This window comes from Peromyscus maniculatus, chromosome 1, assembly GCF_049852395.1.
Source record: "Peromyscus maniculatus bairdii isolate BWxNUB_F1_BW_parent chromosome 1, HU_Pman_BW_mat_3.1, whole genome shotgun sequence".
NCBI lineage: Eukaryota > Metazoa > Chordata > Mammalia > Rodentia > Cricetidae > Peromyscus > Peromyscus maniculatus.
This window is the reverse complement of record NC_134852.1, coordinates 131,785,863-132,051,969: the sequence shown is the minus strand read 5'-3', so window position 1 is coordinate 132,051,969 and position 266,107 is coordinate 131,785,863. Positions and strand designations below refer to the sequence as shown.

The window sequence follows — 266,107 nt, the reverse complement described above, 5'->3', positions numbered from 1 at the left end:
TTCTTGGTCACAAAGTAGGCCCCAGCTGCAAGGGGTGCTGGGAAAGGGCGGCACAGGGCCCGCTTCAGGATTTCTCAAGCTTAGCCCTTGCAGCGTTTGGAGTCAAATAGCTTTGCTGGGAAACTGTTCTTTACATCAGCCTGGCTTCTGTCCACTAGCTACCAGGCATGTAGCTCTCACTGGGACAACCAAAACTACCTTCAGGGATTCCCAGAAGGCCACATCAGATAGGGAATCACTGGTTCGAGCAACCAGGATTTACCCTCCAGGGTGAGCAGATGCCTACCCTGAACAAAGTTGGTTATTTATTAGTTAGTGTCACCAGGGGTCTAATCACCGCCTCATAAATGATAGGCGAGCACTCTCTCTGAGCTAAGCCCAGCCCTTGTTATTTCGGCTTGAGGTGATGTCTTACAAAGTTGTCCAGGCTAATCCAAACTTGCTTTGTACCCAGACAAGCCATGAACTTGTGACTGTCTTTCCTCAGCCTCTCAAGGAGCTAGCCTGCACTACCAGGTCTGACTTCTTTTTCACTCTGTAGCCAGTGCTGGCCTCAAACTCACCATCTTCCTGCCTCGGCCTCCCAAGTGCTGGGGTTAGGGGCATTCACAACCACACCTGGCTAAAATCAGCTGTCTCTCGGCAAGAAAGTGGGAGCAGCGAAGGGTGCCTCTGAGAGGACTGCTTGTCCGAATTAAGCTCAGCCAAGACCCCAGGTGTGAAGCTTTACTTGTTGCTGGGGTCTCTCAGAGAGTCCCACCACAGCCTTGGGAGGCATAGGCTGGTATCTGTAGCCTAGAGAGGTTTGGGGACTTCCCAGGCCAATCACCTGCCTTGTGGCAAGCTAGAGTTTAGAGTTAAGCCTGGTGACCATAGTATCTACATTCTTAACCCAGTGCCAGGCTGCCTTCTTAGGGCACCGTGTGGGAGGTGCATGACCTGGGTGACACATGCTCTGGGAGGCACACAGTGTGGGGACACTTAATCCCAGCAGGTCAGCCTGCTTGTGCCACCCTGTGGAGTGGTGCACCACACCCATGAGGCTACCAGGGCTAGCCCCTCACTGAGGCTCTCCTTATACCTTGGGAACTAGTTTGCCTGGTGTGGACAACAGTATCAGCTGTGACCTTGCCCTGAGAAAAATACTTTGCTTTCTCATGGGTTGGTCACGGACTGTCCCTGGCAGGAGTCAAATCTGGAAGTGTGGAAGGTCACAGATACTGCTGGTAGTGCACATTGTGGTGACTGGAGCCCGTGAGAAGCCTTAGGCTTTAGAAGGATGGCCTGGGGCTGGATTCAAGACTCTGCAGGCTCCCAGCTGTGTGATCTTTGGAAAGTCACTCCCTCTTTGTGCCAGATTCTAGGGCCCCGTGATGGTTCCCGGCTCTTACTTAACCACCTGAAGAGCCATTGTGATATAGTGGGAGCAATGACATGGCAAGTTCATGTTCATTGGTCATTCAGAGTCTCCAGCGTCTTAACCTAGCTTCCTTCTGGAGATGAAGTGGAAATCCTACATTGTCTTGGGTGATTTGAGTGTGACCAACCTGTTCCCAGTGCTAAAAAGGCCCTGGAAGGATAGAACAATATTCTTCTAGACCAGGCACAGGGTGGCTGGGCAGCCAGGTCAGAGCTACCTTAACAATGGGGGGTGGGCATTGAAGCCATCACCCTGGAGCCTGACCCTTACCATCCCGAGAGTGAGGACAGCAAGCCAGTTCAGATGTGGTTCCTGGCTTGCGCATCTGCAGATGGCTGCAAAGTGTCTGAGCAGAACCTCTTCTTGAGTCAGTGGCTTCCCTCCCTCCACAGATTCTCCCAGGATAGCTGGTTGGTGTCTTCCATCCCCAGTCACAGCCTGGCCTATATGAGACACTGTCTCAAAAAAACAAGGGCTGGAGAGATGGCTCGGCATTTAAAAGCACTGAATGCTCTTCCAGAGGACCTGGGCTTGATCCCTAGCACAATATGACCACTCACAACCGTCCATATCTGTAGTTCCAGAGGGATCCGATGCCTTCTGGCCTCTTAGGGTTCTACATATATGTGGCACACAGATGTATACACAGCCAAAACACTCATGAAATAAACACCCACCCCCAATCCTAATAAGCAGGTTTATTTAGCTCAAGGTTCTGAAGGTTGGTAGATCTGAGACTGAGGGGTCAGCATTCAGATGTCATGACTTGGCAGAATCAGCCTGTGGGGAGGCTCAGCTTTCTGTCCCTTATGAAGCCACTGATGCAGCTCCTCAAGGTGGCTCAGGAGGCAGAGATGCTTGCTGCACCCCACATGGTGGGAGGAGAGGACTGACTGTTGCACCTTAGCCTCTGACCTCCACGAGAGTTCCACGCTGTACTCAGTGTGACACGCTCGTGTACACACACAAATGTAGATAAAAAATAAAAACCAGCAATGCGCACTCTGATAACTTCAACCCCAGTTACCACCCAGTGTGACAGCGCCAAATGCCGTCAACAGAGTACTTGCTGGGTCTTTTGTTCCTTTGCTTTGGTACTGGGAGTGGACTTCCTGTGTGTTGGGCAAGCACTCCACCACAGAGCTACATTCCCAACTCAGCAGATGACAGGCACATTAATTTTCAATATGAATCTCAGAGGAGCTTTTCAAGCATGGCAGTCACTTCCTAGAATAGTGATTGTGAGTGTCTTTGCACCTCCAGCCTCAATTTACTTTCTTTCTAAATAGGATATTATTCGTAAGTGTGGTGGCTCAGCCCAACACTCAGGAGGCGAAGAAAGGCAGATTTCCCTGTAGTTTACATAGGGAGTTCTAGGCCAGCCAAGGTACATAGTGAGACCCTGACTCCAAACAAACAAACAAATAAATAAATAAAGAAGCTGGCATATTACTGCTCCCGGGTCATGAGGGTGGCGTGAAATGAGAATTATACAGCACTCAGCATGAGGGCCAGGGAGATGCTTCATTCAGTAAAGTGTTTGCCGCATGAGCATGAAAACTTGAGTTCAGATCCCCAGCACCCACATCAAAACAAAACAAGACAACCACAAAACCCCAGGCACAGTGGCCTGGGCCTGTAACTACAGCTGTCACCAGGTTGGAGACAGGGAACAAGGTCGGAGATCCCTAGAACTCATTGGCTGGCCAGCCTCGCTGGTCTGTGAGCGCCAGGTTCAGTGAGATGCTCTATCTCAAAAAGCTAAGGTGAGTGCAATCAAGGGAGAGACCTGACCTTGACTCTGGGCTTTCCTATGGATGTGCACAGGCATGTACATGTGTATACACCACACATATGTGCACACACCACACGCACAACACTACTATTAAAATGGTAAGGTGCTCAGCATGGGGTCTGGCACATGGTGGTAAGTACTTGATGTACTATAGCTGTTGCTTAGTGATGACAATAAAGGGTGATGGTGAGTGTGTCAGGGCCTTGACACAACAAAGCTGAGGTTACCACCAAGTGACTCCAGTCTGCACCTAGCTGGGCCCTGAACCAGGAGATCCAGTGTCCCCCATACAGCCTTTAGCTTGACCCAGGTGGGCACTGCCTTCCTCCACAGGTGTGGCAGTGGGCCTTGATGGCCGGCCAAGGAGCCCCCCTGATCTCCACCCACCAGGCTAGACCCTCAGACAGCAGGCTCTGTAACCAGAGCTCCTTTCTCACTGGGACTTGGCAGGTTGCAGCGGGGCTCTGCCAGGTTCAGCCACCCACACCAGCCAGCAGCACCTTGCCTTGTCTCTGAGGAGTCATCAGAGTTGCCATATTTAACAGCAAAGGATCCAGGCCATTCACTTAAGTTTGAATGTAAAAGAAACAAATGACTTATTCATATAATACATCCCAACTATTGTATGGATGTAATTACACTACAAAACTTATTTTGGGCTCCCCGAAATTGGTTTAACTAAGTGGCCTGAATTTTATCTGGCACCCCTAGGCACCAGGCCCCACCCGCCTCAGACTCTGATTTGCTGGGTGTTATGGTGGCTTTAGGTCTGGGCACATAGAATTGGGTCTTCCAAGCTGAGCAGTTTATCCAGCTCATTGACCATGCTGATTGGCTAAGATATAGGGATATGACTCAGTCAGGGACCAGTGAGTATCAGCCTGGAGTGGGTATTAAGAGAGACCTCCAGAGGTTCCCAGAAGCAGAGACTGAATTACTTGGGATGCTTGAGAGCATTTATTTGTTTTGTGTGGTTTGTTTGGTTTGGTTTCTTGAGATAGTCTCACTATGTAGTCCAAGCTGGTCTTGAACTCAGATCTCCCTGCCTTAGCCTTCCAAGTGCCGGGATTGCAGGCATCTGACCTCCACCCCCATGACTGGTTTGAGTTTTTTCTACTTGTCTGTGCACCCTAAAGAAATAGGTTGGGTGGCACTGCAGAGGCCCTCCGACAGATGCTTTGGGGACAACTTGGAAGGAAGTGCACAATTCCCAAGCTAGAGCTGCCCCTGTCCTGCCTAAAAGCTCTTGGCTCCCAAGGCAGCATGCTTGCCCTTTCCACACCCCAGACATACTCCAGGACACCCCAGCTACCTACTGGGACAAAGGACAAATCTCCACTCCATGTTTTCTGTCTTTATTTTCTAAACAAAGCATGTGCTCCCCTGACAAGCCTTCCTACCCGATACCCCCTCCCCATGATCTGTAGCACCTCCCACCCCCCTCACCCCAGCCTGGTCTTTTAACAGGATGGCCAGTGCCGACTAGGGCAAGGTCATTGATTCTGGAGGACTGAGGTGGTGACATACCCAGAGGAAGTGGCCTACCCCCAGGAGAGGGACTCCAGGGCTCTCTGGAACCTGTCTACTAGGCCAAAAGGCAACACAGAGCAAAGACTGTGGGAAGTGTGGGCAGAAGCCAGGCAAGCTTACAACTCCAGTATACTGGTACCAGCATCTTGACCGTCCAGACCCCTCAGCCTGGGGCTGACCAGTTACTGCGGGCTGCTCTAGAGGGACATGGGCTCTGGCATGGGCACGTGTGTTCCTGGCTCTTTGGATGAGGCCTAATAAAAGGAGGCACTGGCAATGGTTGTAACTTTTCAGTTTCAAGTTCACCAGCTGCTGGGCGGGTGGGGCCTAAATGGCCTCAACTTCGCTGTCCGACTCCATGGTGTCCAGCGGCTGCAGCCTCAGGGAGTCGTAGTTAGGGGGTGGGGTTCCCGGAATAGGCAGAGTCTGTTGGTCAGGGTAGACCTCAGCATGGGGACTGTGGCTGGTTGTGTCAGGCTGGAAGCCAAAGTTGGTGTGGGCCTCCACCAGCTCGGCCACGGTGGGGGGCGGGCCAGTGTACGGTGCCTGTGGCCGCTTCCTGCGCAGGCCTTTGCAGAAGACCACCAGCTTGATGATGGTGATCCAAATGAAGTCGATAATGATCTCCCCAAACTCAATGAGGCACAGCACTGAGCCCCCCATCCAGAAGCCAAATTGGCCCCCTAGGTTAGAGAGCAGCCACACAATCTGTAGGAAACAGGAAAATGAAGGCTCAGGTCTGTCCAGGTTTAGGGGCCCTAATACCCACCTAGGGACTCGGGGATCCATGAGACAGTCCCCCACACACTCACATTGTTGGCTGGCGACTCCTCAATGGTGCGGTAGTTGAACTCTTGGAAGTAGATGTTGAGCTTGACAACACCCTTCCTACAGGAGGCAGCAAGGCAGGCTGGGACCGTGGCCTGTGCTCCCTCCCAGGATGGGTGCACACATGTGTCCCATGGGAAGGGCACTTCAAGGCACCCTGCCCACCACCTCCAGCCTGAGTTGCTGTCTGGAGTGGGGAGACCCAGACCAGACCTGGAAGTATTGCTCCTTCCCACTTGTTCTGAGCCTCAGAGCCACAAAGGACATCTGTCCCAGCACCTGTCCTGTGGACCTCTTTTTCATCCCTATGTCTGCCATTTTCCTAAAGGGTCTTCTGGCCTGAGAGGGTCCCAGAAGTCACTCTGAAGCTCCTCTCTGGGCCTAGGGTAGCCCAGGCCATATGCCACACATCCAAGAAGTATGGCTGCCTCAAGCAGGGTGACCAGGGACTGAGAGGGTGACAGAGGAGTGGTTCCCCATTTCATTGGGGATCCCTGGAAAGACTGGGCTGTCTCATTTCTCCAGGCCTTTCCCAAACTGAGCTCCCCCGCCCTGCCCCCCACCGTGCCCCTGGTTATCTTGGCCTCTTCTTGACTGGGAACGGCTCCTACTTCTCAAATGTCACCTGTTCACAGACCTCCCTGTCTCTCAGGCACTCGGAGGCTTCTCCCTGTTCCTAAAGGACAGGGGCTCGTGCAAGACACTCCTGGCGGGAAGCCCTTCCTGCATCTAAGCTCGAGGTTCCTGGTGGTGTAGACCTTGCCTTTCCTGCACTCAGAGTGTTTGTGTTGGATGGACGGAGACGTGGATAGATGAGGAAAACCAGAAGGATGGGCGTTAGCCAGACAACTCAGCAGGTAAACTGCTTGCCACACAAGCCTGATGGCCCGAGTCAATCTCAGGAATCCACATTAGGCTGGAAGGAGAGAAATGGCTCCACACAGTTGCCTTCTGACCTTCACATGCACACCATGGCATGCGTGTCCTACACACATACACACCACGCACAGGATAATTTTTTTTTTTTTAGAACGGAGGATGTGGTGATGGAGAGGTGCCGACATGTGGGAACCCGGCCCTTCCGTTATACACTGAGCCCTCAGCTACCTCTCTTCCTCCTCCAGTCTTGCACTGGATTTTAACAGCAAAAGGAATTTGGGCAGCTGTTCCACGTGCAAACCCCGCCCCGGGCGCTGGTTCCTCCCTTTTCTGCCTTTGCTAGCCCTGACCACATGCCTTACCTGCTCACGGTGATGTTTGCACTCTGGTCCCGCTCCTGAGACAGGACATGGAAGATCCAATCCTAGAACCCAAGAAGGCAGCTGAAAGGAAGGGACACACACACACACACACACACACACACACACACACACACACACACATACACACACACACACACACACACACACACACACAGCAGCCCCGAACCTTCCAGAAGTCTGAGCCTTGAGTTGAGAGCAGAGGAACTCACAGATGCCTGGCTATCATCAGAGGAGGAGCTCAGCTCTCTAGATGCCCTCTCCCCAGGCGGGTATTGTCTCAGCCTCGTGCCCGTCTCTGGCCACGGCACTTGCTCTTCTTTCTGCTCAGAATCCTCCCTGCCCTCCTGGCCAGCTCTGCCTCTGGCCATGGCTCTCTCGCACCTCCGTAGAGAGGCCTTCCCTGACCTGCCGTCCAAGCACTTTCTCTGCTGTCCACTCCCGTTGTTTCTGTCCCCCCAGCCGTGACTTGGAAAGGATATTTCTGCGTATATATCTCTCACTGACTGGGCTATGCACTCTGTAGAGGGAAGACTCTGCTGTCCCTGGCCTAGTGCCTGGGAGAGTGTGGGTGGAGTGGAAAGAAGGGGGGACCGAGGGAGGAAGCGATGTAGAAGTGGATGGAGGGGGAGAGGGAAAGAAAGATGGAGGGGGAGAGAGGGAAAAGACTCTAAAGTCCCAGGCTTGTTCTCAACCCAAAGAGAGAGGAGAGGAGCTCGGTCTTCTGCCTTCTCACCTCAGAGGCCTCGGAAGGCCAGTCGGCCATGGAGATGGTCATCTTGTACTGGGTGTCACTGGAATAGAGAAGCCAGCCCTGTTGCTGTGCCGGATCGCCCTGCGCCCACCTCCCCAGCGCCGGCAGTCCCCTGTGCCACACTCACTTGCAGGACTCCTTGCACATGCTGAGGCAGGTCTCTCTCTGGGCCACACTCATCTGTAGGTTTAGGTAGCAGTAGGCTTCATGGGAGAGAGAGAGGCGGTCAGGAGCTGGGGGGGGCTGCTTCCGGGGGCCCCCACTCCTCCAGGGAGCCTCTGCTCTCCTCCTATGTCACCTAAGGGGGACTCAGGCCAAGCCCCCATCACTAAGAGCATTGCCCACACCTCACATGGGGTCCTCCTAAACATTCTAGATGCAGCTCAGCAGGTCAGAATGTCCTCTCCTTTGTCCCTCCTCATCCTTACTCAGAAGATGGCTTTTGGGGTCGTGTACAGAAGGATGAGCCACCAGAAATGAACAAATAAATCAATGCATGCTTTCCTCATTTGTATATTGTAATGATGATAGGACCCGCATCCCTGGACTGACTCCAATCCCCCAGCGCCCTCAGTGTCAGGCTCCATCTGTGAAGGAACCCATTGAGGGTTTGTCCTGTGATGTGGACCCCGAAAGCCACCATCACAACAGCAGCTTCTTCAGTGTCCCCCCTCCAGCCCAGTTCCCTTCATGCATGGTTGCACATGCCGAGGATGGATTCATGGTTTTGTGTGTACACACACTCGTGCAAACACCGGAAGCAGGGTGCCTGCTCATGGGCACACACAGGTACTGCAGGGACGCGGTGTTCTGTGCACGAAGACACAGCCATACCTTTCCTATGTGCACCTGAAGATGAATCTATACATGCTGCACACTCTCCAGCAGCCCTGTTCCCTGGCTCATGTGTGTGCAGGGATGTACACAGCACACACATGCCTGGAGGGACTGTTCATCCCCACACCTGTGTGTCTCAAGCATGTACTTCGCAGAATCAAGATGGGGGGAAGGAAGGTTCTTTTGGAGAGGGGGCTGGGGAGGGAGGGGCCCCCTTAGCGAGGGGATTGTCTTCCTGTGCTGCACTCACCCCAGTCCGGGAAGTCCCTGTTGTTGCAGTATTTTTCCCCAGCAGGCAGTGGGTACAAGTAGTGGCCACAGCTGCAGTTGTGGACCATGTGGTCTTGGAAACAGGAGTGAAGACAGGCCTGGGGGTGCAGAACAGATCTCAGGCATGGTGGGATGGTCCCACTCCAGTACCAGAATGAGGGACCCCAGAGAAGTTGCTGCCAGGGGACTTAGGGACTATGGGGACTCTGAGGTGCAGTCTTCTGGCTAAGAACCTGCGGTGATCAGGCAGAGCTGCAGCTGCAGGCCCTGCAGTCAGGCCACAGCTGTTCTTGTACATTGGACCCCATGGCAGCTTCTTGGGCCCTGCACAGGGACTCAGGCCAGATCCCAGCAGCCTCCATCTCTCCACCCAAAGCTGGGTCCTGTAGATGGCGTGAGCCGGAGTGAGTGGCCTGCCTCAAATAAACTAGTAAGAGCTCCTCCAGCGAAGTACCAGCACCCCTCCTGAGCTCTGTGCACACAGAGACCCAGAAAGACTGCGGGCAAGCTGGCTCAGATCTGCTTTCTTATGGGGAGAAGAGGTGGGACCCTCAAGGGAGGCAGGGGGTGATCTTTAATGAATCAGAGCTGAGGGGAGGTGGAGCAGAGGAGCCACACAAGTCCCCAGCCCTGAGAACTGGATGTAGTGAGGACACTTTCGAGGCCCCAGTGTCCATGATGTTTAGGTCATTCTGACCTGGTTCCAGTCCACTCACAGACCAGCTATATGTCCTGAAGCAGGTGATTAACTTGTGAGCCTCAGTTTACTCATGGAGAAACAGGATACTGGTCATACCTGCCTTCCAAGGTTGGAGGACTCAGCTCAGTGTCAGGCGCTTGGTAAGCAGTTATTACGCCTGCTCCTTCCCTCCTGTGCACGTCCCAAGTGTTGACTACTGTGGCCTCCTACCTCCAACCCATGCCCACTCCTCATGCCTCTGCCCACTCCCTCCTTCCCTGCCCCCTCTCCTTCAGACCAATGCATCGGACTTCTCCCAGAGGGACCGCCGAGATTCCCACTGGCAGGAGGTGCGGTCAAGAGGAGACAGCCGGGGTCAGAGGAGGGACTGAGTTCAGGAAAAGAGGTGTCATCCCCACCCTGTGCTTGAGCTGGAGTAGCCCAGGCAGCCCCTGGTAGGAAGTGGGCAGTAGGCAGAACTTCTGGCAGGGTCTAGATTTCTGCTCTTGCCCTGAAAGGAGCAGGCACTGAAGTTGCCCGGGAATGTAGCTAGTCCTCCTTATCCATGCTCCCTGCCTCTGTCTGTCTGTCTGTCTATCCATTCCTCTGGAAGCTCCAGAGGTGCCCAGAGTTCTCCACAGCCGACAGAAGCCCCTCAGACAGGAAGCGGCCAAGCCAGCCCATGTGGGGGTGTGTAATGCCAAACTCAGGGCTCCCCGACATGGAGGTAAGCACTCTGCTTGCCTTTGTTCCCTCATCTCCCCAGGCAGGCTGGGCTGGGAGAAAAAGTCAGCAAGCTATCTGTCCATTTGGTCCCTTAGGCAAGATTTGTTCTCTGCTCCCAAGACTGTAGAGAGAAGGTTCCAGGCTGACCTCAGAGATCAAAACAAGAGAAAGCTCCCGGCTACAGCAGGGACACTTGAGGAGGGCTACCCAAGAGGGACTTCCTCAGATTAATTGGTGAGCATTCAGTTCAGGGCCTGTAGAACCCAGTTTTCCTCATTCCTGCACAAGAGCTGAAAAAAGCCATGTGCATCATAGGGTTTCATCATAGGGTGCCTCAAGGATAGCACATGGCCAACCTGCTGCAGTTAATGCATCCATAAATGCTGCTGCTGCTGCTGCTGCTGCTGCTGACATATTGATATCACAGAAGGATGAGAATTCCATCCTGGTGTTCCCCCAGGGACACCTGCCAAGGGGACCTAAGAGTGGCTAGCCCTGGACCTTGGGTGAGAAAACAGAACTCTGGTCTTTGCAGCACCATGGTCCCCTGTGCTACTTACAAAGGTCCAGCCAGGTCTGCCTGGCGCTGCATGCCTGTAATCCCACTACTGAAAAGGCTGAGGAAGGGGGATTGTGAATATCAGGCTAGCCTGGGCTACATAGGGTAACCCAATCTCAGATAAGTAAGTAAATAAGAAATAAAAAATTTGGCAGAGCCGGCCCAGCCCTTGTAGGGAGCTGAGGTAAAGGGGACAGGGCCCCCCATGGTCACCAACTCTGCGGAGCCTTCCCACCTGGATGGAGTACGTGGTGTTGTAGTCACTGTAGAGGTTCTGAATGGCGACATCGGAACCATTCATGGTGCACGGACTGTAGGGCTCCCCCTTGCGCTGCAGCTTGTCCTGTGGAGAGAGGTGGCTCATGGAGACCCCTGGTAGCCTCTTCTTCCCACGGAGCCCATGGGATACTGCAAAGGGATGGGGAGTTGCGGGTCCCAGAAGGTGCCAGAGGGGGCGCCAGAGGGCTCAGCATGTCTGAGCCATTGCCAAAGACTGAGGTTGGCCCTGAGGCAAAGGTGTGCCTGGGGTCGTGAATGCTACTTTCAGGATGTGGGAGGACATGCCCTCAGCCCTCTCCACTCAGGCTGCCTGGGGGCCCCGGCTGTACCACCAGCACCCCGATGGACGTCTCGGTTCCCGCCATAGCGTAGATGCCCTCTTCTCTGATGAAGGGGTACGTCCTCTGCTCATGCAGCATCAGCCTGGCCCCTGCTGTGGACGCAAGGAAGGGGACATAGTCCTCCTGGCCGATGTCCAGGGTCAACTTGAGACCTACGAGGGAAAGATAGCGAGGGCGGTTGAGCTTGGACATCGCCCAGATGGAAGGGAGACGCGCCACCCAAGTGTTCAAGCCTCAATTCAGCCAAGGGGCCCATAATCTCCTCCTGGGCTCTCGTCTACACAGCACGCCCTGCCCACCCACGGTGCCCAGCCCATTCCATCCCACACAGCACGTGACCTCATCCTCCCCATTCAGTCCTTTCCTGTTCCGCCTCTGAAGACGCTTTTCCCTCGCTCTGGAATGCCGTTCCCGCCCTCTCCTTTCTTCTGGAACATTCCACTCTTTCTCCAGGCTGCAGTCAGTATCACTTCCTCCAGCGGCTTTCCTGTTTGTTCAAAGTCGTCTGTGTGCCCTCTCCTAGCTCTGGAACGTTCCTTCCCAAGACCCGCCTCACTCCTGTTCTCACTGTCAGAGTTCTTCCCAGCTGGGCTGCCTGGTTCCCAGGCAAAGGCCTGCTCCCAGCCCTGAGCTTGGGGCACTGGGGTGACCATCCCTGTCTGAGACAGCCAGAGCAATCACTCACTTAGCATTTGCTACATATTATGTGCTAGTGAGGTGCTCATTTAAGATAGGATCTGGCTATGTAGCCCAGGCTGGCCTCAAACTGGTGATCTTCCCATCTCAGCCTCTTGATTGCTGAGATCACAGGTTTATGCCATATTGCCTGGCTATAAGGTGCTTTACTAGATACAAAATATCACATTGGATGCTCACAAAAATCTCATGAGGTACTATAATTATCCCCATTTTACAGGTAAGCAAACTGATGCACAAAGAAATAATGGGACCTCTCTAAGGTCACACAGGGAGGAAGTGCAATTTCTGGGTTCTAACCAGGCTCATTGGCTACTTATTGTACTTATGTGTCTCTCAAGCGAGTAGTCCAGCAGTCTGTTGACTGTTTTCACTAACAAGGGCTGGGTTAAGACAGTCAGCTCCGTGGCCTCCTCTCGGCCAGTAACTCTGATGGTCAAGGAAGGCCATCTTGCCTTTCGATAGTTAACAGTGTCACAGCCTGAGACTGTGTGCCGTGCCCCCAAATGTGGGTGTCTGGGTGTCTGTCAAAGCCTCTCCAAGATCTCACTTTGGAGCTGAGGCCGATCTTAAACTTGTGATCTCTTCAGCCCAGGGTTGGATTTACAGGTGTATCCCATAACAGGCAGCGTCCACCAGCCTTCCTCTAGAGGACAGGGCAGTGGAATGGGGATCCGCCATCAGCCAAGTTCCCCTGCCTCTCCGCTCTTTGCTCTTTCCTGCTGTTGGGCTCCAGTCCAGTCAGCACCTTGGACCAATTGTGTAGAAACTTCTCAGCATGCCGCAATCATGATGAACAGGCCCGATTTCCTGATCAGATGAGGTGACTTCTTAACACAAAGATGCAGTGACTCAGGAGCTGAATATTGTTGTGGGCTATTCTAAGTTACCATGTACTGTACTCTTAAAGAAGAAACTGAGGACTTGAAAACCTAGTACAGCCATGAGCTCTGTGGTTTCTGAAACATCATGGTATTCAACAACAAAATGGGAATACTAGCCTAGACCCCAGCCTCATCCTAACACTAACATTAACCTTAACCTAACTCCAGCTTTAACCTAACCATAACCCTAACCCTAACCCTAACCTTAACCTAACCGTAACCTAACCCTAACCTTATCCTAATCATAACCCTAATTCTAAATATAACCGTAACCCTAACACTCACTGCAACTCTAACCTAACCCCTAAAACTAACCCTAATCCTAACCCTAACCCCTAACCTTTACCCTGGGCAGACCCCCCCCCCACAGGGCTACCCTGGTCTGTCGAAGAAGGGAGTGGACCACTGTCACCTTTCCAACACTCCAGAGAGGCAGCGTCTCTTGGTGTCTCCTTGCAAACCAAAACTCACCGAATTCAGTCCCAGGGTTGGCAGAAGGAAGCGCCTTCTCTGTCATGCCCCAGTTGAAGATGTAGCAGTTGCCATAATCAGGGTAGAAGATAGGTGTGAAGTTCCTGAAATAAACAGGATAGGCTGGAGGGCTGGAAGCTTCCCCTGGGCAGAGGGGTCCCCCAAAGGGCGCTGTTCTGCTCTGCTGAAGAGGGAGTGGGCCGCTGCTGCCGCCTTTCAAACACTTCAGGGAGGGAGGCAGAGGGGGAGGCTAAGTCTAGCCCCCTGCCCCCTGCCGTGGAAGCCAGCAGGGGATCTCCTGGGAGGCTCTGAGGGGGAAGAGAGGGAGTCTTTCCTGGCTGGGGCTGGTTTCACCTTTGTGGCTTGTGAAGAAGAAAAGTTCTCAGACGCTTGCCTCAGTCACTACACCTTCAAGAGGATGTGGCCTTGTCCTGATCCCTTCTGCTTTTGACTTTGAGACTGTTTCACTGTGCGGCCCAGGCTGGTCTGGGGATGGGGGTCCTCGGCTCTGCCCCTCCAGTCCTGGGGTTCTGGGTGTGTACCACTCTGCCTGGCTTTGTGATGGCTTCTTGTAGCTCTCTAAAGGTGAGAGCTCCCAAAACGATGCTGTTGCCATGTTCAAAACAATCAGCAAAATCTCTCAATGCTATTGATTAAATATGCGGTTCCCGGTCCCATTTGTCTCACAAATGTTTGTTTTTACAATTTGTTTATTTAAATCAAAACCCAAGTAACTTTAATGGGTGGTTTAATTGTAATTGGTTAAATAAGCCCTGTTAATCTCTTTTGATTGTGTCACTTGGGCTGATAAGCAAAGCCACACCACGCAAGCCTGACAACCTGAGATTAATTCCCAGGACCCAGAGTGGAAAGAAAACCAAGTGTCAGGAGTTGTCCTCTGCCCCCACAGATACACCACGGCAGCCATGCACACGTGCGCACACACACACACACACACACACACACACACACACACACACACACAAAATCAAATGAAAAGTTTCAGTTTGATCCAGGTAATAATCGAAGATTGGTAACCTTGTCCAAAAATGAGATCACACAGGACAGAGACTCTATCTACTGTTATCGAGAACTGGAGTCTGGAGGATTCGTTAAACAATAGCATGGGCAGTCATAAAAAATGCAGACAGCGGGGAACTTAATGGTTGGTAACCCAGTTCCTTCAGTAAATAAATTGTGCAAGAGAAATGGAAATCACCTATAGACGAACAGAAACTCAAAATTCACAGTGTGTGAGATCAAACTCTACACACTCACCTCATGTGTGCAAGCTGGAAAGTGGATTTCAAAGACGGGAGAAGGAGGAATAGCAGTTGCTAAAGGCTGGGGATGGGCGCAGAGGGAGAGTGGGTACCGAGTCCCCAACGGCTGGGAACTGCAAAGTGGGATGAGTAATAGCAAAATCATCCCTTCGAAAGAGGGAGGTCTGCTGTGGTACCTCAGGGCGATGGCAGCTCATGACAAGGTCTTACATATTTTACATAAAGCTAGAAAAGAGGGCTGGTGTGGTGGCCCATGCCTGTCGTCCAACCACTTCAGGTAGTGAGGCCTTATTTTGAAAAACAAACAAATAGAAAAACCAGTCTAAGCCGGATGGTGGTGGTGTACACCTTTAATCCCAGCACTCGGGAGGCAGAGTCAGGCGGATCTCTGTGAGTTCGAGGCTAGCCCAGTCTATAGTGTGAGATCCAGGACAGGGACCAAAACTACACAGAGAATCCTGTCTTGACCCCCACCCCCTGCTCTCAAAAAAGAAAAAGAAAAACCAGTCTAATAACAAAATCTAAAAGTAAGGTTTCCCTGTGAAGGAAGGGTAAGTATTTTGGAAGGTGGCCATGCCTTGATTTGGTCACTGTGTGTAGCAGAAGCAGGGTATGGGCATACTGTCCCCACACAGTGAGTACATGTGGATACACATAAGTATACACAGCATGTATGTATACACAATCCTATCCAGTTTTTAAAAAAGGGATTATTTGATTAAAAAGCAAATCGCAAGCTTGGTAGAGTGGTGCATGCCTGCAGTCCTAGCACTGGGTTGGACTGTTCCTCCATCTCTGCTCTGTGATGTGGATGTGCTCGTGGCCATCAGAAGTAACGCTGAAAGTGTTCCTCAGCGGTCGGTAGGACGGCTCATCCGGTAAGCGTGCTTGCTGACAAGCCTGACCTCCAGAGTCCATTCCCCAGGAGCCACACTGTGGGGAGGGAGAACTGGCTCCCACAAGTTACTCTCTGACCTTCGAATGTGGGCTGTGGCATGTGACTCCCATGAATGAATGAATGAATGAATGAATGAATGAATGAATGAATGAATAAGTAAATGGTTTAAAAGTATTCTTCAAAATAAAACCAAAAAGAATCCCCAAGCAAATACCTGTGTATCTATTCTGTTCTTTTATTTTATCAAAACCGAGAAGGAACAGGGTAAGTCCACCAAACATGTGAAATTTAAATATCAACTGATGTTCCACATCACCACAGCCAGCCCTGCCTGTTTCGGTATACATCATCTCCCTTGATCCTCAGGATAACCAAGTGTTATTCTCCCATGCTCTCATAAGGAAGTCCTGTGTTCAGTCTCCCGTCTCAGTCTCTGGGCTCCAAACAGAATGAGATGGCCCAGCACAGAAACAGAAATCCTACCTAGGCGCCATCCCTGGCTTTCTCTGCCACCATCAGATGGGGCTGGCCTGCTCAACCGCTGGGCTTTGGTTTTCCGAAACAGTACAAAAAGGATGAGTAATAACTGGCTTTCCTTGGCCCTACAAACATTGCTAGAGGTGGGCACTGGGCTGGAGCAGCCAGGAAAACAGGATGGGGCTGCCCCAGCTTGTCCAATTCTACCTAAGGCTCGGTCTCTGGCCCAAGCTCCCCAGGACTCCTGGCCCCCTTGTTCCCCAACAGCCATCTCATGCTAGAATCCCTGCAGAAGTCCTGTTCCCACCTTTGCTCTCTCTGTTTTGCCGTGCAGCATCAGGACCACTGTCTGTGATGAGGCAAGGCACACCCCTCTCAGATCCCTCCAGGGGCTCCGTGCTGTTCACAGCCCCTTCCCTTCCCTTAGCCCCTTCCCCCTCATCCACTACACTTCAGCAACACTCCAGATGTTTGCAAACACAGCCTCTGCACACGCACTGTTCCCTGCCGCGTCTAGAACATTATCTAACCAGCCCATCCATCAAACATCTGCTTTCTTCATTTCCTTCAGTTTCATCTCCTCTGAGACTCCCGAGTCTCCCCGCACCCCTTGCAAGTCATAGAACTTAGCTGACTATGACAAGGAGTTGGGAATGGACCCCCCTACATACACACACAAGACTGGGAAATCACCCTGATTTAGTCGCTTATCTATCTGCTGCGTCTGCAGTGGGCCGTAGGTCTAAGGAGAGCCATGACCTTGGATCTGTAGGATGATAGCCCAGAGGTCACTGGCTCAGAGTAGTCTGCCTTGAACTGACTTCTGGCTTTGCCCTTTCCTAGCCCAGTGAGCTGGACGGTGTCCTTTAATGTCACTGAGCTTCATTTTCACCATCTACTCACATGTCCCAGGGACAATAGCAGCAGCCACTACCTTCCAGGACTGAGCAGAGGGAGAGATGCCTGGCATACTGTGACATTCAAAGTGCCTTGGCTGGTACTGTCCACACCTCTGTCCACACCAGGGCCTGGAACACAATGCAGCAGCACACAGACTCTTGGTAAATATTTGTTGAATAAACTGTAATATGTGATAAGGACATTGGGAGAGATAAACCGGGGGTAGAGGTGGGTCAGGGAAGGTGTCTCGGCCAAGGTGGGGCCTGAGGAGACTCAAAGGCTGAGGAAGAGGTGGTGGAGTCTCCTAGGCAGGGAAAGGAAGGGCGTGTCTTAATGGGGGCATAGCATCAGGCGCTCTGAGTGGGCACCGCATGGTCTCTACACTGTGTGGGTCAGAGCTGAGACCACACACAGGCAGAGAGCAGAGCAAACAGGCTGCAGCCAGGCCCTGCTCTGAAGGGAGAGGCCTCGTCCCAGGCTGTGAGGACATAGTGTTCCCAAGTGACTGTCTTGGGCAGATGCAACTCAGAAGGGAGCAGGAGGCTGCCAGGGTGAGGCTGCAGGCTGCCTCCTGCAGACTGAGCTCTGGGTCGTCATCTCTGCCGACTATTCATTCGTTGGTAATGCCTGTCACCTAGAGAGACTATGCACAGATTTAGTAACCTCTAGCTCCAGAGCAAGGGTTCCCTCTATAAATGTTTTCTGAGATAGGGGACATGAATGCAAAGGCCAGCAAGCAAGTCAGAAATGCCTGGGAGATAGACAGGGACCTCACGGTCACTTGTGGTGCCAGATACACTTGTGGAGACTTGAACTTAGGACCAGACTGGACAACATAGCTAGAAGAGGAGAGGGAAGGGAAGGGGGCAGAGGCAGGAAAGACGGCTCAGTTGGGAAAGTGTTAACTGTCAAAGCATGGGGACCTGAGTTTAGATTCCTAGCATCCACGAGTCTGCTTGCCCACTCCCCCACGTCATGTGACCACTTGCCTACTCCATCAAATCATGTGACTCACTTCCCAAGAGAGGAAGATGATGTCATGTGTGCTCTACCCTGGCCACCGTGCTCTGCCAGCTGTGATTCCTTTCAGGTGTCAGGTGGCCTCTGAGGCTGGCTTCTCTGAGCCCATCACCCCTGCTGAGATCAAACAGAACAGGTCCACCCACATCCAGGGCTTCCCATGAGACATCCAAACAGTCCTCTGAAGCATTCAAGGTCACTCCCAACAAAGAAGTCGGAGAAATGGTCCTAACCAAAGAGGCTCCATGTTCAATGCTGCCTGCCCTCCTAGACAGAATCCTTGACAGGAAAATGTCGTGTGGGAAAATGGATGAAATCAGAACAAAGCATGTTGAGATGCAAGTTTGCATTCTTTGCCGTTTGCATTTGTGGTGCTGGGGGTCTGACCCAGGACCCTTACCCGCTAGATGAGTGCTCTGCCCCTGACCTATATCACACCATTTTCTTAGTTATGACAGATTACAGTTGAGAGGCAGGATGTTAAGGAAAGAGATCACTGGCCAAGGGATCAAAGAGAGTCCTATGTGCTGGTTTTGGCAGTGTGTGTGTGTGTGTGTGTGTGTGTGTGTGTGTGTGTGTGTGTATGTGGTTTATATGTGTGGTGTATATGTGTGTGTATAGTGTATGTATGTATGTGCATGTGTGTGTGTTGTGATATGTGTGCATATGTGTGTGTGGTTTATATGTGTGGTGTATATGTGTGTGTGCATGTGTGTGTGTTGTGTGTGTATGTGTGTGTATGCACTCTTGGTCACAAGGAGAGGCCAGAGGAAGATGTTGGGTGTGCTCCTCCGTCACTCTCTCTCACTCTCTACCTCATTCCCTTGATATAGTGTCTCACTAAACCTGGAGTCAGGCTGTCAGCTAGCAAACACCAGTGATCTTCCTGTCTCTGTTCCTGGTGCTGGGGGCTACAAGAATATGCAGCCACACCCAGCTTTTTACATGAATTCCAGGGATTCAAACTCAGGTCCTCTCACTTGCATAGGAAGTGATGTTATCCTCTGAGCCATCTCCTCATTCCGCTGTCTGCCACTTTTCAACAAATAGGAAAGAATTCCACAATCAGCTGATTTTTTAAAAATGTGGGCACCAGGTACAGTTCTAAGCTCTTTAACATAGGCCAACTCATTCAATCCTCCCAGGAGCTCTGTGAGGTCACTTCACTGACCCCCTTTTTTAGATAAGGAAACAGAGGCATAGAGAAGCTAAGTAACTTTCTGATCCTCCATTTGTGGTAGAATCACTGCCAAGAAGCAGATATTTCTTGTAAAGACCCTTGTACGGTGTGAGTGAGGTCCTGAGTCAATGTGTATTGTTGACATGGGTATGGCCATGTCAAGTGCCCCAGTGTCTCAGACCCATGGGAATGGCAAAGTCTTCCCTGGGTGAGGTCCAGAAGGACGGAAAGCTTTCCTCAGGTCCAAGTGCAAATATTGACAGCGTGCAGAAAATGTCTACCATAGCTCTCTCCCCTGAAGAGCAGGCCTGAAGACTTCTCCCCAACAGAGACTGCTCCTACCAGGATCAGCTAAGCCTGTCTCCCCGATCCAGCTGTATGTCATAAGCCAGGCCTCCCCATCTATCTGGCGTAATAATCCCACCTCCCCGCTCAGCTGTACATACTGATGATGCTGAGCTTCCAGAGCGCTGCGGCTTCTCCATTCGAGAGGCCAGACCACCCAGTAACAGCTCTTCTGTGTCTGTGTGTCTGTACTTTCTTCATTCCCTCACTTCTCCAGTTAGGGCAGTCCTTGAAGCCATGCTAGATCATGGCAGACCCTCACAGGAAAGATGACACTGGAAGCTGAGCCCTGGGACACCAAAGCGAAAGCTAAGGGCAGGATTCTGGATAAGGAGTGGATGGCGGCAGCTGCATTTTGTTTGACTACAGCATTCAAAAGGAGTCCGCCCTTCATCTTGTGTTGAGACCTAGAGGTGGGACTAAGAAAAGGAAGGTGTCTTATATTGCTCCCAAGCACAAGCTTAAGAGAAACAAGGTTAAGCGGGCTGTTCTGAACACTATCCAGTGACAATGGCAACACTTGTCACCTTGGTCGAGATAACCGCGGTGCTTTCACAGACAGCCACTTGGACAGACATTGCTATGGCAAGTGTCTGACTGGACAATTGCATATGAATTAATAAAAGGACAGGGACTGGTGTGTGTGTGAGAGAGAGATAGCCAGCCAGACAGACAGAAAGAAGATAAGTGGTGTGTGTGTGTGTGTGTGTGTGTGTGTGTGTGTCTGTGTGTGTGTGTGTGTCTGTGTGTGTGTGTGTGTCTGTGTGTGTGTGTGTGTGTGTCTGTGTGTGTGTGTGTCTGAACACACGAAGTGCTGGCTGCTGTTCAAATCCGGGCAGCTTGATGACTCGGTGGAGGTGAGATGCCTGCTCCTCACACTGAATCTTTCCTCTGAGGGAGCACTCATGTGACCAAGACAGAGGACAGACCCAGAGAGTCAGGAGACAAGGGATAGGCATGCCAGGAGCCCAGTATGGTGGAAGGCAAGGGCACAGTCCCACTCAGTTTCTGCTCAGGGAGCTGGTGGCCAACAGCTGTGGGAGTCAGGGACAGCCCAGACGCAGGTTGGCTGTGGTTTCGTGACTAGGTGGCTGGGTGGCCCCTTTTGCTCAGAGGCTTGGCTTAGGAGATTTGAAAGGAGTGGGTAGGGAGGATGACGACAGACACCTTTGTTTTCCTTCTTTCCTATTCTTGCCCTTTCCCCTCCCTGTCCTCCCATCCCCACCCCATCTCTCTATTCCCAGAGTCTCACGAAGCACAGCCTTGAACTCCTGCTCCACCTGTCTCTCTGCTGAGACCACAGGCGTCCGCCACCATGCTTGTCTGTCCGAGCTCCATCTTCTATGCCTAACAGGGGCCTCTGGCCCTGCCACTCAACAAACAGTGTGACTTATCTCTCTGGGGGAAGTGGGGAACATTAGTTCCCTTCATGGGCTCGTTGCCAGGGTGAATTATGATTCTGTATATGAGAAGTGCTCAGAATAAAGTTTGGCCCATAAAAGGTCCAGTAAACATTGCATCATGACCGAATTTGAATTCCTTATCAAATGTGGGTTTAGTATTAGGAATAACCAGTTGAAATCCAACCTGCCTCAAGGCAGGCCTGTCCTATCAGTGGGGTACCATCATGTGGTTATTACACCCATGAGCACTGCCATTTTTCTGATTTGCATTATGGGACATTGGTGCTATCTTGCATGATTTGTGTGTGTGTGTGTGTGTGTGTGTGTGTGTGTGTGTGTGTGTAGCCAAGGAATTCTTGGTCTTCCTGTCTCTGTCTCCTGAGGGCCAAGACCACAGGCTTGTACCATCACATTTGGTTTGATTGGCAACTCCTTGATCCCGTGTGCAAAGTGCCTGCCCAGTTCACCTGTGCACAGAGGGGACAGGGGATCTGCAGCTCTCAGCCTGTCCTTCACTGAGCCTGTGGAAGGTTCAGGGCCAAGGCTACAGTTCCTGGGAAGATGAACCTGGAAGCATGTCACGTGCCCAAGCACGAGATTTAGAAAGGAGCCCCTGTGTAGCAGCAGCATAATCGAGAACTGAAGTGTGGGAGCTCAGACCAGGAGGGCATAAGTCTCCATGTCCAGGTGAAGGAGATGGGATTCTGTGGACAAGCTGGAAGATAGCCCAGACTTTCTGGGTCGCTGCCACTCCCTGTCACTCTGTCACCTGCCAGGAAGGGGCATTATAGGGAAGAGGAAGACCTTGAGCCCTCATAAGCCTTGCTCTGCATGCTGGTGTGGACCTGACTATATACCCTTCATCATAACTGGAAGAGGTGGGTAAAATGATTGTCCCGTGTTAGAAAAAAGAAAGCAAAAGCCAGACAATGCCCGGTGCCCACCCACACATGCTATCAGGTGGTTGTACCATCTCCCAGCTGTTGGGAGTTGCAGGCTAACGACCCAAGGCTGCCCCTGTTCCTGGGGTGGCCAACAGCCAAGCCTGGCTGATGGGGACATTATAAAAGGCCTGGCCCCTCTATGGAGGGAGAACAGCTCTGTGTATTCGTGCACCACGGGAGACCGTTCCATGAATCAGGCCAAGCCCAGGCTTCACCCACAGTCATCACATCATTGCCCATCCTTATCTCCTGTCCACATCTGCCTTCCTTGCTGATGTCTCCCAAAGTGATTCCCTCCAGTGTCATGAGCCTGTCTCAGACAGACCAGCCTGTATGCTGTAGACAGCTACTCTAGAGTTGGGTGGGTCCGAACCCTAGCAGGCCAGGCTCCTAACTCATTCTCTCTGTCAGAGCAGGGGACAGGAGTTGTTCTCACCGATGGCTGCAGGGCTCTGTCCCAAACAGGCAGGCTAGGATTATGCGATCAGGGGCATAGCCCATGCCCATCAGGTCCTCTCGAGGCACTTGTGAGAAGATGTTGGTGGCCTGCAGGATATACCACTCAGTCACGGCCTGGGTGGCACTGGTGAAGTTCCGGAAGGTACACACAGTCCCATTGACGCTGCACTGCGGAAGGGAAGAGAGGTTCCTGAAGACACAAAGGCCGCTGCTCTGAGGAACCCAGGAGGGGAGGGCAGCACCACATCAGCTGCCCTGTGGCTTCACCCTGGCGGTGGGAAATGTGTGAGAATGCTAACTCATGCATGCTCAGGGGCCATCAGCTCAAGCAACTCCAGGCTGGTCATACACAGCCCCCACTGGTACTCTCCGGCATGAACACAGGACACATGCACAGGTACATAGCACATATAGAGACACAAAAGAACACATTCAGACACACATGGGTAAACACACACACACACACCCGAACACACATGGGTATAAATGGTACATATGGGCACGCAAACACACACACTCAGATGTACAAACACACACAAGCACACACATTCAGATACACAAACACACTTGGATACACAGACACACAAACGTACATAAATACATACACAGACACACTCAAATACATATGAGTACACACACAGAGACACACAAACACACATGGTCACACACAGAGACACGCTCTCAGACACACAGACACACAAGAGACACACAGGCACACATGTAGACACAGACACACACATACACTCAAATACACACACACACACACACACACACACACACACACACACACACTCAGACATACAGGGACACACGGGACACACACAGGGACACGCATGGACACAGAGCTCGCCCTAAGAGCTTGGGCTGAATTTCCAGCTAGGAAACCCTAGTGTGGCATCCACTCCCGGGCTCCAGGTCATTTGCTGGTTTGAGCGGGGGCTTTGGAGGCTGCGACCGTGTGCCAGTGCAGGGCAGACACAGTTGCCCCTCTGGAGGCTGTCAGGGCTGACCCTCAGAGTAACCAGGGAAGCTGTTGACAGTGCAGGCCTCTGGGCCCTGAACTGCATCCTTGCGCTCTCCAGGGATGAGGCCCGGATCATGGTCTGGCTTGTGATAGATAGAGCTCTGGGAGATCCCAGATGAGGTTTTCTCCCACTGGAGTTATAGGAGCCGGCGCCACCTCAGTGTGGCAGTGGTGTTCGGGCCTCTGACTGCATCCTCTCTGCTCAAGTCCTTGTGAAACCACTGCCAGCTCCCAAGCACGTGATCCAGGACTGGCCAATCACTGGAGGCTGGCTGTCGCCCACTGTGATAATTTTAGGGGTGTGATGTGACCAGGAGAGTTAGCCCAAGGTGTTTGACTGCTTTACTGAGAAAGAGGAACTGTGGGGAGAGATGGCTGAGATGTCAGCGGGAGAAGGCAAGGCCTGAGCTGGGATGGAGGGTGATGAGCCCTCACGAAAGCATCTGAGTGCCTGAACCCAGATGGATTCTGGGTATGTTTGTTACGGGTACCAGTGGCTCCCTGCTTTGCATCAACTAGTTTGAACTGGGTCACTCCCCTCCAAGGGTCTCACCAACACACCAGCCAGTTCTCCTTTTTAAGAAGTGCTTGCAAGGCTCAGGGAATCATCCAGCCTGTAAAGTGCGTGTAGCCCTACCAGGGAAACCTGAGTTGGATCCTCAGAACTCACACATAAAACCCAGGTGAGGGCTGGAGAGCAGGCTTAGAGGTTAAGAGCACTTGCTCTTCCAGAGGACCCTGGTTCGATTCCCAGAACCACATGGTGGCTCACAACCATCTATACCTCCAGTTCCAGGGGATCCAATGCTCTCTTCAGACCTCCATAGGCACCAGGCAATACATAGTGCATAGACATGCAAGCAAATACATGTAAGATAAAATAAATAGAGAAATAATTAAAAAATACGGTGAAATGGTGTTTGTAATCTCAGAACTGGGGAGGTGGAGACAGGCAGATTCCTCAGGTTTGCTGGTCAGTCAGCCTTGCCTAAGGAGAAATGACATCTGGGGTTGTCCTCTGACCCACCTCTGACAGGTACACGTGCAAATATACCCGCACACCCCCTCAATCCTTTGCAGATGTACGAAACAGGCACTGGATCCTCTCAGCAAACCTTAGATTATTAGTGAAAATAGATTGTCACCAGTTTCTCTGGACGGCCATGGCCTGTGCTTGGGGAACTTACCAGCCTCATGGCCACCTTGCACCCCTGGGCCTTGCAGGCACTTCCTGGGACTGGACTGCTGCTATTGTGGCTGTCCCCAAACAGGTCGAGGACCACTGTGTGGTTAGGGTTCCGTTCGTCAATAAGGACCAGGGGTGTGTGGTTCCAGATGGCAAAGTTCAGGGTCCTGGTGGTGTTGGTGTGACTGGGCTCCGGAGCCAGAATCTTGTCCAAGACAGTCTCCATCAGTTCATCCAGGTCCTTCAGCAAGTGCTTGACCTTGGAGTACCTAAGTGGGGAGAGGTCAGGTCAGGTGGGCAAGGGGCTACCACAGAAAGAGCATGCAGAGCCTGGGGTCTTCTTGTGCCCCAATATATAAGAACTTGCCACCAAAGCAGAGTCTGGTGATGCACACCTATAATTCCAGTTATTCTGGAGACTTAAGGCCAATCTGGGCGAGGTAGTGAGATCCTGCCTCGTTCTTTATTTCTTAAAGGGTTAGGGATGTATCCTAGTGATGGAGTGCCTGCCTGCCTGCATAATGCCCTGGGTTCAACTCAGACATCACCTCTCTCCCACTGCATTTCTCTCCTTCCCAGGGGCTCCATGTTGGAAGCGTGACCAGGCCCTGTGGAAGGGATGGATCCATAGGACAGAGTGCCCACTTGGTCACCCATGCCCAGGGCACACATACATCGGGGCCGGGTGGGCCAGCCTTGGTGAAAGGACTTCCTACAGGAGGCCGATTAAACCCAAGATGAGGAAATGAGCTGTAGCTCAACTCTGTCCACAGCACCAACTGCTCAGGAGCACACAGAAGGAGGAGGGGAGGGTGGAGGCCTCATGGGCGGTGGTGTTATCCCAGGGCAGATGTCCACAGCTGCCTCTCACAGTAAGTCTCTGCATGGGCTCTGGGTTCGAATCCTGTCATATCACTTAAAACCTGTATGGCCTTGGAGAGCTTAGCCTTCTGAGGCTCAGTTTTCTCATTTAGAAAACAAAGGAAGGGGTAAGAAAGGGTCCCTCAGAGAGAGTTGCTGTGGTTATTAATATTATTGTACTAGTAATCTGTGTGTGTGTGTGTGTGTGTGTGTGTGTGTGTGTGTGTGTGTGTGTGTGTACTACTTGTAGGATGTGCCCATGGAGGCCAGAAGAGGGCATTGGATTCCCTGGGGCTGGAATTATACTCAGTTGTGAGCACCTGCAGCGGGTGCTGGGACAGAGCTTGGGTCCACTGCAAGCTTTCATAACCATTGCGCCATCTCCCTAGTCTCTGCTGTTTTTTAGACAAGGTCTCACTCACTTGTAGTCCAGGCTTGCCCTGACTTCAAAATCTTCCTGTGTCGGCCTCCTAGGTACTGGGATGGCAGGTTGTGCTACTAGAGGCAGGTGGTTAATTCCGGGGGCTCTCTTAAGATGTCCCAAGGGCTTGAGCAGAGGAAAGCCCTACTAAAAAGATGGGCCTTCTAGGGCCTGGGGCAATGGCTCAGCCATTGAAGTGCTTAGCATGAGGACCTGAGTTCAGTTCCCAGCACCCATGTAAACAGATGGGCATGGTGGACTGCCCTTTAGACCCAGTGCTGGCCTGAGGAGGCAGGCAGACTCCCTGGAGCTTGCTGGCCAGCCATGGGGTCCAGTCCCACTGACCCTATGTCTCAAAACACAATGGATGTTGTTCCCTGAGAAATGACCCCAAGGCTGACCCCTGATCTCCACACACATGAGTGAATGCACACACAAATACAAAAGCCAAAGGAACTTGTGAGGATTGGGAAGGTAACCGCAAGGTGTGAACTCCCTTCTAGAACTTTCCTTTGGGCAAGAATATCCTCTGTCACTCCATTCTTGAATTTGCCGTCTGTTTTACCCCTGGCCTTGGAAAACACCGTGTCCACAACCTGAGCAGTGCCTCCATCCATCCCAGCTAACTTCTCCTCACACCTCGAGACAGTTTTTACTGACTGGCCACCCGTCCCCTCAGTCCTGATTGGATGGGGGTCTATTCATCATCACACCCTGAAGCCTTCTTGTTGTGTAAGAGACGGTATGGCAGGATGGTTAAAACGTGCCCCCTCTGAAGTTAGACCAGGCCTGAGTCCAAATTCTAGGTTTCTCACCCTGAGTGGTTGAACAGATGCACACACCCCTCTGAATCTGTATTTCCTTGTCTGTGAACTGGGATTGCTACAGGAAAGCCCCTCTGCAGACGGGCTGTACATGGAAGAATTGTACCCCTTCCCCTAAGCATAATCTGCCCAAGCATTGGGGGAGTGGGCTGAGTTTGCCATCATCAAAGTCATAACTCAATATTTTTGGAAAAGTCTTTTAAAATTTAGGGCTTAAAATTAAAAAGTTGTTATTTTATTTTATTTTTATGAGTATTTTTCCTGCATGTATGTATGTGTATTGGACACTTGCTAGTGCTCCTGGCAGTCAGAAGAGGGTTTCAGGTTCTCTGGAACTGGAGTTATGGATTGTTGTGAGCTGCGTGTGCGTGCTGGGAGCTGAACCTGGGTCCTCTGGAAAAGCAGCACGTGCTTTTAACCACTGAGCTGTCTCTCCAGCCTCCAAGGTATCTTTTTCCCCCCGTTTTTAATCATTTTGTGTTTATGGGCATTTTGCCTGTATATATGTCTGTGCACTGTGTGCATGTCTGGTGCCCAAGGAGGCCAGAAGAGGGCACTGGATCCCTGGAACTGGAGTTACAGGCCATTGTGAGCTGTCATGTGGGTGCTGGGATTTGAACACAGGTCCTCTGGAAGAGTAGCTGGTGCTCTAACTGATGAGCCATTTCTCCAACTCCAATATGGAAAAAATCCTAATGGTTGTTTCCTCTGACAGGTTATACAGAGGACAGTGACATGGATCTGTTCATTGCTAAAATTGCTAGCATGTGGAACAGCGCCTGGCACACAGTAGATGCTCAATAAACACAAATCAATGTCGATGCAGCATTGCTGAGAGCAGGCAGTACCATTTATATAGCGTATGTGGTCTTGGTTTTGAAACAGGTTCTGGCTATACAGCCCAGGCTGGCCTGGAATTCACCATCTTGCCTCAGCCTCTGAATGCTGGGTTATAGAGGCTGCCTATGCTCCAGTAGATGGTTCTACACCCATGAACATACAGGCAGGACTAAGTGGACTTAGTGGGCTTTAAAAAACAGAGGGGAGAGAGAGAGAAAGAGAGAGAGAGAGAGAGAGAGAGAGAGAGAGAGAGAGAGAGAGAGAGAGAGAGAGAGAGAACACGAAGTTGGGAGAAAAAAGGGGGTTAAGGGAGGAACTGGAGGGGAGCGATTTTATCCTAATACATTATATGCACATATGGATATTAAGTAAACAACTTTTAAAAAGAAGATGGACAGTGCCCAAGGCACAATACCGGAGGCTGACCTTTGCTTCACTCCAAAGTTACTTAGATCTAGACATCCTGTGGCTCTCTTTAAGCCGAGGAAGCTTAGGATTTTTTAAGTCTTATATGTTGCAAAAGTGAAAGCAAAAAGGGGAAGAAAGGAAAGAAAAAAGAGGGAACAAAACAGAAAGACTGTGGAGAGAAAAGGAGACATGGAAATATAGGGAGGGAAGAAAAGGATGAAAAAGAGGGAGGAGAGGAGCCAGCTTTGCTCCGGGGACCACCTACTGGAAGGGGCTGGAATTGCAGACGGTGACCGCCGGGAAGTTCATGGTCTTGAAGCCCATGGAGAGCGAGACGCTGACCTCCCAGCTCAGGTAGGTCTGGATGAAGACGCCCCACTGCCAGCACACCAGGCAGGCGAAGAGCAGCGTGAGCAGGAACCACATGGCCTTCTTCTTGGGCCCTTCGCAGATGATGCGCTTGGGGCCGTGCGTGTTGGTGTTGTTGCAGTACCAGACCAGCAGCTCCTTGTAGGTGTAGCCCGGGCCCTTCTGCAACCGGTGCAGGCACTTCAGCAGGTACTTCTTCACCGGCATGGTGGCACCTGCTGGCACATGGGATGCCATCAGACAGGACACCATTGAGGAGGTCACAGGACGGAGACTGGTCGCAGAGCCCTGCCCCCTCTCCATCCCTCCTTTGGCCGCCCGCTGTCTACCCATCTATCCATCGAACAGAAACCTGCTTATTAGACTGCAGCATAATTCAACTAGTGTCTCTGGATTCGGTGATGAGCAAATCAGACAAGATGTCTATTCCCCCCCCCCTCCCCCGCACCGCAGCCCATGCTGGCCGGGCAGCAGTGGCACATGCCTTTAATCCCAGCACTCGGGAGGCAGAGGCAGGCAGATCTCTGTGAGTTTGAGGCCAGCCTGGTCTACAGAGCGAGATCCAGGACAGGCACCAAAACTACACAGAGAAACAATGTCTCGGAAAAAAAAATTATTTGATTTATTGTGTGTTCCAGTATGCCAGTATATGCTGGAGAATAACCTTAGAATAACCTTCAGGAGTCTGTTCTCTCCTTCCACCTTGTGAGTCCTGGAGATTGAAGTCAGGGCATCAGGTTCAGTAGCACTTGCCTTACCTGCTGAGCTGTCTCTCTGGTCCTCTCCCTGCCACCTCCAGAGGAGCTGAGTTTGGAGCCCTATGCATGCTAGGCAAATGCTCTGTCTCTGACCTCCACCCCAAGCCCTGTCACAGCTAACTTGTGGAATTGCTGAGAAGGTGAAAAAAATGTGCAAAGTCCAGAGCTGAGGAGAGCAGAGCCTCAAGCCAGTAAGATGTCAGATCAACAGCTGGATCTAGCCATGCTTCAAGCCATCTGTTCCAGGGCTGTGGGACCCAAGATGTTTTTTTCTTATGCATGCTGATCCAAACTGGGCCTGTCATTTGCAACTATTAGAAGGCTAAGAGAAGGAGTTCATCTCTCTTTACCCGGTGCTACACTTGGATGGCTCCTTCCTTGAGCTCTCAAGCTCCCTGGGGCAGGGGGAAAGGCAGCAGCTTTCCCCAGCATTACACCCAGCTCTCCACTGAACAGACAAATACAGCATGCCAGCTATCCCCTTCTGCACCGTCCATGTGTGTCCACACCCAGTCTGGATACAGTGGCACCCTCGTCTTTCCTCCTGTAACAGGAAGGGACCAGAGTACCAGGGACCTTGCCATCTCTATGGTCTTCATTCTCTGTGGGAATCAAACTCCATGGCCTCCCAAGCCATTGTGGTTATAAGGTGAGCACTCACAGACTTCTCCAGCTCTAGCCTCCCTCAGCGGGCCTGTCCTCTGCTCTCCTAACACATACAGCAGAGGCTGCGAGAGTGTCAACACACTGTTCCAGCTGCTTTAGATGTCTCTTTCCTCTAATCCATTATTCTTGTGACTGGTAAGTGCAAAGAGGATGAGGCTGGTCTGCCTGGCGCACTCCAGCACCCCCAGGCCTCACAGAAACCAGGGCGTTAATTTCCAACAATGTCGTTGGCAGAAAGAGACAAAAGGCATCTCTTGGGTCCTAATCTTTTCCATTCTCATTTAATCCTTCTGGTTCAGTCAAGGAGAAAGTCGAGGCTCTGTACAGGCCTCTGATCCTGGATAATCTCCTAGCTCAGCAGTGGGGCCTCTGGCTTAGAACAGAGTCAAATACAGCATCTGGTTAGAATACGAAACATTTGTGTTTTCACTGAGCTGGTTTTTTTTTTAATGTTCCGAGGCAACCTTGTAGTTCATGCTGGCCTCATGCTCCCTAGTTACCCGAGGATGGCCTTGAACTCCTGATCCCTCTGCTTCAACCTCCTGTAGTGCTGGGATTCCAGGTGTATGCCATCATTCCTGTCTTGTAATTTGTGTTTAATTTAATATATATATATTTTTTTATGGAGCTGGGGATCAAACCCAGGGCATGCAAGGCAAGTGTTTTGTCATTGAGTTGCATCCTCATCTCTTTATTATTGTTGTTGTTGTTGCTGTTATTCATTATTAATAGGCATGCAGACAACACACTGCTCACTGGATTTGTTTTTAGTCTTTAAATTACATTTATTTATTTATTTATTTATTTATTTATTTATTTATTTATTTATTTATTTATTTAGTGTGTGTGTGTGTGTGTGTGTGTGTGTGTGTGTGTGTGTGTGTGTGTGTAGGTCTGATGACAACCTTGGGTATTGTTCCTCTGGCACTGTCCACCCTGTTTTTTTGAGACAGGCGCTCCCCCTGACCTAGAACTCTCTGAACAGGCCAAGCTGGCTGGCCTCTATGGCTCCAAGCCTCAGCAGTGTCTGCCTCCCTAGTGTGGGATTACCAGTGTGAGCCACCACACCTGGCTTTTCATGCGGGTCCTTGAGACTGAACTCTGGTCCTTGTGCAGCCAGCGCTTTACCAACTGAGCAAGCATCCTTTCAGGTCTTTGCTTTTTAAAAGACGTTGCTGAGGCAGGTGTGCTGGCTCACATCTGTAATCTCAGCTGCTCTGGAGGCTGAAGGAGGAGGCTCTCAAGCTTGAGGTCAGCCTTGGCTACATAGCTAGCTCAAGGCTAGCCTGGGAAATGTAGTAAGACCCAAATCTCCATCAGTCAACAAACCAATCAACCAATGTATGAAGATGTGGCTTAATATTGCTTGTCTAGGACTTGCCATTCTCAGCACTAGCGCCCCTCCCTTGCAAAATGGCACCTTTAAGAAAATGAAGGAACAAGCAAGTGGAGAGGACACTTGTGACATACAAGTTTGACAAAGAACTTGGATGCCAGATCTGTAGATACTCATACAAATCAGAAGGTAAGCAAGGACACGGAGTCAGCTCAGATAACCAACCACAGATGAATGGATAAAGAAGATGTGGTAGCTGGCCATGGTGGTGAACACATGTAGTCCCTGGATTTGAGAGGCCAAGGCAGAAGGATTGCAAATTTAAGGCTAACACAGTAAGAGTGTACCTCAAAACAAGACCAAGCAAAAATATAAACTAGTAAACAAAACTCCAACCAAAAAAAGAAAAAATAAAAAGCAATGGAACATTATTCATCCATTAAAAAGACTGTAAACCGGGCTGGAGAGGCAGCTCACGAGGTTAAGAGGGCTTACTGCTTTGCAGGGGAGCTGGGTTTGGTTCCCAGCACCCACATGGTGACTCACAAGCACCAGTAACTCCAGTTCCAGGGGATTTGATGCCCTCTTCTGGCCTCCATGGGCAGTGTATGCACATGGCACACAGATGTTCACACAAACAAAGCACCCAAACACATAGCCAGTGGCTGGGAAGGGCAGTGATGAAGGAGAGGGTGAGGATGAGAGACTGCTAGCAGGGACCAGGAGGAATAACTTTCACTTTCTTTTCTTTTCTTTTTAAATTTATTTCTTATGTATACAGTATTCTGCTGGCGTATATCCCTTCAGGCCAGAAGAGGGAGCCAGATCTCATTACAGACAGTTGTGAGCCACCATGTGGTTGCTGGGACTTGAACTCAGGACCTTTGGAAGAACAGCCAGTGCTCTACAGTACAGTGGCTAACTAGTTGATAACAACTAATCGGATATTCAGAATAGGTATAGAGAGGATGGTGACTGTTACAGCTGAAAGAAATGATAAATGTTTGAGGTGACAGACACATCAGTTGTCCTGTTCTGACCATTGCCTGTTGTGTTCATGAATGGAAATCTCATACACTCACTGCCAAAATGCCTGTGACTGTACCAGTTAACATCTGAATACCAAAACACCAAATTCACCAGTATGAGTGAGGTTGGTACCACTAATTTACCACAACAAACACTGCCAGCTTCAGTTTATGATTTGAGCAGAATAAAAACCATCCCCAGAGACAACCTCTTTGCCTGGTTGTCCTGGGGATTGAACCTGTGGCTTCACATATAAATGTTCCTCTTTAAAATGGGAAAAGGAGGCTTTTCAGTGTGTTAAGAGCACTTGCTGCACTTGAGGACCTCCTGCACCCATGTAAAAAGCTGGATGCGACCACACTTGTGTCTGTAACCCCAGCGTAGTGACGGGTAGAGACAGGAGGCTCAATGGCACTTGCTGGCTCCCAGTCTTAGCTCCAGGGTCAGTGAGAGACTGTCTCAGGAGAATAAAGTAAGGGGTGACAGAGAGGGACATCTGACATCCTTCTCTGGACTCCTTATGGGTGACCACAAAGGGACATACTGCACACATATGCACACTAGAAACACACACACACACACACACACACACACACTAGCAAAAATGTCAAAAGATTTGAAAAAAATCATAAAGGAAGATTATGAACATAAGAAAGATGTCTCCATGTCTTTACTCACTGGGAAACCCAAATCAAACCGTAGCGGGACATCACTTCCCACGGGAGGGCCGATTGCTCTGAGCTGGTGAGGATGTGAAGCAACATGTAGGGCGGGAGTTGAGGTGGAATCACTTTGGAAAACAGTTGGAGACTGTCTTAGTCAGGGTTTCTATTGCTGTGATGAAACACCATGACCAAAGCAACTCAGGGAGGAAAGGGTTTATTCAGCTCATGCTTCCACATCACTGTTCATCATTGAAGGAAGTCAGGACAGGAACTCAAACAGGGCAGGGACATGGAGGCAGGAGCTGATGCAGAGGCCATGGAGGGGAGCTGCTAACTGGCTTACTCTTATGGCGTGCTCAGCCTGTTTTCTTATAGAACCCATGACCACCAGCCCAAGGATGGCTACATCCACAATTGGCTGGGTCTTTCCACATCAGTCACTAAGAAAATGCTCTATAGACTTGCCTGTAGCCAGATCTTATGAGGCATTCTCTTATTTGAGGTTCCTTCATCTCAGAGGACTCTAGCTTGTGTCAAGCTGACATAAAACTAGCCAGCACAGAGACTCATAAATTTGAATGGACTGGCAAGATGGTTCAGTGGGTAAAGGTGCCCGTTTGAAACCTAAAAACCTGAGTTTGCTCCCCAGAACCCACATGGTGGAAAGAAAGAGCCGACTCTTTCAAGTTGTCCTGTGACCCCCACATACTCATCATGTTGCCCCTAAAACAAAAATTAAAAATGCAATGCAAATTAAAATAAATAATTCCCTTTAAAAAAATTAAGCAGAATGACATCTCACATGATTCAGTAATTCCACTTTTATTTATCCGAGAGAGCCAAAAGTGTGTGCATGCACAAAGGTGTCCATGCCTCTTCATAGCAGCCTTTATTTATGATGGTCTCAAAGGGGAGACTGTTCAAATTTCCATCCATTCATATCTGCAGTGGAATACTATTTAGCCACAAACAGGAATCAATGATTAATACACAGAACATGGATGGTTATGCATAACCATTATGCTGAATAAAATGAGCCAGACACAAAAGAGAACACCCTGTAAGATTTCCTCTTAGAAAGCCCAGGCCAAGCTGAACTAATTTATTGAAACAGAAAGTGGATTAGAGACTACTGTGTCTCAATGAAAAGACTGGCTAGAAAATTTCACAAAAGAGCATTCTAGAGATGGTGGACTTGTTCTGGATTGGTCCTGGGATGGTGAATAATTTGGATGCATTAATCTACATAATTATAAAGATCACTTTTTATTTTAAAATAATTTATTTACATTTGTGAGTGAATGTCTGTGTGAGTATAGTTATTGGATCCCCTGAAACTGGAATTACTGTTATGATCCACCATGTGGGTACTGGGAATCGACCTAGGTCCTCTGGAAGAGCAGCAAGTGCTACTCTTAATCCCTGAGCAATTTCTCCAGCTCCTAAAGACTGTCTTTATGTAAACTATAGATCAGTAAACTTTGGATAAAATGTATCCACTGTCATTCCACATGTATGAGATTCTGCATTAAATAAAAATCTAGATTTTTTTTTAACTTTAAAAAAACATCAGCAATTGTCCCAGCATGGCAATAGCTGCTGGACATGTCTGCCATCCTCCTTAGCTTGCTCTATTTGTAGATGTTTTATACCCAGCCCTCTGTTCCATCTTCCTTATTAGCTGCTATGCTTACGTTGACATCGGACTTTGTGATCACTGTAAATTACAGAAATTCTTTCATTGAAATCCCCTGTATTTATTTTTGTAGCAAAACCTCAGATGATCTGAGGAACTAGGTATGAGCACCCTGAGTTTGACACTTAATTGAAGGTTAACCTGAGCACAGACTCGACTGGTTATTGGGAAAGTTTCCGTGGTCATGTCTGTGCTGGGGAGCCACAGCACATGACTGAGGCTTTGTTCTCAAGAACCAGCCAGTGTCAGGGTGAGGGGTGGAGCTGACTATGCTAGGCAAGAGAAGCTGAAGGCTAGCCTTTGTTGAAGAGGTGAAGTCTCACTATGCTCCCTAGGTGGGTCTGGAACTCCTGGGCTCCAGGGATCTTTCCACCTCAGTCATGTGAGTGCTGTGGATTATAGGTGTGCACTACCACACTCGGCTTGAGGGAGAGTTTAAAGGGAGGGCTCAGACTCTTTGGGCACATCACTTTGATTTTTCAGTCCAAGTATTGTGTGTACCCTGGCAGCACCTGCATCTGTCTTCATGTCTCTGTACTACAGCGGACTGAAGCAGCCAGGGCTTCCTAGACAAACGACTGATACTGGCTTGGTTATAGGAAATACAAGGTGGTCTTGAGCTGCCATCACACTAGAGAGAAAGGCAAATACCAAAGTCTGTTGGAGTCTGTCGGAAAGGTGCCTGGGAAAGGTTCTCACGGGCAATGGTGGGGCGCCGTAGGCACCTTCACAATGTAAAACAGAAGATTAGAACTGGATCAAGACACATTGTGTATTAAAATCCCATGGGTTCAAGGGGACACCAAAAGTGGGAGGGGTGAGTAAAACAGTAGTCATCAGAGAATAAATGCCATCGATAAATGGACCCCAGGAAACTAGTGCACTCCGTGAACTCCCCACTTAAAGCAAGAGTCTGTAAACTACAGCTCAAAACCTACTTTTGTGGCCTATGTCTGTGATGTCCTTAAGCTAAGAGTGAATTATGCATGAATTCTGTGTATGGTGTGTGTGTGAGCGTGCAAGCACCCATGTGTGTGCCCGTGGAGACCAGAAGTTGACATCTATATCTTCGCCTATTGTTCTCCATCATACTTTTGGAGACAGGGTCTTTCATTGAACCCAAAGCCTGCTGTTTGGGGACAGACTGACGGGCCAACAGGGCCCCAGACATGTCTCTGCACCCCTAAGAGCTGGGGTTATAGCTTGCACCACCCTGGTCAGCTTTTCCATGGCTGCTTGGGAATCCAAAATCAGGTCCTCAAGCTTTCTTGGCCAACACTTTACTCACTGAACTTTATTTATTATTTATTTATTTGTTTGTTTTTTTGTTTTGAGGCAAGACCCCACTGTGTAGCCCTGGCTATCCTGGAACACATAGAGATCCACCTGCCTCTGCTCTCCCCCATCCTCCCCACCCCCGTGCTGGAATTTAAAGGCATGTACCACAATTGCCCAGCATGATCCTAATATTACAGTCTTACAAGGAAAAGAATACGTGATAGAGATGTATATAGTTCAGAAAACTCAAAATTTAACTATTTGACACTTTGTATAAAAAATTTTGCCATCACCTTACTCTGTGTTTTAATTACTCAACAGATACACCTTTGGGGAGGAAACATTTATTTGAGCTCACGGTTTCAGAGGGTTCCAGTCCAACATGGTGGTGAAGACAGGGCAGCTGGAGTGTAGCTCAGGCTCCTTACCTCGTGGTGGACCAAGAGGCAGAGAGAGAGGCTGGAACCCATCCTAGAGAGCTGCTTGTGCTCCTAGGTCCCACCTCATTAAGGTACCACCCCTCTCCAGATAGTGTCACCAGCAGGGTGGCAAGTGTTCAGAGCATGAGCCTGTGGGACATTTCAGAGTTACACCACAACACCATGTCATATGTACCTGCTTGCAGCAGATAAAAAGGAACCTTTGAAAGGAGGGTTTCCTGTGTTTTAAGTTTGATTTTATTCCCCTAAACAGTTCAATGGCTTCTGAGATGTTTGTCATCCATAGGTCACCATGGTGTCTGCTGAATACCTGGAGCATTTGTGACATTATTTGCAGAACAGGTAACAGTGTGTCAACTGGCTTTTGTCCCTGAGGTTGATGTAGCCTCAGCCTGAGAGGCACTGTGAACACCAAGTGGGTCATATATGTGTGAAATAACAAGTTTGAAACGCCGAGACCTCCCAAAAGTACCCTTTAAACCACTCAAAAATAGCTTATTCTGTGAGCCCCTCCAAATTCTCTTGGCTAGGCATGGTTGTACACGCTTTCAATCTCTGCACTCGGGAGGCAGGTTGGTCTCTGTGAGTCCCAGGTCTACATACATAGCAATGTTCAGGGCAGGCTGAGCATCTTAGTGAGAACATGTCTGAAGATAAAAAAGTAAAAAAACAGGAGCCAGGCATGTGGGTCAGTGGTGGAATACCTGCCTAGTATGTGTGAAGCGCTGGGTTTGATTCCCAGGACCCTATGAGAAGCTCATCTTCCCAGCAGCCCACGATTAATTGTTTTCCATTGGCTGAAGCACCTGCTAGTCCAAGGACACAAGATCCCCTCCAAGGGATTTTTCTCGTGTGTGTGTGTGTGTGTGTGTGTGTGTGTGTGTGTGTGTGTGTGTATGTATGTATGTGTATATGTGTGCACGTGCATGTGTGTTTGCATGCCATCCTTTTAAGAATGCTGGCACAGACATAATCATGCCCATTTCTCAGAGAAGGGAATGGGAATGAGGAGGCAGAGGGGTGTGTGCATAGTCACAGTGAGTCAGAGCAGATCTGGAAATAGAAACTAGCCATCACTTACTGACACGCTCAAAGGACACCTGACCTCCTGCACCTGTTTCCGTGGGCGTCGGGGAAGTAACAAATGTAGCAATGGGGCGGCTGCCTCAGTGTGCACATATGTGCCTCCTTCACCCAAGGCTGTGGTGTGCCAATGTCTAGGTGTTCTCCCAGAGTGCCAGGCTGGGAGATGGGAATGGTAGCAAAGGCGGCTTCCTGCACTGCCTTCTGGAAGGGGAGACTCGCTGGCCACAGTTGAGCTGATGTGTAGTGTACAGTTAAGTGAGAGGAAAAAAGGATGGAATGATACAGAGAGCTTGCACGTCAGCTGGCAGTGGAACACCTGTAATCCCAGTGTTCCAGAAGCAGAGGCAGGAGGATTACCAGTTTGAACTCAGTTGCAGAGTACTAGCCTAGTGCGGAGAGAGACAGAAACAGGAAGACGACAGACAGACAGACAGACAGGCAGACAGACAGACGACAGATGGACAGAGACACAGATCAACATTTAGGAAGGAGAAGAGGCGGGGCATACGTAAGTGTGTGTGGTCTACCTCTAAGGGGTTACTTAAGAGTGAATATATGACTTGCCTTCAAGGAAGGGAACTGCCTGGAAAAAAGACTAAGAAAACAAATCATTCCTTTTGCCTTTCTTGAAGTTTGGGCACAACAGCATCAATCCTTGTACTTCTTTGTCCAGCAACTATTTCTTAACCTCTCTTCTAGGCCAAGGGCCCTCCTTAGGGCTCAAAACAAGTAGCAGATCTCTGTCTTTTGTGTCGTGTGCATGCCCACAGGAGACAAAAAAGTATGAAAAAGAGTAATTAAAGTTTAAAACTTACGCTTGTCAGAGTGAGGTCAGAGAATCCATACATCGGTCATGAAAGTGTTTCCTAACTGAGCTCTGGGGAAAAGGACTCCTTTTTACATGCCAGTGGGGCTCACACTGACACAACCTAGAGTCTCATGACATTTCAGGTGATACACACCCAGGTATTCACACTTCTTGTGTGTGCAAGTGGATCTGTGCCCAAGTGTGTGTGTGTGTGCCCTCACAGTGTGTGACACGGGATGCCCTCCGACAGTAACCACCTGTCCAACTTTAATGTCTGTTGCTGTGGTAACATATCCCGATGAAAAGCAGTTAGGGGAGAAAGGGTTCATTTGGTTCACACTGCCTAGTTACAGTCCATCACTTCCGGGAAGTCAAGGCTTTGGACATCCCCAGCCAAAAGAAGAGAGAGGATAAACACGTGGATACCTGCTTGATTGCTCCCAGCTAGCTTTCTCCTCTCCTACACTGCTCAGGACACCTTGACTAGGGGATGGTGCTGCCCACGATGGATTAGGTCTTCTTACAATCAAGACAGTCCCCGAAGACATGCCCACAGGCTAACCTGACTGAGACAATTCCTCACTGAGATTCTCTCCTCTGGTGATCCTAGTGACAGCTAAAACTAACCAGCATGCCACCTGAGATGGCACCTGGAGGGGTGGAGGGGAGAGGAAGGGGGGCTTTGCTTGAAGCAAAGCAAGAAAAAGGGGTCACTTGTCTGCGCTTTGAGTGTGCTTCTGGGCTTCAGGTAAGTCAAGGACATGTGGATGCTTTGGGGGCTGACCCCTCCCTCTACTGGTATCTGGTGGCTTGTGCCTCTCTCTCTCTCTCTTTATCTATCTATTTTTTATTTTTTTTTTTTTTTGGTTTTTCGAGACAGGGTTTCTCTGTGTAGCTTTGCGCCTTTCCTGGAGCTCACTTGGTAGCCCAGGCTGGCCTCGAACTCACAGAGATCCGCCTGGCTCTGCCTCCCGAGTGCTGGGATTAAAGGCGTGCGCCACCACCGCCCGGCTTATCTATCTATTTTTATTTGATGTCTATCCTTATTTATTTTTTGCTCAGGACTCAATCCAATAGCATACATTGCCTTTTCTGGTTCCCCCTCTCACTGTCTCTCTGTGGGGCAGGGCATGGAACCCTGTGCCTTGGGCATGCTAGGCAAACTATGCAGCTCTGAGCCCTGCTCCCAGCCTGCCCTTTGTAGTTATGCCCTATGCAGCTCATGATGCTGCTACCTCATTTTCTGTGTACTGTGATGGAGGAGAAGTCCAGTCAGTGTTGGCACAGAAACACTTTAACTGATACTTATCCCAGCTCTGGAATGCTAACACATGGTCATGCCACACTGATGTCATTTCTCTGCCCTCTGTGGCAGGTCATGGGCGGGCCACTCTCCTTTCTGGAAGTACTGAAGCAATGGCCATACTCATGAATGGTATGGGAATGTCCTTTGGGCTTCCAGCTGACATTTTGGGGTGGCCTCTGGGTAGCATTGCACCTGAGGAGCATGCCATTGGTGCTCTATGGTCTCATCCAGCAATGGGGTGATGATGGGGTCACCCCCTCATTTATCATGACAAGGGAACACCCTCAGAGGGCATCAGAGATTTCCACCGAATATATACGTCCTACATGATGACCTCTGTTCCTATCCAGAGGCAGGTGGTACATTTATGGGTGATTCTGCTGTATCCTTAGAGAAGGGCTCAGTCCATGATAAAAATGGCTTTAGATATTGAATGCCCCCTGGAAAGCCACAAAGAGGAGGTTTGGTCTCCAGCCTGTGGTGCTATTGAGAAATGGCAGCACCTTGAGGAGGTGGGGCTCCGTGTAGGCCATTGGGGCCACATTAAAGAGATACCAGGACTCCAGCCCCTCCCTTTCCCTCTCTTTGTTCCTGGCCACTGAACAGGCCTCCTCTGTCATACCAACTATACCAGGCAGAAAGCAGCAGGGCCAGGCAACCGTGACTGAATGCTCTGAATCAGTGAGCCCAGCGAAACTCTTCCTTTGTTAAGTTAATTGTCTCAGGGATTTTATCAGTGGCTGAGAGCTAACACAGACTCTTTTGGTCTTAATTTCCTTTGCAAGTGGGGATGATGGTCTCTGCCTTCTGGGTTGTTAGGATTCAGTGAGCTGCTACATGGGATAGGTAGATGTCAGGGGTGGTAACTGATATTGTCCTTATCATCATTTCACACTAGGAACAGAGTTATTCAGAACGATGGTTGCTGTTCACTCCGGGGTGCTGAGGGAGGCATTCATGGGAGGATGGCATGCAGAAAAGAAGGCTCCCGTGAACCACAGAGTAGACCCTCACCAGATAGCACGTTGATCTTAGACTTCCACACCCCAGAACTGTAATAAACCTCTGCTCTTCATATGCCACCAAGATGCTGGCATTTATTTCAGCAGCCTGAGCAGAGCTGGCAAAGCAGGGCTCCGCGCTTCCTGTAAAAGGCTGGTTGCAGTATGTTGAGGGTCAGAGAACCGCACCCTGCACACGCTCCTCTGCACCCTTTCAAAACCCTGCAACATCCTGCACATGACTCAGGGCTTAGCACTTTCCCTTCCTCCCTGTCAAATCAAAACTGTCTTCCTTGGGCTGGGGAGATGGCTCGGTGCTTAAGTGATAGCTGTGTAAACTTGAGGGCTGGGGTGCGGATTTCCAGAACCTATGGAAATGCCAAGTGGGCGTGGCAGTCCACCTGCAATTCTAGCCTCAGAAGGCAGAAGCAGGAGATTCCTAGAGCAAGCTGTCTATGGGACGTAGCCATATCAGTGAGCTCTGGGTTTGGCTGAGAGACTCTGCCTCATTGAATAAGGTGGAAGAGTGACTGAGGATGATTCCTGGCATCAACCTCCAGCTTCCACATACATGCACACACTCAAGCCCCACACAGAAAGCAGAAGCCACAGGATCTAGTTGTTTCATGCCTGCTCTGGCCTCCTTCCAGCTCCTATGAAGGCCTGCACCTCTCTATGCAAGATTTGTTCAACACCATATGTACAGATGTTCCTGGGAACGAGAAGAACACGATCTCTAAACCCTCAAAGATGGATGCTTACACCTGTTTTCCCCCCTAATCACCCCACACAGGGTGCGTGCTGTGCTGCAAGATGGGAGAGAGGAGATGGTTAGCTCAAGTGCAGCCCAAGTCCCACCGGCCCGGTTGTGAGTCTTCAGCTCTGGCACCCCCAAAAGGATGACTTTCTCCTGGCTGCTCTAAGGTACCGTGCGGGACCTGGATGCTGCTGCCAAATGCTGGCCTCTGCCAAGAACCACAGTCAGCACTTCTTGGATGAGCATGGCCATATTTTCAAAATGAGAAAGATTCCCATCCCTCGGTTCCAAGAGGGAGAATAATATAGCAAAGACAGAACTTGCAGGAAAAGCTTATCGAGAGTCCTGTCAAGCTTTGGGTGTGGATCCAGGAAACTTGTGCAACCCTGGGAAGCTACACGATGTCTCTGTGCCTCCATTCCCTTATCTGAGGTGTGGAGACAATATTATGCCTCCATCCCAGGGTGTTTGGGACAGTATGTGGTTTCCAGCATCCTATGCACACCTCTTCCTGCTGGCTTTTATCCTCTCAAGGCCCTAGGCAAGTGAAAGGCCATACTGCCCTTCCAAACACAAAAAGAAAAGGGCAGTGCAGTGTTTAAAGTGGACACAGGAGCCAGGTGTGATGCCTGGTGCCTGTAATCCCACCACTAAGGTGGAGACTGGAGGATCAGGAGTTCAAGATCATCTTCATCTATATGACAATTTAAAGACCAGCCTGAGGTGCTTAGATTTTTGTCTAAAAAAGAAAAGAAAAGAAAAGAAAAGAAAAGAAAAGAAAAGAAAACCTAAACAGATAAATTTAAGAAATGGGCAATGGTTAAGGGGATGTCTGGCATCGTGCTAGTGAGACAAATGAAATGTAACTGTTGTGGTGATAGGTAAATGATGTCAAATGAAGGGCAAGAGGGAGTGTCAGTGTTTGACAGGCTGGGGGGGGGGGCGTGGCCGGCAGGTGCAAGCCACAGCCCAGGTCTAAGTGCGGCACGGAGCGGGCTTCTGTGCCAAGTTCCAGTCACTGCAGGGCAGTCATGTCTTTTTCCTGATTTCAAAGTTTGATACAGTCTCTAATAAATATTTTTCATCCAGGGACCAGATTGAAACTAAATTTTTGACTCTGATAATTTAAAATCTATTCAGCTTTTCTTGGGAAAGCATTCCCAAGCCATACACAACACCACACCTCTGTCCGGTCATTAAATCCACCTCTTTTCTCCCTCTTTCGCTCTCCACCTTCCTGATTTTCCTTTTTCCTCTTTCTCTTCCCTCTCCCTCCCCAATCCTTTAAAGCAACTTCTTCCCATCATGTTATTTCACTGTGTCCTTTCCTAGTTATCGCTAAAAGTGCCAGACAGCCGCCTTCCTAATTGCAGTGTTATTAGAGAGTAACATTAATTATAATGGGAGCTCACTGGCTCACCAGTGAAAGTTATGACAAAAGAAGTGATCAGGAGTGACAAGCTGCACTTTCCGAAGACGTAAGGACATCCTGGGGGCCCAGATCCAGTGACCCTCCTTTCTGGTGACCAAGTACCATCTGTTTTCAGAGTCACTTTTACCAGCTCTAGCCAAAAGCTTAGAGCAAAAGGCCCAGGAGCATTAGAATAGTATGAGAACAATGTCACCAGCAACAGTTGGGAGTGACTGGAACCCCTCACAGGCCAACGTGACAGTCCAACTCTAAAGAAAAATCTTAAATATGTAGATCCACTTGAAGATCTCACCTCAAGGACAGACATGGAGGTGAAGACTTGTGATCCCAGCACTCAGGAGATGGAGATAGGAGGACCAGCCTTGGCTATGTTGTGAGTTCAAACAAACCAAACAAAAATCCTAACTTCAAACATAGATGTGGTGGCAGCAGATGCCTCCACGTCTAGCACCCAGGAGGCTGAGGCAGAAGAATTAAATCTGAAGCCAGCCTGGGCTGCATAGCAAGACCTTGTCTGAAAAACAAAACAACCCCCCCTCCCAACCCACCCAAACCAAAAACCACTAGACCCGGAGTGTGGGAAGGGAAAAGCTCAGCTCACACCTCAGAGGCGTTTGCCCCAAGTCGTGAGGCAGGAGTTCTGCATTCACAAAACTAGACCAGTGTGGGCAGCACATCTGCGCTGACTGCTCACTTCTGGAATCTTCTGGCTTCTGTAGTCTAGTCCCCAGAATGGCTGAAGAGTTCCATAAGGTTATCTCTGTAGACAGAAGTGGTCAGAGTGCCATTAACAAAGTCAGCTTCCTGTCTTCCTGTTCCCGGAGACTGGCTGCTTCGTGCACAAGGATGTCTTTGAGCCCGGTCATCATGATATGATACGGGCTGCCTTTGGGAACCAATTATGCTGTCATTTACTTAATATCTTTCCTTCAGTTGACTCACTCCTGGTTTTGCTTAAATACCCACTTCAGCTTTGTTCTAAGCAACAATATCCACTAAATCACAGGTTGGATGTCACTAATTATATATGTGTTCTAGTCCACCTCAACACAAATAATTATGAACGAGATGAGAAACAGTGCCATGTGTGCTATCTGAAAACCACCAGTACCCTCTCTCTGGCAGACACATTCAGCAGCGAGCCTTGTCTTCTCTAACTCACCAGATTAGATAAGACGCCTCGTTGCCCGACGTACTGACCCCGCCCCTTGAGTGGCCGTGCCTGGTGGATCTTAGCCTGACCTGTTTTGTAGGTTTCTCTACCACCCAGCCTAGGTCTATATTACATAGGCCTCAATTCCAGGAACAGCTTGATATGTGCCCAGTCAAGCCAGACTGAGGTTCCCAATCTCTAAGACATCAAATGGCCACAGCTGCCAGAAAGACTTAACTGGTTGCCCTGCCCCCACCAGGGCTGGAGCTTGAACTCAGATTCTTGTGTCATGCTAGACAAGTTTTTACTACTGAGCTATATCCCTAGCCCTTGAATTCCCATTTGTCCCCCGTCCCCACACTGGCCTAGCAGATGCCATCTTCCTGTGCCTCGGACTCTGAAGTACTAGAGTTATGGTCATAGGTCATCATATCAGGCTCAGAAAACGTTTGGTTTTCTGGAGGCGCTGCAATAAGACTCAAGGACCTCAGCATGCTGTGGAAGCACTTGTCACTGAGCGGCGTCCCAGCCCTTCCTTGAATGGCCTTTTAAGGAAACATCTGTCATTTCCCTGGGTACCTGGTGATTAAGTTCCACAACTGGGTCTAGAAAGGTGACCACACCCACGGCAGTCCCATCCTCTCTGTCAAGACTTTCTACAACAATGCCGATGCTCATGGAGAGAAAAACAAGTGTGTGCTGGGACTGGAAGAGCCTGGCATGCCATACACAGTCCAGACACACAGAGGAATACTGGAGGTCATTAGGGAGGATGATTAAGTATTACTGTTTAAAATAATCTGTGGGGTCTGGGAAGACGGCTTCCTTGGTAAAACACTTTCCTTGTAAGTGTGAGGACCCGGACTTGATCCCCAAACTCACATAAAAAGCCAGACATGGGGGTGGATGCTCGTCACCCCTGTTGAGACGTTGCAACGGGAGGTGGAGCTCTAGAAACTTGATGGCCAGCTAGTCAAGTCTGCTTGGCCAAGTTCCGGGCCAATGAGAGACTCTGTCTCAACCCAAAAGGTAGAGGAACCTGAGGAATGATAGTCAAGGTTGTCCTTTATCACTACATGCTACATGTATGTGCTACACATGTAAGCATACTAAGACACTCACTCACTCACTCACTCACTCACTCGTTCACTCACTTACTCACTCACACACATGCATCTATAGAGTTGGCCATGGTGATATACACTTGTAATCACAGTTCTCAGGAGTCTGATGGAAAGTTTTAAGCTAGCCTGGGCTACATGGTGAGACCCAGTCCCATCCATGCCCAGATTAAAACAACCTGCAGGATTACATATATATATATATATATATATATATATATATATATATATATATATATATACAGGAAAAAGATCATCTGAGATGGTATTAACCAGGGCGTTTACTATGATTACCTCTTAGAAGCAAGAGCTTGGGTTACTAAGAATAATATTTTTAGTTTGTCTGTATTTTACAACTTTCCCATGATGGACATATATTGTTTATATCACAAAACATAATAAGCGAGCACATTCTTGTTTTTGTAGCAGTGTGGGAGAAGACTCCAGGCAGCGTTACTACTCGGAGAATTGGGATGATAAAAGTTAGGGCCAGCAAGATGGCTCAGGAGTACAAACCTGGTGACCAGAACCTACGTAAAAAAAGCCAGACGTAGGTGGCCTGCGCCCTGTCATCCCAGCACCCCCACTGCAAGATGGAAGGCAGAGACGAAAGACTTCCCTGGAATCTTGGGCCATCTAGCCTAGACTATACAGCACAGCAAGGGAAACCAGAGTGGTCTTTCTCAGAGAAAGCAGAGGAGAGGACAGGCTCCCAGAGGCGGCCCTCTGACCGCCATTGGGCATGGCATGGCTCCCGCGCACCCTCTCTCCTTCCCCATCTCTCCAACACAGGTAAAAATACGGTTGGTTTCTTGTATTCATCTATGGACTCAAGCAATCTCAGATCAGATTTATTTTTAAGCAGTGTCTGTCCTGAACATGAACGCTTCTCATCATCACTCCCTAAACAATAAGGTAAGCAACCCTGAATCACTTCATATAAGGGACTGAATAGTGAGGATTTAGGCCCTCGATGCAGTGCCCCATGGATTTGAAAGGAAGACTGTGTCTGAAAAAAAATTGGTTGTTAGGGGGAAATGTGGAAGACAGCAGGAAATTTAGTTTGATTGCTGCTGTTGGTATTTTTTTCTGTTGATGGTATTGTTTTTAAGATAAAAAAAAATATCTAGTTACATAGCCCAGACTGTTTTGGAACTCATTACGTAGCCCAGGCTAGCCTCAGCCTCATGGTAATTCTTCTGCCTTCTGAGTGCTGCTGGAATTACTGGAATGCGCCACAGAGCCCAGAAAACTCTTATTTTTCTGATGACTTCCTAGAATTGAGGGGCTCAGGGAGTGGTCCAGTGAGCACCTGGGTTGCTTGGGATCAAGTTTCAATTACTTGGCCAAGTGGGTTCACAAAAGAACATAAGATTGGGCATACACTTCAGCTTATGTTCTAATATTTGTCCCTGTTTACCCCAGTTTTTGTTACTTTGTAATTTATTTTCAATTCAAAGAGAAACCAAACAGAAGTGATGTTCTGTTAACTGGCAGAGCCTACCCAGGACCTCCAGCCTTGTCTGGTCTCTGGAGGCGACCCTGGCCTTGCCTCTTGAGAACTGGCTGGGACAAAGATGGGTTTCAGAGGAGGTGACTGTGGCGGGCCCCTCCACACTGATGTCCTCCATCTCTGGGCTGTTTGCTCTTCCTATCACCCGGCACCCTATCCTGTGCAGTCCCCAGTCTGTGGGAGAACACCTCCTCCGCCAGGCCCAGAGCCAGGAGCCCTGTCATCTGGTCCCAGTGGATGGATGACTTGGGGGCACCCATGGCAAGCACCCAAGCCGTTGGCCCTGCCCTCACTCATTCAAGCGGCCACCTGCCCAGGGTGGGTGGAGTGTCACGTGCTGACTGAGGGCAGGCTGGAAGGGAAGAATGTGGCTGCTTTTATCTGCTTGCTTCCTCCCCTCCCTGTCCTGGCTGGAGGCAACTGCAGAGGATAAGATCAGCTAAGCCTGGGAAAGGTGCGTGTGTGCATGTGCGTGTGCGTGTGCGTGTGCATGTGTGTGTGTGTGTGTGTGTGTGTGTGTGTGTGCCTGTGTGTGTACATGTGTGCATGTGCTACAACATGCTTGTGGAGGGCAGAGGACAACTTGCAGGACTTGGTGCTCTCCTTCCGCTGTGTGGGCACAGGGGATTGAGATCAGGGCATCAGGCTTATCAGCTAGTGCCTTTACCCACTGAGGCATCCTACAGGGCCCAATTGGATTTTTGAGATCAGGCTTCACTATGTAGCTCTACCTGGCCCTGGGCTCACTCGGTAGCACAGCCTGGATTTCGAGCTAACAGCACGTTTTCTGTCTCTGCCTTCTCCCAAGGACTGGTTTCATAGGTGTGCACTACCACCCCAGCTACATTTTTGCCTGTAATTTTTTTCTTACAATTTACTAATTAACTACTGTATGGGGTACATGCATACTACAGGAGGACGACTTGCAGAATCTGGCTCTCTCCTTCCACTGTGTAGGTTCCAGGGATGGACCTCAGGTCACCAGTCTTGGCAGCAAGCACCACTGAGCCATCTGGCCACTCCCAATTTGCCTTTAAATAAGAAATGGGAAAAGGCTCCTAAAGTGGGTGGCTTAATATGAGAGTGCATCCCATCCACAGAAAGTTCTGGAAGCCTTTGTTTGGAATAAAATAATATGTCAGTCCCAGCAGAAGGCATTCCCACTGGGTGTGAAGGATGAGTCCCCGTTCTCCTCTCCCCAATTCAGAGTCAAGAGGGCTGGCTCTTCAGCTGTCTTCTCTGCCCACCTCCCCTATACCCCCCTGCCTACTGGTCCTCTCTCCCTCATCTCCTTCAGCCAGCCAGGACTGCCCTAACAAGGCATCAAGCTGCATGGCTCAGACGGCAGAATGCATTTTCTCACTGTCTGGAGGCTTCGAGTGGAAGGTCAAGGTGCCGGCGTGGGGTTGGCTCCACTGTGACTGCTCTGCTCTTCTAACCGGTCCTCTGCCTGTGTGCAGGAAGGCCCTGTTCTGTATCCATGCTCCCTCTTCTTACAACGGCATCATTCGTTCGGAGGCAAGTTCTCTAGCTGCTTCTTCTTAAAATTTAATCACCATTTTAAAGGCCCCACTGCAAGTATAGACATCCTAGGGCTAGAGGTTCAGTTTGGGGGGCGGGACGCGATTCACCCCACAGCACAGTGGCAAGTGCCAGGTGCTGGAGGGAGATAGGCAAGCGTCTCTTCCCCTTTGTGACCTCACACCCAGCTCCACACACAGTGCTGGGGGGGACTTACAGAACGTTGAGAGAAAAAGCACCTTTCGAGCTGTGGTGCACACCTGTGACCCTAGCACCCCGGAGGTGGAGGTGTGAAGATCAGTAGTTCAAGGTCATCCTCAGGTACATAGTGAGTTTGAGACTAACCTGGGCTACATGGGATCCTGTCTCCAGAAAACATAGGAGGGAGAGGAGGGGGCGAGAAAAGGAGAGAGAGAGAGAGAGCAACAAGGTGGCTCAGCAGTTAAAAGCGTTTGTCACCTAACCTGATGATCTAGTACAGTCTCTGAGACTCAGAATGGAAGGAGAGAACCTGCTCCCATAAGGTGTCCTCTGACCTTCACACGTGGCATAGGCACACACACACACACACACACACACACACACACCTCTACCTCTAAACAGTCCTCAAAACCTGTGTGCCAACCTGTTCCCCAGCCCTGAACCCCACAAGCATGTACTGGATACCTACTGTATACAGTCCAGCACTTCTCTCCCGGTAGGATAGACAGAGATGATGCAGCCAGACAGCCATGCTGTGAGACAGATTGATAAAGCGACAAGAGGAGAGGTTAGTCCTCAGAAAGGTCACGGTGACTGTCATTTGTGAGGGACTTCCTGGAAGAGCTGGCATGGAGAGATGGATCTGGGCAGATGTCAAGAATTCATCAGGGGAGGCACTCCAGGAAAGAAGCAAGAAAGGGGGCTCAGAGCTCTCTAGAATGCGCTCTCACTCTCTCTCCCCTCTCTTCTCTCTCCCTCCCCGCCACACACCATGCTATGCTTCATCATATGTAGGAGCTAATTTTCCTACCAACTCAATGGCAAGGGTGCTACTTCTACCTCATTTTATGGGTGGGAAAACCAGGGCACAGAAAGGACGAGCCAACGACACAAGGTGGTGACCAGCAAGTGGCAAGCTGGGATTTGAACCCGAGTTCTGAAGGAAACAGAAGACATGTGTTTGCTGGAAAGCCTGTGAGGCCTTTGCTCTGCAGCCAATGGGAGCTGTAGGAAGCTTTTGGGGGTGTATGTGGAGGAAGGGGCACATTCCTCGGCAGTCTAGCCTCAGGGAAGTGGACCCAGCATCCGAGTGTTCTTTTCTAGAGCTGGGAGAATCCATCTCCAACAGCCATCCTTTCTAGCACAGTCTCCCAGATTAAGAGTGTAAACCTAGCGGCTGCTGCACGTTTTTGTCCTCCCTTCCCTCCGGTAATTACAAAAGCCAGCGTTTGCTCAGCACAGTGCCAAGGACTCTTGGCATGCACTGCCTCATGGAAATAAAGGCAGGAAAACGGAGAACCTATCACTGCTGCATTTGCAGAAGGGCCTACTGAAGCTCAGAGATGTAATGGGATCTTGTCAGAGCCACCAGCAAACACAAGATGGAGGAGGGATCATCTATCTCCCTACAGAATCCCAGGGCTCTGTGCCAAGCCTTCCTCTCAGATGAGTCTCCCTGACTCCGATCTGTCCCCTTGCTGCCTGTTTCAGCCCACTGGAGCCTACCCCTCCCCCCACCCCCCCTAGGCCAGTCAGCAGACCAGGCCCAGCCGCTTCCCAGCCCCACTCCATGAGCAGGGCCTTCAAGCCATTTGGGTAGCCCTGATCACACAGCAGCTGCTGGGCATGGGAGACGTTCCTTGTGGAACTGAGATACGCCACAGGTGTAGGACACACTCTAGTCCCTAAGGCCACGGTGTGAAAGTGGGAGGCCAGACACTGAGAGTTCTGAGCACAGTGTGAACGTCACTGAACGGTGTGCTCAAAAGTGACTTAAAGCGGGCAGGCAAGATGGCTTGGCAGGTCAGCGCATTCGCTGCCAAGCCTTGAAACCTGTTGGATCCGGTATGTAGAAGGACAGAACTGATTCCCCAGAGTTGTCCTCTCCTCCGATACACACTGTGGCCCATGTGTACACACCTCAAAATGAATTACATAATTAGGAAATTTATTTTAAAAAGTGGTTTGCTGGGTGTGATAGAAATGCCTTCAAGTCTAGTACTCAGAAGACAGAGGCAGGTAGATTTCTGTGAGTTTGAGGCCAGCCAGGGCTACATAGTGAGACCCCGTCTCAAAAAAAAAATTTAAGATACAGCGATTTAAGATGGGGTTAGGGTTACGTGGAACCTTCTTCTGCATGCCAGAGACCCTGGGTTCCATCCCCAGCCCTGAAAATAAAAGAGGTGACCATTTGTATGTTACAGGTTTGGTTTTGTTTGGCTTTTAAATCACAACTGAAAATAAAATATATTTCTGGGTGTGGTGACATGCACCTTTAACCCCAGCACTTGGGAGGCTGAGGCAGGAGGATCATGAGCTCATAGCTGGCCAGGGTTCCACGTCTCAAAGATCAAGGCTTGGCACTGCAGGTGCACTTGGTTAGCACGTGCCAAGCCTTGGGCTCCGTCCTCGACGTTTAATTGCTCCTGTGGTTCATGTTTGTTCATCATATTCTATTAATATAGGACAGCATTGGGTGGGAACAGTGAGTTAAGAACTTAAATATGGATTGGCTATTGCAATGAATATTTGTGTGTGTGTGGGGCAAATAGGTGCTTTTTCATTATAAGCCAACTCTTGTGAGCAAAAGGGCACAGAGGCATGAGTAGGGCCAGGGCGGGGGTTTGGGGTGGGGGTGTGAGGTCAGGGTGTAGGGAGGCGGGGTAGGGAAGTGGCGTTCAGGCTGTTTGCAGAGTGAAATCATAGTTCCCATCTGTCCTTCTGTGGTGGTAGCAACATTTGCTGAGCACCTAGCATGTACCAGGAACTATCACATGACACCATCTCATTTAATCATCTCATTTAATCCTCGAGCCTGCAAGGAATTGTCACCCCTCCAGCACAGAAGGCCACTCAGGGTCACCCAGCTGTGACAAGAGAAACCAAGTGAAAGGTGCCAGCGCACCTGCCTTCTTAAGTGAACAGTGATGCCGTTCTACTAATGTCCCTCCCTCCCCCTCCCCCCACCACGGGCTGGCACTTCTGGTTTCCAGAGCTGTAGGAGCACCCCTACCCCCACACCAAGGTAGTCAGTGCCCCCATCCAGGAAGAAAAGTCAGCAGTTCTACGCTGACTTCCAACAGCTCACTCCCCTGTTCAGACCTGCCTGCCAGCCCTCTCAAGTTCAAGGCCTTCGGGAACCAGTTGGGGGCTGGGTGGTCAATCTTGATCAAGGCAGTTGTGGAGGGTGGCACTGGGCCCAGTTTGTCTCCAAAACTGCGGTGGCTCCAGTTTTCCGAGGGGTGGCGGCGCCTGTCCCCTCCCTCCCATAGCTCCAGGCCTGAAGCTGAGGTCCCCAGAGGTGAGGCTGACGTGCATTTGACAGGCTGCTCTGTGTTATCCTCCAAGACCCCTCTGCGGTGAACTGCACACGGCAGAAGCCGTGGAATGGGGAAGAAGACCGCATGACCACAGAAACTCTGTCTTCTGGGTAACAATTATATCTTTAACTTGTGGGTTTGGACTTGAGGAAACCGAACCGCTCAGGTCTGGTCAAAAGCACAGCTTGGCCACAGAAGCAAATCAAGATCTCACTCTTCTAGGAGACCTGGGAGCCTTAGACTGAATAAAACTTCTTCTGGGGACCTCCAGGCAACCCGCTCAGTGAGAGCCACTGGGCTAAATGCCCCAGTGCATGACTGAGAGAGGTGTTTTTCAAAGTCTGGTTGTCCTTCTGACCGTAGCTGCAGCCCCTGGGAGCGCTGTCAGCAAGGCAGATCCTCAGACCCCACCCAGTTCTCCTGAATCAGAAACTCCAGTTCAAGCACCTTCTGGAGTTCCGGGTCATGTTCAAGCTTAAGAATCACTCACTGGCTTAATGTCTCTCCATGTAAAGGATGACACCAGAGTGGGGTGTATAAATCCCAGCCACTCCAGAGTCTGAGGCAGGAAGATGGAGACTTCAAGACCAACAACTCCAGTAAATTGGAAGACATTCTAGGGAGATGCCATGTCAGAAAACAAAAACTAAAACCAAGAAACGAGACAGCAGCGATGGTCTCTGAACAATGACTGACAGCTTTACACAGAGATAAAATCCAAACCTGATGTCACCCATGAATACAGAATCTTTCTCTTTTAACTCTGCCATGCTGGGGATGCACCCAGGGCCTCGAGCATGCAAGGCACGTGCCCTCGCACTGAGATACACCCCAGCCAGAATGCGCATTGTAACAAGATTCCAGGTGACCTGTGTGCTGGTTGGAATTGGAGCCACCCTGGCCTAAGTTCCATTTCATTTCTCCTGGGTCTCAAGCTCTCCTGGAAGGATGATGTCACAAAACAAAGACCAGCCAGACGCAGGAGACTGCCACTGTTGGAAATTGGGATTGGATGTTTAGAGAAAACCAGGTGCGAGTGAGATTTGGTGAGAAATGAAATGATTATGGCTGGGGGCACAGCTTAGTGGTAGAGCATTCACTTAGCATGCTCAAAGGTCTTGAGTGCTTTCCCCAACATCTTCTATCCCAGGGAAAAATGCTATGTGACTCACACAGTCAGGCATTCGGAACATCAGCTTGTGATCCCGTCCACAAGAATGATGTCAAATTCAGATACAGTGGTGTAGGCCTTAAGAGACAAGAGCATTGTGATCTGGTCTCTCTCTCTCCCCTCCCTCTGTGTATGTGTGTGTGAGTGTGCGTGTGAGTGTGTGTGTGTGTGTAGGTCATCCTGGGCTGTCATCCTCAGGGACACCATCCACCTGCTTTGGGACAGGGTCTCTCATTGGCGCAGTCCTTACTATGAAGCTAACCTTGGTGACCAGCCTGCTCCAGGAATGCTCTTCCTGTCCTTGCCTCCCCAGTGTTGGGACTATGAACATGCACTTCTACGTCTTGGCATTCTTACAGGGGTTCTGGGGATTGAACTCCGGTCCTCATGCTTACACAGTGCTTCACCGTTCATGCGATCTCCCCAGCCCCTGGGATGGCTCTGTGGGAACCAGTATTGGTCCTGGGCAGAAGGACACAGACAGAACTGGAGAAGAACCAGTGAAAGCCATCTCCCTGGACGGGTCCCCTGCAGGTGCTTAAACAACAGTGACGCTTGGCCCCGCCCTCAGAGCACCTGATTTGCTTGGTCTGGGGTGTGGTGTGAGCCTGGAGTTGACAACATTCCCCAGAAAGCAAGAACCTGCAGCAGAGTTTGGGAAAATGGACTAAAGTAAGGATGATACACTTTTAGTAAAGGTCCAGACAGTAAGATGATTAACCACTATTATTATTATTATTATTATTATTATTATTATTATTATTATTATTTGTATATGATGCTAGTGATTGAACCTGGGAATTTGTGTTTTGTTAGGCAAGCACTGAAAACATTTTGCTTTGTTTCTAAACTCTGAGACTGGGTCTCAATGTGTACCCCAATTGGCCTTGAACTCCATCTTCCTGCATTTACCTCCCATGCTAGGACGACAGGTGTGGCTACCATGTAAGGCTCTTGATGTCATTTCAACTGTGTGATGGCCATGCTTAGCTCACACGCTACACGGTTAGAAGGTAGATCCAGCTTGGCTGGAGAGCCCTCGCTCACACAATCCTGGGCTTGGCACTGAACTGTAGTCCTGGCCAACTGGCGGCCCAGCCTGTAGGCTGGCTTCTGTGGTTGTCCTCGGCCTAGGGTCCCTGTACCCCACATCAGCTGCCATAGCCGCCCTGAATTATGACAAATTCATGCTGAAAAGACATGAAAAGACAATCTAATATTGCTTGACTCCACCTGGTTCTGGGCCACAGGTGTCAAGACTGGGCCCTGATTTCTTCGGTCCCTTTAGGATTTCAGCGACCTGCTTCCAAAAGGTGTCTAAAGCTCCCCCTATCTGTCTGGGACATCACCGAACCTTGAAATGAATGTTCTGTGCAGCAAGCATGGTGATCAGAGGTTCACTACCACACAAGCCTCCTTTCCTCTATAGTTTATCTCGATGAGAATTATTATATATCATATTTTTAGATGAAAAAGAGACACAAAGAGGTCAAGTAATTTGCTTCAAGTCCCACAGAAAGACTAGGAGGATTTTTCCTTTTGGCAATGCTGGGGATTGAACCCAGGGACTTGAGCCCACAGCTAACTGCAGTGCATGCTTTTGTGGTCACTCTGCCTCACTGCTTCCTCGTCCTCTATCTTAATGACCATCTATAATCCTCTGCCACCCCCAGTCACCACAATGCCCACGCACAAACTTCTCAAGGTCAGCTACAAACCTGCTTGGTCTGCTTGGGCAGCAGCAAACCTGGGCTCCTTGGGTCTTGATTGACATCTAGACAGTCATGCAACCACACTCTGCTTTGAGCCTGTATTGGGAACTGATAAAATCACTCTATACTGCTCAGGAGAAGGAGGCTGGCAGACCCTCCCTGTTTGTTTGCGCAAGCTGTGCGTACCTCATAACTCCAGGGGCACTATTCATAATGCAGTTGGTTGGATGACATCTTGGAGTTGTGCAGTACACAACCCATGTAGCTATGCATAGCAGCCCTGGAGGCTGGAGGTAAGATTTTCAGGATCCACTCACTGGCATAGGAATTGCCCTGAGCTGTCTTCATTGCTGTTCAGAAACAAACCCTCAAAAAGAGAACAGCCCAGAAGGAAATGTCTCCGGGTATGATGGGGGAAGGGTCTGTGCCGATGCTTTGGGGGAACTGCTTGGATTGGGAGAGGAAGTAATTGGTTCTTCCTGGGACTTCTGCCTTCAACTGGAGAAGCATCCTTCCCGACTTGTCTCAAACCGGGCAGATTACAAATTCAGTGGGAATCTCAGCCCCAATCTGGGCAGGAGCTCTCCCTCTGCTCTGTGCTCAGCCCTTAGGTGGTCTCTGCTGGGCACCCTGCATGCCACCCTATTCCAGGCCAGTTCTCACATTGGGCTCCACCTGCCTCTGGAAATCCAGAGCTGATGGGAACTGACTCACAGCCAGAGCCTCGAGCTATGCCCTTAACTACTGTTCCCCTGGCCTGTGTATTTTCCTCTATTTGTTTTGCTTTTACAATCCAAGCCAGGCCCTGTGCCAGGGCTGTACCTGAATGAGCTTATGTGTCCCTTCCCATGAGCCCAAGAGGGAGGAATTGCAATCATTCCATTTTATAGATCAGATCTCTGTTCAAAGAGATTGAGTCAATTCCCCGAAGCCACACAGTTAGAGAGTGGAAGAGTTAGGATTTGAATTGGTATTTTTTGCCCACATTCTTCCTTATTTTTTTTCCCAGGGAACAAGATGCATCATGTCCTCTGAGTATGTCTGTCTTCAGACTGGGCCTTGACCTTGGGTCTGAAAAGCCATGTGGGCCATGTTGCTGTTGCCGATGGGGGTGATGGTGGTGGTGATGGACACGATAAAGATGATAATGGGTGTGGGAGTGGTGCTTAGGGGTAATGATGATGATGGTGATGGGGGTGTGTGTGTGTGCTAGGAGTTCACATCTCCCTGGTAGTGTTATTGGGAGCAGACCAGATGAGGAAATGCAGACAGTAATGGCTGGCTTCACAGCCATTGCTCAATGAGTATAAAGGCCCCTCCATAAAGACCTCCAGAATGGGTCCCACTGCACCGGGGCTTACTAGATACTTTCCCCCTCCTACCTGAGATCAGAGACAAGAAGGGGGAGGAAGGAAGGGCTAGGGGTGGGTCTCAGTGTCTGCATGCTTGCTTAGCATGTGCACAGTCATGAGTTCTGCCCTACCACGGTAGAAAGGACAGCACCGTTGTGCCCCTGTGGCCTTCTCAGCTCCCTACTGAAGTCTAGCTTCTCTTTTCCCTGCGTGGAGTCTAGGTCATACATTCTCCACCTTGCTAGGTTTGTTTGTTTGTTTGTTTTGCCTGCCTCCCCTTTTGAACTATCCCATCAGAGGAAGTTGCTACTGTTGGGCAATTTGGAGGCTGAGCTGGTGCCCCAGATTAGAAGGACCTTAGAGTGGCAGTCACATGCTAACACTTGCCAGCGTCTTGGTTAGGGGAGACCAAGATCTTAACCCACACAATGACACAGGGCGATTCCCAGTTGATCTAAAAGCTGAAACCTTATATTTGGCTGCGGGTGGCCCACAGACATCGAGAGTCATGTCCCAGAGGGAAAAATTCCACTTCTCATCTACCCTGGTGGCTCAGGCGACACCCAGCATCTGAGAGGGCAGGGTCAGGCAAACAGTGCCCTCTGTAGCCAAACTGCCCAGCTTCCAACCCCAGCTTCACCGTTCGCTAGCTCTTAGTGATCCTGAGTAAGCAAGTGACTTAGCCTCTCGGATTCCGTTCACCTCGGCCACCCGTTTCACAGGACTGCGTGAGGTGGTAATGCATTTGTGCAGAGAGAAAACTCAGTTTCCCTGTGTGTAACATGGAGAGTTACACTACCCACCTTTGTGGCTGATAAAAGAATTCAGTGACATAATGCAAGTGCTTGCATGTAGTATACATCACTGCCCTGGGCTGGGGGTACAGCAGATGCTCAGCAAAACCCAGTTTGAGCGCAAAACCCAGGATCCAATCCCCAGCATCCAACAGAAGAAAAAGAAAAACCTCTGCCTGTGGCTACTGTATTGATGGGGAGAAAGCCACGGGGGCCTCATCTGCATTCAGACCATTGTCGACAGTGAAAGTCAGCAGAACAGCTGTTTCCAGGGCAATGTGGCAACCTTTGAGGAGGAGCTGAGATGCCTCTTGGAGGGTATCCAGAGAAGAGCTTTGGCCTGTTAGACTGCCAGCCCCACCAGGAGCAATCCTGTCCACCTCAGGCCAGCCCTACTGGAAAGGCCCTCTTGGGAGCTGCAAGATTGAGATGAGGATGGGAAGGGGATCTCCAGGTGAGGGCCAGAGGAGGCTCCAGGGAGCTGAGCCATGGCCTACTATTCCAGGTATATTTTCAGTGTCTATTTGAACATTCGCATGCGCCCATCTCCTGCCATACCTCCTTCCCACCCTTCCGTCAGTCTTACTTTGCAGATGTTCACTGAACATCAGCTTGGAGCCTTAGCTTCCACAGTAACCAAACACCCTCACTTAGTCCCTGGTTTAAATTCCTACAAAGCAGGTTATAGTACCCAGCATATGAAGCATTCTCAGTTCCTGCCTGGGATGTCTCCAACCTCTGAGTGCCTCTTCCCATGAAACCCCAGGTTCTGCCACCAGAGCCAGGGTAGGGTGGGGTGGGGGATTGGCACCCTCCGCAGCATGCCTTGTCCTAAGTTGATCTTTCAGCGTTCCAGGCATAAGTGACAGTGTGTCTGCCAAAGGTCAGCCCTGGGGCAGCCCTAGGAGCATACTCTGCGAAGCCTGCTCTCAGGCACTCTGGCCCAGATCCCAGGGTGGGAAACCTCAGTGGTGCCCCCGAGACTGTATTACACAAACTGCCTGGAGGAGAAAGCAGTAAGGAGCTGGGCAAGCCTTGGTGCCTGGAGGTGCCCCCAAGACCCTCCCACCCGCAGCAGGTGGAGGCCCTGCCTCCCAGAGAGTGCACTCCATCCTGAAGCTCTCCCTGGAGTCAGCAGCCTTCCGTGCCAGCTCCTGCTCTTCTCCCTCCAATGCAGAGGGTTGGGTGCTACAGCCAGGGCTCTCTGTTCCAGCAGGCTCAGGGCTGTGTCTGGCACGTCTGGCCTCCCCTCTGCCTGCCCTCCTCTCTGTCTCCTCCCCTTCCTCTTCATCGCTTGCCTTCTCTGTCCGTTGCTCTCTTGCCTCCCTTGGATGAGCACTTACTACCTACCAGATGCCAGGCATGTTCTTGCTACCTGACACTTGTTTCATCCATAAGCAGTCCTTCAAAGGCCGCCCTTACATCCACAGCCTCAGACCCAAGTTTCTATACTTTCTTTCTCTAACACAATCCACCCAGGCCGAGACCAACTGCTTCTCACTGTGGTGTGAGCAGGGGGCAGAGGTGATCTGCTCTGTGTGTGAGGATGTTGTCACCAGGATTCAAAGAGGGAAAAGCAACAACCTACACACACACACACACACACACACACACACACACACACACACACACACACATACGTAAACACACTCACCAGTCTAAGAATGCCAGCAATCCCAAGCAATGGGATGGGATCTTGTTGGCAGAGCATCAGTGTCTGCTGGAAGTGCTAAGAGGAGCCAGATCAGTCGTTCCAGAGCCCACACCTTCGAATGAGCTCCCTCCCCACACATATAGGGAAAGCAGCAAGCCTGCTTAGCTTTGTCCCTGAGGTCTGTACCCCAAGGTCAGCGGGGAAGGGAACAGCCAGGCTTGCCCAGGTATTTCCAAACCTGCAGCCACACTCCTAAGATTCTCCCAGTCAGGGGGTGCTGGGGTGAGGGAGGGAGAAAGTTGAACCCAGACTGTTTTTACTGTGTGGCCTTGGGCAGTTTGGGGACCTCTCAGAGCCTCCAGGGTCCTGCACACTGTCTGGTGACAAATGACCTTCTAGAAAACTCAGAGTTATAGCTAGGATAAGGATCTCTAGTGTCAAAATGAATAAATAACCTCTTTGAGGTAGCTTTCGCCTCTAATCCCAGGGCTTGGGCTAGCCTGACTAACGTAGAGTCCACTTCCCAAACGGAAACAAATAGGAGCCTGCATGATGGCCCAGTGGGAAAGAGCTGCCAAGCCCGGAGTGCCATCCCCGGGACTCACACACAGCAGAAACAGAGACCTGACTCCTACATTGTCCTGTGACCGCCATACACCTGTGCTGGCATGTTCGTAACAATATACATATATAACTGTACTGGACGGAAGCAAACAATAACATCTCTCAAAACACAACTTCTTTTAAGGTCATTTCAAATGAACTAGTTACATCACACCCATGTATTCAGGATTTACTGTGGGTCAATCACTGGGGTAAGTGCTTCTCCCTTTAGCCCCCAGAGTGTCCATCTTGAGGGGAGAATCTTTATTTCCAGTTTATGATGAGGAACCCGAGGCACATAGAGGTTATGGGACTTGCCCGAGTTTCATGGTGCCTACGTTGGCAGGGCTGGATTTGAATTTCTGTGATTATGTGTGGGATAATTAGCCAAGGCCGAGAATCACAGCAATTTGTGATTAAGACAAAAATCACAGCATTTTGTGTGTAAGACAGCTGGCAAGAGTTTATCTGACTCAACATTTTGTACTTTGCATTATAAAACCATAATTTCTAATTTGTTCAAAGTCAGTGATAATAGGAAATACAGACTTGATCTCTCTTCACACTGTGTGTGTGTGTGTGTGTGTGTGTGTGTGTGTGTGTGTGTGTGTGTGTGTGTGTCTAGGCCAGAGTCAATTTTGGGTGCCATTCCTTAGGAGTGGACCACTTTGTTGTTTTTTGAGATGGGTTTCCAGCCGGGGCTGGGGCTTGCTGGTTAGGCCAACAGCCTGGCCATGGAGCTCCAGGGGTCGTCCTGTCTCCACCTCCCCAGTGCTGGATTACAAGCATGTACCACCATGTCCATCTTTCTCCCACGGGTTTTGGGAGTCAAGCAGGCTCTCATCTTGTGCAGAATTTAAACCTGAAGTCTTAGGATCTGATTCCAGTCGCTGGTTTCAGCCGCCCTGCTCCCCTGAGCCTGACCCGTGATGGCCCCAGGCAGCAGAGCCCCGTGTGTGCACAAAATGACTTAGTATTTGTATAGGGCCTACGAGGCCAGCACTTTGCCTACCCCATTTTGCAGGTGGGGAAATGAAGCGTGGAAAGAGTCACTCAGTTGGGTCCACATAGCTGAGAAGTGTCAGAACCAAGGCTGGAACTCAGGACAGCTGAAGTCGAAGCTCCTATTTTGCTGTTGTTGCCGTGTGTGTGTGTGTGTGTGTGTGTGTGTGTGTGTGTGTGTGTGTGTTGCTGAGAATCAAACCTAGGGTCTTGCCCATGCCAGGCAAGTGTTCTACCATGGAGCTACATATACCCAGTTCCCTAAGTTCCCTAAGAATTTCCTTTTTCTCGTTTGTTTCAAAACATAAACCATAAACCAGTTTAAAGCACACAGTTTGGGGTGACTAAGCACACTTCTGCCATTGTGCATCTGGCACTGCTGTCCATTCCCAGAGTCTTTCATCACCACTAACACGAGGGACTCTGCGCCATGAAACAGCCCACACCCTCCCCAGCCGGCTCCCTGAGGACCTCATATATGTGGGCTCCTATAGAGTTGCTCTTTTGTTACTCCAGCCTCTGCTTTAAAAATCAAATTCTCATTTAAAACCCAATACATGGGCCTGGAGAGGAGGCTCTGTGGACTAGATGCTTTCTGCACAAGCATAGGATCTGAGTTTGGATCTTCAGCATCCACGTAAGAAGATGACCTGGAGCTCCCTACGTAGACCAGGCTGGCCTCAGACTCACAGAGATCCTCCTGCCTCTGCTTCCTGAGTGCTGGGATTAAAGATGTGAGCTAACATGCGGTGCTTGCCTCCTGGCTTTTTGTTTGTTTGTTCTTGGTTTTTCAAGACAGGATTTCTCTGTGTAGCTGTGGCTGTCCTGGAACTTTCTCTGTAGACCAGACTGATCTTGAACTCAGAGATTCACCCTGGGGAGGGGGGATGGGTTCAAGATAGGGTTTCTCTGTGTAACAGCTTTGGCTATCCTGGAACTCACAGAGATCCTCCTGCCTCTGCCTCCCGAGTGCTGGGATTAAAGGCGTGCACCACCACCACCCCCCGGCTCCCTAAGGCTGTTTCCTATATGTGGACTTCCTTTCTCATGTACATCCTTCAAAACCTCCCTTAGCGATTTCCTTCTTCTTTGTGCCTTTCCTTGAAATGTCACAGGATCTGACCAGTTAACATGGCCATTATCACAGAGTACTGAGGTCATATTTACTGTAATCCAGGCAGAAATTGAGTGGTTTAAGCGTATTGACTCATTTAATACCTGAAATAACCCTTCAAAGCAGGCATTGTGTATCACCTCAGTTCCCCACAAGGAAATAGTCACAAAAGAGCCAAATTAGAGACCCGAAGTGACACAGTTTATCTAAATCACCTGGGAGACAGAAATGGCTCTGGAGTCCTGGTGTTACTTTCTATTGTGCTATTCTTGGGGAATAAGGGGCGGTCTCTAGGGGACTGTAGGATCTTGGAGGTTCCCATTTGGTCTAAAAGGAAACTGACTAGCTCTCACTGCTTAAAATCTCAGGACTAACCCACAATTTTGAAGATTTACTTTTTAAAAAAAATTGTGTGTGTGTGTGTGTGTGTGTGTGTGTATCTGTGTGTCTGTGTCTGTGTGTGTGTCTGTGTGTGGGCCTGGAGAGGAGGCTCCATGGACTAGGTGCTTTCTGAGTTTGGATCTCCAGCATCCACGTAAGAAGCTGGTCTGGAGCTCCCTAAGTAGACCAGGCTGGCCTCAGATTCACAGAGATCCTCCCGCCTCTGCTTGTGAATACTGGTGCCCAATGGGACCAGAGGTGTCAGATCCCCAGGAGATGGAGTTCCAAGTGTTGTGAGCTGCCTGACATGGTGCTGGCAACCAAAGTCAGGCCCTCTGCAAGAGCAATACATGCTCTTACCAGCCGGGCCATGGCTGCAGACCAGCTCACCCACACCTTCCAAGGAGAGTGTGGGGCTGGGGAGATGGCTCCGCGGATAAAGCGTTTGCTGTGCAAGTGTGAGACCAGAGGTCACAACCCCAGAGCCTACATAATAGAGGTGTAGAAGCCATCTGTTATCCCCGTGCTCAGGGGAAGGGGCAGAATCCTGGGGCAAGCTCACCGTCTAGACTAGCCAGATCAGTGAGAGCTCCTGGTTCAGTGAGAGACCCTGCCTCAGTAAGAAAAGTGGACAGGCTGGAGGAAGACACCAGATATGAATGCATGTGAACAGGCACACACACACACACACACACAGCCTCATAAAGGCTGCCCGGAGGCTTTCTTTTTATTTTTTTTTTTTAATAAAAGATGTATTTGTTTAATTTTATGTGCATGGGTGTTTGCCTGCATGTATGCACCAGGTATGTGCTTTGTGTTCACAGAGACCAGAAGAGGGCATTGAGTCCCCTGGAACCGGAGCCACAGATGGTTGTGAGCCACCATGTAGGTGATGAGAATCAAATCCGGGTCCTCGCAAGAGCAGCCAGTGCTCTTAACCATTGGGCCATCTTTCCAACTCCCTAACCCTAGACTTTGTTTATGACTTCAGCAGGGTCCTGTATTCTAAAGGTAGAACCAGAAGTCATTTCTGTATCTTAGTTCGGGGCTGGATGCACAATAGGACCTTTTTTTTTTTTTTTTTAAAGTATGTTTTTAGGTCTAAACAATGGCATGTTTAGACCCTGATGTGAGCTTGGCTTGGCACTCTGTGATAGAAATATCTTCCTTGGCTCCTATCCAGTGCTCAGGACTCTGGCTGCTCTTGAGGTGTGGAAGAGATCCTAAGTGGTAACTCAATGTTGCCTACAGCACAGGACCATTTTAGGGTCTCCCCTGCCCAGAACAAGACTTTCTGAATTTTATTGGATCATCCTATTGAACACTCAACAGTTTGGAAAGACTGTTATCATTAAGCCCATTTCACAGACATGAAAACTGTGGCTCAGAGACAGGAGTGTATTTGCCTGACCTGAGAAGTGACAAAGCTGTAATTGAAAATGAAGTATTTCTGCTTTTAGCATTTTGCTAGCCTGGCTGTTATCAGACATTCCAACAAACTGTTTGCTTGCTTGCTTGTTATTTTGTTTCGGTCTTTTGAGACAAGCTCTTGCTATGAAACTCTGGCTGACTTAGCATTTGCTATGCAGTCAAGGCTGGCCTCGAACCTGCAGTTCACCTGTGCCTCTCAAGCACTGGGATTACTGGCATGTAGCACCATGCCATGCTACAGCAAACTTTTGATGGCCCTATCATACCTTTGAGGATGGACATAATTTTCTTGCACTGTTATCTGGACCCAGAAAGTGTGGGGAACACGACCAGGAGACTGGACACTTGGTTTAAGAACCTGTGGTTCTTAAATGTATGTGTCTTTCTGTGTTTGCCCACTGTATGTGAGTATTCTTGGAGGCAGGAAGAGGGTGGCAGATCCCCTGAAGCTAGTTACAGATGGTTGTGAGCTGCTTGACACGGGGGCTGGGAACCGAACTTGGGTCCTCTGGTTTTTAATCACTCTGCCTCCTACTGGAGAGTAAGAACGACACTGGCTGCAGTTGGAGAGAGCCCCCTCAATGGGCTCTTTGGTGCCATCTCTGTCCACTGGGCACAGACAGCAGAGCTTGAGGACTGGCTCTTTCCTGGCCCTTGGACTCAGTGGAAGCTGCAGGTAGAGGAAAATGGGTTTGTTCTTGACCACAGATAGCTAGCACAAAGGTGGGCTCACCTGTCCATATGTCTGCGTGCTTTGGAATCTGTCTTTTGTCAATGTGTACTTGCATTCACATGGCTGTCTACAAATGTATGCATACATGGCTTCTGGGTATGCAATGGAAAAGAAGGGACCTTGTCCCCCAAATTCATACCCTGTGAAATTAGTTGAGAACAAAGAACAAGAATTCGAACTTGACCCCAAAATGGTAATTTATGTTAGCTCCACGTCTATGCAGTAACATAGATGATTCTAGAAGGAATATATGGGGTTAAGGTAAGTCACTATTGTTCAATGGTGTGGATAGATCATACAATTAACATTATATATCTGCCCACCACTTTACTATTTTATGTATTTCCTAAGGGCTTGTATATATGATGTGTAGGTGCTGAGAAAGGTCTAGAAGAAATATTCCATTTGAAGATGGTGGTTACCTTTAGAGAGCAGGGAGAGCAGGACTTCGAAGGTTTAAGAGGAAGGGGGTTGGTCCCTTGTGTTGGTTTGCTTGGCAGATGTCCCATCACGGAACTCTCCAGAGCCTCACCCAAGGATTACACCAGACTGGGCTGCTCTAAGCCCCTCACTGACGGAGATTGCTTTTGAGTGGGAAACACTGCAGTTTCCTCCCTAAACCCTGTGCCTCAGTTTCCCCCTCTGTGTTCAGCACATCTATGCCATGTGACATTCTCTAGACATTAACTGTGTGCTAAAAATCCCAGAATGGTGGAAAGACAGCGTAGGTTGGAACCTGGATCTGGGTTCCACCCCAGCATTGCCTCTTACATTGGTGTCCCTCAGAGTTGGCTGGCCTGGCAGAGGAGGTGACAATCAGGCTCTGGGGTTAGATGCCTGGGCTCAGATCTGCACGCAGCGCCTTGTCTCTGGGATCCTTGCAGGAGTGCGCGCCCCGCCCCCCCCATCCCCCTACCCCCTCACCCCCCGCCTCCCTCATCCTCGGGTTCCTCTCTGTGGAAGAGGAGAGCCCACCTGGCGGGGCTGCTTGATGGCGACGTGGGATGCGCTCTAGTTTTGCTTTTGTCGGCTCTTGAACTACAGCTCGCCCCGCCCATTCCGCGCGAGGACTTGACCACTGCCCTTCCCTCCAGCCGAGACAGGAGTACGACCCTCGCTGGGTCTTTCCCCGATCCGCTGAGCGAATCTTCCCTCTGTCCTCCCTGCATCCCCAGCGGGTCCAGTCCCACCGTCTCCTCAATGGCGAGTTTGGCGGCGGCCAGACGCCCCAACGCCCTCGGGTGGGAAACTGAGGCTGGGTGGCCGGCTCTCGGCCGCTGTCAGGGGCCAGACTGCGGTCACCGCCCGTGTCCGCGTGCGCGGGGGTCGCTGTCATACCTGCTTAGGCTGCGGCTCGAGTCTGCGGTGCTGGTAGCTAAGGTGGTGGCGTCGGAGTGGCTGTGGCGCTGGGTCACCTGTAGAGCCCGGACGCTGTAGGCGGAGGGAGCGCGGAGGGCGGGGAGCGCCCGGGAGCGCCTGCGGGCGGAGCCTGCCCGCCTGGGTTAGCCTGGTCAGCTGCACCGTCAAGCTCCAGGGCCACCCACCTCACGGGCTCCTGGCTAGGTGCAGAAATCCCTTCCTCCGTGTGTCCTCATAACCATCATACACCACTTACAGAAACTCAACTCGCTGGAGCACATCACACGCACCGCACTGTGACAAGTCACTGGTTGCAGCCCTGTTCTACTGGCGCTGAGATTTCCCTGCACAAATTGGGGGTTTCAGGAAAGCTCCCGCTGTTGGTCTTCCCAGAACATTCTTGCACCTGGCTGGTCATGGGATATAGCCTCCACCTCTGCGGTAGATAAGGACAGGTCACCTGGAGGTTTGGATCTCTGGCTGTCCTAGGGAGCCCAGCCACCATGCTTGGGGGGTAGCCTCCAATCATCCCTGTTCCTCCCACAGGCTGAACAGGGTTTGCCCCTTTCGAGTTGAAGTTGAACCTCCATTTGGAGAGGAAAAGAGGCGGCCCTTTAAGAGGTGACTAGGAGTCCTCTCTGAGGAGTGAGATAGCCCATCTACTCGGTTAACAGATGGTCGCATCCACTTGGTCAACGGACTAATGGCCATCTCTGGACTGGGTTTGCCTTTGTAGCCAGTTTGACTGGGTCTCCCAGGAGCACCCAGGTTCCAGCACTGCTCTGGGGCTCTGCCAACAAGGAGGACATCACCAGGTGCAGGACCTAGTAACCTTGGTCCAGAGCTGGAAGCCAAAACAAACTTTTCTTTTAAACTTCCCCGGTCCTGTGGCATTTACAACAGAGAGTAGACTAAGGACACCTGCCTCCTGTGCTCTTCGCTGCCTTCCCTTCCTTCTGTCTCCTCCTCTCCCCAGGTCCAAGGCACCCTTGTGTCCGTTCAGCCCCTTTATTCCCAGTAGCCGTACGGTTTCATGTCCTGTGTATCTTCCCACGGATGCTCCTGACATAGGAGTTCTTGCGTTACAGGCACCTATTGTACTTTTAACAACTATTAAGACCCCAGAGTTTTTACTTGCATGGGTGTCTTAGTTTGCTTTTGATTGCTGTGATAAACACCATAACCAAAACCAACTTGGGCAGTGAAAGGTTGATTTCATTTTACACATTCCAGTCCAGCACCAAGGAAGCCAAGGTAGGAACTCAGGGAGGGGTGGGAATCTAGAAGCAAGAACTGAAGTAGAGGCCATGGAGGAACAATGCTTACTGGCTTGTGCCCATGGCTTGCTCAGACTGTTTTCTTATACAACCCAGGACCACCTGCCCTGGGGTGGTAGCTCCCACAGTGGGCTGGGCCCTCCCACATCAGTTATTACTCAAGAATGCCCACAGACTTGCCCACAGGCCACTCTGATGGAGACATTTTCTCAACTGAGGTTCCCTCTTCCCAGAAGACCCGAGCTTGTGTTGCTAACAAGCTAAGCAGAACAAAGGGTCATACCTACCGCTGTTTTCTAGATGAGAAAGGATGCACAGCAGGGTTGATGGACCATGCCTTCAATCTTAGCACTTGAAAGGAGAGGCAGGAAAACCCAGAGTCTGAGGTTAATCTGGGCTACATAGTGAGGATGAGGCCCGCTTGGGCTGCACAGTCAGGCCTTGTCAAAACAAACAAACAACACACAAACAACAAAGGTGATGTGGCTCAGGGGATAAAATCCTTGCTGTGCAATCATGAGGAACTGAATGCAGATACCCAGCATCCATGTAAGTGGTTTGGTGGCATGTGCCTGTAATCTCTGTACTGGGGAGGCCTGAGAGGTGACAGGTGGATTCTGGGGGGGGGGGGGGCCTGGCTAGCCAGTCAAACCAAAATGGCAAGTTTTCGATTCTGTAAGTGACCCTGCCTCAAAAAAGAAGGTGGTGAATGATAGAGGGAAATACATGAAACAGGCACCCGAAGTCTACCTCTGATTTCCAGACATGTATGCCCAGTCAAGCACACCAGCATGTGAAAACACACACACACACACACACACACACACACACACACACACACACAAACGAACCCTTCCTTTCCAACCGAATAAAATAAAATATTTCCAAATTCATCACACAGCCACAATTCCCTTATGTCCCAACATAAGTAAAATGCTTTTACAAAACCTATCTTTCTGGAATGAAAACTTTTGGAAGGACACTATTAACACTTTGAATCCCTTTGGTGCCTGGCTTCCTAACAGGTCCTTGGTCTGTCTTGTGTGCTTCTGCATCCTGTTTGTTACCCCTCTGTTGTTTCAGTGGAAGACAGTGAAGGAATCCCAGCTTCAAATAATATGACACCTTGGCATGCTGTAAAGATGGCCGGCCCTGCTGAGCATTGGTGGCACACGCCTTTAATTCCCAGCACTTGGGAGGCAGAGGCAAGTGGATCTCTGTGAGTTCTAGGCCAGCCTGGTCTACAGAGCTGGTTCCAGGACAGCCAAGGCTATTTCAGAGTGAAACTCTGTCTCAACAAAACAAAACCACAAGACAAAAAAAAAAAAAAAAAAAAAAAAAAAAAAAGACCTGTCCCTGTCTGAAACTCACACTGGATTTGAATCCTCATTGTGAGGTGTGGACAGGATGCTGTTCCAACTTCTTAACCCAGCCATGGTATTTAGAGGCGGGGCCTTTGGGAGGTGATTAGCACTAAGTCATCAGGGTGTCACCCCATGATTGAGTACTGGTGTCTTTATGAGGAAGGAGAAAGGGCTGGGTTTGATGGTGCACACCTGTAATCCTGGCACCCAGGAGCTGAGGCAGGAAGAGCCTGAGTTTGAGGCCAGCCTGGGCTCTAGTGAGATCCTGTCTCAAAAGCAAGCAAGCAAACAAACAAAAACAGGAGAGAGACCTTAATATCTGGGCACACGGGGGCTGTCCCTTTCTTTGCTGTGACATCCTGGATCACCTTGGGACTCGATCGGCAAGAAGGCCAGGTGCAGCTCCTTGAGCCTGGTCTAGAACTGTGTGATAGCGGCAGAAAACAGACTAAGAAACTTACTATTGTTTTTGCGCTTTACTTAAAAATTTTACTTATTTATTCATGTATGTACTCATTCATTGATGTATTGTATGTACATACATGCATGCACATGTAGAGGTCAGGCGACGACTTGCAGGAATCTGTTCTCTCCTTCTACCATGAGGGTTCTGGGGATGGAACTCAAGTCACTAGGCTTGGTGTCAAGTTCCTTCACTGGCTGAACCATCTTTTTTTTTTTTTTCCAGACAGGGTTTCTCTGTGTAGCTTTGCGCCTTTCCTGGAACTCACTTGGTAGCCCAGGCTGGCCTCGAACTCACAGAGATCCGCCTGCCTCTGCCTCCCAAGTGCTGGGATTAAAGGCGTGCGCCACCACCGCCCGGCCTTGGCTGAGCCATCTTACCAGCTCTGGTTCTGCACTTTGAATACAACCATTAGCTCAGTGGAAAAGACAATGTCCTGGTATTGTTATGAAAGTGAATTCGGACTTTTATTCCTTTTGACAGGGTCTTTGAAAACCGCTGCTCTGGCACCTTCAGGTGGAAAATGGTTGACAGCTATCAGATTTTGCCTGCAAACATGGCCATTTCACATGGTTCAACCCAAAGTGTATTAATTGTGAAGACTTTCCCTTTGCCAGGGCTATGTTATAGTTGTTGATAGAATGAGCTCCCTATGGGCCTGGGTTGCTGGGATCAGCTTTGTGCACCTGACACTCCTGTTGTGATATGGAAGGGGGATGGAATTTGGAGGTACCAAAGAATTCCAGATTGCCTGATGGCAGGTTGACATTTGTGTGTGTGTGTGTGTGTGTGTGTGTGTGTGTGTGTGTGTGTGTGTGTAATCACGCAGGTGCACATGTGTACACATGTGTATGGAAGCCAGAGATCGACATGAAATGTCTTCTATCACTCTTTACCCTATTTTTTGAAACAATATCTCTCACTGAGCCTGGAGTCTACTGATTGAGCTCGATGGCTAGTCAGCAACCTCTAGGGATTCTCCATTGTTACTTTTTTTTTGTCCACCTGATGTAAGCTAAGGTCATTTGGGAAGTGGGAACCTCAACTGAGAAAATGGCTCCATCCTATTGGCCTGTAGGCAAGCCTGTGGAGGTGTCTTAGTTTGGATGTTATTGCTGTGAAGAGACACCATGGCCATGGCAACTCTTATAAAAAAAAAAAAACAACAAAACATTTAATTGAGGGTGGCTTACAGTTTAGAGGTTTTAGTCTTTTATTGCCATGGTGGGAAGCATGGTGGTGTGCAGGTAGACATGGTGCTGGAGAAGGAGCTGAGAGTTCTACATCTTGGTCCAGAGGCAGCAGGAAGAGACTGAGCCACAAAGCCTGCCTTGAGCTTCTTGAGACCTCAAAACTGCCCCCCCCCATGACACACTTCTTCCCATAAGGCCACACCTACTCCAACAAGGCCACACCTTCTAACAGTGCCACTCCCTATACCCTTATGGGGGACATTTTCTTTCAAACAACCACAGGGGACATTTTCTTGCTTAGTAATAGATATGGGGGGCCTGTCCCACTGTAAACAGTGCATTCCTGGGCAGGTGGTCCTGGGTGGTATAAGAAAGCGGGCTGAATGTGAGACTGGAAAGCATGAGAGCAACATTGTTCTCTATGCTCTCTACTTCCGTTCTTGCATCCAGGTTGCGCTTGAGCTCCTGTTCTGGCTTCCCTCCACGAGGGACTCTAACTTGTAAGGTGTAAGAAACCTCTTCCTTCCCCAAGTCAGTTCTGATTATAGTGTTTATCACACACCAGAAAGAAGATGAGGACGCCCACCTGTGTCCACCGCCCCAGTGCTGGAGTTACAGATGCGTACTCTCATGCGTGCATCTTACATAGAGGCTAGGATACAAATTCAAGTCTTCATGCTCCCATGACAGCCACTTTGCAGACTTGACCATCTCTCCAGTCACCTAGGCTGACATTTGTTGTTATTGTTATTGCCTTTTTTTTTTTTTTTTTTTGGACAGGGTCTCTTTAGCCCAGCCTGGCCTCAAAACCACTATGCATCGAAACTAACTTTGAACTATGGATTCTCTTGCCTCCACGTCTCTAGTGCTGGGAGTAGAATACCACCTTGCCCAGCAAGCCTGATAAATTTTAAGGCTGTGATTTCAACCACTGTGAACAAAGAGCACTGTGTTCTCCAAGACAGCTTGAGCAAACCTACTTTTTTTTTTTTATATAGGGATGTTACTCTGAAGATGCAGAGCACCCACACAGGCTGTATCCAGGTCTTTCCGACTACCGATCTATTGGCTAGTTTTTGTTTGTTTAGAATATCTCTTTTCCCCCTAGAGGAATGTATGTGGGCTGAATTGTAGAGTGACTTCATTTTTGGATGGATCCATGACAGGTTCTGGGAGATGGATTTCTGCCAACAGAAGGTCAATTGAAAGTTTAATACTATTGTAGAAGGGTAGCAGTCCTGCTTTTTAAAAAATAGCATAATACAAAGAGATGAAGGCAATAGGAAAGGGGATCCGAGATTAACTAAGCCAGGCCTGATAATCAATGCAATGTTTGATGCTGAAGCCCTGGTTCCCTTAACAGACACAATTTGAAGAATGTTTTGCATAGAAGACAAGGTAAATATTCCTTCTGTGTGTGGGGAAGAGGTGGCACTGAGTTCCCACTCATTCAGCTTCAGGTAACAGCGCCCGGTTTAGCTCAGGGCCCTTCACATCTGTCTGTTCTCTTCTGTGTTTTGAATTTGGAAACATTGATTTCATTCATCACACCCCTGCAGGGGTGATCTGTGGAGGTCTTGCAATCAGTTTCTTATATCCGCTATCAGAGGGGGACAGAATTCAAGTCAGTGACATTCTATACCAAGAGTTCCCCCCTGAGCTCTCAGGGAGTCTCCTTGGCTAGGGTGTTGAAGACATTGTGTAAGAATAGATGCCGGGGGCGCACAGGATAGCTTAGCAGGTAAAGGCACGTGCCACTGAGCCTGATGACCTAAGTTCAATCCCTGGAACCCATGTGATGAAAGGAGAGAACTGACACCCATTAGTTGTCAGACTTCCACACACATGCTGTGACATGTGTGCCCCACCACAAACAAACAAACAAACAAACAATAAATATTATTTAAGAATAAATGCTGGGGGTTGGGTGTGGCTCAATACTAGAACACTTGTTTAGTAAGCACAAGGCCAGGGGTTCAAGCCCTGGCACCTCAAAACAAAACTCCAGAAAACACAAGGATCCTACCCAGAAAGATGCAAAGAGAAACAAGGTCACAGCATCATCTTTGGACCCATCCGCAGCCATAGCACAAGTTAACCCTGAGGTTATATATTGCCTTTGGGCTAAGCTACCTTGGATATTCTGTTGCTTAGAACTAAAAAAAAAAATTCTAATTATGATTGTTTTCCCCCTCAAAACTACAAAAGAAGGAAGTCAGAGGGGCAGCTAAGATTTTTTTTTTTTCTAGGACACGTACTTATAGAATCGTGACAGACTTGAATGTTTGGCCCCAAACTAAGACAATCTAAGGTACAACAGTGCTGGCGAAGGCCGGAGGATGGAATTGCAAGCCCTGACTTTGGAGAAGGGGCTTCCAGAGATGCAGCGCCACCTGTCGGGCCGGAGGCCCCGGCACAGGCTCTCCTGCTCTGCAATTTCACACCAATGATTACTGAATGGTCCCTGGATAGAGCCGCGGCAATCTTCAATTTCTTCGCCTCTGACCGTTTTACACCAGGAGAGGCTATACCTACATCCCTTTATTATCTCTCATTCACCCCCAACATTCCCTAGGCCCTCTGCTCTAGTGCCCCCTATGCCCCCACCCCGATTATTGTTGAAGGGCAGTGCTGTATGCCAAGTCTCCTTTACCAAAGAATCTTCTGAGATTGCGTTATATTTTGGTTCTGGTTTCCAGAGGGAGAAACGGTCTCGGAAGTGTCAAGGACCTCCCCCACACAGCGGCACAGCCCCCAGAACAGAACTGAAGTCTGAGAGTCTGGTGCTGCATGGGGACACAGCTCGCAGCCCCGTAGTGGAGAGTGTGGGGTTGGGAGAGGTCCAGGTTTCAGACGTTTTGTCAGGTCACCTGTTGTCATTGTTGTTTTAGAACCGCTGTTAAATCAGGAAATATGATCCAGAGCCTTGGCCTGAGCGCAGTGTCCTCTTAACCCAGGATAATCTCTTGTCAGCGCCCCGGGGGCGTTGGAATGTTCAGCTTTCTCTATCTGATTTTTTTCCCTCTTTCCTAGCAGTGGCCTCGAAGGTCTCCAGTCCCTGCCAAGTGTGACAGTCCTCCCCCACCCCTGGTTCCCAGAAGTGCAACCAGAAGCCCCAAGATCACACAGGGCATAGCCAGACCGGCGCTGGCGTTTACCTGGCCGCTCAGCACATAGCTTCCCTTTTTCTCTCTGCTCCCTGGCGGGGCTCCCAGGCCTTAGCCTGGGAAAGAGAACACTGAGAACAGACTCTGCAATATCACTCTGGAAGTTTTCAGTTGCATCTGGGAACCTCGAGAAGGACCAGGCTGGGCCTTGGAGACCTTGAAAAGGCTGTGGGACAGTGCCCACCCAGAAGGTCTTACGTGAGGGGGCGTGGCATGGGGGTGGGGGTGGGGGTGGGGCTGAAGCAAAAGGAAAGATGTTATGTTCTGTGGTTTTCTCTTTTCTATCTATCTATCTGTCTATCTATCTATCTATCTATCTATCTATCTATCTATCTATCTATCTATCTATCTATCATCTATCTATCGAGGACCAAAAGCGCCATAGCACTTGTGTGGAGGTCAAAAGACAACGTGTAAAGTATAGGAACTTGCTTTCTCCTTCTGCCTCCTGCGACCTGGGATCTAATTCAGACAGACTTGGTAGCAAGTGCCCTTTGTAGCCGAACCCTCTTGCCTGCCCGGTTCTGTGGTTTTTTCAAACTGATGAACCCTGTTTGGGGGATAAAAGTTGAGCTGTGTAGGAAAAGCCAAATGACACTGTGCTGATTCATTGAGCAAGTATTGTTGAGCACCCATTAGGTGTACACAGTGCATAAAATAATCTTCCAGAAAGTAGAAACCGGTAAGGAGAATAAGGAGTGCGGGCCAAAAGAGATGGTGAGGAGACCCGGGAAGGGGGTGGGTAAAGGTGCTAATGGAGGGAGAAAAATGCCCAGGCTGAGACCAGCAAGTAAAAGGCCCTGAGGTGGGGCTGTGCTCTGGGAGCCTGAGCAGCAGACAGGAGACCACGGTGTTTGGAGGGGACCAGAAGAATGAGAGAAAGGATGAAGAGGAGGTTCGTGAGATAGTGGGAGTGGATAAAGTCCTCTGGACAAGGCCCAGCATTTGGCGAACGGGAGGGAGAGGGGAGGCCTGTACAGGATTTGAGACCGTGCAAACTGACTGGAAACGACTGTGAATTTTTAAATTTTTTTTATTTTGTGGAAGGTATGTAATATGAAATTTTCTATCTTAAACGTTCTGCTGGCACAGCTCAGTGTCATTAGAGGCATTTATGTTGTGGAGCGGTTATCACCACCAGGTATCTCCAGGACCTTCTCATCTTGCCAGACTGAGACTTTACCTGATCAGCCAACTCCCCATCCTCCTCTCCCAACAAGCCCGGGCACTCACCCCTCTACCGTCTGCCTTATGAGGAGTGGGTATTCAGCCGCCTCCCAGGAGTGGACACTAGCTTTCAACTCTGCTTCTTCCACTCAGCGCAATGCCTTCATGGCTCATCTGTGTTGTAGCACGCACCAGAGTCCCCTTTGCATTTCTTCTTTTCTGTCTCTTCAGAGTCTTACTTGTCACCAGACTGGCGTGGAACCCATGACCTTCCTGCGTTAGTCTGCCCACCCCTGAGATGACAGCTGTGTCACCTCAGAACTTCCCTCTTTTTGAAGGCTGAGCAGCCTTCAGTTGTGTGGACACATCACATTCATTTTCCCGCTCCGCTGTCCCTGGAGATGGGGTTGTCCACATTTTAGGCTGTGATCTGTCAGTCCTTCCACAATACCTACAGAAAAGTGGAGTATCTCTGTGTGTGCATACAACTTCAGCGTGGGGATGAAGGCAGAGACAGGCAGTTCTTGGGGGCTTACTGGCCAGCCAGGATAGCTGAAATGGTGAGCGTCAGTTTCAGTGGACCACCCTATCTCAAAAAATTAGGTAGAGAGAAATAAAGAAAGACACAAAATCCTCCTTGGGCTTCCACAGGTGCCTACAGGCACATCCATAAGCACAGGACCCATGAGCATGCATGCCCTCACACACATATACATACTACACACACACACACACACACACACACACACACACACACACACACACACAAACACACACATACACACACACAGAGAAAGAGAGAGAAAGAGAACAGACCCCATACAACAATAATAATATCAACAAAAAACTAAAACTAAAAATAAAAGAACCCAACAAAACCCTTTTTAAAATGATTGTAATTTGATATATTGTATATACACATTTATATAAATGCAAAGACAGAACTCTATCAAGACATGTATTGATTCAAACTTTGTGGAAAAGAGAGGCTACAGCAATGGATGTGTGTTTGAAGGAGGATTTCACTGTTAGCTAAGAGACTTTAAGTGTATTTTAGATGCCACTTATGTAATTAAAAGTCCAAAGGCCCTAGTGAACAGTACTTATGGTTTAACTTTTCACTTACGTGTGTGTGTGTGTGTGTGTGTGTGTGTGTGTGTGTGTGTGTGTGTGTTTATGTGTGTGAGTACACTCGTGCCATTGTGCACCTGTAGAAGACAGGATAATTTGTAGAGTCAGCTCTTTCCTATGGTGTGGGTCCAGGGGATTGATCTCAGGTCCTCAGGCTTGGCAGCAAGTGCCTTTACCTGCTGAAACCATCTTACTGGCTCAGTACTTATGATTTTTAAAAGAATAAGAAGGCCTGATTTGATTTAGGACCATGTCCTCTTAGAAAGTCCGATTCCCTTTCGAAGCGGCTTCATGTCTAAGTGGTTCGAAATCACTGGGCTGCTTGGTCTGCTGCAAGAGAGAAAATTTCTAGAGGGGTGAGGACTCAAAGCTCCTGCTCAGCCAGGCAGCCCCGGTGAAAATCCGAAGTCATGGAGCTTTAGACTGGAATCACAATTTCAACAGCCCAAGAGTAGCTTTGACTGCCCATGGGAACAGAGAACAGAGCGCTTCCTGCACCAGCCACTATGATACTCCTTCCGAGTGTACTCTGTATGACTCCACATCCCAATGTGTTAGATGTGAGCAGTCTAATTTCACAGGGGAGGAAATGGAGATAAAAGGGCACGCTCTGGAGGTCAAGTGAGTTGTCTCTCCTCTTCCAGGCAGGCTTAGTGTTTGGTTCCTGAGGAATGGGTCAAGCTGAAATGGTTGGTGTGGAATGATGATTGAAGCCGTTTGGTTTGTTTATAACCTTGCTTCCTGGCCTATAGTGTCCGCGCGCGCGTGCGTGTGTGTGCATATGCGTGTGTCATGGCTTGCCTATGGCCATCAGAGGACAGCTTGTGAGAGCTAGTTTTCTCCTTCCATCATGTGGTTCCTGGGGAATTGAACTCAGAACATCAAGACTGGGCTACGGGCATCTTTCCTGGCTGAACCATCTTGATGATCCCAAGAACAACTTCTTTGTCCTAAGAAATAATGAAAAAACTCTCCCCAAACATGGTTAAGAGCCCTGGGTGGCTCCTCCCCTCAAGCAGCCCCTCCCCTCAGGCAGGCTGCTTCTGTGGCTGGCTCTTGGGAAGCCCAATTTGGGGAAGTACCGTGTCAATCAGGGAAACTGTACCACTGATTTGGGGAAGATTTCTTTCATAGATACAGCCCAGCCAATACAAATCTCAAATCTCAATCCTGTGAAACTTCCAGTGACTTCTGTGTCTGTTAACACCGTGCTCCGAAATGGTGTATCTTCCGGAGGAGGTCTCCACATCTTCTGAGGGTGTTCTTGGCAGAAGGAAAACCACAACCCCAAATAAAACCCCTAGACAAAAATCCCCAAGCAAGATATCTACCTGAACCTGATGGGGTATCTATGCGCAACAGAACATTTACAGTAAGTACAGGGGCAGAAGGACATGCTAAGTGACACCATGGGAATGTGAGCAGCAGAACAAAATCCCTCCCTCCCTCCCTTCTCCCCACTCCCTCACTCCCCATTTCCTTTCCTTTTTTTGGGGTGGTGGTGGATGCATATGCATGTGTGTGGGGGTACATGTGCTCACGTGTGGTGCAAGTATGTGAGCATGTGTACACACATGTGGTGCAGGTGTGTGAGCATGTGTCTGGAGTCAGAGGCTGACATCTGGTTTTCTCTTTTATCAGCCTCCATCTTGTTTTATGAGACAGGTCTCTCACTGCACTCACTGATTGGCTAGACTGGCTGGCTAGGAAGCTCTGGGGATCCTGTTGTCTCCTTCTAAGTGCTACAGTTACAGACACATGCTGATGTTCCTGGATTTAAAAAAATATATATTTATTTTCTTCGTATGGGTGTGGTCCCGAGTGCCCGAGGAAGCCAGAAGAGGGCATTGGCTTCCCGGGAACTTGAGTTTTAGGTGATTGGCAGCTGCCGAATGTGGGTGCTGGGAAGTGAACCCAGGTCCTCTAGAAGCGCAGCAAGTGCTCTTAAGTGCTGAGCCATCTCTCCAATACCCATGTCCGGTTTTTCCCCCAGCATTTTTTGATGTTTGCACAGTGTATTTATTGGATAAAATGTTTTCATGATACACACACACACACACACACACACACACACACACACACACACACACACGAGAGAGAGAGAGAGAGAGAGAGAGAGAGAGAGAGAGAGAGAGAGAGAGAGAGAGAGGGGAGGGGGAGGGGGAGGGGGAGGGGGAGGGGGAGGGGGAGGGGGAGGAAGAGGAAGAGAGAGGAAGAGAGAGGAAGAGAGAGGAAGAGAGAGGAAGAGAGAGGAAGAGAGAGGAAGAGAGAGGAAGAGAGAGGAAGAGAGAGGAAGAGAGAGGTTTTAGATTTTTAGTCAGGTACTCACTATGCAGCCCTGGCTGGCCTGGAACTCACTATATAGACCAGGATGGCCTCGAACTTATGGAGAACTTCCTGCCTCTGCCTCCCAGTGCTAGGATTAAAGGGAACACCATCATTCCCAGCTCAAATAATGTATTTTCAGCATGTTCAATTCCTCCCAGATCCTCTTCACCTCCTTACCTTCTATCTCTCTGTTTCTCAAAAACAAGCAAAAAACCCAAGAAACACACATACACACACACACACACACACACACACACACACACACACACACACACTCCCCATAAAAATGACAATCAAAATGAGCAAAAGACCAATAAGACAAAAACAAACAAACAAACAAACAAAACAAAACAAAACCAAAAACGCTCAAATAAAACAAAAACAAACCAAAAAACCATGGAGCTCACTTTGTATTGCCAACTACTCCTAGGAATGGGGCCTGCATGGAGCATGGTTGATATACCCAGTGACACCCCATTGGAGAAACTGATTTCCCCTTTCCTAGTGGGTGTCCATTTCCGGCAGCTGCTTGGTTAAGGGTGGGAGCCTGTGTCCATTTCCCCCCTCAGTGGGGGTTCTACAATCCTTATGCTTCCTCTTCCACAAAGATACCTGAGCCTTGAGGGAAGAGGTTTGATGAAGACATCCCATTTAGGACTGAGTGTTCCAAAATCTCTCTCTTTTGCACGCCTGGCCTTTAAACTTGGGTACTGAGGATCAAAGTTGGGTCCTCATTCTTGCACGGTAATCACTTTACTGACTGAGCCATTTCCTCAGCAATGCCTTCAGTAGTTATAGCCCAAGGCTCAGCTCAGTGTCTGGAAAGAGTAGAGATCAGTTATACACGTTTACAACAGGCAAATGCTTGTTTGTCTATACTGCTTTATACTTTCATGTGGATAATTTCAAAGCCGCAGAAAAGCAGAGCGAATCGTATTACCGATATGTATGTTCTTAGCACCCCTATCTTTCTGTTTCTGTGATTTGACAAAAGCAACTTAAAGAGAGAGAGAGAAAAAAAAGGATTTGCTTCACTTCTTGGCTTGAGGATATTGGATATCATGGTGGGGGACGCATGGTGGCAGGAACATGAGGTGGCTGGTCACATCGCATCCAGAATCAGGAGAGAGACATGAATGCTGGTGTTCAACTTGCCTTCTCCTTTTCTCGTTTTATGCAGTATGAGACCCCTGCCTATGGGATGGAGCTGCCCACATTCAGGGTGGGTCTTCCCACCTTGTTAGATCGCTCTGAAAACACCCTCAGGCTCACAGCCAGTGGTGTGTCTCCTAGGTACTTCGGAAATCCAGTCAGGTTGTCAGTGGGGTTAACCATCACAGTGCCCACCCACCTCTCCTCTGTAACCACTGGCACATTTTGCTATATTGGCTTCATCTGCTCTTGTTTTGGCTTGGTTATCTATAGACAACAGTGCATGCCATCCCTAAAGACTTCAGTGCTCAGCCTTAACTCCCTGTAACCCCTAGCATGCAGAACCCCGTCTTTATTGATATTGAATCCCCCAACATTTGCATCTCTCCAACAGCCTCTAACATGTCTTCAGGACTTGGTTGGTTGACTGATTGGTTGGTTTTGTGTATTCTCATACTTGTACAGGTCTGAAAGCAGCTCTCAGGGGCTGGTCCTCCCCTTCCACCCTGTGGGTACTGGGAATTGAACTTAGGTCATTAGACCTGGTGGCAAGCACCTCAACTTGCTGAAACACCTTGGCAGATAGTCCCTAAAGCATCATTCACAGTGGTTTCAAACCAGGACCCAGAGTTCACAAACTGATCCTATGTCTTCAGTCTCTGAGTCTCAGCTTTCTCTCTGATTTCCCTTCTTTTCCCAGGTCATTGACTTGTTGAAGCCACCAGGGTCATTGTCTTGACTTTTTTTCTTCTCTTCTGCCTCCTCGGGGTCTATTTCACTGGTCCCCCTCTTACCAGAGCTTCCTGTATGAGACTCATTGCATGGTTTATCACATCGAACTAAACACTGCATGCTCGTCATTATTATGCCTAGGGAGTATTGTGAGTCGCATCCTACACCAGAGCGGAGTGACGGGTTGTTACATCAGCATAGCTGAGATTAATCCGTGGGTTCATGTGGTGACAACCCGATCCCTTCATTGCCAAGCTATTGCTTCTCTTAGAACCAGTCAGTCCTCTGTGAGCTGACACTTTGGCAGTGGTGACTGGGCAGCCAGACTTTCCTGAACCTTTCTTCTTGTGGCTCTGTAGCCGTTTGTGATCCTTGCCTGATTCAATTGTTTCATTCCTGGTTGCAAAATCTGAGTGTTCCCCTTCCTCCAACATGCTGAGCAATCATTCCGTAGAGAGCTTTTCTCTTCGGTGACTGGGGTAGAAGAGATTCTATGCATTTAATTACTACTATTTTCAGAGTGAGGATTTGATGCCATGGCTGATAATACCTGTGACAAGTTTATTTTTTATCTCTTAAATATCATTATGACTACCCACTAATCTTTAAAAATAGATTTAAAGCCGAGAGAGGTGGCTCATTGCTTAAGAGTCCTAAATGCTTTTGCAGACGACCAGAGTTTGGTTCCCAGCACCCACATCCGGCTGCTCACAACTGTCTGTAACTCCAGCTCCAGGGGATCCATTGTCTTTTTCTGGACTCTATGGGCACCTGCATTCACAAGTACACACACACACACACACACACACACACACACACACACACACACACACACACACAGAGTTAAAAGTAAAAACAATTAATCTTAAATAAAGCAAAACTCAAAATCTTAAGACATTCCAACATATAGACAGACAGACAGACAGACAGACAGACAGACAGATAGATAGATAGATAGATAGAGCGCTTTGGTCTGCCTTTATCAAATTAGCCTCATGTTCATGTCTTCCAGTACCATGCATCTTTGACAAAACTGAGAGACAGGTATTGGTCCATTACTAATAGCCTTCACTGATCTTTTCTAGGGTGCTCAGGATCACACCCAAAACCTGTTGCATGCTGGGAAAGCAGCTGTACCAGAAGAACTATACCCACAGCACCAACATAAGAATCTGAGTATGATGCACAAGCCTATAATCCTGGAGCTGTGGAGGTAGCAACAGGAAGATCCCTGGGGATCCAGCTTTAGTTAGAGACTTTCTTATCTCAAAAACTAAGGTGGAGGTTGGCTCAGAGGTAAAGGTGCTTGCTGCCAAACTTGACAATCTGAGTTCAATCCCTAGGCCCCACATGGTGGAAGGAAAGAACTGACTTCCAAAAGTTCTCCTCTGATTTCCACACTCTGGCATGCACACACATACACACGCGTGCACACACACACGCATGGCAAAATTTTATTTAATAAGGGAGAGAGTGACAGCTCTTTTCTTTACTTTTGACACCCAAATGTGGTCTAACTCAGCAAGTGGGACTATCAGGCTAGCTGTGTGCTGTTGACATGGCTGTGACCCCAAGCCATCTCTTCACTTTTTGGCCCAACGAGATGTCCTATACCTATCTGTACTTTACTCCCAAATGTTACCAGTTAGATCTACCAGTAAGGTGGTGGAATTAATTTGACAATCAGGATTTTCTTTCTTGTGTATGTTTATGTGCATACACAAGATATGTGTTTGTGGGGCTGTATGCACATGTATGCAGATGAGTGTGGAGGCCAGATTTCCTCAGTCACTCTCTCCCTTATTAAATAAAATTTTGCCGTGCATGTGTGTGCGTGCATGCGTGTGTATGTGTGTGCATGCCAGAGTGTGGAAATCAGAGGAGAACTTTTGGAAGTCAGTTCTTTCCTTCCACCATGTGGGGCCTAGGGATTGAACTCAGATTGTCAAGTTTGGCAGCAAGCACCTTTACCTCTGAGCCAACCTCCACCTTAGTTTTTGAGATAAGAGAGTCTCTAACTAAAGCTGGATCCCCAGGGATCCTCCTGTTGCTACCTCCACAGCTCCAGGATTATAGGCTTGTGCATCCTATTCAGATTCTTATGTTGGTGCTGGGGATCTGAACTCAGGTCCTCACGCTTACATAGGCAAGTGTTTTACTGACTGAACCATCTCCCCAGCCCCTGACGAGTTTTTTTCTCCCGAGAAGTACTCTTGACAGAAACTTTATTTTATTTTATTTTTGAGGCAAGGTCTCGCTGTGTAGTCCAGGCTGGTCTTGAACTTGTAGCCCTCCTGTCTGTGCCTCTCAAGTGCTGGGGTTTCAAACAGCTTCTGTGAGGACAATCAGATAGCTTTGAACTCTGCCTTCTGGCTGACTCCCATGGCCACTCTTAGCAGGGCTGCCCCAGTTAGACAGATGCAGTTCCTTGTTCCTTCTTACAACCGGTTTGTTCCAGGCCTTGGTAGGAACTACCTGGATTCTGAAGGCACCTGGCCCCCTTCTCTCTGGGCTAAGAACACAGACCTCAGTGTGTGTCTGCCCTGATCTCTCCTCTCCTTCCCTGCCCCTACCTGCTGGTCTTAGCTCCACTCTCCACTCTTCCTCAGCAGACTACATTTCCCAGGTACTCCTACAACTGGCCAACAGGCTTTAGTCAAACTGAGCTCCAAAGGGGCACCCACAAGAGGCTCCCCTTCTCCATCCTCACACAGCCCTTAACCTCCTGGGGCGGCATCTCTTCTGTCCGCCAGCTCCTTCCTGGACAGCCCTACATTCCATTTCTAAGTCCTTCTGCATGGCCATGCTCTGGGTACCCAGGCACCCTGCCCTGTGCCCCTGAGCCCCAACGGCAGGAAAGCTTCTGGCTGAGGCTAGTCCTGGGCTGCTTCTCTATCTCTTGTTGGCTCCCAAGTTGTTATATCCTTCATATACTCAATTCATTTATTTATTTTTTATTATTAAATGTCTCCTGTTTGAAACGCCTAGAGCACTTTCTGACATAACAATCGTGACCCTGACCACATAGACTACACCCTGGTTTGCTTTTTTGTAAGCTTTCTTTTTTTTATACGCTCCCCTTTTAAATTTATCTTGGTGTTTGAAGCAAGGTTTCATGTAGCTCAGGCTGGTGTCTGAACTTGCTTTATGCTGAAGATAACTCTGAACTCTGATCTTTTGCTTCAGTTTTCCCATCAGGAAAACTGGATAATAATGACATCCATCTCACCAGTGTGGTTAGGATCAAATGCAGTGTGTATGTTAGGCGCTTAGCTCTGAAAGGCTATTTATTATTCTAGCTGCAAGGATAAACTGTCCCTGAGTCCACTAGGGACAGTAGGGACTTCTTTCTCTGTCGCTTCATAGAAACTCTGCTGCAGTATGGCTGGGTCTTATTTTATTTAGTCTAATCTTGGTAAATATCTTTAATGAGTGTGCGTGTGTGTTTATTCTTCCAGTTTTCAGATAAAACATCAAAGCACAGAGAGGTTGAATCATTTGCTCAAAACCACACAGCTGATAGAGAAGAGGAGGTGTGATTTGAACCCTTGGTTCCATGTATTTTAAAGAGTACCCTGAATGTTTTCACTGGCGAACCTCATTGTTAAAGTATACACATACACATGTCTTTTCTCTCCATTAGCTCATAGCTTTGCAGGAGAGAAGGGCTGACTAATTACTAAGCACAGAACTGGGTGGCATATGCTAATCATTCCTTTGTGTGCTTTTTCATTCATACAACTCATTCATTCAGCCAACTCAAGGCACCAATTATGCATCAATTACATACCAATCCCAGTAGTGAGGGCTGATCAGGAGACCGCATGGTTGTTTGCAGGGTCCTAGAGCCCACTCTCTCAAGCTATAAAGTATAGCATGGTGTGAAAGGAAATTTCCAGAATTTTCTGTGTTTATTCCTCTAAAGCAGAAGGCTTTTGAGTAGCATATTTGAGTTGGCTCCTTGCTTCCTTGTTTTCTTGCCATGCGTCCTTTGGCAGATCACTTAACAGTGCTTGTTCAAATTAGGGTTCCGAACTATAATGCCTATGGAGGGGCTTCATGTGAAAGCAGAATTGGACAAGGAACGCAAATGCCCTGGCAGAAGGCCAGAGCTTACTAACCGGCTCTTACTGCTATTGGTGGTCGGTATTAATTGCCCATAAACACCAGCAACACAGGATCGTTGTTCTAAACACCGTGTTCCTCCTTTGGCAAAGTTCTGCTCTGCTCACCAACCAGATGCGGCTTTTCAACTGACAAGTCTCTGCAGATCAAATCAGTGCTAAGGGGCCCAAGAACACGGATCTGTTAGAAGACCAGGGGCTGTGAGGAGGCACAGGGAGCCCTGGTTACCTGGCTCCTGCCAACCCTCTGCCCTCTTGACGTGCCCAGCCCTGCCTGGCTCCAGGTCTGTCACGCCTGGATAGCTTTAAAGAGCTGCAGCACTTTCTAACGTAGAAAGTGTGATTTGTCAATCCACACGTAAAACTGTTTGCTTCTCTCTGATGAGGTCATTCTATTTCTGTTCATTTCCCCCAGGAAGTACAAAGATGAGCTCCTGGGGAGCCCCGATGGTTTCCTTGAAATCCCAGCACATCCGTGTATGGCTGGCCTGCTGGGATGCTCACAGACAGTAACTGGTGATGACCCAGCGCAGCTTTAGAGTTATATCTCCCAAGCCTGCTGCACCGGCCACCCTTCCCTCCCCTCTAGATGACTGATTTCATTTTTACTGTTCATACCACATAGATTGCAGTCTTTTTTTAAGTGTAAAAATTGGTGTGGTTCTACACAGTTGTAACCCCAGCACTAGGGAGGCTGAGGCAAAAGGGTCTTGAGTTTGAGACCAGACTGGACTGCATAGTGAGACTGTGTTTCAAAGAAATAAAAATAAAAATAAAGCAAGTGTAAGTCAGAACATAAAAAAAAACCAACCAGTTTTGTGTGTGTATGTGTGTGTGCGCCTGTATGTGTGTGTGATGTGTATGTGTGTGTTTGTGTTTGCATGCATGTGTGTCAGAAGCTGACCTCAAGTGTCTTCCCCAATCACTCTCCACCTTACTTTAAAAAATTTTTTTAGATTATTTTAATTTATTATTTTATGTTCAAGAGTATTGTCCATGCAGGTATGTCTGTGTACCCTGTGCATGCCTGGTGCCTGAGGAGGCCAGAAGAGGGCTTCGGATCTCCTGGGACTGGAGTTATAAACAGTTTTGAGCTGCCATGTGGATGCTGGGAATTGAACCCTGGTCCTCTTGCAAGAGCAACAAGTGCTTTTAATCACAGAGTGAATGCGTTAGCCCGTCCACCTTCTTCCTTTCTTGAGACAGGGTCTTTCATTGAACCCAAAGCTTGCTGGTTTAGCTACGGCTGTCCACCCAACTCTAGGGATCCACTTGGGTCTGCCCCCCTCTCCCCCCAGTACTGGATTACAGATGGCCAACATGCCTGGCTTCAACATGGGTCCTCGGGATCCCAACTCAGATTCTCATGCTTACATGGCAAGCTTGTCACCCTGTGAGCCATCTCCCCCACCCTCAACCACTCACAAGTGACAGTTCAGTGGCACTTTATGCAGCCACCATGTTGTACAGCTATGACCTCCAGCATTCTTGTGTCACATGAAGCATTCCCTCTGTCTAACCCATTCGCTCTTGGTGACCCATGGCTCTACATTCTCGGTGTGACTTACTCGGGTGGCATATTTCACTAAGAAGAAGCTCTTGCTCTGTGGCCTTCTGCATCTGACTTCTACTTGGCAAGGTGCTTTGAGGTTTGAGCATGCTGTGGCATGTCTGGCACTTTGTTCTGTTTTATAGTTGAATCATTCTGGAGGCAAGCTGGATACCTGTCTTTTATTTCTCACAGCCAATAGCCAGCTAATCCAGCTGGCTCTGTCTTCAAGATATTTTTAGACTAGAGTTACTTCACACCCCTCTCTGCTGCTGAAGCCTGGTCCCTACTCATCAACTCCCAGCTGCATTATTACACTTGTGCTTGCGTGTATTTGGGTGTGCACGTGTGTGTATTTGTGCACATGTATGTATGTGACCTTTGTGTGCACAAATATGTGTGGGTGTTTCCATGTCATGATGTGCATATGGAGGTCGCCGTCTCTCCTTCTACCATATGGGACCCTGGAGACTGAACTCAGTTTGTCTTGGCAGCAGACACCTTTACCTGCTGAACCATCTTGCCGGCCCCTTTACCTTATTTTTTAAGACAAGGTCTCTCACTGAACCTGGAGCTCACTAGTTAGCTAGACTGACTGGCTGTCAAGCTCCTGGGACTCCCCCGTCTCCATCTCCCAGTGCTGGGATGACAGGTGTGTGCTATCACATGCAGCTTGTGGCATGGGTTCTGAGGATGGAACCCAGGTTTCCACGCTTGCACAGCAACACTCCACCTGCAGAGTTCTCCCTCAGCCTTGGGTTATCACTCTGCACCTTCTGTCCCTTCTGTCCCTCTCTACAAGGCCTTCTACATTAATCCTGTCTCTACATAGAATCCAGATGGATTCTAGAAGAACCGAAGTCACAATCCTGTCCTTCTCTGCTGGGACCTCTCCAGTGTCCACCCCCATCTCAGTCATCATAAAACATGTCCTGAAGTTCCCCAGTGCTCTAGCTCTGTTCTTTCATGGTTCCACCATCCTGCGTCATATGGGCACTTGGGCTGGCATCCTTAATATCAATACATGGGAATATTTCTTTTCTTTTCTTTTCTTTTCTTTTCTTTTTTTTTTTTTGGTTTTTTGAGACAGGGTTTCTCTGCGTAGCTTTGCGCCTTTCCTGGAACTCACTTGGTAGCCCAGGCTGGCCTCGAACTCACAGAGATCCACCTGGCTCTGCCTCCCAAGTGGTGGGATTAGTGAATATTTCTTTTTTATTTCAGTTTTTTTAGATTTATTTATGTGTGTGAATGTTTTGCCTGTATGTATGTACGTGCAACCTGTGCATTCCAGATGCCAGTCCAGGTCAGAAGAGAGCACTGGATCCCCTGGAACTGGAGTTATGGATGGTCATGAGCACTGTGTGTGCACTGGGAACCAAATCCTGGTCCTTTGGAAGAGCAACAAGTGCTCCTAAGTGCTGAGCCATCTCTCCAGCCCATGTTTCCTTTAACTTTTTGTTCTCATGTTCTTTCGGAAACATTTTCCCACAGAGATAGCTAAGTGATTTGCGTAATTTCCGCCAGGTCTTTGTCCAAATGGCCCCTAACCAGGTGAACTTCTGAAGTTCCGTCCCCCAGCACATTCATCTGGTTCTCCAGCAGGTTTTCGTCACAACACTGCTATCTCCATTCATCACACTTACTGTGTCTCTCGCTGCCTCCCCTCTTAGAGTTCAAGTCACCAGGGATGAGTACCTCATGATGTTTGGAGGCAGGGCTGTGTCCTCTCCTGCCTAAACCAGGGCAGGAGATGAATCTGGATCTTCCATTCTGTTCTCTAGGCTTCTCAGTTCCAAACAGCTTGTAGCATGACAGGATACAGAGGGAAGGCTCACTAGTGCGTGTGGTGGTGCGGGTCTGTAAATCACCAAACCACTTGAGAGGCCAAGATGGGGAGATCATGAGTTCAAGGCCAGCTTGGGCTACACAGAGAGAACCTGTCTCAAAACCCCCTAATCAGGAACCGGGGAGGTGGCTCAGCTGGTGGCTGTTGTGTAATCACAGGGACCTGAGTTTGAGTCCCTAGCACCCACACAAGAAGCTGGGTGTGGTGACCTGCACCTGTAATCCTAGTGTTGGGGACACGGGAGGAGCTGTATGGCTTGCGGGCCAGCTGGTCAAAACAGTGATCTCAAGGCTCAGAGAGAGACCCTGTCTCCAATAAAAAAAAAAAAAAAAGGTGTGGACTGAGGAAGACTTCTGACATTGACCTCTGGACTCCACACATGTGTGCACTTACCTGCACACACAGATGAATACCTACATGGATACACACATGGATATTTCCTCCCACACACGTCAAACAAAGCAAAACCCGGAAAAGCTCCTCAAAAGTCCAACCTTCATTTGGCATGCCCAATCCTCCACGACAATGTCCTGAATGGCTCCACATGCCATGGGGCAATGCTCTCAATCGGGCTGCCCACACTTCTGCATCCACCTCCCCTTCTTGTCCTGTCTTTGAGGTCAGCTTTGGACTTCCTTGATGCCAAAAGTGATAGGTAATTTATAGTCCTTCATTTTCTTTACCTCTCTGTCTTAATACTGTTGAACTTCCGTGATGCTGTGTGGTTGGAATGTTCACCCCTCAGAGATCATGTATTGGAAATGGAACCCCCAGATCATATGTCAACGGTATTTAGAGGTGGGGCTCTGGGGAGATAATTAGGATTAGATGAGGTCACGAAGGTGGGGCTGTGGTGGCATGGATGAAGAGGAAGAGATGCCTGAGTTAGAGTTCTGGCTCTGTTTCCCTGTGCAATGCTTCTGCCTGGTTCTGATGCAGCCCAAGCCCCTCACCAGATGCCCACAGATGCCAGGGCTGTGTCTTGGGACTTCTAAATCTCCAGAACCACGAAGCAGATAAACTGCTGTTCTTTGCAAATTACCCAGTACCTGGCATTTTGTTATAACAGAAAGTGGATCGAGACACATGCTTCCATGATGTCACAGCCTCATTTACGTTTGCTCTCAAGTGCTGGTCTGTGGGTGTTCTGCATCTGCCACCCACCCTCATTGCCCACCTCAGTGCTCACCTCGTGGACATTTCACGGCGATCTGTTCTGGATCCCCTTCTAACTTCCCTCCTCTCCCTGCACTGAATTCATAGACTCTCACGACGGTGAGCAGCGTAAGGCTCCATTCGATTCTAGATCCATTGGTGACTGACTGCCGTGTGTGGCTCTAACTGTTCAGGTGGTAGCACAAACTTAGCCAGTGCAAAGGGAACCTCGCTCTGTCCCTAAGCAGCCAGGTGCTTGTTCTGTACAGTTAAGGACTCAGGCGACTCCTTCAGGTTCTCTCCATGTCACTGGGCATCCAATTCAGCGGGAATCCTGTACATCCTATTTCCTGGTGTCTGCCACTCCTATAGTCCAGACCATAACTTTTCTCAACTTGACAGCCAGTCTTCCAGCATCCTCTCCAGTTCCCCTCATCTCTTCTCTATACTGGAGATGGAATCTCTCTCTCTCCCTCCCTCCCTCCCTCCCTCCCTCCCTCCTCTCTCTCTCTCTCTCTCTCTCTCTCTCTCTCTCTCTCTCTCTCTCTCTCTCTCTCTCTCAGATATGGTCTCTCTACAGAACCCTAGCTGTCCTAGAACTCACAGAGATCCGCCTGCCTCTGTCTTCCTAGTAATGGGATTAAAGGCGTGCGCCAGCCACCACCTGCCACCTGGTCTCAGAACTCTATCTAAAAGACAAATGCATTCCTACTTTTAAAGCCTCTGTGGCTTTGGATACTATTTATATTTTATTTTATTATTTTTTCAAGATTTTTTTTTGTGGGTGGTTTTTCGAGGCAGGGTAGCTTTGCGTCTTTCCTGGAACTCACTCTGTAGCCCAGGCTGGCCTCGAACTCATAGAAATCAGCCTGGCTCTGCCTTCCAAGTGCCAGGATTAAGGGCGTGGGCCACCACAGTCTGGCTCTATATTTTATTTATTTATTTATTTTTTGAGACAAAGTTTCACTGTGTAGCTCAGACTGGCCTGGAACTCACTACATAGCTCATATTGACAGTGAAATCGTGGCAATTCTCCTGCCTCAGTGTCCCAATGGCTGGTATTACATCCTTCTGAGATGCAGTCTTAGCCCAGTGGACAGCTGCTGTCCTGATGCAGCGCTGTGGTTGCACTGGCCTCCTGGTTTGCCTCTGCCCTCTAGAGAAAGGTGGAGCTCCCTTCTTTTCAGGACAGCTAGACTGTGTCCCTCCTGGTGTGGGCCTGCCTGTAACTCAGCTCTTCCTGACCCCCCTCCCATCCTGCCAATAACTCCCGTGTCACCTCCAGTGTAAGTGCAGAGTCTCTCTTCCTCCAAAAGGCCTTTTCCTTCTTCCCAGGTCTCACGCAGCCCAGGCTGCTATGACGTTTTGGGTGCATAGCCAGGCTGCATTTCTCGGGCTCCAATGCAGTCAGTACATGCAGCTGAGTTCTGGCTGATAGGAGGCCAACTCACTCTGACTTTAGGTCAAACTCTGTTCCAAGGAACCCTCTCCCACTGTCCTTCACATTCTCTCTTTTTGCCAAAGGGATACAGAGGATCCCATGGGAACTGTCACCCTGGCGAAGGGCAGGGCTGCTGAGTGACAAAGAGAATCCGCCTGGATCCCTGTATGATGGTATGGAGTCAAATCCCATCTACCTGTTTTCAATCAGCAGTATGAGATTAATTTTTTTCCAGTTAGAGGGCATGCCATAATGAGTGGACAGAGGTCAGCGGGTGACCTGCAGGCTTGTTAGCAAGTGCCTTCACCTGCTGAGCCTTCTCACAAGCCCAGAAGACAATGATGATTCCTCTGGCTTTTCCTCTGCTCCCTCCTCCTCCTCCTCTTCCTGATCCTCCTCCTCTTCTCTTCCTCCTCTTCCTCCTCCTTCTTTTACTCTTTAAAGAAAGGCGCTTGCTGTGTAACCCTGGCTAGCTTCAAACCCACTACAGCCCTCCTTCCTCAGCCTCTTGAGTGCTGAGACTCCATGTGTGCCACCTTGCCCAGTCTAGCATGGGATTTTGATGTAAGAAATACACTTTGCTGTATTAGACATTTTGAGATTTGAAGGTTGCTACAGCAGTCAATTTACCCTGAACCTTGAAGAATGCCTCTGCAGTCATACCCTCTCTTTCTTTCCTCTATTCTTTTCCTGTTTTTATTTAGTTGTGTGTGTATATTTTGTTGTTTTGTGTGTTATTGCTGCCGCTGCTTTGTTTTTGTTTTTGTTTTTGTTTTTTTTGAGACATAGACATACATAGGGGGTTTCTCTATGTAGCCTTGGCTGGCCTGGAACTTGCTATGCAGATCAGGCTGGCTTCAGACTCACATTGAGATCCCCCCTGCCTCTGCCTCTTGAGTACCGGGATTAAGGGTGTGCGCCACCACACCTGGCATCATCACCCCTATTCTCCTAAGGAAATCCTTTCTCCTCATCACGGTGGGGACATTATCAACAGCCTCTCTAGTTGTCACCTCACCTGGCTGAGCTGTGGGAGTATGAGGCTCAGAGCTGCTTCATCCCAGCAGCATTCAGCTCACACCTGGCCTGGAGCAGCCGCTGAGCAAATATTTGTGGAATTGTTTTTGTGGTTGCTGTACTCTCTGGTTCTGAGTGCCTGTTTTGGTAACCTGCCCAGGACTGAATTCCTCCTACCTCTCAGCAATGGTCCCTTTCTCTCTGAACACCCAGTTCTGCCTGTGAAACCTGGGAGCTGATGACACAGCTCTTGCTGCCGATCCGCCTGCTGGAATTCCCAGTGTTGCCCGGGATCCCAGACGGGGCCTCCACCCACCTGTCAGAATCCCAGATGCTCTCCAGTGTCTGGTTGTTCTGTCTGCTCTTTGTAAGTTGCGTATCTACCTGTGGAGCTGGATGCCCCATAGGTCCTCCAACAGGTTCAGAGGCTCAGTGCTGGCACTGAGACAATCACCAAGACATGCTGTTAAGTAAAAAGAAGTCAGAGCAAAAGACTGAGTATGTTATGTATTCATGTGAGGAAAAAATAACAAAGAAACAGACATTGGAGTTTGAACAAAACATTTATTTACCTGCGTGTTTGTATGAGTGGTGTGTGTGTGTGTTTGTATGCATGTGCACACACGTGTGTATGGGTGTTCATGCAAGTGTGTACAGGTGGAGGCCAGAGGTCAATGTTGGATGTCTTTCTCACTAGTTCTCCACTTCGTTTTTCCTAAAGGGTCTCATACTGAACCTGGACGTTCATGGCTTTGGTTAGACTGGCTGTCTGGGCTCCAGGGATTTGCCTGACTCTCCACCCTGACCCCAAATACTGAGGTAACAGATGCCTGTGCCTGACTTTTCTGTGGATTCTGGGGTTCTCAACTCAAGCCCCAGGCTTGTACAGCATGCACTATGGACTGAGCCTCCCTCCAGCCTGAAAACACTTTAGAAGAAGATGTCAGAAACTGGACATGGGAGTGTGGGCACAGCATTCTGAGAGAAGTTGAGGTGAACGGTGTTTTTCTTCACATCTGAATGGCATAGCCACTGAATAATGCTGCTCTTCTCGAGATGTCCACTTTCTAAGTTCGGAACTCCTGTGCCTTCGCACAGACCCAACTAAAGGGACTTTGTAGATATGACTAAGCTAAGAACCTGGGAATGAGATTAGTCTGGATTATCTACGTGGGCTGAGGTGATTGAGAGGGTCTGAGCAGCAGAGACAGAGGACCAGAAGGAGAGAAGCAGGATGAGATTGCTGCTCCACTGAAGATGGACGGAGATGTAGGCTGTAGGCTAAGGACCTCAGACAGCCGTAGAAGCTACACAAGGAAGGAAGTAGATTTTCTTCTAGAGACTCCAGAAAGCACACAGCCCTTCTTACACCTTGCTCGCAGGACTTCTGATCCCCAAAACCACAAAGGAATAAGTTTGTGCTGATTCAAACCACAAAGGCTTAGTGGGCTCATGGAGATTTGTCCCAGCAGTGGGAAGAAGCTAAAATTGGGAACTGAGATTATTGATACTTACGCCTGGAAATCTTTTCCATGTCCACATTAAAAATGCTACATAAAGCCAGTATGTAGCTGAGACACTCCACTCCTTAGACCCCATCCCTTAGAAAGGAAAGCATCAGTGCCCAGGGAAGTCCTTGCCTCCTGGGCATGGCAGTATGCTGAGATGGTAACTACCCCCGGGTGCAGGCTGGCAGAGTCTACACAGGGGACTGTGATTTTGTTGCACAATAGTAAGCTAACCTCAAACAAGACAATACAAAAGATTTTCAAAGGTTCCATTGACTGAGGAAAGGAAAAGGTCTGGATTGGGGATGTAGCTTATTGATAGATGGAGCACTTACCTAGCTGTGTGCAGCCTTGGCTCCAAGCCCAAGATGAAAGCAAAGATGATGACCGTATTTTTGTTGAAAAAGACAAGCTGGGGGTGCAGAGATGGCTCAGTAGTTAAAAGTGCTTCCTGCCTTCCCAGAGGATCTGAATCCAGTACTTTGCACCCACATCGGACGGCTCACAGCTGCCTGTAAACCCAGCTCCAGGGCATCTGATGCCCTCTTCTGGCCTTTGTAGGCACTGTACTCACTCTCACATGCATATACTCACACCCTCAGATACACATAATTTAAAATTAAAAATATTTAAAAATAAAAATGCAAAATTACAAATAAGTTGTATAAGTGACAAAAGAAGAGAGATCTTTTTGGGGGAGTGGGAAATAATAAGATTATGTAAAATGAAGGAAAAATATTCAAAGGTCACTCACCTGATTTGGGTAGGTTCCAGGGAGACACCTGGGGAGGAAGAGAGGAATGGTAGAGGGAGGTAGACCATGCCAATGAGAAGTTGGCTCTAGAGAGTGCACAGACGATTCCACTTCTCAGTCTGTGTATCGTTACTCACGGATGTCCACGTATCAGCGAGAGTTCCCATGTCAGATGGCCTACCAAACGAGACTGGGCCACAGCCTTCGTGGAAGTGTTTACCTTGGGTGGAGGATGAGGAAAAACACAAGTGACCACAACAATTTGGAAAGTCAAGCTCCAGAAGGCTGACCTAGATGGCTATCTCTCCACTGTGGGGTAACCCCCTGCATCCACACTTCTTCCTCTTCTGTGGAAGGTGCACAGCTATGTCTTCCTCAGAGCTCCCTGAGGAGGAACAAGGCCGAGCCTGCAGAGCTTAACTCTGCACCTAGAGCCAGGAGTCCTTAGTAGACAAGAGAGTGCCTTGGCTTGCCACTAGCCTCCATTTCTCACAAACTCTGCAGTCTTGTTTTTATTCTTTCTCTGACTCCCCCTTCCCTACTGACCCAGAAGTTCCACATCTACATTTGAATATTTACTAGTAATAGCTATAAATGATAATACTAACAGTATTATTCCATCTATCCATCTATCCACCCATCCATCCACCCATCCATCCATCCATCCATCCATCCATCCATCCATCCATCCATCCACCCACCCACCCACCCACTCATCCATCCATCCATCCATCCATCCATCCATCCATCCATCCATCCATCCACCCACCCACCCACCCACCCATCCATCCATCCACCCATCCATTTTGCAGGTTTGAGGATTGAACCCAGGTCCTTGCACTATGCAAGTGTGCCATCATTAGACCACATCTCCAGCCCTTTTTAGTTCCTATTTTTGGACAGGTTCTCACTCGGTTGACAGGTTGATCCTAAGCTTCCTATGAAGCTAAGGCAAGCTTTGAGTGTATGGTATGATCTTCCTCCCCCAGCTTCCCAAGTAGAATCGCAAGGTTGTGCCACCAGGCCTAGCTGACCTCAAAATAGCAGTGAATCTTGGGGATGGTAATATGACTCTGTGGGTAAATGTGCCTGAGACCAAGACTGGTGACCTGAGTTCAATTCCCAAGATTCTGTGGAGGAGAGAACTGACTTCTGAAAGTTGACTTTAGGCTTCCACAAAATGAATATGCCATCCCACCACAATGTAATTCAAAATTTTAAACAAATCTTTTAATTTCAATGCTAAGGAGCAAAGCCAGTCTTTACACACGCTAGGCAGGTAATCCACCACTGAGCGCCACCATCAGCCCTTAACAAACTGTTTGAGTTCAAATTAAACGAGAAATTATTATTTACCAGACACTTTACATTACTTTCCATAATTCGTTTATCTTCTACAGTGATCCAAGGAAGTAGATATTATTATTGTCCCCACTTTATGGACGAGAAAACTGAGGCTCAGAAGGAAGAGTGAATGGCATGGAAGGATGTTACAGGATAGATGTGGAGCCGGACTCTGAATCCAGGCAGTTTGGTTCTATGCCTCACAAACATAGCTGTTTAGTTACTCCCCGCCCCCCAATAATATACCCTAAACCATGACAAGAAGCAACTCCAGGAGCAGGGGTTTATTCTGGTCCAGGGTCCAGGGGATGGGGGCTGGCAAGGCAGGGAAGGCGTGGCAGAGTGTGAGGTGGCTGGTCCATTACATCCATAGTCAGGAAGCAAAGTGATGAATGCTGGTGCTCGGCTCACTTTCTCCTCTTTTATCTCAAGGGCCCCAGCCAGAGAAATGTGCCATTCACCTTCAGGATGGGTCTTCACACCCTCATCGACGAACCCACAGGCATGTTTCCATGGTGGCTCTAAATCCATTCAAGTTGATGATGAAGACCAACCACCACGGAGCCGCTTGGTTGTGCTATTTGCGATCCTGCACTGATGCTGAGACTCCACACGCAGAAATCTCTTCTTTGTCATAACCCAAATTATGGGACTTTCAGATCTCTACATGTGAACCCACACCACCTCTCACCTGAAGCCAACGCCCCTCTCCAGCTGTCACTCTGGCTTGGCTTCAGTCCTAATCTCTACTGGTTCTTTAGTTCTTTGTGGCCCAGACTGTTCCCCCGACTCGTCCCAACCCAGCGCAAGGTTTAAGAAGGGTTCTTGCAGTCGGAAATCTGAGCAGATGCACACAGAGATTAGCTCTACCAGGTACACAGGAGTCCTCAACAGACAAGGCTCCGCCACCAGTCACTAGCTGTGGGAATGTGGGATGGGTCCTGGACCTCTCTGAGTCTCAGATTCTTCAGTTATAAAAACAAATAGTCAAACTCATGGCCTCGTACGAGGGTCAAAAGCATATAGTGCTTAGCACAATGCCTGCTAGTTACAAACTACTAACTACTACTTCGTATTATTTCAGCAGGTACCACATGGATCCAGGGATCCAGGGTCAGACCTGCTCTTTTGTCATGATCCAATCTCATGGAAACTATTCATCCCAGGAGTTCTGCCTAATCATGGATACTCAGTTTCTCCTTTGCATTCCTCCTCCAGCTATAGATCCAGGAACTAAGATGCTCACTGTATCTCATGTTCAGATATCCACGATCACATAGGTTTCCTTAGACTCTCCAGTGTTCTAAACTGGGAGGAGTCTAGATCAGCTAAAACCCACATATAAGATGCCACATCCTGGTACCAGCCCAGAAATTCTGTATTTGTTTAAATGACATTTGCATTTTCTGCTTATGACAGATACATATTATTGTATAATTACAGTGTCTAGAAGCATTTGAAAGTCGGTAATTATAGAAACCCATACCAGTCCCATCAAGTATGTTCCTAGTCTTCATCTGTGACTATTGAGCCCTTAAAAATAAGCGTTTTATGACAAATTGGTGTTTATTATAGACAACTACAGACATAGAAAACTGCATAGAAGATATGAAAGCCATTTGCCTTCTCCACTTCCAGAGACAACGGTAAACAGTTTGGTATGCATCCCAAGCTTTTCTTTTTCTGAGTTTATTTTTTCTTTACATATGCGTATTGACTATTTGTGAGCTCCAAATTTAATAACAGTATTTAGTGTTGCCCGAGTTGATGAATGTTCTAAAAATTAGTTTATTTTGTCTTTTTGATATAGGGTCTTGCTCTGTAGCCCAGGCTTGCCTCAAATTCGTGCTCCTCCTGCCTCATAATGTCTAAAGACTATATGATAAAATATTTAGATTTTATTTATTGTTCATATTGTTTCCTTAGAATCCATTCCCACCATTGTTGGAATGAATTTACTAATATATAGCCTTTAATTCCATTCTATGATAATTATATCAATATGATTTCTAAGTTGTAGAAATCTTCATTACTATAATAGAATATCTGGGTGAAAATTATGAAAAAATATTAAAACTTTCATTAATCTTTCCAAATTCTTGCTAGAAAATTCTACCGCCAAAGCTATGTGAGATTTCCTGGCTCATGGGGCTCAGTAAACATTAGCTACTTTTATTAATTTGCTTCCTTGCAATTACACCAATGTTTGTTATTCAAGTTGAAAGTCTTTTATTATGATTTTAATTTGTATTTATTGTGGTTGAACATTTTGCCATGAAGTTGTTAGTACTTCTTTTCATGTTGCTTGCGTGATCCTTCCTTCCTTCCTTCCCTCCCTCCCTCCCTCCCTCCCTCCCTCCCTCCCTCCCTCCCTCCTTCCTTCCTTCCTTCCTTCCTTCCTTCCTTCCTTCTTCCCTCCCTTCTTCCCTCCTTTCTTTCTGAGACAGGGTCTCACTCTTTTTCCTGGCTGTCCTGAAACTCACTACATAGACCAGGCTGGCCTCGAACTCACAGAGATCTGCCTGGCTCTGCTTCCCCAGTGCTGGGATTAAAGGCCTGAGCCACCACACCCAGCCTCTCTTTAAGTCTTTAGTTGTTTTCTTTTCTTTATTTATCTGTTTGTTTGTGTACATGTGTGTACCATGTTGCCAAATCCTACCCGTCTGCTCCCCAGCCAGCATGAGATTTTTAAAAACATGTCTTTATCTTGGTGAGCACATGCATGACAAGGTAGGTGCACATGTGGTGGTCAGAGGACAGTTGGCAGGAGTTGGATCTCTCCTTCCATCATGCGAGTCTCAGGAATCAAATTCAGGTAGCAGATAATTTTGCTCACCGAGTCACCTTGCTGGCCCTCTTTTTTTTTTTTAAACAGCTTTTATAGAGTACCCTTGTTTTCATACATAAGGCAAACATTTGCCATGTGTTATGTCAGTACATTTCTGTGTTATAACAAAATGTCCCAGGCCAGGTACTTTATATAAATAAAGAGGTTTACTCAGCTCACATCTCTCTAAGTCTGAGAGCACAGAGCTGACTTCTGCCCCACCATGATGAGGGTCTCACGGTGGCTAGTGTCAAGATGGAGGGGGCGTAGATGGAAGGAATCAAATAGCAAGGCAGAGAGACTGCGGAGCCAGGGCTGTTCCTTTGTTACAATCCATCCTCATGAAAACTGGTCGCTGCAGATAATCCGCGTTAGTCCTTCCCAGGACAGTGTTACTGGTGACCCAATCACGCCACACTAAGCACCACCTCATTTTTAAAAAATGTGATTTTGTTTTTGACTACAGGTACATGTGTGTGTCTGTGTGCAGCTATGTACATGTGAGTGCAGGGCCCTTCAGAAGCTGGGAGAAGGTGTTCCCCTGGAACTGGAGCTACCGGTGGTTGTGAGTCTCCTGATGCGGGAGCCAAACACAGGTCCTATGCAAGAGCAGTATGTACTCTAGCCACTGAGCCGTCTCTCCAGCACAAGCCCTGCCTCTTAAAGGTTCCAGCATGTTCTAGTAGCATTACACTGAGGTGCTTGGGAGACACATGTAAATCACATGCAAATCAGAGCAGTTTGTGACGGGCTTTTCTTGCACTATTTTTTTTTTGAGGATACTGACATCAGTGTAGACATGTGGTGTGTGTGTGTGTGTGTGTGTGTGTGTGTGTGTGTGTGTGTGTCTGTCTGTCTGTCTGCCTGTTTGTGTGTCAGTATGTGTGCCTGTGTATCTGTATCTGTATCTGTATATCTCTCCCTCTGTGTATGTAGGTGTCTCTATGTGTGTGTCTATGTATGTATCTCTGTGTGTATATGGATCTATGTGTGCATATCTGTGTGTATGTCTATATGTGGTTATGTGTATCTGTGTGTATGTGCATGTATATTTATCTCTGTGTGTATATCTGTGTCTCTATGTGTGTGTGTATGTATGTGTATATGTATCTGTCTGTGTATATCTGTGCATGCGTGCGTGCGTGCGTGCGTGCGTGCGTGCGTGTGTGTGTGTGTGTGTGTGTGTGTGTGTGTGTGTGTGTATCTGATTGTGCGTATGTGTGTGTGGAGACCAGAGGACAATCTTAGGTGTTACTTTTCAGCTACTACATGGCTTCTGTGTTTGTTGCGTTTTGGAGATAGAGTCTCCTATAATGTGGAGCTGGCTGATTAGGCTAGGGCGACTGCTCCCTGCTGGTCTCCACCTCCCCAGTGCTGGGGTTGCAAGGCTGAGCCACCCTGCCTGGCTATTTTTTAAACGCGGGTTTGGGGGTTGAATTCTGGAATCCAGGCATGTGTTTTGGTGACGAGCTGTCCCTCCAGCCCCCAGCATGTTTGTATAGCAGAGTCCACCAGTCTCTCCTTTGCTGATGTTCTTAGAAAGGTTTTCCTCAATCTAAGATGAATCAGATTTTCCTACACTCTTTAGAAGCCTTTTGTGGTTTTATTTGTTATATTTACTCAATCTGGAACTTATTTTACAAAAGGTACTGATTTCTTTAGAATAACCAGCTTATCCAACATAACATTTAGGTGATTCCTGCTTTCGTCTGGTCCTTAACGCCAGCTTTATAGTAAGGTATGACAAGTTCTCGGTAGGCTTTGTCTGTTTCTGAGATGTCTGTTCCTTACACAAACATTTATTTATTTTCTACCAGTGTCCTATTACCTAATTATTGCAGCTAATATTAGGCTTTTACATCTGGCAAAGAAAAGCCCCCCCCCTTTTTTTTTACAACTTTCTAAACTAAAAAAGAAATTACATTTACTTATTTTGTTTGTTTGTTCAATTCCCAGGACCCCAGATGGTGGAAAGAAAGAACCAACTCCAAAAATTGTCCTTTAGCCTTCACTCTCATTCTGTGGCGCGCGCACACACACACACACATACACACACACACACACACACACACACACACACATACACACACACACACACACACGCACACACATGCATGCACCCAAGTGCACCCATGCACGCGCACATGCACAAACACATGCACACAAACACAGCATAAACACATACATACACACACATGCACACACGCACACACATATACACACATACATGCACACCCGCAGACACACGCATGCGCGTGCGCGCACACACACACACACATAATAAATATAAATTAAAAGAACTTTACCAGATTAAATGGTGATTGACGAATTTGAGGACTGGGATATAGTTCATTGGTAGAGTACTCACATACCATGCACAAAAACTGTAGGTTAGATTCCCAGCTCTGCAAAGGCTCTAGGCATGGTGGCATATGCATGTAATTACAGCAGGCAGGAGGGTCAGGAGTTCAAGGCCATCCTTGGCTGTGGGTTGAGTTAGAGGTTAGCCTTGAGATTCTGTCTCAAAAAGAAAAGAAGGGAAAAAGAAAGGCTGTGGGAAATCCTTGCAGCATATACGACAGGAAAGAGTGAACCTCCTTTACTGACTCTAAGATCTCTTACAGGAAAACCCCCACACTGTTAGAAGATGGGAATGCCATGTGAATTCACAGAGAAGTAAATACACATAGGCAATGAATATGTGGGAAAAAAAACCTCCCTCAAAAACGTACACTAAAGCATGAAAGAGAAACTCTCCCCCACAAAACTGGCGTGGACCTGAGGGATGATGCTGGCTTCCAGTATCCTGTGTTGGGGAAACAATACACAGGAACTGCTGGGATTGCCCAACCTCCCCTGGTGCCAGCTTGGCACGATGGATTGAGAACCTCAAACATATTCATGCTCTAATAAAGGATATAATGATAGATGTGTCCAAACATTAATCTTGAAGTATATTTATTTATAACTGCAGTACACCGAAAACAAGTCGTCAAATAGTAGGGCATTGTTTAAACGGATCCTGGCACACTCAAATGCTGAAATGTGACACTGCCACTGAAGACTGTGGTGCAGAATTATTTGACCTGGGAAAATATTGATCATGTGTTGTTAAAGCAGCGATTCTCGGTATGTGAGAATCTGTTGGGGAAACGTTTCCAATACCGATGCCCGGGGTCCGAGCCCAAAGGTTCTGATTTTATTGGTCTGATCTGGGACCCAGGTGCTTGAATCTCCTTAAGTTAAATTAAATTTTGGCTTTGAGACAATTATAGATCCACATGAACTTGTAAGAAATGATACAGACAGTCTTAGTTGGCTGTTCTCATCACTGCGATAAAAGGCTTTACATCAGCTCACAGTTCCAGGGTACCTGAGCTTGAGGCAGCTGGTCCCATTGCACCCACAGTCAGGAAGCAGAGAGAGACAAATGCATGTGCTCACCCTGCTTCCTTCTTCTTTTTTATTCAGTTCAAAAATTCCTGTCCAGAGAATGATGCCACCCATGTTTAGGGTGGGTCCCATAGCTGTGCCTCAATTCTTAGGTGATTCCAGGTCCTGTCAAATTGACAGTCAGTGCTAGCCATTACACAGACAAACTCCACTTTTTCACAATAGCAACATCTTGTAAAACCATAATGCAGTATCTCAGGATATTGACCTGGGTACAGTCATGATGGAAAAATACTGGCACCATGCAGAAGATCCCTCGTGATGGAGTATGTAACTGTCCCATCTGTCCCATAGCAAGTCAATACCCCGCCTCCTGTTATTTACCCCAGGGGACCACTAACTTGTTCTCATTTATCATTCAAATGTTTCTGAAATGTACTGAGCTACGTTCTTCTGTCCTCTGTAGGGCTTTTGCTGTTTGCTGTTGGGTCGTGCTGAAGATGGGACACAGGTCCTCACGCATACTGAGCATGTTCTCTACTCCTGAGCTCCACTCTCACATCTCAGAGAGGACGTCTGTCCTTTTGTCTTCCACTCTGGTGACACCCTCTGTCCCTTCCAGCTGCTGAGCTCCTCATTTCAGGGGGAAAGAAGCTGAGCCCAAGCATTCATTGCTCTCTGTTTCGTAAGTGGATACACTGGGACCAGCTGCCTCCAGTCCTGCTGTGGTGCATTCCCCACCATGACGGACTGTGTCTCTTGGAACTGTGAGCCACAGTAAAGCCTCCCTGTGAAGCTTAAGCTGTTTTGGTTAGTTATTTTATCACAGCAATGAGACAAACAACTCATACAGTGTATAAGCATTTATATTATAAACTACTACTGTGGAATAGCTTAGGGCTCAGGAGCAGTTGGAAAGTGATGGGAAATTCTCCATGCACCCTCTCCAGCATACCTCCATGATATCTCACACCCTGTTATAGCACTGTTAACTCAAATGTGGACACTCAGGTTACATCAGTTTTTGTGTTACAGGCCATTTTCCCCCTCTCTGGTAACAAGAAAACATTTTTACTAATTTGACTCCTACTTTAATGGTGTCCATGAATTCTCTCCTTATTTCTTATTTTTGGCTTACAGCCCTACCCACATTGTAAGCACCCTCCACAGGGCAACCACTGAAAGACGGGAACACTGACCAGTCTTTTACTGTCCCCAAATTCATTAGTGCAACACATTTATTGCATGCTTCGGTGAAGGCTGAATCCTGTGCAGCATGGCATGGGGTGTGCATTTCACCTTCTGTGTATTCTGTTGTTTTGACATCTTAGACATCCGGCTCAGGAGTCCCTCTCCTGGGTGTGTTCTTAAAGATGGAAAAGAGACAGCTGCAAGAGCATCTTTGACTTGCAAACCATCCAAGCCACCGCTTCCATCCAGAGGGAACAGCACTGTTCCCCTGGCCTTCACCCTAGGATGCAAAAATTCCTTTGTTGTAAACATCCCAGGGAGGGCATCTGGCATGTAGAAGCCACCATTTTGAGTCCACTGAAATTGTCCAACTCAGTCTACACTACTGACACCATTTGTGGCACACTGGAGACCCTGAGGGTGCTCAGCGTGAGTTCTTCAGAGGCAGACCTTGACAAGAGGACTTTTGCCGGTTATTTTTTGGGGAGTTAAAGAGTAGGAGGTAGGAAATGATACACAGAGAAAGGAGTTGATAACCAGTGCCATCTTGTATGTGAGAAATAGAACCAGAAGAATACATTGTATACAATCGTGCATGATTTCACAATGCTCTGTCAATGGACTGCTTTGGACAGTGATCCTTTAAGATCCTATTGCCTAGCAACACTGTAGCATCTTAATTGTGTAGGTGCATTCGGCAAAACTCAAAATGGTGAGACTGACAACTGATGTAAGACATTCTATGGTTCTGTTAGTTTTTTTATATTCCATCTGTATGTTTGCATGAATGAAAGAATCTATCATCTACAGTTATCTGCCTTTATATGAAAGGTATGATAGATGGATATAGACACATTTGTTTATATCAAGGAGTTAGCTCATATGATTCTGGGGACTGGCAAGTTCACTATCTGTAGGGCACCCTAGCAAGATTGGAAGCTGACCCAGAAGGACAGGCAAACCCGAGGTAGCTTTTCTTCTTAGAGGCACCTCAGTTTTTGCTTTTAGCAGACCGAAGCCCACCTAAGCTGGAGAGAGCAAGCTCCTCTCATCAAAGTCAGTGGATTGGAGATATGACTACATCCGTCACACAACTTCACAGTCACACCCAGGTGAGCGTTTGATTGAACAACTGGATGATACAGCCTAGCCTAGGAGACACATAAAATGAACTGTCAGAGCTGCCCAAATAGTGACCACTGTGGGCCACTGGGTTTCAATGCTGTGGGAGCCTTGGACACACATTGGAATGATGCACCCATGTGAGGTGGTGGAGCTGGGGTATAAGACATCTACCCTTCTTGGTCCTTGGTTCAGGGCTAGGGACAGGAGGTGGCCTAGATAAGGAACTTAAAATACTAGAGGAATCTCTCCAACTAAATAAAGCAAGTTCTGGTCATTAGAAGTAGGCAGATGAGTGCCCAGAGCAGTTGGGATGAGGGAAAGGCAGAGCTTTTGCTGCAGGAGACCTCTGTGAGGGAAGGGCAGAGAGGGGGCAGAAAGAGACCAAGATATAAAGGGCTTTGTAAATCATGTGAGGGTTTGAGTCTGTACACTGAGAATCGTGGGTAGGTACTACAGTCGTTCTGCAGTATCTGAAGGGGATGGATGCCAGTACCCCAGCACAGGGTCCAAACTCTCAGGGTTGCTCAAGCTCCTTACATAAAATGGTGTGACGTTTGCATACAACCTACAGCCATTCCTCTGTGTACTTAAACCATTCCATGGTGCTTATAATACTTACGACAGTGTAAATGGTTGTTTAGGGACCAGTGACAAGAAAAAAAAAGTCATCATGTATCCAGACACTATCTTAGCTTTTCATTTAAAGTTGCGTAGGTCCCCAGATTCAAAGCCCGAGGGTCCAGAGGCCATTATGATCAGCTCTGTGTACTTAAGAGAGTGCTGGGTCAAGCTGGCAAGGATACGGGCTGTTTATGAGAGGATGGTAGACTCAAGTCGCCGATGGTACTGCTGGGGAGACAGAGGCAGAACATGCACTGAGGATGTCCAGGGCACTAAAGCTACAGGTCTTGGCTGTTGATCTGGCTTACCGGCGGTGGGGCACCCAGTCAGATACGGTGGGGCATGTGCGTAACCCCAGTGCTGGGGTGTGGAGACAATGGATCCTGGGGATTTCTTGGCCAGATAGTCTGGTGGAAGTGTAGAGCTACAGGTTCAGGGAGAGACCCTGTCTCAAAAAGTAAGGTGGAGAGTGATGAAGGACAACAGACACTGACTTCAGGTTCTCTGCACACCTGGGCTTTTTCTGTACACATACACACTGTACATCACACACACACACACACACACACACACACACACACACACACACACACTATACATGCCACACATACAAACACACATACACATACACACTGTACACACCACACTCACACACATATACATATACACCTGTACACGCCGCACACATACATACACATACACACTGTACATGCCACACACACACATATACACATACACACTATACATGCCACACACACACACACACATACACAAATAAACTGAAATAATAAAATAAAAAATTCTTTAAAGGGGCTGCAGAAATGGAACAACTGTTAAGAAGATGTATTGCTCTTACAAAGAACCCAAGTTCAAGTCCCAGCACCTACATCAGGTGGCTCACAACTGCCTGTGACTCCAGTTTCAGGGAAACTGACACCTCTGTTCTCCATGGACACCTCATTCCCACATGGTATACATTCTCATACACACATGATTAAAAATAAAACAAATCTTTAAAAACAAATGGACAAACAAACAAAAATTCCCATTTTTACATTTCTGGTGCTCCGGTGTGGACCAGAAAGCCCAGAAAGTTGCCTACAACCAGTTTGACCATGAAGATGACCTCACTGTGACCTTGGCTGATGCCTGATCTGTTTCCACATCCTGGGATGCTTATTGCATAACCAGAAACCTCCTGTTGAAAATACAGCTGGAAGATATAGTCAGTGGAGGGTAACGGTGGAAAACACTCCAGCCTCCCAGCATCATGGTGAAGCCTGGGGAACAGGGGACTGAGAAGTCACGCTCCTGAAGATGGTCACCTTGAAACCGATGCTTTTCACCCCCAGGACTTCGTTGTCCCAAACATAGGATGTTTAAGTTCCCACCTGCTTTTTGTGCTCTATTGTGTTTTGTCCACTGTGTGAGACAAAGGATGGATTTACCTGGTGGGGGAGGGATGAAGGGATGATGGGAAGAGGAAGGTCACATTAGGACGACTTTGTGCACTGTCCTTGCTTTTAAGAAAGCAGGTGTGGTGAGAAGGCACCGGGTGCCTCCCTCCTCCCCCACCTCCACTCTGCAGAATCTTCCTCTGGCCCAGGTACAGAACCAGAAGATGGGACGAGAGCATTATGACCGGACCATGCAAATGACAGGAAAGCCTACCCAGGCTTCCTTTTGGTGTGCCGGAGCCCAGGCTGCAGTGTTGTGTGTCTCTCAGGATGCACAGTTTTTCTCAACTGAAAAGCTCAGGGTGGAAATGAAGGAGGAGTTGTCTTCACGTCCCACTCTGTACCACAGTTGGTCTGTGTGGTAGACAGAATAACAGCCCCCAAATATATCCAGGTCCTAATCCCTAGGACTTGGGAATATGTCACATTACAAGTAAGGGGAATGAAGGCTGCAGAGAGGAATCAGTCAATTGACCTTGAGATAGAGAATTATCCTGGATAATCCAGGTGGGTCCAATGGTATCACCATTGTCCTTGGTGAGGAAGAGGGAGGGAGATAAGCTAGAACCAAAGGAATGGCATCCTTAGAAAGAACAACCAGGGACTGGAGAGGTGGCTCAGTGGTTAAGAGCACTTGCTGCTCTTCCGGAGGACCAGACTTCTATTCACAGCATCCACGTGAGACATTTCACAACCATCTGTAACTCCAGCTCCAGGGAATCCAATGCCTCAGCCTCTGTGGATGCTTGGACTCGTGCACATACCCACATGCAGATACATGTCATTTCCCAGACCCCGGGCCTTTAATCAATTCCCCTGGGCTAGATGAGTCAGCACTGTTTCAAAACCCTCACAACACTCAGATCAGGCTTCCAGCTTTGTGTGTGCCCACTCAGAGAAGAGTCAACACGGACATCCTCCTTTACCCCGATGACTGCATCCTTCTGTGGGTGAGTGTCTTCCTATGCCGTGTTCTCTTACTGGACTCTTTAGCTCTCCGTCAATGGTGACATAAACCTTTACTATTCCAGATTGGATCAAACGTCTCGTATGGAGCACGTTCTTGAGGTCTCAGGTTAGAAGGAGCACCCACTGTACTTGTCTATAGTCACCTTAATTCTGGCATTGGTTGGCTGGTGTGGTACTCAGCTTCCTGCTTGTCTGCCTCCAGCACCATGTCGAGACACTCACACTCACTTAGTCTCAGTTCTCGTATCTGCTTGAGATGAACTTGGGGAGCAAACACCACTCTCATGAACTAGGGCCATGGAGGTGGGTCTGTGGGTAAAGTGCTTATTGTATAAGCATAAAGACCCAAGTTCAGTCCTTAGAGCCCTTGTGAAAAGCTACATGTGGTGGTGTATGTTTGTAATCCCCATGCTGGGGAGTGAGTGAAGACAATTAAGTGAAGATCCCTGTGACTCATTGGCCAGAGAGTCTAGCCCTAATTGGTGAGATCCAGCATGCAGTGAGAAACCTTGTTTCAAAAACGAAATGACTAGTTCCTGAAGAAAGACACCTAGTTGACCTCTGAATTTAATATGCATGCCCACAGATGTACATATACACTCCTACACATGTGCAAACCACACACACAGATACACACACACACACACACACACACACACACACACACACATACACTCTTATGAACCACACCAATACACCAATAAGCCAACATGTTTTCCTTTTATCCTCCCTCCTTGGGATCTCTCTCTAGACATTAAACATCTGAGTCAGTTCTTTAAAAAATTGAACAAAAATATAATTTTTATTGATTATTCATAATCAATAAAACATACCATCTTGAGGCTAGATTTCTTATCCTACTTATTCTCTCTGCTCACCAGCCCCACCTGTCCCTCTTCTGCCTAGCTATTGGCCATTCAGCTTTTTATTTGACCAATCAGGTGCCTTAGGCAGGCAAGCTGAAACAAATGTAACATATCTTTACATAATTAAACAAATGCAGCATAAACAAATATAACATATTTTTACATAGTTAAAATAATATTCTACAACAGGCTACACTCTGTGTGGGGTGATTCATCATAAACCCCATGAACAGATGAAAAAGTGAGGTTCAGAGGCTAGACAGGAAAGCCCTAGTCTATATACTTGAATTCTTTTGGGTCTAAGCTTAAAGTCATTAACAGGCATTGGGGGTGTAACTGTGAATCTGTGTTCCTTGCTCACCACTGGAAGAAGCCGGTGACTCAAAGACAAACTGTCCAGTCAAGAAAAAGATTTACTTAAAAAGCTAGCAAGCCAAAGAAGATGGCAGTCATCATGGACAAACACTGACTTGCCTAAGGGTCATGTGGGGTGATACACACATAACAGGGTAGTTAAAAGTTGGGCTGGCCTGATTGTCTGATTGGGATGGCTGCTCTCTGTAGGCCAATGAGTGTTCTGGGTTCTGTAACTAAAGAAAGGCAGTGATTAAAGCCGAGCATGCTAGTGCACACCTGTAGTCTCAGGACTTCCAGGGCCGGGACAGGAGCATCAGTTCTCTGGGTTACATAATGAGACTCTGTCTTAAAACCGGTTGTAAAGTCATTGGTTAGAAAGTCTTGACTTAAGAATTATGGATTTGTTGTTTTTCTTTTCCACAGGGACAGTAATCATTGGATACAAAAGTCATGTTTTCCCCGAGAATAAGGGAAGGCAATGAGTGAGCAGCTGCCTCCTTCCAGAGGACGGGGAATGTCTGATGGAGAGCAGCGTTTAGACAGTCAAGTAACTTCATTCAGAGGTGTCTTTTCCAGAAAAGCTGGTGGGAAGCCAACAACCACCACACAGCTCTGTGACCTCCACAATCAGTGACTTTCCACTGAAAACCACAGGAGCGGGGAGGATGTGACGTAGGTGTCACCTTGGTATCTGAGATACATCTTATTTCTGAGTTACACCTGAGCTTGCCTGCCCTTAATTATTATCAGCTCTTCTCCCATCAGAAGCTAGAAACTAAAAAACCAAGAAAGGCAGACCCGTGGCTGGAGAGATGGCTCAGGGGTTAAGAGCACTGGCTGCTCTTCAGAGGACCTGAATTCCAAACCCAGCACCTTTGTCAAGCGGCTCACAGCCACCTGTGACTCAAGCTTCAGGAGATCTCATGGCTTTGCGGGCACCTGCACTCATATGCACGTCCCCATGTACCCTTTCCCCCCACACCTCTGCACTCAGGTGCATGTCCTCACATGCATAACACACACACACACACACACACACACACACACACACACACACACATTGCTGTACTAATGTGCACATGCCACATGCATACCTCTACCATGGCTTAAAAGAATAAAAATAAACCTTTAAAAGGGAAAGACTCAAAAGGAAGATTTATACAACAGAATGCTGACTGAGACCTCCAGGGGCCAGATAGACTCCCTGTAGATGAAGGGGTTCCTAGAGCAGGGTGCTGTTTCTCTCAGCTGACAGCTTAGTTTTTAATCACTTTTTAATTGTTACCATCCTAAAGTCTGAATTTTTATGCCTTCAAATCTCTACTCATTTTCCGTTATTGAATCTGGGTTTCTTGCAGGCCCTTGAAAGGCACATGAGATCCATCGTCCTGAAGCTGGGCAGAGTGGACACTTGCCATCATAGCTACTTGGGAGGCTGAGGCAGGAGGATCACTTGGTCTCAGGTGTTTAAGAAAAAAAGGGAAGACATGAAGGTAGAAGGGGGACTACTTGGGAAGAAGAATAGCATTATGGGAGTACAAAATTCAAGAGGCAAGAGTGGTGGAAATAATCAAATATAGTACATGAATCTATGAAAATGTCACAGTGAAACCCATTATGCGTAGTTATTACGTGCTAAGAAAAAGACAAGAAGGCTTCTTCCTACTTCTATCTTTTTCTTTTTCAATGTGGTGGGTGCATGTGTGCATGTGTATGGGCACATGTGTTGGTGGGTGCCCATGCACATGGAGGTTCAAGGTTGATGTTGGCAACTATCCACCATATCTCTTACTCAGTGAGGTAGGGTCTCTCAATCAAACACTGAGTTTGTCAAGATGGCTAGTCTTGATTCACAGCTTGCCCTGGGTATCCTGTTTCTGCCTTCTGAGCCTGGAATTATAGGCAGACCATTATGTCCACTTGACATTTATACTGACTCTGGGGTTCCAAACTCTGGTCTTCACCCTGGCATGGCAAGCAGCTAACCACTGAGCTATCTCCAAAGTCCCTATGTTTTTCTTATTTAAATTGAGTCGGTCTTTTTAGAATTTTTGAGAGCAGAATTTTGCCATTTTCCTACCCCAAAAGTGTAATGTCTCCATGCTTTTATCAACTCTGGTTGCTATGGTGAGTGACTCTTTCATCCATTCAGTTTTCCAAGTCAGAAAATGCAAAGATGTCCCCAAACAACTTAATTAAAAAAAATCTATGTGAGATACTTCTGGAACAATATAAAACAACACTGAAGGATCCGAGGAAAGTCATTCAGACATGAGACAGAGTTTTGATGAGAAGATTTGATAATGCAGAGGCCTATACCCTTGAAATTAATTGAGACATTTCACGGATTTAGTTGATTTTAATCTTTTTAATGTATATTTTTAAATTAATTACATGAAGTCATCTATATTTCTTTTTTGTAAAGAGTTATTTATTTTGTGTGTAGGTCTGTGTGCCTGGCTTTCTGTAGGTATGTACCCCATGTGTAAAGGTACTCTTGGTGGCCAGAAGAGGGTGCTGGGTCCCCTGGAACTGGAGTTACTGGTGTTTGTGAGCTCCTAGTGTGGGTGCTGGGAACCGAATCTAGGTCTTCCACAGGGGCAGCAGATGTTCTTGACTGCTGAGCCGTCTCCCCAGCCTCCCATGCAGTGTCTATTAGGTAACACAAGCTGACCTTGAACTCTTGATCTTCCTGCCTTGAACTCTTGAGTACTGGGATTAAAGGTGTGGTCTGCCACTGAACACATGGTGACCAGAGGATAGCTTTGTGGGGAGAGGTCCCTTCCTCCACAGTTATGTGAGTTCCAGGGGTTGAGCTTAGATTCTCTACCTTGTCTGCGAGTTCTCTGCTCACTGACCTCTCTTGCTGGTTCCAAGAGTGGATTTTAACCATGCTGCTTGGTCCTTTTTCGTCTGGATCATCTCCACATGAAGTGGTCCCATCCTCCCTCCCAGCAGGAGCCCCTCTGGGCCAAGCCATCACCCTATTCCACATGAACTGTCATCCTTAGTATGATGGTTGGTGTTGGCCAGCCTCTGGGCACACCTGTGAGGGGATGATCTAGACTGAGGCTAGCCTCTGAGAATGTTCTGTGGGGATTGTCTTGAGAGTGTTTATTGATTTGGGCAGACCTTTCTTAACCATGGGGACTATTCCCAGAAAAGGACATTTTGGGGTGAGAGTGATCTGAGTGCCAGTATTCATTTGTCCTGGCTTCTTGATTGTGGGTCTGAAAAGACCAGACTTTCAAGTTCCTGCCTCGGCGATGTCCCTGCTATGGGGAACCATACCTTGACCTGTTACTCAAAATAAACCCTTTCTCTTCTTAGTTGCTTTTGTCAGTCTTTTTTTTTTTTAAATCACAGCAACAGGAAATGAAACCAAGATACCCAGCTTTACCACTCTGTAGCTAGAGTTTTCCTGCCTGGCCCACAGTCAGGACAAATCTCTGTCACCTGCCAGTCCCACAGCCACTCAGACCCAACCAAGTAAACACAGAGACTTATATTGCTTACAAACTGTATGGCCATGCCAGGTTTCTTGCTAACTGTTCTTCTATCTTAAATTAATCCATTTCCAAAAATCTATACCTTGCCACGTGGCTCGTGGCTTACCAGCATCTTCACATGCTGCTTGTCATGGCGGCGGCCGGCAGTGTCTCTCTGACTCAGCCTTCTGCTTCCCAGAATTCTCCTCTCTCCTTGTCCTGCCTACATTTCCTGCCTGGCCACTGGCCAATCAGTGTTTTATTTATTGACCAATCAGAGCAACAGATTTGACATACAGACCATCCCACAGCACTCCACTCCTCTCTTCAGTATTCCATTATTAGATTGACTAGAACAACACTGATTGTTCTAATCAATCTAATTGACTAGATCAATTAGATGATCAGATTTCTGTGATAGTTATAATGGAGAAAATGGGGATCTTAGAAGTGGATTAGGAAGAAGATGGGATTTTACGTTCATAATCACACACACATAAATATACACGTGTCCACATACTACATGCACATGCACACAAATATTATACACGCACATACATGCATGCACATGTTTGCATGTATGGCTGTATTAACTAGTCCTTTCAATAAACAGCTCTTATTTAAAACTCTTCCATTTTTCACTTTCTCTTCCTCAATGTGTTTGCACTTTTATGTTTTTCTCCTTCTGCTTACTGGTATTGTGTGTGTGTGACATAAATTTACATGCACATGTATGTGTGGATATGATGCCAGTACATGTCTAGCCTCCCAGAGGAGGACAGACTTCTGGTGTCCTACTCTCCACCTTGTCCTCTTAAGACGACCTCTCACTGAAACTGGAGTGTGAAGTTTTGGCTAGGGTGCTGGCCAGCAAACCCCATCCATCTTCCTACCTCCCACCCCCCACTCTCACTGGGAACCTGAATTCAGGCCCTCGGCTTGTGCAGTGAGCTCTGTTCCTCACAGAGCTGTCTGCTTCCATTCGGCTAGTCTTTGCGTCTTCCCTTTCCTTGAGTTGAATGGATGGTCCATTTCTTTCAGAACTGCTTGTTTATTTAACAGTGTTGTTTAAGGGGAAGCATTTTTCTCTGAATCCCTCCTGACTCCTCTCTTTCTTGGCACATGCTCTTACCTGGAAAGCTCGCTGTGCCATGCTAACTCAAGGGGCAGCTCATACTCTGCAGGCTTTGCCGACTCATGTCCCTGAGGTCCTCAGGGTTCTGGACACCCATTGACAGAGGAACAGGGGTTCAGTATAACTTCACGGGGACCTCTTGTGCAGATGCTCATGATGGGCTTCAGTGGGAACAATCATCAAAGGCCCTTTCTTCCTCCCAAAGCCTAGTTGTGCTTCCAGTTCTTGGCCCAGAGAGGAAGTGTTCTGCTCTTCACAGGGTGATTCACACGGAGCTGAAAAACGGGATATGTGTGGTGATGGACATTCTTTTTCAACTTGCTCCGAATTGCCTGATATTCCTCAATTTCGTGTTGGTGGCGCTGTTGACGTCTTCTCACATAGATGTAATTCATCCTCTGCTGTGAAGTGCTTTAGTGCATATCTAGAAGGGTTCTTTGCATTTTGGTTTAGAAATGTATTTTCAGCTTTTTGTTGTTGTTTCGGTTTGTTTTTTTAGTCGGGGTCTCATCACATAGCCCAGGCTGGCACTACTCCACCACCGCCCCCTGAGGGCCGGGATTATAATCATACGCTACCACAATGTGCAAGACTTACACTCAGCCTTAGTGTGGTACCTGTTCTTTTTAAAATAATAAAATGTCAATGATGTCTCAGAACAAAGTATTCTCTTAGAATTAACTCATATTCATAGCCACATAGAGAGCACTGATACTGCTATGTCCAGCTGAACTGAGTACTGAGCCGATATCCCAAGAGGCTGAACTGTATGTCTTTATATTCTCAGTCTCTGTGTCTGTCTGACTGACTGTCTGTCTCTGTTGTCTCTGTCTCTATCTCTTTCTCTGTCTCTCTCTCAAAGTCTCATATGGCCCAGACAGGTGTTATACAGCTGAGGATGACTTTCCATTTTTGATCCTCTACCTCCTAAATGCTGGGATTACAGTAGTATGCCACCATATCTGGTTTTAGGCAGTGCTGGGGGTGGAACCCAGGGCTTCTTACATCCTAGGCAAGCACTTTACCAAGTGAGGCATATCCCTAGCCCTCATTCATCTTTAAAAAAATAATGCTTCAGGCCTTTCTCCACTGAATAAGCAAATTTAGCAAACCTCTTCTCCAGAAACTCCAACAGCCTCTAGACCCAACTGCCCTTCATCTGCCCTGGTTACCTGCTTATCCCTGAACCAATCACTGTTGCTAGAGAAACAGAACTCTCTGGTTGGGTCACGGATGCTGGGCTTTCAGAACATCTGGTACCCAGTACATGGTTTATATGGTCACCCTGTTCCTAAAATAGCCCTTTAATCATAGCTAGACTCATTTTAAAGTGTCGCTGTCTCTTAGCAGGTGTCAAAGGCTCTTCCCCATCTCAGCCTGCCTTTATGACCTCAGCTTCCAGCTCACCTCCTCTCTCCCACACCCTGTGTTCTCGTTACAGCCAGCTACTCCCCAATTCCAAACAAACGAGTACTTCTGTTTCTCGGCCCATGCACATGCTGTCCCTTTTGCTGGGAATTCCTTCTTCCCCTTACTCATCCTCTAAAATCCCAAGTCACGCTCAGGAAGCACGTGGCCGAGTCGATCCTAGTCTTCACTGGGCTCCCACCCTCCACCTCTGCTGCTGGACCCCTCATCTTGGATGCGACATAATCATCTGCAGCTGTGTCTCTTTCCAGACATCAGGACTGGACCCCTGAAGGCTAAGCCTATGTCTCAGCAAATTCCATGGTGTGTCTGCAATGTGAGACACTGAGTTCATGTTACTGAGACGAGATATGGATTATTCAGTTCCACTCTACTTTTCTCTTGATTATTTTGCCTTTTTGTTTAGTGTGGGCTCCTGTGTGTTCCTTATCCTGAAGCCGGCATGCCTTTCTTTCCCTTGAAGGGCTGTCCTCAAGCTGCTAGGACCTGCTTTTTCTGCTTGTCGAGGTTCCTGGGTCCTAAGGGTCACAATCAATGACTGACTCAGGGGATGTGAAACTCCTGACCCTAATGGGTCAATACATGGTCTTAGTGGGCAGTGGTGGCACACGCCTTTAATCCCAGCACTCGGGAGGCAGAGGAAGGCGGATCTCTGTGAGTTCGAGGCCAGCCTGTTCTCCAAAGCGAGTTCCAGGAAAGGCGCAAAGCTACACAGAGAAACCCTGTCTCGAAAAATCAAAAAACAAAACAAAATACATGGTCTTCTCTACATTGTTCCTAAAGTTCCTCTGGAGGACTAAGTCACAGGAATCCTCTATAGGTCTGGGGTTGTGGTTCAGCAGCAGAAGCATGCTTAGAATATGGAAGGCACTGGACTCCATAACCAACAAGAAATCAGTTGCTCTGTGTGATTTACACCATCACTTGATGATACCTCCAGCTCTGTCTCCTTCCCTTCCACACCCTACATGCCAACTCTCTTGCCAGTGTTCATTGGAGAACATCTTATCACTTTCACACAAGTCTATCTCCCTAGATATATATCTGGGCAATAAAGCTCAAGACAGAGTCTAATGATGATTCCTGATCAGAAGGGAAAGATAGTGAAATCAGAAATCAATAAATATTTCTAGATTACCAGCTACATGGAAGAAATAAGAGCTGGAGATGAGCCCTTGCAGACACACACACACACACACACACACACACACACACACACACACACACACACACACACATTGTATGTCTATGTTTGTGTGTAATTTCTACTTTAACTTTTTTAAGGGACGGAGCTCAGTATGTAGCCAATGCCAACCTTAAATTCACTATCCTCCTGTCTTTGCTGTAGAGCATTGGGGTTATAGGAATGTTCTACCATGACCAGCTGGGTCTACTTAAGGATACAAGATTTGCATGTATAGAAAAGTAACTAGGTCTGGGAAGACAGCTTAGTCAACAAAGTGCCTGCTGAGTTCAGATCCCTAGGACCCATGTAAAAAGCCTGATGTGATGGCGTGTGCCTGTAACTATAGCATTAGGAGGTGAAGATATGTGGATCCCTGAAGCTCATTAGTCAGGTTGTCCAAATAAGTGAACTTTAAGTCTCAAAAGTAAAGGTGGAGAGCAATTGAGGAAAGACAATCAATATTGACCTTGGACCCTCACACACCACACACGCCATCCACACACACACACATACACACATCCAACACACACACACACACACACACACACACACACACATCCAACACACATATCCAACACACACACACACATACACATCCAACACACATATCCAACACACACACACACACACAAAAAAAAAAAACAACAACAAACTATCACTACCACCTACAAAAGATTTTTTTAAATAAAAAGAACTAATACATAAGCTGAGATGGGGTAAAGATTGAGCATGGAGAAGGCCCAGAGAAGAGGTCGTGTTAGAGGCTGGTTCCTCTCAAGTGAAAGAGGACTTGGGCTAAAGTACAAGGGAAGGGAGAGATGGTGAGGACGGAGACCCAGTGAGTACGTCAGCCTGACTAGTGGAAAGGATGCTCTAACACTAGACACCGAGACTTGGAGCCCATTCAAACACTCTTGGACTTTACCTCCCAAGGCAATGGGGGATCAACATTAATTTATTCATTCAACAAACATTTAATGAGTGCCTATAACATGTGGCACACCCAGACAGGAACAAGATGTACTCCAGGAAGGGTGTTCCTTCACTGGCCTGCTTGTTCTGGTCACCGGACCCAGACTTTGTTGGTTGGATCCACCTAACATTATTGGATAGATATCCCCCAATAGTTTAATCATGCGTGTAAGTAGTTTTTCTGATCACAAGGCAAAGCAACATCATCGTAAAGATACAAACTTTGGACTGTGCACCCTGGCAAGATGTGCCTTCCCCTCAGGTCAGAGTCAGCACGTCTTGAGCGGGCTGAGCTTTCACCATCCTGTGGAGACCTGTTGGGAAGTAGAAGATCCCTACAGTCTGGGGATGTCTCATGTATCATATTTTAAAATAGAGGCTGTGAGGATCACACCACAAAAGTTTCACCTGTTTATAGAGCTACCAACAATCAATCAGAGAGTGTATTCTCTTTCATCCTCTCAAACATCAGATATTATTGATTGTCTTCTTTACTCCATTGCAGGAATTTAACTATGTCAGCCAAATATATATATATATTGTATATATACATTACATATATGTGTGCATTGATTAGTTAAATGCATATGCTAAGTAAATGTCTTTGTTAGGTAAACATATGTGCTTTCGTTAGTTAAATCTATTTGTTAGTAAGGTTGAGCATCTGTGTTCTGGCCATTCCTCAGTCACCTGTGTTTCTTCTGGGCTGGCTGTTCATGGCCTCGTCACCTGTGACTTCCCATCGTGGTGATCATTAGCTGTTTGGATGGAGGTGATACGGTTTTTGTTCGGTCCCTCCTGTGAGTGGTATTCCCAGAAGGAGGTGGTTTGAGGATGTTTCTTTCAGTTTTTGTGATCATGTGCTCCTTTTATCTGTCTTTCGGCCCCTGTAGCTCTCAAGTGCTTCCTGCCTTTCTTTAGACTTGGCGCTGTTTGCTGGGGTCCAGGACGCCTGTCATCTCCATACCCTGGCTCTTCGTGTGGGTTCTCTTGAAGATGGCTACATTATGTCCACAAGTGGATTTCCCCAGAATGAACGGCAGTGCTCTGGTAACTGAGTCCTTCCACATCTGAGACTGTCTTCCAGTTCTCCTTACCTGTGAATCATATTCCAATTCATGTGGCATTCAGCAACAGATGGGCACATCTCCTGGCATTCCAGACAGGGAGGTAAGCAGGCTAATGGGGAGCAGAGGGGCGAATTGTGTGACTTGGAAGTGTATGGAATTTTATTTTATTTTACTTTGAATTAATTAATTAATTTCCCCCAGCCCGCCCGATTACATTTTCTCCTCCCTCCCTCCTATCCTCCCAGCCCCTCCCCCCAGACTCCCCCTTGTTCACTCCTCCTCCTTCGTCTTCAGAAAAGGGCAGGCCTCCCGTGAATATCAGCCAGCCATGTCATACCAAGCTGCAGTAAGACTAGGCACCTCCTTTCCTATTAGGGCTGGATGAGGCAATCTGGTAGGAGGAAAGGGTCCCAAAAGCAGGTAACAGAGTCAAATGATATTCTGCTATACTCATAGATCATTGGCTGGCCCAACTGTCATCAGAGAGGCTTCATCTAGCAACTGATGGAAACAGATGCAGAGACCCACAGCCGAACATTAAATGGACCTCAGGGAATTCTACAGAAGAGGGGAAGGAAGGATTATGGGAACCAGTGTGGCCAAGAACACCACAAGAAAACCCACAGAATCAACTAATCTGGGCTCATAGGGTCTCACAGAGACTGAACCAACAACCAGGGAGCTTGCATGGGACTGGCCTAGGCCTAATGCATATACGTGACAGTTGTGTAGCTTGGTCTTCTTGTGGGGCTTCTAACAGTGGGAGCAGGGGCTGGCTCTGACTCTGTGAATGGCATTTTCAATGTCCAGAATGTGAGAGCAGATTTTTGAATGTTCTCATGACAGAGAACTGGTTAAATGTTTGAGGTGATGGATGTGCCAGTCACCCTGATTCCTGGCAGTACCGCTGACAGCGCATGCCAAGCAAAACAGATCAGTTGCTTATGGACAAGCAGCTGATGGGGCTGGAGAGCTGGATCCGTGGTTAGAGCACTTGCCAGGGTAAGCACAAGGACCAGAGTTCAGATCCCTCAAAGCCAGTAAATGCTGCCTGGGTGTGGAGGTTCACCTGTGAGTCCAGTCTCGGAAGGCAGGGAGAAGGGATCCTCAGCGCACGCGAGCTAGCTAGACTAGCTGTGTCAGTGAGCTACCTAGACTAGCTGTGTCAGTGAGCTCCGGGCTCGAATGAGTGAGTGACTCACTGAGTAAGGTGGACGATGACTCTGGACACCAGCCTTGGCCCTTCACATGCGCACACACTCCCACACACATATGCTCACACACATGCACAGATGTATGCATAGCCACGTGCATGCACACTAATGGAAAAAGGAAAAAAATCGACAAGCATTACACAATGCATATATATACACACTGTATTTCACATGTACATGAAACATCATATTAGATACAATCAATGTGTGGTTATTATGTATTAATGCAAGTTTTTAAAAATAAAAATGAGTGGAGACAGAAGCTCTGTTAGGGTTTTGGAGGCTCTGAAAGCCAGGCTAGAGAGATGGCTCACTGGCTGAGCACCTGTTGCTCTTGCAGAAAACCCAGCTTCAATTCCCCGCAGCCACATGGCGGTTCACAGCCATCTGTAACTCCAATTCTAGGGGCTCGGATACCCTTTTCTGGCCCCTTCAGTCACCAGACATGCGTGTGCTACTTAGACATACATGCAAGCAAAACACCCCTGCACATGAGATAAAATATATAAATCTAAGAAAGACATGTTTTGTTAAAAAGCCAGGACAGAAGGTGTTGCAAGCATCTGGGGAGGGGGACATACGCTTAGTTAGGTCAGAGGATGATTAGCCCAGCAAACACAGCGGGGAGAATTATAGGAGGAAAGATGGAAATGACTCCGAGTCACAGAAAGCTCTGCACAGGGAGTCATGACGTCACAGTCACAGCCGAGCACCAGCAGGCGCTAGTGTTGAGCGGCTACTCACTGTTGCTTAGTCATCATGGTGCTCTTGGTCTTTGCCTCATGGTGGCAAAGTGACTGCTGCAGCTCCATGCCTCCAGCTGGCATCAAAGCACGAAAAGGAGGAAGAGAAGGACCAATAAGCCAATCGTTTTAGCAGGAAATGAACAACTTCCCAGAAGTCCCTTTCTTCCCTCTAGACATCTCAAAAGACTGAGCTGTGCCATACGGCTGCATTATCCCCAAGGAGAGCAGGTGGGGGAGGCAAGTTATTTGGCTGACCCATTTCAAAGGGGAGATGGAATTTTATGGGCAACTGGGAGCATCGCCAGCACACAGACACCATTGCTATCCCCAGAAGAACGAAACACAAGTGGGACACATTGGAATATCTTAAAACTAAGAACTTCTGTCTCTCCACCAGACAGCATCACAAAGAGGGTGGCAGCCACACCAGGTCTGAGCTTAGAAAGATGGGTCTTTGTCGCGGCTCCCCTCACTGTGGGCAGGGCTGTCTGTATCCCGCTCACACTTCCTCCCTTCAGGTGCGTTGTTCCGTGCAGGTAGCGGGAGCACTCCTGAAGCTGCTTCGCTCCAGACTGCTTCACAATTTGGTGAAAAGAGCAGAAACACGCGACAGTCACTCCGTCCTTATTACCCGTGCGTGCGGCGATCTCACCCAGAGCAGAATGCCCACAGAGGCTGTGAGATGGCCAGTCTCCCAGGGGACGCACTGAGATGGCAGCTTCCACTGAAGGCCGCTGTGCGCTGTCGGGGCCAGTGACTGCCACAGGGAGACAAAGGCCGGTGAGGTCACAGTTAACAATTTTCTGTGAAAAGGTGATGGTGCTACAAAGCCTTTTCATTTCCTGTTTTAGCAGTTTATGTAAATGAGGTGGCTAGGGCCTGGAGAGATGGCTCAGTGGTTCAGAGTATGCATCGCTTTGGCAGAAGACGGGAGTTCAGATCTCAGTGTCCACATCAGGTGACTGACACCCTGCAAGTCCAGGTCCAGGGGATCTGACAGCTCCCTCTCCTGGCCTCTGGAAACACCTGCACTCATGTGTACATTTCCACACACAGGCACACACAATTTTAAAAATATCTAAAAAAAAATCCCCACAAAAACAAATGGTCCAGCTAACGGAAACATGCGTCGGGGCCGTAGCTGGTCACAGGTCTCTTGTTTGCGGGCTCTAGTTTAGTTGATTGTAGCTGCTCGTTCCTGGGTCTTGATTGGGACTTTTATCTCATGGCCTTTCCTCAGCTCCAAGATGCCATCCATTTGTATATAAGAGCGCCCCAGAAAGAGAAGAAAAGAAGAAAAGGCAAAGAAACTATCATAGTTGATGCATTCATCGGTGAAGCAGATGGATTTCAGAAATGTTAAAATGTAAAACAAAGGCTGGGGGGCGGCTCAGTCAGTCTCTAAAAGGTGTGTTTTGCAAGCAGGAGACCTGGGTTTGATCCCCGGAACCCATACAAACAGGCCAGGCACAGTGGTGTGCCTATAATCCCAGTGCTGGGGAAGTGGAGACAGCAGATTTCTTGGGCAGCCAGTTTAGCCGAATTGGCAAGCTCCAAGCCAATGAGAGACTTTATCTCAAATAAACAAAACAAAAAACCAGGATGGCACTTGAGGAAGTACACCTGAGGTTACCCTTTAACTTTCGTATGGGACACACACATATGCACCTGAACATACACGCACAAACACACACACACACACACACACACACACACACACACACACACACACGTGCATTTCTTGTTCCTTAATTCTCCGTGGTTGTTCGGGGGCAGGGGCAGCTCTCTCCCCCATGCTGTCCATCAGAGCATGGAGCATTCTTCCTCCCCAGCATGTGGGTTTCAAGAGGTCCCTGCTCAGTGAGCCGGAAGGGGAACGTGAGTGGTTGGCACTGGCACTCTGTTTCGGAGTTCTAGCATGCCAGTGCCAACCACTCACACTCTATTTAGAATGACCTAAGCCACACTAAGCCACCATGGGAGCTGAGGATGAGGTCCTGCTCAGGGGACGGCCGTGAGTACGGCTGTAGAAAGTGAGAAAATCTACTGACGTCATTCACGGAGAAGCTTATCAACACTGGACAAGGTTGAAGCACAGGAAAAAAAAAATCGAGATTTTTGTGCTGACGGGGCCTTGAACACTTCTACACTCTGGCTGCTGTTCCTCCCCTTCCCTCCCTCTTCTCTCCCCTCCCCTCCCCTTCCATAGAAAGATGGCAGCACCAAGCACTGCTTACTAACATTGTTCATTTTTATCCTAGTCTGCATCCTCAGGTGATGCTGGGTGGCAGTGAACAGGTTTTGCTTTTGTACATTTATAAATGTGTTGAAAGTAAAAGATGTCTATCAGTAGCTGTTTACAGCATTAAAGGAGTGGCCTGTGGATATGACAAAAACGTGTGAAGTTTCCTCACACATGAAAGAATGCTGGTAGCCATTGCACCATACTCCAAATTATCAGATCCCACCCCTGGGCATGTTTGTCACATCTTTTAACTGTGACAAAACACTTGAGAACATTAGCTTTGAAGAGGAAAAATTAATTTTGGCTCACGGTATCAGAGGCTGCACTCCGTAGTCAACTGGCTTGGGTGCTTTTAGACCTGTGGCCAAGGAGAACATCACGGTGGAAGCCTGCTTAGCCTGTGGCAGCCAGAAAGCAGAGAAAGAGTCTGGGTCAGGATATGCCTCTTAGGGACACATCCCTTCTCCCCCAGGCCACCACCTTCTTCAATTAGGCCCCACACACTAGGAGTCCATTCATCAATGGAGTAACCCAATGATTAGTTTAGTGTCTTTGTGATCCAGTCACCTATGGCCACTGCTGCAGGAAAAAGTCCTCAACACTTGAGCATTTGGGAACTTTCCATTTCCAGCTCTTAATGCTGCATGATGGCAGAGCACTGTGTCATTTAGGCTGACAGCAGATGGTCCCTGCTTAGGCCTCAGCTGGTCCCAGGGCCTTTGAGGGAAGCCCAGCTCTGAGGGAAACCCAAGGCTAGTCCCTGTCCATTTCCACTGTGTCCTCAAAGCAGGAACAGGGTATATAGGTCTTGCCCAGGGCCTGAGGCTGGGTACATCCCTTCCTCATGGTTCCCCTTTGTCCCATTGGGCCTTTCTCCAGAGTGTTGAATTCTTAGATGCCCTTGTAGAAGATTCCGTACCCTGGCTAAGCTCTCTATTGGCTGGCTGGCACACTTCCCGAGGGCAAGAGAAGGGAGAGAGAGAGGGTAAGGGCAGCCTGCTCTCCAGAGCCCATATTCTTCCAGGAAACAGCTGGTTGACAGAGGCATTTCTAGGTATTCCATGTGGCCAGTGACGAAAAACTGAATTTGCTTAGGAGCAGAGGATCATGGGAAACCCCTTAGGAGATGAAAGACCTAATAGGGAGCCAACAGTGTTTGTGTCCAGCATTACAGAGGGCCCTGGATGTCTTGTGACAGGGGAATCCTCACTGCTTATCCCAAGGTGCCCATGAGACACTTCATGCTTTAGAAGTCCAGGATGAAAATCTGACAGTGTGGCTGCTCCCAGAGATGTGCGAGATCCTGCCTAAGATGGCTAATGGGCTGTCTTCCAATGTTTACACTAAGGGACAAGGTGGCATTATCTAGAAAAACACCAGTGTGTGCTGCCTAAAATGTTCTATGCATGCACACACAGGGACATATACATGCTTGCTCATACCAGCACGGCTTGTAACCAAAGTGGAACCGGAGTGCCACAGTTTGGTATGAAGTGTCCCCTGAGAAGACTCATGTTTGGAAGCCTTGGTCTTGAGATTGGTGATATTACTGAGAGACTTCAAATCCTGAGGGTTCTGACCTAATCAATGGGTGTATTCATTGGTGGCTTCTTAATTTACTGGCATTATTGGGACGTGGTGGAAACTGGGAATGGGGTAGGGCTATAGGAAGCCGGCAACTGAGGACATGCTTTAGAAAAGTACATCTTCTGTTGTTTATATCCGGCATTTTGTAATAGCATCAAAAACCAACATATGAAGGCACCTAGTTATCTAGCAATAAGAATAAATAGATAGACTGATTGTGGAAATCAGGGTAAATAACTTCACTTACCGTATCAATATGAGAGAGCTAAGAACTGTAACACTGAAGGGAAAAAGCATGATACAGAATACATGCCTGTAGGTCATATACCAAAGTAACCTCACATTTAGTGGCAGCCAGAAATGTTTATCGTCGTCGTCACAGTCTGTGTGAGCTGGGAGATTAGGAGCTGCTCAGCCGGGAGGTTCAGGCTCCTGAAGAAACAATGGAGATAATAGCTGGAGCTGTAGTCACTGAAGATGGCTCTGAGGCTGGGGAAGCCATTTCTAAGAAGTCTTATTCATCTGCTGCCATGTTGGAGCTCTGAGTTTGTCCCTGTATCAACCTCCTTGGAGCGGCTTGAGGATCCTCAGGACATGGCAGCCCATCCATCACTCCCAGAGTGAGCACTCCCCAAGAGGGCAAAGCAGAAGTGGCCATGTCTTTTATGGCGTAGCCTTAGAAGCTGCACCTCCATCTTCGTCCTCATCTGATTGATTACGAGTGAGTTTGTAAGTTTGGTTCACATTTAGGTAAGGGGAACAGGCACCCAGCTTTCAAAGGAAGGACGGTTTAAAAAGTGGTGGGTTATATCTTATTTTTGAATGTGCGTGGACATGGATTGATACCATTTCTATTATTAAAATGTTCACACGCAGGCCTGGGCCATCAGCCAGAGCTGCCTACCTCGCTGCTATGGGCATGGTTTCGGGGTGAATGCATGCTTAGCTGCTGTGGGTTCTTTTTTTAGGCTTTCTGAACTTTTAAGATATGAACCTTGGATTGCTTGAGCCATTTTGCTTATAAGAAGACAATTTTGGAATAAAAAGAGTAGTGGTGTTGCTGAAGGACACACACAGGGCAGGGAAGGAGAGGGAGAGGGAGGGAGAGGGAGAGGGAGAAGGAGAGGGAGAGGGGGGGGGATCACCTTGGTTAGGATGTGCCTGACTCTTTCTCTGGTCTTTTCAGTAAACAATAGGGTCCCTCAAGAGCTGAGGCTAACACTGACTTGGGCTGCTCATCCCTGAATGGCTGCCATTGCGTACTTCCTGTATGAAATAGTCAAGGTGTTGGATTTCCGGTTCAAGGTAAGAGTGATTGGCAGTTATGCAGGGTGGAGGTCCGCAATGAGATTAACTTCCACTCTGAGTCTCATTTAGAAATGTCTCTTGATTGCGTGGCTGCACCCTCTTCAGCTGTTGGGTGTAGCTCAGCACCCCAGAAGCAACTGCTTAGATAGCTGCTGTGTCCCCCACAGACCCCCGACAGCACGCTCTTCCGGCTTCCCCTATCCGCCACAGTGCTGGTAGAATATGGTTTTGAAAAGGCTGAAGGTTGTATTGTTCCATGCTCAGAAACTGCCCATGACACCAGGTTCTTCAGTCTGGCATCTAAAGCTGTCCATTGTGCAGCCTCAACTTTCTTTTCCAGAACCATACACACACCAATAAAATGCCACACCAACACACACACACACACACACACACACACACACACACACACACACATCAGTACAAACACTACACCAACACACCACATACACACCACATCAACACACACTAAACACACACATCAACACACCACATACACACCAGTACCAACACCACACTAACATATACCACACATACACTACACACACCAATACAAATACCATACCAACACACACTGCATACACATCACACCAACACATACCACACACACACACCAATATAAACACCACCAACACATACCACATACACACTGCACACACTACACACATATACTAACACACATGAACCATATACATACCACACATACCACATACATACACCACACATACAAACATACAATACACATATAAACAATACATATACATCACATACCACATATAAACAACACATATACATCACATACCACATATAACACATAAACATCACACACACCACACTCACACACCAACATATACCACACACACCACACACATACCCACACATACACTAACATACACCACACAATACACGAACAGATATACTACACTGCTGTGGGATTATATGAAAATGTGTTGCTATGATTGATTGATAAATAAAGTGCTGATTGGTCAATAGCCAGGCAGGAAGTATAGTATAAGTGGGACAAGCAGAGAGGAGAATTCAGGGAAGAGGAAGGCTGAGTGAGGAAACTGCCAGCTGCCACAATGAGAAGAAACATGTAAGATACTGGTAAGCCACGGGCCACGTGGCAAGGTATAGATTTATAGAAATGGGTTAATTTAAGATATAAGAACAGTTAGCAAGAAGCCTGCCATGGCCATACAGTTTATAAATAATATAATCATCTGAGTGATTATTTTATATTTGAGCCGCGGGACTGCTGGGGCTTGGCAGAACCCGGAGAGAAATTCAAGCTTCACTACATACATGCCAACACGCAAACACACTCACGCACTTCTTTTCTTCATTAGGTTAGGTTAAGAGGGACAGATGTATCCCTCAGGTAGGTTTGGGTCTGTGACAGCCTCAAAGATGGTCCCCAAGAGTATTGTTGCCTGGTGCTGATGCTCTTGAATAATTCTGCTGTGTTCTTCCATATGGCTAGGTCTGATCTATACAGCCAATCAGACGCCGTGAAAATGGCGGCATGTGTGCCATGTTCCATTCCTGCATCAACTTGGCCTGGCCATGGGGTGCCCAGATATAGGTGAAACATTGTTTCCGGATATGCCTATGTGGATGGGAGATTCCAGATGAGGTTAACATTGGAAACGGTGGGCCCACAGAGTGGAATGCTCTCCCTCACATGAGCAGCTGCAATCTGCTCTACTCAGGACCTTGACACAGGAAAGTCAGGGGAGGGACAAGGGAGACTTGAGGCTCTCTGCCTGTTTGAGATGAGATGTTGCTCTTCTCATCCTCAGCCTGGACTCACAGGGCTAATGTGCCTGCCTTGAACCTAGACTTGGAGGAGAACTCACACCACTGGTGTGGACAGAAGCAATGGTTTTTCCTCAGCGCAGACAGCGGATCGGTGCTTCCAAGCTTGCTGTCACGTGGCATCGTGGGAGCCATTGCTACGCTCCTGCTTTGGTCTTTTGGGGACCAATCATAGAACATTTATCCTTTTGATCTGTTTCTCTTTTTTGCCTCTTACCTTTTTCCTCTGGATTTTAGGAAAGATTTAAATCCATTCATTAGGTTCACCAGCTTGACTGCATTGACTAATCTACTCACTGTAGCTGCTGCTTCTGGGGCTGCATGAGCCCCATCTCCAGGTGTTTCCACAGTCTAGGGATTGCTTTTGAGACAGAGTCCCACTGTGTGGCCCTGGCTGGCCTGGAACTTGATCCGTAGATCACACTGTCCTCAAATTCAGAGAGATCCATCCAGCACTGTCTCCTCAGCGCTGGGGTTAAAGGTGTGCACCACCACACCTAGTGGATTCTTTTCTCGTTAAGAATTGCTTTAGGGATTTAGTAGTCTCACATCTGGGAAGACTACAGTTTAGGTCACCTCACTTAAATACTGTCCTCTGGGCAGGAGCGTGAGGTATCAGGTACATCTGCTCTAATCTTCCATTCAGTGTCCTTTGCCCTGCTTTATAAATGATCCGGTCCTCCTTCTCTGCTTGCTCGTCTTTACAGAAGGAGGCCCGTGTTTGTTCAATGCTGCCTGTTAAGATGGGTTAAACTCTGTTTAAATATTTTTTGCCCTGCAAAGGAATGAGGGAAAGGTTTATATTTGCTGTACTTTCACTTTGCCCTTTTAAAGAGTCAGCAAGCTGCGAGGGGAGGGAGCTTCACACCCGCAGACGCGGGGAGGCCTTTGTGCCGAACGTTCTTTTTCAATCTTCACGATTGTTGAAGGACTCAGATTTAGCTGGAGCAATGGCCCCTTCCTTACCACAGCCAGCTGGCTTTATGGGGGGCCATGCTTTGGGTGGTCCTATTTTGATGACTCCTGGCTTGAAAACACTTAAGCTTTACTTCTCCATAAACTGTACTAGCTGGCCGGGCGGTGGTGGCACACGCCTTTAATCCCAGCACTCGGGAGGCAGAGCCAGGCGGATCTCTGTGAGTTCAAGGCCAGCCTGGGCTACCAAGTGAGCTCCAGGAAAGGCGCAAAGCTACACAGAGAAACTCTGTCTCGAAAAACCAAAAAAGAAAAAAACAAAACAAAACAAAACAAAACTGTACTAGCAATGTGTCCCTGGGAGAAGACCATAGAGATATTTTGGTCATTGCTTCTTCTTGGTGTGTGTGTGTGTGTGTGTGTGTGTGTGTGTGTGTGTGTGTGTGTGTGTGTGTGTGTGTGTATGTACTCTCACACATGTGTAGGACAGAGGTCACCCCTCTGGGCTTTCCACCTTACTGTATGTGTATATATATGGTGTATGCTCACAGTGGTGTGCAAGTGCATGTGCCCATGCATGTAGATACTGGCAGAGGACACCGAATATCTTGTCCCATCACTCTGTCTTACTGTTTCTGAGTTAGGGACACTTGCTAATCCTGAGGCTCTCTGATTCTGCTAGGTCAGCGGGCCAGCAAGCCCCAGGAATCATCCTGTCTTCCAAGTTGGGGTTATAAATGCTCACATCATACCTAGCTTTTTATGTGGGTGCTGGGGATTTGAACTTAGGTCTTCACCATGTGCACCACTTCTTGACTGAACCATGTCCCCAGACTCTCATCTCTCCTCCCCCTTTGAGCTTTGACCTTCTTGCTTTCCTTTCTTTCTTTCTTTCTTTCTTTCTTTCTTTCTTTCTTTCTTTCTTTCTTTCTTTCTTTCTTTCTTTCTTTCTTTCTTTCTTTCTTTTTTTGTAACAGTCTCACTATGTAACTAGGCTGGCCTTGAACTCACATATCCTGCCTCCATTGCCCCAGTGCTGGGATTACAAATGTGGACTCCTATGCTCAGCCTTTACTTCTTTGAGGACTTATCTTTTGCCTAAAGTAAGCCATGGCTTGGCACCCTCTGCCCTCAGTCTGACCTAAGTTCCATGTACTTTACAGGGATTCCTTTGTGGTTCTAGACTGTTGTAAACCCTGTTTGCCCCACTTCCCATTGTGAGGTGGAGGCCTTCCTCTCTTCAGAAACCTACTGTCTCTTTGTCCTCATTTTTCTTGGCTTTAGACTCCAGCTCAAGCCCTGCTTCCTCCAGGAAGAGTTCCAGGAAGACTACCCTCATAAAATTCAAATGGTGTCCTCTTAGAAAAATGTTCTCTGCTGATGGTAGATCTCATCATCTGGAATTCTATCGACTTGTCTTCTAGACTGTAAGGTACAGAGCGTGGGCAGTATTCACCCATGCACCCATTCATTAATTCATCCATTCGATCACAATATAGGCATAGAGAGTCAAGCACACATGAATCACAGTACTGAGTGCTTTCACCTCCTTTCTGGTGTCTGTCACAGTTTATTATTACTTTGAGATAAGGTCACATGTAGCCCAGGCTGGCCTTGAGCTCACTATGTAGCCAAGGATGACCTTGAACCTCTGATTCTGTTGCTTCCACCTCCCCAGTGCTTGGATTACAGGTATGCAACACTACCCCTGGTTAATGAGGTGCTGACAATTGAACCCGGGGCTTCATGCACGCTAGGCCAGCACTCTACAGCTAAGCTATATCTCCAGTCCTTTCGTAGATTATTTAGTGAATAAATTTACAGCCAACTTCAGAGAACGATGTCTGCAGAGGTGGTTGATGAAGAGAAAAGAATGCTGGGACCCTAGGGGGTGGGATATTGCCACAGGCCCAGGGAACATGATAGGAGATGTCACGAAATGAACTGTGCTTACCTAATCAGAGCTGGTGTCCTGCAGTTGGCCAACAGGAGCCACTGGGAAGTCACTCAAGAATGCAAGGCCAAGGGCAAGGAGTGAGCCAGGGACTGGTAATGGCCAGACTGTCTGATATTTATTGTTGTTGTTTCTGAGATATGATCTCACCATGCAACTCTGGCTAGCCTGGAACTCTCTATGTAGACCAGGCTTGTCTAGAATGAGTGGAGATATGCCTGTGTCTGGCTCCTGAGTGCTGGAACTAAAGGCGTATGCCACCATGCCTGGTGTGATCTTCTTTGGTTGTGCTGAGAAATCTCAGATAGGCACAGGAAAGCAGTGTGTCTATGGCTGGATGCTCTATGGCTGGAGCCGGGCACAGATGAGTCACTGTCAAGTACAGTGAAGAGCTAGGGCTCTATATTTTGGGGTTGGTCTGTAACACATATGAAACTGAAGTTTTCAGAGACTCTTCCTTTTCTTCCTTCCTTTCTTTCTCCCTCTCTCTCCTTCCTTCCTTTCTTCTTCCCCCCTCCCTCCCTCCCTCCCTCCCTCCCTCCCTCCCTCCCTCCCTCCCTCCCTCCCTTCCTTCCTTTCCTTTATTCCCCCAGTAGAATGGGATGAAGATAAGTGCTTACCTGACAGGGCCAATGTGAGGACTGGGTGTGATCCTGAGCGTTGTTGACACGGCCTGCATACGATCACAGCATAATGTTGACACTTACTCATCTCAGACTTGAGAAGAACAAACTTTTGCTTCACTTTGGAGGTAAGAGTGCCGTCACTTCCTCCAGCCCCTGGTATGTACCAGCCAACAACAGCACATTGCAAGGGTCTTCCATTTCTTTCCCAAATGTCCCTGTGGCTTGGTTGCAGCTGTATCTTCTCCATCCATGTCTGTAGATGAAGTTCAAAGCTGCTATTCCCCATGAAGAAGAAAGAAACTCAGTGGTAGTGTATCTTCTCTAACTGCAATAATTATCCCAAAGTAGCAGGTGATTCCTAGATAGCTTTTTAAAATAAAAATCACAAATACATTTATTAAACACACTATGAGTCTGAGTGTATTCATGCCTGCGACTCTGCACACAGGAGGTTGAGGCAGGAAGGTTGTGAATTTGAGACCAGCCTGGGCTACACTGGGAGAGATACGGTTCCAGAACAACAACTCCCAAACCAGCCAGCCAATACAACATCAAAACCTCAAAAGACACATGGTGAATAATTTCAGTGTTTTTTTGTTTTGTTTTGTTTTGAGGGTTTTTTTGTTTGTTTGCTTCTGTTGTTTTCTCAAAGCAACAAATCTCATTCTTTAGAACTGAATGTCTTGGGAAACATAGAAGGGAATTCTCTATCTGACAGCAATAAAGACATCTTTCCTGAGGCATGGTTTACTCATAAAAATCCAGTTTTTTTCCCTGTAAGTGGGAGAAGACATATTTTGGATAATCTTTTAAATATAACACTAGGTTTAGATAATGAGTAGTTATCTTGGGGAACCAAGTTGAACAGAGTATAGCCCAAAGGAAGTTTGAAAGAAACGCTTACAAACAATTTGAGATGTCTTTCCACAAACCCACATGTCTAGATAGGGCCATTGTTCTAACCATTGGGCCAACTCTTTTTGGAGCTGCTCAGCTCCTAGGGGTTGGTGACTATGATGCTCAGCTTTCTCTCAATATCTCACAATACCCGAAGCATTCAACTCATCAAGAGAAAAGGATTATTTCGGCTCATGGTTTTAGAGACACCACTGCATGCTCTGATGGCCCCAGTGCCGTTGGTGGTGGTGAGTCAGTCCGTCACAGCAGGAGCTCATGGCCAAGCAAAGCCACTCACTACATTGCCAGGTGGAAAAAGGATGGAGTGGGCGTCCACCGCCCCCTTCAATGATACACCCTCAAGGATCTCCCCAAAGCCTTTCTCCCACTCAGTCACCAACCAGGAACAACCTCATGGGGATCAAGCTTTTAGTATCTTGGTCTTTGGGGGAACAATGAGATCTAAATTATAACAGTGACTGGGTTGGGGTGAAGCTAGAGTGACTCCCAGGTTTTCTGCTTTACTAACTGGGTGAATGAGGGGCAGGGTCTCAGCTGATACTTAGGGAGCCTGGACAAGTTTGGGAGTAGGAGATTCAAGTCAAGAATAGAGACTAGTTTAAGGCATCTGCAGGGTGTTGAGGGGGATGTGGATCTGAGGCACCATAAGAGTTACTTAAAGATGCAGAATGAGAAGTCAGGAATGCAGCCTATCGTGGAGGGCACTAAAGGTCAAACCATAGAGCATTGCCATTTGGAGAGGGAAACGGGGTGGGGAGCCAGAAAAGATGACGGCGAAGGAAAAATAATCAGAAAAAGATGGTAAAATCTGGGAGTTGTGTGCTACATCAGCCATCCCAGGGGAAAGTTTAATCCATTGAAAATGCTATTGAATTCCAAACACCAAAAGTGCACGCAGCCTCATTCATAGTGGAGAAATACTTAAAATAAAGAGGCGCTCTGATTTTAAGAGGAATGTGTCCAAAATACATTCTATACTTGTCTGAAAATGTCCCAATGCAACCCAGCATAATACATTTTTAAATAAATCTTTAAATATATAAAATATACTATAAAAGAAAGGGGAAATGAGAATATTTTTAATATTTCCCTTCCAATAATTTTAGTGGAGAAAAATAAAACAATAAAAAATGAAATACTCAGAGAATAGCAGCAAACAAAAACAATGAAGAAGTATCAGTTTTGTTTTGTTTTTGAGAGAGAGAGAGAGAGAGAGAGAGAGAGAGAGAGAGAGAGAGAGTTTCTCTGTGTACTCCTGACTATCCTGGAACTCACTCTGTAGAACAGGCTAGCCTTGAACTCAGAGATCTGCCTGCCTCTGCCTTCTGAGTGCTGAGATTAAAGGTGTGTGCTACTATGCCCGGCTTAAGAGGTACCAGTTTCTGAATATAATTCTTGTAGAGTAGCTTTGCATTCACAGAGAAATAAGTGGAAGGGAGAGGGACATGGGTTTGTCACGTGCATCCGTCCCCCACACATGCCCTGACTTCTTCCCGCCAGTGCCTCAGCCAGCACTGTAGTTGCTGGGGCTGGTGAACCATGCTGTGTTTCCTCACTATCACCTAAACCTGCAGTCATCATTGGGGATTGGGACAAGTATGCGATTGCTTCCTCACTGTCACCTAAACCTGCAGCCATCAGTAGACACTTGGGGATCGGGACAAATATGCTATGGTTTGTTCACAGACAGGGCAGCAACCCGAGTCTTCTCACCACTGTCGCAAACCTCTGTGCTCTGATATTCCTCCCATCTCTCCCCAAATTCCCCAGCAACATTGATCTTTTCCTGTCGACAGAGGTTCTGCCTTTCCCAGCAAGCCACACAGTCACAGTGTTGGAGGCTGCCTCTCGCACTTAGGCAAATGTGTCTGAGTTTCCTCCATATCGTTTCATGGCTTGATACCTTGGTTCCTTCTCAGTTCTGAACACTGCTCTCAGCTCTCAGCTCTTATCTTTGGACACTCTGCCATGGTGTAGCTTATTTATCCTCTCAACTAGGGAAGGATATCTTGATTACTTTCAATTTCTCTTCCAGTTTGGCAATTATGAATAAAGCTAATTATTAATACACGTGTGTGGATTTTTGTGCAGATGTAAGCTCTCCACTCATTCAGGTCACTTTTCTCAAAAGACCTACCAAGTTGACAAGAGTGAGAAAGTTTAACACTGTGTGTTAGAGAATATGTCGGGAAATAGGCATTCTACATGGTAAAGACACACACACCTGTTGGCCCTGGAATTCCCCTTCTGGAAATCTATTGAACAGAAATGCTTACACACATATATGAAGAGTTTGTTCAAAGATATTGTCATGGCCAGAGATTGGAAACAAATGTCCTTCAAGAGGGACTTGCATGGTGGCACAGGTCTCTCATCTCAGCTACCTGGGGGGTAGAAGTAGGAGGATTGCAAGCTGAAGGCCTGCCTGGGATGCAGAGTGAGTCCACACCTGGCCTGTGCAACTCAACGAGACCCTTCCAAATATCACACAGAGTGAAAGAACCCAGAGATTTAAAAATTACCATATAATTTCATTTATAAACAGTTCAGAAAGGGCAGAATTACAGGAATAAAAAAGATGAGTGCTTTCCCAGGATGAGGGGTGGGACAGACCCTCAGGGAGCTCCAGGGAGAAGACACTTCCTCCATGACGTAGGAAGGGACTGGCACCTGGTTTCCTTTGGTTACATTTTAGTTAGCATTCAAAATAATGAGCTTCATGGCATCTTCATAGATGTAGATCATTGCATTCTGCTAATATTTACCCCAATTTCTTTCTCTTGTGTCCCATTCCCCTCCTCCTGTCCCTCTTCCTCCCCCAAATAATCTTTGTTTTCACGTGATATATAAAATATATGTGGTGATTTGGATAGGAATGGACCCCACAGGCTCCTATATTTGAATGCTGGCCATTAGGGAGTGGCACTACTTGGCAGGGGATGGGAGGTGTGGCCTTGTTGAAGGAAGCATGCCACTAGGGGTGTGCTTTGAGGTTTCAGAAGCTCAAGTCAGACCCAGTGTTTCTCTCTTCCTACTGCCTGAGGATATAGATGTAGAACTCTCAAGCTACTTCTCCAGCACCATGTCTGCCTACATGTCACCATGGTTTCCACCATGATGAGAATGGACCAAACCTCTGAAACTGTAAACCAGCCTCAATTAACTATTTTCCATTATAAGAGTTGCTATGGCCATGGTGTCTCTTCACAACAATAGGACACTGACTAAGACATGTGTGTACAATTTATTCATATAATTTAAGTTGATAGTTTTTATTTTGTGTGTATAGTGTATATGCATGTATATGTGCAGATGTGGACGCCTATGCTTGTGTTTGCGTCCACACATGTGTGCGAAGGCCCAATGTCAACATTTTGTGTGTATAGTTCTCTTACTTTCCTCCATCACTATCTCTTCTGTCCTCTCCACTCTTCTCCATGACTGTGCTTGTCAGCTGAACACCTTCCAGAAGAAGACCACATATCCAAGAATATTTGGGCAGCTTGTCTTGAAGGATTTTTAAAAAATGACACAGAGTTGGGTGCATAGAAAAGGAGAAGACTAATAGAGACAACTCCATTTTATAATACATTTTACATTTTGAGCAGAGCATGGGTGCACATGCCTTTAATTTTAGACTTTGGGAGGCAGGTGGATCTCTGTGAGTGTGAGTTCGAAGCTAGCCTATCTATATAGTAAGGGTTTTGTTGTTGTTGTTGTTTGTTTGGTGTTGTTTTTAAACAATGTTAATTCTGTAATAGAGCTAGATTTAACAACAACATATTCCATTTAACAGCCATAAAAAGTCTTTAAACAGGCTGGCCTGGTCTGCAGTGCTCAGGAGAGGGGCCTGACCTGGTCAGTGATGCTCAGAGGCAGGAAATTTAATAGGGTGTGGCTGGAAAGGGCTCATCTGCCTGTGTGCTAATGAAGCAGCTCTTGCTGCTGAGTCTCAGTATGAGAGGGACTGAGCGAGGACTACCTGTGAGGAGTTGAAAAGTCAGTGGGGAGTGAAAAGAGGAGGAAAGGCTATGTGGTCATTTCCCAAGAAAACTGTCTATAATGCATATGGAATAAACATGTTCCAACCTTTCTGGTTACCAAAGAAATGCAGATTAAAATGCTAATCCCATGGTTCACATGCCTGCTACAATCTGATAACCTGAGTGGGTCTGGGTGCGTGGAAGGAATGTGCAGTCTTCGTGGAGAGAAATTGAAATCAAAATCTTAGGCACCCACTCCAAGAAAATAACCAATGAAGGGCAAGGAAGGATGCACACTGTGTGCTAAACCAGGCCTGGTTAAACAGCCCGAGGATTTAGAAATAGGGTAATAGTTTATCCCCAAATTTGCCAATTGCTTTAATTTTTTCTTTTGAAATAGTATCCTACTATATACTTAGGCTGGCTTTGAACTTAGGGTCCTCCTGTTTCCACCTCCTGAGTACTGGGGATTATGGAGGGGTGCCACCATCAGCTATTTCTGGTCTTTGTAATAGTGCAGGAGAGAACTAGGTGAGTGGGAAATAAGGATAGGAGGAAGATTTTGACTAAATTCCTTTGTCAAATACCTTTGGAATATTGAACCCTGAAACTAACTCTATTACCTGTTCAAAGGTTAAAATTTTAAAGAGTTTTATTTATTTATTTATTTATTTATTTATTTATTTATTTATTTATTTATTTATTTTTGTGTGTATGTGTCTGTTTGCATGTGTGTGTATGTCTGTGTGAGTATGTATGTGTGTATGTGTGTGAGTATGTGTCTGCGTGTTTGTGAGTATATATCTGTGTGTGAGTATCTGTATGTGAGTGTCTGTGTGTGTGTGTTTGTGTGAATGTGTTTGTGTGTATGAGTGCCTGTGTGTTTGTGAGTATATATCTGTGTGTGAGTATCTATATGTGAGTGTCTGTGTGTGTAAGTGTGTCTGTGTGTATGTTTGTGTGTATGAGTGCCCGTGTGTTTGTGAGTGTGTGTGTCCATCTGTGTGTCTTTATGTTTGTGAGTGTATGTGTGTCCTTGTCCTCAGAGGCTGCAGGAAGGCTTTAGGTCCTCTAGATTTGGAGTTAGAGGTGGTCTTGAGTGTCCTAGGAGTGCTGGGAACCAAACTCAGGTCCTCAGTAAGCACTTCTTACCTCTGAGCCAGCTCTCCAGCCACAAAGGTTTACATTTTAATAAAATTAAAACATCTATTTAATAAATAAAATACTTAGTTATTAGTAAAATGAAAATAATCAAATAAAATTGGTCTACAGCTATAATTGCTATTTTGGACAGCAATATAGTATAATTTTTTTAAGTGGGAGAAATAGATTGCAGGACACAAAGAATGTATTTTTGCTCTATACGTGGATGAGCGTGTGTGTGTGTGTGTGTGTGTGTGTGTGTGTGTGTGTGTGTGTGTCTGTGTCTGTGTCTGTGTGTGTGTGTGTGTAGTTTACCCAGTGTTATGAGAAGCACACAGTTGTATGTTGATGATCTTTTAACTTTGTTAGATTTATCTATTTATTTATTTATTTATTTATGTGTGTGAACAAATACACTCCAGTGCCACTGTGTAATATGGAGGTGAGAAGAAAACTCAATTCTCTCCTTCTATCATATAGGTCCTAGAGATGGAACTCAGCCTTGGCAGCAAGCAGCCTCATCCATTAATCCATCTTGTGACCGTAGATAATATGCTTCAGTGCCCATATTTTTTTTCTTTTTATATTTGTACTTTCTAATTATTAAATTAATGAATGTAGTCATTGTAGAATTAAAGACACAAACTTTTAAGACATTGGTGGGAGAAACAGTAAAATGTTCAGCACATAGTATTGTATCAATGCTTATTTCTTCAGTTCAGTATATAGTATTTTATCATCACTCATTTCTTAATTCTAATAAACATTTCATAGTTTCAGGAGATAGTAGCATTAGAAGAAACTGACTACAGTGTGTATGGGGATCCCCCATACTATTTTTTGCAACTCATCCAAAATTTCAATTGATTTCAGAAAAAAAATGCTTGTGTGTATGTGTGCAGGTGTGTGTGCCTGGAGCATGAGCAGAGACCTGAGGAGGATACGGGGTGTCTTGCTCTAACACACTCCACCTTATTTATTTGAGACAGGCCTTGCACTGAACTTGGAGTACATCACTGTGTTTCTGGTAGGTTGGCTAGCCAGAGACCCCAGTGTTCCCCCTGTCTCCACTGCTTCCCTCTCTCCCCCAGTACTGGAGTTACAGGTGTGTGCACAGCCACGTCTGTCTTTTTACATGGTTCCAAGTTCTGTCATCGTGCTTGTGAAGCAAACTCTCTTGCTCACTGAGCTGACTCCCCAGCTCCCCCGAAAGGCTTAAAAATATTTAAAATGCTTTTTTACTGATGCGGTGATAGCACTTTTCAGTGATAGTATTATAGGCTATGGAGAGATGGGGGAGAAAAGATAAGCTTGGTGGTGAAGGAAGAGAGAAGATGAGGCACAAGAAGGGAGAAGTTTAGGAGAATCTGAACAGGCAGAGGATGGGCCAGCTGTGGAAGAGCTGGAGACCTCATAGAAGTAGAGCTGTGGAAGAGCAAGGGGACTGAGAGATGTAGACAGGATGAGTTCAAGTAGGCAAGAAGTCTTTTTCTCCAGTGCTGGAAAGACGTGAACAAAGACAAGAGGGCTTGTAAGTAATGTTACAGGCAGGCTTAGCTCTTTCATGTCAACCATTCTGAGTTTGCTTTACAAGGTGGGGGTTCATTCACCTCCTGAGAGTTAAGGAGACTGGGAAAGTGTGGATCTATGGACAACAGAGAACTCTGGATGCTGGTGAGTCACACAAACCAAATGACATGAGAAAGCACTATTTCCCCACCATCCAGAAAGATAAGAATCACTTTGAACTTGTTAAAATCACATATTCTATTAGCTTGCAATATACCCACTGATCAGAAACTCCATGGAAGAACACTGATAGTCTTGGCATCAAATTGTCCCTCTGGTAGATTGTACCCTTAGGATTGCCCACAGAGCACTGCGCTGAAGGGGTGCCAAGCCCTAATTGCTCTAAGAATCTCTGAGGACAGCAGCTTTGACCTCACACAGAAGCTGACTAGAACTGCACATCTCTCTCTTCATCTACCAGATTAGAACCTGCATTTCAGGCTTGAGTCATATCAAAGTCTGAAAAGCCATATGCTGTCATTGCCCTGGCCAGAATAAGTAATTGGGTGATTGGTACCATTATGATTGTCCCCCAAGTGGCTGATGAGGACACTAGCAGGAAGACAAAGTCTCCCATTTGTATGGATCCAGAGTTGTGAGGATTGAAGGGTGAGGAGGTATTGAGGGAAGAGTGGAAATGTTTAGACATTGGGTCTGGAGCAGTAAGAAGCCAATGAGGAGGGCTGATGAACAGGGAAGGCTGAAAGCCTGCCAGATTCAGAGTGGGTCAAGCACAAGGGTGGAGGGGGGTGAAGGAGTGGGAAGAGAGGGGCTGAGAGTGTTTTACATTCCAGGTAAGCCTTAGGAGTAGACGCCTACTGAAGAATGAGGGGGAAAGTTGGGGGAGCTGAGGAATGAAGGGACTTGGGAGGTCTCCCAACTGAGTGGGTCATTCAGAGTTCAAGTACGGCTTGCTCAAGATGAGGACTTGTACTTATTTGCTCAGCCACTATTCTTTGGGGATCCATGTGACTTGGGTGAAACTCACCCAGAACAAGAGTGGGAATATGACAGGGACATGGCCAATCATAGGATCCCATCCTCTGACCAACTGTGATTGGGTCACAGCTGGTCACATGACCCAACTGGACCTGTTAAGAGTCGCTCAGTGGACCTGCTAAATGTATGCTGGGAGGAAGGATCACATTTTCTTTGACATGAATGAATTATGAAAGCGATGTGGACTGGGGTGTGGGGCCAGGCTTTTCCACCCCGTGGACTGATGTGATTTGAGACAGACTAAAAGTCAAAATCAGAGAAACTGGGAAGAGAGAGTCATCCTGTTATCCCATGGCTCACTGACTACCTGGTCCATATGATGACTAAAGCTAGTACACCTGCACATTTAATTTAGCTGACTACATCGACCTCTGTGCTCATTTACCCAAACTAGTACAAGTCAGGGGTCTGCTGCCCCAAGAAGCTTAATACGAGGGCAGTAAAAAGAGGGCAGTAAAGGGGCAGAGTCTTCAGTGAACCTGGGTCCTGCTTGACGGGGGATGGGTGTGGGTGTGGATGGAGAGTCATGTGAACAAGAATTGAAGGAAAGGACGCTTGCAGGTAGAGAAACAACTTCACCTGAAGCCACCAGGACCAGCCACCTGGACACCAGTGGGGCCTGGTTGACCTCTGACCCAACAACAGAAGGATGAGATCACCACCAGAAACACCTTTATTATTTTATTTTAAATTAAAGATAATTAAATATTTCTTTCCTTCCTTCCTTCCTTGCTTCCTTCCTTTCTTTCTCTCCCTCCCTTCTCTCCTCCCTCCCTCCCATCTTCTCCCCACTCTCAAATCAGGAAGTCCCAGAATACCTTGTGGTCCCAACAGTTCTTATAGCCAAAATCTGCCTGCAGGAACACAGAGAGAAAACAGTGGCCTGCCCCAAACAACCTGTAAGTTGCTTTACCAACATCTGGTGTGTGGTGTTTAATGTTGGGAAACAACAACAGAAACTCAACACTAAAAAATTCTGCCAAGGGACTGGAGAGATGACTTAGTCGGTAAAGTGCTCGCCACTCAAGCTTGAGGACCTGAGTTCGATCCACAGCATCCACATAAACATCCAGATGTGCACAGCATCCACATAAACACCCAGATGTGGAGCTGGGGAGATGGCTCAGTGTCAGTGTGTCCTGCGTAAGCAGGAAGACCCCAAAATCTATGCAAAGAACTGGTGTGGTGGTGTGTAACACAAATCGCTAAATGGTCTTTTTAATAAAAAACCTGGAGCCAGATATTGGGGTTAAAGTTGAAAGATCAGAGAGACAGAACAAGCCACAGCCAACCTCACCTTGCCAACTCCTCAAATGACCCTGTCTCCTCAGACTGAAAGCCTCTGAGTCCTCACCCAAATGGATCTCAGTTGAACTGCTGCTAAAATGCCTCTAGTTCCTGGTCCTCACACCTTATATACCTTTCTGCTTCCTGCCATCACTTCCTGGGATTAAATGCGCGTGTCCTTCCCAAGCAAATATATGAGATCTCAAGTGCTGGGATTAAAGGTGTACCACCATGCCTGGCTCTGTTCCCAGTGTGGCCTTGAACTCACAGAGATCCAGATGGATCTCTGCCTCCTAAGAGATAGGATTATAGGTGTGTGCCACCACTGCCTGACCTCTATCTAAACTAGTCTAATCTAGTGGCTGGCTCTGTCCCCTGATCCCCAGATTAAGTTTTATTTGTTAGAACACAAATAAAATATCACCACAGTGGTGTGTACCTATAACCCAGGGTTTGAGGAGAAGGTTGAGATAGGCAGATCCTGGGACTCACTGGTCAGCAAGACTGCCAATAGGTGAGTCAAGGTTCAGTGAGAGAGCCTGTCTGAAAAATTAGGTGGAGAGCAATAGAGGAAAATATTTAAAATTGACCTTTGGGTTTCACACCCATGCACTGGTGAGTGTCCCCTAACATTGTTGTGAACACACATACATAGGCTACACACACACACACACACACACACACACACACACACACACACACACACGAATGAAAATAAAAAGTCAGATACGGTGGTGCCTAATACCAGTACTCGAGAGGCAGAAGCAGGTGGATCTCTGGGGATGACTGGCCAGCCTAGCCTAATCAGTGAGCCCCAGGTCAATGAGAAACACTGTCGGAAAAAAAATGGGGTGGATGGCACCTAAGAAACAACACCCAGAGTTGACCTCTGGCCTCCAGGTGGATATGTGCACACATGCACCTTCACACGTGCCTGCACCAGCCTGCAAACACACCCACACCCACAACTCTCCCACACGCACAAAGAAAACTCTGCCAAGGATCTTTCACGAGCCCTTCCCTTAGCAAAGGACTTAGTAACTGTCTCTTCTTCATCATATACATATATGTATTTTTATCTGTTATTATGTTTTTGAGGTGCTGGGACTGGACCCAGGGTCTCATGCTTGCTAGGCAAGTGCTCTACCCGTTAAGTTGTATTTCCATCCCTCTTCACACTCTGTCTCCTTCCTTCCTCCCTCCCTCCCTCCTTCCCTCCCCCCTCTTTTTTCTTCCTTCCTTCCTTCCTTCCTTCCTTCCTTCCTTCCTTCCTTCCTTCCTTCCTTCCTTCCTTCCTTCCTTCCTTCCTTCTCTCTCTCTCTCTCTCTCTCTCTCTCTCTCTCTCTCTCTCTCTCTCTCTCTCTCTCTCTCTCTCTCTCTTAAATACATGTCTCTGACATTACCAAAATTTGCCTTTAACATATTTTGTAGCCCAGGCAATCCTTGAGATTACAATCCTCCTGCTTAGCCTCCTGAGTAGTGAGCATTAGAGGCCTGAGCCACCAGACCTGGCTCAAAACAATCTTATGTAGCAAAATTGGAGTCATGTACTGATCAAAAATCTTGCTCAAAGTCACATATTTATAAGTGTTCTTACTTGGATTTGAACCAGATAGTACAACTTCAGAGTTTAAAAGGTAATTTTTGGATAGGTGGGTAGTTGGATATGTGTGTGTGTGTGTGTGTGTGTGTGTGTGTGTATGTGTGTGTATGAATGGATGGGTGTAGGGATACATAGATGGGTGTGTAGATGGAGAGTTGAATGGGTGAGTGGATAGATGGATGGATGGATGGATGGATGGATGGATGGATGGATGGATGGATAGATGGGTTGGAAGATGGATGGACATATGGATGGGTTCATTGATTATGGATGAGTACCTGCAGGTAAAATTTAAAGTGACTTTAGAAGTTGGATCCGAGGTTGATGAGACCTGGTGGTTAACTGTCTTACAGGGCTGTCAGGGAGCCACGGATGGCCAGCCTCATTTCTCACCCCAATGTCCTCTGCTTTGCTTTCTCATGTTTACACATTGGTCACTTTCAGATTCTTGGCTTGGGAACCCCTCCAAGCTGGACTGGTATGAAAAGATGGCCAAGGTGACATATCTTGGAAGCCTGACATCATAGAATAACGATGGCCTTTGTTTTCTCTTCTGCTCTTTCCCCACTTCCCATTCCCTATCTGTCACCTGTATCTATTATCCGTGCTGAGTGCTGGAGGCTCCTGGATAATCACTCCTCACCCTACTCTCTTTCCATGTTGCCCTTAAATCCCAGGCTGCTCCCCCAGTTCAGAAATAAGTGCAGAAGCCAGGCCTGGCAGGTCACAGTTTCATCCTTTGGTGGCACTGTTTGATTCAGGAAAGGGACGATGGCCCAAATATGTGAACACAGCTCACTCAGTGAGTTAGAAATCATTTAAGGAGAGAATCTTCTTTTCTCTTAGGGTGCTGAGAGGTGGGGCACGTGCTAGGACTATGACATCATCTTGACACTGTGTGGGGGCGTATGTCTAAGAACGGAGCTAACATCACAGACGAGAAGGAGAAAGTCCAAGTTCTGAGCTCATGTTCTGGGCTCTGTATCCTGCAGCATCTGAAACTACAAACCACTGGGCTTTTCAGTGATGGGAGCCAAAATTTATAGCATTTATTGTTTCTCAACTCAAACTGAATTAGGGTTTTGTTATTTTTCAGAACAGATTTCTAATATATTATTTATTATTTTTGTGTAGATCAAGTAAAATACTTGTAAATAATGTTATAAAAAAGAACAAAAGGTGACTGTCGCTCCCTGAGTCCAGGCAGGCAATTAACAAACAGAGCTGCTAGATAGCAGAGTTTTTCAAGCACTTAGCTGGTTTGGCTGGAGCTTTGAGGAGAAGAGGTTGGGAAGATCCCTCGGGAATGTTCCAGGAGAGGGAGCACAGTAACCAGAGGGGTGGTTTCACCTGCTCTTCCTGCTCCTTCATTCCAGCTGGGCACAATGAGGCTCCTTTAGCTGGTAGCCTGCAATTAGGGCACGTGTTTCAGGAATCCTGCTGATCCAGGCCCTTCTCCACCCTAGGCTGGCCCTGCCTTGGGATAGAAGGGATTTGCTGGGATGGACTGGCGGCTGCGTGAGCCAGAGCTGGGACAGGCAGGAGATGTTCCCAGGGCCCAGAGGATGGCTATGCAGCTATTGTTCAGGATTGCTTCTCTGGAGGAGGAGGGGGCATCGCAGGGGGTGTTTATCTTCAGGACATCTCATTGACTGTCAGCTACCTTTAGGGGTGTCAGGTTGCTTTTAGGACCCATACAATGCCTGCATTACCAGCCACATAATTTTCTTTCTTTTCTGAAGTGTGCATGTGTGTTGTGGGTTGTGTGGTATGTGTGTGTGTGTGGGGGGTGTCTGCAGGTGTGTACTAGTATACATGTTCATGCACACCTGAGGCTAGAGGACCAACTTCGGGTGTCATTCCGTTAGCGCCATCTACCTTGGTTTTGGAGAGAGGGTCTCTCACTAGCCTGGAGCTCTTCAGCCTCACTGCCTGACTGGTCAGTGAGCCTCGGGGATCTGCCTGTCTCTGCCTCGCCAGAGCTGGGGTTACGAGCATGTGCCACCATGCTTGGCTTTTTCACACGGGTTCTGGGAGTTCGACTTGAGTCCTCACACTTGTAAGACAAGCACTTTACAGACAGGGCTTTCTCCCCTGCCCTTGAGACCTTTTAAATGGTGTAAGTTCATGCTCTATAGCAGAATGCATAGAAGGTTTCTGTGTGATCTGATAGGAAAGCATACACCCATATGCAATGCCATTCAGGATGAGAAGCGGCCGTTCAGCAGCCCATGTCCACATGCCCTCTGTGCCGCTGAACACCTCTGCACCCCTTATCCACCCAGAAGTTTCTACTGTCTTGGCTTCTGCAGTTGGGGCATCTTGCTTTTTTTCCGCATTCTCATTTGTAGTTTTTCTTTAAGCCAGCTCACTTTTTATTTTTATTATTTTATTTTTTTGAGACAGGGTCTCACTTTGTAGCCCTGGCTGTCCTGGAACTCACTCTGTAGACCAGACTGGCCTTGAACTCAGAGATCAGCCTGTCTCTGCCTCCCGAGTGCTGGGATTAAAGGGGTGTGCTGCCACCACCCAGCAAGTCATCTCACTTTTTAAATATACATTATATATGATGAGACAGGGCTTTGTTACATAGCTCAGCCTGGTCTTCAACTTCAAGATCCTCCTTCTTCCCGAGTACTGAGATTATAGATGTGTCTTTACGTCCATTCTTAAATTTACTTTGAAATTTTACTGGGGTAAAATTCACATTCTATAAAGTCAACCCCTTTGAGGTTCAGTGGCATCCTGCACATCTGCAATGCTCTACAAGCGCTGCCTCTGTGTAGTTCTAAAATGTTTTTATATCCGTGTGGGAACCCCAAGTCCATTCAGCCACAAGCATTCCTCTGGGCAGCCATCAATCTGCACTGATTCTCTGAGTCTGTCTCTTTTTGAGTCTTTGTTGTAAGTGGAAACAAACAGTTACGGTGATCTTTTATGTCTGCTGGCTTTTCAGTTGGGATGATAGTTTTGAAATTCATCCATCTGTCAGTACTTCATTACAAATTACATTTATTTATTGTGTGTGTGTGTGCGCGTGTGCGTGTGCGTGTGTGCACACAATCAGCATGAGCATGTACGGAAGACAGAGGACAACTTAAAGGAGACAGTCCCCTTCTCCTACCACGTTGGTCCTGGGGATTGAACGTAGGTCTTCAGGCCTGACATCAAGCACCTTCATGTGCTGACCTAATTCACTGGCCCCACTTCGTTTCTTTTTAGTGACTGAATAAAATCCTATAATAAAAGGGAGTATTTTTGCCAGTGCTGGTGTTTCCTTCTTTCCAGAACATTCTTCTCCATGGTATATCTATCTACATGAATGACTACTTCACTACTATACTTTGAAGATGAAATGTCCTCCCTGGGCTCACGTGCTGAGTGAGAACTTGGCATCCAGCTGGTGATGCTCCTTGGGTAAAAGGTGAAAAGTCTAGGAGGTAGGGCCTGATTGGTGAAAGTAGGTTGTAGGCATAGGCTTCTGAAAGTCCTGCCCCTCCTTGCTTCCTATCTGTCATGAAGTGAGCAGTCTGTCTTGCTCCACCCCAGGCCCAAAGCGATGGATCCAGTCAACCTGGGAAAGAAGCCTCTGAGACCATGAGTAAAAATCTATCTTTCCTCCCGTAAACTGCTTCTCTTAGATAACACCATCTCCAGTTGTAGCAGCACCTGGGCCAGCTCCTCCCTGACAGCATCCGGGGGGTGGTCTCTTTTCTCACAGCACTGGCCACTCATTGCTCTGCCCCGACTGTCTCTTACCCGGATGGCTTCTGTTTGTTTCCTTTCTTTGAGACAGGATCTGGCTATGCAGCCCTTGATCTCCAGCCCTGGGATTGCAGACATTCACCACCACAACGTGATGGAACACGTGCCCCAGCCGTGAGCCAAGATGCCTTCTTACTCCTGGGAACTGCTTCATTTGTAATTAGTGAAGTCACAGGTTTCCATGTGATCTCTCTGCCTGTTCCACCTCTGGTATCCCCCTTTCCTTTTGATGGCTTGTCTTCCCCATCTCATCTTTTTATCCACTTTTCTCCAGTCCCAAGGACCACTTCCTAGATTCCTGACCTTTGCCCACTTGCCAGCCTAAAGCCTAAAGATTTGACAGTTAGAGGCAAGATCACCACATGAGATGGACATAAGGTGTTTGTCTATGTGAGCACAGATCACCACACTCAATCTGGTAGTTTTTCAGTTCCATTCATTGTCCTACCAATTTCACCTTTCTTTATGGCTTAGTAAAATTCCATTGTATATATGTACCACATCTCCAGTATTGACTCATCCATTTTGGACCCTGTCTCAAAAATTAGAAGGAAAGCAGCTGAGGAAATCACTTGGCCATCAGACAAAGCAATCAATAGCATCGAAGTGCTAAAGGCCACGTTCACGAGCCTGGGATTTGGTTTTTGCACAGCTGAAAATGGAATAGTTTGTTTATTCTGTGAGTCAACGCCACATGGTATTCCAGAGTGCTAGGTCAAGGGCATGCTGTGTAAGACTTGGCAGCACCGTACCTATTCTTGATGGATGGAGGAATGAATAAGTGGGGAACTGGTAGAGAAAGGACGGTGGGTGGCAGGTGTGGCAGTGAAGCCCTCCTGCCATTAAACATCCTCACCCTAGAGCGAGTTCATAAACCCGGCCAAGGTGAGGGGGAAACATCTAAGTGGGAACTCCCATATGCCACGTTTATCCCGTGGAGACATCCTCTTGGAGGACCCTGGAGTAGGGATGAGAAGGAGCTTTGGGGGCAGGAAGCCTTATGTTGCTTTGCCCTTTGTTCTGGAAACTTCCAGAGCTGCTGCTGCTGCTGCTTTTCTTCTGACTGAGGATATGACCATTTTCCTCCCTGGTGACCCAGTCTACACTTGACCGCCATGTCATTCATACGTCTCATGTCTGACTCCATTCTCTCTCCTGAGTTTCAATCTCAGACAAACTTGGATCTTAAAAAAATTTTTTTTTGGAGCCGGGCAGTGGTGGTGCACACCTTTAATCCCAGTACTTGGGAGGCAGAGTCAGGCAGATATCTGTGAGTTTGAGGCCAACCTGGTCTACAGAGCAAGTTCCAAGACAATCAGGGTGGTTACACAGAGAAAAACCTGTCTCAAACAAACAAACAAACAAACAAACAAAAACATTTAAAAGTTGTTCTTTTTGAGACACGGTCTCATATGTCCCAGGCTGACCTTGAATTTACTGTGTAGCTGAGTGTGGCAAGGGCTATAAGTAAATGTCTCCATACCTGGCTTAAACAGTGCTAGGAATTGAACTCAGAGATTCTTGCGTGCTAGACAAGTGCTCTACCAACTGAGCTATAGTCCCAGCCTGGAAAAACATAAGTCTTTATCTAATATCACCCTTTGGGGTGCAGGTTCCCGGGGAGTCTCTGAATCATTAAGAAATGCTCCATGGGCCACGGGGTTATCCTCATCCTTGTCTTGACATAAGAAGTTCTCTGAACCTAAAGCCAGAGGACCAGTGACAGTTTCCTCCTGGGCAGACAAGCCTGGCCTCTGGGGGAAGCTGCTGAGTGAAAGGCACTTTTCAGGGTGCCCACAGGCTCTATTATTGGGTGGGGCTCATGAATTACCAGCTGTGTGGTTAGAGGATAATTCTGGGTGCTTCAAAGAGTACCCAAGGGGCTAGCAGTACAGAAGTTGATGTGTTTGAGACACTTCACAGAATCCCTAGCAAACAATAAGATCTGGAAAACTATGCCATTCTTACTGCTCTTTTTAAAAAATTTACATGTATTTCTTTGCTTTGCATGGGCACACATGCTGTGGTGTATATGTGGAGGTCAGACCAAACTTGAGCAAGTTTTTTTTCTCTCCTTCCACATGTGTGTTCCAGGGATTAAACTCAGGTCATTTAGCTTGGCAGCAAGCTCCTTTACCCACTGAGCCACTTTGCCAGCCCAGTTATTATTGTCCTTATAAGCTTTATACAATTAAGTGTCAACACTGTGTTCAGTCCTATCTCAATCTGAGTACAAAGAGGTAAGACTTTATTCCTGTTTTCATAAAGTTCGTGATCTAACGAGAGACGCGGATGGATGAAAACTTGCACCAGGGGGTGGAAGGTTCGTAGTGTTAAAAGAAGGGTGAATGGAAGAGGAGAAAAGGCAGCATTGCAGGAGTCAAGCAGCCGTGGAGACGGCTGGAGTCGGGAGCTGTGCCCGCCCATCCACTAGAGGACAATTGAGCCAGATGCTGTCGGTCTCACCTTTGACACACCCAGCAGCAACTTCAGCCTTGCTGGAAGTGTTCCTGCTAGTGACAGCATGCCAGGGCCGGCCAGTTCCACGCCTCTGAGGACACAGTCCCCAGCTCTCCTTTAAGGGGTGCCCAAGTGAGCATCTGGTGCGTGTTCCCTGTCAGTACCAGTTGTAGCCACCAGGAGCCCAGCCAGGCTTATGCCCTTAATGCTTGGCTGCATCAGCCCACTGTCCCAGGAGCGTGCCATGTCAACCAGAGTCACGTAGGCTGGTGTTTGTCATGCCCTAGGATGATTTTTGTAAGTGCTTAGCACAGCTCCCAGTGTACCACATCTGTTAGCCGACCCCCGAGAACTAGTGGAAATACTATGTGGGGCAGAGGTGGTGACTATAGGTACAGGCATGGGATGGGGTGGGACCTGTGTCCTGGGCTCATGCGGGGTCCCCACAGCCTCTTTCATGAAGACCCTGGACTCCACCAGTCTCTGTCCCTGTGTGTCAGTGAGTCCCCAAATACAGGTCTTTCTGATCTGTGTACAAAGGACCCTCTTCTAGTCTAGGTCCTGGGCGCTAAGCCTCCTCCTCTTTCCACCACAAGTGACATCAGCTTCATACTTAATGCATATAGGGATGGCATTCAGGATAGGGGAATGAGAGTGTACATGCCAGCAAGTCAGACTGCTTGGGTTCAAATCCCAGCTCTGCAACTTTCTGGCTATGTCATCTTGAACAATTAACTTGCTCTAGTTTCTATACTTCCTTAATGGACCAATCCAGGAGTCAGTAAACTATTTCCAGAAAAGGCCAATGTTGATTACTCAGCTGTGTTAATTCAGCTTGCATATAGCATCCATGAACAAAGTATAAATAAATTGGCAGGGCAGTGTATCAATAAAACTTTATTTATAGACACTAACATTTGAATCTCATATAATTTTCATGAGTCACAAAATATTCTCTTTTTTATATATATCTATATATTAGCTATGTGTACATAAAAAATTATAAACACATATATACATCACACACATACATACACACACACTCATACACACACATATTCTCAGTTCAAAGACAAAATAAAGGATTGGGCCTGTAGGCTGGTGTTTGTTATGCCCTAGGGTGATTTATGTAAGTGCTTAGCACAGCTCCCAGCATACCATTCTTGAGTTGAGATTATGGGAATACCATTTGGCAGGAGTGTCTGGCTATGCCCTTTAACTGGCCCTTCTCTACTACCCCACCCTGCTCCCAGAGTGGGGACATCCTGCCACACCCTTTGGCCTCTCTCTACTGTGCCCTCTCCAAATATGCTCCCAGGCCCTGGGCCAACTGTCTGTCTGAGGGCACAGAGTACACCTTGTCCCAGTGTCAATGACTTAGGTCAGCGACCAACAGTTGGGATCCAAGGATGGTACTAATTTCTTTTGTCACACGCATCAGGCAGTGGCTGGCCAGCCTTGCTACTCAAGATCACATGCTTGGGCTGCAGCGTAGGCCAGGGATATTGCAGGTGAACTCCTGAGCTCAGCACGCTTCTCTCAGGATCCTGTGAAGAGCTCACCGTTGGCCCAGGCCATTGCTGTTGGCTCTTCTGCTCAGAAGTGCCAAGTCCAGGTTGCAGGGTATAGCTCATCCTGGAAGTTAGGAGTGTTGGGGCAGGGCCCATCAGATCCTTCTGTGGGTTCCCAGACCATGTCCTGTTCACAGCAGGCTGTTAGTCATGTTTCAAAAGCCCAAAGCAAGGAAAGGAGGGCCTGTCTGTGTCAGGAGGAGAGTCTCCTTTGACTATGATTGTTCTCTGATTCTGTCTCAGGACTCATTGGTCAACTGAGTGTCCGTGAGCTGGGAGGAAAAAGCACTGTCCAAGCGTAAGGTATTGTATCTGGGGGGTGGCGTGCCGGGCACTATGGCCTCCGGAGCTGGAGGCAGGCGCATAGCAGAGGTGAAAGTGGGCAGGTCATCGTCTGTATCCAGAGCTGGATTATCCTGGCCCTGATGGCTGGAGCGAGTCTCAGGGGAGGGAGGTGCCCGCCTCCGGGCCCACCAATCCTTGGCTTTCTGCCACTGGTGGCGGGCAATAATAGAGAAAAAGTCAATAAAGAAGACTTCGATGATTTCGATGACACAGACGACTGAGCAGCTCATCCACAGACCCAGTTGTCCACCAAAGTTGGACAGGAGCATCTCAATCTGCAAGGAAGACCAAGCAACTTAAAGGCCAAGAGTAGTGGCACATGCCTGCAATCCAGCACTCGGGGAGCAGAGGGAAGGATGATTGCCAGTTCAAAGCCAGTCTGGGCTACTTAGTCAGACCCTATCTCAAAAGGGGGATTGGAGGGCTTTTCCCAGTTGGCCTCCCTGTCTCCTGTCACTCTGCACTTCTTCTCTAAGGCTTAATTGCCCTCTGGCAGCCGTCCTACATCAGGTCAGTCCCCCTCAAGCTGACTGTTCCCCTAGACCAGGTAGATAGGCATATTGATGGGCCCGGGACATGTTGGATAAACAGACTACTCACACTGTTGGCTGGGCTCTCCATGATGGATCTTTGGTTCAGGTCTTTGTAGAATATCAGGAGCTTGGCCAGGTCAGTCCTGTAGAAATTCCAACAGGTGGGACTTAGGTGGCTGGAAAGCCCTGGCTTCCTGACAAATGGCAGCCCCTCAGCCTGGCTATCTTCTTCCTCCTGTCCAAGCCCCTATCATGGCCTGTCCTCTGAACTCCCTCAGGCTGTTAGAACCTAGTCCCCAGGTCTCTTTCTATACCTCAGAATGCATTTCCAATTTGGGCCTAGTTCTCAGGCCATCCATTCACTGAAAAAACAAAAGAACTGTTTCTCAACCTCTGGACGTTCCAGTTCACCCAGCCACCCTCGCATTAGATTTTGACATTGGTAATTGTTTGACTGCAGTCTCAGACTCCTATAGGAAACTGGTCAGTGGTGCAGGTGAGAGAGGCAGGCAGGCTAAGGTAATAGTGATGATGAGTGTAATAGCATCTAGCATCTATTAGGCATTCTGATGTAGCCAGACACTGTTGGAAGACCCTTGAGTGAATGAATGCAATTCTCTCAATGTCTCTCTGAGGTAGGGGGCTGTGTTTTAATCATCCCTCTACCATACCAGTGTGGAAATTGAGATACAGATTGGGTTCATTCACTGCATAGCTGACTGTTGAGTGAGCTGGTTCAAAGCCAGACCCATTTGGCTTCAAGGTCATGCCCTTAACTACCATTCTAAACTTGTCCTGATAGGACAATGGAACTGGAAAGTTCATGCTCAAAGTTTACATGTTACATAACCATTTCATTTGACACAAGAATGGAAGTTACATGTTCATAGAACATTTAATCTTTCAGGAATAGCTGAAAAGAATGGACTGCTTTATTGGGCTAGGTTTGGCTAGGGGGTCACTGGTCTGAACAGTTGTTTGCAAAATGCTCAGTCTCGCTCTATTTGCTGTTGTTGTTTCTTTATTTGTTATATTTATTTGAGACAGAGTCTTAAGGTGTAACCCTAAGGTTGCCTTGAACTCTCAATCCTCCTGCCTTGGCTTCAAAATTTGGGGATTACTGATGAACTAATTCTATCTCTGTCTTTTCACTGCAAAGCCCATGTGGAGGCGGGGGCAGAGAGCATGCTTGGTCACCTGGATGCCCCCATTTCCCCTTAAAACTCACACACCTCCTGATCCTTAATGGGGTGCTCTGGATTGGAGACCAGATTGGCTTTTACTGGGGAAGACCCTATGCTGGGACATAGTAATGGCCAGAAGTATGCATTTACATTTCCTGGGTCGCAAAGGTGAGTGTAGTCTCTCCCATATTTTCTTCCACCTGCTGAGATTCCTGATCCCTGGCCTAGATAATTTTTGCCAAAAGTATCTCAGAAATGAATTTCTTTGTGAACAATATAAGTAGGATGAGAAGATAGAATACTAAAAGGACTATTTTGTAAGTCAGGATACACCAGCAAGTCACAAAGCAAGTTTACTGGACTATGGTAGTATCTACTACACAACTGAATAGATTAGGCAAAGTTGGGCATGCTGGTTCATGGCTGCAATCCCAGTACTTGGTATGTGGAGACAGGAAGATTAGGAGTTCAAGGTCATTCTTAGCTACATAGTGAGTTTGAGACCAACTTGGGCTATATAAGATCTTGTCTAAAAAAAAAAAAATTTAAAAGAAAAGAAAAAAATATGAAGAAATATCAGAATATATTGAAAGGCATATCAAAATGTTTGCCAGTTGAGATGGTATAGGTACTAACCAATCAGACTGGTGTATAGTAACCAGTTAGGATGGAAACTCACCCTCCCTCCATGTCTGTTGGTTCTGAATCTATATGTTCAACCAACCATGGAGGGGGATTTTTGAGAGGAAAAATAGTTACATTTGGATTGCACATGCACAGACTTGTTCAGTGCCAGGTTCCCTGAACAACCTAATATGATAGCTATTTCCATAGGATTTACATCACATTGGGTACCACAAGGAATCTAGAGATGACTAAAATGGATGAGAGGATGTGGTAGGTCATATGCAAACGTGAACCATTTCACATACAGGACTTGGGCATTCAGAGGGTCTGGTATTCATGGGGGGAGTCCTGGAACAGATCCCCCGAGGGTATGGAAAGACAACTGTAAACAATTGGTTTGGCTAGAGCATCGTGTGCCAACTGAAAACCAGCCCAAGGGCTTTGTACATCATAAGGAAATACTGTTGCATGCTTTATTTCAGTTATGGACTCAATGGGCCACAATGCAAAATGTATTTCATATGGTGGATTATGGTCAAACAAAAGTCTGAGCAGGGCCTGGTTCATGATAGGAGCTCAGTAAATATTTGTTGACTAAATGATTGAACGGACGGAAAGGTGAGGGCTTGGCAATGAGGAAGCAAGGGCCCAGAGCCTGTGGCGGACAGAGGCAGAGGGAACTGGGTGGAGGCAAACTTACTTGTTGAGCTTTTTGTTTATTTGCTGGCCTTGGTCCCAGGTGAGAACATTCAGCAACCATTTCTGTGATGGAGAAAGAAAGAATGGGCCTAAGGCTACCCACTGCCCTCTTCCTCAGCCACACACACTCCCTTTGCCTGGCTTTGGCAGTTTAGGTCTACCCACCTGGGAACTACGCCCCTCCCTGCCATAGTAGAATAGTTGAGGACACCAAGGGCTCTGGGGGTCGGGGGTGGGGGAGGAGACGTCGGAATAGAGCTTACCTCGGAAGCCTCAGATGGCCACTGTGCCAAGCTGGTCGTCAGTGTCCATTCCTTAAAGCTTAGGGGGGAAGGGCATAGGGTGAACACGGGCTGCTGGCCTAGCACAGCCCTGCCTGCCCTGTCCCTCCAGATCTACGCACCTGCACGCTTGCTTGCACACTGATTGGCAGCCCAGCTCCTCTCGAACAAAGGCCTGGTACAGCTGGTAGTAGCAATACACTGGGGGACAGGGTAAAAGGCAGTATGAGCTTTGGGGCACAGCAGCCTTCCCAGGGTTACCTGTGGAGCCCCCACCATCTCGTGCCAGCTATTTATTTCTGCACCTTTTACAAATGCTGTCTTTTTGGGGGATAGGGGGAACCAATGTGATGTCAGGAAATTGTATCTTTTTCTGGTTAAAGACATGAGTTGGGAGCTGGGCTTGGTGGCACACGCCTTTAATCCCAGCACTGGGGAGGCAGAGGCAAGCAGATCTCTGAGTTTGAGGCCTGCCTGGTCTACAAAGTGAGTTCCAGGACAGCCAGGGCTACACAGAGAAAGTCTGTCTCAAAACAAACAAACAAACAAACAAACAAAACAACAAAGACCTGAGTTGGGGGTTAGGCAACCCCTTGGGTCCAGTTCTGTGACTTCTTTCCTGTGGGTCCTCAGGTAATTGACTTAATCTTTTTGAACCTGTATTCCCTGTCCTGTGCAAAAGTACTATCAACAATGCCTTTTAGAATTGACTATGTGGGCAAGCTATTGGCACAGGCTGGGACATGGCATTTAGTCCATGATTGAAAAGCATAATCCAAGCCAGGCTTGGTGATAGAAAGCGCCCTTAACACCCTCTTCAGGCAAAAGGCAATCAGGACAGGAGCTCAAGAGATGACAGGCCAGCCCACAGAGGGCCAAGCTGATTCCCCTCCCGGGATGCGCAAGTCTGGAGGTGGGATCACTCACTCCAGTTGGGATGTTGCTGGTAGTTGCAATAATTGGCTGCTGGAGGCAGAGGCTGGCTGTACTGGGCACAGCCACATTTTTCCACCATCTTCGTCTGGAAGCATGAATAAAGGCAGATCTGAAAGAGAATACCCAAGAATGTTCTCAACCTCCTTGCAGGTGGAGGTCAAGAACTCCCTGTCTGCATATCTTACATTCCAAAGCCTTTTCCTATCATACTGGGCCATATCACATACACATAAAATTAAAGAAAACAAAATGGTTAAAAAAAAATGTAAAGATCAAGTTTTTCTCAGGAAGCCCAGCATGGAATTCTCTCGCTTTCGTCAGAAGAGAGCCAAGAGGTGGAGCAAACACACCTCTTTACTCACAAAGAGGGATGGCTAGCCTGAGACATCTGCTTACAAGAGTTCATGCTACAATCAAATGGACTTTAGACAACCCCTAAAAGTGAGTTCATTAGAAAGATGCCCTGGGTAATGTTTAGTGATAAGTTACTGAGGACAAATGTTTTAATATATTCATGTATTTCATGCTCACCACAATCTTGTGGAGTAATTCTGTACTTAACTCAAAAATGAAAAAAGACACAGTCGTGATCTGAGTCATTTGCCTGAGGTCACACAGAAGGTAGATATCAAAACTGACATTTGGGCCAGGTGTGGTGGTACACACCTAAAATCCCAGTACTCAGAAAGCAGAGAGGCAAGGGCATAGCAACTTGGGGGGCCAGCCCGAGCTACATAGTAAGTTCAAGGCCATCTTGGGGTACATAATAGGACCCTGTCTTGGAAAAAAAAAACCTGGGATTTAAACCTGAATAGCTTGGCTTTGAAGCCCCTACCCTACACGAGAAGCTTCCTGGACAGTGTGGTCGTAATCCTGAGAGGTCCAATGTAGAGGACTTAGAATTGACTAGTGGACTGTCAGGACCGTGCTTCTCACTGTTGATTGGCAGCTGCTCCCGTTTCCCCTTTCACGTCAGTGTCAGCACTCCCCTGATATAAGATAGCCTGGAACCTCATTTGCCATGTAGACCAGGTTAGCCACCTGGGAGCTTCCAGGGACCCATCTGACTCTACCCCACACCTTGCCATTGCTAGGGTTCCAGGCACATGCCTGGCTTTTCAAGTGGATTCCGAGAGTCTGAACCCAGGTCCTCGTGCTTTCTTGAGGCAAGCGCTTTACTGTCTCCGCCATCTCCTAGCCCCCCACCCCCACCTCAGGCCTTTATATCCCGCCAAGATGATCTCTAGCATCCCACTAGGAGGCCAACCTCAGAGTTCCAGCCTGTGAGAGGAGGTGTCAGGGTCCACCACTCATTGCATTTAAGGCTTGAAAACTGCGATGCCTACAGGGCCAGTGATAGATATCATATGCTATGGGGGTCAGATCTGTCTTCCCACATCATCACGTCTTTTTTTTTTTTTTTTTTTTAAGAGAAGCTAGAAATAGGGATTTTCTTGCAGCATTTCCTGAATTTTAATGCCATTCTGGCTAGAGCAATCAGCGTGTGACTTGGAGGAGACCAAGAGCTGCTAATTAGCTCACCCTGATCCGGCACAATTCTGTGACTGTCAAGGGGATAGACTTGCCCAAGTCATGCGGCACACATGTATCTGGAAGCCAAACTTTTGACCCCTCAGCCAGCGTCTCCTGCTGAAGCTTTCCCTCCCGTCCATCCTTTGCCAAGGCCATTTAGCAAGTAGACTTGTCTGCCTTGTACATTGTGTTCCACACAAACCTTAGTAAGTCAATTAAGCTCTGGTTACAGAGGACCGAAGAAGACTGGAATCAGCTGGCATCATTTGTACTTGAGGTCTTTGGACCAACCCCAGATATCCTCACCCTAGTTCCTGGTCCCAGGCACACCTCAGCTTAGATATAACTTCATCTTTTGGATCCAGGCCATGACCCAGAGATGAGGGCCCTGCCACACCATACCTGGAGGGAGTAGGCAGCGTTGTAGATATTCGTGATGGGCACGTCACTGCCGTCCTCAGTGCACTGGCTGTAGGGTTCGCTCAGCTTGAAGGATTCTGTCTGCAATTACAAGAGCACACAGTCATCTCTGCCTTCCTAGGGACTCAGATGAGAGGGCCCCTCTGAAGCTGAGGAATCATTTAGTTACTCACCTAAGTGTGTCAAGTACCTAGTAGTTGTCTGGTGCCATTGAAGACACCGTGAAATCCACACTGAGAAAGGTTGATAAGTGTGCTGCTCTCAGTGAGCAGGTATTCTGGAAGGGTGTACAGCCAGTGGCCAATACGATACCTTACCTTAGCAGCTTATGAGTCAATCAATGGGATAGGGCTGGGGAGGATGGCTCAGTGGGTAAAGTGTTTGGCACATATGTGTGAAGACTGGAGTTTAGATCTGCAGAACCCACATAAAGCTGGACACAGTAGACCTGTGTCTGTTATCCTAGCACCCTGACAGGGAAATGGGAGGTAGACAGAAGACTCCCTGGAAGCGTAAGACCCAGCCAGCCTGGGATATGACAAACCCCTGACGTGTCTTTGACCTCTACATATGTCCTGTGTCACACACATTTTTCTTAAATGAGATTAATTTTGTATAATGATCAGGGACACTGGATAGAAAGGCACAGGAGGATGAGACAGTCAGTCTTCCAGAGCAGTTAGGAAGGGCCCTTTGGTAGAGGCAAAGACCAAAATGAAGAGCAAAATGCATACGCCTTTATGATTAGGTCACGGTCATTTGAATCCTGATTTATAAACTCTCACACGCACATCTAGCGCCATATGCCTTACCCGTCCAGGCTCCAGAAAAACTGTAAAATTTACTTCTCAACAAGATAAAGAAGGGTTTGTTTGCCCCTCAGATATGGGCCTGCTTAATGGTGAAATGAAATAACTTGCCACTTAGTTGCTATAAAAGAACGTTTACCCCTTCTGAGTGGACTGGGCTCTCTCTGGAACATTACTTGCTTTTGCGAGGTATTTCAATACATTCTCTTTCTCTGCTTTATGTCTTGGAAAATTCTGGGCCTACAAGAATTAGTTTTAAATATCAACTTGCCACAACTTAACATCATCAGAGAAGAGAATCTCAACCGAGTAATTAATTGTCTTTATCAGGTTGGTCTGTGGGTGTGAGTGTGGGAGGGTGGAGTCTTGATTATTGCTTGAAGTAGGAACACTTACCCTGAATGCAGGTGGCACGGTTCCCTGGCTGGGCCCTTGGAGAGTGTAAGAGTAGAGAGGGATATCTGAGTAGCAAGCAAGCAGGCAGCATGGGTGCATTGTTTTGCTCTGCTCTTGACTGAATGTGATGTGACCAGTGCTTGGGATCCCTCATTTCTCGGAAGTGATGGACTGTAACTTAGAGTTATGATCCAAACAAACCTTTTCCTCCACTAACAGCTTCTGCTCAAGGTGAGGTTTTTGTTTGTTTTGTCTGTTTCTTTGTTGTTTGTTTTATCACAGCAACTGACTGAGATGAGGACCAGGACCATGTCACCCGCTTTCCCTACATGGCTTCACAAAGCACCTTTGTAGCACAGATCCTAATTGGTCTTTATAAAAACCCGAGCCAGATATTGGGGTAAATGCTGAAAGACTGAGAGACAGAGGAACAAGCCACAGCCACCTCTCACCTCACCAACTCCTCAGCCAAAAAAGGGACCAAACTCCTTTCTCCTCCTGCCTTATGTTCCTTTCTCTGCCCAGCCATATCACTTCCTGTCTCAACCTCCCTAGTGCTGGGATTAAAGGTATGTGTGCCTCCCAAGTACTGGGAGCAAAGGCATGAGATCCCTAGTGCTGGAATTATAGGTGTGTGCCAACACTGCCTGGACTCTGGCTAACTAGTGGCTGGCTTTGCCTCTGATCTTCAGGCAAGTTTTATTTGTTAGAGCATACACAAAATACCGCCATACACCTTTTTGTGTTGACTCAAAATACAATGGTAAAAGGGAGCTGGCCTTGTGGAGAACTGGGGGGAGAGTGCCAGGCACAGGGAGCAGCAGAGATGGAAGTAGAAGGGGTCATTGTGCCTGGAATCTGGCAAAAGAGAGAAATCTTGGGGCTGGGAATGTAGCTCAGTGGTAGAGCTCTTATCTAGTCTGTGTGACTTCAATTCCCAGCACAGGGGCCAGGAAGAAAGATCTCTGGAAACAAATCAGAGAAGGAATTAAGCCAAAACCACCCTGTGCACCTACTGAGAAACCTGAATTCGGCTTCCAGAATGGTCAGGAGCCATCTGTTTATCTGCTGGGAGGGGACCCGGAACGTTAGAAGTGTGGGGCTGTGAGATGCCTCAGGGTCCAGGCCCTTCAGCAGGGCCCATTTTCTTTCCTTCTGGTTCTGGATGTTGACTTTCTTAGAAGAATCAAGGGAAACAGAATAATAGCCTGATCATAGGAGGAGGGACAGCATCACTACTCAAAGTTCAAAGCCCTCTCCATCCACGTACAGCAGCTCACCACGTTTGCCCCCAGCTCACTATCTGTCAAAGCAAAGAAACAATCCAGACACGACAAAGAAAGAAAAAACAAAAAAACAAATGAACAATAATAAACAATTAAGGATGGGGAGGGATAACATCTCTTAAGAGGAGCAAAACCTAAAGAGAAATCGTAGCCCGCCTAGAGTGAGGGTCTGAGGTCTGCTCACATGTGAGAACACATGTGTGCACCGTACACCCATGCACATTGTTGTTGTAGCTCAGGGCTAGAGAGGCATAGGATGGCATGTTTCTAAAAGAAAGGTTGACAACTGGGCATCACAAAGAACGAGGAGGCTCCACACAGATAGAAACAGGCCAGAAGCACGTGGAAAGGCTACTTTCTCTCTCTCTCTCTCTCTCTGTTTGTGTTGTAATTCATCTGCTGGTCCATTAGTCTCCCCCAATTAACTGCAAGTTCCCGAAGGGCAATTGGCCGTGCTGACTTTGAAACTCTGGAACAACAGAAGCAAGCAAAAAAAGGGGGAAGTGGCTGCTTCGTCCTGCGGGATAGACAGACAGACAGACAGACAGACAAGGCAGCCTTAACTTGGTTGTCTAGCCTGTTCTTTTAACTAATATCGCTAATAAGAAATGAGCTTGTTTCCAGTCCGTGCAGAATCAATAGACTTACAGCTGAACAGCAGATCCACTTAGAGATTCTCGTGTCTGCCAAGGCTGGGCTGGGAAGTAAGATGCAGAGAAGCCAAGCTGTAGCTCTCTCCCCATGGACACCTCTATTCCTTGTCACCTTCTGGACTGTTCTGAGCTGCAAGCTCCCTAGGAATCTTGCAGCCCAGGATCCTGTTGACATGGCCACAAGAGCCAGAATCTGCCACAGGCTCTACTTGCCTGCTGCAGCAAGAACACCACCCGGCATCCAGGTTAGAGGGGTCTGTGTGCTTCGGTGAGCCGAGGAACATCAGCAAAGGTGGCTGGGACTCTGGCGGTCCACGGGTACTCAAAAAGCATAGAAGTCATAGACTCCAAATGATGTCTCAGGACCCAGTGGTCTGTGTTTGCAATGATGCTTGTTCCATAGGAGCCTTGGGTAGTTCAGAGCTTTCTCCTCACTCACTCCTGGTAGGTGGAGGATTTTCCTCCAGAGACTCAGCTGGAAGAACTTTGCCAGGATGCTTTCCAGCCCTGCCACACCTCCAATTCTGATTCATACTGACCAATCCTGAGATTCTATTCTGTGGCGAAAGTCAAGCTCCTGGCTTCCCCAGGTAAAGGTCTCTAGAAAGAACCCAGGCTGCTCAAGGTGGAGCTGTGTTTCTTGCTGCCAACGTCAAAACTGTGCAACAACCACATCCTGTCTCAGGGCCACTACAGGGCTGAGCAGTAAGCAAACTGGTCTCCCAGCTCACCCAGAGCAATACTGCAATCGATTTCCACTGTGCCTATTTCAGGGTGAGACTTTCGGGAATGGAAGATTTTCCCTATTGCAGAAAGGATGCCCTCACTCGGCCTAGCTCCAGAGGATGTAACTGAGACGGTGCCATTGGCTGCCCATAGAAGCAGAATCCAGGACCCAACCCTGACTATCTTATCTGACTATGCACCAAGGTGGTAGGATTCTGAGCCCTCCTAAGGGGCCCCTTCTGCAGCAACCACATTATGGCCAATGGCCAATTGTTCCTTCCCAAGAGGCGGTGACAGGCTCACTAGCTATGCAGCCAGAAATGGGGAGGAGGGGCACAGAGTTGTAATAAGTCGGAATCCAGATCCCAGCAGTGCTACCTCAGATTGGAAGACTTGACCTCCCTAAGCTTCAGTGTTTTCTGAGAACGATTTACAATATGCTCACGGTAAGTCTCTTACCTGCAAGGTGTAGATAATTTTGATGGTCAGCCTGACAGTATTTTGAATCATCTAGAAAACACATCTCTGGGTACATTTGTGAGGATATTTCCAGAGAAATGTTTAACTGAGGAGAAAAGAATATGGCCACACTACTCACTAGCTTCATCCCTGTGTCTCCTGACAGAAGATGAAATGTGACCAGCCACTCCCACTGCCCTTCCTGCCTCACCATGATGAGCTGCATCCTCAAACTGGGAGACACAATAAGCCCTTTTATCCTTAAGTTGCTTTCACCGGGTATTTTGTCATGGCAAGGAGAAAAGTAAGGAAGATATCAAGTTAATTCATTGAACGTCTAATAAACATGGACTTTCTAATAAAACAAGGTATGGTGAGATCTTGCTTAACCCTCTCTTCTCTGAGGATGAAGACAGCACCTCCCTCACAATGCATTGCACAGGCTTCTAGGGAGGGAAAACAGTAAGCCTGCCCTGGTGTGGTAGCACGTGACATCATCACAGGTTGGCAATTCTCAGCTAGAGAAATGGGGACTGTCAATGGGGAACTCCTGCCTTCCTGTCCCCTACCCATCACTTCTCTTTCTTTTAGTTTGGAGACAAGGTCTCACTATGTAGTCCAGGATGGCCTAGAACTTGTAACCCTCCTGCTTCGGCCTTTTGAGTTTTGCAATTACAGATGTGTGTCTCCCTACCTGATGACTCAAGCTGTAGCTTTCCTAGCTCTCAGCACTTTTTGGTTGTAAACTGAATTGTTTATTTTCTTATTTTACTCTGAAGGGTTTTTGTACCGGTGCCAAGCTCTGTTCTGTGATGGAAAATGTATTTGTTCTGAGATTTTTCCCTCTTTAAAAATGGAACACTTGCCAGGTGGTGCTGGTATGTGCCTTTAATCCCAGCACTTAGGAGGCAGAGGCAGGTGGATCTCTGTGAGTTCGAGGCCAGCTTGGCCTATGGGGTGAGTTCCAGGATAGCCAGGGCTGTTACATGAAGAAACCCTGTCTGGAAAAAAACCAAACAAATCCAACACTGGGAAGGAGTGAGGCTATAGTTCCATTAATAGAGTGTTTACACGGAGCTGGGGTCCATCCCTGACAACACATAAGCCAGGCATGACAGGACATCCACTCGAGGGACAGAGGCAGGATGATCAGAAGTGCATGAGACTGTGCTACACAGAGAAACGCTGTCTCGAAAAGCCAAACACACACACACACACACACACACACACACACACACACACACACACACAAAAAAAAAAAAAACAAACCCGAAACCACTTGGGTAAAAAATCTTGCGGCAATATTCTCACATATGGCCGCTGAAAGAAAGTGCCATGGTTCCAGAGCTCCTCTTTATTCTCTGCCTCTGCTAATTGTTGTGAGGACTCATTGAACTTAATGCTAAGAAAGTGCTTAGCACAGAACTTCCCCACAAAGGTCAGTTTTAACTACTAGAGTGTGTGCACAGTCTATATGTGACTCATTCTCTCCTCATACAGCAGCACAAGGGACTGTGTCCCCAAAGCTGACCTCCAGCCAAAACCTTTCTGCTGAGATGTAATTGGCCACTGGAAACCTCTGCCTAGGTGGTCCACAAATATCTTAAACATACTACGTCTGTGGGAGTTTGCAAAATTTAGCCAAGTCCTGCCATCTCATAAGGAAATAAAGTTTGCTTTTCACCAGTTGAAGCTGGGTAGGTCACGTGACTCACGCTTTGGCCGATGAGAGCCGGATACAAGTAGATACTTGAAAAGTGCTTGCACATCAGAACTAGCCTTCTCTTGCTGACCTTGGAGCTGTGTCACCAATGTGAACATGTCCAAGCCAGTCAGCTGCTGAGGTGAGGCCAAAGGGCGGAGACACCAGGAGGCCCAGCAGACCTTACATGCCACAAGCAGCACTGAGGTTGAGGTCAACACAGTCTGTTCTGGTTCAGAGAGACTTCCCAGATGAACCCAGTGCACTGTCTGCCCCACAGAATGATCTAATACTTGGTGATTGTTTGAAACCACTCTTTTGAAGATGGTACATATGGAGAAAACGCTAAGTGACACTGTCTGAATCCGAGCCCAGAATCTCCCCCACCCACCTTAGTGACATGCTAGTCTATTCAGCTGTTCAAGCTGGAAACCCGAGCTTCATTCTAGAAACTTCTCCTTCGTTGAGTTCAGTCAACAGGAGATGCAGAGAGACGTCTTTGAACCAGCTGAATCTTCTGCCCTGTCTGCTCTGCTTGATGTTGTCCCTCACTGGGATCGTTGAAAGTCACCCATTTGTTCTTCCGCCCCCACTTTCTCTTTCTCCGTATCTCCTCCCCCTCCCCCATCCATCTAAATTACAGATCTTGTCCCATCAGTGTCCTCATGGCCTGGTGATTCAAGACTAAATGCATCAGCCTAGCCTGCGATGCATTCCTTCACTGGCCTCAATTTACTTTTAAAATTCCACCCCCCTCTTGATTCATTTCAATCCAACAGACAGGCCTTACTACAGCAGCAAGTGGCCTTTTATTACAGAGAAATTAGACACTGAACTTGTAACCTAAAAGTACACAACTGGCCTGGGTGTGGTACTGTCTACATCCCAGGTACTTAGTAGGCTGAGGCAGGAGGGTGGTGGGTTCAAGACTGGACTGGGCTACATAATGAGACCTTGTCTCAAAATAAATATAATAATGATGATAATAATAAAGACATGGGGTTGTAGCTTACTGGTAGAGAACTTGCCTAGTATACTCAAGGTCCTGAGTGTAATCATTGGTACTGTTAATAAATAGATAAATAAATAAGCAAACCAAACAATAACATATATAGTTGGCCCTTTGATTGTACAGTATCTACCAATTGTGGATTGAAGACATGTTTTAAAACCTTATCTTGGGATTGGATAGATGGTTCAGTGGTTAAGAGATCATACTGCTCTAGTACCTGAGTTCAGATCCAAGCACCTACATTGGGTGGTTTACAAATGCCTGTAACTCCAGCTCCAAGGGATCTGACACCTTCTGGCCTCCATGGGCACCTGTACATGCACAGGCACTCATGTAAACAAAATACATCTTTCAAAATAAAATAATAAAACTGTGTCTCTGTTGCACATGTTGATCCTTTCTTTGTCATTATTCTCTAAACAATACAGCATATGTCCACAATATTTATATAGTATTCATATTTATAGGGTGTGTAGGCACTATGCAAACGCTACCTCATTCTATACAGGGACCAACTTGATCACCAAAGGATTCAACCATTTGTGAATAGGAAATGTTTGGGAAAGTACATGTACTGGCTAGGTTTTTGTCAACTTGACATAGCTAGAAACATATCTAGGAAGAGGAAATTTTAATTGAAAAGGTGCCCCATAAGACTCACCTAAAGGCAAGTCTGTGGTGCATTTTATTGATTGGTGATTGATGTGGGAGGGCCCAGCCCATTGTGGGTGTTGCCACCCTAGGCAGGTGGTCCCCAGTGTTTAAGAAAGCAGGCTGAAAGCCGGGCGGTGGTGGCGCACGCCTTTAATCCCAGCACTCGGGAGGCAGAGCCAGGCGGATCTCTGTGAGTTCGAGGCCAGCCTGGGCTACCAAGTGAGTCCCAGGAAAAGGCGCAAAGCTACACAGAGAAACCCTGTCTCGAAAAACCAAAAAAAAAAAAAAAAAAAGAAAGAAAGCAGGCTGAGCAAGTCATGAGAGAAAACAAAACAAATAAAACAAAACAGTAAGCCGTACTCCTCCATGATTTCTACATTAGCTCCTACCTCCAAGTTCCTGTCCTGACTTCCCTGGATGATGGATTACAAGCTGAAAGATGAAATAAGCCCTTTTTCCCCAAGTTACTTTTGGTCATGTTGTTTTATCACAGCAATGGAAACTCCAACTAAGACAATGCATTTATAATACACATCTATAGGTTTTCAGTGACTTACATAGCAATTTTACCGTATTGGGCATTAACAGTAATCTAGACATGATTGAAAGCACATAGGGGAATCTATGCAAATACTGTGCCATTTTCTCCAAGGAACGTGAGCAGCCATGGACTTTGGTATCAGTGAAGAGTCTTAGAAGTAATTTCTGTGGTGATATATTGTGTACCCTAATAAACTTGCCTAGAGGACAGAGCCAGCCACTAGGTTAATGATAGAGGTCACACAGTGGTGGCACACACTCTTAATCCTATCATTCGGGAGCAGAGATCCGTCTGGATCTCTGTGAGTTTAAGGCCACACTAGAAACAGAGCCAGGCAGTGGTGGCACACACCTTTAATCCCAGAACTGGGAAGCACACATGCCTTTAATCCCAGGAAGTGATGCTGGGCAGAGAAAGGTATATAAGACATGAGGAAACAGGAACTCACTCTCTTTAGGCTGAGGATTTCGTAGAGGTAAGAACTAGTGGCTGGCTGTTCTGCTTCTCTGATCTTTCAGCTTTCACCCTGGTATCTGGCTCGGGTTATTTTTTTTTTTTTAAATTATTATTAAAAGACCATCTAAGATTCGAACAACAAATTTCCTTCCAATACCAAAGGACAACTGTATACCATAGGAACTCAGAATGTCATGATGTTGTCTACATTTACACAACAAAATTGTATGTTGTCATTGAAACTGGAGGACTATCGTGCTGTGGAACAATGCTGGTGATATATTTTGAATTCTGAGGAAAGAAAAACAAATCACAGGGGTATACTCAGGAATGTTTCATTTTAATAATAATATTTAAAAATTAGGAAAGAATCCCAGGACTTTCCCCTGCATGCCATTATGGGTGGCATGATGCTTAATTTTGAACATCAACTTGACTGCATTTAGAGTCACCTAAAAGACACACCTCAGGCATGAAGGCATTTCTAGAGAGGTTTAGCTGGAGAGGGAAAACCCACCTAGAATGTGGTGGAGGGAGCACCATTCCATAGGCTGGGGTCCCAGACTGAATACAGGAGACAACAAAAAGCAAGCTGAACACCAGCCTTCGTCTTCCTCTGCTTCCTGACTATGGACACAGTATGACCAGTGACCTCACGCTGCTGCTCACATCTCTTCCTCACCATCATGGACTGTATTCTCAAACTGGGAGGCCCAATTAAATCCTTCCTTCTTTACACTGCTTCTGCCTTTATGTTGTTTTCAGTCACAACAAGGAGAAAAGTAACTGAAACAGGTGATTTAACTCTGCATTTTGTGGTATGTTATAAATGGTGTGTGTATGTGGTGTGTGGTGTGTGTGTGTGTGTGTGTGTGTGTGTGTGTGTGTGTTGCAAAACAATTCATACTGCCAATTAATGGTGAAAACAAATTACTCAAAATTAGAAATCAAGACATAAAAAAAGGTTTAGAGGAAGAAGTATACTTAGTCTCTACATCCTGCAGAAAATAAATCAAACTGGTTAAAGTATGAAATGAAGTGGTAAAATAATTGGAAGGAAATCCACTTCGGTATCTGATCTCAAAGAGGGAACCCTCAGCAGACATACTGACAAAAGAGAGGGAAGAAAGGTCACGGCTACACAACACTTAGTGCTTTTTATTGAAAAATGCTGTAAGAAACTCAAAGGAAAGCACAAAGCAGGGAAGATGCTTTCAACACATACAGCAAGTGATTAGTATATTTTATATATGTGGAATGAGTATCCTTCATATATATGATACAACAGTATAGTGTTATATAGTAATATGGATATGTATCATATAATGTTATATAGTAATATGGATATGTATCATGTGCATATTACATATGTATCTCATAAAAGAAAGGGTTATTAAAAAGAAAAGATAAACCTTCCCTAACATCTCTGGCCGCCCCTCAGACAAGTCTTGATGTGTACCCCAGGCTGGCATCAAGTCTGTGACTGCTTCCACCTCCTGAGTGCAGGGATTACAGGCATTCTTTCTCATGCCTGGCCACATCTCTTTTCTCAAAGCATATACAGGAATGCCAGTGCATTTTTTTTCTGAGCACTTGTTATATGCCAAGCATGTAGTGCATGTCACACAAGTGCCTAGCAGACATTAACTCACTGAACTCTCACCAGCCACAAAGCAGCATTTCTGTCGCCATCTCATTATACAGATGAGGTAACCAAGGTGTGGAGATCATATAACTGAAATGCAAAAATCAGACCCCTGAGTCCTCAATCCCTGAGATACCCATCCTTGTGAAAAGAATGTGTGAGTACACTTGAAGGTAAAGGAATATTGTGGGGTTTGCAGTACAGTACAGTGTCTCTCTGCAACATGACTCAGCCCTACACCTCCAGGAGTGAATGGTCCACCCCGGTTCACTTCCTCAACTCCCATTCACCATCAACCTATTGTACTCTGGTTTCTGTTCCACTCCTTCCACCGCAGGCAGTCTTGGCAAAGAGTGCCAGTGCCCTCTTGGTCTCCAAACCCAGAGAACTCCTCTCATCTTTCATCTTGCTTGACCTCTCGAGTGCACTTGACACACCTTCCCGAGACTCTCTGTTAGTTATCTGACACAGATTCCTCCTGGCTTCTGTTTCTCTGTCCCTCTATTTTCTTTCTGTTCAGCTAAATGGCTCATGTTGAGGCTTCTGTTTCAGGTCTTGGGTAATGGCATTTATTTCCAAGCCTAGGAATATCTCCCAGATTTTCTTCTGAGCTCCAGATTCACTTACATTCTATCTTCACCTGCTTTTGCCCTCAAGACACAAGTAATTGGGCAAGTCTTGAACTGACATAGTCATCTTCAACACCTTTTCTCTTTTATTCCCTAGTTCCCAGGCTGGTACTGACCCACCCCACAGCTCAACCAACCAGGACCCAAATATCCATCTAGTTTCCCCTAGCTGTTCTCAATCACATCAGTTGTAAAACCCTGCGGCTTCTACACTCTCTCTATGTCTAACTCCTGCTCATCTTCACAGCCATTGCCCTAGTGAAGATTCTTACAGTTTCTCTCCAGAATTGCTATTAATGTGCTATCTCTAGCATATTGATCGGACTTTACTCAAAATGCTATTTTTAAGACAATGTCTCACTGTGTAGGCCAGCCTGGCCTCAAATTCCGAATCCTCCTGTTGTAGCCCCCGGAATGCTAGAATTGCAGGCATGTGGCACTGTATCCAGATGTCAAGGTTCAAAAAGTTTTCCTATGTGTCTTAACATCTTACCCATGGCCCTTTTATAGTTGCTGTGCTCTCTATTTGGACTAGCCTTTCCTGATATCATTTGGCAGGAACTTATTCTTCTAGAATTCATCACGTAGGAAGCTTTTCCAATAGCCTCCATTTGACTATCCACCCATCTAGCTACCCATCCATCCATCCATCCATCCATCCATCCATCCATCCATCCATCCATCCTTTCATCCATGCATCTACCCAGTAATTACTGGGAATATATTACATTCCAAAATCTGAGACTAGGTACAAAACAGACAGGGTCCTTGTTTCCCCAGACACAGTCTTTACGTTGCAGATGTATGTTGATCAATGAATCAATCAACAATTGATTGATTGTGTGTGTGTGCATGTGCGTGCATGTGTGCGTGTGCGTGTGCGTGTGTGTGTGTGTGTGTGTGTGTGTGTGTGTGTGTGTGTTACTAGCACCCAGCACTAGCCAATGTGCACACTAGGTGAGTACTCTACCAGCAAGCTGCCTCCCCAGCCCAGGTGTGTTGATTTTTGTCTTCTCCTCTTAAAGTTTGGGTTCATCTTTTGATATTCAGAGTCTTGGACATGTTAAGCCATATAGGCCTTAAAAAATTAAAAAAAAAATTTGTTGACCAGTTAGTTCCTTGACGAAGACTATCAGCTTACCATGCCTATCAACAAATAATAAGTAAGCAAACAAACGTGAAAAATGAAAAAGGAAGGAAGTCTAGTTTGTTTGGATTTATTCTTCGTGATTCCCTGCTGACCTCTGAGTAATCCATGTCTTTCTGTTGTTGTTCTGCGTGGTCATCAATCATACCTCTGGCTGACTGACCCTGCTGCATGCCTTTGATTTTCTACAGGTGTAGCAGAAAACTCAACCAGATCCTTGTTTACCCACCATTCGTATAGAGAGTGTTTGCTTAATAACATGGTGGGTGTTTCCAAGCTCAAAACGGAGACCCAGAGGACAGAATGCATTTTGTTTTGAGTTTTTGAAAGCTTGCTTAACTCTTAACCATTTACAGACACTACAAGCGGCAGGAGGCAGAGAGAGGGTAAAAGAGTGAGGAAGGAAACAGTCGAAAAGTCCAAGCCCTTCTTTAGAGTTCAGAGAAAACAGTATGGGGGATGTTGGGTGTAAATGTCCACTGTTGTCTTCTGAGAGCTTTCAGCTCTTCAGTGAACAGAGAAATTAGTGGTACCCCAGGTTTTCCAATTCTTCATTTGAGCATACTGAAGAATCAAGCTACTTCTGTCTCTTTGAAAAAACAGCATTCATATAGCCCAACTGTACACATTACCTATCTCCTATATTAGAACAAAAGGTCTCAAGCGATATACATCTGAGAGCATCTGTATCACCAGACGACTATCAGAATGGTTCCTCCTCTACTGAAGGAACAGATGTCCTGGGTACCACCTCAATTCTACTTCATCGTCTCCACTAGTAATGCTTAAATCACATTTCCTCAGAACAGCATACCCTGAATCTCACCTTCCCTTGGGTCAGTATCCCATTCCAATGGTTCCAATGTATCCCTTCAAAATTCATGTGTTAGAAATGTAACCCCCAAACTCAGGTGTCAATAATATTTGGGGATGGGATCTCTGGAGATCATTAGGAGATAAGGGCATAAAGTGGGTTCCTATGATGGTGTTAGTAGCTTTGTAAGAAGAAGAAGAGTAACCTGAGCTATCGTGCTCACTCTGTGAGGCCCCTGTCCTGTTTACCTCTTTACCAATGGTCACCACTGTGCTGGACTTTCCAGCCCCATATTACAAGCCCAACAAAACTCTCCACTTTATAAATAATCCAATTTTATGTTTTTAACCAGAAGACTGACCAAGACACTCATGATATGCTCTTATGAAGCCCTCCTACCACTTGTCTTAAGAAATCAAGGCTGAAGAGTTCCAGGCCAGCCTGGGCCACATGAAAAGACGTTATCTCAAAAAGCAAATGTGATGTCTATCCACTGTTGAATGACTACCTGACTATCAAGCCTCGAATGCCCACTACCTCACTGAGAATCGCTTTAAGTTTCTAAGTTACATTTCCTGATAGTACTGACTCTTGTGATCATCACAGGATTTTGATCCTTGATGAATCTTTCAGAGATTCTAGTTTAGAAAATCTGAGCCAATGGCTTAGATTTTTTGAAACCACTGCTCTGGAGACTAAGTTTGTGAGATGCAGTGACTGGGAGTTTACAGTGAGACATTAAACACAGATGCCGATAAAGATATAAGCAATAGTCCCTAAAGAGATTGTTTGTCTAGTTTTTCCACCACACACAGGTAAAAAAAAATTCTCCATTAAGGACGAATATAAGAAAAACTACAATGGATAGAATGCCCTCTTGTCAGAGCGGCAAAGATTAAGAGTAGAATAATAAGGTATGTTATTTGGTGTCTGGGGCCCATGCATGCTTCTTTTGATAGGCATGTGGGTTCCAGAACGCACTTAGGTTACAGAAGGTCAGAGGCTTGAGGGTAGAAAGAGTTCTTGGCAGATGAAGTGAAATTCCTGGAAGTGTGATGGGCTAAACAGATCTTTGAAAACTCCATAACTTTAAGTGGGTATCAGCGTGTCATCGTTCCCCCCACCATGTGCCAGGAAGCATCCTAGAAGGATGGTATCTGCTCTCCTTACCTGACTGACAAACCTATAGCTAGTATTGGATACTTCAATTCCATAAACACTGGTGTGGTTTTTTGTTTGTTTGTTTGTTTTTAATGAGGGAGTTTTCCTGAGTTACTTCCCAGATGGCATCCTGTGCTTGCTAACTCACATGGAAGACGCAAACACAAACTTGAATATGACTCCTGGAATGACCATTGGGGTAGCCATTGGAAAGCACAGACTCTATGCTCTCTTGGAAAACAGCATCCTTTTTCATTAGCTGGACCTCTGCAGCCATCACTCAAAAATAAAAAATAAGCCTTTCTAAACATAAGCCAGTGAATATCCTCTTACCAGGTGCATTCCTATGGAGGTGGACATTGCTGTCTCAATCTCTGTCCCCACATCTTCGATGAAGGGGTATTCATTCTGCTGATGGATAAGCACCTTGGCTCCCGTGGAGGACACCAGGAAGGGGTTGTATTCATCTTCGTTTATGTATAAGATGACTTGCAGTCCTGAGAGACGGAGCAGCTTGCTGTAGTCAAAGGCTAACAAAACAGTCCCCAGGGGCTTGGGGGAGCCTCCAATCCAAGACCCAGGGACTCCCAGAAAGTAAAAGGTAGGTGAAAACCAGACTGGAATCTCTAAGACAGCAGGACTTGTGTTTGATCTGCTTATTACAAGTTCAAAATAGTGATATCACAGTCACAGCGCCAGCTAAGACTAAATCCCTGCTAAATAAAAAGGAACTGGCTGAGACATGTAAATCTATGTAGTTGTTGATAAAGGAAGTTCTATTGGGCATCCAAAGGTACCTTCAGTGCTGTAGCTGTTTACAGAGTGGAGCTGGGGAAGAGATAAAACGTGATCGTGTATCTGGTTGTTGGTTTAACCTCCTTTCTTCTCCTGCTCTTGTTCTCTATGCAGAATATATTCTGTACCCAGCTGCCAAATGGAACATTCAAGACTGGAAATCAGGTCAGATCACCACCTGAAGCCCTTTAGTGAAATCTCTCTGGATATGGGGGAATGCCATTGATTCCCCCTGCCTGTCACCATCAAGGCTATGAAGATTAGTCTGATCTATGTATTTATCCTCAACTTATCCCTTTCTCTCTCTTTCTGGCTCAGCTCCAAGTGCACTGCTCTTATGTGGTGGTTTGAATAAGAATGCCCCCATAGACACATATGTTGAATTCTTGGTCCCCAGTTGGTGGAACTGTTGGGGAAGGATTAGGAGCTAGGCCTTGGAGGAAGTGTCATAGGAGTAAGCTTTGAGGCTTCAGACACTTCCTGCCACCCCGAGTGTGCTCTCTGCTTCCTGCTTAGAGTTCAAGATGTGCTCTCAGCTGTTCCTATCACCATGTCTTTGCTCCATCACCATGGACTCTAACTCACTGGAACTGTAAGCCCAACTGAATGCTTTCATACGTTGCCTTGGTCATATTGTTTTATCTCAGCAACAGAAACGTCACTTATATACCTTATTTATCTCTCTAGAACACATTGGCTTCATTTCCTTCTCTAGAACCCAGACTGCTCCTGTGAATGCAAACATGGACCTTCTCATCTTTGAATATCCCCCTCAATGAGGTCTTTCTGAGTGCCCCCTTTTCCAGCTCTTTTCCCATTCTGAGCCCAGCCACTCTGTCATCCCCCTTTCTGCTCCCTCCCCCTCCTACCTCTCATTAGTATTGTGGTTAAATCATGTCTCTGCATGTTTATTCATTTTCCTAATGTCTCTTTCCATGGGAATGCAAGTTCCCTAAAAGCAGGAATGGCATCTCTCATTCCCCACTGTATTCCTAGCTCCTCAAAGTCTGGGGCCAGCAGATAGTAGATAGTAAGTGTTTAGCAAATGAATGAATGAATGAGTGAGTGAATGAATGAATGGGTAGAATCTGTGTGAATTGAAAGATGGGAACTTCAGAGCTATTCTAACCCTTTCTATTTGTAAATCAGGGAACTGAGCCCAGGAAGGGATATGGTGCACAGGGGGCCACACAGCTTCTACAAAGCAGAGCCAGAACTCTGCCCCTGTTCACTCAGTTCCCAGCCAGCTTCTTTCAATGTGCATTGTGGGTCACAACTTTCATGGTCTTGGAAAGAACACCGATTTCAGAGTTATGAAAGCCAGGATTCTGGTATCGGATTTCCCCTGTAACAGAGCCTGGCTATTCCTAACAAGAGTATATCTGTGTAACAAATTAAGTTCTATTCACATGGAACTTTTCAAGAATTCCCTTTGCTTGGCCATGGTGGTGTATGCATGCCTGTACTCTTCTGTCCTCAGGAGGCAGTGGTAGGAAGCTCACAAGTTTGGGGCCATCCTGGGCTTTCTAGTGAAACCGTCCTCAAAATAAGCAAGGGCTAGGGGTGCAGCTCAGCACCGGAGTGCTTTGTTTAGCTTGTGCATGGCCCTTGGTTGGATCCTCAGCAGCACAGAAAAGGCATGGAGGAGCTCCTTCTGTGAGGAAACCAAGCCGGTCTGCCATGTTCCTACCTCCCTGACAAAGTAGACGTAGCAGAAGTAGTGGTGTCATAAACGGTTGTAATGGTGGCAGCAGTGGTATCAGTGATAGTTGCACACATGGTGTGTGTGGCTAGGGTGTGTACCTTCCCCTGGCCAGGTTCACAGAGCGAAGTGCCGGCCTCCAGTGTGAAGGCATCCAGAGATAGGGCTTTAATGAAGGCTCAGTAAGGTCTTAAGGGCATGGCTCTAATCTGACAGGACTGGTGTCCTTATAAAAAGGAGAGACAGCACAGCACCCTCTTGAGACAGAGGAAAGGCCATGTGAGGATACAGGAAGAAGACAGCCACCTACAGCCAAGAAGAGAAGCCTTATCTGAATCCACAAGTGCCAGCACCTTGATCTTGAACTTCCAGCCTTCAGCATTGTGAGAAATTAATGTCTACTGTTGATGCCACCCAAACGATGGTATTTTGGTATGGAAGCTTGAGTGTGTTCCAGATCTTATTCTACGTGCTCTGAATAACATTTATGGGAGCTACTGTTACTGTTCTCACTTTATAGTTGAAGGGCAGTAACCAAGGTCACACAGTGAGAGGCAGAGCTGGGGTTTGGCTCCAGAATCTGTCATCGTAACTAAGCTAAAGGTGTGTCTGCCCGCCTAATCTCCTATTCAGCCCATCTGGGTTTAGCTCTGTTTAGACGCCACCTGCCCAGTATTAGTCACCCCAGCAACGAGCTTAAACCAGAGTGGTTTGTCAGCTAAAGGGAGCCCAGCAGTGTCCCTGCGACTCTCTCAAAGATAGAGACGTTAGAAAGGCAAACACACCCATAGCGAAGAAGAGAATGACCATGGATGCTCCTGTATGCACTGGGAGAGGGCAAGTATGCCTTTGCTTTAGAGCCAGGTGGAGGGGATGGAGGCTCAAGCATCCCCACTTATCAAGGTAGTTACTCCAGTGTCTCAGGGTCCCCTCCACTCAGGTTTCCTTACCATACTCACTGCCCCCCATGGAGGTGCTGAGGATGGTGGCATTTTCTCTGTTGTTGAACGTGTAGCAATTTCCATACATTGGATGGTGGAAAAGCGTGAAGTTCCTATGGAGGAAGAGAAAGGCTCATACGGAGCTGGGCTGGGGCTTGCCCTTGCGTATCCCAGTTGAAGTCAGGAAGCACTGTGTTGATGGAGAAAGCTTTCCTTTGGGATAATGGATATGAATGTGACTCAGCTTTCCCATTTTCCTCTGGTGAAATGAACAGGCGCCTCAGCCAGGCTGACAGACCTTGATGTAGAATTAGACTACGCCTTTTGTTCTTACTCTTAATCCTCTCACTGCCATCTCTATTTTGATTTGATATTACTTTGTCTTTGAAATAGGGTCTCATGTATCCCAGGCTCACTTCAAATTCCCCATGTAGCCAAGAATAACGTTGAACATGCTATCCTCCTGCTTCCCTCTTTGGAGGCCTGGGAGTACAGGTGTGTACCACTGTGCTTTGTGCATGTTGAGCAATCACTCGACCAACTGAACTACATCCTCATCCCTGACATGATATTCTTCATGTCACATGCCTGCCCCCAAATTTCTCTACCCTTGAATTTCTTAGGTAACACTTGAAGCTTTTCAAATCCCCAGCCCCATGAAATGACGCTCAGAGGAGTCCCATCCGATGGCCATTATGTAAGTTCAGGACCTTTACCCTCAAGGGGAGATTACCCCAAACACTCAATATTTGCAAGGACCACTGTGTATATTAATGTACAGAAGGGTCAGAAAAGCTTGGAATTCAGAAAAGAAAGTAGTTAAGCCATTCAGACTGGTGGGGTCACCTCAGAATGTCCCACTGACTTAATCATCACCACCAGGGATGATTATTGTATTCAGGGTGCAATGGTCTGAAGAATCACAAATATAAACACTTAAACACTACTGCCTGCCTCCCTCCCTCCTCCCCTCCCTTTCTTTTTTCTCCCTTTGTCCTTTTTCCCTCCCTCCCTCCCTCCATCCATCCATCCATCCATCCATCCCTTTCTTCTTTTCTCCCTTCCTTCTTCCTCCTTCTCTCTCTCCCCCTCCCTCCCTCCCTTTACTCTCTCTCTCTTCCTTCCTTCCTTCCTTCCTTCCTTCCTTCCTTCCTTCCTTCCTTCCTTCCTTCCTTCCTTCCTTCCTTCCTTCCTCTGTACTAGAGAGTGGCTCTCATACATAATAGTAATATACAAAGCTACATGCATGCTATTGACTACCTTGTGTTATGACAGGTAATTTAATGGGTTTAAAGATATAGTGATTTGCCAGTGTGAGTTCTAGGAAAGCCAGAGCTACACAGAGAAACCCTGTCTTGGAAAAAAAAAGATACTGTGGTTCCACACCAGGTATATTTTCCCAATGGCTCTGGAACCTAGCTCCCGTGTAAGTGATTTTCCAAAGGGCAGAGTCAGTGTTCTTAAGACCTACAGGTGATCTGGGGGTGCATGGAAAGAGGCCTAAGGTTAGAGCCTCTGGTCGTCAGAGAGTGTCCACTCCTGACCTGGCGTCACAGGACATCCCATCGTAGAAGCAGGTCACCAGCAGTTCTTCGGCAGAATAGCTCATGTTGATTTTCTTCTCTAGAGGAACCTGTGCCATGATATTCATGTAATGAAGCTTGTACCACTCCTGGATGGCATTGATCCCCGAGCTGAAGGTGTAGGTGGCACAGTCAGAGGTGTCATTTGAGCACTGTGAATAAGAGGGGACACCAGGCTGTCAGTCCCATTACTGCTGGGAGAACTGAGATGAGTTACAGATGCCAGCTTGGATCCTTGAGGACAAGGTTGGTTTCCCCTTACTTCTGGGAGCTTGAAGAGGTCAACCTTAAGCCTCAAGGATAGATGAGAGAGCAAAGAAGGACACTGAGGTCAACTCCTATGTCTTCCTACTACTGTCTGCCATTGGACAAGAAGAAAAGTATGTTTTTAGGGCCCCCTTATTTCCAGGGTTTAGCTAATTAATGTCACTATCTTCCTACTGAACTCTTCCATTTCTTATTATAGACACAGTCTAGAAATCTGGATTCTAGCCCAGACTCTGACATCACCTCTCTGTAGGATCTCAGCCAAGGCACTAACGGATGGAGTATGTCACTGACAGAATGTTAGTTGGAATACCATCCTACTCAACTACACTTAGCAAGTGGTTGCAAGGGCTCATGTTTGAAATACTTAATTATGAGGGCTCTAGAGAGAAGCCATGGAACATTCCAGGCATTTTCATCACTCTGGGATTGGAAAGTGTCCTAAAAGGACAAATGTCCAAGGAATTTGGTATCAAGAGAATCATGTAAATATCCTATGAATGGAACCAGGAGGATTTTGAAGTCTCAATGATTTTGATGAGGGGACTTTTTCATTCTTGAGAATTTGTTTAGATTGATAGGAAGTGTTGCTGTGTTCAAAAGTCTCATAATCAAGGCTACCAAGGTGAAGAAATAGCCCCTGTCCATGCTCCAGTGGTGGCATAGAGAGGCACAGGGCAATAGAATTCATTTTCAGTGAATAGCTGCTTCCTATTGCCACTGGAGTGGGGTCAGAAGGGAGATGAGAAGTCTGGCCATGGCACCTCATGAAGGCGAGAACTACTGGGACCCTGGTGCATTTGCTATAGTTTATTTTCCCCTTCCTGACGTCTGTGTAACAGTTCTGCTTCAGGGCCCTGTCAGGAGGTACTCCCCAAGCTTGGCTAAGTGGATTCCCAAGACAGAATCTGCATCTTAGGCATTAACAGAAAGAGTAAAAATGGACTCTTTAATTCATGATCAGTATCCAAATGAATCCCATCATTTCTTGCTCCCTAGATCACTAGGTCTCCCCAAATTCCTGTCTTTAAAAAGCCCCTGTGAGTCAGTGGTCTTAAGACTTCGCCTATGCCTAAACCTGCTTGCGGTTGGTTTCAGTTGCTTGCCAGCAAATCACTCCAACGAGGTATAAATCTTACCATTGGCCTATTGGCTATAATGATTAAGAAGAGAGTCTGAGTCCACCATCCCCAGCTCCCCTCCCATACCTGTGAACTGTGATGAAGTGAGTCTTACCAATTGAAATCCCACCAATTTCTTTGACTCATGAACATGCATGACATTGGAAGCCTTGTGAATGATTTTCCCTTCGATTTTCCGCTTCCGACCAGTGAAGAAGTCCGTGGCCTTTCCCTTCTCATTCTCACTGAAGACCAGCAGTGGGATCAGATTGAGGAATCTGGGTGGTGAGCCTTCCCAAGTGGATCGCATGGATCTTGCTTCTCGGCGTTTCTGAGCTTTAGCATCTGGAACATCTTTGACTCCATACAGGGACAGCAAGGCCTGTTTTGTCTCACTATCCAAGTCAGCCAGAAGGTCACTCACAGCGCTGTACCTACAAAAGTGGAAAGGAAACATCATGGAGAAGAAAGACCTTTGGCATGGTGCTGTTGCTTCTACGTGTTGCGTTCCATCTTGGTGTCAGCCCTGTGTCTCCTGGCCACTTCCTTGGCCAAGGGGACCAGGTCTTCCACTATTTGCACCATTCAAAATGACCAATGGCTCCCACCTTTGCCTCCTCTATCTACTAGTGCTTGAGTATGTTGATGCCTCCAATCAGTGTTTCCAGAGTGTTGACTCTCAGGTGCCTCCCGTAAAGTAGCCCAGATGAGGACACATAAGTAACTGCTGATGTGTTATGTGTATGGGGGCAGGCTCTGCTTCCACCCATAACACTCTGCCTCTGCCCACAGAGCATCCGCCAATCAGTGCTGGGAGGCAAGAGATTGGGACTGCCACCTTGACAACACCCCCACACAGAAAACAAGAGCTGACTACATGAAACATAATGGCATTTTTTTAAAATAAAATTGTCACTATACCAAATGGTCCCAGTTTCTCTCATAATTCCTTCTTCTCTCTCCCTCTTGCTTTCTGTAGAGGTTGCGACATAGCACAGTGGCTAAGGATATCAGTTTCAGAGTCAAACTACCTGCCTTGTTCAAGTCTCCATCCTAATGCAGGCTGTGTGACCTTAGACAAGTCTCTTAGCTTTTCTGTGTCTCCAGTTCTCAGTCTGCTTGTGTGTGAAATGGGGTTATTGGCAAGGCTCACCATGTTTATCATAGGTATAAGAAATATAGCTGGGTATGGTGGTGCACAGCTACAGTGCCAGCACTCGGAAGGCTGGGGCAAGAAGATCACAAGTTTAAGACCAATCTGACTGTCTCCAAGTATATAAATAATGTTAATTTTTAAAAGGGAGTATATATATAAAATTTGTTAATAGTTCACTCCCTCACTGTAGTCTAAACTCCACTAGGGCAAAGAGTGTGTTAGAGTTATTCTGTGTTGTGCCCCAGAACCCACCAAAGTGTCTGACAAAGGCTAAGTAAATAATTATGGATCCAATATGGGTGGAGAAAGGAAAAGGGAACAATGGGAAAGGAGAGGGGAAAGGAGAAAGACAGTGGGAGACTTTGGAGGTAGAGAATGAGTCTGAGGCCTGATTTTGGTTTTGAGCTTTGCCTTAAGTGCGTGACTCTGACCAACTCAGCTTCTGCTCCCTCTTGCCTCTTCAACTCTTCTTCCCTGTTCCGCAGCCTGGCTCTGCAGCCCGGCTCTGCCTCCTCCCCACTCCCTGCAGCCCCGCTCTGCCTCGCCCCTCTGCATCCCCCCAGACGCCCACACCTCCCTGCAGCCCCGCTCTGCACTCCCGCCCTGACCCGCCCCCACCCCATTCTCACTTTGCAGCCCGGCTCTGCCTTCCCGCCTCTGCACCCACTCCTAACCCCCCACTCGCAGCCCCGCTCTGCACCCCCGCCCTGACACGCCCCCCCCATTCTCACTTCGCAGCCTGGCTCTGCCTTCCCGCCTCTGCACCCACTCCCAACCCCCGACTCGCAGCCCTGCTCTGCAGCCGGGCTCTGACTCCCCCACAACTCCCTGCAGCCCTGCTCTGCCTCCCCCGCCCACCCGCAGCCCAGCTCTGCAGCCCTGCTCTGCATACCGGCCCTGACAAATTCTGCTGCCTTCTGACTTGCCTCCCAGATCAGTTCCCCATAATCCCGAGGACACCGATGACCCATTTAGAACAGGTCCTGCCACTGACATCAGGACAGCAACAAGGGTTGATCCTGTCCAGAGCTCAGGGAGCTCAATTACTGGGCTGGGCTCACTGAGATGAGGGGTCAGGGCAGCAAGGATGCTGCCGGAAGTCACCTGGGTGTCACTTCTGAGTCAGCCTGGCTTTTGGGGGAGAGTACAGGAGTGAAATTCGAGAAGCTAAGAGGAAAGGCTCAGCCGGGCTACACGTGTGTGTTGGGGGTAGGCAGAATGCTAACCTCACTCCAGACTCAGTCTCCAAGCAGAATTGGCGGAGCAGCCTCCCCTGCCTTCCTGCCTGAGACATAGCCATTGAACAGAAAACATTTACAGGTCTGGAACCGATCTTGGAGATCAAATCAAATTTGTAAAACCTGTGTCAGCAGGCTGGTGAGGCGCTCAGACCGCCACTCTGGGGGAGGTGCTTTGGCATCCATGAGAAGCCAGACTTCCCGCTCCCAGATGCCAGGGCAGCAGCCTCTTACTTGTAGGGGTTGATGTTGCAGATAGTGACGGCAGGGAAATCCAGCTTCTGGAAGTGGACTTTGATGGAGACAGAGACGGTATAAAAAGAGAAGACGAGGAGGGCACACTGCCAGAGAATGAGGGCCACTGCGGTCAGCGTGAACAGGATCCACAGCAGGCGCCGAAGGCGGCCTCGGGACACCACAATGCGGCGGCAGCCGTGGGTGTTGGTGTTCAGGCAGTACCAATGCATCAGGTCCTTGATGGTTGGTGCCTGGGGGCCTCGAACCGGCAGATTCTTTTTGATTTTGGCTTTGATCTTCTCTCCTGGCGCCATGGTGAGGAGGGGACTTGGCAGTCTGCAGAGTTCTGAAGGGACAGAGGAGACATGTGAGATTGCAAGCACGGGCCTGCCGCTGGTCCGTCCCTAAAGCCTCCGACTGGGAAGCACCAAGCCCACGTGTTCTGAGAGGCCATCTTCTTCTTCTTCTGAGGGCTGGGCAGGCTGCATTCTGAGCCCTTGGCCCCTTCTCCAGGATATTTGGTTTGGGCCACCCCAGCTACCTCCTCCTCTTAGGGCCCCCAGGCCTAACCCTGTGGGGGCAGGGCAACGTGTAACCTGCACATACTGGCTGGACTGGCTGAAGGACCTTTCCCTGGTGTTCCTGGGGCTGGTGCCCTCACAGCAACCCAGCCAGACTTCTGTTATCAGGCAGGGCACTAAAACCCGTGCCTTATCGCTTCCACGGGCCACCTCTCCTTGAGAGCAGCCCTCTTGTTTTATTACATCTCATGGTGCCTAGCAAAATGTCCCTTCTGCACAAAGCAAGGGCTGGGCAAGGTGTCACTGGCTGACGAAATCGCCCACAACTTCCCAGCAGCTCTTATAGATCGTATCCTGACCATGTTTGCCCTGCTTCTTACAAGTGGAATGATTTCTGTTTCTTCTCTTTCCTGCCTGTTTCTTTCTATAGCACCCGATGTAACAATGGTCCGTGGCTGTTGGCTGCTCCATATTTACCAGGCATCATGCCATTCTACCTGACTTAAAGATATTATAATTTGGAGAAGGCACCTTAATTCAATGGCAGCTTCAGGAGTGAGTATTGGAAAATGAATGAACATATTCACAGTGTGTATGATGCCTCTCAGCTGCAGAAACAGTACAGCACAAGATATTCATTTTAGCAATGAACTCAGTGTACAGTGGATAGAATTATCAGTCTCATAAATATGCAATCTCTGTATATAAATATACAGTAGTTTTATTTGTTTCAACAGTTACATGAGGTAGATACGCTGTTGATATCTCCATATCAGAGAGGTAGGGTGACTTGCTGGGAATACACAGCATGGCTCCTCTGTCCTTTGGGGGTCTAAGTTCAGGACAAGGACTTTGGTGATCCCCATCGAGTTACTTTCTCTTCCAAGATGGGTGTTGTTAAGGCATTTTCATGCATCTGTACCATTATACCTTGTTCCCATTTGCCCCTCCCCCATTGCACTTGCTAGTCCTCTTCCCAATAATCCCCAATAATCCCCCATTCTGTTTTCATGCCACATGTATTCCGTTACTCTCCCTCTCCCCCTCCTCCCTTACAGTCTTCGTCCATTTGCTCATGATCCCCTTTTAGTCCCCCTGCTACATACACTTAAATCCGGCTTCTGTATACAAGAGAAAACATCTTTTTGAGAATGGCTTATTTTGCTTAACACAAAGATTTCCATTTCTATCATCAAATTCTCCAGGCAGCAAGCCCTCGCGGGGCCACAGCAAGAGTTCATTTTCTTCCATCCTGAGTCCATGGAATATGGTCAAAAATTGGGGGAGTAAAGCTCTCAAGTTCACCATGCTAGTGGGTTTAAGGCTTATAATAAAAAGAAATAGGGAATGGAGGGCAGGGGTGAGATGTTCAGAGGCCAGACTGCCCCCAATAACCTGTCCCCCAGAGACTTACATATTGTTTTTTAGGTAGCAAAAAACTAGCTCTAATTTCAAAATTATGCTGTTAGCCTCTTGGCAAGCAGTGTAATTTACTTGGCTGTAAAATTTATTTGTTTTAAATATTGTCATCCTTTAAAAAATTGCACACACTTTAAATCCCAGCACTCAAAAGGCAGAGGTAGGAAGATCTCTATGAGTTTAAGTCATTCTGGTCCATATATCAAGTTCTAGGCCACCCAGGGATACATAAGAAAGAAAGAAAGAAAGAAAGAAAGAAAGAAAGAAAGAAAGAAAGAAAGAAAGAAAGAAAGAAAGAAAGAAAGAAAGAGAAAGGAAGGAAGGAGGGAGGGAAGAAAGGAAAGAAAGAAGGAAGGAAGGAAAGGGAGAGAGAAAGGAAGGAAGGAGGGAAGGAAAGAAAGAAGGGAGGAAAGAAGGAAGGAAAGGGAGAGAGAAGGAAAGAAAGAAAGAAAGAAAGAAAGAAAGAAAGAAAGAAAGAAAGAAAGAAAGAAAGAAAGAAAGAAAGCAGTTTTTCTTTAAAGCGTAGTTCCAGGATCAATTTGTGTAAAACTGCAGCCCAGAGGTGGTTCCTTCCTCTGCCAGACATTTGCCAGAAGCTGAATTCTGGACCTAGTTTCTAACACTAGATCTTCTTGCTGAAGATGATTCTTGGGGTTCCTCTGCCCATTCATCCCTTCCCCAGAGGATCAGCCAGTCACATGATGGAGGACTCCAGAATGTCCACATAAACGATTCAACTCCAAAACAAAGCAAGATTATAGCTAGCACTAGGTTGTGGGGCTTGATTCAATCCGGTGCTCTGGTAGAGGAATTTGACGCTGATACACTCAGAACTTAACTTAAAGGTGAGTTCACTGAATGTGCTCAACAATCTTCTCAGGCAGGGATCATAAGTCCCTATTGTACAAATGAAACAGACACGGATAGACTAAGTAGATTGCCCAAGGTCATAATAGAAAGTGTCCCAGCTAGGATTTGAACCTGAGAACCCACACTAGTTATGCTGTTCCCTAAATAATGACATTGTTTGCAGACACAGCCGCAGAGCAGCAGAAGCAATAACAGCAGCCGGCAGTCACTGATAAACCTGAGCCCAGGCTTCCTATTCCAACATTTTCACTTAATTTAATTCTCACTGCGGACTAAATGAGGTATTCTTACTAGTCCCATCCCACAGAGGTGCAAAGTGAGGTGCAAAGAAGTTAGGTTGTTTGCCCAAGGCCACACGGAGACTTAAAAGAATTCTTTGCAATTCCAGGTCCCAGGTCCTGACACCTGCTCTCTTCTCTCACCTGCCCCCTAACCTTGCCTCTTCCCTGTGAGGGAAATAAAGCTTGGCGAGGGGTGAGACATTTGCGAGGCTCTGTTCATCCTAGAACTTGGGCACGAAAGCCTGGGACCAGGGAACGTTTCTATTCTCTCCAGGCCACGGTGTTGTTCGGATATAGCTTGAGTCAGAAGCAAGGACTCAAGGCTACGCGGCAGCGCTACCCCGCTGACACGCTGCAGGCCCAGTCCGTCCGGCACCGAGCGCCCTGGCGCAGTCTTGTGGCAATAGCCATCTGCTTTGGAGTAGCTGCCGAGAGGGCAGCCGCTTCCAACCAGCCCGCTTCAAGTGCTTGGTTCTTTCTACAAGTCACCTCCAAAGAAAAGCTTTCCGGGGGCTGAAAGGAACAGCCGCGGTCAAGTGCATGCTCCTCAAGGCTGGGCAGTGGGGTGAGCTGGGCAGAGAAGAGCCGAGACGCGCTCCCTCCGTTCCCCATTGGTTCAGAAGCGCCTGTCGCTCAGCTCTGTATCCCGGGCCAGGGTCTGGGGAGAAGCCCGAGCTGGACCCAGATCGCCCGGGAAATGTCTTAGCATCCCGCCACCAGCGGACAGCGTTAATCTTTTCCTTGGAAGCCACCGCGCCCCGTGGCTGCTCAGGTACCTGGAACCCCGGAATCGGACCGACCCGACGCGACTGGACTTACCTCTCGGATCCGAAGGGTCGCAGCTGGCGTGTGCCGGGCCTGGGGACGCTCCTCTTCTCCTGACTTCATAAAGCCAGCATCTCCAGGAGGCACAACCAGGAGCGCCCGTGGGCCAGGCCTAGGCCCGCCCCCTCAGACTCCGCCCACACCTGCCCAGGTGTTTTCCCCAGGCCACCCCCGGGCTTGGCTGAGCCCGGAGTGAACCACGACCCCGCAGCGCCACCTCCCGTCCCGAGTCAGCTCTGCTCCGCAGCCCGGGCTGCGCGGCGTCTTGCTGTGGCCCCGCGAGGGCTTGCTGCCGCCCCGAGGCCACTCTGCAACCTGCATTTCCGCTGGGTCAGAGCCCCATCTTCTCCCTGGTACTTAGCAGAGCCAACGACTGTGCAGCTCCTGGGCCTCCCTCTGGCCCAAATCACAGGAAAGCTCTTATACCAGTTCCAGCAGATGTTCCAAGCAGCCTCTTACTCCTCACCTCTCCGACCTTGTCAGGACCTGCAGCATGAAGCTGCTTCAGGGTCCTCTGGAGTCTGACAGCGGGCAGCAGGAGCTGTTCAACAAAAGCACTCATTCTTGGGGCCTGCCAGCTGCCTTTCTGTAGGAACTCACACAAACGACGGCTAGAAATGAGTTTAGAACCCTGAAACTGTGAGGGACCAAAGATGGGTATCCGAGTGACGATCCCTTAGAGCTGGGAAGATACATGGCCCCACAGAAGGGACGGCATTAACAAGAATTAAAACGCCTTAGACTCTGATGTGTTCCATACCCACCTACAGACTTTGTTAAAATTCAGGTTCTGGGGTTGCGGATGTAGCTCAGGTGGTAGAGTGCTTGTCTAATACACTGGAAGCTCCGGGTTTGAGCCCCAGTATCACGAACTGAATGTGGTGGTGCACGGGTTTGAGCTCCAGTATCTGAGTGTGGTGGTGCATGTCTGTAACGCTAGAGCTGGGGGTGGGGTGAGAAGAGAGCTCAGCTCAAGGACATCCTCAGCCTCATAGTGAATTTGAGACCAGCCTGTGCTGCATGAGACCCTGTCTCAGAAAGGGAAGGGAGGGAAGGAGGGGGGAGGGAGGAACGGAAGGAAGAAGAAAGGCGACTCTGATTCAGGAGGCTGGGGTGGGTCTCAGAAGTCTGGATCTCTGGCTTCCCGTGAGATGCCTCTTTTGCCTGACCAGAGATAACGCTTTGGGTGGGCAGAAACGTGTCAAGCATTATTGAAGAACAGTTTAAAGAAAACCCCTAACCATGATTTCTTGCAATAAATGCTCATGGTGCAGAATTAACACAATAATCCACACTCCTCATTAAATACAGTTAGTAGCATTATTGTACTGGCTAGTTTGTTAATGCACGTGATAGTTATTTGGGAAGAGAGAGTCTCAGTTCAGGAAATACCTCCATAAGATTTGCCTGTGTGCAAGCCTGTGTGCATTTTCTTGGCTGGTTGGTGACTGATGTGGAAGGGTCCAGATCACTGTGAGTGGTACCACCCCTGGACTGATGGTTCTCCATGCTGCAAGAAAGCCAGTCGAGTATCCATCCCATAGGGAGCAAGCCAGTCAGCAGCACTCCTCCATGGCCTCTGCATCAACTCCTGACTCCAAGTCCCTGCCCTGCTCGAGTTCTTGCCCTGATTTCTCTAATGATGGACTGTTATCTGGAAATGTGAGCCGAAATAAACACTTTCTCCCCATGTTACTTTTGGTCACGATGTTTTATCACAATAGAAACCCTAACTAAGACAATTATTATTTGACATATATTTGACACATGTATTGGGTATATATTGCACATACATGCATATGATGGGTGTTTTGTTATTTAATTTTAAAATAATTATTTTTAATTATGTGTGTGGTGATATTTTATTTGTGCACCCCAATGAAAGTTATCTGGGGATCAGAGAACAGAACAGCCACTAGATTAAATATAGAGGCCAGGCAGTGGTGGCACTGGATCTCTGTGAGTTCAAGGCTACACTGGGAACAGAGCCAGGCATGGTGGCACACACCTTTAATCCCAGCACTTGAGATTTCATGCCTTTGCTTGGGAAGGACACGTGCCTTTAATCCCAGGAAGTGATGACAGGAAGCAGAAAGGTATATAGGCATGAGGACCAGGAATCAGAGGCTTTTTAGCAGCAGTTCAGCTGAAAACCATTGAAGTGAGAACTCAGAGGCTTTCAGTCTGAAGAAATAAGATCATTTGAGGAGTTGGCGAGGTGAAGTTGGCTGTGGCTTGTTCTGTTTCTCTGATCTTTCAGCATTTACCCCAATATCTGGCTCCAGGTTTTTTTTTTTTATTAATAAGACCGTTTAGCAGTTCACGTTGCGTGTGTGTGTGTGTGTGTGTGTGTGTGTGTGTGTGTGTCTGCATATGAGCATGTGTACATGAGTCCAGGTGCCTGCAGAAGCCCAAAGAAGGCATTGGATCCCTTAGTGTTACAGGCAGCTGAAAACCACGGGATGTGTGTGCTGGAAATCAAATTTGGGTCCTCTGCATGAGTATTGCATCTGAGCCATCTCTCCAGCCTGAAAATTTTAAATGTACACTGTTTTGAATGTATTGAGTTTTTTTAAATGACATTACACAGGCTGTTCTCATATTATAGCATTGACATATTTTTCATCTCTCCATATATGGTGGGCAGCTTTCCTCACTATGCACATGTACTTAAGCCCATTGAATGATTCTCTTACTCAGTTTATTGTCCCTAAATATTTACTACTATAAATTATTCTTAGTATAAAGTGTGTATCTTTAATTATGTCCTCAAAATAAATTCCTACTAATGAGATTTTTCCATGTCAATGTACTCCATCAGTGTAGTTCATAAAAAGGGACAGTTAAGACAGCAGAGGTGTAAAATGGTATATAGACCATAATAATAGTAGATTGTGTATAGCTATCATGTCAGTATGTGTTTAAACATGCATGTACTAAGGAGCATATATGTTCAAAAGAGGTTATTTCTCAGTCTAGCTGCACAAGTGATTTTGCCCATCTTTGTTATGTTGTTTTGCTAAACTGGATATATGTTAGCTAGGCAGAGTGGGTCACACCTGTAATCCAGCATTTAGGAGGCTGCGGCAGGAGAATCACCATGAATCTAAGGCCACCCTGAACTACACAGCAAGTTCCAGGCTACAAACACAATACAGAAATAAATTAATTTTAAAAAATTAAAGGGTTCAATGAAAAGGTATCTTAGTTACTTTTTTATTGTTACAAGACACTACGACCATGGGAACTTACAGAAAAAAATAGTTCATGGGGCTAAAGTTTCAGAGGAGAGTCCATGACCATCATGGTGGGGGGCATGGAAGCAGGCAGGAAAGCCTGGTGCCGGAACAGTGGCCATGATCGCACATCTCGACACAGCAACTGAGGCAGAAATAGCTAACTGGGAACAGCACAGGCTTTTGAAACTTCAAAGCCCACTCCAGTAACATAACACCTTTACCAAAAAGACCACACCTCCCAATCCTTCCCAGATAGTTCTACCAACCAGGGACCGAACATTCAAATATATGAGCCTATATATTTTTATTTATTAGGTGTGTGTGTGTGTGTATGTGTGTGTGTGTGTGTGTGTGTGTGTGTGTGTGTGTGTGTGCACAGGAAGGCATATGCTAGCCACAGTGCACATGTGGGTGTCAGAAGACAACTTTCAGAAATAGGTTCTCTCCTTCCACTATATGGATCTTGGGAATTAAACTCGGCTCATCAGGTTTGGCAGCAAGTGCCTTTTCTTGCTGAGCCATCTCTCTGACTCAGTTTCCCCACTTTTGCCCTTGGCATTCACAAACATCAACTGTTTCACGAGATCTTCTATTCCCCTGGCTTCTCTGATCTGATGGGTCACCTTCCCTAAGATCAATACCGCTTGAAACTTCCTTTTGCAATAGTTATAGAGTTTCAGGGTCAGTACAGGAGTTCAGGGTCTCAAGGTTATTGCAAGAAATAGCAGGGGGTCTAAAGCTTCCAGAGAATCAGAAGCAACGTAGAGATGTCTAAGGTATCTTAGAAGACACGGACTTAGGCACAAGTATGGGGACTGTGTCAGATAAAGAAGCTTGCTCCCAAGCTGGGATCTTCCTTGCTCCAGAACAAATGGCTTTTGGTTCTTGAGGACATCATCTTGTGCCTTTGGGATGAGAACAAGTTTATCTCTTCCAGCCTCCTCTTTGAATAAGTCTCTTTTGGAAACTGATTACTGGGGAGTCGGGACCAGGGTCTTTAATTTTTTAAGTGTTTTATTTATTTATTTTATATATATGGATGTTTTCCCTGCTTGTATGTCTGTACACCTGATGTGTACCTGGTACCTATGGAGGCCGGATGAAAAGGGCATCAGATCCCCTGGATCTAAAGTTACAGACAGTTGTAAGCCACCACATGTGGGGGCTGGAACTTGAACCCAGGTCCTTTGGAAGAGCATCAAGTTCTCTGAACCACTGAGGTGTCGCTCTAGCCCCTTATTTATTTAGTGTGTGGGGACACTTAGACGTTGTGGAACATGTGTGGAGGTCAGATGACAATTTTCGGAATTGATTTAACCTTCTGCCATGTGGTCCCCAGGGCCCAAACTCAGGTCATCAGGAACTAGGTGCCTTTTCCTGTTGAGTCATCTCACTAGTCCTGGACTGGGGTCCTTCGATTCACAAGTGCGTGTGAATGCTGCTTCTCTGGCAGGAAGCTGACTTTAGGCAATCAGGACCGCGGACAGCAGCCACTGCCTGTCCCAGCTTCTAGGAACTTCTTCTATGCAGGAGGTCTCTTAAAGTGTTGCTGGTCACCACAAAACGTCATTTACAATCTGAAGATGGATTCAGGGAGAAGGACGAGGGAGCCAAGATGACATGCTCCAGCCAGCCTATCAAGTCACTATAGATACAGTCAGCCACAGTTAAGCTGCCTTTATAAATAGAAATGAGCAATCAATTTTTTTTTTTTGAGGAATCAATTCTTAACTCTCCATGTTATTTAACAATCCATCAAGTTGCCATACATTGAGTTAGCCAATACTGAATGATCTCTCCCAGGTGAAACGTAGAACTTGGTTGCTGAGAGCCTCTGGTGCAACATTCTCATCAATTAATCCATACATGACTACGTACAGTGGGTGTGTTTACAATGAACTCGACTAACAAGAGCATAACACATGCCTGAATACATTTATATATTGTCTTGGTAAGAAACACCACCATTGTCTTATAGAAGCACTTCAGTACCATTTTTTTTTCCATAGAGTGGGGGTGGATAGAAATTGGAAAACAGTGGCATTAATGAGACTACAAAAAAGGAGTATTCGCTTATAGTATGAGAGCTGGCAACAAGATGTCCCCACATTTGACCTTGGTCAGGAGAATATATGATGGACTACTCAGATATGCACTGCTCTGTACATCTCCTTATGGGTACCTCCGTACTAAGTTTCAGTGATGAAAAGAATTTGCAAATATGGGCATTGTGGGGATAGCGAGTACTGATTTAATTAATTAATTAAATTCGTTTTTTTTGAGACAGGGTTTCTCTGTATAGCTTTGGAGCCTATCCTGGAGCTCGCTCTGTAGACCAGGCTGGTCTCAAACTCACAGAGATCCACCTGCCTCTGTCTCCTGAGTGTTGGGATTAAAGGCATGTGCCACCACCACCCAGTGAGTACTAATTTTATTGTCTAATTTTCTTTCAAATTATTTTGTGTTCATGTGTGTGCTGGTGTATTCACACACACATCATTCATGTGTGTGCATGGTGGTCATATGTGGTGTAGTACATACATGAAGGTCAGTGTCTTAGGTAGGGTTTCTCTTGCTGTAAAGAGACACCATAACCACAGCAACTTTTATAAAGGAAACACATTTTAATTGGGGTGGCTTACATTTTTAGAGGTTTCGTCCATTAACATCGTGGTGTGGCATAGTGGCATGCAGGTAGACACAGTGCTGAGAATCCTACATCTTGACACACAAGCAAAGAAAGTGGTCTGAGACTCTAGGCGTGGCTTGAACCTATATGAGACCTCAAAGCCTACCTCCACAGTGACACACTTCCTAACACAAGGCCATACCTATTCCAATAAGCCACACCTCCTAATAGTGTCACTCTTTATGGGCTTATGGGAGCCAATTACATTCAAACTACCATAGTCAGAGAATGACTTGCAGGGAATCTATTCCACCATGTGTGTCCCAGGGATCAAACTCAGGTCTTCGGGCTTGGTGGAAGCGTCGTCACCTTCTGAGCTGTCTTGGTGGCTCTTGTTTAGTTTCCTTTAAGCCAACTGGACTTGTTCCCCATCTCTTAGATTTTTCCCCTCCAGGTGCAAGGAGAGAGAAGATAGTCAGGGTTTACAAACGCTGCAGTTCTCACAATGGCCCACACAGCCCTACATGTCTGATCCAGTCTTCCTTCCCTTGTGTCTTAGGGTAGACAATTACATATTCACTTGCAATCTTTCTTTTCTTTAATGAACTTTTCTTCTAATAACCGAGCTACATCTCATTACATTTAACGTGCTATGTATTTATTTTTACTCATCTCAAAGTATTTTCTAATTTCCGATGTGGTTTCTCTTTTTGATCTAGATTGTTTGGAGAAGCTTATTTATTCTATACATTTAGGGATTTCCCTGGTTTCTTTTTTGAATTTCCACTTTTATTCACTTGTAGTCAGAGAACTACTACCATGGTTTGGGTAAGTGGCCTCCAAAGACCCGAGAGTTAAAGACTTGGTCCAGCTGTACAGTAAATTTGAGGGCACAGTGTGTTACATGAGGCTGTAGTTACAGTCTGGAGAAGAAGATGTTGGGTGCTCTTGGAGGAGGAAGACCCATGGAAGAAGGATGAATCAGAGAGCAAGGGGGGTCAGCAGAATGTGGAAACAGGAAAAGGGGACAGGAAGATGGGGCAAATGATGGTCAAGGAGAAGGCCGTAGTTGGGAGAAAGGTGGGAGGATGTAGGATGCAGGAAGATGTAGGCACACAGGAGACTGCGACTGGCCGGGGGGTTGTTTCAATTGAAAGGAAAGTGGGTGATTGCTATGAAATGCACTAATGGAGGCTGCTGGGCTCAGGCTTTCTTAATTCAGAAGGGCCAAACACTCATTCAATTGCAGGTGATTTGGTTGGTTGGCACTGGGCTTGGGGGAAGTTGACTAGTTGGCTATATATGTGTCATGTCAAAATGCATAGTGTGTCCATGTGTAATGTAAATGACTATATATTGTCCTTGGTTTGTTATTTGTCTCCTGATGGAGCTGATGAAACTCTATGGTTTGACCAACAGTTTACTTCACAAGTGGTTGAGCTTTATAAGTGTTCTGAACTAATCTTTTAGAAAGCAAGCAAATCCCTTGTCAAAAGGGAGTTTTACATTCTATTTAATGTTGTCATATAAATAACATTTTTATTATCTAAGCAGGTTCATGTTTTTCTGAAATTTATTTTTTTTTGTTCACTTACAAATTACATGGTCTTTCCATGGAAATCTGTAAAATGTGCTTTATTCGTGTGTGTGTGTGTGTGTGTGTGTGTGTGTGTGTGTGTGTGTGTGTGTAATGTGTGTGTGTGTGAGCACATAAGCATGTGGGTGCACATGAATATGTATGCATATGCATGTGTAGGCTAGAGGTCAATTTCAGATGTCTTCCTCAATCACTGCTGTCTCTTATTAAAGCAGATTATTGAGCCTCAGGGATCCATCTCTCTTCCCAGCTCTCAGTACTGTGGTTAGAGATGCCTTACTATTTTCAATAGTCATGTAGCATTTCCAATACTCCTTTCTTAAAAAAAAAAAAAAAAAAAAAAAAAAAAAAAAAAAAAAAAAGAATCAAACCGAATGTGGTGGCGCACACCTTTAATCCCAGCACTCGGGAGGCAGAGGCAGGTGGATCTCAGAATTCAACCTGCTTTATAGAGTGAGTTTCAGGACAGACAAGGCTACACAGAGAAACTCTTGTCTTGAAAAACAAACAAACAAACAAAAACAGCAACAAAAAACAACCAAAACCAAACCAAACAAACAAATAACATATCCCCCCCCCAAAAAAAAAAACCAAAACAACAAAAACAAAACAAAGAAAAGCAAACATCAAAAAGCTGAACACTTTTTCGGGGTGGGGTGGGGATTGTGTCTCCCAGAAATGTCAGAGAAGCTACCTTGAAGTCCCTCAGCATGGCTGCCTACATATGAGCTGAACAACCACATCGTCCATGGACATGCTAAGGTGGATGGGGGCAGAGCTCACAAGGCCTCAGCCCTAGAGAAAGAATGACAGACAATTAAGGGAAGCTGAGGGTGGGAGGAATGGTCTTTCTCAGGGGAAAAACACACCAATTCTTCTTGATCTACAGGCACTTTCCTTCTCCTGCTCAGCCACTAATTTCCCATGAGAATGTGATACAAATGAAAGATTTTTCCATTTGAAGTGAAACATCCCAGTTTTTTTTTTTCCAGATCATTCTGGTTAGATTCTTTTCCCCTCTAACTGAACTCAAGATACTTAAATGGGGCTCTTTTTTGTCTTTAAGATTCTAGACCATAATGCTAGCGATGCCCACCCCCATGTTGCACAGGATACAATTAGTTAAGACTACATTTAAGCTAGGTGCACACTTTTAATCCCAGCACTCCAAAAACAGAGGCAGGTGGGTCTATGAGTTCCTGGCCAGGCTGGTCTACAAAGGGAGTTCCTGGACAGCCAGGGCTGTTACACAGAGAAACATTGTCTCAAAAAACAAAACAACAACAAAAGACTATATTTATCTCTGAACATGAAGAGCCCCGTTTAGTTGTGGTTAAAGCAAATACTCCTGGGAGATGAACTAAGGCCATGGAGAGTGGAAATTTGTCACATTGATGGACATATTTTAAAAGACTATTCCCAGGCAAAGATGGAGAGAGACTGTACTCCTACACATTGATGATTGCAATATAACATAAAACAAACACCTTGGAAAAGAGTTTGTCATTCTCTTATGAGACTATACATATACTTAACACAAAATCCAGCACTCATATCCCTGGGCAGAAAAATGTACACTTACATTTAATCAAATCTGAACATGGATGCTCACAGTATCTTTCATAGCACTAAACTGAGACTGTTTCAGGTATCTCTCAGATAGACTTCAAGAGCAATGTGCTTAGTGGGGTGAAGCACAACTCTAAAGATTATCTAACCACATGTCTCCATTTATATGACATTCACTTTTGGTGTGTGTATATGTGTGTGTAGTGTGCCTGTGTGTGTTCCCATGTATGTGGGCACACATGAATGCACATGCCCATGCACATGTATGGCAGACAGAGATTAACATCAGGAGTCTTCTTCAGTTGTGCTCCATCTTGTCTATTGAGGCAGGGTGTCTCCCTTGAATCCAGAGCTCTCCCATTCAGCTAGTTTAGCTAGACAGTCTGATGTGGGGATTGCCATCTCTGCCTCTTAGCACTCAAGTGCGTGCTGGAGATCCTGCTTCTGACCAGACCTTTGACAAGAACCATAGAGAAAAAGAGATTGGTTGTTGTAAGGTTCAGAAATGGAGTCAAGAAAGGAATGGGTGAGACAGGGGAGGATTTCTTTGTGGTGTCTTGTTTTGTTAGCCAGTTTTGTGTCTTGGTTGTGGAACGATTACAGGAATCTATACATATTTACAAAGCACACACACACACACACACACACACACACACACACACACACACACAATGTGCATATTAAAACTGGTGAAAACCGGGGCTCAGTGGTTAAGGGCATCTATTGTTCATGCAGAGGACCCAAGCTTGGTTCCCAGCACCCACACCAGGTAGCACACAACTGCTTGTAACTCTAGCTCCAGGGGACCTGACAACTTTGTCCTACAAGGGTACCCACACTAATGTGTGCATATCCACACGTAGACACACACACACATACAATTTTAAATAAAATAATTACTTAAAAAACTGTTGTAAATAAAATAAGACCTGAGTCTGGTCAACAGTATTGACTAATGTAAATTTCCTGGTTTAGCTATTTTGCTTTAACTGTGTAAGATGTTACTGTGAATAGCAGCTTAGTGAGTGCTCAAGAAATTCTAGGTACTAGTTTTGGTTAAGACTTATTCATTTATTTGTGTGTGTGTGTGTGTGTGTGTGTGTGTGTGTGTGTGTGTGTGTGTGTAGATGCTTATGCCTGTGTGCAGGCACAGAAACCGGAAAAGGACATTAGGTATCCTCCTCAATCACTTTCCTACCTATTCTGAGGCAGTCTCTCCCTGAACATGGAGTGATGGTTTCTTGGCTAGGCTGGAAGCCAGCAAGCCCTCGTGACCCTTGTCTCCACCTCCCACTTGGAGCTGGTGTTACAGATGTGTTATGTGGGCGCTGGGATCTGTACTCCAGTCCTTATGATTGTATAGCAAGCAACCCTAACTGATGAACCATCTCTTCAGCCTTGATTTTATTTTTCCTCAAAGCACTTACCAGCACCTAAAATACCACTACATATTTATTGATTTGCTTATTTCTGCCGTTCGTCGTCGTCAAGATGGAAAATACTTTGTATTTCACGGCTGCACACTGGGATCTTGAGCAGTACCTAGGTTAGCACCCCAGTGTTTGTTGAGTGTGTACACTTAAATGACTCTCACAATGTTCTTATTTTTGCAGAAAAAAAGCAGAGGTTTTGTTTTCTCTTCGTGTCATGTTTCAGTGTCTCTCAGGCAGATGGAATTCTGTTGGATCTTTGGAAGACTCTAGAAGGACCAGGTGTGCATCCTGTTATTCCTGACTCCTGAGATGATTTCAGGAGTACCTGGAGGAACCATCCTCAATGGCTTCTTACTACATTCCCCCTCCTTCCTGACCTGTTGTGGTCTTAGAGACCTGGGTGTCCTCGTACCCACAAAACATGTCAGTTACCTTTGCAAGTGCCAAGATGGGATGCTGTCCTCAAGCGATGAGTGCTCCATGAGCTATCCTCACAGAGTTTGGCGTCCACCCTTCTTTTAAAAATTAAATGTTATCTTTATGCTGTTTTACTTACTATTTTTTGTTGTTTAAAACAGGACCTCATGTAGCCAGAACTGTACTCAAATCTGCTATATAGCTAAGGCTGCCTGGGAATCCTGATCCTCCTGCCTCTAACTCTCAAGTACTGGGATTACAGTGCCTGCTACTATGCCTGGCAGCTAAATGTTTCTTTTTTCTAGGCAATTATTATTCTGCCACTAAGTTAAATCTTTGCCCTCTTTTTACCTTTAATTTTGAGTCAGAGTATCAATAAGGTGCCCAGGCTGGCCTCAACTCCATCTGTAACGGAGACTGGCCTTGAATTTGTGATCTTCCTATCTCAGCCTCCCGAGGAGTTGAGATTATAGGCAGGCAGCACAATTTAAATGCATCATAATGGACTTTTTATGTTGCAATCGTTTTAGATTTGAAGAAGAATTGTAAAAAAAGAATACAGCAAGTTCTTGTCTTCTTTTTTCAGCTTCCTCTAATATTGATCTCACATAACTATATGTCCTAATGGGCTTTAACTGTCAACCTGACATAGCATAGAAATAACTTGAGAGGACAGCCTCAAATGGGGACTCCTCTAGATCAGAGTGGCCTATGGGCATATCTGTGGGGGATTGTTTTGATTGATAATTAATGTAGGAGGGCCTAGCCCACTGTTGGTGGCACCATTTCCTGGGAAGGTGGTCCTGGGATCTATAAGAAAGCCAGCTAAGCATAAACCCATGAACCAGCCAGGAAGAAAGGTTTCTGCTTCAAGTTCCTGCTTGAGTTGACTTCTCTCAATGGACTGAAGTAAACTCTTTCCTCTATGTAGTCAGGGTCCTCTAGAGGAACAGAACTTATAGAATGAATCTATACACATATAGAAAGAGGATTTATTAGAGTGACTTGCAGGCTATGGTCCAGCTAATCCAACAATGGCTGTCTACCAGTGGAAGGTCCAAGAATCCAGTAGTTGTTCAGCCTATGAAGCTGAATGTCTCAGCTTATCTTCAGTATATGCTGGAAACCTGAAGAAGTAGGCTTTAATGCCAGTGAATGAATAGACTTGCTACTGGGGGCAAGAGCAAGCAGGCAAAGAGAGAGAGAGAGCTTCCTTCTTCCATGTCCTTTATATAGGCTGCCTGCAGAGGTTATGGTCCATATTAAAGGTGGATTTTCCCACCTCAAAAGATCTGAATTAGAAGTGGTTCTTTTCTCACTTTAAATGGTTGAATTAAGAAAAACACCCTCACAAGTTGCCAAGCCTTTTGGGTTTTAGTTAATTCCAAACGTAGTCAGGTTGACAACCAAGAATAGCTACCACTCTCCCCCGAGTTGCTTTTGGTAAGAGTGTTTCATCACAGCATCAAGAATGTGACTAGAATTCCACTGTACCATGGTATACTTTTTAAACAAGTGAAGAAATTCACATTAGTATAACGCTTATTATAGTTTATTTTGTGTTGTTATAACAAAAGACATGATGCCGGGCCATGACTATGCATATAAAAAAAAAGGTTATTTAGTTCACATTTCTGGTGGCTTGACAGTTCTAGTAGTGCAGTGGTAGGTGGCAGACTGTGTCACCACACTTTGACTCCTAAAGCACAGCAGCCACAAGTTAGTTGCAACTGCAAGCTTTTGCCCACCTGTCTTCTGCTTCTCACATTTCACTTGCACGCTGTCTTTCCTGGCTGGCAGACTCCTATATATCCTTCAAAACTCAGATTGACTGTTTCTCCTCTTTCCTACATTGAAACGTTATTAAAATTGAATACTACTTTCTGAGTGAGTGTGGGATATCTTCCTCATCTTAGTCTGGTTCAGCTGCTATAGTCAATGCACAAACAACACATCTTTATTCCTGAGAGCTCTGGATCCTGAGAACTCCAAGGTCAAAGTACTGGTAGACTCTACCTGCTAAGGGCCATTTCTTTGGTTCACAGAGGTTTTCTTCCTATGGTGGAAGGAGTGAAGGGTCTCTCTTGGAAATTTCTCCCATGACCCAATCATCTCCCAAAGGCCCCACCTCCTAATATCATCACTTGGAAAATATGGTTTCAAATATGGGCTGGCAAGATGTCTCAGTAGGTAAAGGTGCTTGCTGACAAACCTGATGACCCGAGTTCAATTCCCCAGACCCACATGGTGGATCTACTTCTGCAAGTTGTTCTCTGACTTCCACATGTGTGTTGTGGCATCGTGACAACACTAATAAAGATGTAATAAAATTGCAGATCATGGGTTTTTAAGGTGTAAACACATTCAGGCCCACAGCACCCCCCAACTGAATTATCGCTCTCATGGTCTGTATGCTTCAGGATTTCATTTTCCATGTCTGTGACTATACCAGATGCCACAATATCCTGGTGTAATTTGTTAGCCAGTATGCCCATTTTAAAGGACAAAGACTAAATTAAATCATCATTGTCATAGACTTGTTTTCTATAATCAGACATTGAGTTGAGAATTCTTAAGCGATTAGCCAAGGAAGAGCTCTCAGAAGAGACTGCTAAGAGGCCACATTAGCTTTCCTGTGCTGTAGCAAATTACCTGAGCTAATTAACATAAAAAGATGAAAATTTTATTTGGGCTCACACTTTTGGAGGTTTTGGTCCATGGCTGTGGGCTCTTACAGTGAAACACATCATGACAGGGAGTGCATGGTGTAGCAAGACTAAACTGCTCACTTGTGGTGATTAGATGAGGGGATGGGATGTGAAGACCCTGGCAGCCCACAGATTCCTTCAATGGCATGCATCCAGTTATGTAAATGCTCCCACCCAGCCTTACCTCTTAAAGACTCGACCTTTTACCAAGAGTGCCAAGCTGAGGGCCAACCATTAAAACATGGTCCTTCTGTGGAGGCCATTCCAGATCCAAGCTCTGACAAGGTGGGAGGGAGCAGGAGAAGGTCAAGAAGGATGTCAAGTGAAGATAGGTGTGGTAGTTTGAATGAAAATGGCTCCATAGGCTCATAGGAGGGAGTGACATTATTGGGAGGTGTGTCTTTGATGGAATAGGCGTGGCCTTGTTGGATGAAGTGTGTCACTGGGGTGGGCTTTGGGGTTTCGGGAGCCCAAACCAGGCCCCTTGTCATTCTCTCCTCCTGCTGCCTGACTATCCAGATGTAGAACTTCTCAGCTACCTCTCTAGCACCACATCTGCCTGCATGCTGCCGTGTCCCACCATGATGATAACGGACTAAACCTCTGCACTGTAAGCTGCCACCTCAATGAAATGTTTTCCTTTATAAAAGTTGCCATGGTCCTGATGTCTCTTCACAGCAATGGACACCCTAACTAAGACAATGGGATTATAGCAAGGCCCTGGAAAGAGTCCCTGCATCCTAACCATGCAGAGAGCTCTGGAACATGAGCCGTCCCTCTGAACTTGTCTCAGCTGGAGACAACGAAGATGACTTCCACACTCCTGCACCCAGTATCCATTGGCTGGGAATCCCCAGGAGACAAGCATCACTTGGCTCCCCATGCACACCCTCCCTGGCTTGCCAGGAGCCTACGGGCAGCACTCAGAAGAGAGGGACATGTTTGACTATCAGAAGGAAGTAAAGCATGCAGGAGCTGGAGGCCAGATATGAAGAAAAGTCAGAAGGCTCCCAGAGGATGATGGGAGCAGCAGCCACGCCAGCTGCAATGTGAGGCTCAGGACAGGCCTTGGAAAGAGAAGCACATGAATTGAGGACACCAGCAAATGTGTTTAACTCAGTGCTGTGACCTTGAGCCAGCAGAGATGACAGAATAATAATAATAATAATAATTCTTCGTGAGATTTCACTAATGAATTGGAGAATCCAGAACGTTTTTCAAGAAAAAAAAATGAAAGGACTAAAACTAACCTTAAAGGAGAAGAAAATTTAGATATGGCAGTATTGGTGGCTAAAAATTTAGAAAACATTTCAAAGAACTGCCAGGTCGATCAAATAAATTGCGAGACTTCTCAGAGCCTTTGAAGATATGTCATTTAAATGATTCAGAGCCAAAGAAAATAGGAATGCTTCACAGCTGGTTAAAAAGAACTAGCAAACCCAAGTGAAACTTGTCAAGGATAGTAGACAGACACTCCTCCATAGATACACACAGACATGAAAAGAGGCCCCTACCTCTGTGTGTGTGTGTGTGTGTGTGTGTGTGTGTGTGTGTGTGTGTGTGTGTGTAAGCTGGCTTTCTTTTTTTGTTTTGTTTTGTTTTTCGAGACAGGGTTTCTCTGTGTAGCTTTGTGCCTTTCCTGGAACTCACTTGGTAGCCCAGGCTGGCCTCGAACTCACAGAGATCCGCCTGCCTCTGCCTCCCGAGTGCTGGGATTAAAGGCGTGCGCCACCACTGCCCGGTGCTGGCTTTCTTATATGAACATAAAATTATGATAAAAAGATAAAGTAGTGTATTTAATGTTATCAGTAAGGCACCATACATGAGAAGTAGAGGATGTGGGTCAAGTTCGGTTTTCCAACACTGAGTACTCTTCCCTTGAGGGAGCCTCACTGGAGGTGGGAGGCACCTTTTCTCTATTGTGATGGCTGGAGGGATGTAATACTCCCTTCTCTAAGTCCAGCTGCTAGGGATCAGACCAAAGCACTCCTGTCCAAACGATGCTTCTCCCTTGGGCTTTCATGAGGGGGCTGTGGCAGCAAGAGTCCAAAGAAAATGACCGATTGCCAAGGATATTCATGGTGGCAGCGTAGTCCAGCAGTGTGACTCTACTCTAACAGCAGTGCTGGTCTGGGCGGCATCAACTTCCTTCATTGTCCAGCAATGGCATCTTAAGCAGCATTTTCTGGAGCTCCATCCTGCCTGTGTTTTCTTCTTTAGATTTGCAAATCTGATCCTCAAACCTTTCTGACAGTTCTATACTTTCTTCCAGCGAAGTCCCAAGGCCACGTTCGTAAAAGCAACTTAAATTGTTCCTGTGTTAGCTACTGTCCTCATTGCCGGGACTAAACACCCGACAGAAGCAATGTCGGGGCCGGGGCTTGTTTAGGCCCCCTGTCCACAAGGTTCTGTGACTTCCCAAAGCAATGACACCAGCTGGGGACCAGGTGTTCAAACACACACACACACACACACACACACACACACACACACACACACACACACACACACACGAGCCTGTGGGGGACATCTCATGCTATCGTACCTGCTGCTTGTGCCCTCTAATGGGCAGATAAGGCCGAAGGAGAAGGGAGTGCAAGCTCATTTTCATGAACACGCAGAAGGTGTTTGATAAAGTTCAAGATCATTTCTGATAATGACCCTTTCTGAGTAGGAATAAATGGATACCACTTTAATGCAATAAATAATATATATCTCAAGCCCAAAATCAGCCTGAGCTTAATGGTGAGGTCCTGGGAGCATGGCCATTAAAGGCAGAAACAACGAATGCTTTTCTACTCTTTTTATTGTTACAAACAGAACTCTGGAAGGACAATTAGACAAGGGGAGGGTACAGATGGACTTTAAGAAGAGGCAAGATTATTATCTCATGCACAGGTATGAATTCCTAAAAAACCCCTAGTCAACTGAAAATGATGCAAAAGAACCCAAATTCACCAAAAACGGGTGTTTACATGTTGACAAACAGTACACAAATGTCCGGTGTATAGTAGGAACAGATAGGAACACATTCACATTGTGTGGGACCTATTAGGAGGAAAGTGCAGGCTGGGACTGGCACTTGGTGTTGGGCTGAGGAGCAAAGCACTTGCTGTGCACGTTTGAAGATCAGAATTAAGATCTTCAGAGCCCGCAGTCTGCTTCTAATTCCAATGCATGGAAGGTGGAGATGAGGGAATCTCGGGAGCAAGCTGGCTAGGTAGACTAGCTATATCGTGAGCTTTGGTTCAATTTAGAGATCCTACCTCCATGAGCAAGGTGGAGAATGATTGAAGAGAGCACTCATCAGCCTCCACATGCATGAGCATGTGCAGTTGCACAGTGCAAATCCACATACATGCACAGAGTGTGGTGGCACACGCCTTTAATCCCAGCATTTGGGAGACAGAGCCAGGTGGATCTCTGTGAATTCGAGGCCAGCCTGGTCTACAGAGTGAATTCTAGGATAGGCTCCAAAGCTACACAGAGAAACCCTGTTGTGAAAAACCAAAAAAAAAAAAAAAAGTACACACACATGCACACCACATATATACACATAATGCAAAAAAAAAAAAATAAGAAAAAGGAAAAAGGAGCTTAGAGCATTGCACATGCTGGGCGAGTGCTGCACCGTGAGCCGCGTCCACACCGTCCTCCTGAATGGTTTGGAAAAGACAGACTTCATTCTCGGATAAGTTAAAAACTGGAGGATGTGACTTCTTCCTAAATTAATCTACGTAACTTAGACCCCAAAGGATTAAATTGATTTGAGAGGCTAAGCAAATTGCTAATACTAGGGAGGATAGTCTTGCAAACACTTCCATATATTCTAAATCTCTGTAACTTTGGAATATAGAATATAGATAGCATATAACACTTTCCCCCAAGACACCGACAGTAAAGAGTTTAAGTGAGATGAAAGTGGAGTTTTAAAGCAGTGGGGAGAGGTATGTTATTTTCTTTTAAATGGTGCTGAGCCGTGTGGGATAGAGGAAAGTAAGACTTTCTCCTAGAATTTTTCTGTTGTTAGAACATTTGAGTTTGGATAAATTACAAAGAAAAGAGATTTATTTTGTTTGTTTTGAAATAGGATCTAACTCAGTCTGCCCTTGAACTTACTATGTAGTAGAGGATGACCTTGAGCTTTTAATCCTACTGCCTCCACCTCCCCACTTTTGGGATTACAGGTGTGTATTGCTTCACATCCATGGTTTAGGGGCACTGGGGATGGAACCCAGGTCTTTGTGGACTGAGCCACAGCCTTAGGGCTCTACTGGAGCCTGAACCCAAGTCTTCATGGCCTAAGTCACAGCCTCAGGGCCCTGCTGGAGCCTGGAAAGTCTGAGATATGTTTTGGGTCTCTGGCAGGGCTCTTCTGTTGCTTCAATCTGATACAGAAAGCAGAAGGGCAAGTGGATTGTGGAAGAGAAGCCCAAGGAAGCTGGGGAATCCAAACTTGCTTCATTACAGCCTGCTGTCATGGTAACTAATCCAGTCTCACAAGAGCAAGCAGTAACTCACTGGAGAAAGTCCTCAATCTCTGTGTGGGCTTCATGTCTACAACCCAAACCCTTCCCATCAGGTCCTGCTTCCCAAAAAGCCATGCCGAAACCCAACCTCAACATGAGTTTTGGAAAGTCAAAAGTAATTTAAATCATGGTAGACCCCTATCGAATTTTACACACACACACACACACACACACACACACACACACACACACACACACACACAGGGTGGGGTGGTGGTGGTGGTGGCGGGGGTATGCATGTATGCATGTACACAGATTCCAGAAATTCTAACATTAAAGTGAAGGGGAACTCCTTACAAGAAAACTTTGTGATCTCGGGGCAGGGGAAAGTTGTTTATCTAAGCATGACCAATAATTATTTTTATAGATGGACCCATTTGAATACCTAAAACATTCAAATATTATATGTGATATGGAAACACTGTGAACACGGTTGTAAGGGAACTAAATGATACAGAATAGACAAAGAATAAAACAATTTGAAGCAGGTGGTGGCAGACACCTGTAATTTAAGTATTCAGGTAGTTGAGACAGGAGGACCACCATGAAGTCCAGGCTACCCTGGGCTACAGTATGAGACACCGTCTCACAAAACTGAAGTATCAATAACAAGAGTTCATATGCAAATTACTGTTGTCAGCCAACACTTATAAAAGGAAAGAAAAATGCAAATGCATGTGGGTAGCTCACACCAGTATAGGTTTAAGAACTGCTAATTAAAAGGTACTGCTGGTCATTTTCTTGATTACAGACAAAAGAAACTGACACCAGCTGGTTTCAGCAATAAAGGAATTTATAGGAAGCCTATCAGGTTAGCTCACAGAGAAAACAGAGCTGGAGAAACAGGCTTGGGCAGAAACTCAGGGAGGTAGACACCAGTAAGAACTTGTCATCACTAATGTAGCCAGCAAGACATGGACACTGGCTGCAGCCAAGCCTGGCATTATCCCTCACTGATGCTACGTGGCTGAACACATACCTATGGGGGGGTTAGTTCTCTCCAACTAACCTTGTTTCTACACTTCCAGAGTCTAAGTCTAGAGAGGCACATCTGGTTGGTCTTTATTAGGTCACCTTCCTGGGTTCTAGCTAACAGGGTGGGAAGAAAACATTCCTCCCAAACCTTGCTCTCTTTTCACGATAGAAGCTTGAGTTCTCTCCCCTCATTTTGTATCACTCTCAAACTGGAAGTTGGTTGTTAATGTTGAAGAGCCAAAAAGCCCAGCTTGTATTCAACCTCATTTGTACAAATAAAAGCACATTAACATGCCAGCTAAAATTATCACACTTCTTTTCATGTCTGTTAAAATATATTGCTGACTACCTGGCTACTCAGCAGAGTATGTGGCACTTTAATACATTACCAAATATGTGACTATCAACATAAATGTGAAGACAGGCATCCATTCTTTCCAGAGATGAAAAGCTGATTCCCAAAGAAACAGGCGTTTCCCCAAATCTCTTCAGTGTTAAATAGTGTTAATTTGTTCAGACCCTGACTTCTGACTCCTAAAAGCAGTGATGCCATCTGGGTTCTTTTTTATTCAAGCTGCCGATGTGATAAAGATGATAAGACCAGCATCTTCTGCTGGGTGTGAACTGTGTTCTCCATCCATTGTTTTCCAGATAAAGCTGCCCCAAGGTAAGCTTGACAGTACATAACATGCACACGCTCCTTGGCCTGAGTTTCAGCTCAAGGGTAGTCGTGAGAATAAACCGAGCATAGGCAAGGACACTCCCCACTGTGTTCATGTTTCTCATTTGTATTTCCCGAGCTTTAGTGTAAGGGAGGGGCGGTGGGATATTTATTATGGAATGATGTTTCCAGTAAGTCTTAAAGAAAGAACATATTGGGTTGAGAGATGGCTCAGTAGTTAAGAGTGCTGGCTGCTCTTCCTGGGTTCAAGTCCCAGTACTCACAGGGCAACTAATGTCTGTGACTCCAGTCTCAGGGAATCTAATGGCCTCTTCTGGCCTTATAGTACACTGTACATATGTGATGTACAGACATACATTCAGACAAAACACTCATAAGCATAAAAATACATAAAATATAACAACAACAAAAAACAGATTAGTGCTCCAACAAGGGACTCTTCAAAGACTGTTCTGAACAAGCCCAGGATTGGATGGTATGGGGGTCCCTGGGGACCAATATGCCTAGACTAGTAGTAGGAGCTTGTAATGCAGTCCTCAGATATCCTTCCAGGAGTTCACATGTAATTTGGATATACTCTGCAGAATAAGTGATCTTAACTGAGTATCCCAAATGAGTAAGATGGGTGAGGTCTTGTGGGTTGAGCCTATGGTATACTGGAAGTGACTGTGGTGGCTTGAACGGAGATAACCCCCAGAAGCTCATGTATTTGAATGCTTGGATCCTAAATAGTGGAACTGTTTCCGTTTTGAGTAAGAATTAGGAGATGTTTCCTTATTGGAGGAGGTGTGTCACTGAGGGTGAGCTTTGAGCTTCCAAAAGCCCACACTAAGCCTAGTGTCTGTCTGTCTGTCTCTCTCATTCATGCACACACACACTCTTGTTCTCACTCTCATTCTCTCTGCCTCCAGCTTTTGGATGAGATGTAATCTCTCAGCTACTGCTTCAGCATTGTTCGTGCCTGGCTGCTATAATGCTTCCTGCAGTGATGATCACGGACTCACTCTCTGAAACTGTAAGAAGTCCCCAGTTAATTACTTCCTTTTATAAGTTGCCTTAGTCATGGTGTTTCTTCCCAGCAATAGAACAGTAACCAAGATAGTGGCTCACAGTGTGTTGAATTCCAATAGGGTCAAGTTAATGCTGTGGCCAAAAAAGTACCAAGAGTCTACAGAAATGATACCTCCAGGAGGAGTTCACACCAAAGGTAAGATTTTAGGGATAAGGAGAGGTGAACTAAGTGAGGAAGTTCAAGGGAAGATACCTGAAGTGGGTAGATTAGCTTGGGCAAAGGTTCTCTCAATCAGGATCATATCACTAGGAGCAGCAAGTATGTGTGCAAAGGTGGAGGGCCATGGGCTTCAGCTTTGGTTGTCATTAGATGGCTTTCTTTCTGATGTTGCAAGGAGCTTGAGATACAATGAAGGTAGATGTTTTGATTAGGAGGTAGAAGTGGAGTTGGTTCGAACCTATTCAGAGCAAACCAAGAACATCAGTATAGGATACCATACTTACTATTGGGTAGAAAACTAGAGGTCAAAACTTTGAAATGGGTCTAGGATGGCCTTTCTATTTTTAAAATGTTATGGGCTTTCTTTCCCAATATCTCCATGCTGCAGTAACCAGGATACAGGCTAGTCTCTCAGCAAAGAGGACATACAAGGAGAAGGTCACAAACCAGTGGGGTTTGAGTAGAAGGCACCCTTAATGCACACTGTTCTCCCATGCACTATTTTTTTTCCTTTTCAAATTGAACCAACATTTAAAAATAGAATTCCCACCTTCTCTTTAGAAATCAGATGATCTGGCAGCACTAAATCCTCATTCTCACATGTGAACAACTGACTGGAGGTGAGTGGCAGCCATCCCTTTAGAAGAATGTTAATTAGCAGTTTGCCACTGTCCACAACAATTCTTGTGTTCCCAAGTCACATGAAGCATGACCTGATCACCAGGATCCTTTGTTCATTGTCAGGACCTATCTGGTCTCTGCGATAGTAGTGGGTCTGTGACCCTTGGTTTAAAGATCAGGTTAAGGCTTTGAATCAAACTTGGGTTGAAATGAGATATCAAAAGCATTGAACTGAAGATTAAAGAAGGTATACCATGCTTGGTATATCGTGTAGAATACAGAGGTTTTTGTATAGTGAATGAGTATTGTATTATGAATGAGTATCCATTGAGAGTGTAAATTGTAGGAAGGCAAACGGAAACCCAGTTAGTTCCATTCTTGTTTAGTACAGTATTTGGCACACAGTTTAAGTGTTCGGTAGCTATTTATTGAATGAACGAATGGATGGATGAATGAATGAATGAGTGAATAATGAGAGAGCTCAGTGGATTTAAAGGCTTATTTTATTTTATTTTTTTTGAAAAACTTTTCACTAAGGCAATTCTAATAATACTGGTTTGCTGGGATCTCAAGGTACATCCTGGTAGAAAAGCCCACCAGAATGTGCCAGGCTCTGTGACCGCGTTCGGGTGATTCGCGGCAGCTGGAGCCAGCTGGGTTAACTTGCCTAGGACAAGACAAAGCTACGCCCATGAGCTCTTTCACCACCTGGCAAGGGACAGTTTGATTTCCGAACTTTCTTTAGATCGCTTCCATTTGACGAGCAGAGACCGAGACCCACCCCTAAAATCCACCACCCAGCGCTTGCCCAAGCTTACGGGACTGTGCCCACACTAAACATGGCCAGCCTCGGGCTTCACACCGCAGAACCACGCCCGGAGCCTGGAGTCCTAGAGTCGGGCTGTAGGGACAGCACTCTTCCCACAGTCAACATGGTGGCTGCACAGCTTCAGCATGGGGCGGGGCTGCGAGCCGGGCGGGTCACGTGAGCCGCCCATTGGGCGGCCGCGCGGCGCACGCGCGCCCCTCGGCCGCCGCTCTCTCGCTCGCTCTCCCCGCGGCGCTCCGAGGTGGTGTGGGGCTCCGAGCCCCCCGGGCCGGGTGAGGCGCGGGCGGCGGGATGCGGCGGCGGCCGTGGCGGGGTCGCGGTCCGGGCGGACAGGCGCGGTGATGAGCGTCGGCAGCTACCGCCATGTCCAAGGTAACGGCGCCCGGGCCCGGGCCGCCGGTGGCGGCGGGCGGGAAGGAGAAGCGCTCGTTCAGCAAGCGCCTGTTCCGGAGCGGCCGCGCCGGGGGCGGTGGCGGCACTGGGGGCCCCGGGCCGGCCGCGCCCTCGTCGCCGTCGTCGGCGCGCTCGGTGGGCAGCTTCATGAGCCGCGTCCTCAAGACGCTGTCCACGCTCTCGCACCTCAGCTCCGAGGGCGCCGCCCCGGACCGCGGCGGCCTCCGCAGCTGCTTCCCGCCCGGGCCGGCCTCCGCGCCTACGCCGCCGCCGCCGTGCCCGCCGCCGCCCGCCTCGCCCGCGCCGCCCGCCTGCGCTTCGGAGCCGGTGCCCGGCGTGGCGGGGCTCCGCAACCACGGCAACACGTGCTTCATGAACGCCACGCTGCAGTGCCTCAGCAACACCGAGCTCTTCGCCGAGTACCTGGCCCTGGGCCAGTACCGGGTGGGCCGGCCGGAGCCCGAGCCCGAGCCGGAGCAGCCGGCGGGTCGCGGCCCGCACGGCCAGGGCGAGGTCACCGAGCAGCTGGCGCACCTGGTGCGGGCGCTCTGGACGCTGGAGTACACCCCGCAGCACAGCCGGGACTTCAAGGTGAGCCCCGGGGGCCCGGGAGCTCGGGCGCTTCTTGGGCTCCTCCTCTTCGGGCCGGGAGGATTTCTGCGCTGGATGCTCAGAGAGTTCTGGAAGATAACCCAGATGACAAAGGAATGCGTTCCTCCCACCATTCACGCATTCAGTTTGGTCTTCTTCTAAGCGCCCAGAATCCAGGCGCCAGGTCCTGTGATCCGCCTTGGGGATGGATGTTGCCAGGAGCAAGACCCTGCCTTCATGGAAACTGCAGTTTTTGGAGCGGGTATAGGTGGGAGAGCATTCAGCAGGGTTTGAATCCGGCTGCTGCTTTCCTAGCAAATTACTGAGCCTCTTGGTGCTCCTGTTTGCTTGGTACCTACTCACAGCAAGTTGACAGGCTACACTGGACACTATGAAATTACCCAGTTGGGGCACTTTTAGGGGGTTCAACCTGCTAAGTAAAGTACTTCAACTCTGTCTAGTGCCCTACACACATAGTGCTCTATTTCTTTTCATTCTTAAGTAAAACTAACCAGGTGTTGTCAGATAGTACTTTGAAGAAGGCAGAACCTGATGACGTAACAGATGGGGGAGGTGGTCCTGGCCTTAGTTTGCTGCTGCTGCCGCCGGAGCTGTCCAGGTAGTGAGAGAACGGAATTGGAATTGGAGAGCAGAGGAGTTTGCAAGGTCCAGATGGTGACAGTCTTTGGGGCTGTCCTAAGGAGTTGGGGTCTTACTGCAAGTTGAACAGGGAGATGATTGGAGATTGTAAAAAGGATACTTTGAGGTGGGACATGGGTATGATATTAACTAGAAGGATGTCGAACAATGAAAAAAAATCAGTTACTTTCCATTCCCTTTCTTATTTCCTCATGCTTGGGAGAACACCCCAGTTTGATATTTAGCCTTTTTTTTTTTTTTAATAACATATCTGGCTCACCCTCATGTTCTACCAGCCTTCCTTATTCTTGGATACAGGGTCCCACTATGTAGTCCAAGGCTGACTCTCAGCTTGATGTCTTCTGTGTGCTGGAATCAACCTCCCCACTCCCTCTTCTTTTTAAGTAAGAAAACAAATTTCAAGTTTAAAGACTTTGGTTGACAACATTACGTTTATTCAAAAAAAAAATTCTTTGTGTGTCTGTGTGTCATTTGTGTAGAGGTCAGAGGACAAAGTTGTGGAGTCACCTTTATATGAGCTCTGGGGCTTGAACTCAGGTTGTCAGGGTTACCCGCTGAGCCATCCTGTCAGCCCAATAGTAGCTAAATTTAATAAGGTTATGCTTTTATTGGATTTTTTTTTTGATTTGTCTTCTATTTATGGCACGTGGTACTGGTTTTCCATTGGTGCTATCAGGTTTCTCTCTAAAATACATTTCTCTAAGTACTGATTGGATTGCAGGGCCAAATGATGATGTAGCTGAGGAGTCTGTTTTGGGTAGATCCTGCCTTCTTGCTGAGGAGCAACACTGCTATTACATGCCACTCCCTTTTTAATCATTTTTGCTTATTGTGCTTACAAAGAAAAAGTGTTTTGCTGTTTGATCTTGAAATTTTGAATGGAAATATTAGTCTGAAATAAGAACTGGCAAAATAAGGATTCATGTCCGAGGCCTCAAAGTAAGAAACTAGGAGAATGGTGTTTTTATAGGCTCCCTCTCCTCTGCTTACAGCCCATGAGTAGCCACAACAGTGGGGGAGTTTTCAAGGCAGAATCCTAGTGTGAAGTTCACAGTTGTTTGGTATGTCAGCATCTTAGCAGGTAAACATGGCAGGTGCTTTTCCATCAAGCTCTGAGTGAGCAGAAATGGGTTAGTAATTCTAGATGGGCAGGACTGATTGATGGGCATACTTTGGCAAAGTTGAGCATATTCTTCGAGGTTGTTCCCATTGCTCTTTATGAGATTGTGCTCACTTTTACATCCATTAAGCTACCAACAGAAACAGGTCAATACTTCTAGAAGAATAGAGACTTTAGAGGCATACTTGGCAAAGTTGAACACATTCTTGGAGTCCTTGTTTTTGAAACACTGTAGTCTTCTGAGCCTTTAGTAGAGTTCACTGTGTGTTCACTAATTCACCTCCCTTTTACTAAAGGTTTACACAGACAGGCGTGCATTCACCATCAGAAGGAACATTCACTAATGAGAATGTTGGGAAGTAGAAGTGTTGGACAGGCTGACACAGTAGTCTGGTGGTTCTGTGGTGTTCCAGAGGCTTCATTGTATTTATCTTGCTAACCTCGATCATTCTGTTTCTACTCTGTTGTCCTTAGCTGTCACTGTGATTGTAGTCTCATGTTTGTTACCTCATGGTTGCCTGACAGTGACACCTGCAGCTCCTTGTGTTCTAGTAAGAAGACAGGAAGTCATGAGAGAAAGAAATGTTCTCTTAGGAGCCCCCAGCAGGCCTCTGCTGGCATCTCACTGCCTATACCTGCGTCAGTTAGCTGCCACAGAGTCTAGAAGCAGGTGTTTGGGTTTCCTGCTTTAATACGGAAGATGAGTAGGGTTTGGTCTCTTAGCCCACCGAAGTACCTCACTGACCATGGGCCAGACACTTGCAATTAAATCCAGTGGGACTTAGGTTCACTGAGAGCTCATCTTGCACTTGAACTTGTACTCAACTCGCATTTATAGTTCACTTGAGGATCTTGTTATAAAGCAAATTCTGATATGCTGGAGTGGGGCCTCACAGTCTGCTTTTCTAACAAGCTTTCAGGCCTGCTGCTGCTGACTGTCTAATAATAGTGGGTTCCAAGGAGCGGATGAGAGGACATCTCAGAAAAGGAGGCGCATGTTTCCTGGGCCAGGAAGTGATAAGGGCTAGTGTGAAATTGCATGTGCTTTGGGGAAACAGTGAGACATTAGTAGGTGGTTGCACCATGGCCAGCCATAGTGGTGCAGACCACCTTGGGGAAGCATGTTGTAAAGAAATCATGAAGGGTTTTGCGGGCTGGTTTGGACTTTATCCATTGGAAGCTGATAAAGTAGGAGAGTGATAGCATTTCTCTCTTTCCTTGTTTCTCTTTCTTTCTTTCTTTCTTTCTTTCTTTCTTTCTTTCTTTCTTTCTTTCTTTCTTTCTTTCTTTCTTATTTTCTTTCTGTCTGTCTGTCTTTCTTTCTGTCTTTCTGTCTTTCTCCCTGTCTCTTCACTCCTCCTCCTCCTCTTGTCTCTTCCCTCTTCCCCCCTCTTTCTTTCTCTTGCTCTCTGTGGAGGATTGGTCCCCCCCCCCTTTTTTTTTACTGAATATTATTTTGAGCATAAGAGAAGTTGAAGTTAGATGTGAGGCCTGTCTGTCCCTGCCCTCTTGCCTGTTTGTGGCCAGCATGGGAAATTTGTGTATTTTTTGTATTTAAGCAGCTCACTGAATCTCAGAGCCCTGCTCAGTTCTTGGCTCCAGACAGCCACCACCTGACTGGAGCTGTCAGAGGAGTTAGAATCAATTGGCCGCCTTGATTTTGCCTTAAGGTCTAGAAGAGTATTCACTGTGGATTTGAGTGTGATTATTATCATGTTAAATCTTCCAGGTTAGTCATGTTTTTCTTTAAGTTTTCAGTTAGAATTCCTTCCTTCTACCTCCTAACCACATCAATTTGTGCTTAAGGAGCTTGCCAGGTAAATGTGTTTGTTTTGCTTTGCTTTGCTTCTGGTTGGACTAAGGTTGTGGAAGTTGAGTTTCTGTTTGCTAGGATGACAAATTGACTGGTCTAACTTTGATATGCTTCAAGGAATTTTTCTAGGTGCAGCCTGTGTCTTTTTTCTCTCACACGTATCTTTTCATGCTCTTAAAACACTGGTTTGTAATCAAAACATTTTTACCTTTTTTGTGCCGCATACCTCCAATCCCCTGGGATGTTTGTCTATGTTTAGAGACATACTTGGTTGTAATACTACATGGGGTAAGAGTGCTACTGGCATTTAGTGGGTAGATTTCAGGGATTCTCTATGCTACAATGTGAACCCCCCTCCCCCCATGATTTAGGCCAAGATGTCAGCAGTGGTGAGGTGGAGAAGCATTTTGTCTGTTTTCAGCACAGATTTCCCTATCTTTCCCAGCCTCTAGCCTATTTACCTTGTAGCTGTGTGTATGTGTGAGCCTGTGCACAAGCTGGCTCATGAGGGTAAAACTTAGACTCAGCCCTTGTGTCAGCAGCTTTCTTTATTAAACAGTGAAGTAAATGATTTTGAAATCTGAATACTCATTCTCGTGTTTTAAGGGGAAATCAGCAAGCTTTAATTTTACCAGGAGCATAGGTGTTTGGGTTCATACAAATGCCTTTGGTTTCTAGTACTCAGTCCTTTTCGTAACAAGTGAAAAAGACAAATGGATGGGCACTTTCAACCGAGATAGATTAGTATGTTAGCCTCAGTTTTCAAACCACACTCTCAAAGAGCAGCTAAGCAGAGTGATCTACTGCTGGAAGTGCTCTGCAGACTCCTTCCAAGTTTGCAGTAACCAAGAACATGAGTTTGGGGCCTGGAGTGGCCTTATCAGCCCAGCCACTGGTGTAACAGGTCTCAGCGGAGCACTTGAGCAGGCCTAGTGGACATGCTGAGACAAGCAGCATTTTTTCCTCTGAGACTGGTGCAGAATTGTAGTGAAAATAAGGTCATCTGCAACCAGCTCTGAATGTGTGCCACTACTCCTGAGGCTCAGGTACTTTCAGAAGTCTTGCTTAAAAACAACCCTCTCCGACTCTTTAAATGCATGAGCTGATGTGTGCCATTTCTTATCAGGTGCAGGAAGCGGGAAAGGAGGTTAGTTGGGGAATAAATTACACAGACAATTGTAGAACTTCATGTTCTTTTTGCTATTATAATGCTACAGCCTGGGTATTTCTAAAGAAATTTACTGAAATTGTAGAGACTGGGAATTGTAACATTGAGGGGCCTACATCTGACAAAGGCCTTCTTTCTCTATCATCCTGTGGCAGAAGATGAGAGGTCAGGAGACTGAGAGCTTGTGAGTTTGCAATGGGGTGAGAAAGGAGGGTGAGAATGCGGTGTAAACTTGGTCTTTTTAATCAGGAACCTACTCCTGTAATAATGACATTTATCCATTCTTGAGGGCAGGGCCCTTATGCCCAATTGCCTCATAAAGGTCTCAGTGTTTGTATTGGGGATTACATTTCAAAAACAGGAGCTTTGGGAGTCATGTTTAAAACATGGCATCTGACTTAAACCAAAGCACATCTGCTCAATTATTGTGTTTAAAGGAGCTAGTTTAGGTGAGAGGTTGGGAATAGCAGATTTAGTGTAAAGATTATGGAACAAGGTTCTTGCCCTCAGAGGACCTATCAGTTTATAAGGAAGCTATTTTGAACTACTAATGGAAGGTTGAGTAGGAGTTCAGAGAACTGGATTGTAAGCTGCACTATAAGCAGAAGACTGGTTCATCTTTTAATTCATTGTCAACAGTTAACACTTCTCCAAATTGGAGTTCCGAACATTGTACTAGCTAGTCTTTGGGTATATAGTGTTTAAACACAATGATACAGCAGTGGTAAAATAAAGAAGGTACTACATAGTCCTTTCTCAGAACTTGTCGGAGAGGAGGTGGATATTAGCCAGTGAACATCGACAGATAAGAAATTTTAAATCCTAAGAGCTAAGAAGATAAGGTACATGAGTGAGAATAATGAATTTGGCCAGATGGGTTGGGAGAAAAAAGGACTCAAAGGGTTATATTATCGGAAAGACCTGGAGGTGCATTCAGAAGTCTGACAGGCCTTGTTTGCAGCGCAATGAGGCAGGAGAGTAGGGCAGATGAGGCTGGAAAGGGTAGGTCTCACTGTGTCTTGAAGGCCAAGGTCAAATACTTAGGTTTCATTCTGAGCAAAGGTGTGCTTCTACTGGTTTCTAAGATGATTGTGTTCAAACATGAAATGCTCATTCCTGGTGCTGAATAGTGAACACAGTAGAAGTTGGGAGACTAGTCAGTAGGCTTTTGTGATGGACCTGGTGAAAGTAGTGGAGGGAGGAGATGGAAGATGGGGCTGGATTTGAGACACAGGTAGAGGTAGACTGTCTTTTCCTCATCATTGTCAAAAATTTGATTATGTATTTATGTATATGTCCAACCTCTATTTGACTCTGTTTTTCTATATATTTGTCTTCATGTCAGTGCCACACTGTTTTGATTACTATAGTTGTGTAGTGAGTTCGAAAATCTGGTGTGATACTTTCACCTTTATGCTTTTCAAGATCCTTTTGGCCTCAGAGTCTCTTGATATTTTGTATGAACTTAAGGACTTATTTGGTGTTTTTTGTTTTTTTTTTTTTGAGACAGGGTTTCTCTGTGTAGCCCTGTAGTCCTGGAACTCATTCTGTAGATCAGGCTGACCTCGAACTCAGAGATCTGTGCCTGCTTCTGCCTCCCAAGTGCTGGGGTTAAGGCATGCACCACTACCTCCCGGCAAACTTAAGGACTAATATTTCTGGGGAAAAAAGTGGTTAGAATTTTGATAGGGATTGCATTCATCCTATAGATTGCGTTGGGTAGCAGTATCATTGTAATGATACTTAAATTTCTAGTCCACAAAAAATGGGAGAACTTCATTTATTTATGTCATATTTTATTTCTCTCAGTGTAGTCTTTTCCTGCTTCCTTGATTAAAACTGTTTCTAGATATTTTATTCTAAATGATGTGGTTGTAAGTAGAATAGCTCTTTTTGATTTGGGTATTGGATCTAGGGTCTTTCCCACACTAAATGGGTTTTCTGCTGTTGTATTGAGAGCTACACTCTCAGCTGCATAACTAGAATGCTAATTTCTTTTTTGGATTGTTTATTAATAGTGTATAAAAGTATGTAATTGACTTTGGTATGTTAATTCTGTATCCTACAACTTTGCTAATTAATTTATTAGTTACAGCAGATTTTCCTGGTATCTATAGTTTTCTACACAAAAGGGGGCATCATTTGTGAACAGAGAGAGATTGGCCTCTTTCCAATTTTGATATTTTAGTTTTTTCCCCCAGTTTATTGCAAAGTGGTATCCTTGTTTTATTTATTGAACTTAGAGGAGTTGCTTTCAAGTTCCCATGTTGAACGTAATTATCCCTCTCTTGAAGAAGTATCCTTTTCTACCTGGTTTGTTGACGTAGCCTCCCCCCCCCCCCCAATTCATTGGAAGAGTTAAAGTTTCTTTCTGTATCAATTTGAGAAGCTCCTGCCTCCCCCCTCCCTCATTTTGTTTATGTGTGGTATTTCGCATTGCTTGATAGTGTGTGGAACCTTACTTTCACAGCAGGAATAAATCCTACTTGGTTATGTGGTCTACTCAGTTTTGATACTTTTTCCTATTATGTTCCAAAATATTTCTCTCTTTAGTAATTTAGTAGTCTGCCTGGGTAAAGCTTGTGTGATGTGGGATTTATACTAAGTTTTGTGTGGTGTGGTAAGTGGTTAAGTGTTGACGGGGAAATGAGTGTCTAGTCCCACTCCTCTCCTTACCTTGAGACCTTGAGGTTTCCATTTCTGCTCTTCACTTCCTCATCTGTCATGTGGAGATACAGTGTATCTCCTTCCTACCCCAGTTTTGGAATATGTGAGTGAAGAACCTGGCAAGAGGCCTGCATGCAGTGTTCAGCAAGTGTTAACTGATGCTATTGTTCTCATCCAGCCTTGTCATCGTTCTGCTTCTCTACAGAAAGAAGGCTTCTTTAGCATTTGATGATGCATTTATGAATTTTACATGGTTTCATCAGTTCTATTGATATCAAATATTGCTTATTCTTATGCTCTTCTTTGAAAGTTCTCATTTTGTCAAGTTAAAAAACAGTTATTTTGTGTGAATTTCAATGTTAAGTATCTATATTAATTTTGGACAGAGAACTATACCTACTGAATACTTGCCTGCCATTGACAAATGCAGTAGCCTTCAACAAAACTGTAAACTAATAACGAGACAGTGAGAAAGCTTGCATCAGCTAATAACTAAGAAGAAATGGAGGTAATGAATCCTCTGTTCCCCAAAGGATAGCAGGATTAGATGCATTTATTCATACATTCTTCCTGGAACCAGTCATCCCTACGTTGTATGAACTGTTGGAAAACAGAGAAACTCAATTCCAGAGGCAAGAGGACTCAGATTTCTGAGCCCATTGTTGTTTCTTTAAACCCCAGTTCCGTGTGTGTGCGCGTGTGTGTGTGCGCGCGTGCGTGCAGTGATTACGTCTTACTCAGCATCAAGTTCCCATTCCTGGTTTTTGGAATGTATGCACTGTTGGTTAATTTGAACCGAGTGGGGAAGCCACAGCTAAGGGCGGCTTGCAGACTCGACTCTGTTAGCAGTGTGGATGTGCTGATGATGGCCAGGTCTGTTGTAGACTTGGGTTAGACCTCACTTGAGGCTTTAAACTTGACTGACAAACTGCCATTTCTGCAGTTGATGGTGCAGTAGCGGAGAACAGGGAAGAACTCAGAAGAGGGAGTGGCAGGCCTCAGGACACAAGCCTTTATGTCACTGCTTCCTTAAAGCAGTCTCATGAGGAGGGTTGCATGCACTGTTCCCTTTCCTTTCCTTTTCTCCCTTCTCCTCTCCTCCCCACTTCCCTCCCCTGGGCCCCAGCTCCTTTCCTGACTTGAACATGTGCAGAGTATGCACTGCAAGGTGAGTTGAGAGTTTTTGGCAGTTTGGGGGGGAACAATGAAGGAGAGAGAGTTGAAAATAATATGGAAGGTTCTTGAGACAAGGTATCTTGGGGTGGCACTTTTCAAGACTGGTAAAGTGGAAAATGGTTTTGGAGGTGAGAGACAAGTTTACTTATGTTTGAACTTTAGAAACCTGGGCAAAACCCATTTTTAATGCTGTATCTTTGAGTGCTGCGTTTTCAGGAGCTGTGCAAGAATCATTGAAGTTGAAAGGAGCTGCCCAGTCTGGTCTGCCCGCAGAACAAACACCGTAACCCAAATGCAGTTGATGTAACATAGATGCTTGTTTCCACTGGATTGTTTTACATCTTCCTTTGTGTACTTCAAGCTTTTGCTGTGACTCGGCCTCTTCTGTTTTGGTATTAGTATGTGGTTTGATGGTTTTTTTCCTGTCCCTTGTCACAATGAGGGGCTATTAAATGGGGTAGTGTTCTCTGTTTGTATAGTCCCCACAGCTGTTTCCTATAGTAAAAACCCTGGAAAACAATGACCTCATAGTTTCCACTTACTCAAAACAAAACAAAAAATCCAAACCTGTTTTTTTTTTAATAGTAGTGCAAGAGAAGTCATTGAAAATTGAGTAAAATAATGTCATCTGTTGCCTCTTCCTTCAAAAATACTTGTTTGCTCTGTTATTAATTGTTCATTCAGTGTTCTTCAAATGATTTTTTTTTTCCTGTATAACAAACATTTTTTCAGGGAGCACATGGGGTTATCTTGAGTCTTTTGTTGTGCTGTGATTGTTTCTTGTCTGTGTAGAAGCCATTGTTCTGTGCCAACACTGAGGCAGTGCCTAGAGGAACTGGCCAGTCGCTGAACATCTGTTGCTTCTTCTTCCAGTTGTTAAGCTCAGATGGCAGCGAACAGTACATCCACAAACAAACAATTCATGCTTTAGAAGATTCCAGGGGGCTGGTCAGACAATGACTTTGTTGGTATCTGCTCCTACTAAAAGGAATGTTGGTGCTTATCATCAGATCAGTACATTTTAACTCTTGGCATTCTATCTTTAAGAATAAGGCATAGCCATCTGGTTTGGGGGAGCATAGGACTAAAAAAATGGTCAGAGGCTAAGAGCATTGACTGCTCTTCTATCCCTCTTACCCCCTGATTTAATTCCTAGCACCCATATAGTGCCTCACACCATTTGCAACTCCAGTCCCAGGGGATCTGATGCCCTCTTCTGGCCTTCATGGACACCAGGCATACATGTATACATAAGGGAAGACACCTGTAAGAATAAAAAAAAAAAAAAAAAGTCATGAAAATACTGTGTGTGTGTTGAGGCATATTATTTACAAAGCAATTTCACACTCAGTCTTTAATCTTCACAGTAGCTCTTGTCTTAAATTTGTTTTAGATATTGGGATTCTGTGCTAGTGAGCAGCAGAGCTGGACAGCATAATCTTGACTGACAAACTGCCATTTCTGCAGTTGATGGTGGAGCAGCAGAGAAAAGAGGTGTGGCCTGAGGGGCATGCCTTACAGTAAAGTAAGGGAGTTGTTTTGAGGAAAGGCACAATTCTGGCTCCTAGTTTGGGCCACCTATGTCTTAGTTCTATAATTGAAGTAGTCATCCTACCTTCCTCATTTCTAAACTCCCAATTTTGAAGATGTTCCTGGCTTAACTTAGATATTCCTTATACCACATCTGGATTCAGTCAATTTGTTTATGGGGTCCTGTAGCTAGAGTTTTCCTGTCTTGCCCACAGTCAGGACAAATCTTTGTCACCCGCCAGTCCCACAGCCGCTCAGACCCAACCAAGTAAACACAGAGACTTATATTGCTTACAAACTGTATGGCCGTGGCAGGCTTCTTGCTAACTGTTCTTATAGCTTAAATTAATCCATTTCCATAAATCTATACCTTGCCACGTGGCTCGTGGCTTACCAGCATCTTCACATTCTGCTTGTCCTGGTGGCGGCTGGCAGTGACTCCTTCTGCCTTCTGTTCTTTCTTTTCTCCTCTCTGTTAGTCCCATCTATACTTCCTGCCTAGCCACTGGCCAATCAGTATTTTATTTATTGACCAACCAGAGCAACACATTTGCCATACAGAACATCCCACAGCAGTGTCCTGGTTCTTCAGTGCAAATGGTACTGAGATACCATACTCTAGGAATGTATGGTTTTAAAGCTAGATCATGAATTTAGAGTCTAGTTGAGAGTTTTAGGGGCTTTTGTGTAACTCTGCTAGACTTAACCTCTTCTTTCTCCTTCACAGGAGAGCCTATTCTTACAGCATGCAGATTCTTTTTCTTTTTTCTTTTTTAATTTTACATCTGGGTCGCAGTTTCCCCTTTCCTCCTTTTCTCTCAGGCCCTCTCAACCCCCCCCCCTTCATCCCCCCAATACTCTCCTCCTCCATTTCTGTCAAGGAAAGAAGGTCTCCCATGAGTATCAACAAAACGTGGCATATCAAGTTGTAGTAAGACTAAGCACCACCCCATGTATTAAGTTTTGGTAAGGTGACCCAGTATGGGGAGTAGGGTCCCAAAAGTCAGTAAAAGAGATGGAGACAATCCAAGCTACAGAACTATAACATATATGCAGAGTGCCTAGGTCAGTCCCATGCAGGCTTCCTGCTTGTTGGTTCAGTCTCTGTGAGCCCCTATGCGCCCAGGTTAGTTAGTTGATCCTCTGAGTTTTCTTGTGTCCTTGAATCCTCTGGCTCCTACAATCTTTTCTCCCTCTCTTCTGCAGGGTTCCCCAACCTCTACCTAATGTTTGGCTGTGGGTCTGCATATTTCCATTAGTTCTGGATGAAGCTCCTCTGATGACATTTGGGCTAGGCACCAATCTATGAGTATAGCAGAATATTGTTAGGCATTGTTACATTGACATTTTTCCCCCTCCAGTCATGTTTGGTTCTATTCTAGGTCTCTGGGTCATCCAGCCTGTGAGTCCCAGTGTTCCAGGCAGTGTCAGGGGTGAGCTTACTCTCCTGGCATGGGTTTTAGGCTAGACCAGTCATTGGTTGGCTACTCCCTCTCTAGGCCACCCTTACCCCAGCACATCTGATAGGCAGGACAGACTGTAGGTCAATACTTTTTCTCACTGTTTCCTCTCTCTTTGAATGTGTTTTATAGTACCCACTCATTTGCATAAATCTCATCCCTTAAGGCTTTTTCTTCATTAACTTAGTAGTTGTCCCAAAAGTCAGATTCAAAAGATGAACCATTTTCAATACAATGGTTACTTATTTCTAGTGTTAGTTTAGAGACCAAATTTCACTTTAGGTACTATCTGTGAATCTAGATGCTACCATTTCATGTATTTTTTCCCCTAAAATTGTGGCTACAAGTTGAGTATCTCTAATCTGAAATACCTGAGATGAGAAGTGTTTGGAGTTTCAAATTTGGTTTTGGACTTTGGAATATTTGTATATATAATGAGATGTCTTGGCGATGGGACTGGACTCAAACATAGAATTCATTTATGCTTCATAGATACCTTATTCACATAATGAATTTTATACAGTGTTTTTAGTGCATCTGTGCCTCATCACAAGAGGGGAAGAGTGAAATATTCCATTTGTAGTATCATGTCAGCACTTAAAATTTTTGGTGTTGGGGTACTGGAAGGAAGGTTCTGCAGGTAATAGAGCTTTCCATAGGAGGATAAGGATGTGAGATTGGATCCCAGCATCCATGTAAAAAGCTGGGCATAGCTGTGTGTCTGTAACCTTAATGCCATGTGGGGTGGACACAGAAGGATCTCTGGGGCTTGCTGGCTCCCAGCCTAATTTCAGTGTAAAAACCCATCTCAGAAGACTAAGGAAGATGCCAGATGTGGTGGTGAATACTTTTAGTCCCAGCACTAGAGAAGCGGAGGCAGGCAGATCTCTGAATTTGAGGCCCAGAGTGGGTTATGTGATTCGGCAGGGCTACCATGAGACCCTGTCTTGAGAGGGAGGTATAGGGGAGAGCATGGCAGGACATTTGACATCTTGTGGCCTTTGCACCTGCACAGGCATCACACTGTACATAAATGCATATATACTATACTTCACACATACCACCTAATATGTATGTATGTACACACACACACACACACACACACACACACACACAATTTTGGAGTTTGGAACATTTTGGACTAGGAATGCTCAACCTGTACAGTTATTCTGATTTTTCTGTGATTTTTTTCTATTCACTAATTTTGGATGTGGATGTTAGAGGACATCTAGAGAGAATCAGTTCTCTCCTATCATGTGGATCTCAGGGATCAAACTCAGATATATCGGGCTTGGTGTCAAGTGCCTTACCTGCTGAGCCATCTTACTGTGCTAGTTCCTCAGGCCTCTGGGAAATAAATTCTATTCTCCTTCTGGCAAAGAAAGTAGATAGTGATTGGTTTGATGACTCTTACAAACCACTTTGTCCCTAGAAGAGTAGCTCAACTTTTGATCAGTGAGTTATCTCAGACCAATATTGTGATACCTGTTTCCCATGAGAGGAAATCAACATCATTACTGTGTTGTCTTTGTCTTGGGGTCAGGTAAAAAATGTTTATGACCAGTCAGTATCTTTCCTGGGGCATGAGTTGTTGCCTGTTTGTAGGGCTCTGTGAAGATTTCTCCTCATGGAACCTTGTGTCTGGAGGTGTATAGCTCCAGTGTAGACTTTATTTTTCTTTTCTGAGCTATGTTCCTAACTCATTATTTTTGTTCCAAAGGGAAAAGGCAGTGTTCCTTTTAAAAAAGAGGCTATTATGAAACTTAGAGTCTTGCAAGTGTTTTGACTTTTATTTGGTAAGTATCTGTAAGGATCATCAACTGAGGAGACAGTTGGTCTAATTATAGTAGGATGTATAGGACTTAAGCCAATAGACTCAATATAGTATTTTCCAAACAGAAATACCCAGATTCTATAACGCAGACACACGTATATGAGGTTATGCTTAGGAAGGTCCATGTTTTATTTTTCACAGAAGCAATGCATTGCATAATTTTAATGCTTTAATGTGCTGTTACACAGCAGATGATAGTGATAATCAACTATTAAAAACTTAAAAAATATAGTGACTAAGTTTAGGACATCAAATAAATTAAGGTTTAATAGTGAAACAATCTTAAAAGGAAAATCAAGGTAGGGTCAGGTATGACTCAGAACATGATGAAATTGCTTGCCAGGGTTTGAGCCAGTTAAAGATTTTGGCCATCAGGGTCTTTCCTACTCACTCATTCAGTGATTCAGACATCTCTGATGGTTGGTGGCACTTAGGACCCTGCGTTTTTCTGAGGCACACACTAAAGAATTGGCTATTATTCTGTATTTCATTTAGTCTGGGGGGAAAGGTAAGATAAATAGACCCCTGTGTATCATTGGTGAGATGTCACCATGTTGAAGGGCTAAAATCAGCAGAAAGAGGAGCTTTTGTGTTTGTTCAGTGGGATTTTCTTTTCCTTTAGTTCTTTCAGTTTGTGATAATGGTGATTGAGGGTGGGGTTGACCCAGTATGGATTTTACCGTAGTTAGGGTTATATTAGTTTAGTTGCCTGTTTAGTCTTGCCTGACATCTATCTTGCTAAACAACATAGTACAGTATCTTTGTACATAATGATTGGTGGGTGAGTTTAGATGAGTTGAAGTGTTAGTGGTAAGAAGCATAAGCAAGCAATGCAATTCTTGATAAAGAAATGTTGACCCGGCATTGATACATAGTGAAGATTGTGATTTTGGTTAATTTGTTTCTGGGATACACAAGCTGAAGAAAACAAGAGTGTGATCAGATCTGAAGCCCACTGTGCTTCTGGCAGTTGCTGTGACCTAGCTACATGCTTTAGACTTGTTATTTCTCCCATGACATGTAAGACCTCTTAGCAGTGTTCCCTGTTTCCTCCATGAAGTAAAACATGAAAAGCAAACCGATGGTAATGGTTTCTTGTCCTGTCTGTAGTTCAGCTATCAGTGTCTCGGACTTCCATTGCTTGGTTGCTTCTGTTGGCTGACCCCCACCCTCCACATCTGTTTAAGGCAAATTCCTCGACTATTTGAATCCCTCTTCTTTGAGCTGAAGAATAGTCTTCAGAGCTCTTCTTTCCATTAGCTGTTCCTCTCTGGATAGTCACAGATTCTTTCTTTGCCTGCACAACTCAGCTTCTGGGATATGAAGGATAGTCCGTAGAATCTGTTCATTTTCCTAACTTTTCTTGTGCTTTACCCATTTGTGATGGATATTTGCTTCACTGAGATCAAATGGGCAAGTGACCCTTTTGTTTGCCATCCCAGAGGATGGGCATCCCAGTGTCTGTGTTACATGACTTTTCTGTAGTATTTTGCATTGTTGCTTCGATCTCCTTGAAGTTATTTTGGTTCAGCTTGTGTGAACTTCTTTGACCAGTCTCATTTCCTTTTCTTATGCTCATGTTTGTTAAGATTCTGGCCTGGTGGCTGCATTTCTCACTAGGTACCCCATGCCTTGTTCTATTTGCTCATTTGATAGTCATATGCCTTTCAGATTTAAATCACCCACCTAGATATCTTTACTGAGCACCCTAAGCAGCCTTATTTGGGGTGATGTAGGTAACTCAAACTCAGCTTGTTCAGAACTCTGTGGTCTTTCATGTTCAGGTTTGTTCCTGATCATTACCCAAGTCAGAAATAGAAAACCTTTGATGATATTCCTGGATTTCTCTTTAGCTCCACTGACCTAGTATCACCAGCTACCTAGTTCTCTTCCATACTCCGTAAGCAACTGGTCTAATTGTTAGTATCAGTGATATTTCTTACAAAAGATGTTCTAGTTCTTTTTTTTTTCTTTTTTAATCTATCTCATTCTTCTGTTGTACATAGCAATGGCTTTGTTCTGATGTAAGTGAAGGAACAGAAGAGCATAAATCAACACATTTCACAGTGGAGATGTCCAGGGACACTGAAGAAGCAAAGATTGAGAGGGCTGAATCCTAACCACTAGACCACCAGGGAAGAGGTAGAAATAAAGACCAAGAAAGGAGTCTGGCCTCTGCTGGGAGAAGTTGGATAGTGTAGTGAAGGCAGTCCTGTGCCTGTCACACCCTGCATGCTGTTTCTAGATGGCGACCACCGTGTATTCCTCTAGCCCTGTTATCACGTCCTCCCTCCACTATTTTTTGAGTCAGGGTCAGTTTCTGTAGTCCAGGCTGGCCTTGAACTCATATAGTCATCCTCTTGTCCCAGACTCCCAAGTGCTGAGATTAGATGTGAACCACCATGCCTGACTCTCCTCACTTGTTTGCTAGTGTCACATGAATTATTTCTAATATCTCTTTGACTTTTCATCACAAACCGAATCTTAAGATAGTTTATAAATCAGTTTTTTTGTTACTTACATTGGTCATAAAGCTGTGACAGTTTTTCACAATCAAATTACAATGTTTCTTTTTTTTTTTTAGTCTTTATTATTTTTCTTAATTGGAAATATAGCAGGCAGTTTGTGACTTTCTCTGGCTCTCTGGCGTTCTCTCTCTCTCTCTTTCTCTCTCTCTCTCTCTCTCTCTCTCTTCTCTGTGCATGTGCACCTGCATGACATGTGTGGGGATGTGCACACATCATAACATGTGTGTGGAGGTCAGAGGACAACTCTGTTTCCACCAACCTTTCCACCATGGGTTTTGGGGATTAAGCTCATGTTGCCAGGCTTTCATGGCAAATGACTACTGAGCTGTCTCTCTGTCCCCAGTTTGTGGTTATTTGGTTTGCATTTATTTTGTCATTCTCTACCTTTAATATAATAGTAAGTCATTTCCCTCATGAAACTCTTCGTTCGGTTCTTTGAACTCCATGCTCTTGGCCACAGTGCTAATAGTTTTTTCTTGGTCTCCTTTGATGTCTTCCCAAGCCTAAATGTGTGTGTCTTCTGGGCTTTCTCCTCTAGCTTAATGTCTTGTGACGTCACTGGGCAGTCTCATTGGTATTTGTGATTATAGTCACCCCTCTGTTGACTTCTGCACCTCTGTCTTTAGTGTGGACCCTTGCACTGAGCCCAGATGTGTATTTTCTCGGTTGTCTGCCCTGTCCTCCTCTTAGTGACTCTACAGAATGTCAGCCACAGTGGATTTGAAAGAGAACTCGTCACCCTCTTTCCTTTTCCCCTTGTCTTGATGTAGGTGAAAGTCACCATCAGAAAAGACATGGGTGGCATAGAGAGGTCTACTTCCTAACTCTACCATTGAGTCACAAATTCTATTGATTCTGACACATTCTAAGTCTCTTGCAAATTTGCCTTCTCATGTGTCTTCTCCTGTGTGCCTTCTCACGTGTGCCTTCTCATGGACCTTCTTGTGTGCCTTCTCATGTGCCTTCTCATGTGTGCCTTCTCATGGCCCTTCTCATGTGTGCCTTCTCATGTGTGCCTTTTCATGTGTGCCTTCTCATGTATGCCTTCTCGGTATGTGCCTTCTCATGTGTGCTTTCTCATGTACCTTCTCATGTGTGCCTTCTCATGTGTGCCTTCTCATGTGTGCCTTCTCATGTGTGCCTTCTCATGGACCTTCTCATGTGTGCCTTCTCATGTGTGCCTTCTCACTGTGCCTTTTCATGTGTGCCTTCTCATGTGCCTTCTCATGTGTGCCTTCTCATGGACCTTCTCATGTGTGCCTTCACATGTGTGCCTTCTCATGTGTGCCTACTCATGTGTGCCTTCTCATGTGCGCCTTCTCATGTGCGCCTTCTCATGTGTGCCTTCTCATGTGCCTTCACATGTGTGCCTTCTCATGTGTGCCTTCTCATGTGCCTTCTCATGTGTGCCTACTCATGTGTGCCTTCTCATGTGTGCCTTCTCATGGACCTTGTCATGTGTACCTTGTCATGTGCCTTGTCATGTGCCTTCTCATGTGTGCCTTCTCATGTGTGCCTTCTTAGTGTGTGCCTTCTCATGTGTGCCTTCTCATGGACCTTGTCATGTGTGCCTTGTCATGTGCCTTGTCATGTGCCTTCTCATGTGTGCCTTCATAGTGTGTGCCTTCTCATGTGTGCCTTCACAGTGTGTGCCTTCTCATGTGTGCCTTCACAGTGTGTGCCTTCTCATGTGTGCCTTCACATGTGTGCCTTCACATGTGCCTTCTCATGTGTGCCTTCTCATGGACCTTCTCATGTGTGCCTTCTCATGTGCCTTCACATGTGTGCCTTCTCATGTGTGCCTACTCATGTGTGCCTTCTCATGTGTGCCTTCATAGTGTGTGCCTTCTCATGTGCGCCTTCTCATGTGTGCCTTCTCATGTGTGCCTTCTCATGTGCCTTCACATGTGTGCCTTCTCATGTGTGCCTTCTCATGTGTGCCTTCTCATGTGCCTTCTCATGTGTGCCTTCTCATGTGTGCCTTCACATGTGTGCCTTCTCATGTGTGCCTTCACAGTGTGTGCCTTCACAGTGTGTGCCTTCTCATGTGTGCCTTCTCATGTGTGCCTTCTCATGTGTGCCTTCACATGTGTGCCTTCACTGTGTGTGCCTTCACTGTGTGTGCCTTCACAGTGTGTGCCTTCTCATGTGTGCCTTCACAGTGTGTGCCTTCACAGTGTGTGCCTTCACAGTGTGTGCCTTCTCATGTGTGCCTTCTCATGGACCTTCTCATGTGTGCCTTCTCATGTGTGCCTTCTCATGTGTGCCTTCTCATGTGTGCCTTCTCATTGTGCCTTTTCATGTGTGCCTTCTCATGTGCCTTCTCATGTGTGCCTTCTCATGGACCTTCTCATGTGTGCCTTCTCATGTGTGCCTTCACATGTGTGCCTTCTCATGTGTGCCTACTCATGTGTGCCTTCTCATGTGCGCCTTCTCATGTGCGCCTTCTCATGTGTGCCTTCTCATGTGCCTTCACATGTGTGCCTTCTCATGTGTGCCTTCTCATGTGCCTTCTCATGTGTGCCTACTCATGTGTGCCTTCTCATGTGTGCCTTCTCATGGACCTTGTCATGTGTGCCTTGTCATGTGCCTTGTCATGTGCCTTCTCATGTGTGCCTTCTCATGTGCGCCTTCTCATGTGTGCCTTCTCATGTGCCTTCACATGTGTGCCTTCTCATGTGTGCCTTCTCATGTGCCTTCTCATGTGTGCCTACTCATGTGTGCCTTCTCATGTGTGCCTTCTCATGGACCTTGTCATGTGTACCTTGTCATGTGCCTTGTCATGTGCCTTCTCATGTGTGCCTTCTCATGTGTGCCTTCTTAGTGTGTGCCTTCTCATGTGTGCCTTCTCATGGACCTTGTCATGTGTGCCTTGTCATGTGCCTTCTCATGTGTCTTCTCATGTGTGCCTTCACAGTGTGTGCCTTCTCATGTGTGCCTTCACATGTGTGCCTTCACATGTGCCTTCTCATGTGTGCCTTCTCATGTGTGCCTTCTCATGGACCTTCTCATGTGTGCCTTCTCATGTGCCTTCACATGTGTGCCTTCTCATGTGTGCCTACTCATGTGTGCCTTCTCATGTGTGCCTTCATAGTGTGTGCCTTCTCATGTGCGCCTTCTCATGTGTGCCTTCTCATGTGTGCCTTCTCATGTGCCTTCACATGTGTGCCTTCTCATGTGTGCCTTCTCATGTGTGCCTTCTCATGTGCCTTCTCATGTGTGCCTTCTCATGTGTGCCTTCACATGTGTGCCTTCTCATGTGTGCCTTCACAGTGTGTGCCTTCACAGTGTGTGCCTTCTCATGTGTGCCTTCTCATGTGTGCCTTCTCATGTGTGCCTTCACATGTGTGCCTTCACTGTGTGTGCCTTCACTGTGTGTGCCTTCACAGTGTGTGCCTTCTCATGTGTGCCTTCACAGTGTGTGCCTTCACAGTGTGTGCCTTCTCATGTGTGCCTTCTCATGTGTGCCTTCTCATGTGTGACTTCTCATGTGTGCCTTCACAGTGTGTGCCTTCACAGTGTGTGCCTTCTCATGGACCTTCTCATGTGTGCCTTCACAGTGCTGTCTTAGATCCTTGTTGTTTCTTTCCTCATTTTGTTTCATAACTGCTTTACCACTGTGTACCCTCCCCCTACTCCAAATGAAATACTCATAGCTAAATTTGGAGTGCTTATTTGTCTCATTTATATGTAAAGTGTTTTGCATGCATTTTTTTCTAACAATCCCAACAGGTCATTACACCTCCTTTTACTTTGGAATAGTTGTATCCAGCTTCTCTTCGCAGCACATAGTCTTAGCTAGTTCACTTAGAACCATTTCCTGGCTTCCTGTGCCATCCTTAGTTTGCTTTTAAAATCCTTCCTGAGCTTGTCTTGTCTTTACTCATTCCTCTTGCTCTGCCTTGCAGACCTGCTCTTGCAGGTCTGTTGTTCTTCTTGGTCTTTCTTGAAAGCATCATATTTTCTTACCACTTTTTATGTTTAAACATGTTGCTGCCCCCACTTTGATCCCTGCCTCTACCCCTTCAAGGCTTAAGTGCCATCTCTTGAGATGTCATCACTGTCCATCAACTCATTCTCTATCTTGTGTTCTACTCCTATGACACGTAGTTTGTACAAATGCTCTATTAATAAAAAATGTATTCTAAAACATAATAGAGAAGTCAACAAAAGTAACTTAAGAGTCCTTTCAAAGTCTAGTTTCCTTGTCATTAACATCTCATGTCAATGTCAGAAGTAAGAAGTTGACATTAGTACCTTGCTATTGACTGAATTTCATTCATCAAGATATTCCTCTGGTTTTGTTTGTTTTTCTGTGGTCTTTTTGGGATACCCTTGAGATTTTGTTTCCCTTCATTCAGAATTATGATAGTTTGTCTTCAGAGCCAGGAACTCACAACTGTTTGTGCTGATGTATTTCCTTGCATAGAGTATCGTGTCAAAGAATGCTCTGCAGTATCGAGGAAATTCCCAGCATGATGCCCAGGAGTTTCTGCTATGGCTTTTGGATCGAGTTCATGAAGACCTCAATCATGCTGTAAAGCAGAGTGGCCAGCCTCCTGTGAAGGTGTGTACATGTACTCACTCCTTGAAAGGGCAGTCAGGGAGCAGGGAAAGGGGTAAGGAGAGAGAGAAGTCTTCTCACAAACTTCTGTTGAGGGCTGTTGCATTAAGCAGAATGACTAGCTCTGGGTGAGTATAAAACTAAGTGGGCACTTTATGGGATATTTTACCTGCTTATTGTACTGGCAATGTAGTTAAAAGACAACTGTACCTAAAGACGTTACAGTCTAATGAAGGGAACCAGTCATATACTGTGTAGATCAATAGAACAAGTACACAATCAAAAAGTACAAAATCAAAAAAAACAAAGAACAAAGTACAAAAAAATCAAAAAAACAAAGAACAAGTACAAAATAAAAAAAAAACAACAACTTAGATTTGAGCATAGGAACTGAGGCCAGAATGGTTTTACTGAGAAACATAGCAATTCATATATATATATATATATATATGTATATATATATACATATACATATATATATATACATATATACACACACACACACACACACACACACACACATATATATATATATATATATATATAAAACTTTTCCACATACAGCTTTATTATTATAGGTAAAGTGGTTCATATAGTAGGAAGAATACTTCTGTGGAGCATTTAAAGTTTGTGACAATCTGTTCTGTATTTCAGATATTCTAGTTTTAGAAAGTTAGTGCATTATTCTTATTTAAGGTCCTTTTGTTCCTGAACACTGTACTGCCATAACCGTGTATACGTGGTTGACTCGGTCACCATATTAAGACACCCTAAAGGCCAGGCACTGTGTTACTTACTCCTGTGTCTTAACATCCTGTACAATGTTCTCTACATGTGGTAGCAGATGCTTAGTAGCTAGGGACATGAAAAGGTTAAAATGTGAAGCAGACTGATTAAGCATCAAGATGAAGATTGGAACATTCTAGGGAGGAGAACTGGCCAGTCTAACAGGCTAGAGAAATGGGGTAGTCTGTGAGGTTATGAGTCCATGTGACCTACAGGCTGTGTGCTGTGTTCTGTTTACCTTCGTACAGTATGTTACAGAAGCATCTGGGGGCCATATAAAGTTAATAAAGGAAGTTGAGTATTTGTGACACTTTAGGCTCCACTTCGATCAAGAATTGGTACTTTAGGCCTGTGAATTGTACTTCTTTTTTCTTCTTTGAAGCCACCATCAGAGGCTGATATGATGCCTGAGGGACCATCTTTTCCTGTGTGTAGCACTTTTGTACAAGAACTTTTTCAAGCCCAGTACAGGTAGGAGCAAATGACATGTTTGTTCCCTCTTGTTTTGTTTTCTTGATGAAGTTTTATGTGAGCTGACATGAATGTTTTACATTTTTGTTTTCAAAGATCTTCTTTGACATGTCCTCATTGTCAGAAACAGAGCAACACTTTTGACCCTTTCCTGTGCATTTCTTTGCCAATTCCACTACCCCACACAAGGTAAGAATGTATGTGTAAAATTAAGTTTGCTGTGATGGAGTACTTCTTCCTCTGTAGCCTTCTGTTAAGGCCTTCTACTTATTTAGCCAAGTAATAGACTTAATGGTAATGAGCACAAGCCTTGTTATATTCTATTTTTTTTTTTTTTTTTTTTTTGGTTTTTCGAGACAGCGAGACAGAGTTTCTCTGTGTAGCTTTGCGCCTTTCCTGGAACTCGCTTTGTAGACCAGGCTGGCCTCGAACTCACAGAGATCCACCTGCCTCTGCCTCCCGAGTGCTGGGATTAAAGGCGTGCGCCACCACCGCCCGGCGCCTTGTTATATTCTTGAGGCTAAGTGCCTGTCTGAGTGTACAGGCTGAGCAGGCACATGATACAGGTGGACCCAGGCCATATTGGTTTGTTGTTTGGTTTGTGTTTTTAAACCACCAGTCCTAGATTCTCTGGAGACTCTCCTTGTACTTATTTCAGAGTTTCTAGAAGTTAGGCTGTTTTGAAGAAAAAGACAACCAATTATGAATATGTTACTTGAAAAGTATTTTTATGAAGACTGCTTTTTCAAAGATCTTTTGATTTGTTTAGTAGTTTCTAGTTAGGTCTAAATGAACTTTTCCCATTTGACTTCCACATAAAAGGGCAAAGTTTTCTTGTTTTTAGATAGAGTCTCATGTATCACAGTCTGGTCTCAAACTTCTGTGACTGAGAATGACCTTGACCTCTCACTCTCCTGTCTAGGTTCCAAGTGCTGCAGTGGGGGACATATGCCACTGTTTGTGTTTTTTTGTCATACTGGGGGGATGCAGGACTGTGCATGCTAGGCAACTGAGCTGTCTCAGGCCTCATTTTAGTTTTTATGTTGGTTTCAGGTTAGGTTTGTTTCACTTCTTCTGTATTTTAGCTAAAATACGTGACTAATGAGAAGATGTGACTTTGATCTGTACAGGCCTCTCTATGTCACTGTAGTGTATCAAGGGAAATGTTCCCACTGCATGAGGATTGGTGTGGCTGTGCCTCTGTCTGGGACTGTTGCCAGACTTCGGGAAGCCGTGTCTATGGAGACAAAGATCCCTACTGATCAGGTAAGAACCTGCTAAGACCAACTACTTGTGAGCCACTAAAATATTGCTTTCTGCTTATCTGGATTTTTTTTTCTTTTTCAATTTTTTGCCAAATATGTTGTGGGAGGATGGATGGATAGGGGAAATCCAGACTCAAAGAATACAGTGTATAGAAAACCTTTGCCTGCTTCAATTAATTGTATATATGAAAGGAAAAACTGTTTTATGCAAGACCTTGTGGCTTTCTTTATAAAGTGTAATTTCTTAACCTTTCACACTACTGTGGTATTTGACAGAGAAGTTTAGGAATCCCCTCCTGTTATGGGGGTGAGAATGGGCATCTTGCCAGTGTGATGTTCTGTATATAATATATGTTCATTGTGTTGTTTTTCTGACCCCTGTTGAGGCACTGGGGTTTGAACCCAGGGCCTTGCCACTGCTAGTAAGTGCTCGATGCCTGAGTTATACCTGCCACTCTGTTTTGTTTCCTTACTGAAGACCAAAGTCTTTTGTTTAGATAGGGAAAAATTGGGTTTTCCCTTTTGGGGAAGGGGAAGAGGATCACATCTTTGATAAGTCAGTATGTTTAAATTGACCAAAAAATTCTTTTGGCTTGTTGGTGACTTAATATATTTTACACACAGTTTTTATTGGAAAAACATTACAGAAAACATTGCTTAGGATTTATAAGGAAGGATGACTTACCAGAGAAATAGCTTTTCCCTGGATAGCTCTTAGAAGCTTCTATATAATCACTTGAATAATAAAGATATTTTGTTCTTTGGCCTCATTTGGCCCCTTTGGGCAAATACACTTAAAGCAGTGTTGCCTTAATGTAGCAGATCTCTTCTGTTTCCATAGGCTGAGTACTGGCACAGTGGTGAGATGTTGGTATATTCTTTACATGAGATTGCCATTTGGTTCTCTTTCCTCTCCAGGATGAGGGAGGGCAGAAAGGAGAGAGGTCTCGGTGTCTAAGGCAAATGCAGCTGCGTCTTTAAAGCCTCAGTGCTGGCTACTCTTTTCACATGTGGTGTACATTGGTGATATAATTACTAGTTTGCTTTAGCCCTCAGCTTTCTGGAGAGGTGAATTATACTTCCGTGCTCACCAGGAGAAAAACAGCATAAGCATAAAATTCCTTAGAAGGAAATGTGCAAAGAACATTTTTCTTTTTCTTTTTTTTCTGGGTCATTTGTGAAACAGGCCTCCGGCCTTTTCACCTCAAACTTGTTGAATGTTGGGACTCTTGAGGTGGTGGTGGGGGAGGGGGAGTGGCAGTTGATGCCCAGTGGTGCCTTTTCATCCTGTTGAAGAAGGCCCTGTTTAAGGACACAAGGCTGGTTGATGGCAGGCTGGGCCTGGAACCTTCTCTTGCTCTGCCCAGTCTAGTTCTTTCGAACTGGGCAGTATTGCTGAGCCTGCAGCATAAGCTTTAAATGTAGCCATTGTTTTCTTCTCAGTCTTGTGCTTCTGTTTCATTGTAAACATATAACTTAGAAGTCAAAAGTATCTGAAGTATCAGTGCTACGAAGGTCACTACCTTTAGCGCTGTGTTGTACAGTATTCAGATTTTTTTCTGGGAAAATTCTATAGTCTTTTCTAAAAGTAGTTATTACACATATCATTCTTAGCTGCTTTTTGTTTACTTAGAGCTTGGCTTCATAATGCAGATATATGCATGTCATCCTTTCTATTAGCTTTCTTAGTCAATAGGGCTGCATTTAACTAGTTACTGTCATTGGGCATTTGAGTTGATTTTATGTGTTCTAATACACATAGCCATGGTCATTTGACATTTTTTTTTTAAATCTGAAAAGAGGAGAATTTAATGATATGAAGGAATATCTTAGATTCAGATGTAGTCTGCCCCCTCCATGAGGACTGAAAACATGTGGGACCTTAGGCAGGTCTCTGTTTCCTTTTTCCTCCTGTGAAACAGAAGAATGAGTCATTCTGTTATAACCTGTCCCCAAACTTGGAGGGACTCTGGATTTAGTGCCATAGAATTCTAGATTCAGGGTGTATTGTTACATAGTCACAGAGGCTATTATACTTCTAAGAGTCTCTCATTACCAGCAAATAATGTGGTCCTAGAAGACATCTAATAGCCCCCACTGAGCATTACCAACCTCATGGTCTTGTGAAGGTCAGGGTAGGATTGGAAGATCATTTTATATTGAATTTCCAGTTACCCAACTGTTCACATTTTCCCCATTTTTTAGATTGTGTTAACGGAAATGTACTATGATGGGTTCCATCGTTCCTTTAGTGACACAGATGACCTGGAGACGGTTCATGAAAGTGATTGCATTTTTGCCTTTGAGACTCCAGAAATATTTAGGCCTGAAGGAATTCTCAGTCAAAGAGGTAAATGGTCACGTCTCTACAATGCACCTGAGTTTGCAGATTTGACCACTGTGGGCATTGGAGTGTTATATGATAGTATACTATTTTAAAAATTGTGATTAAGTGTACATACTGTTGTGTTTTTAGATTTTTATTATCTTTTGTTTGTTTTTCTTGGTTTCAAAAAAATCTCTATTTTTTTTATCGCTAATAGTGATCCTTCTGAACCCCAAATCTGATTCCTGTGTATTGAACACCTGACCCTTTACTTGCCTTTTATACTAATTTCTTCACATGCCTTTACAATACCCAGAGTCCACCTCACCAGCTCTTCTTCCCCCTAGTTTATACAAATTTGTCTTAAGCTACTTGAATTCTCTAGTTGTGTATGTGTGTTTGTGTTTTAATCTCTGTTCTGTTCCTCTTCCTTTACTCTTGAAAGCTATTAAGCACATTATAAAGACGTCCTTCCCCAAGTTACTCAGAGAGCAAGACTGATTTAATCTTCTTTATCACATGTTAGCAACAATTTTTTATTTGGTTCTTCCATCTCTGCCATGAATTTGCACTTGGATCCTTGGATGACCTTCCTCCCATTCAGCCAGATGGAGTTTTTCCTTTCATTCCATTACCTCTAAGAAATCACTGTTTCCATATTTTATTCCCTTTTTGTTGTTTTTCTGTATCTATCTCATTGCAACAGGAATTTATGTTCCTGTGCTCAATGATAAATAGAAATACAAATTTAAGAAAAAGAAGAGAGAGATCTCAAAACTAATTCTTTAAAAGAAAAAAAAAAGGTGTAACTGAAAGAATAGCCCGACTTCTTTTGTAACTAATTAGAAACTACACTTGGACAGTCAGATACCACCAAGATAGGCAAGTAAGTGAGTCAGAGTGTCCCCAGTGACTGCTCCTCTAGGGAGTCCTTATATCCTTGGTTTGCACTGCTTCTTAGTGGTGTTTTTAGCTGAGGACCAAGACTCCAAATACACAGGCCTGTAAAGGACATGTTGGCTCACTCTGCTGGATTGCAGAGCGCCAGTTATTGCTTCTCATCTAGTGTATATATTTGGTCTCCTCTGTCTTTCCCTCTAGACTGGCATTCTTTGGAGTGCTGCCACTTTATAGTTCATCTTTTTTTTTTTTTTTTTTTTTGGCTTTTCGAGACAGGGTTTCTCTGTGTAGTTTTGCGCCTTTCCTGGAACTCACTTGGTAGCCCAGGCTGGCCTCGAACTCACAGCGATCCGCCTGGCTCTGCCTCCCGAGTACTGGGATTAAAGGCATGCGCCACCACCGCCCGGCTTATAGTTCATCTTTTTATACCTAACGGTTTCTAATATGCAGCAAGAGTCCAGCTAGTGATTTTTCAACTGAAAAATCCCCCAGTTCAGTTCCTATTCTTTGATTGGTTAGGGTTTATTTTATCACATTGAGTTCCTATGCATTAATGAATCTCATATCTAAACATTATACTCTATCTAGAGCATGCCTCTCTGAAAGGCACATCACTTACAAGCATATGTTAGACTATGGTTTAAAGACCTCATGAGTGCTCTAGTTAGTAGCAACATGTGAGAGCACCATATTCCTCATTCTGGGAATGACAGCTGTGAATTAGAGAGGTTAAATCACTGGCCCCAGGTCCCATCTGTTAGGAGACACAGGGCTGTGATTTGAAGAGTAGATTTTTGTAGCAGTTGAGCAGCATCCCTTTATCTCACTAGAAATCCTGATCACTTCACACATTTACCTTTGCTGAGAACCTGGGAATGAGGTAACTTGTTGTTTCAGATTTGGTTCTGTTATCTTTAGTTTTCCACATCACAGTTTAAAATGACTATAAAGTGATACCTACTCTTGTTACTTTGGGATTTCTTTGTGGTATTTATGCCTAAAATATGTAATTCTCTCTAGTAGCTTGGTTAAAGTTCAGGTTATTGTATTTCTAGTGATTGCTCTGTTAAACTACCTGGAATTTATTTTGATATTAGCTTTGTACTTGTCATTCAAATTATTATAATGCTGCTGCATCTTAACAGCAAGTCTTAGATTGCTGGCTACTTAGCTTACTGCCAGAACTCTGCTGCGAGTGCTTTTCTATAAGCTGTTCTGTTTTCTTCTTCCAGTGTTGTTATTATTGGTGGTGTTGGCAGAAAGGCCTTTTCTTCTTATGGGGGTACATTTCACTAGGTGACATCCTTTTTGAAAGAGTAAAGGAATTAACAGATATTGCCATTTGACTAGCTACAGAGCCTTGTGATAGGTATTGAATAGCTGGATGGATGGTCCTGATAACAGGAAGCTCTGCTATAGAACACTGAAGATTTGTGCTGTCTGTTAGGCATTTTTTTGTTCTTGCTAATGTGGGTTGATCTGTTCTAGTTATGTTCTCACAACAGCTCTGGATTAGTAAGTGCAGTTTTATCTCTTGTTATGATAACCAGGGACAAGAAACTCGAGTGAAACCTTGTAGCTGATTCCAAATGTTGTCTACATTGCTTTTGGGATGCATTTGGTTACTGGTTACTGGATCTAACTTTAAATCGTATTTGTGGGTCATTCCAGTAAACTTGCCCTTCTTGTGAGTCAGTTTTCTGTCTGACTTTGACTCATGTGGCGAATTCTAATTTCCAGTTTTAAAGGTAGGGAAGCCTACTTTAAAGGACAGGATGAATGCTGATGCCTAGCCTCATGGCTAGATGAGTAATGTCATAATAGAGTGTTTGTCCCTATTTTTGATTGTGGTTTAAATTATATAATGACAGTTTCCTATTAGTTCTATTTTTGTTATGACTAAATGAAAAGAATCTTGAAGGGCTAAGTTGAGCGTTTTTTTTTTTTTTTTTTTTTTTTTTTTAAATCTGTTTCAGGCATTCACTTAAACAACAATTTAAACCACTTGAAATTTGGCTTGGATCATCACAGACTGTCTTCCCCACCATCAGCAACAGCAAAACAAGGGAAAGTGGACTTGCCCCCAAGAGTGGCAAGTGACAAGATTGTTCTGCTTGTGTGTAACCGGGCCTGTACTGGGCAGCAGGGGAAAAGGTAAGAACCAGATTATTTCCCAATAAGTACTGACATTTTTGAGGCTACATGCTTTAAAAATCTTTTGAAAGTAGGGATGAAAAATCTACTTTCCATTGGAATTTTGTTTTGGTTTTGAGATAGAGACTTGTGTATCCCAGGCTACCCGTGATCCTCTAGCCTCAGCTCCCAAATGCAGGAGTTTCAGGCAGGTGCCATTATGCCTAGCTGCAGTTCATTTTCCATTCTGTTATTTACAAGGCATCTTTGTATAAGTTGGTTTGGTTTGTTGGATTGGTAAGGGAAAAGCTATAAAATTAGGATGTTAGAATTTGAAAGACGCTTATTTTAAAGCTCACTTAAGCTGGGTGGTGGTGGTGCACACATTTAATCCCAGCACTTGGGAGACAGAGGCAGGCAGATCTCTCTGAGTTCAAGGCCAGCCTGGTCTACAGAGTAAGTTCCAGGACAGCCAGGGCTACACAAAGAAACCCTGTCTTACGGGGGTGAGTTGGGGGAGTGTGGGGGTGGGTGGGTGGGGGAGAAGAAAAGAAAAGCTTGCTTAGATTTTGAGAGCTTATGTCCTATGTGTATTAGGCTTTTATTAGAATGCTGAACCTGTATCTTAAAACTTTAAAAAAAAAAAAAAAAAAGTCTTAACGTATCTCTTTGGATGATACATGCTCTCTAGACTTATGGCCACAACTGAACTCATTACCTTTCTCTTCCAATATTTTTGTGTTGGCAAATAAACAAAATAAAACAAACAAACAAAAAACCTCTGAGTCCTTCTGAAACATACTCATCTGTTGTTATCATTAGGTGAAGCTTTTTACTTTGAAGACATTCTATAGTTCCCATGAATTCTTAAAGAGGGCAGCAGAGAAATTGGAGAGAGTTTTGACTCCCAGATTTCTGACTGCTCATGGTAAGCAAGTCAGTAAGCAGCATTCCTCCATGCTTACCATGGCTTTCTGAGCCTGCTTTCTTATGGCACCTATCTAGGACCACCAGCTCAAGACTGCAGTGAGCTGGTCTCTCCTTTATAATCAAGAAAATGCCTTGCAGACCAATATGAGGGGGCATTTTCTCAATTGACGTTCTTGCTAAATGAATCTAGCTTGTGTCAAGTTGATGTAAACCTAGCCAGCACATAAGGATGGCCATGTCAGGCAGTGTTTCTAACCCAGCTGCTAGTGCTGTGGTTCATGGGGGAAGGAGGGTATCATGGCAGATGAGTAGGAGAGAGCATAGGAGGGTGTGGAGTGATTCTGTGCTGAAGGAGTATGGTCTGCAACAGATCTGGGTGTGAAGAGGAGGACACATTTGGGAATCAGTGCATAGGCTTGAACAACTAGGGTGTGAATGAAGCTGAGGCCAGGAAAATGGTCCTCAACAGTAACTTCATATTGGAACTACCTGAGGTCTCTCAGAAAGGCCTCAGTGCTAGATCACATTCCAGACTGACTTCATCAGAATCTCTGGAGCTGGCTTGAGCAACAGTAATTTTTGATGCCCCTTTGGTGATTTCAGATGCAGCTAAGGCTGAGAACTACAATACTTTCTCTGAGTTTATGGGGTTTAGGAACCTGGAAGAGCTCAGCTGGCTTCTGTCCTAGTTAAGAGCTGACTTCAGCTGTCACTTGCTTGCCAGTGGCTCTGTTGTCAGTACCAGGATTTGGCTGCCTGCTTCTTCGATCGTCTAGCCTTACCTCTTCCTGACACTGTTTGACTTGGTGCACATGGTTGGTCATGCTCCTGTCCACTTTGGTATTTCTTCACTGTCTTTGCCCCCTTGCTGCTTAACCGTGCTCTACAGAGGCCATTTATTCACCTGAGAGATCTAAGCATTTTTTCTGACCTTGTTATCTCCCTATGAGATTACCATTTTAGTTTTTTTGTGTTTGAGAACTATCCTAAAACAAGTTAGATAGTGATCCAATTTAAAAAGACCAAGGATAAGGGCTTGCAACTCTGAAAGAACTGCTGTATTTTAAGGCGACCTTTTTGTTTGTGTGGCAGATTTGGACTGCCTTTTGTCCTACACCTAGAGAAGACAGTAGCGTGGGACCTTCTGCAGAAGGAGATCTTGGAGAAGATGAAGTACTTCTTGAGACCTACTGTCAGCATCCAGGTTTGTAAGCATTTTGCTATCTCAGTAGAGCATGCTTTTTACTCAGAAGCAGCAGTCAGTACAGTGAAATTACTTTTGTTGGGATTTTCAAGACTAAGAATTTACTCCCAGTTTCTGAAAGGAGTTGCAAAAGTTCCCTTGAACTGCTGTGTATTCCTTTATGGTGCCTGTCTAGTACAGCTGGCATATGATCAGCAGCTTGAGATGTTATAGAACTTCTATCTGTAAATTTTACAAATTACCATGTATTCATGGAAGACCATTAAATTAGTGTTCAATGAAAGCAATGGAATGCTTAAATACTTGGTAAATAAGCTATATTTGAGTGCCTTGTACTTAAAGTGGAGGAGTATTTTGTAAGGTGAGCTGCTTGCTATATCTGATCTGTTTTGGAAATGCCACTGTGAAACATGCCCTTGATTAAATCCAGCTTAATTCTCATTTGTCATTTGATATAGGTGTGTCCATTTAGTTTGCGTGTGGTCAGTGTCGTGGGAATAACTTACTTGCTGCCTCAGGAAGAGCAGCCCTTGTGCCACCCAACAGTAGAAAGGTAAAAATAAACACAAAACCATTTTCAAGAATCTCCCATGTGCTTATATGACACTTACTGTGATGTCTGATGTCTGGTATAATTTCCATGTAGGTGTCTGAAGTTCTTTAAGCTCATGGAGAAATTAAGTACTAAGCCACTTGATATGCCATGCATTGCTGATACTCATGGAGGCCTGCCCCATTCTAAACAGAAACAGAGGAGGAGTGGATGGGGTGGGGGCAGAGGGAAGGATGAGGGAGGTAACTGGGAGGAGAGGTATCTGGGGAACCTGAGGTCGGGATGTAAAATAAATAAAATAATTTAAAAAACTAACAAGTAAACATAAAAAAAAATAAAACTTGTTTTACTTTTGATTCATACTGGGTACAAAGTTGTCCTAGTCAGCGTTACTATTGCTGTTATGAATACCATGACCAAAAAGAAGTCTGGCAGGGCTTACACTTCCATGTTACTGTTCATCATTTAGGGAAGTCAGGACAGGAATTCGAATAGGGCAGGAACCTGGAGGCAGGAGCCGATACAGAGGCTTGGAGGAGCGCTGCTTACTGGCTTACTCCCCATGGCTTTCTCAGTCTTCTTACTTATAGAACCCAGGACCACCTTCCCAGGGTGGCCTCACCCACAATGGGCTGGGCCCTCCCATCAATCACTAATTTAAGAAAATAAGTCTTATAGAGGCATTTTCTCAATTGAGGCTTTCTTTTCTCCATTGACTTTAGCTTGTGTCAAGTTGTCATAAAACGAGCCAGCATGGAAGTATTCTATGGATTTTCTTGAAATTAAAGTAGCTCGTGTTAGGAAGATTAAAAAAAAAATACACACACATACACATACATACACATGCACACAAATACACACATATGTATGTATGCATGCATAAATAAATAAATACATAAATGAATGATAAATAAATTACACTCTTGTCCATGAAGATTGAAGTGTTCCAGGCTAATGATCTGGTCATGCCCTAGTCATTACCCTTACCTGGTGACTTGTGGTCTAGAATGTAAAGCCCATATCCCGTAGTTTGAATTCTTGACTTCTCTTTGGTCAGGTCTCTTTGCTATCCCACTCCCCACTACACCAAATGTGCCTTTGTGTTTATTGTACTGATGATTGCTTGAACATGTGACACTGTCCATAATTCCTTTATTGTGAAAATAATTATTGTTCCTCTTCCTCTGATGGAATTAGTTGCTCTACTTTGCTACTCCTGTGATTTCATACATAATATTTTATTATCTTTATACTATCTATTGTACTAGCAGATATATGTATCTAGACTGTCCACATGTGGCTACATTAAATATGAAAAGTTGCATTGTTTTTATTGTAATGATTATTTTTAACATATACTTTTTAAAAACACACAGACTGGTCATGGTGGTGCATGCCTCTAATTCCAGTACAGGAAGATCAGGATTTGAAGGCTGGCCTTGGCAACATGGTGGATTTGAGACCTGGGTGTATGAGACACTTGTCTTACTCTCCCCCACCACCATTTTCTTTTAAACAACATAGTCATGTTTCAAATGTCACTATTTGGTTGACATGAAAGTAGCTAAATAATCTAAACATATTGCACAGCATACAAAAGATAAAAGATGAGTAATATTATCCATTAGTGATGAATGTCTCAAAAAAATGGTGATGACCAGGGAATTGACGGGTGTGTGTTTATGGAGGAAGAAGGTACAGGGGAGTTGACATGAACACAGGGTAGGTATAGTGGGGTGGGGTTGGGCAAGTGTGAGAGCAGACTGTTCCAGGAAACTGAGTCTAGTCTCTGTGTGGGTAAGACACTGGGCAAAAGTTGCAGAGATAATAAATAATATCTGCAAATATAAGCAAACTTATAAGGTGATACTAAATTTCCACTCTTATTTCTATATTGAATGTTTTAAGGATTTTTCCATTCTGCTTGTGAACTAGTTACAAAATCAGAGGCTACATTGGTCTGATTAAAGACTTTCTGATGGGGACTACTAAGATTTCCTTTACTTACAAGATTCTCGATAGACCATAATCACACTGAGGTAAAATCCTTCTTTTAGAAAATACAATGTGGCTCCACTCTCATTCTGTAGGGCATTGAAGTCCTGTGGACCAGGCGGCACGGCTCACGTGAAACTGGTAGTCGAGTGGGACAAGGAGACCAAGGACTTGTGAGTTTGCTTGTCGGTCTTTAATGTAGCTGTCACATGCAATTCTTATCATTAACTGAATATAGCTTAAGTGTGTTTAACCCTTTATTGAAGCAGTGCATTATTCTTTTCCTGACTTCTTTACAAGGCTCAAAACCTTAGATGAGTACTTGCTGCTGAGGGAAAAGCATTTGTTCATTAATTGCTGTGTATGTTGATTTACTTTGATTTTTTTGTTACAGGATCATCAGCTCTTGTAGGCTTATAGCAGACAGGATCGGTGTGCTCAAGATTGTACAGCTGTAGACTAGGAAGCTTGTATCAAGTACATGTTCTTAGATACCATGGACAAGAATGAACGAATGATTTAAGTAGCATGGACAGAGTGCGAGAGAGCTCTGGTTAATAGCACATACTACTCTTGCAGAGGAACCAAGTTCAATTATTGCACCTGTGTCAGGAGGCTAACAACAGCCTGTAACTCCAACTTCAGGAGAACTGACACTTCTGGCCCACACGGGTACCTATACTCACATATGCATATCCACATAGATATACATACATACACATAATTTAAAACAAAATAAGCGCAATCATGGACAGTTTGAGAAAAGCTAACTCCAAGTTAACTCTTGAAATAAACTTTGCAGATGAAGAAATTTCCAAGAATATTTTGGAATGTAGAAGAGTTGAATTACCACATTCTTATGCATTGGTCTTTTGGGTTATGAATTCATAGTACTTTGAAAAGCTATTGCTATGTCTGTCTTATAAATAAGACCTTCTCTGAAAGCTGCCTTTCCCCTGAATTGCAGCCTGTTTGTAAACACTGAAGATGAGTATATCCCTGATGCAGAGAGTGTCCGTCTGCAGAAGGAGCATCATCATCAGCCACAAACCTGCACTTTATCACAGTGTTTCCAACTCTACACCAAAGAAGAACGGGTAAGTTGGAGGGCCCGCAAGATGACAGTGAGGAGATCAGTCCTGCCCAGGAAAACTCCTCATGCCCATGCTACAGGAATTTGCATTCCCACAGACTCTACATTTTTAGAACTTGGAGTACAGTGTGTTCATGGAAGTTAGTGTGGAGATAAGACAGGCTCAGAAATGGAGGGAAGTGGGGTGAAAGGAAGAAGGAAATGGGAGGGACTTGGGGTATCCACCTTCGTTCCACCTTGGTTGGCAGTAGTGAGATTTGCTCAACTAAGATATTGTAGACCAAGAAAGTCCATATTAATGCAAAGGTGATAAGTTGCATTTAGTGGCATGCTGGGCTTGGGTGCCTCTGTAACAAGAGCATTTGGTCATTCTTCTTTGAGGAGGGAGGTTTAGCACTCATCTAGTGTCCACACTGGCCAGGTGTTACTTGTCATTGTGTTATCCCATTGGCTGTCCTCCTGTGCAGCTTCCAAAGAGATGCTGAGTGATACCAGGCCCTGGGTAAGAAAGTAGTTCAGCTGTCTGCCATGACAAAGACTTTCATTATGTGGTACCTAATGGAAGTCCTGCTCCTTGTTTCCAGCTTGCTCCAGATGATGCATGGCGGTGCCCACACTGCAAGCAGCTGCAACAGGGGAGCATCACATTAAGCCTGTGGACTCTGCCTGATGTGCTTATTATACACCTCAAGAGATTCCGCCAGGTGAGAAAATCCTGTCACTGGGGAACGCTAGCATGACCTTGTTTCTCTTGACTCCTGTTGGTGGCTTGTGTAGGTTCTTTGGTGACCCTGTTGGATTCACCCACTGATGCTGTCTGAATGACTCCACACATGTTTGGCTAACCCTATCTGTAGTCATGTTTTCTAAAGCAAAATTTGATTATCCTGTGATTCTTTAAGTCCTAAAAATTATAGTTCATGTAGTTCATGCACATGTTTTACTTTATTCTCAAGGATTTGATTTAGATTTGTAAATGTTTTCCATAAATTTTAGTGTGTTTACTTTTGGATTGAGAAGTGATCAGGTAGAATTCTATTTCTACCTGATGTAATAAACAGTATTGTCCTGCTTCAAGGAGCTGTAATATAGTTGGGTAGGTGAGTAATGAATAGATAGAACTATCAGCTTTTTCTTGTACTGCTTTGTGAGTCACTTTCCCCAAAGTCTATCTACTGCTTGAGGTGAAGAATGTCCTAGACAACCCCATTGTAAGAGAATTTAATGAGAGGTGAGCTGTAGTGAGTCTTTGTGGCCTGAATTTAAGAGAGTTTGTGAGAAAAAATGAGCAGCTGTTTGCTAGATGAGGAGAAGCAGGACTTCATGTGACAGAGGAAGCAGTTTATGCTGAGCCTGGGCCGTGAAGAGGCTGAAAGCAGGACAGTGGGGTGGCACTCCAGAAGATGAGTGGTGGGAGCTAAGATGGAAGAGAAGGGGGTAGAGAGCAGTTGTCCAAGCATACCCTTGAGGGCAGAGTCAGCTTTCAGTGAAGAGCTCTGCACAGAAGCAGCAATTGCCCAAGTGTGATGTGACATGATCTGTCAGCTGTTGGGTGGTTAGCAGATGAGAGCTTGCAAGTGTTGTGGGCAGCATGAGGCCGCTGCTGACTAAGGTGTAGCAGAGGTGTAGCAGCAGGGAGGGAGAGCTGTGAAGACGTAAGATGGACCAAGGGTGACGCACCTAGTCCCCGGGTCGGGGTTTTCTGAGCACCGAGGTGGGACTTAGGGGACTGTCCAGACTAGGCTTCAGGGTAATGAAGCATGGCACTTGGCTTGGGCATCCAGCTTGGGCTCCGCAGGTAGGAAATTGATTGAAACTTCAGTCCAGCCTTCTGTCTTCCTCCCCTAATACTAACTGATTTCCTTCACTTTTCCTTCCAGAATCCCAGACTCCAAACGGCAGTGTCATCTTTGACATTCCTTCTTGTCTTATCTAGGTTGCCACTTGTGCAGATTGACTTGGCTTTTCCGGGGAGTCCTTGTGTGTCTCCTCCTGAGTGCTGTCACCTACCACTAAATAACTTTCTGTTACTGTTCAGGCGGTTGCAGTTGCAGTCTTTTAATTGATTTCTTAACCTCTGTAGCCCTGCCCTTCCCGACATGTTGTACACACTGCTCACAGTTCTTCACTCACAATTCTGGTGACATCACTTCCTCCCTGCAAGCCTCAGTGCTTCCCTCTTCACCAGGAATAAGCCTGGCTCTCATTCAGAAGCTTTTCTCCTATGAACGTGTATTGTTCCTTAATAGATCCATCATAAATCATTGCGATTGTCACATCCATGTCTGATTAGTTTGCTAAATCTTCTCCTGGACATAGAAAACACGCAATAATATTCATTCAACAGCTTTTAGGTTTCAAGGCTATTCCAAAGGGTTTAATGGAAAACACAGATTATGCAAGATTGTTGGCTAACTAGTTAAGTTTAGCCAAGTAAATGTGCTAGTTGGAGAAGTGAGGAGGGAAGGATCACTGCTTATTGAATACCTCTCCTGGGCTAGGTGTGGGGTTGCCCTTTACATGGCTGTCCTCTATTATCTTCAGGCACTTGACAGAGTAAAAAGAAATTGTCACTTTCCTTTTAAGGTTGTCTCCCACCCCAAAACAAAAGCTTTGAGAGATAAATAAATGAAAATCGGGAGATTCATTTTCCCTACATGCTGCTTCTCATCGGTTCTATTTTAGGTCATACTAAAGCTTGTTGCTGTACAGTTAATATTATTAGTCTATTTCCCTATTAATGTGTCTTGGGAAACATCAGATAGGCGATTCAAAGTGATTGAACTGACAGGGCCCACATTTCATGCTAAACTGAACTTCCATCTGCTTGCATTAAAATGTCATCAGAACTTGTTTTTCTTCTTGCAACAGGAAGGAGACAGGCGTATGAAACTTCAGAACATGGTCAAGTTCCCCTTGACTGGCCTGGATATGACACCTCATGTGGTTAAGAGAAGCCAGAGCAGCTGGAGCTTGCCATCTCATTGGTCCCCATGGAGACGGCCCTATGGACTCGGGAGGGACCCTGAGGACTACATCTATGACCTGTATGCTGTGTGCAATCATCATGGCACCATGCAAGGGGGGCACTACACAGGTCTGCAGTGCGAGAGGCCGCGTGTCTGTGCTGACGCTTCCTTCAGGCTGTTTGCTTGTAGCTTTTGAACCTCCCTTTCTCTTCCAGTGTGCCTTTTGCGAGCTCTGAGAGCAGCTTCATCCTCCAGATCTCTGTCCAAGATCAAATACATGAACCTTCTTCCTTCTGAGTTCATTCATCCAGTAGTGAGCAGACCTGATGGGAGAATGTTTGCACAAGACAGCTGAGGAGCCACTCTTGTTTACCCACGTGCCTCCCCATTATAGCTATGTGATGCTTTTGAGGCTCTAGCATCTCCCTAACTTAAAATGGTCATGAGCCCCTTTCATGATGTCTTTATTCGTTTAAGGGTAAATTTACTTTTGCATTATAAAAGCAACTGTGGTCAGCCTAAGAAGTCTAGAGAGAGGTGGAAAGGATGCTATTGTGAAATGGGATTATCAGGCATATCCAGATAAAGATTATTAATATTAAAAAAATAGTTAAAATATACATAATTAAACTTAGCATTTTAGTCAGTATTAAGTGTCCAGTTTGGTGGCATTGAGAACACATTGTTGTATAGCCACATCACTGTCCATTTCCAGAACTTTTCATCTTCTCTAACAGAAACTCATTAAACAGTAATTTCCATGCTCCCCTCCTCCAGCCTCTGACAACTACCATACTCTGTCTTGATGAACTTATTACTCTAGCTACCTCTTGTACATGAGACCACACAGTATTATTAGTTCTTTGTAGCCGCTTCATTTTATTGAGCGTAACGTTTGTAAGGTTCATCCACAGTAATACTTTGATACATTTGCTCTTTTATACTGATGTGACTGACTACTGGTATGTTTCACTCATAAATATTAAACACTTTGTAGTTAGCTTACAATAGACTCTTATCGTATCACAGGTGACGAAATCCCACTGTGTATCTTCTAGGAGTAGGAACAAGTAGGTAGAGATGTAGCTAGAAATAAAATTTAAGGACACTGCCATGTGTGTAGTAAGTGGTAGTGGAGATGAACCCAGGGGAGGGGAGGAGAAGCTGCCTGAGATTGGCAACCTGTTTGTGCAGTAGTACCACATGGGCTCAGAGTGAGAGCCACATCTTTACTGTGGTCCAGCAAAGATGATGTTGCTTAGTGATATGGTGGTGTCCTAGCTTGTGTAGTTATACTGCTGTTCTAATGACAAGTTGTCTAACATTGTGTTTCTCAGGACATATTCTGTTAAGTGACTTGACTAGTAACTGTTCCCATTGTTAAACATAGATTGTTTTCTTTTTTAAACTTTTAATCTAATGTTGATGACTCCTTGTAGATTCTTCTCCTAGCAGTTAGCCACCAATTCCCCTGTGTATTGGCAAGGTAATAGTGATGGTTGGCCTTCCCAACCTTGCATGCTCTCTTCCAGTCAGGATAGGAAGATGACTAGCTATAATCGCTCATTCTTGAAACCCTTGTAGTGTAACTCTGCTGGCAGCAGCTGTTTTTGAGAGGAACGACCCAGCCTCCTGGTGTGTTCATGACCCAACAATTTGGCTTCTGCTTGTCTGGGAAGTATTTGCAAGGAGAAAAGGGGCTCCTAAGGTGCTTTCGCTTCACATAAGATATTAATAGCTTAAATATGTTTTACCTTGTACTTTTTATGAACACTATTTAGATAGATGGCAATGCAATGTTTGTTGTTTTATATATTTTTATAACAGCCGCTTGTGTGATGATTGTATTTCTAGTTGGATATTTGCTTTTCTAACATTACTAGTAATGTCTATGTTCTTGGATGCTGAGTCATGAAATTATTCTTTACTCTTAGAATGGAAAAGGACTTGGATGTAATTGAAATCTACTAGCTACTCACTGTATCAACACCTTTGCCAGCATTTCTGGTTGATATTTACACTGTTTCAGCTTTGGTAAAGAAGTCATTTTCAAATTAGAGACTTATATACTACCTAGGCAAGGAATTGTTAGGGAAAATAGGACAGTACTAGGTTTCAGAATATCATGTTGTTCTTTATTTAGAACAGACTTTGGAAACTACTTGAAAACCTCAGAAGCAGTGTGACTTAGTAAAAGGAGCTTGGGTGTGATTGTAGAGCCATCTAAGAACTTGGCCAAATAACTTTACTTGGGCTCATGAAGCACAGTGATGAGCAGAAGTGAGTGTGTCTGCTCATTGGCCCTTCCCTAGGAGGTACTCGCATAGTCTCTAATCAGTGGTCCTCAACCTTCCTAATGCTAAGTTCCTCATGTTGTGGTGACCCCCAACCATAAAATTACTTTTGTTGCTATTTCATTACTGTGATATTACTACTGTTATGAATTGTAATGTAAATGTCTGTGTTTTCTGATGGTCTTAGGTGACCTTTGTAAAAGGGGTCCTGACTCACAGGTTGAGAGTCACTGGTCTACATTATTTCCTCTTTCCTGTTCTATGTGTGTATTTGGGTTTGAGTTTGAAGGCTAGAGGACAACCTTGGGTATTGTTTCTTAGGCTTTGTCTACTTTGATTTGAAACAATTTCTTACTGGCCTGAAGCTTGCCAGTTTAGGCTGGGCTGTCCATTGAGCATCAGCCTGACTCGATAGGGTTACCACTATGTACCATGCAGAGCCATCTCCCCAGGTCCCTCCTTTCCTGTTCTTAAGGCAAACCATTGCTTATCTTATCTCTAAATGTTTACAGTTATAATTTAGAGAAAACAACCCCTGGCATTACATGACTTTTTTTTTTTTTTTAAATTACATTTATTTATTTGTCTTTGGGGATGACAGTGCATGTAGATGTCAGAGGACAACATGTGTGAGGGAGTTGGTTCTGTCTTTCCATCAGTGGGGCCTAGGGATCAAATAGGCTGTACGGACCTTTACCAGCAGTTATTTAGCTGGCGATACTCTGGTTTGAAGTTCTCACTAGAATGTCTTTGATGCATTCTTGCTGTAATTGCATAGTGCGTATATGGCTAACTTGTACAAGGATTCTAGAAAAGAGACTCTCAAACTATCTGTGATAAAGGCCTTGATATTTTCTATTTTAGCATTTCCAATCCTTCATAAGCCAGTTTTGTAAAAATACAATACAAATGTTACAGCAGTATCATATTGCTAGATGTTTTTGACTGCTTATTTTTGTTTTGGTGCCTCCTTTTGTGGACAAATGCCAGTTTCTGAGCCATAGCTTAAGTAGCACTGGCCTAGAAAACATGTTGGAAGGCAGTGTTCGGGAGAAAAGCAAGTAGAATTAGAAATAAATAGTTTGCTTATTAGTAAGTTACTATGTGGCCTTTCCATGCCACAGTCGAGAACAGACCATCCTGAAAGGAAACAGACTGAACTAGAGCAAGGTTATCCTTCTCTTGGTGGGCGTGTCCCTGTGCAGTTCTGCTCCCACTCACCTCTCCAGAATAGCAGCCTCCTCCCCAGATGGGCCCTTTGTGTGTTAGCCTGGCCTGACACCATTGGCCCAGCCGGTGCTGTTGCTGTGACTCCATTTGTTGTGTGTGTCTCCATTTCACTCTCTGGTTTGGTAGCTGCACCTGATGTCTCTCCCACATTCAGAGTCTTTGCTTCTCTTTTGGGACCTGTCTAGCTAGGAACAGTTCCTCACCTGGGTCCCTTTTCATCTCTGTGGTTCCACACTTGAAAAGTGAAGTGGCCTAACGAGGGTGTCACTGGTGGTGCCTGTCAGGATTGTATGTGCCCTGTCTTTGAGGGCTAATGAAGTCTGTGTCAGCATTTACTGAATATTCCAGCACTCATCTGTGTTCAGTAAATGGGTATTTTAAGAAGTGTGATAATAATTTGCTTTTCTGGATAAGGTTTATAAGATCCCTTGATCCAGCCTAATAGTATGACTTGGCCTCATGACCTCAAGGTTTTGGCATAGGTATGGTGCTTGTGATCAAACCCAGGTTCTTGGGCACACTAAGCACATATTCTAATAATTGAGCTATGTTTTTATTGGCTCTTACTGGCTCTGATTTTTTGTTTTTCTTGATAGTACTTAATTCTTCTTTATTTCTATCTCAGGCTTAGAGTTGAAACTGGGGAGAAGGCTCCATGTATGTATTCTCGAGTTCTGTGTTCTCAGGTTTGCAGGGAACTTCCGGATCATTTAGTCTTCCCCTGAAGGAAAAGAATGGGGTACAATCGGGCTTTAAGCACAAGCCAGAGGATTAGATAAACCCAAAATGCCATATACTCATCCTCCACCAGCTGCACAACTATGTGCTAGGCAGTCTTTGTGTGTAGGATAATATGGATGTATTAGTGGAGTGTGTGAGGTCAGGTGTCCTCCTCAGGGACACCTACTTTGTGTTTTGGTTTCTTGTTGCTGTTTTTTTTGTTTGTTTGTTGTTCTTAAAGACAGGGTTTCTGGGGCTTGGACTTGATGATTTGGCTAGGCTGGGTGGTGGGGATTGAACTCAGGTCCTCACCTTTGCCTGGTAAGCACTTTACCAGCAAAGCTATGTTCCCAGCCCCATAAGGAGTCTTTCTGAGCCTGTGTAAATTTGTAGGAATAATAAATCCCAGGATTAAATGAGATGCTTATATTATGGTAAGTCTTAAATATTAGTTGGTGGCTGTTCATATTTTATGTCACTAGTAAACACAAATATCAAAGTTCTTTACCCTGCCTTTTGACAGTGAGACTGGATATTCTGTGTTGTAGAATGCTCCCTATGTATTGTGGACATGCCTGGCCTCTACCCACTAGATGCTTTTTGACCTCCACCCCCAACCCACCTAGTTGTGACAATCAAAGTGTTTCCATTCATTGCAAAGTGTCTCTAGCAGGACAAAATTGTCACTGGTTGAGACCTACTTATACTTAGAAGTGTAATGAGTTTTCTGAGATGAAATAGTTATGAAATTGGAATACTTAGGAATTTCTTGGAACATTCTGTCTAGGTGTGATATGAAATTTGGATTTGTTTTTTTCCTTAATCTCTTTCTGTTACTACGGGCAGTTTAAAATGCTATTGAATTAATTATAAACGTGAACTATAAAGGGTATATATAATATAAAGTATGTGGGTAGAGTGCCTGGTGTGGCCTTGCTGGTGCTGACAGTGGGCTCTTTTTGGCAGCGTACTGTAAGAACTCCGTGGACGGTCTCTGGTATTGCTTCGATGACAGCGATGTGCAGCAGCTGTCAGAAGAAGAGGTGTGCACACAGACAGCTTACATACTTTTCTACCAGAGGCGGACAGCCATCCCATCATGGTCGGCCAATAGCTCAGTGGCAGGTAACCTGGTTCTTGGGTGTGTTTTCCCAGAGCAGGAGGTTGTAATTCTTGGACCAGAGGATGTCTCAGAAGGCTTCATTGATGAGATTAATTTTTACGCTTCCACTTAATCTGGGAACTAATATGATTTCAGCTAAGGAAGTTTGGGTAGATGCTGAACTATCATGAACTGTCATCACATAGAGGTGGGGCAGAGCCTAGCCAAACCATTCATAATTTCCTTGTTGGTGAAGTGCCTGGAGGAATAGTATTAGCAGCCTGAGGTGTTGTTCTGACATTTGTTTGGACTATCTTGGAATATATCCCATCTGATAACATCCACCCAGTGGGGTTGCTGGTTGTTTACCTTTGGTGAAGGTATGTGAAAGCATTCTGTAAACAATAAAGGACCATTAGAAAGGAAGAAAGTAAGAAAGAGTTCTTTTTCTTCCATAAGATTATTCTGTTAGGGGAAGAATTGACTGCTGTTAACTGATTGAGGGCTTAGGTTTTTTTTGTTTTTGTTTTTGTTTTTTTGTCTGTCTGTCTGTTTGTTTGTTTGTTTGTTTTTTGAGGTAGGGTTTCTCTGTGTAGCTTTGGAGCTCATCCTGGAATTCGCTCTGTAGACCAGTCTGGCCTCGAACTCACAGAGATCTATGTGCCTCCGCCTCCTAAATGCTGAGATTAAAGGTGTGCGCCACCACTGCCTGGCTCAATTTTGCTGATGAGATGCAGCCTATTATGTTAGTCCGTATAGAAATGAGTCCCACACAAAACATGGATGCAGCTATAGATAAGCCAAATGAGAGGAAGATGCATGCTTCTTACTGCAGACTATGGCTTTAAGAAAATAGCTTGAAATGTAATATAATCAATATGTACCTTTCCAGTCCTCTACAGGGGTCTGCTTAAAGCAACTGAAAGGAAGTGTTCCTCAAGCAGAGCAACCCCCTGCTAGGAGACAAGGCCTACATGGTGGGTAGGCTGCTCACTTGACTGGAAGAGGGCACTCTGGTACTCTTGGGCCATTCCAGAATCTGAGATGTGCTAAAAATGATGGTCTCTTTAGGTCTGTTTAAGGCAGTGCTGCTTCATGTAGTCAATTTCAAGAACGCTATTGCACTAACATATATTTAAAGGTACCCCTGGAATTGATAGGACTGATGGATATAGAGCACATTCGTATCCCCTGCTCTGTGTGTGTGTGTGTGTGTGTGTGTGTGCGCGCGCGCATGGATCATTAGTATTATAAAATGGCTTTAAAATGTCCAAAAGACATTGAAGCTAAGTGAAACAATGTCTGTATTACTGCCCTTTCTCTGGGTGATTCAGTAGTACTGCCAGTGCTTAGAGCTTGTGCTTAGCGAGTCCCTTGTAGAGTGAGTGGCTGTGTGTCCTTGTTCTACCATTCCCTTGCCAGGATTAGGTATTGCTTTTGGAAACATTTATTCTACATTTGCATTTTGTTTCTACAACTTTTCTATATGTAGGAATTGCTTGAAATTTCTTCGTTTTTGCTAGAGATACTCAGCTGTGGGAGTTTGTCTTAACTCTGGAATGAGGACACAAGTCTCTGGCTTGACTGGCAGCTTGACTTGATAGGCTGTGTGCAGTGCAGGACCCTGGCTGACCTTAGGACCCATCTTCTTTTCTGCAGGTTCCACAAGTTCTTCTCTGTGTGAGCACTGGGTGAGCCGGCTCCCAGGGAGCAAGCAAGCCAGCGTGACCTCTGCAGCCTCCTCCAGACGCACCTCCTTGGCCTCACTCTCTGAGTCTGTGGAGATGACAGGAGAAAGGAGTGAAGACGATGGTGGGTGTGGGTCTTGGTGTTAGATTTCCCAAATGACAACTCATAAACAAAGCACAGGTTCCGCAGGCTTAGGAACAAAATCTTTTTCCAAGGAGTTTGTAGAACTCAAGAGAGTGGAGTTGCATAACTGAGTTGTGGCTTCTCTGTAACCCAGGGCTTTCTCCTTCTACTTCATTATTTCCCACTTTTACATTCCAGTGTACGGATTAGATCTTCAGCTCTTTTAGTAGTAAATACTTTTTGTTAAAATTTGTAGAATGGCTGTAAGGACCCAGAGACTACCTGAGACTACCTTGCCTGAGACTGCTTCATGTAGAGTTACTGTTCTCAGTTCAGTGAGGACACCTTTGGGTCAGCTTGACCTCTACTCTAAACATAGTCACAATATCAATACTGGAGAAAATCTGATTAAATATTGAAGTGCATTTTGTTTATTTATTTTTTTCTTGGTACCTCTCACTTAGACTTGAACCTTGACAGGATAGCCCTTAGTGCTACCAGGAACCCCAGGTGGTCTGGGATGGATTGGCAGCCTAAGTACTAAGAGCTGGAAGGGGGAGAGGGTGAGCTCAGCTTCTGTAATGAAGACAGTGACTCATCTTCCAGAGAGATTCACTCTGCTGCCAATATTTCAGTTGCTTTAATCTGCTTCTAGGGGTGATGGATAATTCTGAGAAAATGAAATGGAGCCACAATGGAAGGTAGTTGGAAAGAAGTCAAATAGGAGAGCTGGGGCATGGCTTTGACTCGACCTGCTTTGGCATTTTGCTTCTTTTCCTCGTGAAGCAGGAGTATATTGGACTATTGTTACTAAGCTCTTTCTCCTTCCTAGTATTTTAGGAAAAGCTGACTACTGAACCTATGCCTATTTGGGTGGCTGTTATTTTCACCACAGCCCTGTAAACTTGGAATTTGCTGTTGTTTTAACAATAAACCCAGGAGTAGCTTGCCTTAATCTATTTTTAAACAGTCTAGTTGGTGAAATCAATATCTTCTTAAGCATCATCACCATTTAGCCCTGCTCAGTGGTCACATAGAACGGAACCTGACTCTTAGAAGTCACAAAGGCCACAGCTACAGTTATAAATGTATACAGAATTCAGCTTGGAATTGTCTTGGGAAGGTTTAAACCTTTGGAAATACTAGTCTACCAGTTATTCAAGGTCTAATAATATCCAAGGCTCTAGTCCTTTCCACTAATACCCTTTCATTGTTACCTGTTATAGACTTATTTCCACAGGGAATGCAATGGGGGTCATGGGTCTTGTGTCATTTTGGGCAAGGAGTTTGTTTCTGTGAGTCCCACGTATCCTTCAGGAAGATGAAGGAGATGGGTTAGCATCCCATGTGTAGTGAACGAACATCTGTGCATGCCAGGATCCTTGCTGGACACAGACTTCTAAGATTTTATTTAATTCTCTAATTAGACTAATGGTCAGCTGACTGCAGCTGGAGGCCACATATGGATGGCTGGTTTTTCCATAGATTTTGGAACATAGCCATCCGTGCTTAATTGTATGCCACCTGTGGCTACTTTTATGGTAAGGTCACAGAGCTAAGCAATTGCCTGAACAGCCTGACAGGCTGACTAGGTCTTTCCAGAAAGCATACTGACCCTGATGTAGGATGAAGTAGGTGGAGAACATTTGGCTGACTTCAGCATTAGCATGACCCTATCTTGTGGATAAGGGAACTGGTCTTTAAAAGATCGAAACACACAGCTATCCTTGACTCGAGCAAACAGGCCAGCTTTGAAGGCCATGGTCCTGTTGTTTCCACCAGGCTTGCCCTTGCTCTCTCTCAAGTGTTTTAAGGTGTTACTAAGTGTTTTTGTTGGTTTAGCCTGACAGAATTTTCTCTGCTATGCAGGAGGCTTTTCTACTCGACCGTTCGTGAGAAGTGTGCAGCGACAAAGTCTGTCATCCAGATCTTCTGTCACCAGCCCCTTGGCAGTCAATGAAAATTGCATGCGGCCTTCTTGGTCCCTGTCTGCCAAGCTTCAGATGCGTTCCAGTTCTCCTTCCCGCTTCTCAGGGGACTCCCCGATCCATGGATCTGCCTCCACCCTTGAAAGGATTGGGGAAGCAGGTGACGACAAAGTCTCCATTTCTTGCTTCGGTAGTCTACGGAACCTTTCTGGTAGCCACCAGGAACCAAGTGACAGTCACAATAGACGAGAGCACAAGGCTGTGGGCCGGGCCCCACTGGCTGTCATGGAAGGTGTGTTCAAAGATGAGTCAGACTCTCGAAGATTAAACTCCAGTGTGGTAGACACACCAAACAAAAATCTAGCACAAGGGGATTGCTTGCCCCCGGTCTCTGACCCTTTCGATAATAATAACCAGATTGCTTATGTGGATCAGAGTGATTCTGTTGACAGCTCTCCAGTCAAAGAGGTGAAACCTCCCAGCCACCCAGACTCCCTCACAAAGAAGCCAGAGAGCACAACCAAGAGACCCCCTAGTTCCAAAGGCACTTCTGAGCCAGAGAAGAGCATGCGGAAGGGGAGGCCAGCCTTGGCCAGCCAGGAATCTTCTCTTTCAAGTCCATCCCCTTCTTCACCTGTTCCTGTGAAGGTTTCCATGAAACCTGCCCGCTGTCGGAGCAAAGCAGATTCTTCCAGGGCCAGTGGGAGGCATTCATCCCCCGCCTCTACCCAACCCAAAAAAGAATCGTCCCCCAGGTCCCAGGAATCCATGTCTTCTCCTTCACCACAGAAGCAGAAGTCTGCTTCTGCCTTCACTTACTCCTCTTCCTCCATATCTGCCAAAAAAGCCCCAGGCCCTGGCACCAGGGGCTCCTACCCTTCTGGGAAGAGCAGGACTTCTGACCGGAGCTTGAGTAGAGAGGGTTCCAGACAAAGCTTAGGTTCTGACAGAGCCAGTGTCTCCTCCACCTCCACCTCCAAACCCAGCTCCCCTCGGGTGAATCAGGCCAGAGCAGGGGACAGCAGAGTCGATGGCAAACACGTTCGGAGCTCCTCCATGGCCAGCCTGCGCTCGCCGAGCACCAGCGTGCGCTCTGGGCTGAAGAGGGACAGCAAGTCTGAAGATAAGGGACTGTCCTTCTTTAAGTCAGCCTTGAGACAGAAAGAGACCCGGCGCTCCACTGACCTTGGCAAGACAACCTTGCTGTCCAAAAAGGCTGGCGGGAGCTCTGTCAAGTCTGTCAGTAAGAATACCCCAGATGACAAGGCCGAGAAAGGCCGTCAGCCCCCGGCCTCACAGCAGCCAAACACAAATGCAGCTGGAAAGGAACAGCTTGTCTCCAAGGACCCTGCTTCTGCTAAACATTCCTTGCTATCTGCTCGAAGATCCAAGTCTTCCCAGCTAGATTCCGGAGTTCCCTTGTCTCCCAGTAGCAGGCCGGCCACTGAGAAAGGCTCCAAAAAGCTATCTTCTAGCATGCAAACCTCTGCACGGCCTTCTCAAAAACCTCAGTGATCTTTTGCAATCCGGGTGTTTTATCTGTACAGATGTTTATTTATTTAGAACTCCCCCCTTCCCACCAAAGCTCTCTATGCTTTTTTTTTTTTTTTTTTTTTTTTGGGTCATGTGCCTGACTGTGTGAGAGAGTATGAGTGTGTGTATGTAATTCAAATTGTTAAAAGTGTCGCCTTATTCTGCCATTGAACCAAATAACAGCCATAGGCAAAGCATTGATACCAAGCTAACTGGAATAACTGTAGAAAATAATCTGGATAGTCCCTTTAGCAATTGTACCTATTTCTTTCTAGAGAACTCTAAGACTAGTTCTTGGTGTCACTGGACACTAGGGTTTGGAAACCTGTGAACTAATTAAGCTATCAGTGTGTAGACAGATGAACTGTTTGACTTGGGTTTCATCTGAGCAGAATTTATCTTCATGTAGATTGTTGAGTGGCATTAGGAGCTTAAAAAACAAAAACTGTGACACTAACAGCAAAATAAACTGAGGGAAAACTTGCTTTCTGCGCTTGGGCCCATCTACCAGTCTTTGTAAGGGCGATATCTTAACACTAATGTTTCTCAGGTATACATACTCAGCTAGTATAGGATGGATGTGCATCACTAATAAATGGGTTCAAGAGGAAGGTGACATGCGGGGAGGTGGAGACTGTCCTTTCTCCTACTGCCATAGGTAGAGGGTTCAGAAGTAGACATGAAATCTTTTCTACCTTCACATCTGCAGTGATATGCATACCCTAGCCTGTCTTGACTCCTTGGATATGTTCTAAGATCTGGCAAAGTTTGGATAGTCAGAAATCCAGTCACTAATATATTTTTTTTTTCATTCTAAATTTGCTGGGCAAGGCCATTGGAATTTTAAACTGTAACAGAACAGTTAATGCCTTTGAAAGGTAACCAGAAAATTTTTTTATTCCAAGCTGGAAGCCTGAGTTGATAACATTTTCGTTCCCTGATGTTGCTTTTTTTCTGTTACAAGTTGAGGATCTCATATTGCCCCTTGTGTGCATGCTTACTGCCTTGTCTTGTTGCTTGGGAAAGAAAGAGGTTGCCTCCTGCCTAGAGCCACTGACGGTGTGTTGACATGAGGTGCGACAAAGCATTGCATGTGCACTTTGGATCCCGCCTGTCAATCTTCCCTTTGACTGCTTTTCAGTAACTCTTTTATGTCTACTCTGTTCTGGAGAATCCATCTCAGACCAATAACTCAAGCAGAGTCTGGCATATGTTCCCTTTGGCATGTAGTTGCAAATTACATTATTGTATGTGAAAAGGGGAACCTCACTGAATTCTCACAGGTAAAACAGTTTTCCAAGCTTTGAGGAAATCACTTGGAAATACTTTCCAGCCTAGTTTTTTAGTATCCTCTTTTTTTTTTTTTTTTTTTTTTAAGCATCAAGAGAATCATGGTCTTGATTCTCAGAGTAGCATTCGTCACTTTGTCATTAAGTATAGCATGTTGAGTTTATGTGTTATTGAATACTGAGGCTCATGGTTCCCAGGTCCATACAAACTCCTTTTCAGTATTTCTGTGAATCAACTGCAGTGCATATGTGCATGCAGTTTTGATTTCTGCACTGTCCTTTTTTTGTTTTTTGAATGAATACCTCTTGGGAAGTATTTCCAGTAGATTACTTAAGTTTATTTTGCTGCTAATGTGGACATTAGCTGGTAGCTTGCAGGTTCAGGGTGGCTGGGATTTTCAGCCCTTGTAGTGTTTGAGGTTTAGGTGTTCATCCTTGTGCACGTTACCACAGTGCTCCATGTAATCCAGTGTGTGTTAGCTAGTGCCCACTGCACTCAGACCCGTACTCGCTGCTTATTTGTCCCCCTTTGTGGCTTCCCAAAGCATTGAGGCTCTCTGGCCTGCTTTGGTGTGACTGAGGTGACAGCTGTCTTTGCATGTCATCATTATTAGTGGCACAAGGTCAGCCCCATCAGTGTTTAGCCAGTCTTGTTTTCTTTATCTGAAAAAGCACTAAGTGTGAGGCCATCAGTATCAGGAACTGAGCGTTTGTGTGATTTGAGCCTCTGAAATGGTCTTAGAATTAGAGTGTGATAAGACAAAGGGTTTAATAACAAGCTGTTTTGCCATAATTAAGATGAATAGAAACTAGTTTAATTTTCACAGTACTTCATAGTTTTATTCTTGATTGCAGTAGGAATGGATCCTCCCTCCCACATGTATCATGTTTTCTTAAAAAAAAAAAAAAAGAATCCTCTACAAGTCTCTTTACTTTTCCATGGGATCTAGAAATACAATTTCTATAATATAATAAAATTGAAAAGCTCTCTCTCTATATATGTGTGTGTGCACATACACACATATATGGAGTTTAGTCCTTATTTCATATTTAATTTACTAGACAAAAGTCAGGACATATGGCATTGTCTAGGCTATGAAGCTGACATGCTTGTGAGGTTGGGAAACAATGAAATCCAATTCCTGACTACTGGGGTGTGTTTAAGACCCAGGAAAGGCTGCTTTGAAGGCATTGTCTGAAGTGAAATAGCTTACCTGAGTGTTGTTACTTGGTTCATTCAGTTCTGTGGCCGGGTTAAGGACTTGGTTATTACAGTCTTTTCCCAGTGATTTGGATACAGTGAACATATGTGTGCTTTGGGGTCAAAATCACCTGCTCAGATGGTAGGCCTGAATTTCTGCTTGGCAACCCACTGAGCCTGGTTAGGGCAGTCATTCCCAGCAGGCACAGAGCACCAACCAACAGAGTGATGCAATAGTAATTTTTTTTTAGTGTTAAATAAGACCCCTTTTCATCCTTGCTCTCTTTTCCTGTAAACATCCTGTGCATGAGGCTACACCATTCCTTGAGTCAGCCTTCTGCCTTGCCTTCATGTCTCTTTAGATGATGCTCTTGTCACTTAAGACCCTTGCCAACCCCTTTTGTATTTTCTTATGCCTGAGAGTAAGTAGTGCCATGCCAGACCAATAGAGCAATGTGGTATATCTGTGCTGTGTCACAGTTGTGCAGAGATCTGAGGTTGACTTGAACACATGTAATCCTTATTTAATCATTCATTCATTCAGTTCATTTGGGCCTGCTTTGCATACAGAGGTAAACAGAAAGCTTCAACCGTCTGCTATAGTTGAGTCCTGGGAGACACCAGAGCAAACAGGGTCTGCCATGGAGTGGTAGTCTTCAGCAGAAACACCAAATGGATTCTGGTCGGCTAAGGCCTGAGATTCTCTTGAGTTTTTGTCTGGAAACCAAAAGTGTCCTTGTTTATCTCTGGAGACATTGTGGTCTTCTGGCCACTGGTTCAGACTGAGCTGTTTACTGTGCAGAGTTAAAATCTAGTACCTAGTCACGCTGCATTAGAATCCGCCCTCTGTGTTTGTATGAGGTGGAATGGAGATTGCTGAGGGATGGGATGCATTGTTACCCTCTAACTGTAATAAAACAAATAGGAATGGTTTGTCAAGGGAGCAGTAGTGTCAGCTTAAGGGAATATGGATTAAAGAGTTGTAAACAAAGCTCACTTCAAATAAACCCTCTTTAAGTAGATGGACACATGGCATCACATTTCATTTTGATAGATTATCAAATAGCTGAAGTTACAGTTTTCTGTGTAGATTGTCATTGAATACAAAGGTAATTAGTGTTCCAGGTTGAACTAGAATGAAAACCATAAGCACAGTTTCAATAAAACACAGTTTGGAGGTGCATTGATACTTTTATTTTGGAGTTGAGAAGGGCAAAATTTGCTGACATACCAGTGCCTAACATAAAAACAGCTTAGCTGCTAGTATGCAGGCTGCTCTTGCTTGAATTTTATAAAAGGTTCATTGCTGTTCAACTGACTGCACCTTTCAGGTGGGACATAATGCTTTTATTTCAATCAATGCTCGGTGTCCCATGCTGCCTTTTGATCAGACCCCAAATTGTTTTTTTGTAGCTGCCTTTTGAGCATGACTGATCATTTTACCCTCAAGTAAAGAAAGCAGTTTTGCATGCCCTCCATTTAGCCCAGAAAGCATGCTCATACTACCTATGCAAGCAACTGATTAAAAGTATACAGAGAAACTACACTAAACGTTGAGTTTTTAAAAAGGAAAAAGACAACTCAGATTCTGGAGCTCTATTTTTGAATTTGTAATTTTTAAAATGTGGCTTAATCATCAGTGTAGGTGAGCATGAATGTGAATTTTAGGTTGCTTTGCGTCTATTTCTCTGCCAATCTTTTTGATCATTGGTGAGATTGTGTATAAAATAGTATTTTGCAAGCAGGAGTGGATTGGATGGATTGGATATGTTGAACATACACTGGTGTATATACTGTATTTAGCCTGAAAACTTTCCTAAAGTATTTTGTTCTAAGAAATAACCTGCCATTTTCTATAGATTTTAATTTTTTATATCTTCTAGTGTCCTTCATCATAAGGAGAGATGTGGCTTCACATAATGCTAACAATTTTTAAATGCTTTTGTAGAGACTTGGAGCTGTTTAGGAAGGCTCTGGGTCTTCCCACCCACTGGTCTCAGTAAGATTAAGGATGTGGAATGTATGATAGTGTTGTACAGTGGATTCAGGTCTAGATCCATCTCCAGTTCATTTAAAACCATTGTTTCCTATGGGGCAGGGACAGGGACAATAGGCTCATAGTGTATGTGAAAGGTGTCTTCAGATCTCATACATACACTATCCCCAGGCCTCTTCTGGATGATTCACCTGAGGTCACTAGGGTCATCAAGGGACTTGGAATGCCTGGGCCTCTCCTGGGCTTTTAATGCCAGTTAGCACTGGTTGGGTCCCGTGACTTTCTCTCCCAGTTGCAGTAGAATTGAGAAGCATATGGTACACCATCTTTTGCCAACAGTTTATGGCGAGATTCATCACTGCCATGCAAAGTACTCAGGAGGAATTCCAGTTGTGTTGGACAAGAAAATTAAAAGGTGTCAATCCCCTGCTTGCAATTCAGGGGACAGGGGCTTTCTGACTTCAAGGCCTGATTTGGACCTGTGGAGCATTTTATGGGTGGTATGTCACTTGCCATTCTGGGGATGATCTTGGTGGCAGGCGCAGTGCCCAAAGGGGTCCAAATTCATTTCCAGAGCCTCTCTCCAAACTCTGCTGTGTGGCTGAGACCCATGCAGGAGGAGAAGTCACCCCAGGTTAGAGAATGTGTCTGAAGACAGTAGAAAGCTGCCTGTGTAGCCTTGCAAACCTTTCTCTGCTTTGACAGCACAGTTGCAAACCACAGGCTGCGCTGGGCCTCCTGCTCAGAGTGCACTCCTCCACCCTCGGTCTGTCTCCGCTGCTCAGAATGTAGCTTGAGGAGGCCTTCTCAGTGTAAAAACAATGTGAAATGTTTTGTTTGAATTACTTTGGAGCTCTCATTGCTATTTGTTCATGTAATTTAAAAAAATCAATACTTATCCAGGAATTTGGCACTATGTGTTACCTGCAGAGGCACATGACGTTTGGTTTTAATCCGTGGTGAGCTAGGTGCACTATACCATCTTCAAAATAATCTACTGTGCTGTGTGGCTTCATCCCATTGAGCATCAGGCTGCCTACAAAAAGAGACAGTTTATGTGACATGGTCCATATTTTAAGGAGTAAGGATATTAGGAAAAATCAGAGCTGGAACAGCTTTGGCACAGCCTCCCAGAGTCGAGCTCTCTGCTGCTGTGAACATGCAGCATGAACTTTCCTAGGTGCTATTCCAGACTGGGGGACTGTGTTTCTGCCCTTGCGGCTCTGTCGGTCTTTCCTGTAGGCATTTATGTCCTGTGTAGGTCTGCTCACCGACTGTGCCTCTCACCACTGGTTAAAAATGAATTCAGGCCCCATTACCAAAATGGTTTTTTGATTCTTTTGTGTATTTACAGCGGTGTTTATTTCTCTGGTTGTCTTAAAAGCTGCATGTCATATCACTGTACTCAAAATGCTTTGGTGTCATTCATGAGCCAGTAGTGAGCTCTATAAATTTTTCAGTAAAAGGATGGCAGAGTATCTTTCCTGCAGGCTGGAAGAAAATGTTCCCTACATTTTAAATTATTTTAGGCCAAGTGCATGAGGTGTGTCACTGCCTTCTGTTATTTATTTGTATATTTTATTATTCCAGGTGTATGCACTTTTAAGAAGCAGAATTTATATTTTTATGTTTAAAACATTTTATTTCTGAGACAGCAGTTGGTTATATAGTATACAATTGGAATTAAGAGAAAACTGGAAAATGTAACAAAACATAATAAATTTATTACATGATGCCTTCAAGACATACTTCTCTTTTCTCCCCCTTGGCAAATCATTTTTTAAAAAAATGTTGACTAGTATTTGTACTGCATCGATTTGTACAACAAAATGCTTTAAAATTGCGGCGTTTCAGGTAAAAACATCAAGTTATAGGATACTACCATGCAGTTTGGCCAACTCCCTGTGCAATTACTATGTAAAGAGATCCCATACATACTTGTTCAGTGTTCCCAGGCATCCATTATGAGAGATAAGATACTGTTTGTCCTGGACAAACAGTATCTTATCTCTCATTATTCCTCTTTGGTTTGGAGGAAATTGTAGCATAAGTAGTAGTCTTTCCTCAGTCTTCTCTCACCCCTTATACACATGGCACCTGCTTTATTTTTTATTTTATGTGTATGAGTGTTTTTGCTTGCATGTGTGTAAGTGTACCACTTGTGCCTATGCCTGTGCCTAGTGCCTAGGGGGAGGCTAGAAAATGATTTTTGGACCCCCTGGAGTTGCTAATAGCTATGATCCACTGTGTGGCTGCTGGGAACTCCACCCAAGTCCCTGGAAGAGTAGCCAGTGCTCTCAATCACCAAACATCTCTCCAGCCTCCCAGTACCTGCCTTTTAACCATCTCCTGAGGTTTTTTGTTTTTGTTTTTGTTTTTTTGTTTTCTAGCTGTCTTGCCCACAAAGACAGAACTCTCTAGTGGGGTGTCGTATCACTTATGTCCACTTGGGGGCAATAGAGCCCAGCATTCTCCAGTGTATTTTAAAAGTCCAGCTTACCAGTTTTTAACTTCTCATCTGAGGATGGAAATGCCTGGGATGATGGAGAATAGCATCTCTGAGCAGGCCTTTCTCATCTCGTAAACAGTCCAGCTAGCCTTTTCTCCCGGAGAAGTGAGTGCTATGGAAGCAGGCCATGCAGGATTGGGGCAGACCACATGCCAGGACCATCCAAGACAGCACTTAACCTCCTCAGGTTTGGAGTGGTAAACTTCCCTTTAGCTTAACCACTGCACACTGTTTACTAAAGAGGTTTCATTATGCATGCAAATGTTCACGTATCACAAAATATATAGATTTAATATTTGCACAAATATTTAAAGACCGCTTTTCCTCCACTGAATTTGGAGGGTTATTTTCAAATACTTGAATGCTCAGTGTCTGCAAACACATTTTAGCCTCTGAAGTCTTCCTGAAGAAAGCAAAGGTATGGCAAAGCCCCTTGACTGTGTCCATTTGTCCTGTGTAGTAACGCTCCCATAAGAGATTTGCAGCCTAAGCCAGCAGAAAGTGACTGAAAAACCTGTCACCCCAAGTCTGTGCCCCTTCCCCAGGTGGATTCCAGACTTCAGCAGATGTTTGGTTCTTGCCTGTGGCTCTTCCTTTTTTTGGGCATCTCCTTGTGGGTTGTCCAGGACTTTGATCTGGTGGGTAGGTCTACTTTGTGCAGAGTCCTTTGGGATTCTGTCTTGAGGTCATGGCTCACCATCACACTTTCCTCTCTCGGTCAACATTCACTACACAGGGAGAACAAGGGATCTCCTCTCAGCGACAGATTTTCCAGATGTAGTCTAGTGGATGTCACCCTGTTATTTGTAATTTGCATGGCTATGTCATTAATTTGTCCTTCTCTTTTGGTTTAAACAGCTCCATTTTTCTTTTTCAAATTTGAATTTATTTACTTTATTATTTTGTGTGTATGAATGTTTTGCCTACATGTATGTTTGTGCACCATATGCCTGCCTGGTACCCACTGAGATAGGAAGATCCCCTTGGAACTGAAGTTACAGATGATTGTGAGCCACCATGTGAGTCTGAAAATTGAACCTGGTCCTCTCAAGTGCTCTCAGCCTTAGCACCAACTCTCCAGCCCTCCCATTTTTCCTGAATTGAAAGTCATTTGAGACTTCAATATTTAGTTAAGACCAGGCATGTGGTATTTCTTAGGTTTCCCCTTTGTTTATGAAAAATCCATAGAGACTCAGACCCACTTTCCAGTTCCTAGAGTAGGCCTCAAGACATTGTGGTATACAGACTGCAGAAGGGTCACAACAGTCTGGTTTATACAAGGCCACATGGGGAGAAGATGACACTTTTCTATCATTCCAAGGCAGAGTCCAGATCTCTTCTTGTAGCACTATCTCTGTGGCCCAGCACTAGGATATAGTCACAGGGTCAAAGTAGTGAATGTCATGTTTCAGCACCACCCTCCATGCTGTTCCTCAAGGCATTCTGCCTACTAGCTTTGGGACACCCAGAGGGTTCATTTCCTCACCCTCACACCATCTCCCAAATATGACCTTGCTTCAGAGCCCTCCTGGAACACCCTCTCAGACTTGCAGTCCATGATACAATCTACCTCCTCCGTACCTTATGTTCTGTGTGTCACTCAATCAGCTGGCTATGCATGTTTGAGGGAGATGCAGGGAGGTGGCCTGCTCCATTTGCTTACTCTTTTTCCTCTTAAAGGAGGGCACCTGGTGGTGAGTCCCTGAACTGCTGGGCTAACTGACTTGTCTGAGTGAACCTTCCTGTCTAGGGGGTGCAGCTATGAAGGTTAAAGGGGGATGATTCTTTCTAAGCCTGTCCCACTGTACTGGACATAGAAAAAGGTTCAGTGAGTGGTTACTGTCATTGTAACCATAGCGACAGAGGAGGGGCTAACCCTGGAGGCCTTGCAGGATAGCTCTCATTCCACCCAAGGGAAACTGTACTTTCTAGAAGCCCCAGGAGACCCTTCCTGGCTTGTAGGGCAAAAAGCAGTGGGAGGAGGGAGGAGTGACCATCTAAAGGGACCTCATATGACCTGCTACCTTTGTTCCAAAGTAAATGACAATCAGGAACAGTTTAATTTGGGGGAAGAGATGAGATCCAGGGGAGATTTGTACCATTGCACAGTCACCATGACAACAATGTGGTACCTGAGAAGTGAGTTAGGAGCTTGCTGCAGGAATCTGGGTGCAGGCTGCAGGAGGGGTGACCTAGAGTGGTGGGGGTGCAAGAGGGTAGGGAGGAACTGCAGAGGAGGCTGGCTTCTGGGCTTGAGCTCTGCTGCTGTGACTTAAGGGTTGGACACTCAGGACAAGTTACTATTCAACTTCTCTGTGCCTGGGAGTCTTCCCCTGTGGAATGTAGATTGTGATGTCTACATGAGGAGGTATTTGGTTAATGGGGTGTTGCATATGTTTACACTTAATTACTAGTGTATTTGGTTTTACCTGTTATCTTACTGTTTCTTTGACATTTGTATTACCCTCTTTACTTTTTAATTGTTTGCTTTTTATAAGTGACTTCATTGCCCTCTACCTCCCTTCCACCCTCCTGTCTTCTATACCACCTGCTTTAGACTCTCTTCTTACGCTTTTAAAACTCCAAGCATTTGTGCATGTATAGGTGTATTTGTGTGTGTTCATGTGTCAGTGTACATGTGCGTGTGGTGTGTGTGTGCTGCTCTGAGGGGGCCAGAGGTTGTTGGGTAGCCTTCTCAGTTGCTCTCCACCTTGTTTTTCCAGACAGTCTCTTACTGGTTTGGCTAGGTTAGCTGGCCAAAAAGCTCTAGGGATCTTTCTGTCTTTGGCTTTCCGATGCTGGGGTTCCAGATGTGCCCCACCCCACTTGGGTTTTCACTTGGGTGCTGCAGATACAAACAGGTCCTCTGGTTTGCACTGCAGATAGTTCAGCTGGCCCTGTTCTTACTCTGCCCCAAACTGGCCTCCTGCTCCAAACCTATCTCCGTTGACTTTCAGCCCCATTTCATTACTAAAGGCAGGCTCTCACCATGTACTTCATGCTGACTTCCAACTCACACTGCAACCCCAAATGCTGAGATGACAAGCGTGTGCTGGCTGTCAGCACTGCGAGCTGGGCTTAGGAAAGGCTGGGAAATGATACTTTAGTATTTTTCACCCCTCAGGGCTGCAGAGCACTTTCACTCTCTTGCCCTTTCAGACCATTTGTTATTCTACTTCCGTGTGCCTTTAACAGTACTAACATTATAGAGTCAGTCTTCGCTTAGGTTATCAGGACGTTTGCTGTTCCACGTCTGTGTGCCTTTAACAGTACTAACATTGGGCTGGAGAGATGGCTCAGAGGTTAAGAGCACTGCTTGTTCTTTCAAAGGTCCTGAGTTCAATTCCCAGCAATCACATGGTGGCTCACAACCATCTGTGATGAGATCTGGTGCCCTCTTCTGGCCTGCAGGGATATGTGCAGGCAGAACACTATACATAATAAATAAATAAATCTTAAACAAACAAACAAACAACAACAACAACAAAAAAAAACAGTACTAACATTATAGAGTCAGTCTTCGCTTAGGTTATCAGGACATTTGTTTTCCACTTCCATGTGTCTGGGGTTGGTTTCTTCTGCCTGAAGAATTCCTGTCAGTATTTTAAGCCTGTGTTAATGGTGCATTCTCTCGTTTCTTATTTGGCTAGAAATGTCTTTATATTTTTAAAGAGGAAATCGTTTGTGTTTATTGATCCATATATGTTTTTCATTAAAATACAGTTAACCTTTTGACTGAGGGGGTATCTGCTTTAGGCACGACAAAGGACCAAACAGCAGCAATGATCTTCTATTTTCTAATTGAAAAACGTGTCTCTATATTAAAAAGAAGGAGAAAGGGAGGGAGGGAGGGAGGGAGAGAGGGAGAGAGAGAGAGAGAGAGAGAGAGAGAGAGAGAGAGAGAGAGAGAGAGAGAGAGAGAGAGAAACTAGAGATAAAATCTTTATTCTGGAAAGTAAATACTTCAGACTAGAGATGAGGGATGTAGCTCAGTGGAAGGGTGTAGGACAAGCATGCTCAGGGCTCTAAGTTCCACCCCCAGCACCAAAATAATAATAATAATAATATAATATAATAATAATAAAACGTTTAGTTGGATACATCTCCTGATTACTGACATGTTCTGGCTAAATTTTATGTCAACTTAATACAGGCTTCATTTTGGAAAAGAGAAAATATACTTCCGCCATATTGGCCTGTAGGCAAGTCAGAGGATCATTTTCTTAATTAGTGATTGATTCCCTAGGGCCAAGCTTATTATGGGTGGTGCCACCCCCTGGGCAGGTGGTCCTGGGTTGTATAAGAAAGCAGACTGAGCAAGTCAATAAGTAGCACTCTTCCATAGCCTCTGCATCAGCTCTTGCCTCCAGGTTCCTGCTTTGAGTTCTTACCATGATTTTCCTGGTATGATGAAATAAACTCTTAACTCCTCAAGTTGCTTTGATCATGGTGTTTTATCAGAGCAGTAGACACACTAAGACAGCATGCAAACCAATTCTGTTACAGCCCTGCTTGTCCTCAACAGAACCATCTCTGCTTACCCCAGCCCTCTCCTTGTTGGCCAACAGAGCCTCACCTCTCCTCTCCCATCCTGGCCATCATCTCCAGAGTATGACTTACCTTCCTCTCTTCTCAGCACACCAGACTCAGCACTTTTCTGCATGCTTATCTGCTGTCCTCTTCCTCCATCTGCCTGGTTTATAGCTGTGTATTGTTCGGGTTCCAGCCCCTTCCCCAGTGTATAGAGGGTGGGACTCCCAGCTTTTTGGGTGTGAGGCAAACGCTACTGCCAAGCTACATCCCCACCTTGCTTTTAGCTTTGAAGGGGATTGTCACTGGGGGTGGAACTCTGGTTGGAGATGATGTTCTTAGATATCCATGGGCTTCTTTCCTTGGTGAGTCTGTGATCAGTCTTATTTCTTGGACAATATGGGGTGGGGTGCTTCTTCCTGGACTCTTTGAAGGAGTTCATTTTCCATCAGCTTTCTTCTGATGGACAAAGGTGTGGGATTCTTGTTTTTTTATTCCCCAAAACAAGAATCTGACTTGGAAGCACCATTTGTTGCTTTAAGTATCGCTTCTGACACGTGTTTGTCTTCTAGGACTCCAGCTTCATGTGACTTAGACTTGTCATTGAGTCTCAAATGTCTCTTTGACTTGTTTCCTTCCTGGGAATTTTTTGTTCATCCTTTAAAAATCTTCATTGTTTATTCTGGATATTTCCAGCAGAATGAGTCTTCTCTAGCTGGGTTTGATCTTTTCAGGTAAATGAAGAAGCATCCTATTAAATGGGAGCTTCACATGAACAGTGGATACATTTTAGAATGTCTGAAGTTTTGAAAGGGGCAGATTTATACCAAGCTTCTGTTCTTTGTCTGAAATTAAAGTTAAACCGGGCATCCTCTATTTCATTTGCAAAACCTGTCAACTCCTAGCTGTGTCCAATTTGCTGTTAAACCCGTCTCATTGTGTCTTCAATTTAATTTAGGTGATTGGTTTTTGGTTTCTTTTTCAGTTCTAGTTTTTTTCAGTTCCATGGGTTGTTTAGAGAGTCTAGGTGTCTGGCACTGGTCCCCACTTGGCTGTCGGTTTCCATACGTGACACAGTCAGCTGAAAGTTTATGTCTGTGACACTGGTATCTAGTCACATGTGCATTTTCTTCTATTATAACCTTTGTCGCACTTCTCGACATGCTTTCATTTTTCTCTTATATCACATTATATTTATTTGGTGGTGGCAGGGACATGCTCCTACATGTTTGAGGTCAGGACAACTTTCACCTGTGTGTTCTCTCAGGTCTTCCGGCTTGGTGACAAGAACTTTACTCAATGAGACATGTTTCTGGATTTGATGCTAAGCAGTGTGTAAGAACATACCACAGAGGCTCTGGATGGTGTTGGTGTCTCCCTCCAGGGAAACCTACATCATCCATTCCTGGGCTGGAAGATGGGAACTGATCTGATGGTTAAAGACTCCACGTGCTTAAGGTCATTGACTGTAGACTGGACTTTCATTCCATTGGTCACTTGACGAGAACGTGTGGAGTACTGCCAAGTGTATTAGTGAGCAAGCCAGAATCCTCACCACAGAACAAACCCTTTCCTTAGAGGAATTTATCTTTTAGTCACCTCTCTAAGAGACATAGAAAATGCTAACAGTTGATTTTACTTAGATCAGTTTCCCGAGGAAATGAGTCCAGGTAAGTTTGTGTTTTAAAACTATGGATGTCTATACCAAAACACTCCACACACTATTAGACCGCAGCCTTTCTGTCTCTGTAAATAACATCCTCCATCCTGACAATCCTTGATGCTGCTCTTCCTTGAAATCTCTTCTTTATAGCTAAGCTATGTGTGGGCTCCATCCAGTTCCTCTTCCCTAATTATGTATTATGTGCCAAGTCTCTCCTCTGTCTCCACCGATGAACCTATATTCCAGTTGTCATGGTCTCTGGTCCAAGGTCCCATGTCTCCAGCTATATCTGTCTACTTACCCAACCCTGTCTGACTCAGTCCATCCCTGATGATATAACAAAATGCCTTAAGCTGAGTCATTTATAAACACTAGCAATGTTTCACTTCTAGTTCTGGATGTTGGGAAGATCAAGGTATCAGCAGATACAGTTTTTTTTGTAGGTATTTCCTATCACTTGTCCTTTTGTGTAGAAGGGATAAAGAAGTAACATTACTTTTCCTTTTCTTTTTTTTAATTTTTTGTTTCTTTGACACAGGCATTCTCTGTGTATCCTTCTGTCTTAGAACTTGCTCTATAGACGAGGCTGTCCTCAAACAGAGACCCACTTGCTTCTGCCTCCTGAGTGCTGAGACTAAAGGTGTGCACCACCACCAGCCCGCTAAGCTAGTCACTTGTTATAAGGGAACATTTCTTCAATGTATTAGTTATAAAATATTCAGTGTCTGATAACACTAGTTATGTCATTAATAAGGACTCTGTTCATGGGATGGTCACCCTGTAAAGGCCCCCCCCATCTTAATATCTTTGCATGCAGAACTAGACTTTATCATGAGGGGGCGGGACAGTTAGGGGAGCACCAAGACTCAGATGCTAGAACCCCTTCTCATCAGTCCTGATAGAATCTGCCTTTTGCTTCTGGGGCTGAGGCCTTGATGCTTTCTCAGCCAGGACACTATTCTCTCTGATGTCCACATGGCAAGTTCTTCCTCATTTCAAAAGAGACCTCAAGTCCTTGGACCACCAAGCCTCTACTC

General features: G+C 46.1%; 3 protein-coding genes and 2 long non-coding RNA genes across 13 annotated transcripts; 3 read left to right on the top strand and 2 right to left on the bottom strand.

The window, feature by feature from the left end:
* Window positions 1-4,554: 4,554 nt before the first annotated feature.
* Scnn1b (sodium channel epithelial 1 subunit beta) lies at window positions 4,555-64,718 on the bottom strand. Of its 4 annotated transcripts, XM_076551646.1 has the most exons (14): window positions 64,543-64,610; window positions 29,291-29,472; window positions 28,067-28,385; window positions 24,449-24,716; window positions 22,215-22,405; window positions 13,329-13,432; window positions 11,266-11,429; window positions 10,893-11,000; window positions 8,674-8,791; window positions 7,714-7,789; window positions 7,569-7,626; window positions 6,815-6,876; window positions 5,558-5,633; window positions 4,555-5,453 (listed from the first exon to the last, which is right to left on the bottom strand). In XM_076551646.1, the coding sequence occupies exons 2-14, from the start codon at window positions 29,358-29,360 to the stop codon at window positions 5,073-5,075; spliced, it is 1,995 nt and encodes a 664-aa protein (XP_076407761.1). In that variant the 5' UTR covers window positions 29,361-29,472; window positions 64,543-64,610; the 3' UTR covers window positions 4,555-5,072. The 4 variants fall into 4 exon arrangements, with proteins under 4 accessions (XP_076407761.1, XP_006980399.1, XP_006980400.1 ...); XM_006980337.4 differs by lacking the exon at window positions 29,291-29,472 and having other exon boundaries at window positions 64,543-64,718; XM_006980338.4 differs by lacking the exon at window positions 29,291-29,472 and having other exon boundaries at window positions 28,067-28,388; window positions 64,543-64,653.
* Window positions 64,719-89,434: 24,716 nt separating this feature from the next.
* On the top strand, window positions 89,435-99,213 carry LOC121831488 (uncharacterized). 3 transcript variants are annotated; one of them, XR_013044642.1, is made up of 4 exons: window positions 89,436-90,488; window positions 93,708-94,148; window positions 94,360-94,933; window positions 98,727-99,212. It is a non-coding gene; the product is annotated as an uncharacterized LOC121831488 (long non-coding RNA). The 3 variants fall into 3 exon arrangements; XR_013044637.1 differs by having other exon boundaries at window positions 89,438-90,488; window positions 94,851-94,933; window positions 98,727-99,213; XR_006074962.2 differs by having other exon boundaries at window positions 89,435-90,488; window positions 93,708-94,933.
* A 27,217-nt stretch (window positions 99,214-126,430) lies between these two features.
* LOC121831484 (uncharacterized) lies at window positions 126,431-158,318 on the top strand. The gene is made up of 5 exons (XR_006074961.2): window positions 126,431-126,625; window positions 127,744-127,898; window positions 147,315-147,374; window positions 155,776-155,879; window positions 158,125-158,318. It is a non-coding gene; the product is annotated as an uncharacterized LOC121831484 (long non-coding RNA).
* Window positions 146,385-180,810, bottom strand: Scnn1g (sodium channel epithelial 1 subunit gamma). 2 transcript variants are annotated; one of them, XM_006980336.4, is made up of 13 exons: window positions 180,670-180,810; window positions 176,757-177,105; window positions 174,244-174,562; window positions 172,702-172,892; window positions 171,167-171,270; window positions 168,053-168,216; window positions 153,612-153,710; window positions 151,668-151,785; window positions 150,863-150,941; window positions 150,723-150,780; window positions 150,461-150,522; window positions 148,017-148,092; window positions 146,385-147,691 (listed from the first exon to the last, which is right to left on the bottom strand). In XM_006980336.4, the coding sequence occupies exons 2-13, from the start codon at window positions 177,071-177,073 to the stop codon at window positions 147,311-147,313; spliced, it is 1,968 nt and encodes a 655-aa protein (XP_006980398.1). In that variant the 5' UTR covers window positions 177,074-177,105; window positions 180,670-180,810; the 3' UTR covers window positions 146,385-147,310. The 2 variants fall into 2 exon arrangements, with proteins under 2 accessions (XP_006980398.1, XP_076407760.1); XM_076551645.1 differs by lacking the exon at window positions 180,670-180,810 and adding an exon at window positions 177,366-177,495.
* Window positions 180,811-203,383: 22,573 nt separating this feature from the next.
* On the top strand, window positions 203,384-254,084 carry Usp31 (ubiquitin specific peptidase 31). 3 transcript variants are annotated; one of them, XM_006980335.4, is made up of 16 exons: window positions 203,386-204,118; window positions 224,504-224,641; window positions 225,807-225,895; window positions 225,992-226,084; window positions 227,026-227,161; window positions 229,366-229,510; window positions 232,363-232,540; window positions 234,542-234,653; window positions 235,112-235,206; window positions 237,297-237,374; window positions 238,169-238,298; window positions 238,879-238,998; window positions 241,166-241,391; window positions 246,474-246,632; window positions 248,269-248,421; window positions 250,291-254,084. In XM_006980335.4, exons 1-16 carry the CDS (start codon window positions 203,498-203,500, stop codon window positions 251,862-251,864), a joined length of 4,047 nt encoding a protein of 1,348 aa, XP_006980397.2. In that variant the 5' UTR covers window positions 203,386-203,497; the 3' UTR covers window positions 251,865-254,084. The 3 variants fall into 3 exon arrangements, with proteins under 3 accessions (XP_076407759.1, XP_006980397.2, XP_042138920.1); XM_042282986.2 differs by lacking the exon at window positions 203,386-204,118 and adding an exon at window positions 204,726-204,884; XM_076551644.1 differs by lacking the exon at window positions 246,474-246,632 and having other exon boundaries at window positions 203,384-204,118.
* The last annotated feature ends 12,023 nt before the right edge of the window (window positions 254,085-266,107 follow it).

Coding starts and splice junctions, on each gene's coding strand:
- Scnn1b (XM_076551646.1), bottom strand. CDS start 29,360: ATGCTGGGGAAAGCTGCTGCCTTTCCCCCTGCCCCAGGGAGCTTGAGA. Junction 7,627..7,713: donor ATGTGCAAGGAGTCCTGCAA/GTGAGTGTGGCA, acceptor TCTCTATTCCAG/TGACACCCAGTACAAGATGA. Junction 5,454..5,557: donor AGGAGTCGCCAGCCAACAAT/GTGAGTGTGTGG, acceptor TGTTTCCTACAG/ATTGTGTGGCTGCTCTCTAA.
- Scnn1g (XM_006980336.4), bottom strand. CDS start 177,073: ATGGCGCCAGGAGAGAAGATCAAAGCCAAAATCAAAAAGAATCTGCCG. Junction 174,563..176,756: donor TGCAACATCAACCCCTACAA/GTAAGAGGCTGC, acceptor CCACTTTTGTAG/GTACAGCGCTGTGAGTGACC. Junction 150,523..150,722: donor GGCCATCTGAGGCTTCCGAG/GTAAGCTCTATT, acceptor TCTCCATCACAG/AAATGGTTGCTGAATGTTCT.
- Usp31 (XM_006980335.4), top strand. CDS start 203,498: ATGTCCAAGGTAACGGCGCCCGGGCCCGGGCCGCCGGTGGCGGCGGGC. Junction 224,642..225,806: donor GTGGCCAGCCTCCTGTGAAG/GTGTGTACATGT, acceptor TCTTCTTTGAAG/CCACCATCAGAGGCTGATAT. Junction 225,896..225,991: donor CTTTTTCAAGCCCAGTACAG/GTAGGAGCAAAT, acceptor TTGTTTTCAAAG/ATCTTCTTTGACATGTCCTC.